Genomic DNA, 288,358 nt, shown 5'->3' with positions numbered 1-288,358 from the left:
TATCTTTTCCTTAGAATACCTCGGTTATTGTCCAATTTATCAGCAACAGCAGCACCATATATTTCCATGCTGGCTGTAAATACAACTAATTCGTACCACTGGCTCACCTGAAAGCATATCAAATTTAAATTTACATTTCAGCATTAAAATATTATTATAAACTCAATTTCATTTGCAATAGGCAAGTATAAAAACAGAAAAAGACCAAGTTTATTCTATTCTGGATGGTTAAAAAACCTAAGATTCAAAACTAAATGTTAATACCACACTAAAATACCACAGCACAAACTTTTTTTTCTGAAATGAAGTGTTCCATGTCAAAATATGTAGGAACAATGTACCCATTTTATCTGAAATTCAATAGCGATCTCCAAATTAAACACAAAAATAATTTTATTTTAATATAGTGGCTTACTGTTTCATTATGAGTTACTTGCCTTAGAACTATTATTTGTACTCATTAATTACAATGCCTGGACACCACTACTTTCACATATGCATGTTAGATTGGAGGCTAACCATTTCTATTTGTAAAATAACAATGTTTTATTGGAAAGAATGAATTAAATATCCATTTATTGGTAACACTGAAATACACTAAACAATTTTGTTATTTTACAGCAGCAATAGTATTAAGTTCATAATTATTATGCTGTTTTTGTGTGCAAGTATATACATAAATCAGTAGCTACAAAGACAAAATGGTTATCTATATATGAGCAGTATTTAAAAAGTTATGTCTTACCATATATTTCATTATTTTAAAAATAATAATAAAAATAAAACACAATATAAAATTATAACCATTTATAAGTATATAATTTCAGAGTGATATCTGGTCTGGTCAACCCAGTACAGTACTATGTCAACTAAGCTGTGTTCTACAACTACAAAAAACACCGATGCTGTTCATGACGTGATTTTTAAAGACTGTCCGGGTTACAACAGACAGCAAAGACACTAAATGTATCCCGTGACCAAATCATCATATTTTTCACAAAGAACTGAATATGAAAAAAAATTCAGAGAAATAAGAACCAAAAGATGAGCAAGTAGATGAGGCAAAAAAGGGGGCAAATTTTGCAGAGAATATTCTTGCAACATTTTCTCAGGATTCATTTAATCATTAAGTGGGTTTATCCTTAAATGATAATGAAATTAGGCAAACAAACTTTAAGGATGTTGCAATTCCTATAAAAATAGGCTGGCATTTCCTATCAGTGATTTCAGATGTATGGATATAAAATTTTTACATACAGTTGCGAGGTGATATTTCCTTAGAGAAATTTCAAAAGTGAGCTTCCTGGACACAGCAGTAAATTAAAACCCAGATGTAGCAGTAAAGGATCTTGCTCATTTCTTTAGGAATCAAATTTTAACTGGAAGACACACAACAGTGGAAAGCAGACACACCTTTAATTATTTTAAGAGTGGAAATGTTTAGAGGTCCAGTTTAGGGCTCAGGAATCAATGTAAAAAATGTTTTTTTGAATTTGAATTTAAACAGACCATTCCATGTAAAATTAACAACTTTTCCTAAATTCTTTTTTTATGGTAATCCCAAACATGAAAAGTTATTGAAATCTAAAGTACTCTGGTAGCATGAATGGAATGGCAGACGAGAAGATGGAGGATTGTTGATATTATACAGGCATGTTAGGAAGGACTATATGCTGAAAATCTCACGAATTAACTGAAGACTATGTATATCTTAGTGCACTTGCATCATTTATACACAGCCAATTATAGATTAGCAAATTTGCAATAGCTGTTATGTTATGTTGTTATTTGGTTTTTAGGAGCATTAGCAACTAAGGCCATATTGCTCTGGGAATATGCGGTGGTCATTCCCTGACCTTTCCGCATCCTCTATTTGGTGGTGACGGGCTCAAACCCTGGTCTAATCAAGAAGCGTGTGCTACGCACTGCTGCTCCTTCCGACCTGGTTTGCAATAGCAGCATCATTTAAGTTACATTAACTGAAGACTTGAGAAACTCCATAAGACTATATGAGCACAAAGATAATTAATGCTAGAGATTAAATAACTTCAAGGGGTTTGCCATGGTAGTAAGTACAAGAACACTAAATCTTAACCCTGTTTTTACAGTAATGCCAGGAGTGTCATCAAAAAAATGAGTGAATTTTAACTCTTGGTTAGGACAACTAATGTTGACATAATAGGACTGAAAGAAACACGGTGTCACCCAGAAATAGGGGATGATGGGTTTTGCTATAGTATATACGATGTATTAGTATTACATTGGTCAACAAATTTTCACTTATTTTGTTTCTTTGATGAAATGTTTTCTGTGTTGTTTTTCATGTGTGGAGTTGAGAAATCGGCATTAAAAAAATTATTTTGCTCAAGTTTTGAAAATACCTGCTATGTCTTATGTTTTATAAAATACACTAAATAGGCTTAAAAAGGGATAAATGAAGAACATGCATCGTACTGTTTTAATATATCTTATATTGAAAAACATATTATATTAAAAAAAAAACTTTGCTACAAAAAGGTTTAACTTAATAAGAATTGATACACTTTTAGTTATTGAAATCACTCAATTCACACTAATCAACAGCAAAATACTGTATATAAAATCACTTGATTCACATTTTATGCTTCTTTGCCAATTGTTTGTTGTTGTTGTTGTTGTTGTTATTTGGTTTTTAGGAGCATTAGCAACTAAGGCCATATTGCTCCGGGGATACGCGGTGGTCATTCCCTGACCTTTCCGCATCCTCCGTATTTGGTGGTCACGGGCTTGAACCCCGGCCTAATCAAGAAGTGTGTGCTACACACTGCTGCCCAGTTGTTTGTATCCCACATCTGGGGCATATCTTGTCACAGTCCCAGGAATAGTCAGCTAGCACTGCAGAGTTCCATTTGCCTAGGTATCGCTTCTCCATCGCCAAGATGTCCTTGATGCAATCTCTCACCATGCTCATCACTTAATGGGCCACAGTTGTCTGGGAAAAATCCAAATGGGAGTGAAGAAAGTGCATTTTGAATGACAAGTTGGAGCCTAATTTATGGTATCATGACAGATGGTTTCTCACAAGCTGTTAATAGCTATCTGCTTTGTTTTCCAGAAAGTTTGTTGTTACAAGTTTGAGAGCATCCCAGACTGCTTTCTCATCACCATGGAGGAGCTGGTCAAAGTGTTCATCCTTGAGAAGGTCCTGTATCTGTGGTCAAATGAACACCCCTTCCTTTAATTTGGCCTAGGTCTTGGAAATTTTTCCTTGCGGTATTTGAAAGCTGGCCCATCTTGATCCGTGGCCTTGACAAATTGTTTCTTAAGTTCCAATTGTATGTGTAGGGGAGGTAAAAGGATTTTGCTTGGCTCGACTAGTGGACTATAATAGACTTTTTTTTATCCCCGGATCAAGTGTTACTTGAAGGTCAGTCTTCACCATAAATCTGCCATTGGTACTCCTTGTAGTTGAAGGATTCAATAAGAAGCTTCATGTTATATGATTCTTTCATATGAACTGCGTGGCCTATTGAAATTAATGGTAGTATGTTGCCATTATGTACAGAGGGTCCCTGTTATCCGAGGATTTGAAAATTAAAGAAAGCTCTTGAGAAAATTGACCAAGCACTTGAATATTTTTGTGAGAACAACCCTCTTCATGGTTGTGCAGCAAAAGTTAAAGACATAACTAAATGCTACAATGCAATTTTATCTGAAAAAATATGACAAAAAAACCCAAACAACTATGGATTCATTCTTTATTAGTAAAACTAAAAAATAGTGTAATGTCAATAAGCTTTACTTAACCTTACATTGTTCAACATATTATAATAAAAATGTCTAATAAAATAATTGTCTCATTTTTCAGTTCCTTCAATCTATTTTTTTACTTTGTAAAAGTACATAATACACATTACGAAAATTTAGTCCCTGTTTTAAGTGGAATTTTTTGGAACCAATTATCCGTGGATAACGAGGACCCCTGTAGTAGCATCGCTTTTAAACTCAATTTAGAAGAAACTATATAGCGTCTCCGGTCTTGAGGGTTGTGGTCAATATTAAGTGAGTCCATTAAACAATTGATGTCAGTGCAGACAAGAAAGTTATTTTCCATTTTAAAAAACTGGGTTAAATACTTTTGGCAGCACCGGTATACAGACAGTTTAACATTATCTTGAAGTAGATTCCACTGTTGCAGTCTTGAACTAAAAGTTCTACCCTATTTTTTGGTAAATCAAGATCTCTGATAAGATCATTTAATTGTTTTTATAATTTTGTGTGGCTCTGCAGAGGAAAAATTGGAAATAAAATCAGGATCTATTGATGTGGAGGGTCAGGTGATTTATCTTGGCCATCACCAGATTCTAAAACATATTCATCTGGTGACTCATAAATAGGAAGCCCTTCTCTGGTCGAATAGCAGATGATATATTCGGGTAGCGTAAGGTCCCATTTTTTTTCTTCTTGGAAATCCCCTGCTGAAGAGGTGGTGCCATACAAAAACAACAGTTCATTATATGATCTGAAGGCTCTTTTTCCATATCATAGGCACAGCGAAAGGCACGAGTGGCCTTTGTGATTTCACCAGTTGTGGAGATCAGAAGCACAAGTATTGCAGCAAATATCAGGTGCCCAGTTTTTGATTTGGTCCCCAACTCTGCAGCTAAAATAACAGCTGAATTCTTTTTTTTAAAATTATCATTGGAGTAATGGCATGCTTCTGTGATGCAAATGTCACTTCACCACAAACATAACAAAAATTATCCATACTTATGGAGCATTGCTAAATTTTAAGTTTTTGCTCAGTCGCAAATAACAAGTATAGCACGGTCAGATGCCTGGCTCAGACTGACTGACAGGGATAGACAGGAAACAGTGTGACTCAAGGCTCAATTTCCCCCAAAAATCGAGCAAAAACAAGCTGAAACTGACATGTATAGAACATCAAAACTAGAGCCAATAATCCATTTTAACTGTTATATTCATATTTAGCATATTAATATTAGTCAAAATTGACTTAATTTTATTACCAAAACATTTTAGCTGTTGACCAGTTGGCAAGCTATACAGCACCAGCAAAAAAAAAAAAAAAAAAACCCATCCCACATCACCTGTCCATGTCTTCCAATGGATTTGTCTAGTATTTCCACGAATTTATTCAAACTACCCACTTTCAACAACAGATCAAAAAAAGTTTGTTCCAACAATCAACAGTGGCTGAAGGCAAACTTTGCATATCTATCCTGCAACAATCCTTCCTCAATTTGAATTTGTGTTCCCTTATGTATGCATATATAGTCTGAGCAAGAGGAAGAATGCCATCGGCATCATTGAGCTTTCTCAATCTATTCAAAACCTTAAACACTTCAATCAGATTACCTTGCAGGTGCCTAGTCTCCATTGCTGCAATTTGCAGAACTGATGCCTTTCTTGGTAAGAGCATCTTTTTGTTCCTCTCAACAATCTTGTTGCCCTCCTCTACACCTATTTCAGCAGATCTACCGTATTTCCCCATGTATAAGACGCACCTTAATTTTGGGGCCCGAAATTTAAAAAAAAATGTATTACAAAGTTATTGAACTCAAGTTTTATTCATCATAAAATTCATACAACTCATCACTGTCAAAACTCCCATCCATTAGCTTGTCCTCATCTGTGTCTGATGACGAATCACTGTCTTCATATATTGCCTCGTCCTCAGTTCCATCTATGGCATTTGAAATGCCACACTTCTTAAATGACTTGACAACGATCTCAATCTTGATATTATCCCAGGATCTTTTCACCCAGGTACAAACTTCTCCTATAGTTGGTTTCTTCACTCTTCCTGCTGGTGTCAAATTGTCCCCAGAAGACTTCATCCATTGGTTCCATTCGTCTCTCATGGCAGCTTTGAAGGGTTTGTTAATGCTGACATCAAGTGGTTGGAGCTGGGATGTCAAGCCTCCAGGTATGACGGCAAGTTTTGTTTTTTGCTCTGCAGCAATCTTCTTTGTATTTTTTGTTATGTGTGCCCTGAACTGATCAAGCACCAATAGGGCAGGTTTGCATAAGAACCCACCTGGTCTCCTGCTCCAAACTTTCTGAAACCAGATCTTCATCCCATCCCGATCCATCCAACCCTTGTCGTGAATATGGAAAACCACTCCTCGAGGAATGTCTTCTTTTGGCATTGTTTTGCGTTTGAAAATCGGCATAGAAGGTTGGTTCCGTCCGCACAACAAGCTAGAACAACTGTATAATGGCTCTTTTCATGTCCATTTGTCTTCACAGTTACAGTTTTCACCCCCTTCTTATCAACAGTTCTGTTACTTGGGACATCAAATTGAAGGGGGACTTTGTCCATATCTGCAATCTGTCCCAGCTCAAACTGATGTATCTTCCGACATTGAATGACAAAACGATGAAATTCAAGGACTTTCTGCTCATAGCTTTCAGGCATATTTTGGGCAAGTCTGGTGCGTGTACGCACTTAGTCCATTCCGTTTAATGAACCTGAACCACCAATTGTGTCCTCCTTTGAAATTAGTAACTTCTTTTTCATCAGCAATTCTTGCCTCAAGCTGAACCATCTTTGTGGATACAGGAATTCCAATTGCCCTTTGCTCCTCAATCCATATCTTCAATTCCCTCTCTAAATCAGGCCATTTTGCTGACTTGCCTCTAATGGCCTTCTTCTGCCGTGGCGTTTTCAGTAGGGTTTCTTCTTCCCGTAGCCAGTCTCGGATTGTTTTCTCAGTTGGAGGAGGACCAAACTTACGTTCAGCAGCACGATTTCCATTCACTTTTGCAAATCACATCACTTTTAACTTGAATTCAGCACTGTACGAAAATCTTTTCTGGGCAAAACGTAACCTAATATACCAGTAACAAGTGCGAAACAATGAGCGCAAAGACAACAAGCGCGAAAAAGCGGGAAATGCAAGTAAAAAAAATCTACAACCACTGTATAAGACACACCCAGTTTTTAGACCCCAAATTTTTCGAAAAAAGGTGCATCTTATACATGGGGAAATACGGTATATCCTTATCCATGCTAGCAAGGTGTTTCCTGTATATTACTGACAAAGCCCATGAACTGTTCTAGCAGACTGTTTGCACTGCTCAGAGAACATCATGGGGTGCAGTGCTCCCTTTTAAGTGTTAACCTTCAACTGCCATTTTCCAGCCCATTTGTCTAACTTTTTTAGATCTTGTTGCAGTAGCTATTGTCATTAACCACTCTGCCAACATTTGTACCATCTGGAAACTTAGACATTAAACTTGATATACCTTCATCAATATCATTTCATTAATAAATACAGAAAACAATAAATAATAATAAATACAGAAACAGAAAACAGACAGAAACTATTGAACCCAGCACTGTACGAAGGATAGGGAAGATAAGGAGGGGTGATGGGGTCATGCTTCTTATCAAAAGCAGCCTGAGCATGATAAAAGCTTTTCCAGATTCAGAAGTTAAGCATGCTAGCCTAGAATCTGTGTGATTTTGAATGGCTCGAAGCAAAGGTATAATGAGAGTGGGAATAATAAAAAGGCCAGAAGATTGTGATTATTATGATGAGAGCTTCTAGGTGCAATGGAATGGATTAGCAAGTTGGAGAGAACTCACCATGCGGAACAAAATTAAATCAACTAGATCAGTGTGTTCTGCAGATCCCATGGGATATGCGAACAATTCCAGGAGATACGTGGATAATTTCTGTAATGGCAACTTTGAATTTTACTTACTTTTTTAAAACAAAATCTAAAATGTTGCTTATGAAATGAACAGCTACTTTGCATCAATTTTTACAAAAGAAAGTCCATTGGGCCCAGTTTCTCTTCACACTTTGTGAAGAGAAACTATGAACGTATTTGGAAAGCATAAAATTAGCGATACTGAAATCTCAGATTACTTATTAGTAAAACATTTGAGACTAAAAGCAAGTAAGGTTCCTGGAATGTACTGCAGAAGTGATTGTGTATTGTCTACACATAAAGGAAGTTCTAAAAGTGAAGTGGATAACTACTGACTGGTCAGTCTGGCTTCAGAGGTAGGGAAGTTATCGAAGGCAATGATCAAGAATGCAATACACGATCAGTTAGACAGAAATGGAATTCTGAATGAAACAACACAGTTTTGTATAGGGAAAATCATGTTTAACTAACTTGGTTAGCCAAACATGAATATGTGGATAGTCACTCATGAGCTGGATGGGCTATTGGCAGAGAAGAAAAATGCATGGAATATATACAGGGTGTCTCAAAAATATTGGTACAAACGTTTAGGGAAGGTAGGTAACATCTAAAGGAATGTAAATCGCATAGGAACCCATAACCGGAAACGTCACCGTAAGTCGGTAGACGACGGTGTTCATCAGTTCGCGAGAGGGAAAATTTCTGGTTTACTCATTCAAGCAGTAGTCGCCGTATGAAGAGCATGCATGGATATACGAACTGTGAGCTGGCAGACATGCACCTAGTCTATGGATTAGCAGAGGGCAATGGACGAGCTGCTCAACGAATTTATGGAGAACACTTCCCAGACAGACATGTACCGGACCACCGTTTGTTTGCACATGTGCATCAAAATTTGTGCGATTATGAGTCATTTAGAGGTAACAGGAGTAGTGCGGGCAGACCACGTTCGACGCGAACTCCCGCCATGGAAGAAAGTGTGTTGAATGCCATCAAGAATAATCCTACTACCAGCACATGTGCAATTGCCTCTGTCTTAAAAGTGTCTCGTTGCAGTGTACAGCATCTGGCACGACAATTCCTTACACCCCTTTCATCTCCAAAGGTTCAGTTACTGCTCCCCCAAGATCACCCTGTGCGTGTGGCTTTTGCACAGTGGTTTCTCCAAGAAAGTGTTCAAGACTTGAATTTTCCAGCCTATGTTTTGTTCACGGATGAGGCTTATTTCACTCGGGAAGGCTTATTCAATCAGCACAATGCTCATGCGTGGGCTCACGACAACCCACACAGTGTGTGCCCCCATGCGGCACAACATCGCTTCGCAATAAATGTATGGGCAGGTACGGTCGGTGACTGCTTAGTCGGCCCATACCCGTTACCATCCCGCATGAACTCCGCTAAATATCGGATCTTTCTTGAACAAGTTCTACCAGGGTTACTTGACGATGTTCCAACAAATGTGAGACGCAACATGTGGTTTCAACATGACGGGGTGCCTGCCCATTAAGGAAGGTGTGTTTGCGACCATTTGAACAGGCGTTTTGGGCGTTGATGGATTGGCCGTGGTGGACCCGTTGCCTGGCTCCCACACTCACCTGATTTATCGAGCCTTGATTTCTTTCTGTGGGGGGGCCCTCAAATCCATCGTGTATGAATCGCCTGTGGAGACGGAAACGGATCTCGTGGCGAGATTCGTCTGTGCTGCTGCTACTGTCAAAGAAACTCCAGGTTATGTTTGACTGCGTCCGCCAATCCATGCTGTGTCGGTGTCACGCATGCATCGCGTCTCATGGTGGAACCTTCGAGCATCTGTTGTAACATCATGAAATGCATCCATCTCATACTCCATTGTTAATATTTTATGTCAAATAAATATTTGCCACTAATTACTGTCTTGTGTCATTTCTGCTTCCTGTGCCTCTGCTACTACTACTTTCCCGTGATATTTCCGGTTATGGGTTCCTATGCGATTCACATTCCTTTAGATGTTACCTACCTCCTGTAAACGTTTGTACCAATATTTTTGAGACACCCTGTATAAATTATCAGGTGACACAGAAGCCTATGGTAGATATAAGCTAGTCTGTAATCAAGTCACAAAGGACGTTAGGCAAGGAAAGGCAGATTACGAGAAATCTTCGGCATAGGATGCAAAGAAAATCAGCAAAGACTTCTTTACTTATGTAAACTCTAGAAGGAAGGGGCTGAATCAGATTGGTCAACTTGATATCGATAGGTCGACTGTTGGTGATACTGCTTAGATAGCTGCCAAACTGAATGAGTATTTGCATCTACATTCGCACAAGAGGAATTGTTTAGGGAAGTGGAGGACAGAAACTGATTAAATTCTAACAGGGAGCTTAATGATTTTGTAATAACTGAGAGCAAAGTGGAGGAGAAATTGTTGAAGTTAAACAAAAATGGCACCTGGGGTGGATGGGATCCAGTGCTTTTTTTGGGACGGTACGGAACAGTACGGCGTACCGGCACCTTTATTCACAGTGACGTGTGACATTTGGATACAGTGCACTTCGAAATTTGTAATATTCCGAATTAACTCGGTAAGCACAGTTAGCATTTCTGGCCTTCAGGCTGTTTGTTTGTTATTTGGTTTTTAGGAGTATTAGCAACTAAGGCCATATTTCTCCAGGGATATGCGGTGATCATTCCCTGACCTTTCTGCATCCTCTGTATTTGGTGGTCACAGGCTCGAATCCTTGTCTAATCAAGAAGCGTGTGCTACGCACTGTTGCTCCTGCCCACCTGGCTATGGAGGCACCGGCCTTCAGGCAATTAGTGCTGCCCCGCATATTAAGAGAGCTAAAGGGATTACCATTCTGCAACTTAGTGGTAACTGGTAAAACCTATCCGACCACTTGTCCCACACACGGAGAAGTCGCGCTGGTAAAGAGTGAGCTGTTTTTATTGTTATTTGGTTTTTAGGAGCATTAGCAACTAAGGCCATATTGCTCTGGGATATGCAGTGGTCATTCCCTGACCTTTCCGCATCCTCCGTATTTTGGTGGTGACGGGCTCGAACCCCGGTCTAATCAAGAAGCGTGTGCTACACACTGCTGCTCCTTCCCACCTGGCTACAGAGGCACCAAAGAGTGAGCGTTTATGCTGTATTCCCAATGGGCTCTGGCCCACCTTCTACTGCAGTGGTGTCCAACCTTTTCCCGCACAGTGGGCTTATTCAAAAAAAAAAAAAAAAAAAATTGAAAGTTAGATTTCTTTAGTGTGTTACATTTTCCATATCTTGTTGCATTGGCTCATTTGTAGCCAAGTGGGCAGGACTGGCAGTGCGTAGCACACGCTTCTTGATTAGACCGTGGTTTGAGCCCGTGACCACCAAATACGGAGGATGCGGAAAGGTCAGGGAATGACCACCGTGTATCCAGGAGCAATATGACCTTAGTTGCTAATGCTCCTAAAAACCAAATAACAAACTTGTTGCATGTAAAAGTAAAATTGAAAATACTCGACTTTTATTAAGAATATTCTACAAAAACTTTATTATAAAATTATTTTTACTCATGTTATTATTTTTTACTTATTTTACTCACATTTTACTTATTTTTTTATAAACTTGAATAATAAATTTACGCTTAATAAACTGTGTTAATATACTTAATTTGTTGTTCTTATTCTAAAAACATTACTACTAAAGTAACAATATCAGAAAAAAAAAATTTCAGAGTACTTTTCATATCCTTTTAATTTTCAATTTTCCTGATAGTAAAGAATCAGTACCGGCACCTATTTTTTTACAAAAAAAGCACTGATGGGATCTATCCAATTATATTAAAGGAGGCAGCAAAGGAAGTAAGCAAACCCTTAGCCATAATTATAAGCGCATCCTTGGACTCAGAGGAAGTCCCCACCAACTGGAGTTGTGCAAATGTATCCCCAATTCATAAAGGGGGATCAAAATGGTGACACGAGTAATTACAGACCTGTTAGTTTAACTTCTGTTCTGGGTAAAATAATGGCGTCACTGGTTAAAGAAGCATTGCAGGATCTCTAGACAAGACTGCAGTAATAATTCAGAAACAGCATGGGTTTGTTAAGGGAAAGTTTGTCTGACCAATTTGATTGGATACTATGATGTGGTCACAAAAAATAATTTTGATATCATATACTTTGATCTCAAGAAAACTTTTGATACGTTTCTGCACATAAGACTACTGTACGAATTGGAGCAGTATGGCATTAAGGGCAAGTTGTTGCTCTGGATAAAAGAATGTTGAGTGGGAGAAGACAGAGTGGTAATCAATGGACACTGCTCTTCGTGGCCTATGTTATTAGTCCCCCCAGGGTTCAGCGTTAGGCCCGTTGTTGTTTTCGCTATTTATCAATGATACTGATGAAGGTATATCAAGCTTAATATCCAAGTTTGCAGATGATACTAAGGTTGGCAGGGTTATTAATGGCAGTAACGGCAGTGTGCTACTATAACAGAATCTAGAAAAGTAGGGCTGAGTAGTGGCAACTGAAGGTTAACATTGACAAATGTAAAGTATTGCATATGTGTACCAGTAACCCCAGATAACATACCAACTGTGTGGTAATACACTCAGGGTAGTGGAGAATGTAAAGAAACTGTGGGTAATTGTGCAGCCAGATATGATGTTTTCTGAGCAGTGCAGACAAGCTGCAAGAATAGCTCATAGTGTCTTGTCAATGATAAAGGAATTTTGCTAGCAAGGACAAGGAGGTGATTGTTCCCTTGTATAAGGCCACACCTTGAAAGCTGCCTAGAGGCCTCATTTTAGGAAGGATGTAGAGCTTCTGGAACAAGTACAGAGAAGGGTAACGAGAGTGGTGAATGGAACAAAGGGTTGCTGTTACTAAGAAAGGCTTGAGTTCTGCAAACTGCAGCATCTGCAGACTAGGCACCTGCAAAGTGATCTGATTCAGGTGTATAAGGCCTTGAATAGTTTGAGCAAGCTTAATGCTGATGGGATTCTTCCTCTTGCTCAAATTATTCTCCTTAGGGAACATAAATTCCAATTGAGGAAAGACAATTGTAGAATAGATGTGCGGAAATTTGCCTTTAGCACTGCATACAGGTTCCAACTATCAACCAGCACGTGGTTGGTAGTTGGAACAAACTTCCATCTGTTGTAGTGGAGGTCAACAACTTAAATAAGTTCAAGGCAGAACTAGACAAGCATTTGGAGTGAATGGATGGGTGAAATGGGAAGGGTTTTTTTTTGTCTGGCTTGCTTTCTTGCATCATATGCCACTACTAATGCTAATTTCTAACATTGTTTACTTAGATTTCAGAAAAAAAATTTGACTCTTCCCATATGAGAAGTTACTGTACAAGCTGATACACATTGGAATCACAGAGAAAATCCTTAGAGGGATCACAGAATGTCTGCAGGCAGGAGGCAGAGGATTATGATTAAGGGTTAGTCTTCAAATTGGGCTAATGTAAGAAGTGGCATTCCCCACCTGTAGGTACTAGTACTTCTACTTTTCATCATGCCTTGTATCCCATTGATGAAAAGATACAGATCATGATGCTAAGATCAGTGCCAAGCAGAACTTCAGTACAACCCAGACTTCAGGGGATAGTCAAAAAAATGACATCTATGCTTTAATGCAGCAAAATCTTACACATGGAAAATAGCAACACCAAAATAACTTACTTGGTGGGATTGAACTAAAAACAATAATAGAAGAAAGAGATTCGGCGGTTATGATATGGTTAGACTTGCTCTCCAAGCAGTGTTGACAGGCGGAAAGAAGGGTACATGGTATCCTAATGATGATTTATTGTATATTTGCTTGTAGAGATAAGGAAATCATAATCCCATTGTATAAGACAATTGTAAGATTGCACTTTTCTTAGGCCTCTTCTCCATACTGTGCCCAAGTAAATAAAAAAGATACTGCACTTTTTGAAAGGGTTCAAAAATGGGCAACACACGTGGTCAGATTGGTAATAGGGCATCTTCAAGAGGAAAGACTGAATATGTTGGCTACAGTGCTTGGAAACTAGTCACCTTAGAGGAGACCTGATTGAGGTGTAACAGGGCTCTAAGAGGTGAAAGTGAAATAAATAAGGGAAAAATTTTCACTGTTATAAATAACTGCAGAACTAGGGGCCACAAATTCAAATTATGGTTGGGGGAAAGAGAGAGGTTTAGATTGGATTACAGGAAGTTTTTTTAGTTAATAAGTTCTTAATTATCGGATATAAGTTGCTTCCATTAGTGGTTGAAGCTGACAGCTGGGGGAAATTCAAAGATCAGCTGGAGAGAGAGATGTGTACATAAAGAGGAAGTCAAATAAGTAGTTTATTTTGTTTTATTATTATTTTAAATAAATAAATTATTTTTTTCTTTAGTTGCTGAAGCAAAAGCCCAGGGCTTTCTCACACTATATGGCTAATACTGATACTAAATATTAGACTTAGATTTCTCAAGATTGTAATTCTCAGGAAATACATAAGCACAGGGTTTTCCAAAGAAGAAGAGAAGTTGGTTCTGTGAGGTTTGATTGAATAGATATTAATTAGCTGATGCACCTAACTGAATTGGCCTGAAATTATGTTAATTCAGCAGAGCGGGGCTCACTAAAATATCGATAATAGAAGGCATACAGTATAAAGTGAACATGTGTGATAGGAAGTGCAGTAAGAATGTAAAAAACTATTAGTTAACCTGACTGCTCTCTTTTGGGTAGAATCTAGAAGCCTGGGGTCACCCTGTCTTATGTGGGAACAATATTCCATGGTAGGGCAGATTTATGATTATTACTAGTAAGAGCTTAGATGGATTATTAGATGGCTACACAACATGAGACAAGAGGCTATAATTAATAGTTACTTGTCAGAATGGGTTAGGGTTATATTTGGGGTCTGTCAAAGATAGTGTTTGGTCCAGTCTTGTTTATTTTCTTAAAAACAAAAACACAGACAAAATGATATATAGCATATTGTAAAAATATGCAGATCATAAGAGTGGCTAATGACCAGTGTCAACCAGCAAACTTTCAGGACAATTTGGATCAGATAAGTGTGATAAGTGAGTCAGATAAGTGGAAACTATGTTTTAATACTACAAAATGTAAGATTTTTACACTATTTGGGAAATAACAATTCCAAAATAACTAGAAGACACTTAGAGGATCTAAATTAAGAATAATAGATGAAAAAAGGGATTTAAGGATTACAATACAGGTAGACATGAAGTTCTCTGTGCAGTGCAGATAAGCAGCAAGAAGAGCAAATGGTGTTCTGTTGATTTATTCAACAGTTCAACACAGTAATAGAAGTTAAACCCCTCTCTATAAGGCAAATACTCCAAGTAATACTATCTCCAGATGCATTTTGGTACTAGTGCTTTTATAGACTAGTCTGTAGGAACTTTTCCTTTAGATTGTGAGTTAATCACTGAAATGAGTTTCCTTCACATGTGGTTGAGGTGACAGCTTAGGAAACTCAAATGTGTGGACTGGTACCCAAAATGCATCTGGCTTCCTTGGACTTTATGGCTAATACCAATACTGAATCTAAATATACCAATTCAATAAATTCAGAACACTAAATAAAATTTCATGCAAAAAGAGTCTTTTAACCAGTGTTTCAACCAAGTGACACAGTGCATTATTATTTTAAAATTAATATAATTAGAAATAAGTTATTATACAAGAAAAATTCTGAAAATGTACGTTGTTACTTACAATATCTAGAAAATAGTCCACGTGAGGCCTTTTGTGGACAAAAAATCGAACAGGATGCCTATCTATGGTTACCTAGCAAAAAATATTAATATGCAAGTTAAAAAGGTGTAAGTTAAATTGCAACATTATGCAATTATTGTCTTTTAATTAAAATTTCCTAAGAAGCTGAAATTATAGATATTTCATTTTAAGTACTAAAATGATATATTTGGAAACTACAGCCACTCCATGACTTACATAAGGGTTTTGTTCCGCAGAACTTTATGCAAGGTGAATTTTACTTAAGTCAGAATTTCCCTAATTCTAATGCAGCATGCACAACTATGTGCACTGAATTTGATTGAAGCAAAAAAGAAATGTTCAACAAACATGTAAATGGAATTACTTATTCGATTTTTTATCTCACATGCAGGAAAAATTACAAAAGTGTACTTCGAAATGTACAATAAAAAGATTTAAGACAAATGCCAGTACAAACACCTTATAATCAAAAATAATATGAGATAATGTAAATAATGTGAGAATAATATATGACCCATATGATGAGTGAAGTCGTGTTTGGCAGCAGAAATGTAAATTGAAATCATCTAGGTGTGTAGGATGTCCAGGAGCATTATCTAATAGAAGGAAAATCTTGAAAGAAACGCCAGTCTTTACAATATTTTTCAACCTCTGGAATGAAACAGCATTTAAACCAATCCTTGAAGAGAGGATGTTATCCATTCTCTCTGGTTCAAATGGAAATGCATGAGGATTTCCAGAATGGTACACAGCGGTTTCAATCTGTAATCTCCAGCTGCATTAGCCCCAAGCAAGAGGCATTACCCTATCTTCTGAAGCCTCGAAACCTGGCATCGTCTTTTCCTCTTTGATAATGTATGTGCAATCTGGCATTTTTTCCCAATACGGAGCAGTCTTGTCAACGTTAAAAATTTGCTGTGTTGAATAGCTGCCTTCATTAATAATTTTTTTCAACACATCACAAAATTTCCCTGCAGCTGCAGAATCAGCACGGCATACTTTATTTCCTATGGGATGCAAAATAAGTTTCCATGATTTTTTTGTTTCCAATGGTGGGCAAAAATTTACATAAGTCGGGAAGTGGCCGTAATTTCAATTTTGTGACAAGAGAAAGCCATTTTTTGAGAACTATCAAATGTTTCTAACCAATGTTTTCAGAATGGAGTTCTTACACTTTTGCTTTAAGCGAGCAAGATTTTGCAGCTTACAATACGTGCGAGCACCATATATTAAAATATAAATTTTTTTGCTTAACGATTAAAATGCATTTTTTAATTTATTTTTTTAGTCGTATTACTCATACAAGAATTACATTTATCAATTAAAAACTTTGGGCGCTTATATTTATTACGTGTTTATTACCTTGACTTTGAAGAGATGATGCCAAACCTTAAAAATTAACTTCTCCATTATGAACAGATAATTGCAAATTTTCTTCCAGATAATGTGATGTCAAAATTTGTCCTTTTTTTGTTTTTGATTTTGTTCATTAATGAAAAAGCACTTTCACACGTGAATGTTGATCCAAACATAGGAAGTACTTTGAATGCTTCTCTTCATAATAAAGGAAATTTTTTGCAGTTGGAAGAAGCCCAGAAATTTAAAATAGTTTTATGTGTTGGAAAAGATATTCCAGAGCTAAAGACAATTGCATATCAACAAGTTTAACTCGGCAGCTGCTACTTCATTTTGATTGAAAATTTGTTCCAAGTTATTGATTTCAAAATTTCTGCAATTTATCATTAATTCAAATTACTCCCCAGCAGTTTCCTCTCAAATGCAACAATCTCCTTGTATAAAGCTATCACAAATTTATCTTTTCCCTGTAGCCTCAAATTTAACTCATTTAAATGGCCGAAGATGTCAACCATGAATGAAAGTGTAATCTTAAAATCTTCAGTAAAAATTTCATTAAAAAGGTTTTCTTTATCACTTTCTATTAGAAAAGCTTTTACTTCTTCAAACACCTTCCAAATTCTGGAGAGCACCTTTCCATGACAGCCAACCAACCTCTGTATGGGTAATAAGATCAGAATGCAGTGTTTGAAGACCTTCCAAAAATATTTTCAGAAGTTGCTTATTTAGTAATAAAATGGTTCATGACTTTAACAATGACTTCAAGACATCATATAATTTCTTTTTGATCTTTCATTCGTGAACACAAGGCCTCAATATGAATCAAACAGTGATAATGTACACAAAATTAGGTATCCTTTAATAATCTCTATTAAGATAAGCAATAAGGCCTTTGTTTTTACATATCATGGAGGGTGCATCATAGGTAACAATTGATACAAGTTTACTCGGATCAATTTTGTGCACTGTGAGGAATTTCATAAGTGTGTCATATACATGTTTTCCAGTTGCATGACCAGTAAGTGGCAAAATGGCCAAAAAATCTTCTTCACAGCTGCCATCATGTTGAATCAAACAAACAAAGCACATGAGTTGTGATCAGTGTTGAATCCAGGGGTGAGTTGCACCCCTGGTGGAATAAAATTCCCCCCAGTGAAAAAATAGTAATTTTTATTTTATAAAACACAAATTCAATAAATTTATGTCAAATAAACATAACATGAAAAATCACATCAACTAATGTGGTATTTGTTAGGTGGTACACAGCGAAAATAAATCATTAAAATTCAAAAGACATGAAATTTTCAAAATAATTAAATGGGCAATTATTTCTGGCTGCACAAATTGTAACTAAAAGCCACTATTTCAAGTGTCCACATTTTCGTTTTATGGTTTTCAGGTTCCCTTTATTTTCACACGAAATATCTCTTGATAGTATTTCACACAAATGGTCTACTTGTGACTAATTCTTTGTTTGTATATCGCAGACAAGATTGCAGGTCATGAATAGGTTCCTGACAGATGCTATTGTAATTGCAATTATAAAGTGTCCTGCAGCTTTCAGGGGAGTCTGCAGCCACTAATCCAATCGTCAGCAGTTTTGCTTTATGGTTTTCACATTCTCTTTGTTTGTTTTCACAGCAAGGGTATACTTGTGGCTAATTCTTCCTTTGTATACCACAAACAAGATGGTTTGGTTGCAGCCTATAAACAATACATTTTATATCCTTTTTATTATATATGCATCTGTACTGTAATATTGAAAGATTGCATGAAGACAAGCTTAGAGGGCCCGAATGAGTTATCGGAAAAATTAATAAATGAAGTGACTGATTCTACACATGCTAAGAAAAAAGCAAAGAAGAATAAGATTATTACAATACAGTACGTGAATGTTTGATTATAATTTGTGTAATTTTTTTCCCCAAATTTTATATATATATATAAATTTATATTTATGCATATTATGCATAACTATAAACATACAGATTTGTTTGTAACATATACATATGTTGCAAATATTAAATATTAATAAAAAAATATACTACTATGTACCTCCCACCCCTGGTGCAAATGCTCTGGATTCAACACTGGTTGTGATATGCCCGAAAGATCAGTCCATTCTTCAAGTGCCAGTGAAAAAAAACACTCAACTTTCGATTCTACCTACTAATTCATTGAATATTACATCTGCCATTTTTTGAACTCTATTTGAAACTACCATTACTCAAAGGAATATTTTTGGGGGAGCTAATCAACGTAGCTTTCTGTTTTTCTGGTAAGACGCTAGAAACACTTCTAATGATGACACTTCACAATTTTTTATTATTTCATCACTAGTGTAGTAAGACAATAATTCTTTGCAATTATATTTGATTAGCTTCATTGGCTAACATTTTACTACTATTAGCTGGACCTAAATTTAAAATATTTTTGTCTTTGAAGTTTCTTTTTGAAGTTTAGCTTTTCTAATATGACTAAATTTGGGAAAAGCTTCATGAAAATTCCTATGGCATGTTTGGTAACGTCTTTCACAATTCGACTTCCAATAGCCAGCCAACCATGCCTGACATAATAAGCAAATTACACCAGTTCCACTACTATTATCTATTACCAAATAATCATATTCCTAAGAAGACTAAAATTAATACTTTTTAATTTTTTGTTTCTTTGCATCTGAAACATGTAAGTCTATATCAGATGAATATGAAGGTAGTGTTAATGCATCATATTTGTTTCAGTTTCATTTTAAAAACTTATCCATTATGAAATGGTTTTATAACTTGAATTAAATCTGTTAAAAGAAAATACATTTAAGCATTTGCATACAAAATCAAAAGATTTCTTACTCTAACACTTTCATCACCTTTAAAGTCAGCACTTTACATATATGGTACCTATTGCAATAGCAGCACAGCTGAGCATAACCCGTAGACTACTGAATTCTACAACATTATTACACGAGCCTATGCTATTTCGTAGAATTTGAGGTGTCGGGTGAAAAAAAAGGATTTTATAATGAAGACTGGCATGGGTTTTTGTAGAATATTCAGAAAGTTGAGAAATAGAAAGCACTTTTTTTAAATACAAAGATTTATATATAAATCTTTTTTAGTTTCAGTGAAGGTGCTCACGAGCATCCATTTTAGGATCAGTAGCGAGCAAAATTTATTTTTTAAAGAGCACAAGGGTGCTCATGAGCACCAGGTTAAGAATCCCCGTCTTAGAGTGATGAGAGATAAAATCTCATTATTACAATGCTAGAGTATGTGCATGATTTTTCATTTTTATATTTATTAAATGGAAAAAGTAAAACTTCTATCATAAAACCTGACTACCTTTTTCTTTCTGAAACCTGCTAATTACTTTTTATTTGATCTCATCCCCCAATGGACTTATTTTATTTATTTTTGTGGGGAATGCGAATTGGTCACAATTTAATATACAATTTGATATCAACTGTTTCTAATCAAGTACAAATGAAATACTGTACTTATTGTGTGAATTGAAATATCAATAATGCCAGTGTGTTAATAACTGCAACTGCATTGTTTGTGGTGATTATGTGATTAAAGAGCACAAAAGAATATTTTATTCTCTAATCAAAAAAGCTTAGGATTTGTATTTTGGCCCCCAGATATGAGTTGTGCATACTGTGCAGTGACAATCTGAGAATAGTAAAATGGAAAAATTAAACATATTGCCATTCACAGTTCTAATGATATGGTGGGAACAAAAGGACCATTTTGAGGACTGCTGCTTTTGCTTAACCAAGGTAGCTATCTTTTCACTGAAAGGTAAGTATTGTTAGTATTAGTATTGGCAAATGATGGAAGAAAGCAAGTTATACAGCATCAGCCAAAAAAAAAAAAAAAAAAAACACCCTCCCATTTCACCCCTCCATTCATTCCAAATGCCAGTCCAGCTCAGCCTTAAATCTATTTAGGCTATCAACTTCCACAACAAAAGATGGAAGTCTGTTCCACCAATCAACTACCTGCTGGCTGAAGGCAAATTTCCGCACTTCTATTCTACAACTGTCTTTTCTCAATCTGAATTTATGTCCCCTATGGAGAGTAATTTGAGCAAGACGAAGAATCCCATCAGCATTAAGCTTGCCCAAACCATTCAAGACCTTATACACCTGAATCAGATCACTTTGCAGGTGCCTGGTCTGCAGATGCTGCAATTTGCAGAACTCAAGCTTTTCTCGTTGACCTTCTCTGTAATCGTTCCAGATGCTCTACATCCTTCCAAAAATAAGGCCACCAGACCTGTACAGAGTACTCAAGGTGTGGCATGATCATTGCCTTGTATCACAGGATAATCACCTCCCTGTCCTTGCTAGCAAAATTCCTATATATCATTGACAAGACTACATGACCTGACCTGGCAGCCCATCTGCACTGCTCAGCGAACTTCATATTTGGCTGCACAATTACCCCCAGGTCTTTTTTACTTTAAACCACACTGAGTATAGTACCACACAGTTGGTACGTTTCTCTTTGATTATTGCTACCCATACGCAGTACTTTGCATTTGTCAATTTTAAACTTCGGTTGCCACTTCTCAGCCCATTTTCCAAACTTATCTAGATCCAGTTGGAGTAGCATACTGTCTTTACTGTGGTTAACAGCCCTGTCAACCTTTGTATCATCTGCAAACTTGGACATTAACCTGATATACCTTCATCAATATCATTGATAAATATATAAAACAACAATGGGCCCAACACCGAACTCTGGGGAACTCCACTAATAACATTTGTTCACAAAGAGCAGTGTCCATTGATTACCACTCTGTCGTCTCCCACTCAACCATCTCTTTATCCATTGTAGCAACTTACACTTAATGCCATACCTCTCCGATTTGTACAGTAGTCTTCCATGCGCAACAGTGTCAAAAGCTTTCCTGAAATCCAAGTATATGATATCAAAATTATTTCTGGCATTCAGCTTCTTTGTGATTACATCATAGTATCCAATCAAATTGGTCAGGCAAGACCTCCCTTTAACGGGCGCCTCTGTAGCCAGGTGGGAAGGAGCAGCAGTGTGTAGCACATGCTTCTTGATTAGACCAGGGTTCGAACCCGTCACCACCAAATACGGAGGATGCAGAAAGGTCAGGGAATGACCACCGCATATCCCGGAGCAATATGGCCTTAGTTGCTAATGCTCCTAAAAAAAAAAAAAAACAAAAAAACCTCCCTTTAACAAACCCATGCTGTGTTTTAACGATTACTGCAGTCTTGTCTAGATGATCCTGCAATGCTTCTTTAACCAGTGATTCCATTATTTTACCCAGAACACAAGTTAAACTAACAGGTGTATAGTTACTTGTGTCAACTTTTGAACCCCCTTTGTGAATTGGTGATACAACTGCACGCCTTCAGTCCATGGGAACCTTCCCCGAGTCCAAGGAAGATCTCATAATTATGGCTAAGGGTTTGCTTATTTCCTTTGATGCCTCCTTTAATATAACTGGATAGATCCCGTCCACCTGAGGTGCCTTTTTTATGTTTAATTTCAACAATTTCTCCTCCACTTTCCTCTCAGTTATTACAAAATCACTTAGCTCCCTTTTAGAATTGATAAACTTCTGGCACTCGCCTCATTGAATAACTCATGTGTGAATGTAGTTGCAAAATACTCATTTAGTTTGTTAGCCACCTGAGCAGGATCATCAACAGTTGAACCATCAATATTCAGTGGACGATTCTGATTCATACCTTTCCTTCTAGAGTTTACACAGGTAAAGAACTCTGCTGTTTTTCTTTGCATCCTTTGCCAAAGATTTCTCACAATCTGTTTTTGCCTGCCTAATCTCCTTTGTGGCTTGGTTACAGACCAGCTTATATCTATCATAGGCTTCCATGTTACCCATTAATTTATATATATCCCATGCATTTTTCTTCTCTGCGACATGTCTCATTAGTTCATATGATATCCATTTAGGCCTAAACCTTGAACAGTATTTCTTAGTTGGAATGAAAAGCCTAGTAGCCTCCAAAATTAAGTCCCTGAAGGCTTCCCATTTAGAATTCAATGTTGGTAACATCATCAGTTGATCTCACTGTACAGAATTTAAAAACAGTCTGAGACCCCTGTAGTTACCTTTACGAAAGCAAAAGCCCTTCCCTTTAGCCTTGATGGTAGTTATATCTTTAAGTAATTCCCATATCAGTACATTGTGATCACTGTCACCCAGTGATTCCTTTATTTGCAAAATTCTTAATGCATGAATAATCACTGCTGGTAATCAGATCAAGAGTATTACTCCCTCTGGTTGCCTCTCGAACATGTTGCTGTAGAAAACGTTCATCCACAAAAGTCTTGCTAGTGTGCAAGTGACCAACTCACAAGTTCCAGTCAATATCTGGAAAGTTAAAATATCCCATTATAAGACATTCTGATTTACTGGTCCACTATTTCTCTGCACAATTGCTCATTATACTCATCAGATTCATTAGGCCTATAAAACACACCTACTCTCATTTTTCCTTTCCCAATGCTTATGTCACACCGAACAGACTCAAAATTGCATTGTCCACCAACATCAATTGGATGCACTTCCTTAGATTTTTTTTTTTTTTTTTTTTTTTTTTTTGATTTGGTAGTTGTTGGCGCATCGGCTTCTGTGGCCATATTGCACCTCCCAAGGTTTTTGCAGTACTTTGATCCAAGCCCGAGGCGGGAATCGAACCCGCGACCTTTGGTTTGCCGGGCAGGTATTTTACCCACTCGGCTAGCCCGGTCGGCTCACTTCCTTAGATTTTATGTGTTTCTTAACTAACAGTATAACCCCTCCTCTTTTCCTGTCTATCCTTTCTGTGCACATTGTACTCCCCAAATTCTAATTCTGCACTGCTTATATCTGTGTGACACCACATCTCTGATATCCCAACAATATCTGCCTTTGATGTCTTGACTAGCACTTCAAGCTCATCAAATTTATTAACTATATTCCTTGAATTGGTCTACATGCAAGTATATATGAACCTGTTTCTACTCTTAATTACCCTAACACAGCCTATGTATTTATTTGTTCCACTATGACTCCCAGCAGTCCTGGAAATCTCCATTGCTTTGCTTTCCAGGCTGCTGCTCATTCTAATAGAAGGAGTGCAAGAATCACTTTTGCCTCTGCCTACAGGTTTATAAAACTACTCTGCATTCTGCATTGAAGCTAGCTAGCTCATTCTGATGAAATAAATTCCTAAGTCACTTCAGATGAAGATAAACCACAAATGGAAGTGTCCAACAAAGACAAAACACATATATGAACCCAAGGAAAATCAAACTCATATGGAACTAAATGGCTTGATTTGAGACTTAAATCTTTCTAAGAGTCAAGCTGAACTCTTGGATTACAGGATGAAACCTGCTTCCACAACACACAACCATATCTGCATACTGCAGATATGGCTGTGTTGTGTTGTATACCAAAAGGACTTAATACACCTTTTTTTTTAGATCTCATTTCTGCAGGATGGATACTCCAGGTCAAAGATATAACGCAAAAACTACAGGCTTTTTATAGATATCAAAACATTGGTATTTTTGTACCAATTGGACATGCTTCCCTTTTTGAGGGAAACCTATGAATATATGAATTTGTACTCAAATTAAAAAAATAATAATAATAATAAATAAATCACAGGTATACTGGAAAATTTGTAGTGACTTAAAAGTGCTTGCACTTTTATTGGGTTTATAACTTGGTTTCATGAAATTTTACTGTGTGAATGGGAGAACAGAGAAAGGTTTCCGTTATACTGTTAAGAATTGGTCACTTCAAACAACATATATTTTTGGACAGAAAAATGTTTATCATCCACCGCTCGTTGATATGGAAAAAATTTATTTTGCCCTCTCGTATCAAATTAGGCTTCAATAAAAAGTTTGCAAAACTGCTGCTGGACAAAGAAGGAATATTCATTAGTCCACAAATTGAGGTGTAAATTAAAGGCAGTTGTTTTGATGATGACTTTAATGTACGTAAAAAGCAATATGGAATATCTTCACAGCCCTCTAATTAGAAAAGTTTTAGTAATTCAAAAAAATTTTAGAACTCGTTAACCAACTTCTGCAGGCGCCTCCATAGCCAGGTGGGCAGGAGCAGCAGTGCACAGCACACACTTCTTGATTAGACCGGGGTTCGAGCCCGTGACCACTAAATACGGAGGGTGCGGAAAGGTCAGGGAATGACCACCGCATATCCCCGGAGCAATATGGCCTTATTTGCTAATGCTCCTAAAAAACCAAATAACAATAACCAACTTCTGCAAGTGTTGTAATATGAGCCTAAAAATTCATTTTTTACATTCTTAATTTTTTACAGCAACAAACATGGGGAAAGACTGCACCATGACATTTCCTGCATAGAAAAATGTTATAAAAGCAAGTTGTCTGCAAACATGCTTGCTGATTACTGATGGACACTTATTAAGTCAGGAGGGAGGGAGGGACATATAATAGCAAAAATAAGTGCTCAAACCATTTAAAGCTAATAAGAATTTATATTTTGTTAGAGCTTGTTAAATGATTTTTAAATAAACTAGTAAAACAAAATTGTTAATTTTCCCAAAAACCAGATGTGATATCAAAATGAAAGTTTGTGTTTAGCATTAAAAAACACATATAAATAACCTACTTTATTATGGTTTTTTTTTTTTTTTTTTTTTATGTAAACCCCAAACACGAGAGGTATTAGAACCTATAGTACTTAGTACTGTGCTTGGGTTGGAGGTTGAGAAGACGAAAGAAGATATTTGTTGACATTGGACTTCTGTAGACTGTAAATTTCATGAAATACGTATGAAGGAAGGTTGTTCCAGAAAACGGCAGTTGAATGAATGAACGAGGAAGATGAAAAGTTGGTTCTGTGAGTTTGAAGTTGGACAGTAAATGGATGTTGGCTGGTGGCGGCACGTGATCGGACTGTTTTGAAAGAGAGAGTGGGAATTATAGAAGCCAATTCAGAAGAACAGTGCCCATGGAAGTATCTGTAGAAGAGGCATGCAGCAGAAACAGTAAATCTATGAGACAGCGAGTGGAGAGACTCTGTTAGAGATGAATCATTAATTAACCTAACTGCCCTCTTCTGAATGGAATCATGAAGCCTGAGAGAGGTTTTGTGGGCACCACCCCAGATGTGGGAACAAATAGAAGTTTATGCGAAAAAAATAGAAGTTTAAAATTTGTTGGCTAGCATTATTCAAGCTCTCACCAGTTGTTATCTTAGGCATGGTGCAGTATATGTGGCAAGAACTGAAATTCAGACTTTCTACTCTACATTAAAATTTATTTTGCTATTATATGTTAACCTGTTAATAAATATAAAACTAAAATTTCTGTAATCATTGGGCATCCAAAGTTTATATGTAGAGCTTCTGAAATGTTAACATACTGTATATCAGTATTTCTCAGCTTTTGTTTTTGGCACTGTGGATCTTTTCTGCAGACCCCGCTCCACAAAAAAAGTTCATTATTGTTTGCTTATATCACTACAAATAAACATACATATTTTAACACTAAAGTAAATAAACAAAATTTTTAAATTCTGTTCATGGCTTTCTGATTATATAAAAAACTTTTATAATTTACTTCTTTTTTGGATTTGAATATGCTCACTTTTGGAAAGGTTGAAAGGAATAAGCAGGATTTAAATGATAAAAGAAATGGTTAAATGAACAGTATTTATAGTGCAAGGATTCCCAGCCCAAGTCAGTTCAAGCTCAGGAAAGGGAGGGGACCTCCAGCAGGAAATATTTTTTGAAAATTATGTCAAACATGCCAATGACGGATATTTGCACATTACATCAAAGGGAGAGAGAGAGAGAGAGAGAGAGAGAGAGAGAGAGAGAGAGAGAGAGAGAGAGAGAGAGAGAGAGAGAGAGAGAGAGAGAGAGCGAGCCTGCACACCACTCTTTTTAAAATCAATCATATTTAGTACTTAAAAGATGCTTCAATTTATTTGATTTCAGCAATTTCTGGAAAGAACTATTATGCATTGTGACTTTTCCACTCCAGCTATAATTATTAGCATATATATAATAATTAACAACACACTGCTGTACTAATAACAAACGTGTACACGTTACAATTGTGCAATAAGCAGCACAAATTCAGTGCATTGTGCATTAACTGTGATTTATGCAAGGACATAGAAGTAATATTTTATTAAATATTATTTATCAGCATTTTACTAAATATAACATAAATACAGGTATAACAAAAACATAGTTTTGCAACCCTTATAAAATATAATGGTGACTCACGTGTGGCTGGTTTTCTCTATCAAACTTTGTATAGAGAAATAAGTTTAGGATAATTTCCTCCTTTGAACTGCACATGATCACGAAAGAAGAATAAACAATTTATATACTGCTGAGTTAAGTGTTAAGAAATATAGATAATAGCTGCAACTGATCAGAGTATCATTCATTTATTATTTAAATTTATTTAAGTTATGCCATATTTATTTTAATTTCTTGTATACATATCCAATTCCTGACTAACACAAGTTCCACCAACATAAATTTGGTGTAACACAGGTTTTTAAATTAGGGCTGGTTTTAGACTATAACAGCCGGTCATTCAGTTTAATAATTTCTCCACAACTTTTTTATGACTGTAGAAAGTGAAAGCGTTGTGTTTCTTCAGTGCATATTTGTTCATGCACCCTCTCTCACACATCTCACAGTCTCTGTTTGGACGGTCCTCTCAGAACCCCAAAGAGCTCAATATTTTAAAGTTATAATTTGCATAACTTTACGGTATGGTAACAATCAGAAGTGCAGTGACAGATTTGGTTTGGTTTGGATTTTATTGGCGTATTAGCAACTAAGGCTATAATGCGCCAAAACCAGGTAATATCTAAAAATTTAACATCTCAGTGACCTAATTAATTAGGCCACCATGTCCAGATCTAAAAACATAAATAAATAACAATAACATATAAATTTTAAATACGATTAAAAACCTTTATTGCTTTCAAAAAGCTAAAAATAGCAGACACGTTGTCATTGTCGGATAAAATCTGACTGAGTGTATAAGGCTCAGTCAGATGATTAAAAGCGGTAAAACGGGTGCTGCTAAAATCTGGACAGTCAATTAAAAGGTGTCTGATCGTTAAAATTGTGCCACAGGACTCACACATAGGAGGGTCATCAGCCCTCAGCAAAAATGAATGAGTCAAATGACTATGTCCTATGCGGGTCCGGGCGAGAACAACTTCCTCTTTACGATTCCTGCGCAGACTAGACTGCCACGGTTCAATTACAGGCTTTATACGATATAATTTATTCGCAGTCTGTCTATTCCACGAATCCTGCCATTGGGAATGTATCTTTTGGTGTATTATTTGCCTGTAGTCTGTATAGGGGACTGACAGGCAGCAATTATTATTGGGAACTGCTGATTTGGCTGCGGTGTCAGCCAAATAATTTCCCCTAATCCCAATGTGGCTGGGAATCCAGCAGAAGCGGATATCATATTCACGTTCATGGAGAAAGTGAATCTTCTGCTGAATGCTAGACAGAACTGGATGAGAATTATATCTCACAGATATTAAAGCCTGTAACACGCTGAGAGCGTCGGAATATAAAATGAACCGTTGGTATTGGCATTTACTAATGTGATCCAAGGCTAACTCTATAGCGTGCAGCTCTGCAGTAAATATGCTGCATTCAGAGGGAATCTGCTCTGTCGTAGTGCTGTCTCTAAAGACAGCAGCAGATCCCACATATGATTCCGACTTCAAGCCGTCTGTGTAGACTGGCACGAAGTCAGAATGTTCAGTTCGGTGTGCTGAATGAAGCTGCAGGTAGACAGATGATGGAGTGTCCGACTTTCCCCAATTTCTAAGGGACAAGTCACATGCCAGGGTGGAAGGGGTTGCTTTGGTGTTTGGGCAACCTTGTCTACCTTGATATTAAGTTCTTTGAGTAGCTCTTGGAGACGAATACCAAAAGGACGATTGGCAGTCTTACGGGTGTTATACAAATTTTCCCATCGTGGCTCAAAAACGAATGACCACGTGGGATGGTCTGGCAGGGATTTCAGTTTTAAAGCGTACTTTACAGACAACTGCTTACGTCGAAAGAATAACAGCGGTTCATTTGTTTCGACATATAAGCTCTGGACAGGAGATGTTCGAAATGCTCCAATAGCGGTGCGGAGAGCATGATGATGGACAGGGTCCAGCCATCGAAGGGCACTGTCTCTGGCTGAAGAATATACCTGGGACCCATAATCTAATTTCGATCGCACAAGTGCAGGTGCAGTGACAGAAGAAACCAGGAAATGCTATAACGTTAGAACAAAAACTGGATAGTCTTGTTAGTCATCCCAGTTAAGGTTGTGATCACAGAAAGGGTGCTTGTGATCTGGATGGAAAATCTAATGTGGAGAATTTCATTGGCTATAAGAGAAAGGACTATAAGTCTTTTTAAGACTGGAATAAAGATTTTCCCTTGAGAAAACTAGGATGGAATTCATATCAAGAAATAGCTGGTTCAATTTTAGAGCTTGCCAACGGCATCAAAACATATGGTAAACCATATGTTGTGAAACTGTTGAAATGGCTATTAATTATAGGAGACCTGGCTATTTCTGATACAGTGGTTGCAGAACAATTTCCTGGAATATACATACATATATAACTTAAGGAATACTGCAAGAGTGTAACTAAGGAATATTGCAAAGATGAAACTATGGATTTCAAGATTTTGTTAGTGTTGGATAGTTCTTGAGGATGTCTTGCTACTGTGCAAGCATTAACCAAACATATTATATTTGTTTTTGTCCGAATGGTATTTAAGCATTAAAATTCTTATCAGTGTAAGTAACAGTAATAGGTATTAAATTATTTTCTCTATCTTTATCATTGTTTCTTTTCCCTAAAAATGGGTAATATATAATAAATATACTAAAATAAATATAAAGCACAAAGCATTAATGAAAGTATAGTTATAGTAAAGGAAAAAAAACAAATTTATGTTATTTCATATGGAAAATTCATGTCTAACTAATATGATTTCACCCTACATTCAATTTTTTACGAGTGAAACCATCATGTTAATCAGGGACTGGGTATATTCGATATTCACATTAGCAGTCTGATTAAAGCCTGGTCAAATGGTTGGAACAGTTCTCAAAGAGTGACAGAGATCTCTTTGGAAAATTATATTCATTCCAGTTTGCAAGTGGTGTAAATACATTTTGATGGATTAATCTTGGATTAAATGTTAATTTAATTTTTAATACCAAAATCCAGTTGCTGATTAACAGGTGGAAATCCACAGACTTCAGTGGATTTCCATCTGTTGCGAGGGTGGTTCAATAAAGAATCATCCTGAACTAGCTGCAGAGGTGCTAGCCTGTTGATTCTTGGCACAGGTTTTAGTCCTTCTCTACACAGCCACCATGCAGATTTACACATTTTTCCCCATCGATGGATGAGGCTATGGATACCGCTTTTGTAGAAGTGGTGAGGTTGGTCTTTGAACCATGACTCTGTTGCAGAAATGACTGTCTCGTCATCAGTGAAGTGGGTCCCCCGAAGAAATGATTTGAGAGAAGGAAACAAGAAGTCCAATGGTGCAAGATCGGGTGAGTAGGCTAGATGGGGCAGTATTTCATATCCACAAGAGGCCGCTGGTGTTGTTGCAATTTCAGAAGTGTGAACTGGGGGCATCGTCTTGAAGCATTCTCACGCCTTTGGACAGCATGCAATGCCTACACGTTTTGATTTTCTCTCGTAATTTTCTGAGTAAGTTGGCATAATAGGCACCTGTAATTGTTCTACCTTTTGGCAGGTAATCAGTCATTATTATGCCTTTCTCATCCCAAAACACTGTCAGCAAGACCTTTCCTGCTGACACTTGGACCGTTGTCATCTTGGGGGGGGGGGAGAACCATGATGTCATCATTCCATGGACTGCTTTTTACCTTCAGGGCCAAAATGGTGTATCCAACTTTCATTCTGAGTGATTCTGAGCATAGGGCTAACAACTCTTGTGATTTCTGTTGTCGATCAGCCTTCTGGAAACCAGTCAATAATCAGGGAATCCATCTTACACTCAATTTCCATAAATGGAGTTGGTCATGAAGGACTGTTTCAACAGAGCCCACACTAATCTTTACCTCCTGGGACAATTCATGCACAGATATCTGGAAATCTTCCATGATTAACGACTCCACTTTTCTGATCATGTTGTCATCGATGGCTGAATGGGGGACGACCTGGAATGGGCTCAGATTCTACCGATGTCTGACCACACCTAAACTGTCTATGCCAGTGCTTCACAATGCCATAGGATGGGACTTCATCTTTATATACAGCAGTCATCTCCTCGTGGATTTCTTTAGATTTCCCCTTCAAGAACAGATACCGGATTACAGCTCTAGCTTCCACTTTGTCCATAATGCTACTTTGTCACACGTTCAGCTCTGTAAGATAAAAACAAATTAAGACACAGGGCTGAAATTTTACACCTTTAGTATAGAGATATGTATGATGCTACACACAAAATATCATGACTCTGCAATATGTGGAAGTAGGTGAGGGCGATTCTTTATTGAACCACCCTCGTAAACCACCTGAAATCATTGGATTTAATCACATTATCCTATGATTAAATGCAACCAAACCGGGTATATAATATTTATATGAAATTACATAGGCACCGTTACTTAATACATTTGCTGCCTGAATGCAAAACTGTGTCAAAACAAACTGCAATTTTTTTTTTTGCCTTAACATGCATATGCACCCATTCAGTCGCACTTGATAAACGAGTGCTGCAAAAGAAAATACACAAGAAATGACAAGTGAGTGATATTGGCACAGTGACTGAACCATGGGCTATTGCATTGGCTGGGATTTTGCTTATTGTCAATCACATTGTCTAGAACAGGGTTTTTCAAACTGCAGGTTGCGACTCTTTATTGGGTCGTGACTAACAGAAAAAATGCACAGAAATGTTTGGAATACAGCTTATAAAATAAAACTTTTCTGAAAGCGGTTCATTTTTCTTTCCGCTTTTTTTTTTTGATATTCTCTGGAGACCAGTTTTTCAGTTCCGAATTACTTCAGAAAGTGTAATGTACTCATAATGATGTGGAAGGTTTATCATAAAGAAAATGGTGTTACTTTATTCAGTATTAAGAGTTAAATTCTAAATTGTAAAAAGAATTGCATTGTACTGATATAGTTGTTCCTTATATTGTACTTAATGCTGTATTGCTATGGGAATAGGGGAGAGCAGAGTTCCCAGTATGGCCCTGGAGTTCTCTGGAAAACCAACAAAGACGCTGGAGAGATAAGGACGCCAGCCCCACAGCGAACAGTCAGTGGCTGGCCAGAGGGCATTGCTGGGGCACGGGTTTGTGCCGTATGATTTTTTAAAACTTTAATTCTTTACTTTTTTATTTAACTTCTTTAATTTAACCACTACAATTTACAGATCGCAGCACCCTAACATCTAAACTGACAACAAGAAATTACCCTTGAAATGGACTGTTTTATTATTAGTAAAAAGAAGAACAATGAAGGAACAGAAGTGGAATAAAGTTCAACAACAGGTACATCTGAAAATGTAATTTCTACAAACATCGTGAAAGTTATTAACTCTAACCAGCAAACTTTGACTTCTTTTGAGACACCTGATAAAAAGGTAATATTAAATTCAAGATTCTATAATGAGGAATAATTAAAATTTGGTTTTATAAAATGGGTGGATTCAAATGAAAATGACAGGCCTCAGTGTATAATCTGTAATGATATTCTTGCCAATGAGAGTTTGAAACCCTCAAAACTAAAAAGACATTTGGAAAAACAGCACCCTGAAATTGTGAATAAGCCCTTAGAATATTTTCAATGAAAGAAACAAGATTTACGGTTATCAGCACAAGTTTTTACTCGTTTTACAACTGTTAATGAGAAAGCTTTACTGTCATCGTATCTTGTTGCATATTGTGTGGTAAAAGAGAAACTGCCTCACACATTTGCTGAAAAATTAACAGTTGTACCTGTCAGTGACAATACAATATCACATAGAATTTGTTCAATTGCAGAACATTTAGAAGCAATGCTTATTATGCGACTGCAGTCTGGCATAGATTTTGCAATACAGCTGGACGAGAGCATCAATATTGCAAATTGTGCTAAACTTTTATTTTATGTCAGATATGAGTGGCAAGATGATTTTGTGGAGGACTTGCTAAGTTGTTTAAATTTGACTTCGTATACAACTGGCTCAGATATTGCTGCATTAGAAAATTGTCTTGTTGAGCAGTATAAATTAAACCTAAAAAACTGCAAGGGGATTTGCTGCTCCATTACAAGTGATGGAGCAGCAAATATGACCGGAAAACATAGTGGAGTTATTAAAAGATTTTTAGAAGCAACTGATAACAATGCTATTTGGAATCACTGTTTTATACATCGACAAGCTTTGGTGTTGAAGGGAATTTCGATGAATCTTAAGGATATACTGAAAAAAGTAGTTAAGATTGGGAATTTCATTAAATAGTATAATATTTAAAATATTCTGTTCAGAGATTGGAGCCGAACATAGCCACTTACTGTATCACACAGAAGTTCGTTGGTTGTCACGAGGTAGGGTACTTAGCAGGGTGTACGAACTCAGAAATGAGATTCATATCTTTTTAATGGAAAGAAACAATCACTTGGCACAACTTTTTGAGGATGATATTTGGGTTACCAAATTGGCTTACTTAACCGATATTTTTGGTATTCTTAATGAGTTGAACTTAAAACTTCAAGGAAAGAATGGTAATATATTCCAACAAATTGAAAGGTTCCAGAAGATGTTAAGATTATGGCAAACAAGACTTAGTATTAGTATTAGTAATGGCCGCATGGTGCAAGAAAGCCTATGGCTTATGCTGCACCAGCCAAAAAAATAATAAAACAATGATAAAAAAAAAATAAATAAAAAAAAAATAAAAGAAAAGGAAATTAAACCTATCATCCTATGTGTTTCCCTCACCCGAAGGTACTATCCAGATGACCTTTGAATTTCCTCAAACTGTCAGCCTCTACCACCCATGTAGGCAACTTATTCCAGTAATTTATAACTCACTGGCTAAAATAAAACTTCCTGCAGTCCAATCTAAACATTTCCCCCCGTAACTTGAATTTATGTCCCCAGTTCTAGCATCATTTATAATCTTGAAAATTTCGTCCTCATTCATTTTACTGATGCCTCTCAGAGCCTTAAACACCTCAATCAAATCTCCTCTAAGGTGTCTAGTTTACAAACTCTGCAACCCACATATTCAAAGTCTTTCTTCATAAGGACGCCCTTTTGCCAATCTCACCAGGCAAGTTACCCATCTTTGCACCCTTTCAAGAAACTCGATGTCTTTCTTTAGGTGCGGTCTCCATACTTGAACACAGTATTCTAAGTGTGGTCTAACAAAAGCCTTATATAATGGGATTATCACGTCCCTATCTCTACTTGCAAAAGTTCGATAGATCATCGATAGGACACCATGGGCCTTCCTTGCAACCTGTTTACAACGCTCAGAGAATTTCATGTCTGACCGTATCGTAACACCCAAGTCCCTTTCCTCCAGTACTGGGTTTAGTTGAACTCCACCAAGTGAATAAGTTATTTTGGGATTACTGTTTCCCAGGTGTAATACCTTACACTTTGTTGGATTAAAGCATAGCTGCCATTTTTCTGACCATTCCTGAAGTATATCTACGTCTCTCTGAAGAAGCTTAGCTTGACAGTGATCATTAACTACTCTACCAATTTTAACATCATCTGCAAATTTAGACATCACGCCCTCTATCCCTTCATCGATGTCGTTTATGAAAATTAAAAACAACAGTGGTCCTAATACTGATACTTGGGGAACTCCACTTCTTACATCAACCCAATCTGAGGAATAGCCATTTATCACAACCCTCTGCCTCCTGCCCTGAAGCCATCCTGCTATCCATCTAAGGATTTTCCCAGTGATTCCAACCTGTTCCAGCTTATAAAGCAACCGCTCATGTGGGACTGAGTCAAAAGCTTTGCTGAAATCTAAATAAACAATGTCAAAATTATTCCCTAAATCCAGCTCGTGAGTGACCCTTTCAAAATAGCGAACCAGATTTGTTAAACATGATTTTCCCTTTACAAAACCATGCTGAGTATCCTTGATCCTGAATGATCCTGAATTCCACCCTTGATCATTGCCTCCATGATTTCCCTACCACTGAAGTCAGACTGACAGGTCGATAATTTCCCACTTCACTCTTAGAGCCACCCTTATGTATGGGAGATACATTGGCACTTTTCCAATCTAACGGTATCTCCCCAGAGTCTAGTGATGCTCACATAATTAGCCTCTATGGTTCAATGCACTCACTTGCCACCTCCCTTAAGATTATAGGGTATATTCCATCAACTCCAGGAGCCTTACTGGCCTGTAGGCTCGAAAGTTTTTTCATTAAATAACGTTGCAAAATTTCAATATCATTAATTACATATTTTTCAACTTCGCTCCCACAATTTCCCATTACCACAAAAGGTTTTTCATTTGTAAATATCGATGAAAAATAACTGTTGAGTTCATCTGCAACAGCAGCTGGTGTATTTAATACTATCCCCTTTCCCTTACATAAAGGTCCGATCTGGTTTGTCCTGCTCTTCTTGGCATTTATATATGTGAAGAATTCCTTATCCCCCCTCTTTGCTCTGTTTGCTAGTGATTTCTCATAAACTGCCTTTGCCTGTCGAACCCTTTTCTGTGGCTCTATTACAGATCATCTTGTAGCTGTTATAGGCTTCAGTATTTTTTATTGCTCTGTAACCTTTCCATGCCACCTTTTTCTGCTCAAGTAATGCAGCAACTTCACTATTCATCCAACTTGGAACCCTCCTCGTGGAGTATTTTTTTAATGATAAATACACATTCAAGGCATCTGTGATTAATGTTTTAAAAGCATACCACAGTTCAATTGTATCCATTCTCTGTGCGATATCTACCCAGTTAATAGAGGCCATGTCGTACCTTAAGGCATCGTAATTTCCTTTTCTGAAATTAAAACCCATTCCTTTGCCTTTTACTACTGCTACCTCTCTCGTCATCATCAACCGTAGAACTCCGTGATCACTTCCTGATACTGGTTCCTCTACTGTCAGCCCTGTTATATCATCTGATTCATGGGTGATGAGGTCTAGGTTATTCTTTTCCCTAGTACTTTCCCTGACATGTTGATACAAATAACAGTCATCTAGTTGATTTAAAAATTTTGTTCCCCATGTCGAGTTTCCTTCCCATTTACTCCAATCAATTAGAGGCAAATTGAAATCACACATAATAAGACATTGGGCTTACTTGCCCATTCCATTTGCATGTAGAGGCTTTCGTCATAATCTTCACAATCACCTGGTCTGTAGATTACTCCTACTCGCATTATACCTTTGTTTCCAATTATCTCACACCATACAGATTCCATACTAGCATGTGAAACGTCTGAATCCGGGAAAGCTATCGTCACACTCAGGCTGCTTCTGATAATAAGCATTACCCCACCACCCCTTCTATCAACCCTATCCTTCCTAAATACATTATACAAGCCGTACTGAAACTCAATCATCCCCAATTTACGGGTGGCACACTTCCAAGTCATCGACCTACCTATTATATGTTTCCAACATTGTTACAACACACTGAGGAGAACATTGTCAATGAAGATATTTTAAGCAGATTAAAACTGGAGATACTGTCACATCTCACTTCTCTATCTCAGAGTTTTAATAATTATTTTCCAAGGGAGAAATGCAAAACAGTAAAAAAAAAAGCCTTTGGATAAAAAATCCATTTACTTTTCAAAGTCTGAGTCAATAATCCAGTTGAACACTGAAGAATTTACACTGAAGAATGATCTTGAGAAATTAAGTTTGTCGTCATTTTGGATTAAGGTTAAAGGAGAATTTCCACTATTAAGTAAAAAAGCTATTTTGATACTATCACCTTTCATGACTACTTATTTGTGTGAACTAGGATTTTCAACATTAACTCAATTAAAAACAAAAGATAGAAACAGACTCAATACTGCACCAGATATGAATGTAGCACTGTCTTCTTGTATTCCCAAGTAGAATCAACTACTTATGAACAATCAAGCACATCCATCTCATTAAATAAAAACTAGTATTAAAATGTATATTGTTTACTGTGCAGTCCATTTTTGTTAATTTTATAATTTCTTGTTAGTTAAAATGTTTCATTTTGTTTTTATTTTTACTTTTTCTTAATGTTAATAAATTGATATTTCTTCATAAAAATGGATATATGCAATTAAATATATACCATCCATAACAAATATGTAGCATTGGTCAATAATGAATAAATGAACATAATAATTCACACAAAGTTTGTGTCACAATACAAAATGCAGTTCCTACAGTGGGTCGCAGTCAAAACAGTTTGAAAAACACTGGTCTAGAGAGCACTATAAAGAGCTGTATAACTGGTTCACAATTTCATATGTTCTTTGCTTACACTGAAATTATTTTATCTAATTTGGTGTTTTCCACAAGAAGAAAAGGTAAATTTTTTTGAAGATTACAATGAAGGGCAACGAGATTGGTGAGGAGAACAAAGGGGTGCTCTTACCAAGAAAGGCTTAAGTTCTGCAAATGGCAGTGAATGGAGAGTAGGGACCTGCAAGGTGATCTGACTGAGGTGTATAAGGCCTTGAATGGCTTGAGCAAGCTGAATGCTGATGGGATTCTTCCTCTTACTCAGAACCTGAGGGGACACAGTTTCAAATTGAGGAAAGATAGTTGTAGAATAGAGGTGCAGAAATTTGCCTTTAGCCAGCGGGTAGTTGATGGGTGGAACAGGCTTCCATCTTTCGTTGTGGAAGCTAATAGCCTAAATAAATTTAAGGCTGAGCTGGACAGGCATTTGGAACGAATGGAGAGGTGAAATGGGAGTGGGGGTTTTTTTGACTGATGCTGCATAAGTTTGCTTTCTTGCGTCGTATGCCTCTACTAATGCTAATGAATACAATGATTTCTTAATTGTGACTCAAGATTTTTAAAGTAGAATTACACTGTTATTAGTATTCATTTACATTAAGTTAAACAGTTATCTTCAGACATCTACAAGGATACAGAAAATATATACCATTCACTACAAAAGAGGAGCCCAATTAAAAAATCGGTAATCTGATAACAAAATTTACCCATGAAAGTGATTTCCTGGGTAAATTATATTAGCTGGGCCTGAATCCTGTCCAGTTTTATATTGATCTCACTTATGGAAGAACTGATGCTTCAATTAATGAAGGGCAAATGATACTATTTCTATAACCATTGTGTCTATGTGTCTTTGCTCACACAATTCTTATTACATTTATAAAATACTGTATATTGCTTTTCTATTTACACTTTCCTCTCATTCCCCTCTAGATCATAACACCGTACACAGGAATACAGCCTCTTTCATTAAACTTTTATTAAATCATTATCACTCAATGTGGCAATAAACAGATTACATATAATAATTAAAAGTAGCATTGAATACTAGATCTTACCTTTAAAACAAAGTCTGGAGGAGTTCCAGGCTTTACCATTTGACGAATAACACCATCATGTTGTGAATGAATAAGTGTTTCATCAAGATCCAACACTAAGATTTTTCTTTTTACAAGATCTAAAAAAAAAAAAAAAAAAAAAAAAGGGAAAGAAATAACTTTTGAAAATGTTATTACCTCTCAACTTAGTATTAATATAGTGAACTCCATTATATAACAAATGGAAATAAGGAATAAATTAGGAGATTATTTGAAAAATGAGTTACTAGGAGTTACTAGAGTCAAACAACTTACAAGAGAATGACAACTCATAACCAAGAATTTATTAATTAACATTTTTTTTTTTTTTTATATAATGGTTCACTTTTATCAAGTCTTAACACTTATAATTTATTTTCCACAGAGAATAACACTTTTCGTTTGTTTGTTTGTTTGTTATTTGGTTTTTAGGAGCATTAGCAACTAAGGCCATATTGCTCCGGGAATATGCGGTGGTCATTCCCTGACCTTTCCGCATCCTCCGTATTTGGTGGTGACGGGCTCGAACCCCGGTCTAATCAAGAAGCGTGTGTTACGCACTGCTGCTCCTTCCCACCTGGCTACGGAGGCGCCAACACTTTTCGTGATCACTGGTGAAAAGCAATTGTTTACAATAGTGATCCTCAAACTTTTTGATACAACAAAATTTTAATAATAATTTTAAGTCATACAGAAGCAAAATAATCAATCCTTCAAACAAATCAATTAAGAGTTCAACATAAATGGAAATGAAGAATGTCATTATAATAGAGTTGTTAATAAATTATTAGCATTAGCAAAATGATACAAGAAAGAAAGCTTATAGAGCAACAAACAAAAAAAAAAAAAAAAAAACTCTTCTATCCTCTTCATATGCACATTCCTTTTAATAATTTCTGAAATCCACTTTTAAATTTATTCAAACTACCCATTTCCGCAACACTGATGGAAACTTATTCCAACAATCACTTTCTCTCTGCCTAAAGTCAAATTCCACAACTATTCTTTTTTCAGTTTAAATTTATCCCCTTGTGTGTGTCATCTGAGAAAGAGTAAAGATGCCAACAGCAATTATGCAGCCCCTTTAAAGCCCTAAACACTTCAATTAAGTCACCACGAAGATGCCTAGTTTCCAGTTGCTTCAATTCACAAGCTGTCAGTCTTTCTTCATAAGATTATCCTTTTCTGTTCCCCAACTTATTTTTTTTGCTCATTTCTGCATCATTTTGAACAGATCTACACTCCTCCTAAAATGAAGTTTCCAAACTTGTGTGCAGTAGTCAAGATATAGCCTAACCATTGTTTTTATAAAATGCAATAATTACCTCTCTGTCTGTGCCAGAAATGTTTCTGCATGTCTAGTATTAGAGGTATGTGATGCAAAAAAGCAAGATTATGTAGCATCACACAGCAAAAAAAAAAAAAAAAAAAAAAATCCATTTCATATGCAGTACTTTGCACTTGTCAATGTTAAACTTCAGTTGCCACTTCTCAGTCCTACTTTTCTAGATTCCGTTGTAGTAGCACACTGTCATTCATAACCCTGCCAATCCTAGTATCATCTGCAAACTTGGATATTAAGCTTGATATACCTTCATCAATATCATTGATAAATAGCAAAAACAACAACGGGCCCAACACTAAACCCTGGTGGGACTAATAACATAGGCCACGTAGAGCAGTGTCCATTAATTACCACTCTGTCTTCTCCCACTCAACCATCCCTTAATGCCATACTGCTCCAATTCGTACAGTATTCTTACGTGCAGAAACGTATCAAAGTATATGATATCAAAATTATTTTTTGCATCCAGTTCTTTTGTGACAACATCATAGTATCCAATCAAATTGGTCAGAACTTTCCCTTAACAAACCCATGCTGTGTCTGAATTATTACTGCGGTCTTGTCTAGATGATCCTGCAATGCTTCTTTAACCAGTGACTCCATTATTTTACCCGGAACAGAAGTTAAACTAACAGGTCTGTAATTACTCGTGTCATCCTTTGATCCCCCTTTGTGAATTGGGGATACATTTGCACATGTCCAGTTTGTGGGGACTTCTCCTGAGTCCAAGGATGCTCTTATAATTATGGCTAAGGGTTTGCTTACTTCCTTTGCTGCCTCCTTTAATATAACTGGATAGATCCCATCCACCACAGGTGCATTTCTTATGTTTAACTTCAACAATTTCTCCTCCACTTTGTTCTCAGTTATTACAAAATCATTAAGTTCCCTGTTAGAGTTTAATAAACTTCTATCCTCCACTTCCCTAAAGAATTCCTCATGTGTGAATGTAGATGCAAAGTACTCATTCAGTTTGTCAGCTACCTCAGCAGGATCATCAACAATCGAACCATTGATATCAAGTGGGCCAATCTGATTCACCCCCCCCCCCTTCTTTCTAGAGTTTATACAAGTAAAGTAAAGAAGTCCTTGCTATTTTTCTTGGCATCCTTTGCCAAAGATTTCTCATAATCTACCTTTGCTTGCCTAATCTCCTTTGTGACTTGATTACAGACTAGCTTATATCTACCATAGGCTTCTGTATCACTTGATAATTTATATGCATCCCATGCATTTTTCTTCTCTGCCATGAGTCTCATTAGTTCACCTGACACCCATTTAGGCCCGAATCCCGAACAGTATTTCTTAATCGGTATGAAAAGCCTAGTAGCTTCCACGATTAATTCCTTGAATGCTTCCCATTTAGAATTTGCTCTTGGTAACATAATCAGTTGGTCCCACTGTATAGAATTTAAAAACTGTCTGAGACCACTGTAATCACCTTTACAGAAGCAAAAACATTCCCTTTACCCCTGATGGTAATAATATCTTTAAGAAAATCCCACATTAGTAGACTGTGATCACTGCCACCCAGTGGTTCCTTTATCTGCAAATTCTTAATGCACAAATAATCACTGCTGATAACCATATCAAGAGTATTACTCTCTCTGGTTGCTTCTCGAACATGCTGCTGCAGAAAACAATCAACCAATAAATCCACAAAAGTCTTGCTAAAGTGTGAGTGACCAACCCACAAGTTCCAGTCAATATCTGGGGAGTTAAAATCCCCCATTATTAGGACACACAAAATTCAGTACCCTGCATTTATCAATGTTATATCTCAACTCCCATTTTTCAGCACGCGCGCACACACACACACACACACACACACACACACACACACACACACACACACACACACACACACACACACACCCCTAGTTTATCTAGATCTTGCTGAAGTAGCATATAGTAAAACCTCACTAGTAAATGCAGGGCAAAAGCTATTAAATGATGATGATCTTATTTATTTAGATGGAATCAATGACAAAGAGTGCCAAAATGGGTTGCAGAAAAGTGAGAATATAGATAGTACGAGATGAAATAGCCAACAGCATTTCAAGGGAAAAAGTCAGTGGCTGATGTGGGAAGTGAAGAAAAACTATCCCTTAAGAAAGGTTCTAAAGTACTATGATTAATGTCATTAAGCACCCTTGATTACCTTTGTTTCATCAGCAAACTTAGAATGAAACTTGAAATACCTATAGCAATACCATTAATAAATAACAAAAACAATAGGTGACCCAACATCAATTTCCATGATACTCACTTACAATGCTAATCTATAAAGAGCAGGAGCCATTTCTAACTATAAGTATACCCTGCTCAATGACATTTTGGTTCATTTAACTTTGTTTTCACAGCCCTGTTCTGCATCCCAGTGGCGGATTTCTGTACAGGTGCACGAGGTGCGCCTTTGGGGCCTCTTAAATCGAGGGGGCCTCAGATCTCAGGTCTCAAAAAAAAAAAAAAAATTCGTTTCATTTTAAATTTTTACACTCATCTTTATTACTGTTACTGAATAAAACTATAATTTAATATGAGAAGTTAGTAAATTCTTATCCGAATATCCCCACATATTATATGAAATATCTATGCAAACTAAGTGAATCTGAAGTAGAATACTATTATCATTAATGCTAGATTTTATGTATTAATTTTATGTATTAATGTTAGATTTGGGAGGGATGGTAGTTGTGTCATTTTTTCATTTAAACATTAGTTAAAATATGTATGAAAGAATTGCGCAACCAAAATTATTAAAATCGCAACACCAAATCTAAAGTGCGTGCTATAGTAAAAACGTGTGCATAGAATGCACACTGTAGTGATACGGAAAATATTTAGAGGGCCTCAAAATCGAATTGCGCCTGGAGCCTCTCAAGTGCTAAATCCGCCACTGCTGCATCCATTAAAAAAAAAAGATCAAAAACACTTGCGAAAAGAAGAAATAACATGGAAGGACATCAAATGCGAACAGAGCTTGGAGAAAACTATGGAATGACTATATTCAGAATTACTTCAGACACATGATATGCAAAGAAACATAGCAGATAAAAAAAAAAGAAGCTTGAATCATGTTGAGGAGGCTGATGTGTTTTATACACAGAAAAAATCTGACTTAAAAACTGTCTGAGACTGTGCAAGTGTGAAGAAATGCTAAGGCTATAGCCCACAAAATTAATAACAATCAAGGACACATCAGAAGCTTTTACCAATTTAGAAACTGTAGTGGCCATATTTTCTGTGAAAGATGACGATACGCAAAAGGAGCAGCAGCAGAATGAGTGTACAAAAAGAATACATAGATGTCAATAAAAAATGTACAATTTTTTGTAATTTTCTCTTTTTACTTCCATCATCATCATCCATTTTCAATCCACTGCAGGATGAAGGCCTCTCCAGCAACTTTCCAGTTCCTTCTGTTTTGTGCAATGGCCATCCATTTACTACCCACAAACTCATGAATTTCATCTATCCATCTCTGCCGTTGTCTTCCAGGTTTTCTTCTAGCTCCTCTTGGGTACCATTCTGTTATTTTCTTAGTCCGTCTGTCATCATGTCTTCGAGCTATGTGTCCTGCCCAAGACCATTTTAGTTCTTTAGTTTTGATAAGAATGTCCTTTACTTGAGTTTGCTGCCTAATCCATGTGTTTCTCTTCTTATTTAACAGTCTGATTCCCAATATAATTCGTTCCATTCTTCGCTGTGTAGTTCTCAGCTTCTCTTCCATTCTTTTGGTGAGTGCCCAAGTTTCATTTCCATAAGTCATGGTGGGAAGTATACATTGGTTCATTATTTTACGTTTCAGACAAACTGGGATATTGCTCTTCAGTACGTGACTATATTTCCTGAATGCTATCCATCCAAAATTTATTCTTTTCTTGACTTCCAGCCATTTATCATTATTACAGCTAATAACTTGTCCCAGATAAGTATATGACTCCACCTTTTCAATTACTGCTCCTTCAATCATTATGTCCCTTTCTGTGACATACTTGTTCATCATTACTTTTGTTTTAGCCATATTCATCTTTAGTCCAAAATCCTTACTAACTGTGATAACTGATTAAGATTTTCCTCTAATTCTTTGGGATTGTGGCTTATGACCACAATGTCATCTGCAAATCGTAAATGGTTTAGGTAGTCTCCATTCACATTGACTCCTTTCTGCGACCAGTCTAATCTTCTGAAAGCTTCCTCAAGGGCAGAAGTAAACAGATTAGGAGATATTGTGTCTCCTTGTCGAACTCCTTTCTCGATTTTAAATTTCCTACTGTCTTTGTCTAATCTAATAAAGGAGATAGCATTCTCATACATTTTCTTCAAAATCATATATGGGGCATCAATGCCTTGTCTTTCCAGTGCCTGAAACATTGCCTTATGCTGTATGGAGTCAAATATGGAAATGTCTTATGCTGTATGGAGTCATTTGTGGATTATGAAATGCCTTTTCATAATCCGCAAATGCCAAGCATAATGGTGTTTTATGTTCATTTGCTTTCTCCATTAGCTGTAATATTATGTGAAGGTGATCCATAGTTGAGAATCCTGTCCTAAAGCCAGCTTGCTCTTTCGGTTGATTCTCATCAAGTATTCTTTCTAATCTGTTAGTAATGACCCTTGTGAACAACTTGCAGACGTGGGATAACAAGCTAATTGGTCTATAATTTCCGATTTCTGATTTATCTCCTTTCTTATGCAGCAAAACTATGATTGCATTATTCCACTGCTTAGGTGTTACACCTTTTCTAATGCACTTTGTGAAGAGCCTTGACAGTTTTTGTGTTATGTCTTTTCCTCCCAATTTTACTTCCATAGTTAGAGCTTAACATTGATGGTTTCAATGTAAATAAACCAATGCTGCACAGTTCACACTTATTATTGTGCTGTTATATAATTATACAGTTATTATACCATTTATGGAAAACAGGCAAATACAGTTCTTTCTCTATTATTGTATTATGCTCTAAAAACTGTGTCATTTAAAATTTATCAATTATTTCTTTTTCAAGGAATGCACCTAACATTTCAACATGGGAAATTGCCATTCACTTAACTTATTTTTGAAGAACCTAACTGTTGTTAAAAAAGAGATATACCTGTTATTTTTTGGGTTTTTTTTTTAGGAGCATTAGCAACTAAGGCCATATTGCTTCGGGATATGCAGTAGTCATTCCTAAACCTTTCTGCATCCTCCGTATTTGGTGGTCATGGGCTCGAACCCCAGTCTAATCAAGAAGCGTGTGCTGTGCACTGCTGCTCCTGCTCACCCGGCTACGGAGGTGCCAGATATACCTGTACACTATCTCCTACCACTTAACCCTCTCTATATACACAGTATTAACTTGCCCCTAATGCATCCTAATGATGCATTAGGGACAAGTTAATATATAAAATTTTTGTACACACCAATATACAAAAATCATTCATGTGGCATGGTATCAAAAACTTTAAATATGTGACATCAAAATTATTTTTTGCATCCAGTTCCTTTATGATAACTTCACAGTACTAATCAATGATCAGGAATGATCTCTACTTGTATACAAATCTATGCTGTGAGTGTCTTATAGCTACACTGATATCAAGACTTAAAGACCTGTAGTCATCTAGCTTACCCTCTGAACCACCCTTATGAACAGTAGAGATGTGCACATCTTCAATGCCTATGCCTATGCTAATGCTAACAGAAGTTAGCATTAGCATAGGCATATGATGTATGAAAGTTAGCTTATATAGCATCAGCCAAAAAAAAAAAAAAAAAAAAAAGATACTTTTAAGATTTCACTTAAAGGACATACAGATACAAGATGGTTGTCCAAAGAACGAGCTAAAAAACTTCGTTCTTACAAATAACAAAAGTTCATGAAGTTTTCATATTGAAGATACGTCTACAAATGCAGAACTATCAGTACTGCTCAGGCTGCTTTTACAAATAGACTATCCATTTTTATGCAGATTGGCTATATGGAATAAAATTCTTTGTAAATAAAGCATTGCAAGCTACGAAGCTTTGCATAATGTAACCCTTCCCAGTTAATATGCGGATTGATAAAAACTCTCCAAGAAATATGGAAAAGTGAATTTCAAGATATTTTTGGATATGCTGCTATAACAGCAGAAAAAAAATGGATATACCAGCTACATTTCCGGACGAAAGAAGAAGGAAAAACAAAATCATACTTTATGACTCTTCAGACAATTTCAATTTATCTGCTGAGCAACAATTTTTGAATTGAAATTAAATGTTTTGGAAGTTCTGATGAAGGGCTTAAGTACTAGATTTGAAAAACCAAATACTATTTCTTCAGATTTTCAATATCTATTTGGAACTTCACTTGCATTAAAATACAACAAAGATTTAAATGCATCAGATATTTCAACAGAAATTGAAAGTTTGAAAAATCATGTTTTATCAATTCTGCAGGTGGTGGTTGTTGTTTGGTTTTTAGGAGCATTAGCAACTAAGGCCATATTGCTCCGGAGATATGGAATTGATAGAACAAAGAATGCTTTATATATTGTATATATTTTATTGTAGGGCTGTATTTTATCATGTAGAATGTAGAGCTGTTGGAACGAGTACAGAGAAGGGCAACAAGATTAGTGAATGGAACAAAGGGTTGCTCTTACAAAGAAAGGCTTAAGTTTTGCAAATTACAGTGTCTGGAGACTAGGCACCTGCGAGGTGATCTGATTGAGGTGTATAAAGCCTTGAATGGTGGTTTGAGCATGCTCAATGCTGATGGGATTCTTCCTCTTGTTCAGAATAATCGCCTGAGAGGGCATAATTCAAATTGAGGAAAGACGGTTGTAGGATAGATGTGCAGAAGTTTGCCTTTAGCCAGCGGGTGGTTGATTGCCTCGTCAGCATTGACTGTTGACGAGGCTACTAGAGACGGTCGTGTTCCAAGCCGCTAAGTGGATTTTTCTTATTTATTGATTTGAAATTATTGTTTTTCTAAAACTTTTGATTTAAATTTAGTAGTATAACATTATTTTGTGATTTTCTTAATAACTTGGTGTATTTATTCTTTACTCGGCCTTGTAATTGCATAAAAGTATCGGTTAAGGTTTCCACGTGTTTCAACTCCGCTACGTTCGTAATTTTCCCGCCATTGTGATACGATAGTTGTATGCCGTACTAGATAGCGTTAGTTGAACTTCGTTAGCAGTTAAATTGTACGTTTAAATAAATACATATAACGACTTAGATTACAAACGTAATATAATTAATTATATTTAACATAATTAATAACATAACATAATTAATTATAATTAATTAATAAATTAATAGAATCATGACTCAGACCAGAGCAGCAAAGCAAAAGGCTCAAGCTAATGGAAGCGCTGTGGCTCAGAGCAGAACTGAGGGGGGCAGTTGTCCTTTGACTCACAGCCTTATAAAATGCACTGTTTGCTTGATGTTTGCAGAGCAATCGGGTACGGGACATGATACTGCCAAGGGGGATGTCTTTGTGTGTGCGCGATGCAAGGAGTGTATCGATATCAGGCAACAACTCGGCGTTCTTGTGGGCCTATATGAGAGCTTGAAGGACAGGGTGGATGCCCTCGAAGAAACTAAATTGAGGGGCCCATCAAGCTCTCAGCTGCCCACATCAACGCCAGAGCTTGCACTTGGGCATCGCGTGACACAGAGACAACCCCCAAGGCAGAATGCGCTGGTCCCGAAGGAACTAGTAGTTGTTGGTGACTCTATTGTCAGGGAAACGGGGAACATGCTTTGTAAAAAAGATAGGTGGAACAGGACCAGGGTATGTCTGCCAGGGGCAAAGGTTGAGGACGTTGTAGAGCGAATATCATCTTTTAAGGGCACAAAAGGTGATATAGTTGTACACGTTGGCACTAATGATATTAAGAGTAGGAGACCGGCAGAATTACTTAACAAGTACAGGTCACTGATGAAAAAAAGCCGTGAAATAGGGTTGAATTTGAAAGTGTCTGCAATTCTGCCCAGACATGATAGGAGGGAGTATATGATGAGAGCCTTGTCGATCAATTCGGCCCTGGAAAGATTGTGCAAGGCTCAAGGGGTAGAATTTTTTTCAGCCTGGACTGTACTTGTTAACAGGAGAGATTGCTTCTACAGGGATGGGATACACTTAAATAGAAAGGGTGCAAGAATATTTGCTGATGCTATCGAGGCAGTGTTAGGTGGGTCGGAAAACTGCTAGCTTGGGGGGAGACAAAGACCAATAGATTGACAGTAGCCACTGGCAGAGGTGAAAGATATTCTTGCACTGCTTCTATTAGAATGAGCAGAAGCCCGAAAAACAAGATGCATGGTATTTCAGAGACTGCTGGGAGCCATTGCGGTACAAGTAAACACATGGGTTGTGTTAGGGTAGCTAAGAATAGAAACAGGTGCAGGTATACTTGCGTGTACACCAATGCTAGGAGTTTAGTAAATAAATTTGATGAATTTGAGGTATTGCTCAAAACATCAAAGGCAGATATTGTTGGGATATCAGAGACGTGGTGTCACACAGATATAAGGGATGCAGAACTGCAATTTGGGGAGTACAACGTCTACAGAAAGGATAGACAGGATAGGAAGGGGGGAGGGGTTATGCTATTAGTTAAGAAACACATAAAAACTAAGGAAGTGAAGCCAGTCGACATCGCTGGACAGTGCAGTGTTGAGTCAGTTTGGTGTGACATAAGCATTGGGAGATCAAAATTGAGAGTAGGAGTGTGCTATAGGCCTAATGACTCTGATGAGTATAATAAGGAACTGTACAGGGAAATAGAGTGGGCCAGTAAATCTGAGAGTCTTATAATGGGAGATTTTAATTTCCCAGATATTGACTGGAATTTGGGGGCTGGTTACTCACACACTAGCAGGGCTTTTGTGGATTTATTGGATGATTGTTTTCTACATCAGCATGTTCGGGAGGCAACTAGAGGGAGTAATACTCTTGATTTGATTATCAGCAGTGATTCTTCATGCATTAAGAATCTGCAGATAAATGAACCACTAGGTGGCAGTGATCACAGTGTGCTGAAGTGGGATTTACTGAAAGAGGTAACTACCATTAGGGGTAAAGGGAAGGGTTATTGCTTCCGTAAAGGCGACTACGATGGACTGAGACAGTATTTAAATTCTATACAGTGGGACCAACTGATGATGTTACCAACAGCAAATTCAAAATGGGAAGCATTCAAAGAACTTATCTTGGAAGCTACTAGGCTTTACATACCAACTAAGAAATATTGTTCAAGGTTTAGGCCAAAATGGATGTCAGATGAACTAATGAGGCATATGGCAGAGAAGAAAAATGCATGGGATACTTACAAATTAACACATGACACAGAAGCCTATGATAGATACAAGTTGATATGCAACCAAGTTACAAAGGAGGTTAGGCAGGCGAAGGCAGATTACGAGAAATCCTTGGCAAGGGATGCAAAGAAAAACAGCAAAGAGTTCTTTACTTATGTAAACTCTAGAAGGAAGGGGATGAATCAGATTGGTCCACTTGATATTGATGGGTCAACTGTTGATGATCCTGCTCAGGTAGCTAACAAACTAAATGAATATTTTGCATCGACATTCACACATGAGGAGTTATTCAGCAAGGGGAATGCCAGAGGTGTATTCAACTCTAGCAGTAAGCTACAGAATCTTGAAATAACTGGGAGTAAAGTGGAGGAGAAACTGTTGAAGATAAACACAAGAAAGGCACCCGGGGTGGATGGGATCTATCCAGTTATATTAAAGGAGGCAGCAAAGGAAGTAAGCAAACCCTTAGCCATAATTATGAGAGCTTCCTTGGACTCAGGGGAGGTACCCATAGACTGGAAATGTGCAAATGTGACCCCAATTCACAAAGGAGGATCAAAGGCTGACACAAGTAATTATAGACCTGTGAGCTTAACTTCTGTTCCAGGAAAATTAATGGAGGCACTGGTTAAAGAAGCACTGCAGGATCATTTAGACAAGACTTCAGTTATAGCTCAGACACAGCATGGTTTTGTTAAGGGGAAGTCTTGCCTGACCAACTTGATTGGATACTATGATGCAGTCACAAAAGAACTGGATGCAGGGAATAACTTTGATATTATATACTTGGATCTTAGAAAGGCTTTTGATACTGTTGCACATGGAAGACTGCTACACAAATTGGAGCAGTGTGACATTGGAGGCAAATTTCTGCTATGGATAAAGGGGTGGTTGAGGGGGAGAAGACAGAGAGTGGTAATCAATGGACACTGCTCATCGTGGACTAATGTTATTAGTGGAGGCCCTCAGGGCTCAGTGTTGGGTCCATTATTGTTTTCTGTATTTATAAATGATATTGATGATGGTATATCAAGCTTAATGTCCAAGTTTGCAGATGATACAAAGGTTGGCAGGGTTGTCAAGGACACTACTGACACTATGCTGCTGCAACAGGATCTGGAAAGGTTGAGCAGATGGGCTGAGAGGTGGCAAATGAAGTTTAACATTGACAAATGTAAAGTACTACACATGGGAAACAGCAACCCCAGAGCAACGTATCAACTCTGTGGTACTACACTGACAGTGGTAGAGAATGAAAGGGACTTGGGGGTGATTGTGCAGGCAGATATGAAGTTCTCTGAGCAGTGCAGACGGGCTGCAAGAGTAGCTCATGGAGTATTGTCAATGATATACAGGAATTTTTCCAGCAGGGATAAGGAGGTGATTATTCCCTTGTATAAGGCAATGGTCAGGCCACACCTAGAGTACTGTATACAGGTCTGGAGGCCTCATTTCAAGAAGGACGTAGAGCTGCTGGAACGAGTACAGAGAAGGGCAACGAGATTAGTGAATGGAACAAAGGGGTGCTCTTACGAAGAAAGGCTTAAGTTTTGCAAATTACAGTGTCTGGAGACTAGGCACCAGCGAGGTGATCTGATAGAGGTGTATAAAGCCTTGAATGGTTTAAGCATGCTCAATGCTGATGGGATTCTTCCTCTAGCTCAGAAAAATCACCTGAGAGGGCATAAATTCAAATTGAGGAAAGACAGATGTAGGATAGACGTGCGGAAATTTGCCTTTAGCCAGCGGGTGGTTGGTTGGTGGAACAGATTGCCATCCCTTGTGGTGGAGGTTGATAGCCTAAATAAGTTTAAGGCTCAGCTGGACAGGTATTTTGAACGAACAGAGGGGTGAAGTGGAAGTGGGTTTTTTTTTTTTTTTTTTTCTTTTTTTTTGGCTGATGCTGCATAAGCTTGCTTTCTTGCATCAAATGCCTCTACTAATGCTAAATGCTAATGCTAATCTGTCGTTGTAGAAGTTGATAGCTTAAACAGATTCAAGGCAGAACTCGACAAACATTTGGAGCAAGTGGATGGGTGAAATAAGGGTTTTTTTTTTTTTGGCTAATGCTATATAAGCTTGCTTTCTTGCATCATGTGCCTTTGCTAATGCTAATGTATATATTATATTAAATATTTATTAATATTAATTTGCATTAATATGCAAATCATATCGTTGCAATAGTAATTTTTATAAATTCTTAAAGATTGACTACCTATGGGGGAGTACTCTCATTGCATCTGAATATTGGCTACTGAAATGGTCCAATTGGAAATCCAATCTGCCGCCCCAAGCTAGAACAGCAGCATTAGCAAATGCAATGGGAGTTCCCTGTCTCTCCGAGCTTACTGATTCCTGGAGGTTGGTCGTCACAGTGACAATGGTTGCGGGACTTATCTCTGAGCCATCCACATGGGATACATGCTGCTAGAGAATCCCTATCACTGCCTTGTGCCCAGAATTCGAGACTTTTCCTGGCAGATCGATCCTCCCTTTTCAGATGTTCTTGCAGGTCTACAACCTTGATGCAGATTTTAACAAATTCACATGTGATAAAAGATATGGAAAGAAGGTGCTTTCCATGCAATGACATTAGTTGGACTGAGTTTTTTTTTTTTCTTTTTACTTCACTTTGTATGTCTTGGCATTGTAAATCCCTGGTCTGTGCGCTGTGATGGATCGGTTGCAACATTAAGTTACCTGTTGTAACCATCTTTTTCTTTTCTTACGTAATAAAGATTTTCTCTCTCTCTCTCACTTTTGCCCCAGGCATAGGATTGCCTAGTTCCAGCTCTGATCAGGGTATGTCTGCTATGCTAGTACTAAAGATATCAAGCATAGATAATTTGAAGCTATATTAACAAATATGAGGTGATGTTGAGGAAAAGCCATGTGTTACAGGAGGGAATTAATGATGATAGCCTTGTCAAACAACTTGGCTCTGGAGAGATTGTGCAACTCACGGGAAAGCATTTTTCCCAGTAGGGTTTGTCTTTGTTTACAAATGATGTTGTGATAAGAACTTAATGAGTCATGGGCAGCTAAGGCCTAAATGCACATTTCTGCAATTCGATTGAAAATTTGTTTTTATTAGTAGAAAGAAGGGAAGAGATGAAATACATTTGAACAGAAAGGGTACAAGAATATTTGCTGATGCTATTGAGTCAATACTTGGTGTTTTTTTCGAAAAGCTGCTTAGGCTGGGGTGGGTGTTTAATGCCAACCACAAGTATAGGCAGATGTGATTCTTGCACTGCTTTCGTTGGGACATGCAATTGGCTTTGGTTGGTGGGAAGGGATCACAAAGGCCACTAAGGTCCACATGGCATCAGCAATTATATGTACTGTGTTAGAGTTATAAAAACACAAATAAGAGCATGTACACTTCATTATACACTAATGCTAGGGGCATAGTAAATAAACTTGATGAATTTGAAGTACTGATCAAGTCAGTGAATGCTGACATTATAGGAATATCAGAAACATGGCATCATTTTGACATCTAGATGCAGAATTTGAATATGGTGAGTACAATAGGTACAGAAAGAACAAACATGATGGCAGAAGTATGCCCTTGGTCAAGAAGTACATATTCCAAAGTACAACCAGTAGACAAAGATTGCCAGTACAATATGGCACCACTATGATGCAATTTAAGCACTGGGAAAACAAAAAGGCGAGTAGAGGCATTTCACAGGCCAAATGACTGCAATGAATACAATATATACAAAAAGAACAGCTATGGTGGGGAGAGGGCAGTGCAGTTATACTCTAGGTTAAGAATGACACTGATTCTAAAATAGTAAAACCAGGCAAGACACCTGGGGACTGATGGAATATACTCAATTAATTATTAAAAAAAGCAACAAAAAAGTAATCAAACCTTCAGCTATAATACTCAGATCTTCCTTTGATTCAGGGGAAGTCCCTACAGATCAGAGATTTGAAATGTCTCTACTATATCACAGGGATGGTTCAAACAGTTGAGTGAGTACTACAGGCTGATGTAATGGTAGTTACACTGTCAACAGCATTCAAAACCAGTCCAATTCTTTTGCCTTCCCCCTTAACCATATTCCAAGCCATAATAGTCTTAATGCAAATACACATTATGTCATTCTCCCTTTCCACGGCCAATTTGCTTGTTGCTCGAGAAGTCTTCCACAGCATGAAGATCAAGCTTTCTTTCACTTCAAATGGAAATCTAGGAAAAGTATTTAACTGTACCAAACAAACACACTGCACAGACACAAAAATTAAACTCATAGCACAACAACCAGTTTTAAAAGGGAATTTATTAACATTCTTATATTTTCACATCTGAATTCTCACAATCAGAACTTAGCGGTTATGCGAAGTTAACGAAGCATTCTCCATGAGTAAATAAATCCACGATCACCCTCACATGTCCTTCTGCTCACAAATTAAAATGAAATTAAAAATTTATTAAGCTTTGGCCATTAAAGTACTTCAATTCAACAATATTTTGTTGCTAAATGCTAGATTACCAGCAGACATTTCCAATGCATGGCCCTAGAACACGTCCACGTGAGAAATTTAGAATGAGAAATCGCATTTGATGTTATGAACATGTGGCTTCCCCTATTAAAGTTTGGCACACTGTTTCCTCATCAAAATTCTGCTCCATTCTCACATTGGCAGAAGACAGGTTTGGCCGAAACCCTAAGTTTTAAGTTAGCAATGTGTTTTTGTACTGCCCTTAATTTATCTTTAACAAAATGGACAAAGAAAGTTTTGAGTACACTTTACCATTTTGGAAATGTTTTTTAACTTAACTTAGTCATTTTTAGTTTAAGCTTTAATTCATTTCCCAATGTTTGAATCACATATGGAAACCATTTCACCAAGATCCACCAGTTTCATATAGGTGAGGGTCATAAAGAAATATAAGGTTTCACCACAATTCTTATATATCAAAAATAAGCAGAAATTAAAATAACATAGCATGCAACTCTGCCATGATAAAAAAAAAAAAAAAAAAATCATCTTTCACTTGACGGGACACTATATTTTTGTAAGAAATCATTGTGTTTAGAATATTTTGTCTAAAAACTTACACTCAGCAACAAAAACTGGAATTTCTCAAAAAAATAAAATAAATAAATACATAAATAAATAAAATATCACATGATTAGTTAAGAAATACATTAGGTATTATGAGCAAAACTTTGACGTGCCACCAGAAGGTAGTGACTGGCAGCCAAGAATATGCAAACTAACAGCAAGAGAAGGAAATGGAACAGTTAGTCTTAAAGCAGAAGTCTTCACATACCACCAGAAAGTATTCCCATCAATGTTAACTTGTTTTGTGCTTTTGTCATCAGGCAGCACTGAAATACTAAAGAAAATGGTGGATACACACAGAAACAAACAGTGCTGTGATCAAATTTTTTGTTCATATGGAAATCTCCACTGCTGACATTCGCAGTCAACTAGTGGAGGTATATAGTGAAAATACAGTGCCAGAGAGAACCGTACAGCACTGGGTAAATAACTTAAATGCCAGCTGTGTGAATAATCTAAAACTGAGGTGTACGAGTGCTGATGACAAAGTAGTTCCGGTAGGCCAAGGATGCTGAATGGACAGTGTGCATTGCATAGAAGCTCATCATACTGAATAGGCATTCAACAACAGGACATTTCTGAAGTTCTCAGTACCTCACAAGGTTCACACCACAAAATCCTGCACCCACTTGACAGATACTAACATTGGAAGATGTCAATGGCATCTGCAAGATGGGTTCCCATGGACATTTGGTTTGGTTTGGGTTTTATTGGTGCATTAGCTACTGAGGCTATAATGCACCAAAACCAGGTCACCCCCCCTCCCCCTCCCAAGGATGTGAATGCTAATAAAATCAAAATGCACCATTCTGCCAATCTGAGCATGCTGACACAGTTACACAGAGAGAGTGAGCTCTCTCTGTGTAACTGATGAACTGAATTGTTCAGGAAGATTAAAATTGGTTTTACTGGTCTGAACCTGATACCTTAAGCTCAATAAAAAAAAAAGTGGAAACATTAAACAAGCTCACAACCAAAAAGAAATTTATAATACAGCCACCTGCCAAAAAAAAAAACTCTATATGCAACATTCTGAGATAGTTGTGGGATTATTCTTGCATGCCCTTTCCCCAAACATACTAAAATAACTGGTATGTACTGCAAAAGTATCTCCTCATGGCAAATGTCCAAAAATACCTTCATTCAAGAAATGGATTCATCCTGCATCATGACAATGTGCCTAGCATTACCCCTTCAGGCTTGTGATCTTCTGTCAAATGAAGGAGGTCCTACACAGTCATAAATTTGAAAATCATGCTGTTCTCAGGTCGGCTCTTTGCCAGTATGCTTGATGAGTTGGAAGTAATAAAATTTCCAAGGTCTATTAATAATGGGTACACAGATGGAAACTGTGTGTTCAGAAAGAGGAATGGCTTGTTGTAATGTGCATTTGTACCTTGCCATTCCAATAAAAGCTAGTATCAGACACCACTCTGACCGTTCCTCATATTATATGCACTGAATTAAGGTTCTTACTAAATTCAGAATTAAAATTAGAACAGGGTGTACAAGAGGGGTGGTACATGCTCCCACATGGTAGAACAAATTTTGGGGGGAAGGCACCAATTTTAAAACAAAATATCATAATAACAAGAGATTAAATAACAGGTACAGCTCATTAATGACAGAATTAAGTTCCTTGAAAGCAACTCATTAAATGAATGGCAATTTTCCACAGACTCCTGATTATTTAGGAGCAGTTTAGCCGAGTTGTGGATTAACCTGGGGGGGGGAAGACTGATTTTGATATGTCTTAAAAAAATTAATTACAATTTTGTAATTGTAATTCAATTACAATTAATAAAAAAATACTTACAATAACTTATTTTTAAATTTGTTTAAAAAATATTGCTTGGGGTATACAAACCCATACTCTGCCACTGCAAGTCTACTGTTCAATCCTATTCCTTAGGGATTCTTTCAATCCTTAGGTGCATGTACATACAAACAGGTATGTATTCACTGTTCATTAGTTAGCGTGTGTTAAACAGGCGAGCATACTGAGTTGCAGTTGTCCAGTAGGTATATATGTATTTTGTTTAAGTTTTTTTCGAAAGTTTTAAAGTTACCCATCATGTTAAAAAGAAAAAGAATTGTTCTTTCAATATAATAAAAACTTGACCTCATCATAAATATGAAAAGGGTGTCAGCTTTAATGAAAGAGTACAATGTTGGTGAACAAACTGTATGATATTCGATAAAGAATAAAGATAAATTAATTGGATTTGCTGGAGTTTTAGATGGTGCTGGCAGTATCAAAACAAAAATTTGTGAGAACTTCTACATTCAGTGAACTGAACAAAGCAATCGTTATATGGTTTTATCAACAAAGGGCCCTAGGGAATCCGGTTTCTGGGAAATTTGCACCTCTCAAGCCAAGCATTTTTTTGAAGAGTTAAAATTACTGAGACAATTTAATGCATCTTCTGATTGGCTGACAAGATTTAAACAGTGACACAGAATTAGACAAATTACTGTTCAAGGTGAGAAACTCAGTTCTGATGAACCTGCAATAAACAAATTTAAGCACCAATTTCAGCAATTCATTGAAGAGGAAGGATTCATACCAGAACAAATTTTCAACGCTACAAAGGAGTTTGTCTTGGAAGTGTTTACTAAAGTCATTAGGCTGTGAAACTGAACAGAGTGCCTCTTGTTACAAAGTTCCTAAACAAAGGTTGACCATTTTATATTGTGGAAACACTGCTGAACTATTTTTTTCGAAACCATAATTACAGAATTGGGATTGCAAAAAATCTTGTGCATTTTTTTGGAATTGATGTTTCAATTTTACCCAATTTTACCTACAATGAGAAATCGCCTCGGACAGACTGTGAAATTTTTTCTGACTAGTTTACAAAGAAATCATTCCAATAATGCATCAACATGCAGTTGTTGAGTAGTTTAATTCAGATAAAAGTTCCTAATCTGCCATGAAATGTTATGTGACAATGAAATAGTATGTATGGTTATGAATGAAGAAGAGCCAAACAGAGATGAAGACTCAGAGAAAGAAAAAAGAAAAAAAAAAAAATCTATTACCAACAAATAAAATCTGGCAAAGTACTACTTTGTTTCATATGGAGGCTCTGCTTGACTATACAGAGCAAGAAGTTGTTCTTGTTGACAAGATGATGTTGCATAACTTACGTCTGTCATTGGTAGGAAGGTCAGTGATGCAAAGAAACAAACTTATTTACTTACCTATTTTTTCAACATCTCTTAAGCTTCAACAGGCATATTGTGCTTGTGAGCCAAAAGTATAGAATACACTAACAGGACCTGATAAAGTTGTTTTTTAATTTTTCAATAAATAATTGAACATATGAATATAAGTATGTATACAATTTTTTTTTTAAAATATTAAATGCATATTGTTCATACTTCTGATTTTTTGCTTATTTTTCAGATTATCTAGGAAATCGAGTACCTGGGGAAATTAAATTTCCTAACTACCCAGTTAATCGGGAGTCTACTGTACTCCTATGTTACAATAATAGATATTTTAAATTTAACAGCTGTTAGATTGTAATATAGTAATAGTGAAAGAATAAGACCTCCCTATTTTACATAAAATAACAACCAAAAGTTTGTGGTTAGCTAATGTTGAAGCAATCCAATGGCCTGTAATCATGCAAGCAAGGAAAATTATAGAATAAACAAGAGTTGTTGTTATTTGGTTTTTAGGAGCATTAGCAACTAAGGCCATATTGCTCCGGGGATATGCGGTAGTCATTCCTAAACCTTTCCGCATCCTCCGTATTTGGTGGTCATGGGCTCGAACCCCGGTCCAATCAAGAAGCGTGTGCTACGCACTGCTGCTCCTGCCCACCTGGCTACGAGGCGCCGAATAATAAACAAGAATGATAATTTTTGTTGTTGTTTCAATTAATTGTAGTCAGGATTATTGAAACAACAATGAAATGTTGTTTCAATTAATGAAGAACATCCTGTTGCAAGTGGAAAAGCTGAGGTAGTATAAAATACGAGACAAGTGAAATCATGTGCACTTCTCTTGTACAAAAACATACGAATGCTACTGGTTCATTATCTCTTTTTTTTTTACCATCCCTGTTAACTCTGTTGCTCTTTTGTCTTCATTTTTCTGAGCAAAGCTGGCCATCACAATTTCTAAATGGGTAAGAGTTGCTGACATGGCTCTGATTGCTATTAATTTTGGTTGCTGTTTGTAAGTTGTTGGCACATCGATTAATTTTGGACATTTGTAAAATAATAAGAGGAATTTACCTCAATACAGTACGTAAAACACTTCCATATGATACTCTCCAGAAATTAAAATTAAAAAATCAAAAAACTTACATTAGAGAAACAAATAATTAAAAAATAATTAAAACTCAATTTAACACAATTAAAAATAAGAAAATTAATTAAAGAAATTTTAACGAAAAAATTGCAAATTCTGGAGAGTATCACACAGAAGTGTTCTATGTACTATACTGAGGTAAACTCCTCTTATTATTTTACAAATATTGATATCAATGTAGAACATATTGAGCATTACAGCTCTGGTTCATACTAATTAATTTTGGACAGACATACTAAAGTATTTCATCCCAGTGCTAGTATTTCATCAACTCCATCTTGTATTCTTTGGTTTTCAAGTTCAAGCAGTTCTTTAGTAGTCAAATCATTACGCAATTTAAGTAAACTGACCACTTCATCCTCCTCAACATTTTACAAGTTACTGTTTTGCAATCTCTACTATCTTTCTCTATACATCATGCACTTGCTTTCCCAACAAAAGGTAATTTTGGATACAAACCACCCACAGTTTTCTTCACGCTTTGTTCATATTTGATGCCTTAACGTCCATGCTACTTCTTCTTCCATTTCATGAGCATTTTGGACTCATTTTAAAGGGATCTTCAGAGCAAATTCAATAAATCAAATAAGTAACAAAGAACAAGTAAAAATAGATTATACAGTAATAATGAAACGACACCTTCAGTTTGATAGAAATCTACACAACGATGATTCATTTTCACTCAGTTCAAGCATTGCTATTCAGTGGTATACTATTTTAACATTACTGCAAATTATTCTTAAGGTGTCATAACGAGGTGAGATATGTCACAAACCGAATATTGGTGGTGATTTAAGTGCCATTATAATGAAATATTAAACAAAATGTTAAGAAACGTATACCTGATTGTTTTTCAACACAGATAGCCACATTAAAAATTACTTATAGCATATCTGATATACTCATAAGGCTCTCAAGATCCGTTCTGTCAAGTCTAGATAGTAAGGAATGTAGGCAGTGATAATGAGTATAAATGATTCACTGCTTCCCCCCATTCATCCTACAAACTTATCGATAATCCTTTGGGGATAGACAAACTTTCAGAGATTCAATGCAACACTTCAAATCTCTTCCAATCTTCAAAGGTGCTGCAGTGGGACCAGACCCTATACACCAAGGTAATATTCTTATGGGTGTTGGCTTGTGTCATACCACAATGTGTATGGGCTTCCAGTATTATGGAAGCCCATACACATTGTTCCATATTAAACATATGGGCTTCCAGTCTTCACTCTAGGGCCATTCCTACAAAACAAAACGTCAAGAAAAGAGGTGATATCATCAAAATTGGCCTCTTAATGGTTGGATTACTGGAATATTTTCTGTAAAGTATTCTTTCCAGATTGTTTAATAAACTTTTATCATTTTTTGCCTTTAAAATTTACATGGAGTGTAGTGTTGTTTAATCTCTTATTACAATTATAACTGTTCACTTTATACTATAGCAAAGACATACATTATATACATTAGCTATGTTAGTCTTTTACAGTGTATTATTTACAGAGGAAGGAATATACCTATTTCCATAACAATATCATTATATAAGGGGGAAAAAAAAAAGTTAAGCAAGAGAGCATCTTAAGAGGGTTAACTTAATTTTTAAAAAAATATTTCTTGGGATTAAACATTTCAACTTGTGCATAATATTTTAAATGAGTTCCACTGTATATATAAAATCATTCTATGCATGCTTTAAAACTGAAGATATTAAAAGATAATACTTACTCAATCTGTGCTTTGAAAGTGGAGATAATGGTAAGATATCATATTTAACAGTTTGGTGCTGAATTATCTAAAAAAAGAAAGATACATGTTGACTGTATTAAAATTACAAAGCAGGAGAAGGGGATTAAGACAAAAATTAAGAACTACGTAAGCAAAAAGAACTTACTTTTATCACCATATCATGTTTGTATCTTTTTTAACAGCATTCATATGCGAAATTTCTTGCATGCACACACACGCCTCAGTAATTCTTTGCATATCCAGTAATGAGGCAAATTAGTTAAAATCTTATCTCAAGAATAATGCTACAAAGAGTTTAATAAGTCATCAGCACAGAGCTTACAAGATACTATACAAGACAGAAAAACCAAAATAGAAAGCATCTTGACACCTTATAGCATTAGTAAAGGCATATGATGCAAGAAAGCAAGCTTATACAGCATCAGCTAAAAAAAAAAATCCCATTTCACTCATCTATTTGCTCTAGAAGCTTGTCCACTCCTTCCTTGAATTTATTTAAGTGCTATCAACTTCCATAACGACAGATGGAAGTTTGTTCCATCTGTCGATATTAGAAGATAATACTTACTAGATAGAGTATTCACAATCCAGATTGTGAATACTCTATCTAGGAAAAAGGATTTAAATAAAAACATTTGATATAATTAAATGTAAATAACAGTAATTAAACCACATTATTTATTTAAATGAATTTTATTGCATAAAAATATTACAAAATGTAAGTTAAGCGCTCAAAACACAAGATAACTGCTTAATTATTAGCACCGTTTCTGAATTTCTTATTGAATCCTATCATTAAGCCTAATCAGAAAATATTTCGCAGCTGTTCCTAACTTTAGAGGATGAAGACTGGAACAGCCACCAAATCTTTCCTGATTAGGACTGATGATAGGATTTAATAAGGAATCCAGAAATGTTGCCAATTATTAAGTTAGCACTTGTGTTGGGAGTTTAACTTGTGTTTTATGTAATAAAATTCACTTAAACAAAGTGATTTAATAGTGTTATTCACATTTAATTAATCCATTAAGAAAAATCAAAATAGATCCTTCTCTCAACATAAACAGCTTTTTTTTGAGAAAGTTTTTATCTCACTATACAAAAACTCAAAAAAAAAAAAAAAAAAAAAAAAAAAAAAAAAAATTATATAATTAAAATATGAAAACATGAATCACTCCATTTACCAAAATTTCGTTCTAATGAATACTGTTGAAAATTATTTCAAAAGGATAACCATTTGTATAAATAAATTTTGTTGCACTCAACTGATATACATATATATATATATTTTTTTAATATTTTAAGTAAATATGGACTTTAAAATCAATAATACATAAATAAAATGGTGACCATGTGTACTACAAAAACACAATTTTTTTTTCAAGAGTAATAGGTTTGAAAGCATGGTTTATTTGTTTATTTATGAGAAATACTACATGTTCAGATATATGGTATACTAGATAACAACTGATAACTTTTCGCACATTAATTGATCAATTTAGTTTAAAAAGTTATTTTTTTCCCTTGCATTAATGCAAAATTGAGCTTTAGAAAAAAAGTCATTCATAAAGGCAGAAAATGTAGTAAAAGCTACTGTGATACTGAATTCTTTTTTTCACACATTTTAAAAGTTGCAAATTTATTATTCATGCAAATGCTTCTGTAGCAATATTTATAATATGGGTTACATGCTATTCATAATTTTCCAATAGTTTTTATTTCATTGTAAATTAGTACATTTTACATATAGGTGGACTTTGAAAATAATTTGTCATATTGAATTTTTTGTCAAAAGTATTTCAATCAAATGAGACTTACAAAGCACTAATAATAAGGGAAGTCAGCTAGGATCTAGAAATATTTTTGTTATAGTGAAATCGTTGTTAAAACAATATTTGTTTTAATAGCTCAGGACCCTGGGTTTGCCAAGGATTTTACTGTATATCTTAATACACTTGATTAAATATTAAAGTTACAAATTTGTTTATAACCTTAGGTTATATAAGTATAATATTTAAAGTGATCATATTATGTATATATTAAGTGCAATAGCATCATTAATACATAGCCATTTATCTTAGTGATTATATTATTATTATTAGCCATATGGTGCATGGAAGTCTTATGTTGCACCAGCAAAAAAAAAAAAAAAAAAAAATTCCTTGCATTAAGCCTGAGAGAGAGAGAAGTAGAAGGGAATCACCAAGAAAGATGATATCCAGCTCAGGACCCTGGGTTTGCCAAGCCCAATGTTTGTTTGTTTGTTATTTGGTTTTTAGGAGCATTAGCAACTAAGGCCATATTGCTCTGGGAATATGCAGTGGTCATTCCCTGACTTTTCCGCATCCTCCGTATTTGGCGGTGACAGCTCGAACCGCGGTCTAATCAAGAAGCGTGTGCTACGCACTGCTGCTCCTTCCCACCTGGCTACTGAGGTGTCCCCAAGCCCAATACTCACAAGACGTGAGCCCCTGGGATATATATTGATTACTGTATTTAATTATGTATTAAACCATTACAGTAACTCACTTTAATAGACCTCAAATTAACAGAATTTGGAAGCAATGGATAGCATCCATCAAACCCAGGCCTTTCATCTGTACAGGATCCAATAATGTCCATCTCAGCTAGATGGTATTTCATCACTACTCATCATTATTGATAAACAACCTGTATAGCCCTTGTTGTATGACATGGAGCGTTGTTTGGCAACAGGCCCCATTTCCTTAGTACTGCCGCAGTGTAGGTAGTTCATGACTGTCCAAAACATCCAAGCAGATCGTGAACACTTCATGGTTTTAAGCACTACTACCAATGTACCAAGTCCAAACCAGCTGATACAGCCTCATGAAGCTCAGAATGCTTCTACCAAACTTCATGTTCAAGATAATAAATACATGGGAAGTGCTTTCTGCCCAATCTCCACAACCAAGCACATTGAATGGAATGAAACATCCATGTAGCAAGACTATATACAGCACATTTTGCACCAGTGACCTCGATACTGTGTTTGTGCATAGCTATGCTTGAACCAAGGCTATGCAGTTCCTTGCAGATGGCTGATGTAATGACAGATGTTACTGAGGAGTGTTGGATCTGCTCCATGTCTTCCACAGATGATAAACTAGTCTTTATGGTTCATCACACACCATTCCTGACATCTGGAAGAAGGAGGAAAGCTATTATTCTATAAGCATCACCTTGTGGTGCTGGGTTGTTTATCATCTTTTCACCGAGAGATCACCTATAGCCTCTATTTTTGAATAATACCTGCCACAGTGGATTCTAGGAAGTTCATTTGAATTTCAGCTGCATGCACATTCAATATACTGCCTTCTAATGTGCTGATGCAGGCAGACACAAGATTTATATTGGTATTCAAAGCCAAAACACAAGCAAAGGGGACTTCTGTCCCACAATATTTGTGGAGGGGTATCCAAATAATTTGGCATATAGGTGTAATTCCCTTGTAATACTGGATAAACATTCATCACAGAAGACAATTTTTAGTTAGAAAACAAGATCTCTACAAGGTGTCCGAAAAGTCTGGAACCAATGGGATTTACACTACATACGCATACTCTCATTTACAATATGTGTTCAACGTGTCCACCATGACTCTCCACACATTTTCTCAGCTGGTGTACCTTGTTTGTTTGGATTCTTCTTAGCATATTGGGATCGACAGCAGCACAAGTCTTGGTAATTCTCCCTAAGATGACAAAGATCTTGGATTTTTACGGCATACACCTATGCCTTCAGGAATCCCCAAAATGCAAAGTCCAGTAGGTTAAGGTCAGGTGATTGTGGTGCCCAGTTCCACTGGTCCTCTCCTCCCAATCCATCGATGAGGAAACACATCATTAAGCCAATGGTGCACTCCAATTGCGTAATGTGAAGGAGCTCTGTCTTGCATGAACCATTTGGGTAGTACCCAATTAAATAAAGTTCTGGTACCATTTCATCACCCAACATTTTCAGGTATGTTTTGCCACCCACTGTTTTTTCGAAGAAGAACAGTCTGATGACATGTGTGTCCCATACACCACACCATACTATTAATATGTCTGGCCCTTGTTCCTTGCTAGCAGAGAATCAATGAGGGTTTTTGGTCGACCAGTATGTAAAATTCTGCTTATTCACTTCTCCATTTACCTTTTTTTTCCCACCTGTAAAGAAAAACATATTTTTATCATTGGTTCCAGACTTTTTGGGCACCCTGTATTATGGTTTCACATCGACTAGGAGAGAGGCAAAGATGTTTGCAGATGTCGTTAAATTAATTTAAGTGATTAGGAAATCAACAGTTTCTCCCAGTTTGTTTTGGGATGGGGATGCATGGTACACAAAAAATTTAGCTATGTTAAATGAAGATAATCAAGGCTCCTGACATATAGCTGTCTTGTCAACTTAAAAAAAAAAAAAAAAAAAATCGGCTCAGAGACTACTATTTTACAGGCCAGTCTAGTAGCTTTGAGGTTTAACTGCCAATTCTTTGTTTCATGATCACTGTGGTGTGTATCTTTTGAGGACTGGTATTGCTTTCAATGGACTCTTAGTACAGACACTAAACTATTGCTAATACCTGTCACAAAGGCATTGTCATTATTTAATTTCATTATTTTACAGAATAAATGGGCGCCTCCGTAGCAAGGTGGGAAGGAGCAACAGTGCGTAGCACACGCTTCTTGATTAGACCGGGGTTCGAGCCCGTCACCACCAAATACGGAGGATGCGGAAAGGTCAGGAATGACCACCGCATATCCCGGAGCAATATGGTCTTAGTTGCTAATGCTCCTAAAAACCAAATAACAACAAACAAACAGAATAAATCTTATTGGTTGAAGGAATGTGATGAAAAATAATAACCCAACCACTCCTCCAGGTGTCATTGTACATTCTCCAGGTTGCAGAATAGTAGAGAGAAACAATAAATAAATAAAATAAAAAATTCATTCCATTTCAAGGTGAAGAATGGTCATACATTTAGCTCTAACAATGGGGCACCATTGAACTTAGGTGAAGTTTCTATAGCTTGAAGTGCATAAATATCCCTGATTTGCAACAGTGGCATTAATGGTGAAATGGATATGCTTTTTGTATAAACTGGAGCAATGTGGCATTAGAGGTAAGTAAATAAGTTAAAGTATGATGAGTGCTGTCCTTATAAAAAAAAATTGGCTGCAGGACACACACTCACCTAGTCCCTCTCCATGTATCTTATTTAGCACTGTTTATTTTATAATTCAAACTGGTACCTGTTATACTCCAAAGTGCATACTAGGCTTTTATCAGCCATTTACTTCGGAACAGTGATTCAGATGAACACAGAGCCAAGATGGACTACAGCTTTAGTGAAATCTTTCTTTCGGTGGTATAGGTGCTAACAAAAGACAATAATCAAATCCCTCATCATAATAATTTATTTTATGTATTTATAAGTTCTATAAAAATGTATCTAAATAATAATATAATATAAGAACATAACATACGGCAACTGACTTGTATCTAAGTCTCCAGCTTCATTTTCTGGCTACACTACAGTTAGCAAGTTGCAAAAAAAAAGTTATTAATGAATCCAAATTCAAAGCTCAGAGTAAAAAACTTGCTTCTTGTCCAAAGAGTAGTCAGGTCTCTGGCCAAAGTTATTGACAGCAACTTCTATCTGTCCATACTTCCATCTCTGCTACAACCAGAAGGTTCTATTGCTCCACATCTAAAGACAAAGCTGACTTATTGGCATCTTGTTTCCCCTCTAACTCTTGAATTGATGATCTTGGTAAATCACCTTCTACCACACCAAACACATTCCTCTGAATGAGTGGGAGAAAATAGGGAGTGGTTATCAATGGTGCTATTCTTCTGGACTAACATTAATAGTGGAGTTCCTCAGGGTTCAGTCCTGGGCCGATTGTTGTTTTAAATATTTATTAATAATATTCACCAAGCTCAATGTATAAGTTTGCAGATGATACAAAGTTTTGCAGCGTGATTAATGGCAGTAGTTCAGGGTATAGTACTGCAACAAGATCTAGAAAAATTGGCTGCAGGACACACACTATAAAAATTATAGGACACACACTATAAAAAAGTATAAAAACTATAAAACACACACTCATTTAATGCTGACAAATTCAAGGTACTGTACTGCAAAAGGGTAGCCTTAATATCAGAATTACATACCAACTATGCAGTACCACACTCATGGTAATAGGGAATGAAAAAGACCTAGGAGTAATTGTGCAGTCAGACATGGGCTGTTAGGGCAGCTCGTGGGATTTTTGTCAATGATATATAGAAATTTTTCCAGCAAGCATAAGGAGGTAATTATTCTGTTGTACAAGACAATGGTTAGGCCACATCTGGAACACTGCATACTAGTCTGGAAACCTAATTTTAAGAAGAATGTGGATTTGTTTGAATGGGTGCACAGATGAATGAGATTAGTGAGGGAAATAAAAGGGTACTCTTATCAAATAAAACTTCAGTTCTGCAAATTGCAGTATCTAGAAACTAGACACCTATGTGGTGATCTGATTGAGGTGTTTAAGGCTTTGAATGGCCTGAGTAGGCTAAGTGTTAATGGCATCCATACTTATGCTCAGACAACATACATAAGGATGCTGTTGTTGTTGTTATTTGGTTTTTAGGAGCATTAGCAACCAAAGCCATATTGCTTCGGGGATATGCGGTGGTCATGGGCTCAAACCACGGTCTAATCAAGAAGCGTGTGCTACGCATTGCCACTCCTGCCCACCTGGCTACAAAGGTGCCAATGCAACAAGATATGGAAAATGTAACACACTAAAGAAATCTAACTTTGAATTTTTTTTTTTTTTTTTTTTATGAAGTATATTCCAGAAGTATATTATGGAAGTTATGCAAGTATATTTACCAACAAGCAGCCATATTGAGGATGAAGAAGATGAGGTATATGAACAGATGGAGGAAATAATGGAAGAACTGGGGAGTGACAGATGCATGATCACTGTAATGGGCAATTGGAATGCTGTCCTTGAAGGAGATGAGGTTGGGGACTATGAACTTGGGACAAGGAATAAGAGGGGCAAAAAGATGTTAGACTTTTGAAAAAGAAGAAAGATGTTCACATTAAACACATGGTTTAGACAGGAAAAAAGAAGAAAGTACACTTGGAGAAGACCAGGGGATGTTGACAGGTACCAAATAGACTAAATTTTAGTCAACAAAAGGTACAGGAATGCTGTGAAGAATTCATATAGCTATCCAGGTGCAGATGCTGACTCTAACAACAATTTGCTAGTGATGAAAATGAAGATTACACTCAGGAGAATAAGGGGATCAAGAAAAAGAAGAAAATGGAATTTGAATGTACTGAAGACTGTAGTAGCTGGAGATTTCAGAGAGGAAATTGACAGGGAGATTGTGGAGGAAATAGAAGAAGTAGAGAAGAGATGGGAAAAGTTTAAAAAGATTGTAGTAGGAGCAGCAGAAAGCAAATTAGGTACAGTAGATCAGAAAAGGATAAGGAAACCATGGATCACAGAAGAAATGATAGATAAAATGGAGAAGAGGAGAAAATGGAAGTGCCAAAGTTCAGAAGAGGCAAGGATTAAATATAGGAGTTTAAATAATGAACTTAGAAGGGCAACATATGAAGCAAGAGAAAAATGGTGGGAAGAACACTGCAGAGAACTAGAGAAAATGGCAAGAAGAGGAAGAAGTGATCCAATGTATGAAAAAGTCAAGAGCTTAACAAAAAGAAGAAGACTAGTGGAAAGATAAAAGACAAGAACAGAAAAATTCTATACAACGAAGAACACATAAGGAGAAGATAGAAGGAATATATAGAAGAGCTACATGACAAAACAAATAAACCAAAAGTCTGGCCTATGACAGCAGAAGATGAAGAAGAGGCCTCAGGACTGAAATTATTAAGAGAAGAGTTTGAAAAGACAGTGACCTTGTTAAAAAGAGGAAAGGCAGCTGGACTGGATGATACACCAGTCCAGCAGAAATTATAAAAGGACTTGTAGAAGATGCAAAGAAAGAATTGTTCAGGATTTGTGGGAAAATCTATGAATGTGGAAGCTGGCCCGAAGACTTTCTAAAAGCCATAATTATCCCATTAGAAAAGAAGATGAATGCAATAAATTGTACCGACTGTAGAACAATCAGTTTAATTTCTCATTTTTCAAAATATTACTAAAAATTCTTCGAGAACGCATTAAAGCCAAAAATGAAGCAGTGCAAATTCATAGAAGAAGATCAGTTCGGGTTCAGAGAAGGATGTGGGCCCAGAGAGGCAATAGGAATATTAAGAACACTAGCAGAAAGAAGAATGGAAATAGGAAAAGATCTGGCAATCTGGTTTGATCTCAAAAAGGCCTTTGGCAGAGTGAATTGGGTAAAGATGATGGAAGTACTAGGAAAGGTTCGCCTAGATAAAAGAGAAATAAAACTAATTTTGGAACTTTACGTGGGACAGACAGCTTTGGTTTGGATTGATGGAGAGGATTCAGAAGAAGTAGACATTGGTAGGGGGTGTAAGGCAAGGATGTTCCATTCCCCCTTAATATATATACAGAAGCATTAATGAAAGAGTACAAAGGAAGTGTAAAAGTAGGAGGGAAGAAGATAAAGACAATAAGATTTGAAGACGATCAGGTTTTGATTGCTAATAATGAGGAGGAATTACAGAGCTCCTTGGATATTTTGAATAGCAAATTAAAGGAGTACAATATGAAGATTAACAGCAAGAAAACCAAGATAATGTTAATTTCAAAGTGGCCAGGAAGAATCAATGTAATATTAGATGGAATAAGATTGGAACAGGTGGACAAATACAGATACTTGGGAAGCATAATGACAGAAAATGCCTGGAGGAAATAAAAACAAGAACTGCAATGGGCAAAGAGGCATTTAGTAATAGAAAAGAACTATTAAGAAGAAGTTTCAAGAAGGAATTAAGAAAACAAATGGCGAAAACATTAATATGGACTATTGTACTTTATGGCTCAGAGACATGGACTATGAAGGAGAAGAACTCTTTATTGCATACAAAAGGCACACACCATACACAATACCCTTCACGGCTACAAGCCAGGGGTTATTGGAGAAGAGAAGATCAGATGGCTAGAAGCTTTCGAGATGTGGGTATGGAGGAGAATGGAAAGGGCGAAATGGGTGAACAGAGTGAGTAATGAGGAAAGTAGGAGAAAAGAGAATGTTAATAAAAGAACTAAGAAGAAGACAAAATAACTTTATAGGACATATTTTGAGAAGAGAAAGCAGCTGAGGAAAGTGATAGAGGGGAAGATGTGTGGGAAGAGAGCTGTTGGGAGAAGGTGAATTCGAATGATGGATTGGATGGGAAGAGGAAATTATGCAGGAATAAAAAGGAAAGCACAAAATAGAGAAAAATGGTGTCGATGGAGCCCTGAACCTGCCTGTGGGCAGAGAACTTGAAGAAGAGAATATATCTTTATTTAAAAGTTTACAGTTTTATTCCACAAAATCTTAAATTAATATTTTAGGTTCTGAAATGTAAATTGCAACACAATACATATTCTGGATGTATATATTACATTTCATTTCACTTTACAACCTATGTCGATTTGAGATGAATTAGATTGAGATAATAAATGACCACATTCACAATTAATGTGCATTACATAAAATAATTTGATGGAAGACCACAGGAGGCATTGAATGGAGTGTACTAGGAATGGTGGGAAGTGGTTTTCCACAATCATTAATACATGAGCTGGAAGAAAAATAGAATGCTAGAAGGTCAGCTTTATCCTTGGCTGAAGCGGCAATAGAACCATCTGGTTTTGACAGAGGTGGGAACAGAGATGGGCAAAAGTTGTGGCAAATAGCTTTGGCAAGAGGCCAGAATGCTCGGCTACCATTTGGACAAGAAGCAAGTTTTCTACTCAGTCTATTCAAAATCTACTTTGGACTGATCAATAACTGCTTTACAATTGTTGCAAGCTTCGGTATAGGTAGAAAAAGAAACTGAGTATTTGGAAACAACCCAATTATGATAAGCAATGTTCTTTTGAACAGCCTTAGCACATTTATTGGAAAACCAAGTTTTAGATAAAGGATGAGATTTTAAGTGGAGTGTTCAATAAAGGATTCCATCCCTACAAGAATAATTTCACTGACACGATCTGAGTTTGTAAACGATGACATCAGAGGTTTTGAAACAGTAATCCAACCAAAGAAAGAAGAAAAGAAATCTCACAAATCATCCCATTTTGCATTATTGTAATGCCAAACAACACGAGGCTGTCATACAACTCTGCTATGCATATACTGCAATTGTGGGACTGAGCAGCTCTTGTACACGGATACCAAAGGGATGATTGGCAGTCTGACGGCAGTTATAGAGCTTTCCCATTGTGGTTGGAAGACAGATGTCCATATAGGGTTGTCTAGCAGAGATTTCAGTTTAAAAGTATATTTTAGCAACAACTGTTTTCGTTGAAGCAAGAGAAGTGGTTCATTTGCTTCGACATATAAACTCTGGACAGGGGATGTTCTAAATGCTCCAGTAGCAGTGTGGATGTCTTGATGGTGAACTGGGTCTAACCATTGCAGTATGCTGTTCCTAGCAGATGAATATACTTGGGACCAATAATCTAATTTCATTCGGACAAGTGCATGATAGAAGCACAGTAAAATGCAGCAGTCTGCTTCCCAATTATTAGAGAATATGGAATGTAAGAGGCCCAGTCCCCTTGTGCACTTTGTCTGTAGTTGACGGATATGTGGTAAGAATGTCAACTTGTTATCAAATATGAGCCCCAAGAATTTTGCTTCCAGTGCTACTGGAATGAAGTTTTGTCCAAGCTTGAATTCTGGTTTAGGGTGAAGGTTCTGTTTGTGACAAAAGTGTGCAGATAGTCTTCTGAGTAAAAAACCTGAAACTATTAGCCACTGCCCAAGAGTTCATGTGGTTGATAGAGTGCTGCAATTACCTTTCGATGATCCTCGTATTGCATGATTGTTTGATTTGATTTGGGTTGGGTTGGGTTGGGTTTTATTGGCACATTAGCAACTAAGGCTATAATGCGCCAAATCCAGGTCATATATAAAAAGTTAAAACATTCAGTGACCTAATTAGTTAGGCCACCATGTCGAGATATAACATAGATATAAAAAAGTATAAAAGTAAAAAATATATCAACAAAGGAATAACAATTCAATTTTAAATACGAGTAAAAAGGTTTACTGATTTTAAATAGTTAAAAACAGCAGACACATTGTCATTGTCGGATAAAATCTGACTGAGTGTATAAGGCTCAGCCAGATGACTAAAAGTGGTAAAATAAAAATTATGTTCATGTCTAAAACGTGAACACTCAGTTAAAATGTGACGTATACTTAAATAGGTGTCACAGTTCTCACACATAGGACAGTCATCTGCCCTCAGCAGAAATGCATGTGTAAGATGACTGTGTCCTATGCGGGGGCGAGCTAAAACAACTTCCTCTCTGCGATTCCTGCGCAGACTAGACTGCCAATGTCGGATTACAGGCTTTATCTGATAGAGCTTGTTTGTGACTTGCTCATGCCAAGATTGTTGCCATTGGGACAGTAATTTAGTGTGTATTAGCTGCCTGTAGTCTGTATAGGGGACTAACAGGCAATAAGTGTTGTGGGGTTCTGGTGACCTGGCCGCAGCATCTGCCAGTCCATTTCCCACGATCCCAATGTGGCTTGGAATCCAGCAGAAATGAATGCCGAAAGAACACTCAGACAGAGAGTGTAGCGTCTGCTGAATCCGGGTCATAAATGGATGAGGATTATACCTCATACCCGATAAAGCCTGCAGTGTACTTAGAGAGTCAGTGTACACCATACACCTTTGATACCTATGAGTTTTAATGTGGTCCAAGGCTAACTCTATAGCATACAACTCAGCTATATGCTGCATTCTTGGGGAATCTTTCCAGATATAGAACGACCTGGAAAGATAGCAGCAGATCCAACAGACAACTCCGACTTCGAGCCATCAGTGAAGACAGGCAAGAAGTCGGAATATTCGGCCCGGTGGGCAGCGTAGAGTTGGTGGTAGACAGAAGATGGAGTTATGGACTTACTCCAATTTTTAAGGGAGAAGTCGCATGATGGTAAGCGAGCATGCCAGGGTGGAAGTGGTTGCCTTGGTGACTGGGCAACATTGTCTATCATGATGTCGAGCTCTCTGAGCAGCTCTTGGACACGGATACCAAAAGGCCAGTTGGCAGTCTGACGAGTGTTATATAGGTTTTTCATCGTAGCTTGAAAATGGATGTCCATGAAGAGTTGTCTGGCAGGGATTTTAATTTAAAGGTATATTTTAAAGACAATTGCTTTCGTCGAAATGACAGTGGTGGCTCAGTTGCTTCAACATATAAACTTTGGACAGGGGATGTTCTAAATGCTCCAGTAGCAATACGGATGGCTTGGTGGTGAACTGGGTCCAGCCATCTAAGTACACTGTTTCTAGCCGATGCGTACACTTGGGATCCATAGTCTAGTTTAGATCGAACAAGTGCACGATAGAGGCTGAGTAAAGTGGAGCGGTCTGCTCCCCATTTATTGGAGGAAATAGAGCGTAGGAGATTCAACCCTCTTGTGCACTTTGTCCGTAGCTGATGAATATAAGGTAAAAATGTCAACTTCTTGTCGAAAATGAGCCCCAAGAATTTTGTCTCGGGTGCTACTGGAATGATGTCTTGTCCGAGTTTAAGTTCTGGTTCAGGGTGAAGGTTCCGTTTGCCACAAAAGTGTACGCAGACAGTCTTCTGTGGCGAGAATCTAAAACCATTAGTCACTGCCCAAGAGTTGACGTGGTCTATGGCATGCTGCAATTGTCTTTCAATGACCCTCATATTGCACAACTGCAAAAAGATGCTAAAGTCATCTACAAAGAGGGCACTGTTTATGGTTGGAGGAAGTTGTTCAGTTATAAAGTTAACATTGATAGCATAAAGCGTAATGCTTAAAACTGATCCTTGTGGAACTCCCTCTTCTTGGCAGAATGGCCGAAAGAGGGTGGATCCTACACGAACTTGGAAAGACCGGTCTGTAAGGAAGTTTTTAATAAAGAGGGCAATGTGTCCTCTAAGACCAAAGTTATATATGTCTTTTAAAATTCCATATCTCCAAGCCATGTTGTACGCTTTTTCCATATCAAATAAAACTGACACTTGGTGCTCACGTTTCAGGAAAGCATCACGTATAGATGTTTCCAAGCGGATTAAATGGTCAAGTGTTGACCTGTTCCTTCGGAAGCCACACTGTATCCTGGAAAGGAGGTCGTTAGCCTTCTAAATACCACAAAAGATGAGCATTGACCATTCTTTCCAGGATCTTGCACAAGCAGCTCGTCAGAGCGATAGGATGGTAATTTTTTGGTATTTTTGGATCCTTTCCTGGTTTCGGAAACGGAAGGACAGTTGCCATATGCCATGAGTCCGGAAATGTCTCTTCAATATAGATTCTATTATAGAGACGGAGCAAACGATCCATGGATTCCGATGAAAAGTGTTTAATCATCTCATAATGGATGTCGTCTGGCCCAACAGCACTCGCCTTGGATAGTGAGAGTGCTGCTTTCAGCTCCCACTGTGTAAAGGGCTGATTGTATTCCTCGCGATTGTTAGAGGACAGCTTCAGGTGATGTTTTTCTGATCTTTGTTTGAGTGCGAGAAACTCTGGGGGGTACGATGTTTCTGAAGACACTTTAGCGAATGTCTCCCCGAGAGTATTTGCAATTGCAGTTAGATCTCCAATTGTACATCCATTATGTTCCAGGATCGATGAAGGGTGTGAAGTGTATTTGCCCTTCATTTTCCGAACTTTGTCCCACATGGCTTTGGGATTGGCAGCCCGTGTAAGGGAAAATGAAAATTTGATCCAAGATTCCTTTTGGCTCTGACGTCTAATGTACCGTGCTCTGGCACGTGCACGTTTGAAGGCTATTAAATTATCTGTAGTGGGTTAACGACGAAATATTCCCCATGCTTTGTTTGAGCCCTCCTAGCTGCTGTGCATTCCCCATTCCACCATGGTTTTTGGAAAACGTGGAAAGCGGGACGATGTCCTTGAAATTGCAACTGCTGCTGCCTGGACTATACTTTCTGTGATGTGTTGTGCTGACTAATTATTATTATTATTATTATTATTATTAATATCCATATGTTGCAAGGAAGCCTGAGGCTTATGCTGCAACAGGAAAAAAAAAAAGTTGCCGAGTAACCCTGAATGAGAGAGAGAGAGAGAGAGAGAGAGAGAGAGAGAGAGAGAGAGAGAGAGAGAGAGAGAGAGTCAAAAGTAGAAGGGAATCACCAAGAAAGAGAAGAATGATGATATCCAGCTCAGGACCCTGGGTGTGCCAAGCCCATACTCACCAGATGTGAGCCCCCGGGGATCCAATGGTACTTTTCCCAGAAGCTTTCTGGGCGTATAAGGGCTTGGCGCTATTTATAGGTTGGATGCATCTTCTGGCCTCCTGATAGGAGATGTTTATCTCTGTTTTTAGTTTTTGAATTTCCTTCTCAACTTTCCACCGCTGGCATGCTCGGGATATAAATCCTCACTGGGCAGTTTAAATAGCCTGCTTTTATGGAACTTGGAGGCCGTGGGGTGTTGAACGTTACAATGAGAACTCGGGTAGGGACGAGATTCCCATCCTTCCGCATCGATATTCTTTTGACAGCCGTCACTCCTTGGTCTTTGAGTTCAGAGCAGATTTCTTCAGAAACATGAAGAAGATCCCACTCTGATATGACACCGCGTGAGAAATTCAAGGTTTTACGGGGAGTAACGATGATGGGTAATCTCCCTAACGATGTGGCTTTCAGTAGTTGCTGTGCATGTTTTTGGCTTGCAGCCCCAACTAAAATGTCTCCAGAACGTAGCCTTTTCACAGATTTTGGAGATCCCGTCAACCCTTCTAATCCTTTCTGGATGAAAAAGGGTGACATTTTCCCGAGTGCCTGCTCTCTGGTGGAATGGAGAATGAGGAAAAGCGGTGTCACAGATGGTGGTGTACCTCAGTTCTGGCTCTTTTTGCAGAGGTGTTTTCTGCAGTTTCATCTCGATTAGGTAGGGGCCTTGTTGGGGCCCCAGAAGAAATAGAATTTAAATTACTCATATGAGTAAGATAAAAATTTCAGATGCCCTAAGTACCTCACCCACCACGGATCCCTACGAGGGGACGCCCACTCGTGAACTAGCAGGTACTGCGTACATGAATGGGATGCAAAGTTAGCTTAGGAGCACCATACCCACGTATCCAATAAGCCTTGATCCCGTCCTAGGACCAAAGGGAGGGAGACTTATTGGAACGCAGTTGACCCTAGCAGTAAGAGCCACCCGCCAATTGATCCCAGTCGGGCCGGTCCGGGACCACCCGTCTTGTCGAAGCAGGTGCCAAAGTGGTGTATTAAGGCTGGGCCCCTCAACCACCAGGATCCCCCTTTCCAAATTCCACGGGTCACGGTGCACGGCTGCACAAGCTGGATTCCAAAGATGTAACCCTGGAACCAAGGTATGGGCATTAGATCCCAGTGATGCTAATCTGGAAAACCAGCAGCATCACTGGGAGGTCCCCTTGCCACATACAGGTGCCCACGTCGAGGGGTTGCATGATTGTAAAAAGATGCTAAAGTCATTAACAAAGAATGTGCAGCAGAGCTGGAACTAGGGTGGGGCAAGTGGGGCACGAGTCCCAGGTGCATTTGACCAGGTATATTTTAAAATTGCTTCATTTTTGATTTATTTTCAGTCGTACCTATGTTTAATGAACTTCTTTATAGCAATTTTTTTGAATTCCTTTTGGTAATTACATTTAAAAGTTTCTGTAGAATGAAGAAAATTTCCATATAATGAACGGATGAGAGACTAAACTTTGTATGCTGTGTTTCCATGTCTGGCTTTTATGCAATTTAAGCAATTAGAAAGCACAAGTTAAAGGTTAAAGCAGTGGTTTTCAACTGGGGTGCCGCAACAACATTCCAGGGGTGCCATGTAATTTGGGTTTAAGTTACTTAAACTTATTATTTTTTTAAAAAAATTATGTTTATTTCATTATAAAAAGGTGTACAGTATCTTTTTAATTTTGTGGTAATCTATAATTGATGTTTACTTAGTACCTCTATATATTTTTTAATATTTTACACACACACACACACACACACACACACACACACACACACACACACACACACACACACACACACACACACACACACACACACACACACACACACACACGCACACACACACACCCAATCGGATCTAACAGGCAGAAAATTGAGTAGGGGTACGCCAAAATAAAATAAATGACTTAGGGGTGCCGTTATTAAAAAAAAAGGTTTAAAACCACTGGGTTAAAGGGATTACTGTTTCACAATTTAAGTGAGACGTAAAAAGTATGCAGCCACATATCCCACATACCAAGAAGTCATGCTAGTCAACTGTTTTCTATAGCCAGTCAAAAGATTAAGGCATATTCCCAACACGGATAATAGCTTCTGTTCAACTTGTGTTCTTTGTTTAAAATAAAAATTTTATTAAAAGAAACATTGCATTATCTTTGTACAGGTTACTTATGATTCCAGAAATTTGTGATTTTGTGAGAATTTTACAAATTTCTAAAATAACAGAGAAACTCCAATTACAAACTTCTTTAAAGTATGGTCCGTTTTGTGACACACCACTTCTGAGTTTTTTGGTTTGTCCTCCAGTACTGACCACTGGTGGACAAACAAAATTTTTAAAATATCTGTTGATATTTCAACAGATATTTGAAAAATCATGTTTTATCAATTCTGCAGGATATAAAATCTGTAACCTATTTATAACTTCTCCAATTCGTTCATGAGTATTGTCTAATACAGCGGTTCCCAACCGATGGTTCGCAAACCCCCAGGAGTTCGCGAAAGTGTTCCAGGGGGTTCGCACTAAAAATTCTGTAATGGCATCTGCTTAGATTTACATAGGTATATTATTCTAAACTACAAAATGTAACTAATAATAAACAATAAAGTAAAATAAAATTAAATAAAAGTAAAGAATTTCCAAAGAAAGAAACCACATCCCCCACAATTCCTTATAATTAGTTTATAATCTTACAGTATATCATGTTAAATAAATATATTTTCCATACAGTGCAGTAGATTTTTTTTCATTCTCAAGGATCATTGTTATGTATGGGTACTTTTTTTTTAGAACCTGTAGTATTTAGTAGTGTGCATGGGTTGAAACACATGATGACAGGAGCAATATCCCAATTTGTCTGAAACGTAAAATAATGAACCAATGTATACTCCCCACCATGACTTATGGAAGTGAAACTTGGGCACTCACCAAAAGAATGGAAGAGAAGCTGAGAACTACACAGCGAAGAATGGAACAAATTATATTAGGAATCAGACTGTTAGATAAGAAGAGAAACACATGGATTAGGCAGCAAACTGAAGTAAAGGACATTCTTATCAAAACTAAAGAACTAAAATGGTCTTGGGTAGGACACATAGCTCGAAGACATGATGACAGATGGACTAAGAAAATAACAGAATGGTACCCAAAAGGAGCTAGAAGAAAACCTGGAAGACAACAACGGAGATGGACAGATGAAATTCATGAGTTTGTGGGTAGTAAATGGATGGCCATTGCACAAAACAGAAGGAACTGGAAAGTTGCTGGAGAGGCCTTCATCCTGCAGTGGATTGAAAATGGCTGATGATGATGGGTTTAAAGTTGAAAAGATGAAAGAAGATACTTGTTGACATTGGACTTGAACTTCTGTAGATTTTAATTTTCAGGAAATACTTATGAAAGAAGGTTGTTCTAGAAAACTGAAGATAAACGAGGAAGAAGAAAAATTGCTTTTGTGAGTTTGAACTTGGACAGTAAAAGGACGTTGACTGGTTGTAACACATGTTCGGACTGCTTTGAAAGAAAGAGCGGGAATTATACAAGCCAATTCAGAAGAACAGTGCCCATGCAAGTATCTATAGAAAAGGCATGCAACAGAAACAGTATATGGAGACAGAGAGTGGAGAGACTCTGTTAGAGACGAGACATTAATTAACCTAACTGCCTTCTTTTAAATGGAATCTAGAAGCCTGAGAGAGGTTTTGGGGGCACCCCAACAGATGTGGGAACAATATTCCATGGTAGGGCAGATTTGCGATTTGTATAGAATGAACAGCTGTTTGGAAGAATGGTAACACCGAGAGCAAAAGAGAAAACCCAGTTTTTAGATGCAGAGGAAGCAGTATTTGTAATGTGCTTTATGCCAAGAGAGATTGGAAGTCAGGGTAATCCCCAAGATCTTGCCCAGAAATCAGAGCGCCATTGAAGATAAGCACAAGAGCAGAAGAATCCTTTTTACAAGATATAAGACCGGACTGAGTTTTAGAAGGATTTAAATGAAGCCATCTTTGCCCAACTGGACAATTACCTGAAGGTCACCCTTTGAAAAGAGTGGGAGAAAGAACTGAACCTTGGGGGACACCAGCATTTGTGGAGAAGTTAGAAGACAGAGAGCCATCTACCATCACCTGCAGTGAGCAGTCAGAGAGAAAATTGGATATTCAATTACAAAGAACAGCTAGCAAACCATAGGATGGAAGCTTATTTTGAAGACTTTTATACCAAGCACAATCAAAAGCCTTTGAAATGAAAAGAGCAATGGCTTCAGTTTCACCAAACTTTTCCATTGAATTTGTCCATAGATGGGTAACAACAGCCAGAATATCTCCAGTGGAACAACACTGACGGAATCCATGCTGGCAATTGTTGATCGGATGAAAAATTTCCAGATACTGTAGTTTAAGAGTGGGCGGTTAATTGATTTCTCCATTACTTTGGAAAGAGTAAAAGTAATCACAATGGGAAGATAATTGGATGGAAGTGATTTGTCACCCTTTTTAGGAACTGGCTGGATATGAGCAAATTTCCAAGCAGAAGGAAAAAAAAAAAAAAAAAAACCTTTGGAATAAGGAAATGAAAAAAGAAGACACAAAACAGGAGTAAGTTCATGGGCATAATTTTTGAGAACAAGTGGAGAAATAAATATCACCAGGACCTGGAGCTTTCTTGGCATCAGATTCATCAAACTACTTCTGACATCCTCTTGACCGAAGACCACAAGAGGCATTGAATGGAGTGTACTGGGAATGGTTTGAGGTGATTTACCAAGATCATCAATACATGAGTTGGAAGAAAAATAGGATGCTAGCAGGTCAGCTTTATCCTTGGTTGAAGTGATGATAGAATCATCTGTATTAGACAAATGTGGGAACAGAGATGGGAAAAAATTGCGGCCAATAGCTTTGGCAAGAGACCAGAATGCTCAGTTACCATTTGTACAAGAAGCAAGTTTTCTACTCTTAGCCTGTTTGGACTGATTCATAACTACTTTACAAAGTACAGTATAAATAATACTTAATAATTTTTATTATTACGTAATGTCGCTTATAAAAATGGAGTACTGGAAATATCTTATAATAAAAATTCAGAAATATTATACGATTTCAGAGAATATAGGCTTAGTGGTTCGCATTAAAAATATTATGGTGAAAGGGGTTCACGAGTCAAAAAAGGTTGGGAACCGCTGGTCTAATAGAATCTAATCTAAATATAGAAATAGCTTTATGAATTTTTCTTACCCTGCCTGTAACAGTAGCTTCTTGTGAAAGGTCCTTCAAAGCGAGAAAAATTCAATTAAAATAATAACCTTTGTTGCATATTTTTAGTTTATGTTATAATGTTAAAAGTACTATATTTCGCAATATTTTGTTTCTATGATTTTATACTAGATATATAAACAAACTATCTGGTTTTCTAATTTATTTGTAGTTTATATAGAATTAAATTCTCTGTAGATATAAATGAATATTTGTAAGTTTCTCTTTCTTTGATATTTTTGTTCTGTTATATTCATTGTATTATTTAAATTATTTTATTAATAAATATATGCAAATCGTAAACCATTGCAATGGTAATTTTTATAAATTCAAAGATTGCAGAGGCGTAGCAAGGGTGGTGAAGAGGGGGGAATTTCCGCCAGGCACCGAGCTTTAGGTATGCAAACTGAAGGAATTATCTATCACAATCAGGGGCGCCAGGAAGACATATTGTCCCCCCAGTGTTGACGACCCTAGCTACGCTACTGAAAGACTGACTACCTGCATATAATAGGGGCGTACTTATAACACTTTTGTCCCAGGCATAGGATTACCTAGTTCTGGCTCTGGTGTGCAGTTAATAGCTGGAAGAACTTGTCCAGTAATAGAATTAACTTTGATAGCAAAAAGCATAATACTCAGAACTGGCCCTTGGGGAATGCCTTCCTCTTGAAGAAAGGTTGAGAGAGAGCAGACATCACAAAATCTTGGAAATGTGCGGTTCAACAAAAAAATTTTAATAAAAAGGGCTATATGACCTCTAAGACCAACATTATAGATATCTTTTAAAATTCTAAATTTTCAAACCATGTCACACACTTTTTCCATATCAAAGAAAATCGACATCAGGTGTTCACGCTTGAGGAAAGCATCTCGAATAGATGTTTCCAATCTTATTAAATGGCCGACTATTGACCTGTTTTTTGGGAAGTCACATTGTATTCTAGAAAGGAGGCCATTTTCTTCTATATACCATATAAGGCAGGCACTGACCATCCTTTCCAGGATTGTGTACAAGCAGCTTGTCAGAGAAATTGGGTGTTAATTGTTCAGAATGTTTGGATCCTTCCTTGGCTTGGGAAAGGCAAGCACGATTGCCTTATGCCAGCAGTCTGGGAAGATCCTGTTGTACAGACAGAGCAGCTGATCCATAGATTCAGATGAAAGGTGTTTATAATCATCTCATAATGGGTCATCTGGCCCAATGGCCAGAATAATGGATGTCATCTGGCCCAACGGCCAGATGACATTCATTATGTCTTGCCTGGGATTGAGACAGTGCCATTTTCAATTAATTCCAGTTCTGTAAAAGGTTGATTGTATGCCTCACAGCTGTTTGAAGACAGCTTCAAATGCTAGCTTTCAGTTTCAGTTTGAAGGCCAAAAACTTGGGTGGTTGGGGGAGATGTTTCAGCAGACACTTTAGCAAATATCTCCTCTAGAGCATTTGCATATCCATTATGTTCTTGGATCAATGTAGTGTACAATGTGTATCTACCGTTCATTTTCCAGACTTTATCTCAGATAAGCTTATGTGATGCTGTTTGGGGGATGGAAGAAGTGAAGCAGATCCAAGATTCCCTCTGACTCTGACATCCAACGTAATGTGCTCTGGTGCATGCACATTTGAAGGCTATTAGGTTATCTGTGGTGAGATAACAATGAAATAACTCCCAGGCCTTGTTTTGGGCCTTTCTTGTTGAGGACCCTGGATGCAATCCAAAGAACTGTGTTGCTCACTATCACAGAAGCCTTAGCACCACAAGCACTAACACCCTGCAGGTCCTGGCAGGGGTCCTTCCCTTAGAATTGGAAATTGCAAACAGTGGAATCAAATACCATATAGTGAAGGGACTCCCCTGCACCTTCCTAGATTACAGTTAACAACAGCACGCCATGCAAAGAGGAAAAGAACAGGCTTCAGAACCACTTCAACCGGATCTGGCAAAGTCATTGGACTGAAACCACCAAAGGCTGTATCACCAAAAAATTCATCCTGGATCTGGGGAAAATATTCCCAAAAACACCCACTTGGTTCAAACCAGGACTCCACACATCATATGTACTGACAGGCCATAGCATCTTCAAAGAAAAGCTGGCACAGCTGGAATTAGAAGAAGACCCAAGATGCGTGTGTGGTGAAACGGAGAGTTGAACACGTCATGTATAACTGCCCAAACTATGAGGACGTGCAATATAGGTTAATGACAACAATAAAGTACTTCCCAAAAAATATGGAATCACATTTGCTGGACTCGAGTGAAGAATATGGAGCACTAACAAACTTTGTTCAGCAGCTCTTTACCAGGCGAAAAACGCTCATCGCCTTACACAAAGTGATATAAAAATGGTGATACAGAACATGCAATGCAACAAAATGCCTACATTCTCGCCAACCCTCACAAGGTGAAACCAGACAAGACAACAACCAGAAAACCGGGCTAGGCAAAACGAGAAAACTGCAATGACAAACTGTCTCTATCCCCATGCACCACTGAGTGCTCCGTAGTGTGGTGACTCTTGAAAGGACTACCTAAATACAAGAACTGGAACGGACATCCTCTGAACCTTGGACAGTTCCCTTGAAAGCCGAGGAAGGCCATCTGGTAAACAGGACTGGACATCTGTTCCAGCCTGCTTTTTCCCCTTTCCCAGGCAGGGGGAGGGGGCGACACTCACTATATCCCACCACCCCCACTTTTCCTTCTGGTGTAGCATGGGCATGCCCATTGAAAAACGAGGGACTACCTTCCCTATCAGTCCCTTTCTTCTACTTCTACCCCCAGTCTTCTGCCTCCCCTCCCAAAACTTTTCCTACACAGCATATTACCCCACAGGTCCAAATCTAATACACCAAAATTACTGCCCAAACTATTAGACCTCTAGAGAAACTCATTCAGCGAAAACCCTACTCAATGTTTAAACAAATAGTATTATTAAGCAAACTGCAAAAAAAAAAATTTTTTTTTCAGTCCTAGCCACTGAAATCTCAGGAAAGTAGGTGGCAGGACCTGCCAGAATATAATTAGTCTTATTGGTACACCCGGCCGGCGTTCCAGTTGCTGGGTATGGTAATGTTGGGCCACACTAGGGGCCCAGCAGCTCACAGGCCAGATGAACAATGGGCACAACATACTACATTCTACATGACCCACACACTGTGAAACCTCTGGCATTGACAGGGCACTGTCACTTGATACAGAGAACATATGCAGAGATGGGAGAAATCCCAGGAGCTGTTTAGACCCTCAACATACCCAATACTGTGCATTCTGCATTCCACCACTGTATTTGTGACTAGTAGTGATTACATTCATTCACTGCATTTGCCACTGCCCAAAGAATACTTTCTGTGATGTGCTTTATTCCGTCATTAACCGGCTCCCTCCTTGCTGATTGCAGTAGTATTAAATGATACCAGATGTTCGAAGGCATTCCAGTCAGTGTGATCGATCTTCCATGGTGGTATCCTAGACATGTGGCATGGACTCCCTTTACAAAGGATGAATATAATGGTGATGTGATCACTACCATAAAGGTTGTCGTCAACCTCCCATGTATACATAGGGAGGAGAGAAGGGAGCATGTCGAAAGATCAATCGCAATAAATGTACAGGTAAGCCATGTGGAAGGTGTTAGAACCCACATTTAGAAAGGCAAGGTCATTGTTTTCGAGCATACGCTCAATAGATCAACCCCTTCCATTGATGTCAACACTACAGAGTATTATGTCCATTGAAATCCCCTAGTAATGGAAAATGGGGTGGCAATTGCTTAATAAGTTCAAGGTCTGCTTGGGGATGTTGTTCCAGGTGGCAAATAGATGGAGCAAAAACAGTTAAGAGGAACCCTACTGTAAGATGAACTGCTACCACCACCTCTAAGCTGGTGGTGAGTGGCATTGCTTACCCACAAGAATGGCAAATCCTCCGTGGGCAGGTTCGTCTGCAGCTTCGCCTTTGTGAATAATCAAACAGTTATGTGAGTAAGGGTCCTCATCTGCCTTTAAATATATCTCCTGTAAGCAGAAGCACATTGGCTCTTACTTATGCAGGAGGGCCTTGATGTCTTCACTATTTCGACAGAAACCATGGCAGTTCTGCTGCAGAAATTTGAATGTGGACATTATGTAGATTTGCTAGGTCCATCTGAGAGGCCGAGGGCTTTGCTTTCTCAGTCTTGAATTTATTCTTTATGGGGAAGTATGCAAGTTTCCATTTTCTTCCGCAAAAAGTTCCAAACAGGGTCTTTATTTGTTTCCTACACTTCTATCTCCATTTTTTCATTTGTTGTGGGCAGGAAGTCAAGCTTTTTGGTATTGATATGGGAGTGGCAGCTGATTAATTATTTTGTACTGGCTATTTCTACTTATTAGAATGTTCAATAGTAGCGTGCAATGATTATTTTGGTGGAATTGTCATATCTGTTTGAGTTCCAACAGATTGCTTCCCTGCAGCCTTCTGAGTGTATGTGGGCTTATTGCTACTTATTGGCATTACCAGTTTTCTTGCCTCTTCATGTGGAATATTCAGCTCTGCCTTGTGTCACTGTATTTGCTTTTCTCGTTTCCACCATTGGTATGCCCTCAGGGTCCTCACCTTCACAGTTGACACAAGTAGGTTAGGTGGCTGTACACACATTGCTTTCATGTGTCTTTGTACCACACCAAGTACAGGCAGGTGCTCCATGGCAGGCCATCTGTGAATGCCCATATTTATGGCATTTGAAACTTCATAGTGGGTTTGGAATGTAATTTGCAATTTAAGTACCCAACTGTTATCGAATTAGGAGATGTTGAAGTACTAAACTTAAGGATCACATTTCTGGTTGGTACTAACTTCCCATCCCCAGGTGCAGAAATTCTCTTAACAGCTATTACTCCCAGTGGCTTCAGAGCAGATTTCCTCCTCTGTAACATCAAGGAGGTCCCACTGTGAAATGACATATTTCGATGAAGTCAGTGTTCTGTGTGGTCATGGTAACTGATATTCCTCCAATTGATGTTGCTTGGAGTAGCTGCTCAGAGTGCATGTAGCTTTTTGTTTCAATTAAGAGTTCCCCATAACGAAGCCTCTTAACTGATTTTGAGGAACCTACTAACCTCTCTAAATCCTTCTGTACAAAAAAGGGCGAAATTTTCCCAATAGGTTTCTCAGTTTTTGAGTGCATTATTAAGAATCTTGGAATGGGACCAGACAGCACTCTGTTCAGGGTCTCTTTGCTGCGTCGACAGTTTCTATTTCATGGTTTTTATTTTTTGATAGTGACCATGTTGAGGCCACTGAAGAAATAACATTAACAGGATTCATAGTTTTCTTTTATTTTGTTCAGTGCCCAGGCTCCCCACCTACCGTGGAGCTCAAATGTGACGCCATTACCAGCAAGCAATAAATATGCTTGAAAGTGGGACACCAGGGCTACCCAGACACTATACCTGCACCACTGCTGGCCCAAATCTTGTCCCTTGGACCATGAAGGTAGAGGCATGGCATTGGCACGGTTGACCCTTGCAGGAGAACTCACTAGCCGATTGATCCTGGCCAAGCCTTCTAGGACCACCCGTCTTGTTGAAACAGGGGCCAAAGTGGTATGCATTGGAATACCCTTTTTCCAAGTTTCCACAGGTCGCAGTGCATGGCAAACACCGGATTCCTATGATGTTAGCCTGGAACCTAGGCTGTGGGTGCTGAATCCCAGTGATGCTAATCTGGAGGACCAGCAGCATTGCTAGGAGGTCCCCTCACCACATACAGGTATCCACATCAAGAGGGTCTAAATAGTAGTCAAGCTCTCTGGCCAAAGCTACAGGCCACAACTTCTGTCCATCTATACTTTCACTTCTGTTATATTCTGATGGTTTGTAAGCATCTTTGCCTAAACGATAAAGCTGACATTCACATTCTACTTTTCTTGTAGCTCTTACATTAATGATCGTGGTAAATCAATTCCTACCATAACAAACACACTCCACTCGATGCTTCCCATGGTCTTCCAACGGAAGGATATGAAGTCTAAATAATCTTGATGACAAGGAAACTATGTCACAACGGCATTTCTCCACTTGTTCTCAAAGCCTGTGCTTGCTCCTGTTTTGTGTCACCTTTTTACTGTCTTATTACACTAGCAATTTTTCTTTTGCCTAGAAATTTGCTCATATCCAGCCAGTTCCTGAAATGGACGACAAATCCCTTTGTTCCAATTATCGCCTCATTACACTTACCTCTACTCTTTCCAAAGTAATGGAGAAATCCATCAACTTCCAACTCAAACAATCTCAAAAACCTTCCATTTTGATTAACTATTGCCAATATGGATTTTTGTCAGTGCCAAACTACTTGTGATGTACTGGCTTATGTTACTGATCTTTGGATAAATTCGATGGAAAAGTCTAGTTAAACTCAAGCAGTTGTTCTTGACATTTCTAAGGCTTACAAAATAGAACTTGTGTAGAAAAAGACAGCAGCAGTATTGGAGAGAGTTCAAAGAAGGGCAACCAGATTTGTAAAAAGAACAAATCAATGCACATATTAAGAATGGCTTGGAAGGTATGGTTTGTTGGAAAGTTTGACAACCAGGCATCTCAGGGAAGATCTGACCGGGCTGTAAAAAGCACAAAAAAAAAAAAAAAAGCACACTGGAGTAAGTTACTGCCCAACATGGCAGAGGCAATGAGTGTGGCTAAATATGGAAATAGTATTAATATTCTATTTTTTTTTATTATTATTTCATTATTATTACTGTTTTTTTTTTTTTTTTTTTTTTTGGCTGATGAAGAAAAAGCCCATTTCCTTGCATCATTTGGCCTTACTAATACTACTAATTAGTTCATAGGTTGATTATTGTAGGTGTCCCATTAGCTTATGGCAGATTTATTGATTGATATAATTCATATATAGTTTAATATATGAATTATATCAATATAAACCCAGGGGCTCACATCTGGTGAGTATGGGCTTGGCACACCCAGGGTCCTGAGCTGGATCTCATCATTCTTCTTTTTCTTGGTGATTTCCTTCTCTCTCTCTCTCTCTCTCTCTCTCTCTCTCTGAGGGTAACTCAGAAATAATTTTTTTTTTTGCCTGGTGCAGCAAAAGCCTCAGGCGTCTTTGCGCCATATGGCTAATAATGATAATGATATTATTGATATAATTCATATAGTCAAAAATAGTTTAATAGTAGCTATTAAACTATTTTTTGGTCAATTAGGTAACCAAACTTAAGGATAAGAAAAAAATATATATATATTTTAAATGCTTTTAATTACTTTGTAATGCATTTTTTTATTTTATTTATTTACTTTTCTTTAAGTAGAATTTCAATTTCATTAGCTTAACTAATAAATGTCAGAGCTGAAAGGCTCAGTAAGTTCTACATTATATATCAATTTACAATGAATAATAGAAATTAGCTCTATAATGCCTTTTAGAATACTTCGGATAGCTCTCTCCGTTTTTCAAATGAGTATAAAATAATTTGAATGAATTCTTCACACTCAAAGGAAAAAAAAAAAAAAAAAAAAAAACAATAATCCAATGCATCCGGAATCAAAGGCCTAAGAATCCCAAACCTGACCCCAAAATATATCAAATCACCAACCAAAATCCATGAATGAAAAAAGATATTAGGTCCATACTTTAAAAAACAAATGCTAAAATAATATTAAAAATTTTTGTTGCTTTCCTGAAGCGGACAGGGCTCTTTTTGACATGAGGGAGGCTATCTTGTGATCAAGACTGGATGGAATTGTGCTACTTTTGCTCCTCTCCTTCTAACAGTGATTTTCCATGTCACTAGAAATATACTTTGTCTATTTTGAATTCTTGGTGTTCTGTGTCACATGTTCTGAGGCAGAGTTGTGATGCCACTCTAATTGAGTTAACATAAAGGCAGGTGGCAACACTGAATATCCTCCATCATCCTGAGGATGGAGACATGTAACTATTTCTGAATTCATCAATGATAATTATATTGCTTTTTAATTATGTATTATAATTTGTATTCCTTATTCTTCATGCCAAGAGAATTAACATCACATTCAGTTCACATGTTCCATAATCTAATTTCAAAAATAAATTACCACAGATCACCAAACTCTAGCTGAACAAGGCATCATTTTGAGATCTATAACCATTATATCTCAAAATAATAGCATAAATATCTGGTATTCATATCTGATATTAAGCATATGGGGGCTCCCTAATAAAAATAAACACAGTAAGCACCGGTTATAGTAATCACTGGTTATTAAAATCAGCCGCTTTATAGAATCAAATTTCAAAGAACCGATTCAAATCAATAAAATTATTAGCATCACATTTTCAGTTATAAGAATCAATTTTGAATGCCTCTGTGATATTTTTCTAAAGCACGTATCTGAAGGTCACATTTCTAGAGGTTACAACCATAAAACAATAAAAACAATTTGCAGTTTTCGATTTATTGGGCTTTTTTTGGTTGTACAATCTGTTATAAACGGGTAGTAAACTCGATCTTATTGCATTTGCAATAATACCAATAACTGGAATTCCATGTTTTTACGTTATTATGGTGAAATATGTTTCCCTTTCACTGAAATCTGCTTTTCATTCCTATATCTAAACTTCGTAAACCTTTTACTCTGTATCTCACTTGTGCATATCGTGTTAGTTCCAAGATGTGCATGCCATGTGCTTTGTTATTGATTGACATTTATCTTTTTTACTGTGTATTAAATTTTGCTACCCAAAAAAATGCCAGTGAACGGAAAGAGTGAATCTGAGTGTATAAGATAAGTTACAAATTACAGAAACATACAACAAATTAAACTTAAGCAATATGTCTCAAAGGGAAGCAGCAGTAAAATTAGAAGTGCCTCAGTCATCTTTATCAAAATTATTAAAATCATGCCACACATTAAACACTAATGTGATTAGTGAAACCAGAAAAAGGAAGCATGAAGGGAAATGGCAAACAGGCAAGCTCATTTAATGCACCAATCAATCATAGCAGTCTTCTTCAAAAAACTAATGATTTTGCTGAAAAACTAGATGAAGAGTTTAAGGCGATGGATGGATGGATGACATGAAAGGAAAATTGTTTACAAAAAACTTCACGGAGAAAAACAGGATTCCAATGGTTCTGCAGCTGACAATTGAAAACCTCTTGACAAACTGTGTTAAGCACATATAATCCTAAGACATTTTTCATACAGATGAAGCAGAATTGTACTGCAGGACTACCCCAGACCATTGCATAATTTTAAAAATTCCTCTGCGTCTGTAGGAAAGGAGATCAAAGATAGGATTACAGTTCCTTTAACATGCAAAATAATAGAAACAACTGAGATGAAACCGTTAGTTATAGGCAAGAGTAAATTGCCTAGATGTTTTAAAGGAGTAAAAGAGCTGTCTGTTGAATAAGCCAATAACGCCAACGCCTGGATGATAGCTTCTTTATTTGCAGGTTATCTTTGTAAATGGAATTTGCAACTGGATAAGAAAAACAAAAAATTGCCTTTGTTTCAAACAACTGCCCAGTTCATCCAAAGTTGACTTTCAAAAACATTGAATTAGTTTTTCTACCTTGGAATACCACATCACTGATTCAACCTCACAACCATGGAATAATAAAAACCTTTAAGAACTTTTATAGATGGGATATTAGGCAAAGAATCATCCAGTCTATAGATGATGATTTGGGACCATCATCTGATATCGCAAAGCAGATATGTTCTAGATGCACTTCATATGACAATGAGTGAGTGCCTGGAATGAAGTTTCCGAAACCTGCATTAGCAACTATTTCAAAAATCGTGGATTAATTATTCATGATGGTCAACTAAGTCCCAATACCGATCACGTTGAAAGCCTGAAGACATAGGTGAACAGGAGTTTAATGATTGGGTGGACACAGACAGTGATCTACAAATTACTACATCTTTAACAGATGAATAAATTGCCTAGTCTGTTACTGATAATTTCACTAAGGAGGAAGAGGAAAATGAACCTGAATGAATTGCAGTTACAAAACGGCAAACTCGCGAAGCTACAGCCATCCTGGGAAGAAACTTGTGCAAGTGATCACTAATATAGACCAGAGTTTCTCAACCTTTTATTAATTAGTGCCCCCTAAAGGGCTTTTTTAGCCCTTTAGGGGGCTAAATCCTAATTACTCCTCATGAAACTTTAAACAAGAAAATACTTTATACTTGCTCTTTATTCAATGGGATCCCTGAGCCTGATGCTTCTTGGCTAGAAGTTCAATGTTCGGTATGATGTCAAGTAAATTTAATTCTAATGTCTCCTCTTAAACATAGATGAATTCTGTTTCTTTCCTTTGTTAATATTTTACTTACTGAACTAAAACCACTTTCAACCATATAAGACATTGGAAAACAAGAAAGTACTTTGGCCATTTCAGACCACATTATTGGATAAAGAAGTTTAGTTGTTTTTGTTCCCCACAACTCAGCCATTCCACCTTTTTCGAATTTATCTTTGCCTTCTTCGTTACATTTTAATTCAATGAGTTCTTGAATTTCTTAACTAGCAGACCGGTATCGCATCCAACTGGATCTAACATACATGGCTTCACTTCAAAAGAAAATAAATCTGAAAATCTATTTTTCATTTCACCTTTTAAAGAACACAAATGATCTGAATAATTCTTAAGATCATTCTCAGTGAGAGATTCATTGATTTCAGCTAACTCTTGCATACCATGAAATTGTTTTCTCATTAAATTGCTTCCAACTATTTCAAGTTTTTTAGTGAAGGCTTTTAATATGCATTTGCAGTCATCACTGTAATTAATTTCCTTGAAATGAAGTGATGCTTCATTAAGTTTTTGAAAAATCCAAGACATATAGTATATGTTGTTTTTGTGTTTTCTGATCTCCTTTGCTAAATCTGTGGGCGCCTCCATAGCCAGGTGGGAAGGAGCAGCAGTGCGTAGCACACGCTTCTTGATTAGACCGGGGTTCGAGCCCATCACCACCAAATACGGAGGATACGGAAAGACCACTGCATATCCCGGAGCAATATGGCCTTAGCTGCTAATGCTCCTAAAAACCAAATAACATTAACATAGCTAAATCTGTCTCCTTCACTTTCTAAAAAACTAATTATTGTATCAAAAAGGTTTACAAATCTTGTCAGACAGCTTCCTTCATTATTATTATTAGCCATATGGTGCAAGGAAACCTGAGGCTTTTGCTGCACCAGCCAAAAAAAATTTTAGTTACCCTGTGTGTGTGTGTGTGTGTTTTTTTTGTTAGTTGTTGGCGCATCAGCTTCTGTGGCCATAATGCACCTCCCAAAGTTTTTGCATTTACTCTGATCCAAGCTCAAGGCGGGATTCAAACCCACGACCTTTGGGTTGCCAGGCAGGCACTTTACCCACCCGGCTAGCCCGGTCGGGGTGTGTGTGTGTGTGTGTGAGAGAGAGAGTCAGAAGTAGAAGGGAATCACCAAGAAAGAGAATAATGATGATATACGGCTCAGGACCCTGGGTGTACTAAGTCCATATGCCCATACTCACCAGACTGTATGTAAATGAAGCCGCCCATACTGTTCTTCATTAACAACACAATTTTCTGAAAAGGCCATCATATTTGCTATGAAACTTTATTTTATTGATGGTTTTAATAACAATACTGAGAGATTGATAAAGAACTGGACTAATATTTTTTGCAACCAGATGATGTCGGTGCACAATGCAGTGTATTGCAAGAACTTCGGGACATACCTCCATTAGGTGAGCTATAAAACCTTTTGTCTTCCAACCATGGAGGTAGCACCATCAATGGCACAGGATACCAAATTTTCCAATGGTATTTGTTTTTCATCAAACCATGTTTTTATAGCAGCAAAAATGGATGTTCCAGTACAGTCAGTTTCTATAGATTTTACAAACATCTCTTCTTGCAATTTACAATCATCGTCAAAATAACAAACGTATACCATTAAAAGGGCCTTATTTTCAGTAACTGTGGATTCATCAATCTGAACAGAAAATTTTCTCGTTTTTAGTTTGTCAATTAGCTGCTCTTCAATGTTAACTGACATCTCATTAGTCTTTGAATTGAATTGTTGCTCAATGGCAATGCTTTTAAAATACTGGAAGGATTTTGATGCATCACTGTTGAAATTACAGTCTCTAATGTGGGTCGTATAACAGCCTCTGCAATTATATAAGACAATCATTTCATCGTCATTTGTTTGTGTTTCTTCTTAAATAAGGAAGTAACAGTGTTATGTTGCTCAAAATTCTGTTTTAAACTTTTTAAATATTCAATATGTTTACCAACTTTTATCAGGATGCTTTCTTTTTAAGTGATCTAAAAGTCTTGATGGTTTCATAGCCTCATTTGAAAAAGAACTATTACACATAGACTGTCTTGAATTGAATGGGCTTTCAATAAAACCATAAACTAGATATTCATCCAGATACTGTCGACGCTTTTTCTTTTCAGAACTTGACATGGTTAATGATGGGTTGAATAACTACAAAGAATTAAATAATAAAATATATAAGCTATTTTTATTTAAATTTCATACCCAATGTCACTCACAAAAGCACCGTGGACCAAAAATAAATACATTCCACAAGAAAACAACAAATCAATACTAATTGTTGCCTAAAAAGCAGAAACAACAGACTGAAACATTTCCTCTTTCCATCCATGCTTCATATATTGACTAAGGAAACAAAAGAATAAATAAAAAAAATCACACCCACCAGCCACAGCCAAGGTTGCAGCTGCTGGAAAGGCAAATGCCAAGGAATGTGGAGACATTACCTCTGAAAGCATTTAGGTATGAAAAGCAAAGATGGTTGAATTAATCATGCCCACTATCTTCCTTTTATCAAAGTTTCTCATTCATTCCTAATATAATATACCTATATGTTAAAAATCAGTTGTCTCAGGGGAAGAGAAAACTCAATGAGAGAAATCAAATATTAAGGAATAAGATGTCGCTGGGTAGGGATGAACTTTGGAGGGCCACAAACCATTGCAATGCCAATGATTCCCCCCCACCAAAACCAAGATTCTCAATGGGGGCGATATTGCTCCCGTTGAGAATCCCTGATATAGACAGTTATACAATATTTTTAAAGCAATTTAAATTAAGTGACTATTTTAAATTATAATCATATTGAAAAGTGTTATGTTTAATTAATATTAGCATTAGTAGAGGCATATGATGCAAGAATGCAAGCTTATGCAGCATGCCAAAAAAAAATAAAAACAAACAAACAAAAAAAAAAAACACTCCCATTTCACCCCTCCGTTCATTCCAAATACCTGTCCAGCTCACCCTTAAATTTATTTAGGCTATCACAGCAAAAGATGGAAGTCTGTTCCACCAACCAACTACCTGTTGGCTAAAGGCAAACTTCCACACATCTATCCTACATCTGTCTTTCCTCAATTTGAATTTATGCCCTCTCAGGTGATTATTCTCAGCAAGAGAAAGAATCCCATCAGCATTGAGCATGCTCAAACCATTCAAGGCGTTATACATCTCAATCAGATCACCTCGCAGGTGCCTAGTCTCCAGACACTGTAATTTGCAAAACTTAAGCCTTTCTTTGTAAGAGCAACCCTTGGTTCCATTCACTAATCTCGTTGCCCTTCTCTGTACTTGTTCCAACAGCTCTACATCCTTCTTAAAATGAGGCCTCCAGACCTGTATACAGTACTCAAGGTGTGGCCTGACCATTGCCTTATACAAGGGGATAATCACCTCCTTATCCCTGCTAGAAAAATTCCTGTATATCATTAACAAGACACCATGAGCTACTCTTGCAGACCATCTGCACTGCTCAGAAAACTTCATATCTGCCTGCATAATTACCCCCAAGTCCTTTTCATTCTCTACCACTGTCAGTGTAGTACAACAGAGTTGATACGTTACTCTGGGGTTACCGCTTCTCATATGGAGTACTTTACATTTGTCAATGTTAAACTTCATTTGCCACCTCTCAGCCCATCTGCTCAACTTTTCTAGATCCTGTTGCAGCAGTGTACTGTCATTAGTGTCCTTAACAAACCTGCCAACCTTCATATCGTCTGCAAACTTGGACATTAAGCTTGATATACCATCATCAATATCATTTATAAATACAGAAAACAACAATGGACCCAACACTGAACCCTGAGGGACTCCACTAATAACATTAGTCCACGATGAGCAGTGTCCATTGATTACCACTCTGTCGTTTCCCACTCAACCATCCCTTTATCCATAGCAGCAATTTGCCTCCAATGCCACACTGCTCCAATTTGTTCAGCAGTCTTCCATGTGCAACAGTATCAAAAGCCTTTCTAAGATCCAAATATATGATATCAAAGTAGTTATTCCCTGCACCCAGTTCCTTTGTGACTACATCATAGTATCCAATCAAATTGGTCAGGCAAGGCTTTCCGTTAACAAAACCATGATGTGTCCGAGCTATAACTGAAGTCTTGTCTAGATGATCCTGCAGTGCTTCTTTAACCAGTGCCTCCATTAATTTTCCTGGAACAGAAGTTAAACTAACAGGTCTATAATTACTTGTCGCCCTTTGATCCACCTTTATGAATTGGGGTCGCATTCGCACATCTCCAGTCCATGGGCACCTCCCCTGAATCCAAAGAAGCTCTTATAATTATGGCTTAAGGTATATGTATATTAATTAAGCTATATACGTAAGTAAAAATTTATTTTTATTTTGCTAACCTGCGGATAATATTCTTTCGATTTTCATGTATCAGTTAATTGGAAATAAACTTCTAATAAAGTAATAAAGTGTAAATTTGTGCTTTATATTTTTATTTTGACAGCCTGTGGATAATAGTCATTGATTTTTGCTTATTAGAATTGCCATTTATTAGAATCAAAATGCAGTTTGCAAGCACAATCACTACAACCAGCACTTAATGTAAATTCCAGTCCAAGTATTCCAACTTCCTTTGACCCTATAATTTGTAAATTTCTTCCAAAAAATCTAGTACTCATTTTGTTGTTGGATTCTTTCTGGTACACATTTCTGTTTCTAGAAGTGAAAAACACACAATATTTTGACAATTAATACATATAACAATTTATATAGATGCATCATTTCCAGGCTGGCAAAGTCAGTCAATAAATATAAATGGAGAAACTGTAGTATTCACAGCCCCCCCCCACCAAACAGCTGACAAATACAAAATGACAAAAAAAAAAAAAAAAAAAATCACTAATTCACTCATAATGTTTTCATTTGTTTGTTTTATACTTAGTTTTAGTTTACCAATCCTGAAAATGACAAAAAAACCTCATCAATACTTTCAATTATTGTTCAATTCTATTATCTTACCAGCAACATCTCTGACACCCTAAAAAAATTGGTTTTCTGACTACAGTCATTGAAAAGGTGAAGGATTTATGAGACTATGAAAAAAGTTCTGCAGTGTGAAATCAAAAATTTGGGAATTCATAAACAAATATTGAATGAAGTAGTCCATAATTCAACTGTTGAATTATGGACTACTTGAATCTGAAACAATCTGAAGTAATAGCCACTGCTATTACATAGTTCTGAAGAGATTTAACTACTAAAATTTACAAACTTTGATTGACAGAAAATGTGGGCATTAGAAAAAAAAATCATAGATATTGAAAAATTAGAACATCTAGTAAGTGTGGTTGAGAAAAAATAACCAACATTAGCAACTTTTTCATTCTGTGCATTAGGTGACATATGTAAGATAAAAGAAGCTTAAGATTACAGAGTACATTCTAAATTAACTTTAATTACCACACAATAAATAAACAGATGTTTTTGAATATCTTTATACACTTCATTCATCGGTGAAATTGAAACACCAAATTAATGTAATTTAGTACATAAAACACTCAAAGTGCAGAACAAAGAACACAATCAGAGTGAAACAAGAAAAGTATGTGAAATTTGATTATTTTTTAAAATTATATACACTTCTACAGCATGCTCATTAGTTTCTTATATTCTAGAAGCATTAGTATTAAAATAGCATAAAGATGAAAGGAAACAAACTTCTGCATCTAATCCCCCCCTACACAAAAACTCAAAATTTTTTCCAGGAGCAAAAATCGCATATACGTACAATTCTTCCTTGAATTGTGCTGAATTCTGTCTCATCCACCTTTGCAGGCAACTTATTCCAATGTTCAACACAATGCTGCCCAAAGATATAAACTTCATAAGATCTAGCCTACTGTTACTTTCTAAAACTTTATACTTGTGCCCTTTGGTTCTCGTCTCACTCACCAGTGAGAATATTCCTCCTTCATTCATTTTACTTATACACTTGCTTCAAGTCCAGACCTAAGGTATCCAAGTTGCTAAGCTCTGCAGACCACATTTTTTAAATGGCTCCTCAAAGGATAATGCATAGTGCTCTTCCCCAATCTACATGCTCGCCTTTACACCTTCTGAAGAAGTTCTATATCTTTCTTAAGTTGTGGCCTCCAGACCCAGATATAATATTCCAAGTGTGGTTATACCATTGTCTTATAAAGAGGGATAACAATCTCCTCCTCTCTACTTGCAAATTTCTGATATATCATTGATAGAACACCACATTGTTTGAAGGTAATAAAGCACTCAAAACCTATGTTGGGCTTATTGTGTTTATTTCCAAATTGGAAATAAGTACATAACGGAATCGAATGTTTTGTGGTATTTTCTAACCACTCCTTCAGTGACAGCTCTCTTTGCAATATCACTGTCACAGAAGATCATTTTAGTCACAAGAAATTGTTAAAGCATTTATAAGGTAATGACAAAGTTTTATGTCATATATAACCTGTATTATTAACCAAGGTGATTATTTTGCATAAATCACGAGACTATGCATAAGATTCTCTAGTGCAGTGTTTCCCAAACTTTTTTATTCACGGAACACTTACGAAACACAAGTTTAACGGGAGCAAAAGAACTGTTTGCTAATATTTTATTACATACGACACACTGTTCATCAAGAGCATCTTTATTTCCAACACATGTAAAGCAGAAGTTTAAATAACTGTTGTCATACTTTTGTTTTGGTCTTTTATTAGTTGGTTCCTGTTTTTTCACTTCGGATTTTTGGGGAACAAAAGGCTGCGATTGTTCACCCTCACTTTGAAGTGTGGCTGTTGTTGTTGTTGTTGTTTGTTTGGTTTTTAAGAGCATTAGCAACTAAGGCCATATTGCTCCGGGATATGCGGTGGTCATTCCCTGACCTTTCCGCATCCTCCGTATTTGGTGGTGACAGGCTTGAACCCCGGTCTAATCAAGCAGCGTGCACTACGCACTGCTGCTCCTTCCCACCTGGCTACGAAGGCGCCTTGAAGTGTGGCAATATTGTGTTTGTTTTCATCAACCACAGTTGCACTACTAGAAGTACTCTGCTTCTCGTTTTAAAGTTCCTTTTTTCAACCACACATCCATGGTCACATATTTTAATCATTATTATTATTTCGTATGATGTGCTCAATACACGAAGAAACCAGTTTTTTCTTGCTTCCTTCGTGTATCGTGGCCGGGATATCCAACCAACCGGTTGGTTCGGCACCATCGTGATATCCAGCCCGAGGCGGGAATCGAACCCACAACCTTTGGGTTGCCAGGCAGGCACTTTACCTATCCGGCTAGCCCGGTTGGCATTTTAATAATAATATTTCGAAATACTAATAATTATCAAAAAAAAAAAAAAAAAATTATACAAGGAAGTGAGTTTAGTTATGATATTGGTTCGCTTCCTGCTCTCCTTCAATCTGTGTACTACAGGCTAAATCACATACGAATGGCATACTAGATCACCACATTGCTACTTTTTTGTAGGGGTCATTACCTCTACACATACTTCTCTATGCCAGTGTTTCTCAATCTTTTTACTCTCGTGGCACATTTTCCAAAGAAGAAAAATTTCGCGGCACACCTACGTAGTCATAGAAGAAGAAATTTCTAAATTTCGCGGCACACTTGGAAAATTTTGCGGCACACTAATGTGACGCGGCACACCCTTTGAGAAACACTGCTCTATGCAAAACCCGCCAAAATAAAGTGTTCCACGGTCTATTTGATTATTAGTCTATGCCAGTATATATATTAATTAATTCGGTTATATTAATAACCGAAAAAAAATTATGTTAAATATTATAATGATACAAAAGTGGTGTATGCTACAAATATGCAAAATTTATTTATTTATTATCATTTTTTAAATTATTAATTACGATTTTTCGTGGAACACTTGTTCACATCTCATGGAACACAGTTTGAAAAACACTGCTCTAGTGAACGGGTTAGTGCCATTCTTCAATGTGACTGGCATAATGATATTTGTTTGTTTATTTAAAGCAACAAAAGTTTGTCAGTAACAATAACTATTATTATTTTAATTAAAAAAATAAAATAACTTAATGTTAATGGTAAGTTTCAGTTACTTAATAGACTATTGAAGTTTATTAATTATTTACAAGACCATTACTATATTAAATAACATATTGTACACTGTTAACAGCCCATATTTATACTACTATGGCAGATATAAATACAATTTAATGCTTTTGAAATGTGTCATCTGCTCTTTAGTAGAAAGAAAGAAAAAATCAATTAACTAGCCAATCCGAGTTTTGTGTGCACCACCAATAAGAAAGAACACGTCACCAACCCTGCCTACACTTTGTAGCAGATCAAGAAGGCACAGCTGATTGCTAACAGTAAAACTATGCCAAAGCATTTTCTGTATAAAGTATTTACCTTCCCTTATATAATATTATCAAATAAACATTTACAAGAAAGAAGATCATAATCAGGTTATATCCCACCAAAGCGGAATATGAAGAACCATCTATGCCAGTGGTTCTAAATGTGGGGTAAGCATACCCCTTGGGGGTACACAGTAAAACTTTTGGGGGTATGACGTGAGAGCTCAAAATTCACTAGATCTAGTAACAAAGTGGCTAAGTTGGCAACACTGCTACTGATTAATTTCTGAGAACTGAGTGACGAGGCGTGGCACTGTAGTTCATGTCTGCACACGTTTGTCAATCCTCCTTCCCCTTCCCTACCTGAGAGCCGAACCTACCCGAACAGCTGATCTTCCAGTCAAAACATCTATTCTAAATGAGTGAATGTGTCTTCTTACTGCTCTATGTATTTGTTGTGATTTATTTCACTTGCTGTGCTTAAAGTTATTTTTAGTCTTCAGTTTACTGTGAAGTGAAATGAACGTGTTTCTAAAGGGCCTTAAACATGGATAAATAGATAATTAAGAAGAAAAGTAACTTGGAGAAAAGAAGAAAAGTTAAACAATCAAGTGATAAAAAAATTAAAAAAATGTAAATATCATGATTCATATTTACAATTTGGCTTTACATGGACAGGAAATTTAGTAGAACCAAATCCACAGCGCATTGTTTGCTCTGTAGTCCTGTCACAAAATTCTATGAAACTGTCTCTTTTACAGTGACACTTTGAAACAAAACATGAACATTTAAAAAATAAGCCCTTAAGCTATTTTGAACATCTTTTGGAAGACTTAAGTAGTAGAAAAACCGTAATTAAGCATTTTTCTGGTGTAGAAGAAAATGAAAGTGCACTTAAAGCATCTTGTCAAAAGGAGGCAAACCTTGTCAGAACCATTCCTTTGTCAAACGACACAGTTTCCAGGAGAATTAAAGATATGGCTTGTAATATTAAGGATCAACTCATTCTAGCTATTCAATGTAGCCCATGGTTTGCCATACAAGTGGATGAGTTGACAGACATAGCTGGGCTAGCTCAATTACTTGTTTTTGTGTGTGAAAAATTTCAGGATGCAATATTTGAAGATATTTTATTTTGTAAGCCTCTCAAAACTTCTACTATGGGCGAGAATATTTTTAATATGATTGATTCATTTTTTTGCCAAAAACAACCTTGAATGGAAAAATTGTATTTCTGTATGTACTGATGGAGCAAAAGCAATGAGTGGTTATATCACAGGACTAGCAGGTCATATAAAACAAGTTGCACCAGAATGCAAGTTCATTCGTTGTCTTCATCGCGAAGTGCTGATAGCTAAATTTCTCCCTGATGATTTGAAAAGAGTTCTGGATGAAAGTGTACAAATGGTTAATTTCATCAAAACCCGACCATTGAAGTCTACTTTTTTCAATTATGTGTGAAGAAATGGGTAGCCTGCATAACAGATTGCTGCTTCACACAGAAGTACATTGGTTGTCACAAGGAAATGTTCTTTGCCGTTTTTTTGAACTCCACAATGAAGTACACCTTTTTTTCATGGACCACGAGTTTCGACTTTCTTTGAGACCACAAGACTTAGAATGGCTTCTACAGTTAGCGTATTTAGCTGATATTTTTGAAAAAGTGAATATTTGTAACTTATCATTGCAAGGAGACAACATTAATGTGTTCTATGTTGAGAAGGAAACAGAGGCCATGGTAAAAAAAAATTTCTCTCTGGAAAAACAGAATTAAAAAGAACAGCCGTGACCAATTTCAGCAATTAGATTCATTTCTTAAAGAAAATTAGCAAACGATTGCAGACTTTGAAGACATCAGACAACAAATAATTGTTCACTTAAGCACTCTTAAAACTCTTATAAGGCAGTATTTTCCACTCCTTGATGAAACGCAAGAATGGATTTGAGACCCCTTCACATCTGATTTGGAAAAATGTAAGCTTCCATTGTCCAATAAAGAAGAGTTGATTGAGATATCTTGTGACAATAGTTTAAAAAGCATTCATTCCAAAAAAGCCATTGATTAGTTTTTGGATTGGAGTGGAGAAGAAATATCCGACTTTGTGAAGAATTGCAGTCAAATATTTGTTACCTTTCACAACAACTTATTTATATGAAACTGGTTTTTCATCTTTAACTGCTTTAAAAAATAAATATAGGAACAGGCTGGATGTTGAAGATGACTTGTGACTACCTTAGCAGATAACCCCAACCATTGATGAACTGTGCAAGAATAAATAAGTGCAACCATCTCACTGATTACCCAGTAAAATGTTTATAATTTTATAAGATTTGTTAAATTGTTTATGTCACTCTTTGTGTTTATCGATATATGTAATTTATGAATACAAAATTTAATGTATATATATATATATATATGTTTTGATTTATTTCCATTGTTATACTATAACTATAGTTTTATCTATCTATACAAGGGGTACGCCAGTTACATACACATTTCAAGGGGGTACATGAAGCATAAAAGGTTGAGAACCACTGATCTATGGTTCTCAACCATAGGATGAAAATGTGGCTTCACTATTCGGATCATCAAAGAAACAGACAATTCAGTGCAAGGAGGACAATTTTTTCACTGTCTAATGTTATATGACACTGTTATTAAAGGATATCTAGTCTTTGCTGTTTATGTAATATTAAAACTGTGCTTAAGTTACGTTAACACATTCTCTGCTATTTGATGCCTATGCATGCGAAGGGATTTTTAATCTGTGTGGACGAAAAACCACCCGACTTTAAGAACACGTTTCTTCCAATTTGCCAAGAGAAAAACTAGATATTTTTGTCAACCTTCATCAACAGCTAACTAATTCAGCCATAGTGAGAAGAAAGCCAAAATTCTCTGCCCTCCCCACCCTAGACTGACTCAATCCCATGATTTTTGAATTAAGTTCATTAAGGTATTAGGTCAAGCTGGCAGTGAATGTGTTAAGTAGAAACATCAACTGCTTTTAATGTCATGTGAAGGACATACATGGGACATTCCAAATCACTAAATCAGAATTACATAGCAATCAACACAACCCTGTTAGTCTAACCTAGGGTATTAGGGTAACCACTAGCTTCACAAGACACAGAAGATGCTTTTTTCAAAAACTTGATAAACTCAAAAGTTGAGTTCAAAATGTCTACATTGTTAGAGCAGTCTTGTCAAAGTGGTGTGTACAAGGCCTACTTCATTTATTCATTAATCTAATAGAAATCATTCAGTAAGCATCAAATCTCACAATTTGGGCTCAAATTTTATATGGAGTTAAAGTGTCAATACCATGTAATTCTGATTTGGTGATCATCTGCTTTGTTTTATTTATTTTTTTAAACTACTTAAATTAGTACTGGTCATACTGTGAACCCTTTCACACAAAACACAGTGAAAAGATTAACCAAGCTCGATGGACAGTGATTCTAATTGCTAAACAGTATGCAATGTGGCCATTTAAAGGTGCTCTATGTTGTTTCAGCTGACCTAGTAATTTTTCTGTATAATCTAATTACTTACAAAAAAACAATACTTTTTTTAAAACAAAAAAAAAAATAAGGAAGAAAAAATTTCATAAAAGCACCACCAAAGCACGATGCATGTAATTTGATGTGATTTTAATTCTTAATAAAATTTCAAGTAGTCTATACACGAATATCATAACTCTCATAATGCACAAGGCTGTTTCGTTGGATTGATGATGTAACTAAGAAGACAGACGAACTATTGCTACCATGGCATTTCTTCGTGAAAAATCATATCACTGATGTTTAATGATACCATGTGTGATGCATATTTCATAAATAAGATGGAATTTTAATGTGAATGACAGTTATCATAATAAAATTATGATTCATCCAAAGGAATGTTTTCTTATTTAAAGCATTAGATGCTTGTTTAGGCTGAATGATATCAGTAATGATAATGGAGCAACCTTTATCAACAAAAGCTTTCATTGATAAAGATTGCTTTTTATCATTATAGATGGTATGTGAAAGAGTGTTGTAAAAATAGAATATATACAACTCAAAGACAAATTTTTATCCAAAAAATCCCAAATATCATGGAAGCAATCTTTAGTGGACTAGTCACACATTCCTATTTGTTCAAATACTTCTTATTTCTTTTTCATCAAACTTTCTTATAGCTTTATATTATGTGCTATGCTTATTTGTAAAAGCAGTTTACTTTTGTTATACTGTAAATATTATGACATATATGTTCTCTTTAGTGTAACTTATGAGAAATATCTATTTTAAAAACTTGACTTGTTTTCTTTGGAAGTTCTCCAGTTTTTTTACTGCATAACTAGGGCAAAAGCACAAAATACCTACACTTGAGAATCCGGTATTTTTGCTGCTTCCAGAGAAGTTCTTTAATGAAAATTATATATTTTTCTCATTCTCAGGTTGTGTCATTACCAGTGTATGATATCTTAACTCCCATTTCTGTTATTTTAATCCTCCTGACCAGATTGGCGAAACAACTACCAATTCAACTGTATGTTTGATAGCAGAATAACATGAGTTTGTTAATTGTTTTAACATGAGTGAGAGAAAACTTGTTTTTAAATTTCACTCCTATTACTTTATAAATTTTACACAAATAATCAGTGCAATTTTACAAAGGTATGCTGTTGCGAAAATTTACCGATTCGGGCTTTACTTTGTTTCTACGAAACAGGCAGTTTGCAGCACATCAATAAACTATAAACTCACTGTACCAAAAACAATTATAAACAATATAATTGAATATAAAAAGGTAAAAGCTTACCGTTCTTACTTGCTTTCGAAGGACATAACATACACAGTTCCATATTTTTGATGCTAATAAAAGAAAGGTGCGAAGACCCATTTGAAGCTGTTTTAACATTTTAAATAATCCAAACGGAGGCTTCATAAAAGTCAGATATCAAATGGAAAATGTACCACCACACATGTATACTTTATATACAGCATATAAACCACGCTCTTTGACTACAGAAATCATACATATAAACAGTACGATTACAGCCGGATTCTTCAACGCTGTCTATGTAATCTAATAGCAGCTTCGCCACCTAGCAGTTACTAGTTGTAAAAAAATAAATAAAAATTTAATATTTTTATTATCAACAAATCCGATAGCGCGATAATCAATAAATCAACAAAGAAAAAGGGATTTTAGTAGAATTTCAAGAAAATAACCACTTGAAAATTTTCATATGGTTCAGGCTAAAAAGCATAAATTTCTATATATATATATATCTATATAATTTTTTTAAAAAAAAAAATATACGATGAATATAAAAGTGAAAAAAGAAATATTCAAAATAGCACAAGAACACGAACCCAGGGAGCAACGAAACCGACGTTCCCACCTTGTATATATATTTTTTCAAGGTAACTAAAAAAAATTATTTTTATACACTTGCATAATGAACCCTGAAACAAATACTAGAAAAGGGAAAGTTATAAAAGAATACACTATTGCACTTAAAATTAATCGGTCATAATTTATTAGCGTTAGGGTTAAAGAAGCTTCTCTAGGAGCCAATGTAATGATAATTACAATAATCCAAATAAACTCATCATGGCAAAAAAAGAAACTGTTATATTTTAACTCAGAAAAATCATACTATAAAATCATCTAATAGATCGTGAATATCTTAAGCTGCTGAAATAATAAAAAATAATAATAATTAATAAAGCTATAAAATTGTTATTAATGGAGTTATGAAGGGGCAAGAATATGACACTGTGTCGCTTCTACAAATGGGACCATTGTGCCCATAGTGGGTGTATTTTCTAACTGTAAACTAAATGTTTTCTGCTCTAGTTTGAACTTTATCGGATGAAAAGCGTCACTTTCCAGAAGCGAATTTCGTAGCACTGTCTCCCGAGACTCACATCTGTATCATCGTATTAAAATCCCATAAATGCTGACAACGTGCAAGAGAAACTCCTAAACAAGATAGGAAGCAGAAATCGAATACATGCCTTTTTGACATGGTGTGTAATAAAGCGACCAAAACAAAGCAACTTGAACCTGCAACCAGTGGCGTAGGAAACGCCTTGTCATTGGACAGGTGCCAAGGGCGCCACCGACAGGCCACATCAGTACAGTGCCAAGCTATTTCGACACCCGAGGCTAGCTGACGAAATGGTACCCCTCGATGATGTTGAATCAAGATGACAGCACAGGGAGGGTGAAAATTAATTTTCACACGGCGATTCAATGCATGCATCCTTACATCTGAGTATATAGTGCATAGTATCATAGATCTATTTGCTGTCCAGATTGTAACTTTGAAGGGATCAATCAGGCGATCGTTTTATGCTCGAATGCACAGTAGTTCGTAATTCACGCATTGTGTACAAACTGAATAAGTTATAGTGTTTTTGTGATTGTTATATAAACAGGTAATCGTGAATATTGTGATTTATAATTTAAATAAAACAATAAAGGCCAAATTAATTTTAGACATGCCACCAAAAAAAAAGTGGACATCAGTACCACGTAGAAAGACTGCATAAAGAGGAAATTAGAAAAAAACATTCTGCTAGTTTAGAAAACTGGCTTACAATAAGCCACTCCAAACCTGAAAGTGACAAAGAAAACGAACATGATTCGAATGAAGATGAAAGAAATGACGATGCCACTGAAATGGAAATCCAAGAAAAAGCTCAAATAGTTGAAGTTATTTAAAAGAATTAGAAAGTGTGGACAATAACCAACGACAGTTGGCAGCAATAATACTAACATGGAACATGTAAGTCTGAATTTAATGATCCGACCACATGGAACTTTAATACCCACAAAAAACAGATCCCTTATGGTGCAACACGGTCCCGAACAAATAGTCTTAAATACGTATCCTGTCACTAATGGCCGATGTTTCAATAATTTGTGGAAATACAAAAATGAAGGTATTGAAAAAAAAAAAAAAAAAGAGAGGAAATGGTTATTTTATTGCAAAAACAAAGATGCAATATATTGTTTTCCGTGCCTCTTATTTGTATATGGCACAAATAATGTTCTATTTTGCAGCTCAGATGGATTTAAGGATTGGAAACATCTAAATCAAAACGTTCTTTTTCACGAAAATTCATTACAACAACACCTAAACTATTTCACAAATTGGAAATTATTAGAAAAGGGTCTTCAAAAAGGTGGACTAATTGACAACGCTGCACAAGCAGCACTAAGAAGAGAAATCGCGTCATATATTGAAATGTATATTGTTCTGTGCTGAAAATAATTTGGTATTTCATGGACATGCTAGTCACATCGATACCGAAGAAAAATTTTGTGGCGTATTTTCAAACTTGATAAATTTGGCAGCCAAATTGACTTTGGTATGAAAAATGCTCTGGAATTGCATATTAAACACCACACTAATTATATATCGCCAGAAATTCAGCATGAATTTATTAATTTGTTAGCAACAAAAGTACGAAGTGAAATAACTTAAAATAACTAAATGCAACAAGGCATAATATGCTAAGAGTAAGAGTTTTATATCTATATAATATCGGTGTGGATACACCATAGATAACTCGAAAAAACTAAGATAGTAGTGTGGGAGGCATCATTTCCTCTGTATCTCATATTTTGTCGATGACAGACCAATAGCTCAGAAACGGTGCCGTTTCACTTCCACGAAACAAATGACCGCTTGTCGGGGTTAAGGAAAACCACTCTCTCTTCTAAATCTCTAACAGGGTGCTTACAATAGAAGGTTGACGAGAGCCTAATGTCCGAATGTTTAATACACAAGGAGCTGACTAGAAAGTAGCTGACTAGCTCGACTTCTCGGTATGTGGGACAGGTAGACGGATAGGTTTTACGGGTTCCACTGAATTGCAGATGGTAATCTCTTTATCTTTTAATTCGAGCGTAACAACAGCAGTATTGCTTGCTTGAAGGCCATGGGTGCGAACGATGTGTATCCAGTTAAGTCTCGTAATGCAGTCGTTATATGGAAATTTTTTTTCATTCTACGAACGAAGAAAATTTTCGTTTCCATAAAACGAAGAAATAAAAAAATTCGGTAAAAAGAAAACACTTATCTCTAAGTAGAAAAATTCGCTATAAAGAGGTTTGTTAAACAGAGGTCCGACTGTACTTATTATGATTTTACCAATTATCGAAAAAAGGCGCGTAGCGACGAATTTGCCAAGGGTGCCGAAAACCTAGCTACGCCTCTGCCTGCAATTAGAACGAGCTGCAAGGGTAGGGGTTTAAATATATTTCATCCCATAAAGGAAACTTTGATCCGACATCCTTTAAATAAATAAATTTTCTATTTATACTTCGGGACGACCACAGGGTCACAGCAGTTCAGAACATAGAGAGAATACAAGAAACAGCACGGTATTTAGCAGTCATCACGGGCGTGAACCCCCGGCATTCAAAGAGCACCTATTTATTCATGTGTAATATGTTCAAAAGAGCATATGTTATCTAGGCGATTTGCCTATTCTGATGGGCGAAAAAACCGCGTCTCCCGGGTGGCGCACCTTACAGTCCGCGCTTTAGACTAACTAACTCGGTCACGGAGTGAAAAAAAAGCTTATAAAAATTCCCCGCGTTATTGAAGGAATTTGAACCGGAGCCTTTTTCATCGGGTGTGGGGAAAACGATGATTATAACTACAGTGCTAACTGGGCCCACAATATACGAAGGGTGACCATAGAATCAAATAAACTATGAGGGGTTTCCGAAAAGTAAGGTAACGCATTTTTTCTGTCGTTGATATTTAATAACACGAAGTTGAAATAACACACCAAGAAATAAGTGAACATGCACTACTTCTCCACAAAGTCTCCGGTTTTATTGATGCACTTTTCCCACGATGGATCGGTTTATCAATATCAGTACTGAAGAAGTCCGTGCCCACACGCCATAACCAACATCGCACCGCCTGATGAACTTCCTCATCCGTGGTGAAATTCTTTCCTGAAAGGTGTTTTTTCAGATTGCCGAACAAATGGAAGTTGAAGTTACTAAGTCTGGGCTGTAGGGGGGGGGGGATGTGACAGAGTTTCCCAACGATTACCGCACAACCACTCACTAGTGGTGTGGGTAGTGTGTGGAGTTGCGTTGTCGGGCAACAAAATCACCCCGCTTGTCAAGTTTTGGTTGTTTGCGTTGAATGTTGGCTTTCAGTTTTTTCAACATTGAACAGTAAAACTGTGCATTTATTATTCCTCCCTTCGGCAAGAAATCCACCAACAGAACGCCTTGGCGATCTCAACACTGTGGCCATGACTTTTCTTTTCGGACACTGGGAACAGTTTTGAATTTTTTGCGCACACGAGATTGTGGATATTTTCAGGTCATGGAGCCTTGTTTACTCTCCTGGGTAAAGTGATAATCCCCGTTTCGTCTGCTGTGACTATGCGAGCGAGAAAATTCTCTCCTTCGTCGCTGTGTCGCAACAGGTTCTCCAGACACATCCCCATGCATTTTGCTTTGTGCTCCTCAGACGATTGTTGGGGCACCCAGCAGCACACACCTTTCGAAAGCCCAAGACATTGTGAACAATTTCGTGGACGGTCGACTTACTCACGTTCACAATTTGTGAAATTTCACTGGTTTGTTTTCAAGAACGATGCCCTTAATGGGCAAAATGTTGTCTTCTGTCTTGGTGGATGAAGGCCTGCCTGTCCGATGTCGATCTCCAATGTCAACATGGCCCGCTTTAAATTCATTGCACCAAAAACACACTTGCTTCTTTGTCATCACCATTTTTCCATACGCAGCAACCAGTTCACGGTGAATGTCACTTGGTGAAGACCCTTTTGCTTGCAAAAAGCAAATAACTTCACGAACACCTGTTTTGGACCACACTCGCACGGTAGCTGCCATTTTGCAACTGGAATTGGCTGTGAGGCGACAGTACCGCAACACTGCATTGGCGGTCTTTTTGAACGTTATTAACGGGTCTATCTGTCCACCGCATTTCATTCCCTTTCAACACTATTAAGAAAAAAATTTGTTACAGATCTCAATACTATATCCTCCTCTGCGTCATTCTCTGCTGCTGGCGTCGCCACTTCTGCTCCTAAAAGATTAGGTCCTGAAATTATATTCTATGGCGTTCCCAAAAACTACGCAAATGAGGACTTCTTAGAGGATCTTTTCTTTAAGAACCTCATTGAGTTAGGGTTCCCATACGAGGAAATAACGGAGGGCACTACGTTCCGGTTCAACACCAAGTCAAACTCATCCTCAACTAATCATATGGTGGTCAGCTTTACACCAAATAAATACTATAAAGAAATACTATCCCGTGAACGGGTGTTCCTTGGCTGTGACTCCCACATGTTTAAAGCATTTACGATAGTAACCAAATGCTTTATTTGCCTAGGCTACTGGCACACCACACAACATTGCACTTACAGCTCTCCAACCTGTAGTCCGTGCCTGTAGTGGGCACGTCATTTCAGAGTGCCCACACAAAGAGGAACAGCCTGTCTGCTTTAACTGTAAGAGGCACAAGAGGGCTTCACAATACTTGGTGCGAGATACAACTTGCCCTGAATACCAACATGCCTTGGAAATGATACGACTCAGAACTGGTGATGGAAAGAAACCTGAACAACTCTGCATTTCAGGTGAATCAGAATAAAACGTCTTCTGATGATGTTAACTCTCATTCTTTCTCCTGCACTCCACAAAACCTTAAACGTAAATTTCTTCAAATCAATGGACATAGGTCGCGAATGAGATTTGGCTGGCTGCATAGCAAAACGCTGTGGATGTGATCTCTATCCAGGAGGCCTACTTCTCGAAGGGTCAGTTTGGGCATATCTTCAAAGATTATGGGCTATTCCATTTATGCTCGAATAGTACAACTTGTGCCCCAAGACCCTAAAACATGCATCATCATTTTAAACAGAAATTTAAATGTTGTTTTTCATGGTCTCTGTAACAAACTAGCGGCTTGTGTGCAAATCATCTTTTCATCTCTCACCTTCTATCTTCTGTCAATCTGCGGTCCCTCTTCTACAGACTTCAACGACTCATTAAACTTCTTGGAATTCGCGCTTAACTTCCTCGGCTCTAGGAATATCCTAATTACCTCGGATGTCAATGCAAAGGCCCATTTATAGTTCAGTGCTGTTTCTGACGCCCGAGGTCTTCTTGAGGACTTGATTTTAAGTCACAACCTTGCAGTCTATAATCGACCAGGCTAGCTCTCCACCTATTGCAGCTGAACTGGTGAGTCGAACATTAAAGATACACTCACCACCAGTGACTGGGTTACAATCCCAGATTGGACACTCAGTGATCACAGAGCCATTGTGTTCCACATCTCTGTCGATGCATCTAACAACTGCAACTTACCTAGAACACCAGACTTCGTCCGGTCCTGCACAAAAACTGTTGACTGGGACTCTTTTGATGCCTCCATCTGTAATGACTTTCCATCAAACCCTCCAGACGGCTTCAGCTTAACTTCTGCAGAAAATCTAGCCGAATTTATTCAACAATCTCTTATAAAAGCCTCCTATAAATCAGCAAAGAAGAAGGCCATCCGCTCTAAAGTCCGCTCCTGGTGGTCACAGGACCTTACTACTCTTCGCAAATCAGTTCACCGTGCTCAATGGTTATACCAGCGACACCGCAACTGGCCTGCTGACGACGTTATGCTATTATACAGGGCGTCTCAAAAATACATGGCATAACTTCAGGAATGAGTTCCTCATATGTAGCCAATAAAAATATTTTATATCAACATAGTTCCGGAAATGCTTGGTTCCCAAGTTATTAACCGGAATGTCTTATCTCCCGCAAGTGATTTCCTTCATCACAAGGTAAGACAGAATCTGGTGGTTTTCCATTCCTACCATGTACTCAAATCAGGAGCAAGCGGATATGCACTTTATGTACCGTTTGGCGAATGGCAATGCTCTGGAGGTTCGTCGTTTGTACCACGAAAGGTTCCCAGAACGAAGATGTCCAGACAGAAAAACGTTTGAAGGTATGCCGAACCATCGCCGCCTTTGTGAACACGGGACTTTCACACCCCGTGCTGCCGACAGAGGACAAACAAGATCTACGACTCCTGAAGTAGAGGAGGAGATTTTGGATGTTGTGCATGCCACTCCTGGAATCAGCACATGCAGAATAGCAATTCAACGGGCTGTTCAACGTTCGACTATTTGGAGAGTGTTGTGAGAACACCAACTGTATCCTTACCATCTGCAACGAGTACAGGCCTTGTCACCAGCAGATTACCCTGCGCGAGTTATGTTCTGCCAGTGGTTCTTGCAGCAGTGTGGTACAACTCCTCACTTTTCTGCCTTAGTGATATTTACAGATGAAGCACAGTTCACACGAGACGGAATCCAAAACTTTCACAATCAGCATGTATGGGCTGAGGAAAACCCACATGCAATTCTTCCATCACATTACCAACAGCGGTTCAGCCTCAACATCTGGGCGGGTGTTTTTGGTGATAAGTTATTTGGGCCCCATGTACTTCCAAACAAACTCACAGGGCAGGCGTACAGAAACTTTCTGGAAAACAACATGACTGATTTCTTGTACACACCTCTGATCATTCGTCAACAAGCACACTTCATGCACGATGGCCCTCCCGCACATTTCAATGCCGATGGGATTCTTCCTCTTCCTCAGGACAATAGCCTGAGAGGGCATAAATTCAGATTAAGAAAAGACAGATGTAGTTTCTTCGATGGGATTCTTCCTCTTGCTCAGAATAATCACCTGAGAGGGCATAAATTCAGATTGAGGAAAGACAGATGTAGAATAGATGTGCGGAAATTTGTCTTTAGCCAGCAGGTAGTTGGTTAGTGGAACAGACTTCCATCCCTTGTTGTGAAAGTTGCTAGCCTAAATAAATTTAAGGCTCAGCTGGACAGGTATTTCGAACGAACGGAGGGGTGAAACGGAAGTGTTTTTTTTTTTTTTTTTTTTTTTTTTTGGCTGATGCTGCATAAGCTTGCTTTCTTGCATCACATGCCTCTACTAATGCTGATGATAATACTAATGCTAATTACCTGAATCGAAGGTTTCCCGGTCGGTGGATAGGTAGAGGTGGACCAACTGCCTGGCCTCCACGCTCAACTCATTTAAACCAATTAGATTTCTTCTTGTGGGGCTATTTAAAGTCATTGGTGTATTCTGCTTCGGTACCTGATGTGGAAACTCTCCGCAATCGAATTGTGGCAGGTTGTGAGACAATACGAAACATGCCAGGAATTTGTCATCGTCTTCGCGAGTCCATGAGACGTCGATGTGAGGCCTGTATTCATGCAGAAGGTGGACATTTTGAACAATTACTATAAGGTGATGTGAACAATTAAGTGTCATAGACAGACCTTCAAAACTCGGAAACCAAACATTTCCGGAACTATGTTTATATAAAATATTTTTATTGTCTACATATGAGGAACTCATTCCTAAAGTTATGCTGTTTATTTTTGAGACACCCTGTATAATGACTACATTGCCAAAACGAATGCCTCCACTAAAGCAACTGTAACGAGGAAAAGAGACTCATGAAACCTCTGGCTGGACAGACAGACTCTATCAACCAAATTCTTGACAACTTATTTCCTATGGATAATCCTTCTGAAGGTTCTCCAGAGCATATGGCAATTCGGGAGGCAAATAACAAGTACACCACTGAGGAATGTAACGAGCTATTTACTTTAGAGGAACTTACCTCGGTGGTCAAGAAGATCAACGTGAAGAAGTGTCCAAGAATGGATATGATTGAATACGTGTTCATTCTCCGGCTGTTATAATTGAGACCTCTCTACTTGCTCTTGCTCTTCAATAAATGCCTCATGGAAGGAATCTTTCCCTCTGTTTGGAAGGTTTCTTTGCTCCGTCTTATCAAAAAGCCAGATAAGCCTGCCTCAAATTCACGTGCCTACAGACCAATTGCGATGCTTGCTAATCTAGGGAAGACTTTGGAGCGGCTTATGGCCCTTCGACTAACAGCTCTGTTTTAACAACAGAATTTATTTTCTGCCTGACAATATGGCTAAACCCCAGGTCATTCTTGCGAGGAGGCCTTGTCTGACTTTGTCTGACACATTGTAAATTCTAAATCCAAATTTGAACTAGTTATTATGGTCGACTTAGCATTAGCATTAGTAGAGGCATATGATGCAAGAAAGCAAGCTTATTCAGCATCAGCCAAAAAAAAAAAAAAAAAAAAAAAACAACCACTACTCCCATTTCACCCCTCAATTCGTTCGAAATACCTGTCCAGCTGAGCCTTAAATTTGTTTAGGCTATCAACTTCAACAACAAGCGATGGAAGTCTATTCCACAAACCAACTGCCCGCTGGCTAAAGGCGAATTTCCGCACATCTATCCGACATCCGTCCTTCCTCAATTTGAATTTATGCCCTCTCAGGTGATTATTCTGAGCAAGAGGAAGAATCCCATCGGCATTGAGCATGCTCAAGCCATTCAAAGCCTTGTACACCTCTATCAGATCACCTCGGCGATGCCTAGTCTCCAGGCTCTGTAATTTGCAAAACTTAAGCCTTTCTTCGTAAGAGCAACCCTTTGTTCCATTCACTAATCTTGTTGCCCTTCTCTGTACTCGTTCCAGCAGCTCTACATCCTTCTTGAAATGAGGCCTCCAGACCTGTATACAGTACTCAAGGTGTGGCCTGACCAATGCCTTATACAAGGGAATAATCACATCCCTGTCCCTGCTAGAAAAATTCCTGTATATCATTGACAAGACACCATGAGCTACTCTTGCAGCTCGTCTGCACTGCTCAGAGAACTTAATATCTGTCTGCACAATTACCCCCAGGTCCTTTTCATTCTCTACCACTGTCAGCGTAGTACCACAGAGTTGATACGTTGATCTGGGGTTACTGTTTCCCATATATAGTACTTTACATTTGTCAATGTTAAACTTCATTTGCCACCTCTCAGCCCATCTGCTCAACCTTTCCAGATCCTGTTGCAGCAGCATAGTATCAGTAGTGTCCTTAACAACCCTGCCAACCTTTGTATCGTCTGCAAACTTGGACATTAAGCCTGATACACCATCATCAATATCATTTATAAATACAGAAAACAACAATGGTCCCAACACTGAACCCTGAGGAACTCCACTAATAACATTAGTCCACGTTGAGCAGTGTCCATTGATTACCACTCTCTGTCTTCTGCCACTCAACCATCCCTTTATCCATAGCAGCAATTTGCCTCGAATGCCACACTTCTCCAATTTGTGCAGCAGTCTTCCATGCGCAACAGTATCAAAAGCCTTTCTAAGATCCAAATATATAATATCAAAGTTATTCCCTGCATCCAGTTCTTTTGTGACTACATCATAGTATCCAATCAAATTGGTCAGACAAGACCTGCCCTTAACAAACCCATGCTGTGTCTGAGCTATAACTGAATTCTTGTCCAGATGATCCTACAGTGCTTCTTTAACCAGTGCCTCCATTAATTTTCCTGGAACCGAAGTTAAACTAACAGGTCTATAATTACTTGTGTCAGCCTTTGATCCTCCTTTGTGAATTGGGGTTACATTTGCACATCTCCAGTCCATGGGTACCTCCCCTGAGTCCAATGAAGCTCTCATAATTATGGCTAGGGGTTTGCTTACTTCCTTTGCTGCCTCCTTTAATATAACTGGATAGATCCCATCCACCCCGGGTGCCTTTTTTATGTTTATCCTCAACAATTTCTCCTCCACTTTCCTCTCAGTTATTAGAAAATCATCTAGCTCACTGGGAATGTTTACTTCACCTACGACATTCCCCTTCCTGAATAACTCCTCATGTGTGAATGTAGATGCAAAATACTCGTTTAGATTGTTAGCCACCTGAGCTGGATCCTCAACTGTTGAACCATCAACATCCAGTGGACCAATCTGATTCATCCCTTTCCTTCTTGAGTTTAAATAGGTAAAGAACTCTTTTCTGTTTTTCTTTGCATCCTTTGCCAAGGATTTCTCATAATCTGCCTTTGCCTGCGTAATCTCCTTTGTGACTTGGTTACAGACCAACTTATATCTATCATAGGCTTCCACCTCACCCATTAATTTGTATGTATCCCATGCATTTTTCTTCTCTGCCATATGTCTCATTAGTTCATCTGACAACCATTTAGGCCTGAACCTTGAACAATATTTCTTGGTTGGTATGTAAAGCCTGGTAGCTTCCAAGATTAGTTCCTTGAATGCTTCCCATTTTGAATTTGCTGTTGGTAACATCATCAGTTGGTCCCACTGTATAGAATTTAAATACTGTCTCAGACCATCATAGTCGCCTTTACGAAAGCAAAAACCCTTCCCTTTACCTCTGATGGTAGTTACCTCCTTGAGTAAATCCCACTTCAGCACACTGTGATCACTGCCACCCAGTGGTTCATTTATCTGCAGATTCCTAATGCATGAAGAATCACTACTTATAATCAGATCAAGAGTATTACTCCCTCTAGTTGCCTCCCGAACATGCTGGTGTAGAAAACAATCATCCAATAAATCCACAAAAGCCTTGCTAGTGTGTGAGTGACCAACCCCCAAATTCCAGTCAATATCTGGGAAATTAAAATCTCCCATTATAAGACTCTCTGATTTACTGGCCCATTCTATTTACCTGTACAGTATCTTATTATACTCAGAGTCATTAGGCCTATAGCACACTCCTACTCTCAATTTTGATTTACCTATGCTTATGTCACACCAAACTGACTCAACACTGCACTGTCCAGCGATGTCAGCGATGACTTAGAGGCGCCTTCGACTCTGTGTGGTGAGACAGTTCCCTTGAACGTCTCCGGTCTGCCAGATGCTCCTTTCATATATACAAATTATTTCAAAGCTATTTATCTGACCGCTCAATAACTGCCAAGTAAAGATTCCTCGAAGTCTCTAGGAAGATTTTTGGAGGGTGCCTGCAAGGTTCAGTCCTGGGGCCCCTTATCTGGAACATTGTGCTTCAAGACTGGCTGGGCCGCTCTCTCCAGAATCGCAAAATGTTTGCTTTCGCTGATGACCTGACAATTTTGGTCTCAAGCAGTTGTCCTGCGGTGTTGGAGGTGAATGCAAACCGGATTTTAACTGACCTTTCCACCTGGTCATTGGCTAACAAACTTAAAATTAATCTAGTGAAAACAAAAATTATGTTTTTTAAATCCAAGTCGGATCTCAGGCGGCTTCCCCAAGTCCAAGGTTTTGGCAAGCGGCTCCCTATGGTCACTGAGGCAAAACTCCTTGGGTTCATTATTGATCATAAGCTTTCCTTCTATCCTGTCTGTATGGGTAGCAGAGTGGTATCGTCACCGTCCTCCCCACACCGAGTCTAAAAGGCCCGGGTTCGAATCCCGTCGATGACGCGAGGAACTTTAGTAGGCTTTTTTCACTCCGTGGCTGAGTTAGTCGGTCTCAGGCGTAGATAGCAAGGTTTTTTCCCTCAGAAACTGAGGTTTTTTCGTCCAGCAAAACAGGCAAATCGACCAGAGAACACACGCAATTTACAGACACGAATACGGGTTAATGTAATCATTTACGGGTAACCCAATATAGTAATTTGATTTTTTTTCCCTTCTATCCTCAACTGATTCACACAAGTATTAAATCAAAAAATTCACAGGGTAAATTATTAGAATTTCCAGAGGGGAGTGGAGTCTCTCTAGGAAGTCACTCTTTCTCTACTATAATGCTGTTTTCCTGCCCATAGTCATATATACAGCAAGAGCTTGGTTTCATCGGGCCACCAATTCCAAAATGAGGTTAAAACTGAATTCCATCAAGCGGAGCATGGTCCACTCTATTCTCAGAGTCTGTAGAACAGTTTCCACCACTGCACTGCAAGTTATTGAGGGTCCCTTCCGTTGGATCTATTTGTCATCTATCGTGGCCTCTGCTTTCGACACAAAAAACAAATACCTTTAGAATTACTTGGTATCCAGCTAAATTTAAATGAAGATCCTAAAAAAGAGAAATCCAGATGCTTTAATGAGATAATTAGCATCTGGGAGACCAGATGGGACACCACCGCACTTGGAGCGGCGACAAGAAAATTCCTGCCTGATGTGACCTTCTTACTCTCTAAATCGGTTAAAACCTGGTGCTCTTTAACTATGTAAACTTCCTTTATGGTAACTGGATATGGCTCTCTCAATCAAAAACTCTTATGAGTTTAGTTGGCATCACACCGATCTCTGCAGCTGCGAGAATACAGAAGATTGGAGTCACCTGCTCTTTAACTGTACAATCTACGACGATCTTAGTGTGAAGCTCCGAACTGACGTTCCAGATGTCTCTCCAGGGCGGGAGGAAATACTTCTGCAGAATAAGAACCATCTCTTAGCTCTTCAGAACTTTGCCTCTAAGGTGTTTGCTCGTAGAAAGAGAATCAACGCCGTAATAGCGAACCAAAACAATCCATCGAATACAACTGTGTGAGAGGGACAATAGTTTGCTTCTCTACTATGCTATCCTGGATGAAAAACATGTACTTTCAGGGAACACTCAGAAATTTCTGCGCAGTGCTGGGCTGCTCATGAATTCAGCATAATTGCATAAAAATTTGATATATTTTTTTCTATGGTTCATGTACGCAAGAATTGTCACTGCACTGATCCTAAAGGTCACCAGTTCCACATTGAATTATCCTGGATACAAGAGTACTTATTGAAGACTACCTTTTTTTTTGTCAACCAGCACCAGTCACTCTTCCTCTGTTTTTTTTTTCACCAGCACCAGTCTGTTTTTGTTTTTTTTCCAGCACCGGAATCTCTTCGTTTTCTTTCTTTTTATATTTTATTTTATTTCAACCAGCACCACGGGTTGTGTTTATTTTTTGTTTTTTTCCCTCTCTCTCTCGCTCCTTTCGTTTCCTCTGGAATGTGCCTCTGGCCCACCTTTTGGCAAAATCAGGTGGGTCATTGTCTCTTTTGAGACATTACGTGCTCTACTGGAACTGGCCCACCTTCCCGTGGTGTGGGCGAGTACCCAGAATCATCTGTCCAGGTGACTGATGCTTCTGAGTTGCCAAGTAGCCAGAACAAAACAACAGAACACACACAGACCTATGTCACACACATATTTGCCTCATTTTTAGTGATGCTATTCTTCACAGAGGCACGAGGCGGAGTTGAACAGATGTTCTAGGTGCCGCCCTATACATATAGGCATGTCCACATGTGCCTTACTTTTCAGAAACCCCTCGTATCAGTGCATTTGTATGCAAAATTATGCAACAAAAAAGTCCCCTGATTAGAAATTTTCAAATACGAAAAGACTGTTCACTAATTTTATTCATGTTTTTATTTCCTATACAACGCAAAAATCGTTAATTTTTATTTCAGCTGAATTTTGCCACATAGGGGTGGAAAACTGTTCTTGTTTATACTCCGGCACGACTATCAAGTCAGTGAAGTTTACAATAAATCAATGAATACAAATGTTAATTGTTTAGCAGTCAAGGGCTTGAACCCCAATCCACTGAAAGAGTGTGTGCTACTGCCCTCGCAGGCCTGACCACTCAGCAACATCAGGCCTTAATGTTCACCATAGCTGGTATACAGGATCTTATATTTGTCTTTGTTTACATCAACGCTTGAAAGTGCTGTTATTCACCCCAGCTCGAATATGACAGTTGTCCTATGCGTTAATTGTCGATTTATTTTGTATTATCTACTGCAACGTTTTTCGTTTTTTTTTTTTGTTTTTTTTTGTTTTTTTTTTGTACATCTGTTGGAACAGGTGCAGAGAAGAGCAGCCAGACTGGTGAAGGGAACAAAAGAGTGCTCTTACCTAGAAAGACTTCATTTCTGAAAATTTCAGTGTCTGCACATTAGGCACCGGCTGGGTGATCTGAAGTGTTTAAAGTATTTAGACTGTATTGAGTAAGCTGAACCTTAATGATATTCTTCCACTTGCTGAGACTACGCACATGAGAGAACACAAATTGAAGTTGAGGAAGGATTGTCGCAGGATAGATGTGCAAAAGTTTCCTTCAGCTAGCGGGTGGTTGACTGTTAGATCAGGCTTCCACCTGTTAACATTAGTAGGGGTATATGATGCAAGAAAGGAAGCTTACACAGCATCAGCAAAACAAAAAAAAAAAACCCTCCGATTGTACCCATCCAGTCCCTCCAAACGTTTGTCCATTTCTTTCTTGAATTTATTAAGCTATCAACTTCCACGACAGATGGAAGTTTGTTCCAACCGCTGGCTAAAAAGGCATATCTGTTCTACAACTGTGTTTCCTTAATTTGAATTTATGTCTGTTAGGCGGTTAATCTGGTCTAGAGGAAGAATACCATCAGCACTGAGCTTGTTCAAACAATTCAAGACCTTATACACCTCAAATCTTATTACCGCGCAGGTGCCTAGCTTCCAGACAGTATTTGCAGAATTTATGCCTTTTTTTCGAAAGAGCCACTTTTGTTCCATTCACTTATCTTGTTGCCCTTCTCCGTACTCATTCCAGCAGCTCTACATCCTTCTAAAATGAGGTTTTCAGATCTGTATACAATACTCAAGGTGGGGCCTGACCATTGCCTTATACAAAGGGACAATCACCCTCCGTATCCCTGATAGAAAAATTTCTGCATATCATTGACCATGATAATTCACCACGAGTTACTCTTGTAAACTGTCTGCACTTCTCATAAAACTTCATATCTGACAGCACAATTACTCCCAGGTCCTTTTCATTCTTTATCACCCTGAGTGTAGTTCCACACAGTTGATACGTTACTCTGGGGTTACTGCTACCTACCCATATGCAGTACTTTACATGTCTCAAGGTTAAACTTCAGTTTCCACTAATCAGCGCATCTGCTCAACTATTCCAGATCTTGCAGTAACGTACGGTTATTAGTGCGATTAACAACCCTGCCATCCTTAGTATCGTCTGAAAACTTAGACATTCAGCCTGATATACCTTTAAAATGTCATTAATAAATACACAAAACAACAGTGGACCCAAAACTGAACCCTGGGGGGACTCCACTAATAACATTAGTCTACGAAGAGCAGTGTCCATTGATTACCACTCTGTCTTCTCCCACAGAACCATCCCTTTATCTTTAGCAGCAATTTTCCCTTAATGACATACTGCTCCAATTTGTACAGTAGTTTTCCATGTTTAACAGTATCGAAAGCTTTCCTAAGATCCAAGTATATGATATCAAAATTATTTTGTGCATCCAGTTCCTTTGTGACCACATCATAGTATCCAATAAAATTGGTCAGACAAGACTTCCCCTTAACAAACCCACGATGTGTCCGAACTATAGCTGAAGTCCTGTCTAGATGATCCTGCAGTGCTTCTTTAATCAGTGGTTCTATTAATTTCCTTGGAAAGAAGTTCAACTAACAGGTTTGTAATTACTTGTCTGCCCTTTAATCCTTTTTTGTGAATTGGGGTCACATTTGCACATCTCGAGTCCACGGGGACCTCCCCAGACTATTCCCGTCCGCCCACCTGCCTGAACAGTTCCTTATTGACATGAAGGGTGAATAGCTTCGTGCGGTTTCTGCCTGATACGCACCCTCCGTCCCCTCGAAATAACTGGAAATGGGACTCATCGGACCAGCAGACATCTACAATTATTCACGGTCCAGTGCCGATGTTCTTTCACCCAGTTGAGGCATAGAGTCCTGTGTTGTGGTGTTAGCAATGTGACTCTGGTGGGTCGGCGGATCCTATAACTTATTGCGGCTAATCGTCTGATGGTCTAGGTGGAGACGTTTCTAGCACATCCCTCGTTGAAATCGGCGGTGATTTGTGTCACTGTCGCTCGCCGGTTGGCTGGAACAATGCGAGACAGATGTCGACGGCCACGTTCATCGACCACCTTTCTCCGCCCATAGCGGTGTCCACGATGAGATGTTATTCCAGGTGTGGCATATTCACGATACATTCTTGATACTGTCGAATGGGGATACCACTTCCGCGATAGAGTGACCCATGCATCGGGCACCCATATCACTCCTCTTTCAAAGTCGGTTAACTCACGACGTTTATCGATACTGACAGAACCGACGTCTACATGAATGCAGTGATTCAAGTTTCCATACCAAGCGGTGGGTTCGTCCACTTGTTAGAGGTATGACAGCGTCGCGTTGCTAAGGAACCAGACATCCCATGAATTCTGTCCTTTCAGTGTGAATATATACACTGTGCTGCCAGTTATTAGGTACACCCCTGTCGTGCACACAAATGGTTTGTACCACAACGTTGCAAGTCACATGACCACAGTTGTGGATATAAATGCAGCAGAACAACCTTTCTAGTATCAGTTAAGCGTACAAACCGTAGCAAGAATGGGGAAAATGAGTGAACTAACAGACTTTGAACGTGGCATGGTAGTAAGTGCAAGACGTGCTGGACAGAGCATCTCTGAAACGGCAGCTCTCCTGGAATTTTCACGCACCACAGTTTCAAGGGTTTATTGAGAATTGTGCAACAAACAGAAAACATTCTCTCAACGGCACTCCTGTGGAAGAAAATCACTTGTTGATGAGAGAGATCAGAGGAGGATGACTAGAATTGTGCAAGCAAACAGACCGGTCACGATGTTGCACATCACGTCAGAATACAACTTTCGTGCGCAGAACAAAATATCGCAATGAACCACTAGTCGAACTTTGTCGCGAATGGGTTACAACAGCCGATGGCCACATTGCGTACTTTTGTTATCAATGAATAACAAGAGAGCATGCCTCCTGTGGGCACAGCAACACCAACACTGGACTATCGAGGATTGGAAAACAGTTGCTTGACGAGTCGAAGTTCTTGGTGCATCATGTTGATGGAAGGCTCAGAATTTGGCAAAAACAACATGTATCCATGGACCCATTATGTCTGTCGACTACTGTGCAAGGTGGTGGGCGCCGACCGAGCTAGCCAGGTGGGTAAAGTACCTGCCTGGCAACCCAAAGGTCGCGGGTTCGAATCCCGCCTCGGGCTTGGATCAAAGTACTGAAAAAACCTTGGGAGGTGCATTATGGCCACAGAAGCCGATGCGCCAACAACAACTACCAAAAAAAAAAAAAAGGTGGTGGGCGCAGTGTTATGGTGTGAGGAATGTTTTCTTGGCACACGTTGGCTCCATTGATGCCCATAGATTCACGTCTGAATGGCATATCGTACCTAAACATCGTTGCTGACCAAGTGAATCTGTTCATGTTGACAGTTTATCCTTAGTCAGATGGTTACTTCAAGCAGGATAATGGGCCGCTGCACAAAGCCCGCATCAGTATGGAATGATTCCAGGAACATGAGAATGATTTTTCTTTGCTGCAGTGGCCCGCTGAGCCCACGGATCTCAATCCTATTGAACATATTTGGCATAAGTTGGAAAGGGCTGTTCGCTGGAGGCTTACACCTCCCTCGAATCTCAAGGAACTGCGTGACACACTCATGTCTGCATTGTACTCCATTCCTGCTCAATGTTTTCAGCATCTTGTTCAATCCGTGCCTAGATGAATTCAGCCTGTTTTGAAGGCTCAACACACTACTAGGTAGGTGTACCTAATAAAGTGGCAGCACAGTGTATATATACGAAAATAATAAATTAAACATAAGAATTAAAAAAGGCAGGAGAAGAAAGGGTAACAAGGCTAAAATTGTAGCAACAACTCTCCAAATAATTAGAAAATCCAATTAAGAATCACAAAAATCCATTTAATTTTAGTGCCAATTACATAAAAATTTAACGGCGCCCCCTTGTAAGATGCTAGTTCAAATTGCGTGAAATATCACAAATAGAGACTATATTAACTACAATAAAATAAAACCAAATTAACAACAATAGACTGCTCATTATGCCCCATATCGACAGAGGACCATAAGGCCAAAAATGGTCAAGGAATCGTTGCATTTCAATCGTTAGAGAAATCGTCGCAACGGCAAACCGATCGAAGGATCAGTCCACCATCCGCTCCCCCGATCGAACCGCCAATGCAGAGGATTTGAATAAAGGAGGTACTTATGCAGCGAAAAATAAAAATATAGAACAGACTAGCAAAGCCACACCACTGACACAATGTAATTTCAACCAGCTTATATAGGCAAATAAATAAAATACTATAGATGGCGGTATGGGCGCAGCGTCAGCACATCAAACCCGCTACTACCATTTGATTTACATATACAGTACTGTATTAGAATAATGACATAGCTGAGAAAGGTAGTAAAAGAAGAGTTGAAAAACGGTAGTAAAAAAATGTTTAAAACGGTAGTAAAAAATATTGAAAATTAAGAAATGAAGCAATTCATCAGGGGCAGCAAAATGCACATTCCTCTACATGATTCTCATTTCTTAATTTTTTATTACCATTTTCAACTATTTCATTATTCTAATATATATATAGAATAATAGAATTTAGAATAAAAAATCCAATTAAACAAAATTTAGCGGCGCCCCCTGCAGCACCAGATCCAAATTGTGTGAAATATCACTATTAACAGTCAGAAAGCTTAAACTTTTGTCCATTTAAATCTGGTTCAATGTTAATCTTGTCAGTAGTGTGATTGTTTCCATATGAGTGCTATTATCTATTTTATTTATATTTTTCACAGCATAAGGGCCACCACTGTTCAAATCCTTTGCACTGGCGTGTCGATCTATCGATCGGACAGGGTGACTGATCTTTTTGATCGACTCCCCCTGTGACGATTTGTCCAGTGTTCGAAATGCTGTGGTTCTTTGACCATTATTGGCCTCGTGGTCCTCCGACGAGATGGGGCATGATGGTCAGTCTATTTTTTTTTTTATTTAGTTTTTGTATTGTAGTTGGTTTCTGACTCTGTTAATAGTGATATTTCACGCAATTTGGACCTGGTGCTGCAGGGGGGCACCGTTAAATTTTGTTTAATTCGATTTTTTATTCTAAATTCTTTGGAGAGTAACCTTTCCCTCTTTCCCCCCCCCCCTCCCCACTGTTTGCATTTACCTTTAGTTTCAATCTATTTTTCGCTCTATTGGTTTGTCATACTGCTGGCTTAAGTTTTATTATTACTATTATTTTTTTTCTGTTTTATACAACACGCAACATGCAGAGGATTATGCTATTTTGCTTCTCCTGATGCTTGCTTTGCTAATTTTATTTTTTACTCTTTATTTTTACCTATTTTTATGTTAATTAGTTTGTTACACACACATATATACAGGGTGTCCAAAAAATGTATACACACTTTGATTGTTAACTTCTATGTTTATTTTCATAAATTCAATTTTATAATTTTATAATGAAGAAAAAAATGAGAAAAAAATATTCATTAACGCAAGTGTCAAATTGTCCTCCATTCTCATCCAGGCATTGTTGACATTGTCGAGAAACTGAAGTGCATATATCACCTAAGATATCTTTTGCTATTGCTGCACATTATGCTTCAATAGCTTGCCGCAATTCAGCGATTGTTGCTTGTTTTGTGGCATAAACTTTATCTTTGAGCTATCCCCATAAATAAAAATCCGGCGTTAGATCTGAAGAATGCGAAGGAAACTCAAAACTGCCTCTTCGTCCAATCCATCTGTTTGGGAAAGTTTCATCCAGATAAGCCCTAACATCGCGATAAAAATGGGAAGGTGCCCCATTGTGTTGAAAATAAAATTCATCATCATCCCCAAATAGCTCACGAATATGTGGGACGATTGATTCCTGAAGCGAGTTGAGGTAAGCAGCACCAGTAACAGTTGCATAAAAAAAAATGGTCCAATCAAACCGAAGGATAGTAATAGACACCACACTGTAATGTCGGTAAATTCACACGTTGTCTCTCAGTAACGTGTGGATTCACGGTTGCCCAGTACGAACAATTGTGGCGATTAATTGTACCATTCAACTTGAATGTTACCTCATCACTCCAAAAGACCTTATTGGCAAACAGAGCGTCCTCTGCAGATTTTCTTCAAAACCACTGGCAAAATTCAACCTTATGATCAGGGCCATCTTCGTTCAGGGCCTGCACTAATCTTGGAATGTCGCTTTTCCATTTTGCACACTGGATTTGGGAATTGCCGTTTCACGAGCAGCTTATCGGACAGATTTCCTTAGTGTTTGTCGGAAAAAGTTCCAGCACCTCTTCTGATCTCGTGGATGTGCGACGTCTTCCTGATCGTTGCCTGTGTACATTTTGCACAGTGCCATCCGCTTCAAACTTATCACGAATACGCGAAATTGAGAGACGCGTTGGTGGTACAGTGTGGATATTCACTCCTAAACTGTCTCTGGACTTCGTTGATATTTTCTGACTTCCAATACCACTTGAACACAAATTTCCGCTCTTCAAATGTAAGTCTGGTCTTCTTCATTATTACCACCAACTTGCAACTGAAAAAGAAAAATGAGTTATGGGCCGATAAATTGTATATACATTTTTTTTTTTTGGACACCCTGTATATCACTATTGAGTTTTATCTCCTATCAAGTTTAAGTTATATGTATTAAGCTAAAACGTTACGTTTGTAAAAGCTAAGTAGTTATAATAGATAATAAATTTAACTATCTATTGCCAGAATCAGAGTAACTGAAGATCAGAATTACAAACAATAATTTCAAATCAGTAAGTAAAAAAAATCTACTTAGCAGCTTTGAACACGTCTGGCTCCTACTAGCCTCTTCAGCAGACTTCTCACTGTTGTTGTGGACATGGATAGTTTGAATGAATCCAACGAAGATCTAGACCAGTTCCTGGAGGATACGGATGGGTGAACTGTGTAGGTTTTAATTTTTTTTTTGGCTGATGCTATATAAGCTTGCTTTCTGGCATCATTTACATTACAACTACTACTACATAAAAATATGTTAATAATTGAGAATATCCGACTGCAATTTGCATTTACGAAACATAAACCTGATTGTGTTTGGGCAAAGTAGGAAGTACGTCAATTATACTTGTTTTATTAAGTATAATTCCGCGTTGATGTCATCTTTTTCAGGTTATGAGCTGAATTATGATTTCGTTACTAATTAACGTAAATTTTTCATACTACGATGCGTGCTTCAGTTTCAAAGGTTAGTTCCTTTGTCTTTTTTATTTATTTTTTATTTTATCCTTACAAAATTAAATGCGAATTTATTCATGGGTAGTTTTTTTTTTTTTTTTTTTTAACTAAACAGGGCGATGGCAATACACGCGCAAACTACCAACGATGTAATCTTAGAAGGGAGGAGCTCACATTTAACGAAAAAAAGCAGGTCAAAAGGGTGAGTCGCTACGAATGAAATACCACTTTACAGTATAAAGTTGGTTACGCAATGGTGTATAAAAACTTCAACTAAGAATGTCAAACTCATAGAAATTTGCTGTATTTCCTCACAGAAGAGCTGACCTCCACTCTCTCCTCAACGTGTATCTACCTCAAACAATTTGGTCTGTGTATCAATCCTGAGAAGCCAGAAATCATGATCTTCTGGTTAAAGCAACAGCCAACAAAAATCTATCCAGCCCTCAAGGGAGTCTCCATCCCGCTTGTCCAACATCACATTGACCTAGGAATCAGATTCGACCCAAAGCTTCTTTTCGGCCAGCATGTAGACATACTTCTCACAAAAGTCGCCAAAAAAAAAAAAAAAAAAAAAAATCGAATTATTATATTAGGTTCCCTGTAATTGATTACATAAACCTGTGTTTGTAAATTGCGTGTGTTCTCTGATCGATTTGCCTGTTTTGCTGGACGAAAAAAACCATGGTGGATTTGTCTGTTACATGATGCAGATGTTGCTTGCATATCCATCTCAGCCTGGCGGCTTTTGTGTCTGCGCGGTTAGCACAGTGGTATCGTCACCATCCTACCCACACCGGCTGTAAAAGACCCGGGTTCGAATCTCCTCGATGACGCGAGGAACTTTAATGGGCTTTTTTTCACTCCGTGGCTGAGTTAGTCGGTCTCAGGCGTAGATAGCAAGGTTTTTTCTTCCTCAGAAAATGGGTTTTTTTTCGTCCAGCGAAACAGGCAAATCGACCAGAGAACACACGCAATTTACAGACACAAATACGGGTAGATATATTAAATTACGGGTGACCCTAATATAATAATTATTACCTTTTCATGAAATGGAGATCTCCTTCAGTAGCAGCATCACGTGATCGTACCATGCAATATAAAGCAGGTAGGTAGATGCTCTAAGTGTAAAATTCAATGCGAGAGTGGCCAAGACGAAAGATTTAAGTTATTTTGAATGTGACACGATGATTGGTGCCAGTATGAATGTTCAGAAACTACAACTCTGCTGCGGTTTTAACGTACCACTGAGTTTTGGGTGTATCGACACTGGTGCAACAAAGAACCTAACAACATCGAGTCAACGGCAATCTTGTGGTTAGAAGCAATTCGTTGATATGGGAGGCTACCGAAGGCTGACGAAACCTCTTCAGTGTAACACAGGCTACAGTCAGTCAAACAGCAACCCGGTAGAACAGCAGAGTGCTAAAGAGGCATTGCAGAATACACAATTCGTTGTACTGTGTCACGGATGGGGTATCGCAGTCGACGACCAAACACCTTTCACTCCTTAAAAAAAACAAAAAAACAAGGTATGGCTGTGAATCCCACTGTGATCCTCACTTTAATAAAGTGGACTCGAGAATACTAACATTGGCCAGTAGAGGATTGGAAAAATGTTGCATAGTCAGACGAATTCCGGTTCCTGATGTTTCACGCTAACGAGAGGACCAGAACATGAACCTTTCGTATCAACCAGAACTTTTCGTATGACTCCATGGAGTCATACGAAAAGAGCATGAGTCCCTGGACCCATCCTTCCAAGTATCAACAATACAGGCTGGTTGTGGCGGTGTAATGGTGAATGTTTGCATGCTGTACATTGGACCCTTGATAATAGAGCAGCAACATTTGGGATGCCATATGTTATCTGAAAATTGTTCTGACTAAACGTATTCCTTCTTGGCTGTATACATCTACGAACGGGTTCTTCGAACAGAACAACGATGTCAAAACGCTAGAAATGATTCCAGGAAAACACGAGAGTGAATTGAGACTACTGCAGTGCCTCCCCATTTAGGATATGTCACTCCAATTGAGCAACTATACGATGAGGTAGAACAAGCTCTTCAAAGCAGAGATCTGCAACTATCGAATTTGCAACAACTGTGGGGATCAGCTGTGAACACAGAACAGCATCCTTGTGGAATACTTTCAACTAGTGAATGGACCTAATCGAATACTTAGTAATCCGAGAGATTTCAATAACCCATTCGCTCAAAATCATCGTTTAGTTCACTCGAAATTCGAATGACAATGAAACCTCGGCTGGATGCGTTTAACAAAAAAAAAAAAAAAAAAAAACAAACAAACAATAGTTATAAAAAAATAAATAAATCCTCTAAAAGGGTCACGTAAGTCGTAGTGAATAAAACTGAAGGTATATAAAAATAAACAATGGATTATCTCTAAATCGGTGAAAATAATAAAAGTAGATCTATTACCTCTAACCATTCATATTCTTTTTCTGAATAACATTTAATTTTATAATTCGATATTTTTAAGTACCACCACACAGATGGAACCATTTGTGTATGGATAAGGTATAAGTAAACCTTCCCCACACTTGTCTCCCCATATACGAGAGAATAAAAAAAAAAGAGATAGTGGAAAGTGATAATAGAAGAAGGAAATGGGTCACCGAAAATAGAATGGGTAGTTACCTTAAACTAAAGTAAAGCCAGTACTCATACCACACAGACTTTCTCCATGGAGGATCCAGTTCATGTGCCCATCAATTCGGCAGACGCTTGGAGTAAGCCTGAATTCAAAGGTTCTTTCAATCCGCAGACTTGACTTGCACAGAGCCTTTGCAAAGAATGACTCAGCTCTGCCAGGAGAGAGAGAGAGAGAGAGAGAGAGAGAGAGAGAGAGAGAGAGAGAGAGAGAGAGAGAGAGAGACACCATTGCATGCAACTGGATTGATTCCTATCACACCTTAAAACAAAGCTAACTTAAATTAGTACAGTACCTTACACTAATTTAACTCTTAACATCTAATCCGCAAATAGCTGTTTATAAATTGCATGTTTTATCTGGTCGATTTGTCTTTTGCTGGACGAAAAACCCCGGGTTTCTGGCAAAGAATCACCCTTGCCTGAGACCGTTTAACTCAGTCACGTTTTGAAAAAGAAAAAAAAAACACACATAAAAATTCCTTACGTCGCTAACCGGATTCGAACTCAGACTTCTTCCACTTGGGAGGGACAGTGCTTATAATCACCACTACCAGCGAGCCACAGTTTTGGAGATTATGTTAATTCATCTTTGGACGTCTCAGGGGTAACAAAGTTAGTATAATCATTGTCCACCCCGCATCGGGTGGTAAAGACCCGGGTTCGAAACCTATCAATGACAACGAGGAATTTTTTGGGCTATTTTTCATAACGTGGCTGAGTGAGTATAGCATGGTTTATTCTCCAGGAAACTCGAGTTTTTCTTCTAGCAAACAGCAAATTGACCACAAAACACGCAATTTACAGACATATACGATGCAATATGGCCTGAGTGGATAATGCTCCTTAAAACCTCACAACAACCAATTCATCTTTGGGACATTCACTATTAGGCACTTTTTTTGACTCAATACCAGGCCGCATATCGGCTTGTATTGCGGCCACGGAAAGGTCATATTTCGAAATAATATATGCTGATTTTCCACATGAAGCAAAGACATTTTGTTATCACGTTTTGATTATTTGTTACCCTGACCTATTTGTATACTGAAACTGAGATAAATAAATCTAAACTTCTAGTGAGGAAATTTTTTGAAAAGTAAATAATAATTTCATTATTCAGTATTTTCAAAACTATTAATGAATAATGAAATATATGTGATGCATGTATTTATTTCACTTATATTGTGAACAGCATACAGTAAAAAAGAAAGCCTATCAATGTACCAATGGCATGCCCAACAGGGACAGGTGGGTGTTATAACCGCATAACCTCTCCTGGGCAGGACACTGAGCAAGATCCTCTCATCTTTAATGCAATAAGGGTCTTGGCTTTTAAAATATCCAAGACAGACGCGTAGGCATTCTTCATTCAAGGTTACCTACCTACAAGAGACAGTGATTTAAGTCACCAGAAATGTTGTCCAGTCTACTAAATATCATTTTTCACTGATTTTTAAAAGTGCTTATTCATGACGCGTATTATGAGCATTTGTTGAATATGAATTTTATTCAAACTGTCAAGCCAGTTTTTGTTGCAACACTGCTATAAAGTCGAACGTCTAAAAAGGCAAACAAGGTAAGTCAAAAGCAGCTTCATAATTTTAAAAGCTTGTAAATGTGCTCACCACACTCCACATGCCTTGACAGTGGTAAAAATAGATAAAGTCAGTGTTTTCATGCTCATTTGTTAATGTAAACAGACATGACAACATACACTGGTTCAGAAAGATAACGATACAATTTTTGAATGGAAGAAGCGAAGTCTACAATTTTTGTACAAGGTTCAGCAAGACTTCACTGAGCAGAAATTCCATCATAAGATTTTCGTTCTGCAAGAAGAATATTATGTAAGCAGTTGCATCTAAAACCATACGCGTTGCAAATGGTACAACTTATTAGGAGCTCGGTTCGAGTCCCATCATAAACTGGAAGCACTTCTAAAAGCCATCGGGGTAGTTAGCCGATCTGAGGCGGAGGGAGTAGGATTCCCCCTGTGAGTTCTGGGTATTTCAAACGGTATAGCATGCAGATCGGTCCATGAACACACACACGTATACAGACATAGTACACAATGGCACAGTGCTGTTAAAGTTAGTGATGAGTAGAAAAATCAACAAAAACAACAAGCTGTTACACTTGTTGTTACGCCTGACAACAAGATCAGACGTCAGACATTTTGTGTAGACATGTTTACTAAGGTGGCAGAAGTTGAACACCTGTTTAAACGTTTTGTATTTAGAGCCGAGTACATGTTCGTGTCATAAGCAAGGTTAACATACCCAACAGAGTGTGGAAAAAAAAAAAACCAAACAACACTATGGTTTAAGAACTCGTAAATTTTGCAGACAGTCCTAAAGTTACAAAGTAGTTTTGTTGAAAGTTGCATAAAAATGTACAGCTCGTTCTTGACAGAAAGAACAATCACCGGTCCCATATATCGAAAAATGCTGTAGAACAATCTGATCCCGCAGGCTGCTCGGTGAAGTCTTCCAACAAGATGGCGCTTCACTTCCATAAGAATGTTTAAGGCTGTTTGGATCTCCACGTTCCAGGTCGATGAGTAGAACGAGCAATCCAGTTCTTTGGCCAGCTCACTGAAACTTGCACCATTGGGCTTCTTTTTGTAGAGTTACGTTAAGGGCGAGTTGAGTAGGATCACTGCAGCAGTTGAACCAGCAATGTTACCATCCTAGCAAGAGGTTAGTTATCGTTGGGATTCGTACGGCATCTCTTCTGGAAGTCATATCGAATGTAACTGTCACTTCCATTACAACTTTGGATTTGCGCTAATTTTCTACCACTACGTTTCTTCTATATCTCTTTCGGATGCATCAATATTCCTCATACATTGTGGGAACTCGAAGCAAACGGCCTTTTCCTAAGTTACCTATGTGTACGCAAGTAAATAATTATATAGGTCATTTCCTGTTTAGATATCGATCGCAGTGACAGTGTTTTTTTGTCTGGCTGCACCAGGGGTCTCCCCCAACTTCGCGTTTTTACTCTGTGTAGAATACAATACTTTGCATAAGGTCTGGGTGTGTTTTGTGAGTTGATTGTGCGGTTCCTCTGGTCACTTAGCCTGGGGGCTGTGGAGAGCCACTAACAACCCCAGTTATCATCACCGCCACGGGGAGGCGGGCAGGACACACTAAGAGAGAAGAAAGCTCTGGTGGGGTGAACCCTGGGGTAGCCTAATCATCCAAGGAGAACCACCCAAAAAACGAAAAACTTTTTTATTGGAAAGGAGATAATGGGGAGAGGGTGGGATAAAAGGGGTAGAGAACAGAGGGGCAGTGTTGAGGCACTCGCCCGATTTAAAACGGGGGGACTGTAAGGGAACCCTAGTACAGGACAACCATCCTGGCCCAGAGGGTGGGAGTTGAAATTGGGTGGTGGGGTGAGCCACCAGACAAAAGGGGGGTAGGAACCACACAGGATGGGGGAAGCAGGCTCAACCACCCCAGGTGGCAGGAATAAAAGAACATAGAGAAAGAGATTCCTATGGTGGAGCCTGCTTTTTGCAGCTCTGGCCATTAGGGTAACTCTCCTCTGCCTTGGGGTTACTCTAATGGCCAGTGTCAGCATCCCACATCATGACAGCTAGGAAAAGCTACAGCATGGTGTTAGCTTGGATAACCATGAGGACCTGCATAGCCATCAGTCTGTCCGGTCAAGAGGCTAAGATAGAACACGCAATTAATAACTTTCATTCACCCGGCATTCACACAATTTTACTTTTTATAGTTTTTTCTTATACTTTCTATTTTCTTTTATATATTAGATTAGATATCGATCAGTGCGTTTCGACAGGCGTGTCTTTTATGTAGAAAATATTTGACTTACTCCGTCATACCTCTACATATTACGTAGAAAAGCATGCGCGGGCATTTGCGAGCAAAGCGAGCAGGGGCGGAGCACCCAAGTAAGCATTAAAAATAATTATAACGCACCAATGTTTGAAGATACTTTTGACTTACCCTGTATATTTTCATTCTATATTCTTACATAGACCTTCGTGGGTAGTACAGTTGGTAGGATGGCCGCCCTCCTTACACTGGTGGAAAAGACCCGAGTTCGAGTCCCGTCGATGATGAGAGGAATTTTTATGGGCCTTTTTCACAACGTGGCTGAGTTAGTCGGTCTCAGGCGAGGATAGCATGGTTTTCCTTTAGGAAACTCGGATTTCTCGTTCAGAAAACAGCAAACTGACCACAGAACACACGCAATTCACAGACAATATACACAGAGCAATATGGCTTTAGTCGCTGATGCGCCTAAACCCTTGCTACAACTACAACAACTTCTCACATAGTAATATAACATAAAGAAGCAATATGTTATCAATTAGGTAATCGAAAATTTAATTTATCATCACAAGGAAAATAAACGTATTACTCCTTTCATGTAAAAAATTTATACAATATCAAATAACCTAGCACACAACAACATCCTATTTCCAGTTTGACTTTTGACTGTCACTCGTGCCCAGAAATGTTGTCAGCTTGTCTTTGAACGCATATGTGCACTCTGTGGAGTGATTGAATCTATTTCCGCACCATAATTGCCTTTTACTCCCCTTCTTCCACACGATAATCGATTTCCTCCCCCTTCACTAAATGTTTGATAAAGAATGAAAGCAATCATTACTAAAACAAAGTTTAAAGAGCAAAATAAAATCTCTAAAGAGCAAATATTATTACAGTCACAAACATTTTCTAAAATGCATGTAGTGGAGTGGCTTCTGTACTTCCAGTAATTTAATTACTGGAACTAATACGATAGCTTTTAACGAACAAGTCCTTTATTGTTCCCATCTAATAAACATTGTCATTACTATGGCAAAAGCACGAATATCTGTTACACTTTGTTTCTTTTTTCAAATACTCTATTTTAGCTTGCACAATGTCCATTTTGTTTCTTTAATTAATATTCTATTTTAGCATGCGTAATATCCATTATCTTTCCTGTTTACAAGCAGCATTAATTACTACTGAAATGCAATTTCTCATTTTAAGACATCTATTTGTTGAGAATGTATTTTGAGATTTTCAATCAAATCATACAAAGGCTGTTCGTAAAGTAAGGTACAAGCAAAAGAAGTTGGAAACAGATGTGCACAATAGAAAGCGTAATTTCTTGATGTAGCGTTAGTAACAGTCAACAGAGTCAGAATAACTGAATTTATAATTTATTTAGAAAATATAATTACAGTACTTTGTTATTACCTAAATCAATGATTGTAAAAACTTATAACTTTTATATAAAAGCTACCGGCTTTTGAATACAATTTTAATAATAATTTAATTAATATTATAATTAAATAAAAATCATTTCAATTATGTTGTAATATTGTAATAGAATAACTTTTTACTTGATAATAATTTAATAAAAATATTAATTAAAACAAAGGCGCATTTCTGATATTTGCCACGGGCGCTAAAATCCTAGTTATGGTATTTCTATATTCACTGCCTTACCATTAATAACCAGACATCCAACTATAAATGAGTTGTAGGCCTTCGAGGAGACAACTAGTACGATTGTAAATGCCAGATGTCGTACCTAGGGGTGGGGGAATCCCAAAGAATGTTACCACCAGATTATTCCCAACAAGGAAGTTTTTCGAAGGCAGCATGATGATGCTCTGGGGCTGCTTTCCATGGCTTGGCTTTGGACCATGAATGGTTTGTCCAAAACAACCATCCTAGACAATAATGTATTACCTACGTTGTAGCAGCACGTCGGGGAAGCCTCTGTATCCTGTATCAAAAGAACTATGCACCCTGTCATACTGCTCACGTTGTGATGGTTTGAGGACATGAGTGTTGAAAAGTTGGACTAGCCAGCCCAGTGCTCTGACCCCAATCCGATACAGAACCTCTGGGATGAATTAGATAATGGGGTGCGTGTGAGGAGAGATTGCCCAAAAAAACAGAGGTGAAGTGGTCGCCATTTTGAAGGCCAAATGGCGGAAAATATCGAAAGATATTTACAAAAAACTGGACTGTTTTACGAAGAGTAGAGATGTCACAAAGGCTAAAGATTTCAACACACGTTATCAGATGTCCGTATATTAATGGTAGGATAGTGTATTCAAAACGCATGTCCAATGGGCGTGCGTAAGTTTGAGTCCACTAAGACTAGTGGATCTTAGTTCATTTGTTAACAACATCAAAAGTGGGTTTGTGAAAACCCAAGCTTTATATACACCGATGAGCCAAAACATTATGACCACCTAACTAGCAGATCCTTTAACTCCTGTAAGGTCCATGGTTGAGACGCCGCAGATCGGAGTTGCTGTTCCAACACAAACCACAGATGCTCGATGGGATTGATGTCTGGGGAATTTGGAAGACAGCGCAATACCTGGAACTCTTCATCATGTTCCGTGAACCAGTCTCGAACAATCCGGGCAGTGTGGCATGGCGCATTATCCTGCTGAAAAACGGCACGGCCAGAGGAGAAGACCGTTGCCATGAAAGAGTGTACCTGGTCAACAATGATGTTTAGGTAGGTGGTAAACGTGCGAGTGCCCGGCACATGGCTGACTGGACCCAGGGTATCCCAGCAGAACATCGTCCAAAGCCTGAAACCGCCGTCACCGCATTGTTTTCGTCCCACGGTGCATCCAGGTGCCATCACTTCCCCAGGTAAACGACGCACACGTACCCGGCCGTCCACATGGTGTAACAGGAAACGTGATTCATCGGACTAGGCGACCTTCTTCTAATCACTCAAGGTCCAGTTTCGATGCTCGCGTGCCCATTGTAGGTGCTGTCGCCGGTGAACCGTGGTTAGCATGGGCACTCTGAGCGGCCTGCGGCTACATAGCCCCATTTTCAGCAGAGTTTGATGTAGTGAGTGTTGTGACACATTACTCCCGTCACCAGCATTCCAATTACCGGCGAGTTGCGCCACAGTCGCCCTTCTGTTGCCACGTACCATTCAGGAGAGCCTTCGCTCAACTCGATGAGCAGTGGTCGTCCAACACCTCGCCAGGGATTCGTGGATTTTCTCTCATCGTACCACTTTCGGTAGGTAGTAACCACGGCTGACCATGAGCATCCCACCAGCCGTGCCGTTTCGGATATGCTCTGACCCAGTCGTCTGGCCATTACAATTTGGCCTTTGTCAAACTCGATTAAGTCCGCTGCCTTTCCCATCTGAAGAACAAGAGTAACACTGATTAACGGAGCTCAGTATCAGGTGTTTTTTACACCGTGTCCCGACCCGCAGTTCACCTGCAATTGCTTCGATTTGCATAACGACTCGCTGGTCATAATGTTTAAAATAAAATCAACTGTTTTTGTTATAAATGCCAAAAATTTATATATTTTTTATATATAAAAAAAAAGACATATCTCCTTCATGAAGTTAGCTGAAAAAAAATAATAGAATAAAAATTTAAGACGAATTCGATAATTATTTATTGTTTTAGCAGTTTAGCAGTTTCGTGATTGTCTGCCATAGGGCAATGTAGTAGAGTGTGTGTGTATTGTGTGTGTGATCTACTCGTACAATTACTCTGAACTTACGCACGCTTTGTAGAGATAATCTGATAATAGTGTGAATCTATTTTTGTCTAGCCTCCAAAGTTTAGTTCCAACTACTTCTGCCCGGAAGTATAACTTAAAATGGTTCAAATAGCTTTTTGGCAATTTCCCAATACATTTCCTTTCACGTCAATTACCCTTTCTTAAGGATATCAATGGATGGCTTATTCCATTAAAAGTTAAGACATTTTAGGCCAAGAAGCAACATGTAACCTGCGTTCTGATCGCGTGCGAAATCTCAACTACATCTGAATTTATATGATCAATCGTAATTCCCTATATTTCTTAAAGAGTTTTGGATTTCCTCACATTTCTTTATGGAAATAATGCTTGATGAATATAAGGTACTAAAGAGTAAAAGGAAAAAAATGATTTTAAACATAAATTAATCATCTTTGATTTATCTGACATCCTTAAATCGAGAAATAAACACGAACTCAATTGCAAATATGTTTACGTAATGTCTTGTTGCATTTGTTTCTATTTTTAATGAAATTTGAATATGTTAAAATATTCTTTTCCATATTCTATCTAGGAAGTAGGAAATCCCATAACGCAAAAGGAAATAAAGTTTCCGCTTCAGTTTGTTTACAATTAATATGTATTTTCGAAAATATAAGAAAAAGGCTTATTTATTTATTTATTATTTGGTTATTTCTGCATTAGAAATATTTTTGGTTTTTAAAGGAATGAACACCAGAGGGAAAATTTGTGCAAATTTTCTGTGCATTTTCGTCTGCTTCAAAGAAAAAGCATTAAGTGATGAAATTTCAGGATGGTAGCAAAAACTGAAACGTATCAAATGTTCGCCGGAAAATATTATAGTGACACTGAAAAGGTCAACAGTAACTCACCATAAAAATATCAAAACAGTTTTTATCAGATGGGAAAAAAATCAAGCAGCGAAGCCACATTATACTTTATCAATTTCTAATGTTCAAAACGGTGATGTTTCCTTCGCATGTAGCAACGATAATAAAGTGTTATCATGGTCTATTAGATGACTTGATAATTTTATACCAAAGGTGATGCGCGTGTTTCTATTTGGAAACTAATTATCTGCATCAAACTTGTCTAGTTAATGCGACATCTGATCAAATCTTGATCTGGCGTATAATCAATTCGTGATGAATTTTATAGTAAAAAGGCATAAATGAAAATTGAATCAAATATGTTGAAGTATATCTCAAACCAAAGAAATTATAGAGTTTTTTTTTTTGCAATTTATCGCCAGTAGCACATCGGTTACTGGGACAATTTATGCTGCGGGACGACCACACGGTCAGAGGAGTTCACAAGACAGAGAGAATACAAGCAGCAACGTATTTAGCAGTCACGGGCTTGAACCCTGCTCACTCAAGGCACGTGTACTTGTGTACGCTCGCGCCTGACCGGCTACGGTGTCCTAGAAAACATGCCAAAGATTGGTTGGGGACTAATGTACAATATAACAGCATTATATCTATTAAATATGTCCTATTATGCCCATAGTTTATAAAAGTTTAAATTGCAAGGTTAAATCTAAAACTAAAGGTAATTTGTGTCTAAAACTAGCAATCCAAGTTACAACACGCTCCTAAAGTCGACAGATCCAAAAGATAGTTGCCTGTACTCAGTCTCTTTTAATCATATAAGCTCTGCTTTCCTATTGCACCATTACTAAAACAATGTGCTTTCATCTGTTTTGGTGGTCAGAAGGGATCGAATCCTCCCCTAATTCATAGAAGAATATGAGAACAATAATGTTAGAGGATGTCTAACCGCCAGGAAATGGAAGGTTTGAACGCTGGACAACGTTCTGTTATTTGTTATTGTGCTCGACGTGCTGCATAAACTGAGAGAAATGTGACAGATTTGCGGAGACAAGGGTTTAAAGACAACTGCAATTTCAAGAGGTACAGGTGCATTAAAGAGGGTCGAGAGTCTGTAATTACAACGACCATTCTCAAAGAGTTATCAAGAAAATGGCTGCCGGAGTGCTTTTACCAGTGGGTTCATTAATAGCGCAAGTGAATACACTTCGAAGAAGATTATTTCGAAAAGGGTAGAGAGAGAGCATCGGCAGCCCTCACGAATCAAGACTAAAATTAAGGGTAGATCTGTTCCGTGAATTAAGCGTTCAACCTGTGTAGATACTGTTGGTATGTTCAGAAGTGTTAGCCGGATTGATGTATTAATAATTCCTTTGTCGTATTTTGTTTTTGCATTTTGTTGTTGTTGTAGTAGGGATTTAGGAGCATCAGCGATCTATCATTATCGCCAGTTTTCTGTTTTCTGGACGAAAAACCTGAGCTGCCGAGAGAAAACCATGCTTTCTCACGTCATCGACGGGATTCGAACTGAAGTGTTTTCCACTCGGTGTGGGGAGGAGGGCGATCCTACCAATTTGTATGCAATATTTGTATGACCTCGCGGGTAGCACAGTTGGTAAGATCGCCGTCCTACCCACACCGGGTGGAAAAGACCGGAGTTCGAGTCCCGTCGATGATGCGAAGAATTTTTATGAGCCTTTTTCACAACGTGGCTGAGTTACTTGGTTTCAGGAGAGGGTAGCATGGTTTTTTCTCCAAGAAACTTGTGTTTTTCGTACAGAAATCGACATCAGAACACACGCAATTTACAGACAGAATACTCAGAGCAATGTGGCCTCAGGCTCCGATGTTCCTAATACAACAACTATTTGTATATTGTAAGTTTGACTAGTTTCTTTCATTTAAAACAGAAGGAACCCCAGACATCGAAGGCTTTATATATTTTTTTTTGTCTAATAAAATTGCTTTTAAACTTGCTTCAGATAAATCAATGAATAACAGCCATTATTCGGCCTTACGTGCGAATTCCAGTTCTTCCATCAGTCCATTTATATCAAGGTCCATAGAAAGGGAATCGGGCACACACCTGAAATATTTTTATTTCACTTTCTTCAGACAGAACTTCTTGTGCCATCATGTAGCAAATTCAATCAGTTATTTATCTATTAACCATTTCATATCAAAGACAGTGATTCTTCCAATTATTCAATAACTTAGTGGCTTCTTTATTAAATATATGGCCTTACGAGAATCCATTCTCATTTGTGAAGTTTCTTTCTAGAATTGCACGCTAGATAATAGCTTTGACAAAATTCTTGCTCACTGATTTCCCACGCGCATCCTATTAATGTATTTATTCCTAAGTTTAATTATAACTGGATCTAGAAAGTTTGAAACAATGGCTGTGTTAGCTGTCTTTTCAATTTTTCCAACTCTTCAGTTATCGTTCCATATTCCCTAAATGCCGTGCCTCAATTATAATATCATCCCAAATTTTTATTTTCCAGAAAAGAAAACACACGCACCAGCTTACAAGATCGATATATAGTGTCTAGACATAATGGAACTATGGTTATGACATTAATTATCACAGATTGAAAGACAGAACATAATTGGTAGCACTTTGAAACAAAGCGAGCTGCAGTTCCATTAAGCTTTCCCGAAGAAAATACTTTTGATGAATCTGAAAGACTTCAAGCTAGCTATAATTAAACTGATTGTAATAAATAGAAAGGTCAAGACCAGTAATGATATTTATTAATTTGGACAGCAGAATTACGTCAGACATCTTATGCCAACTTCATTTTAGTCATTCCATTTACCTTTGGAAGAGAGAAAAGAAGGTAATTATTTCGGCCGCACATAATGAAGGTACACACGAACCGAATCAGATATTTCAATGAAGACATTAGACGTGGTTAATTAAACTGACTCCAAATTAAAATACGCAAACTAGTTTGTCTGAAGATGCTGCATTTTAAACTTCGGGCGAAAATAAAATTATGCTAAAGTTTCATTTTTCAAGGTTGTAAGATTTTAGGCGCATCAGCTACTTAAGCTATAATGTCTGTAAATTGCCTGTCTTCTGTTGTCGATTTGCTGTTTTCTGAACGAAAAACTCCGCGGTTTCCGGGAGAAAAACCATGCTACCCTCGCCTGAAACCGACTAACTCACCAAGTTACAAAAATGGCCCATAATTCCTCGCATCGTAGACGGGATTTGAACTGAGGTCTTTTCAACCAGCTGTGGAGAGGATGGTGATTATATCAACTATGCTACCCACAAGGACATGCTTGAAGACATAAGTACACTTATTATATACTCATGTCCCATTATTTTCTTATTACTACATACTCTTGTTACTGAACAACTATTCGTAGTTTCTGTGATGTACACTTAGTGTACATCACAAATTTTATAATAAAAAAATTTATTAGGTACACATACCCGCTTATTGATATGAAGCGTTCATTCAGTAGCTGCGTATGTCGATATAAATTAGTTGGGCAGACACGTAGGGATTCAATATGCGTGCAGCTCATTAAGAAAATGGGCAAGATGAAAGATTTAAGCGACTTTAAACGTGGCATGGTAGTATTGGCTCCAGTGCGCTGGTACGGGTATTTCGGAAACTGTAACCCTGTTTGGGTTTTTCACGTACCACTGTGTCTTGGGTGTCTTGGTCCAATAGCCAAATAATATACAGCCAACAGCGATCCTGTGGTGGAAAGCGATGATAGACCAACGAAGTTGACAAAAATTGTGCAGGTAAGAGAAAGGTTACGATCAGTCAAATAACAACCCAAGTACAACAATACTAACCAAAGATGCATTTCATCCTAATAAAGTGGCCACTCAGTGTATAGTTGGCAATATAACGTTTAAAGTAAAATATTAAACAATGGTTAGTGGCTCTTTAAATAACATGCATTGTTTTCAAAAATATGGTTTTTAAACAATGTTTAATGCCTTCTAAAAATGTAATTTTTAAAAACATTAAGCTGATTAGAAGACTGAGTGTCAAACAAATCTTTGATCTTGAACTGTGGTGCATTAAATATTTCTTGAAACGTATTCATTATTCCTTAATATTTATTAAGGAATTTACATGTAGTTCTTTCAGCTTTCAGAACAAGAGCCAGTGGGGATCCATTCGGCGAAAAGGGTGAGTGTCCGATCAGTTCAAATTCAGTTTCTCATCCTTTGGTGACATCTTTGGCGCAAACAGAAAACCATTCAATTTCACATACAGTCTTAATACATCGTTTTTAGTGTAAATTTACTATTCACAAAAGTCCTCGTGGGTAGCACAGTTGGTAGAATCGCTGTTCTCCCCACATCGGGTTGAAAAGACTCTAGTCCCATCGATGACGGGAGGAATTTTAATGGGCCATTTCATCTCTGGGCATTTCAGTGACATAAATGTATTAAAGAGGTACTATATTCATTTCGTTATTCAAATTATGTCATAAAAATTATAATAATTTATTGAACGTAATTATACAGAATAAAATAAGGGAAAAAATCAAAGTACTGTATATAAAAATTTTATCTGGTAACTGGTAAAAATCATTATATATTTTCTCTATGTCAGTTAATATTAAATTAGAATAATAAGATTAAAATGGTATACGCTCGTGGCGTATCTTATTGTATTCAATGAAAGCGTACATGTTTCATACAAAAAAAAAAAAAAATGTTAGTTCATCAATAAGGGGGCAAAATTGTTACGATAGTCAGCCGTATTAAGGGATTGATTTAATCTGGATGTGTAAATGAAATGAACTGTGAGAGCCTCAGTCGACAGGCCCTGCGTTGGGAGTGCACAAGTGAGGCACTTTCTCAGGCGCCTCCTAAAATAGGCACTTATAGATGCGCTACTTCATATATATGCGTGTTAAGATAATATATGAAATTAGGCTCCGTGACAAAGTTTTGCCTCAGGCGCCACAAACGCTAGCGCCTTTCTGTCTGTGAATGTTCTCGACAATTCGGCAACAAGATCTTTTACTACACGCTCATTGGCCGAACGACCTGTCAATCAATTACGCTGACGTTTGATTCTATTCTCTAAATAAATTCTCTGAAATTACATTGAAGGCTGTGCTTTGTAAATTTTTAAAACAAATTACTTCACAACAAATTATTTTCAAAAGAAATAGCTGTTTCAGTTTCGTACACTCAATCAAAACATTACTGAAAGTACGATGATCAATTATGAAAAATAAATAAATACAAAGATCCGTACTACTTTAAAGAAAGTCTTTGGCAATATTTTTAAATCGATAATTTTATATAATTATATTAAAATCTTTTATCAAATAAAAATATTCACCCCAAAATCTGTCAGGGCAAATTAAAAAAAAAAAAATATATATATATATGTTCCAAAGAATAATTATTACTATGTTTGCTATAATCATGCAAGCTCATTATTACCATTTTCGGTAAAATCATGCAAGTTCATATACTCAGTAGAATCATGCAAGTTAATTTCACCATTTTCAGTAGAATCATGCAAGTTAATTTCACCATTTTCAGTAGAATCATGCAAGTTAATTTCACCCTGTTCAGTAGAATCATTTAAGTTCATTATCATTACGTTTAGTAGAATCATGAAAGTTAATTTTACTATGTTCAGTAGAATCATGAAAGTTAATTTTACTATGTTCAGTAGAATCATACGAGTTCATTATCACTATGTTCAGTAGAATAATACGTTACAATAATTGGCTATTCAATGGAGATGGCACTATTGATCGTCATCCGTATATCTCCTTGAACAGGAAGGTAAGTTTTAATTTTTTTGCTTGTGCAACTCAACCTTATGTGTTTCATTAAAACAACTTTACCGTAAAGGAATATTTTTTATTAATTGCAGAAATGTTCGTTAATGCATTGTTCATTTGGTCAACTGCATTTGTAACTTGTCCAAAAAATGTTTCTTGCTTGCGTAAAGAATCTTATGCTGACAACCTCCTTCTACAATTCAGTGTTTGGTTGTCAGCAACAGCATTTCCTCAAACCTCTCAATAACCCGGCCATAGTCTGACGTAAGGTTAGAAACCAAAATATGCCAAGGTTTAGATTATTTCAGAACCACTGGCAAGGTGGTATCCTCCATCTCGAAATGCAAAAAATGGTGTTCTTTGACTTGGAAATGATCCCGAAGGTGCAAGAGAAAATAACTGAGTCATCTCGTTCAATCAAACCGTGGCAGCCTTTGGTCGATCTAAAACAAGGTAATGAAATAAGTGAATATAATGTAAATATTAAAAAAAAAAAAAACAGAGAATAAAATAAATCACTTAAGGCGATTGTCGGAACCTTACGTCTACATTTAACAAAATACAAAAACGATATTAAAATATAAACATCAGTGAGCAATATTTATAATGATTACACAATGATGAAGGTAAAACTGGTTGGCCTTGTGACTTGTGGGCGTTCTGCTACCCAAGTTTCATAACATTAGTGAGTAAGAGTTATTTCGGTTGCTAGAAACTTGTAGTTTCTTTTATTCGATTCTAACTTGTCAATGAAAAAGCCTTTACATACACTAAAAGGATGCATAAAACCATTTCATTACATCCCTTCGTTTTTTACAACAATTATATATAGCAGGGTGTAATTATACACATATACCATCATCCCAGCAGAAATTACATATCCATTATATTGAATTTTATGTAACTGACAAAGTTTAACGTCCTGCTAGGAAGTTGTCTTAAAACTAGATTTCTAAGGAATCTCCATTTCTTGTGTAGAAGCTGAAATGGAACTCATATAAGTTAATTTTAAAATATTTGACTAAGTTATACTAAATATTGTCGAATTAAAAGTAATAACGCACAATGAAATAAAACAGCTCTGGGCAGGGCCGGATTAAGATACTTGTAGACCCCAAGAATTTCTGTTTCGTTGGCTTTTTGGTAGCTGCATTTGAGTTTTTTGAGTGTATTTGATTTTTGATAAACGGGTCATCAAAATTATCTTCAATTATAGTGATAGAGGGTGTCACAGGTTTGAGCAGCTGGAAACGATGTCAAGATGTTGCTTCAACGTCTCGCTATAAAGAAAATCGTACATGAAGGAGGAAAAAAATTGCTGGTGAAACTGGGCACTAATTTCAGCGTGGACAATCCAAGTGACGGATTGTGTATTCAGTGCTTCCACAGAATCACGAATCCACTTATTGTGGAGATGAATAATCGACGAGATGCATATGGCCGATTCTGTTTCCTTGTAGACAGATCACTGTCCAGAGAAGAAATTGTTCGTGGGCCAATGTATTTGTTGCTGCATCAAGATCTGCGTCCAACAGATCTTGAAAAGGCATTGTTAGCATGAAAGGCTGGAATTGACCACAGCCAGCTCGGACTGACCACATCTAGACGGTAAAACGAATGGAGAGTTTTTTCTTCGTAGTATGGGAGAGGAACCATTTTCTTGTTTGCATCCAGGCGTTTGAAAGGCTTGGCACAGGATTGGGTGGACAATTATTTTTATGTGGAGGGCCACATAGTAATCTTTCGAAGTGACTAGGAACGAGGGAGCTGTGGAAACTTTTTTTTGAATTTACAACGTACATGCAAAACGTTTCTAACGTTCATACATCTGATTTCGTTAGATGGAGCAAATATTTTGCCTACTACTGTATATATATGGATGGTTGAAGAAACGATCTATAACCGGGTGGTCGAAGGTCATGAAACTGTTCTGTTTGTAATCCTTAAAATAAAGTATGAAGAAAAGGCACATAAAAGTTCGAAAACGAGGGAATCGAGGAAAGATATAAAGACAAAGGGGAAATACAAGTCGATGCACATTAAATGCACCGAAGTTCACATAAAAGCGTGATAAATATTTATGTGTAGCTACGAACGCAGATTAAGAATCAAATTTTTATATTTCCGTTATCCGAGTGGATGTGTTATGGGCTTTAGAAACTACCTGAAAATAAATCGTATTGTTTTTGATACTAGCAGAAAAAAAAAATATTTTATGAATTAGAAAGATACAGAGAGAGAGAAAATATAAAATGTGGGCCATTTCCGTGACATTACAAATTCTATATTCTTATATTTTTTTTCCTTCTACGAATACGTGTTCGAAACTCTCGGTTTCAATTTTAATAAACTATTCGAAAGGCGCTCTCAAAGCATTTATTTCGAATATAAGCAGCTGATAAGGCTTTCATGAGCGTATCCACAATGCTTATTATGGTAGAATAAAAAGAGCCACTTACTCTGGCATGTTCCATCATAGAATGTTATATCGTCCAAAGCAAAACCGCCACTGCCGGCCCTTCCTTCAAACTGAATCTGTTTGGTATGAAAATAAAGTTTTGATATTAAATCAATTACAAAGTAAACACACACACACACACACACACACACACACCTCTTACAGATAAAGAGTTGAAATATATCGGGAAGAACTCCATAAGCAACCGTAATGGCTACATTAGTGTAAATAATTGTGCTGCTAGAATCCCAATGTTTATTGATTTTTAAATGTATACGTTCATAAACTGCAGAAATATTTTTTTAAACCGTAAAATGGCCAATTTATAGATAACGCTCTAAATTTATTAAACTGCAAAAAAAAAAAAAAAAAAAAAAAAGAAGGAGGAATGGATTTTATCACAAATATTGGGAATTTATTTCTTTTTTCTTAAATTTCTTTCAATGAAATTTTTCAGCTACATTAGAAAGCCGATATTTGTACACTATGATCGCATTTGACGTTATGTGATTCTAACGTACTCAAGCGATGAATATACAGGGTGGCCAAGGCTGAGTATGAGAAAGCACTGGATAAGAGACAGAGAGAGAGAGAGAGAGAGAAAAGAATGGGGATACGGAATTTTTCACGTACGTGAACACAAGAAGAAAACGAATCAAACTGGACCTTTATATATTGGAAAGTCTTAGATAATCCAGCTAATGTTGCTGATGAATTGAATAGGTACTTCGCATCGATATTTACTGACCAAAGACACTTCACGCTGAGAAGAGGCTGTGCGAGTTGGGCTAAGCCATATGAAATTAGTGATTTCGAAATTACAGATGATTGTTTATTAGAAAAACTTTCAAGCATAAAGGTAAGTAAGGCTCCCGGAGTTGATGGTAATATACCCAGTAATTTTGAGGGTGGACGCCAGGGTGTGTATGAACCATTAAAGTTAGTTATGAGGGCACCTTTGGGCTCTGGAGAAATTTCTTTGAATTGGAGAAGTGTCAACGTATCGCCAACACACAAAGGCGGTTCTAACAGTGAAGTCAATAACTACAGACCGGTTAATTAGACTTCAGTATTAGGGAAAATCTTAGGGGCAATGATCAAGAGTGCAATCCAGAGATATTTAGATAAAAATGGCATTGTGAAGTAAACACAACATGGTTTTTATTAAGTGGAAAAACATGTTTAACTAACCTAGTAAGCAATTTTGACACAGTTACTCATGAGCTGGATGTAGGGAACAATTTCGACATAGTTCATTTGGATTTTAGCAAAGAATTTGACTCATTCCCTAATGAGAGGTTACTGTATAAGCTGGAACATGTTGTTATTACTGGAAAGATTCTAAGATAGATCTCAAGGCGGCTGAAGGATAGAAGGTAGAGGGTTGTAATTAATGGACATTCTTCAGATTAGTGTAATATCAGAAGTAACTGATATTACACCAATTGGTCCAAAAACCAATCCTTGGTTTTTGGACCAATCCTTGTGAACCAAACAGTGAACCAAAAACCAATCCTTGGTTTTTGGATCACTGTTGTTTCTCATTTTCATAAACGACATCGAAGATGTGATTAAGGGCATGATGTTAAAATTTGAAGACGATGTAAAGATTGGGAGAGTCGTTAATGATCGGTGCCAAGCAGCGCACCTTCAGGATGACTTGAACAGGCTTCAAGAAAGTTCAGAAAAGTGGTATATGTTTTAAAGAAGCAATGGCAAGGTTTTACACTTAGGGAAGAGGAACTCCAAAATAACTTATACATTTGATGAATTAAAAACTGTCGAGGAAGAAAGAGATCTGGCAATTACGATAAGAGCAGATATTAAGTTTTCTGAGCAGTATAAACAGGCGTCCAGGGAAGTCCATGGTGTCCTATTGATGATATATCGAACAATATGCTTAGAAGTAAAGAGATCATAATCCCACTGTATAAGCCAGTTGTAAGGAAATTGTAATTGGAATGCTGTGTCCAAATACGGAGATCTCATCTGAAAAAAGACATTGAGCTTCTTGAAAGAGTCCACAGACGGGCAATTCGCATGGTGGGATTGGCAAAAGGTTGACTGTACAAGAAAAGACTTCAAATATGTGGGCTACACAGGAAAAAAATACAAATTATGCGCTTCCCACCTCATAATTTGTATTTTCTTATCTACTTTCCTTTTTTGGACGGTGCAGCAAAAGCCTGTGGCTTCCTTGAATTATTGTTCTAATACTAATACCAACATAAGCAGACGAAATGAAAGTAATTTACAGAAGACTTTAAAAGTCAGTGAAAGAGTCAGATATTCCGACATGGAAGAGTTTTCTCTCAAATCAAAATGCAACAGTTTGTCGTTTAGTAATGCATGAGAAGTGAGCTCATTTATATGTAGAGTTAGTCCTGATGTCATCATTAATGCTTTATTAAAACTAAGACAGGAGATATCAACTGATTCACGAAAGGTGATGATGCAACAGTGAAGATGACATGCGTATCAGTGCATGCTGTGCTAATAGTCTACAATCAGCGTCTATTGACCAAAAATAGAGCGGAGACAAGCACAAGCTAGGCTAAAACTCGATCGCAACCGATAATGTCGCTTTCATATTGTAAACAAAGGGGGAGGGGAAGAAATATGGTGTAAAATCACGGACACCTTCAAGATAGGAGGTTCCATTCTAACTGGCACTGCCAGCTGGTCGAGAGTTAGGAATGTTGTTGTTATAGGGTTTTAGGAGTATCAGCGACTAGTCCATGTTGTTCCGTGTATATTGTTTGTAAATTGTGTGTGTTCTGTGGTCGATTTTCTGTTTTGCTGGACGAAAAACCCGAGTTTCCGGGAGAAAACAACATGCTACCTTCGCCTGAGACAGACTAACTGAACCACGTTGTGAAAAAGGCCCATTAAAATTCCTCCCGTCATCGACGGGATTCGAACTCAGGTCTTTTCTACCCGGTATGGAGAGGACGACAATTCTACCAACTGTGCTACCCACGAGGGCGAGATTTAGGAACAACAGGTTTATGCGAATGCATTTACTTCGTAAATATCTCGTGTCCATAGTGCGACAATAAACGGCATCCATTGGGATTTATGTTTATTAATGGCAAAACACAAGTACAATACTGTTCATACATAACACCGGAGAAGAAAGGTGGGGTATTTTATTTCTGCAAGACTAGATGTTCAGTATGGCTACCTCGAAGATTTGGACACAAGTTCTACTTTTGTTTAATGCAATGTGCATTAAAGTCGATTCTCCCATATTGTAAGGGAGTGCAAAAATTTATAATGACGTCTTGGTACTCTTCTGTTCTTGATTGATTATCAAAGTTTGTCCATTATAATCTGCAAACAATAGAGGACCAATAAGCATTGGCACTCAATGCACACTAAGCAATTTTCAGGTTTTTTTTTTTAGTGAGGGTGTTGCACCCCCTTTTGAGCTCAGTTTTTCTTCAAACCACACAATTCTGCAGATTCAGTTTCGACGCCCCTTTCATAGACTTTGAAGCATCCAGCATTGCACGCCACCAATGTTCTCTATGGCTACCCAATGACCCTTTATGTTGGCTGACTACAGTTGCGTTTTTCTTGAATTTTTTCAATACCGATATTTTATTATTTTATATTTTTTGGATCGTTAGTGTTTTGGTATTGAGGCGAAAACAACGCTCTCGCAGGCAGTACAGTTGGTAGAATCGCCGTCCTTCCCACACCGGGTGGAAAAGACCTGAGTTTGAGTCCTGTCGATGACGTGAGTAATTTTTATGGGCCTTTTTCACAACGTGGATAAGTCAGCTGGTCTCAGGCGAAGATAACACGGTTTTTCGTCCAGCAAACAGAAATCGACCTCAGAGCACACGCAATTTATAGACATAATATATATGGCTCAATATGACCTAAGTTGCCGATGCTTGTAAAATACCACGACAAGCAGCTTTGACAGAGAAAAGATTAATATAAGAATATAGATTTCGATTCATCTTCCTCAAGTATTAGGAGAGTCATACGAAGTAATGATGATAAATTATTGACACAGAATGAAATGGCAACAGTACTTCAGTGATTACTGATATCTTGACAGACGTAGTCCTCTCTTATAACACTCTATGAGTAATTGAAATGAAACGACAAGAGAAATCTAGATTGTATTAGGTCTGTATAATAAGATATCGAAACATGACAGTAGATATCCAGAAGCAGAAAACAATAAATAAATATATTAAAAATACATCACATGTAGCAACTGCAGATAGTTATCAGTACGTACAAGGGTTGTTCAGTAAAAACACGTTTGAAGCGTGATAGTCCTCAGTAGGACGGAAAAACGGACACGCTTAAACCAACGCGTTGACATGCTGGTTGATAAGAAGACCGCCTTTGTGTTGCTTACTCTTCAAGTCTGTAAAATACACGGTTAAGTCTGTAATTTTTCTTATGCAATTCGCAAAACAAGAGTCCAAAACGGATTAGCATGCAGTGATGCAATTTTTAACTGCTGAAAGGTAAGGACCACAGGAATTCATAACAGAATGTTGGCAGTGTATGGTGAAGTTTGCTAGCATTTTCAAGCCTCCAAGACGAAGAAATGTCGCGATCTCCGATTTCTGCTGGAAAAGTTGTAACAACCAATTTCTTCGACCCCTGTGGTCTTTTTCTGATAGGCTTTAAAGAATCTGATGTCAGTATTAACCGGAATGATGCTGAGGCCTGCTCCTCAGCATCAAACACAAGCTATGAGGAAAAATGATAGAAGGCACCATCCTTCTTCACGATAACGCAAGCTCACAAATTGTCAACCCAATGAAGCTTCGCTTCTAAAGATGTGCTGGAGGGGCACTCAAATTCCCTGAATATAGACCAGATTTGTCATCATGTGGCTTTCGCGTTCTTGGTTCTTCGACAAGAAGCTAGAAAAAGTCGTTTCAATTGGAATGGCAAAATCAAAGCAGTCGTAGAAGAATGGTTCGATCAACAGTCCAAAGAATTTTGTGAAGGAGCATATAGACTAGCCTGTCTAAATGCAAAGGTGACTTTTAGTAGAATTTATTCAATATGATTGGATAGCTAATTACTACTGAAGTTACTATTGGGCTATCCGGTCATATGCAGCAAATGCAACAAAGCTCTATACGTGTGTTACAAGCAATTTTTGCAAGTTAGTGTTTGTTATTTTTCATTATTAGTTTTAAAACCAACTGTTCAGTTTGTTTATTTGTTTTTAATTATATCTAGCAATTGCAGGTTAATGCAAGCAATTTTTTTATATATAACATGATTGGTCTCCGGCTTTGCCGGCAAGCTGCTTTTCCGATGGCGGTTCTCTGGCCACTGTAACATGATTTTCTAGTCAATTACTCGTTCTAATGCATAATTTTATTTGTAGAAGTAACTCCAAGGACTGTTTGAGAATATCAGGCCTGACGCAGCCGAGTGGTCAAGAGCATGAGTGCGGTAACACGCGCTCTTTGAGTGGACTGCTAAATATGACTACCGTTTGTATTGATGATTTATTGTAAACTCCATTGACCTGGTGGTCGTGCCGGAGTATAGACAAGAACATATTAATCTAATGCGCTTATAATGAGTCCAAACCAATTATGGGCTGTAAAATGATTCTTATTTCTTTGCTGCTCTTTGCCTCTTCCACCCTTAGACTCCTCAAACATCAATAATCTTTTACCTGTTCTATTTTCTTTCCTCCAATTTCATTATTTAACACACACTCCCACTCTAATAATTTTTGTAATCTTTCTTCATAATGTGCCATCAATGGCCGGGTGGAAAAGAACTGAGTTCGAATCCTGTTAATTGCGTGAGGAATTCTTATAGGACTTTTTCACAACTGGTTGAGTTAGTCGGTCTCAGGCGAGGATAGCATTATCTTTCCTTCCGGAAACTCGGGTTTTTCATCCAACAAACAGGCAAATTGACCACAGAACACACTCACGCAATTTACAGACATTATATACGGCGCAATATGGCCTAAGTTGCTGATTCACCTAAAACCGTACTACAACTGCTACCAATGCCATATCACCTGGATCGATTCTTTTCTTCTAGAAACTCGGGTTTTTCCTCCAGCAAACAGAAAATCAAACACAGAACACGCAATTTACAGAAAATATACACGGAGCAATATGGCCTTAGTTGCTGATGCTCTTAAAACCCTACAACTAATATGATAACTGAACATTAAAATTTATATTTCATTTCGGTTTTGTTTTCAATGTTGAAAGGACCAACTTATCTGTATCACCCAGTCTATAATAAGAAAAAAGCTGGTGTTTTGAGACATCAGCGTATTTTCTTCTAAAAGTTCAAGAAGCTATTCTTTAGTATACATACTGTGTGAGACGTGTTTTATACACTGGCGAAATTCGAAAGAAAAATGTTCGCTTACGAAACACGGTATTTTGCATTTGAGAAAGGCCCGGCAATCTCACCGGAATCCCAAGAGCTGTCGCAATGGCAATATTTATTGCAAGCTTCTCGACTTGGAATCAGAGAGTTAAATTAAAGGCACAGTAAACTTGATAAACGCGAAAGGGTAAATTTTTACGCAGATAGCTGCGAAGAAAAGCGTGTGGAATAAGGAGAAAGTCATTAGAGGTTATAATTCGAATGTCCGTGTCAACAGCCATTTTGGACGAAACATGTGATGGTGAACGTAAATCACCGCTGTTTACAAGACAGATCTAGAGAATGCTGTCTGCTGTGTCAGATGACAAATGGAGACAATTACGCGCAGCTGTGCACAAAGAGACTCGGAGGAAGAAGCAAAAGGCGAAATATGGCTGCACAAAAGAGACATAACTGACTGTTTACCACGCTGGACAGACTCCCCGATCGAAATTGCATTCTAACACGGCTACCGATGTAATTTGTCTTTGTAGCGTGTGTGTCTGCTTAAATGACGCCAGCTGAAGATCCTTGAAGACATGCGCACTCTCACACACGCATATTTTTATTATTTTATTTTTGATTAATTAATTATTTGGTCTATCTGCTCCAAGGTTTTACCTGGTAATTTCTAATTGATGATGATAAACATATTGTTCGAAGGCAGGTCCGTAAAGCTGGAGATTTTATACAGAATACATGAGGTGTTTTCCAGAGATGAACTTACCATACTGCTAGGTCCACAGCCGCGTCCCAAAGGGGACCACACCGTTAGTTTTACATGGTTGTTAAAGAGACAGGGGGCCCATTTGTGAATCTCGCGTGGGGGTTCAGAATTTGTAGTTTCGCTACTGATAGTTTCCCATTGCCTTCCGGACACGTATAGCCGGACGTGTTTCGGGTTGGATTGCCTATTTGCAGGAGTCCAAAAACCCGCATCTTCTCCTGAGATCGGTTAACTCTAATCTGAGTGAAAGAGACGGTGTAAAAATTTTCCCAGTCTGGAGGTGTGACTCGAACCCAGACCTCAAACTACTCCGCTGATAGGGAGGTCAATTTTATAATTAGCTTGAAATTTATGTCTGTACTATTTATTGTAATTTTCATAAAAAATGGTTTTCTCACTAGGTGGAGTCTTTTGCTTGAAGATCGAATTATATGCTTGTAGTGTTGTAGTATCTTTGTAATACTGTTGAACCTTGTGAAATAACTGATCAAAATCAGTTATTTCACAAGGTTCAACAGCATCCACTTGTAGCTTAACTGACAATATCCAACAGTTGAAATATTTCTTAGGTTGGGTGATAGTCGATAAGCGAAATCCTCTTTCCGTTAGTTCAATCGGCCATGTTACCTACGCTTGAGACCGACTAACTCAGTCACGTTGTGATAAAGACACATAAAAATTCCTCACGTCACAGACGGGATTCAAACTCGGGTATTTTCTACCCGGTCGAGGAGGACGATGATTCTACCAACTGTGCCCACCAGAACCAACGGCAAAATCCCTTATATACTAGTATCACTGTCGTCAATCTTTCCAAAAATTATAACGAACCTAAACAATTTTCCACCAAAATCAGTTGTAAGTGAATAAACAAACTGGTACGATATTATTATTATTATTAATGGCCATATGGTACAAGGAAGCCTAAGGCTTATTCTGCACCAGCCAAAAAAAAAAAAAAAAAAAAAAAAATTCCCAAGTTACCCCCTGAGAGGGAGAGAGAGAAGTAGAAAGGAATCACCAAGAAAGAGAAGAATGATGATATCCAGCTCAGGACCCTGGGTTTGCCAAGCCCATACTCACCAGATGTGAGCCCCCGGGGTTAAATATTGCTGATGGAATGCTGTACTTCAACAACACTAAGCACCAAACGTATCCAGCAATGCTGGTCCTGTATCCAAATAGCGATGGCATCGGAATCGGCTGTCTAGGGTAGTTAATGAGGCACAGGCATGACAATCTACCATATAAAGTCCCTCGACTGCTACTGGCTATTTACAATGTCTCTTGAACATCTTCACTGCCAAATACAATCGCTATAATACAAGATATAATGGTATATAAAATGCGATCTAAAAATATCATTATTTTGATCAGTTTGTAATTTCGTAACTATATACCAGTATTGTAACATGTAATATACTCCTAAATATGTGCAGTACATAATATACAGAGGTCCGAGAAATTTACTCTTCAATCCATAAAGAAATTGAACACGCTAGAACATGTCTGTGCATGCAGGAGCAGACACTTACGCACCCATTTGAAAGACGTACAACCATAGACTAGGGGCTACAACCATGCTAATGTTTGATGCGCTAGATGTTGTCCAACATACAGCACTGTATCACAAGAACTGGTTCCTGGATCATTAGAAAAAGTTTGTCTGGTTCAAGAAATCGCAATTCCAATTGAGTCAAGTAGGTAGCAGACCAAAGCATGAAGAAAACAATGAATACTTTATGTGTTCTTCCAGCCTCTTACGATTTGAATTCAGGCGTCAACAAATGAGTGGCACTTGGCAAAGATACTATACCGTCATGAAAGACCAATGTTATCGTGTGGGGTATGTGTTATCGTATATTCTGTTGGGAAAAGGACCCCGGCACTTGTGAGTTAACGGCTGGGCAGTAAAAAAAATAAATAAATTTTCTGTTTATATTCCGGGACGAACGATAAAATAGGAGGAGTTAGTAGAGTATATTTCAACGTTGCAGACCACGAGCATCCATTGCATATCAACTTAATAAAGCAATGTCGCATTAGATTGGATGTGCCGTCAGACATAGGAGCCTACTTCCAACTGCATTGGAGGAACTGAGAAGCGCTAGAAACCACGGCGAGGTAAATCGATAATGTTTAAGGGGACCAAGTTGTTTCAGTTAGTGCCAAGGCAACTATGGTCACAAGTCGTTAATATAGTAAAGTAAAGTAAAGTAAAGTGCAGCCATTATCAACCCACTGCAGGGTGGAAGCCTCCTCAACAATTCATGCTGAGGGAAATGGACCATAATCTGCCACGCTGGTCCAGTGCGGGTTGGCAGATCGACCGTATTCAGCAGTCAGGGGCTTGAACCCCGGTCTACTCAAAGAGCGTGTGCTACTGCACTCCCGCTCCTGCCCACTCGGCTACGGAGGCCGTCATTAATATAGCGTGCCTGTAATTCACGTGTATTCTGAAGTCAACACGTTCAATCACTCCGGTGTGGAGACACTCAAAATGGGAGGTAGCTGATATATCCATTATACTGCTAAGAAGAGGTTCTTCTTTGAGAATAAGGGTACTGCGTAATATTAGGATCATGTTTCTAATAAAGTGCCCACTGAGTGTAGAAATCAAACGACGTGGAATGCAACAACGTGGTTATCTGCAAAAATAATGGAGTCATCTGAAAAGAAAGAAAATAAATGGTCCAGCTATTTAATTTAGCTTCATTATATAATATAATCTTACAAAGTACAAACACATACACCCCATACTGCCAAAAGTCATCAGATAACATTTCCGATTTGAGTATGTTTGTCTCACTTGGCTGTTCCCCAGTTCCGAGTAAGTATAAAGGCGTATAAAAAGCTGTCATATTAGGGTTACCCGAAAACAACCTCATTCTGCGTATTATGTCCTTAAATCGAGTTGTCGGTTTGCCTGTTTTTCTGGCCGGAAAAACCCGATTTTTTGGGAGAAAGAATCTTGATATTCTCGCCTGAAACTGGCTAATCCACCCACGGAGTGAAAAAAGCCCACAAAAGTTTCTCGCGTCATTAACAGGACGCGAACCTGTGTCTTTTCCACTTGGTGTGGAGTGAATAGTTTATAAGTACTACGGTGACAATACAGGTGTATACCCAGTGGACACTTCATTAGGAACATGATCCTAATATTATGCAGTACTCTTATTCTCAAAGAACCTCTTCTTAGCAGTATAATGGATATAACAATTACCTCCCATTTTGGGAAACTGTGGTTCGATACCTGTCGCCACACCGGAGTGAGTGAACCTGTTTACTTCAGAATACACGTGAATTACAGGCACGCCATATTAACGAAGCGGTCATGATCAGTCGATGCGTTAATCACCAGTCTTGCAGCGGTCAACTTCCCCATATCAACGGCTTGTTTGTTCGGTCCATAGGTATTCCAAAGTGAACCGCTGTACGACCATTGGTGATACAGTGATTAACTAAACATTCCAATTGGCCGCACGGTCAGCATTCCGGCGCTACAAACCATCACTGGATGCCTTCCGTTACACCTCGAGGTTATTAGAAGACGGCTATTCTCCACGCTGAAGAAAGGAATCCCAACACAGTTACTTGACATACAGCTGGACCTAACAAACAAACCAAGACAGGAAAAAAAAGACGAATTACAAACCAACCACCTTCTTGAACTATGGCAACAAGCAACAACACCAAATGGTGAGATCACAAGGCGCTTCCTCCCACATAAATATGATGTACCCAAAACCCCTCTCTGGTACTTGCCTGGACTACAGGCCACCTTCATAATCACTGGCCACAGACCCTTCAAACAGAAGCTGATAGCTTTGGGGATCAAAGGAGATCCCTTCTGCTACTATGGCGAACAAGAATCGTGGGCACATCTCATGTATGAATGACCCACCTACGACCACAGCAGAATTAAATTTATGACAGAAATCCAAGGCAACCCCGGGATCAAGAGTACTTTCTTCTTCTCAATGAGAACATCTACAAGGCCCTGACCAAGTTTGCGCAAGCAGCGTTTACCACCAGAAGGAACAAACTTGCCGAACTCAGAGCTGGACAACAAAATAATCCCTGATCGGGGCTGAAGTATTTAACGAGATCATCCACGTGCTAACCCACATAGGGTAGGATTTGCTGGCACCGTCTTGGTGCGGGATAATAGCTGGCACTCTCTTGAGTGCGGGATACAGTTGCAGACCCACAAAGGGTAGGAAATTGCTAGCACCGTATGGTGCGGGATTGATGGCACTCCTTCGAGTGCGGGACAGAGTGCTCTGGCCTCTGGCGATCATATAGGGGCACCGGTCCCTGTAGTTTTAAATGCCATCCCTAAACCCAAATTTAGGGTGGGCAATCTCCCCTGTCTGTTCACCCATGCTTTTTCCCTCATTCTGACCGCTCTTCTTCTCTTACCTAGTGCCTCTCTTCAACAAAAATTTCTTTTCTTCTTACTTTATCTTTGTTAGGAAGCTCAGGCGACCGTGGCAGAGGCTAGCCAGAGCCAATCCCTACTGACCTGGCCGCCTTCCCGTGGCTGTATAGGGTAACGTGGGGTCCCATCAGGGCCCTGCAGCCAAGTACAAGAAAAACAACAGAACGTTACATTACACTACACGAACCACACTTTACTCACCCTTCTCGCATCTACAGAATATTCAACACAAGAGAACAGATGGTGCAGTTGTGGGAAACCATCGGTGGCACCTTATCCTCAACACTATGTACACTATGTAGCCAAGTTCACAGTCATTGGTGCAAAATCTGATATCGGATGTGCAAATACTCACAGTAGGACCTCGAGCTTTCGCGGTTGACCAGCTGCATATAAGCCACACATTACCCCGCGGAATGCCAGCTATTTTTTTGCTTGGTGCAAAACTTATTGTTCCTGGGATCTGGAACAGTGGGAGCTGGTTCTATGGAGTTACGGATCATGTTAAAAACTTTCAATCTGATAGCGAGGTGTGTGCGTGCGGGGAACTCCAAAACCATCTACAATCCAGCGTTGTCCGAAATTGTGGATGAAGTTTGCATCGGGAGTACCATTTTGGTATTCAGCTTTGCAAGAGGAATGGCACAATATTTCTGCAGTCTGCTACTAAAAACTTGTGGAAATTATGCCTAGAAGGAATCGACGCTGGGCGATCTTCAACGTTCAAGATGTTCAATGGCTTTTAGTAATATAGTGTAATATCTACTCGTATACTGCCAGACCTTAGTATTTTGCAGAGTTACAGAGTGTTCACTCGTGCAACACTTTCCAAGGTGTCCATCGCCATCTTCAAGTTTTTCAGCGCCCCACAATTCGTTATTTATTTATTTTTGAAAGCAGGACATTTCTTTCAAAATCTGGAAAGAATTTTAATACTTAATTATTACGATACGGTAATTAGTTCTAAAAATATCAAGAGATGAATATAAGTAGACGAAATGAAGTAATTTTAATTAAATACAATTTTTCAAATAAAAAAAATAATAATAAAATAAAATAAACTTAGAAAACAAATCAATGGAAAAATGTCACCTATGCGAAATAAGCTCTTCAAAGATAGCACGCAGCGTAGGCTCTGAATGTGGCTCTCAGATCTGCTATTGAATTCAGATGATCGAATAGCTCCAATCACATTGTTGAGCCACTCAGGAACACGACCTGCAAGATGGATAGCAATCACCCCAAGTATATACAATTATCTCTTTCGGATTAAAAATAACTCTGCAAAGTGTACGCGAACTTAATTTTTCGATGTGAGGCTAGAGGGCTCACATCGATATCCTGAGTCTCTAGTTGGTTGTTGTTGTTGGGTTTGAGGCAACTAAGGCCACGTTGCTCCACGTATACTTTCGGTAAATTGTGCGTGATCTGAGGTCGACTTTCTGTTTGCTGGACAAAAACCTTAGTTTCCGGGAGAAAACCATGCTGTTCTCGCCTGAGACTGACTAACTCAGCCACACTGTGAAAATGCCCATAAAAATTCCTCACGTCATCGATGGGGCTATAACTGAGGTCTTTTCCAGCCGGTGTGGGATGGACAGCGATTCTTCCAACCGTGCTACCCACGATGACAGTGTCTAGTCTTCTAGTAGAGTAACAGGGGTAGCGGCTGTTGAATCCGATACACTAAGTGGCCACATTATTAGGACTGATATTTTACAAGAGTAGTATTCGCATATACAATTATGTAAAAAATATAAATATACACGCATATAAGAAGAATGAGTAATCACTTTACCTGATAAGTGTATTCAGTGTTAATACTTGTCTGTGCAAAAATCCATTCTGAAAGTGATGCATTCAGTTGGGAGGTTTTGATTGCCCACAGAGTTTTTTTCTCATTTTCACTGATAAGAAACACTCGAAGGACTGCCGAATGTAGGCGTCCAAAATATGCAAACCAGAATGTTAGACAGTCCAGAACTATATTGGAGACAGGGAATGAAGGGCTTTGAAGAATAATGTTGTCTTCTTCACCGTTCATACTATCAAAGTACACGTAACCGGCTGAAAGGGAAAAAGTACTGAATTTATTTGATGTTCTATTATTGATATTATGCTATATATTTATTTTTTTAATATTTATATATCCATAATGTAAGTATTATTTTTATTTAAACTATTCTATTTAAATCTTATTCAAATTTAAACACTTATTGTACAACTCTAGTTTTATTTCAAGAATAATAGCCGATACTACAAAGTCCAGTCTCTGATACATGCTAAAGCTTTATATCTGCGACACTAGATGGCGCCACCAACAGACTAATAAGACGATTTTACGGTCTATTTCTTATCCTAAATTTTGCCAAACACATTTTCAATAATGAAATTCTAAAGTACCAATTTAGCCCAAAATTTATATTACTGAAGGATTCAAGATGGGACAGTGCAGTGCAAATATGGGAGTTCGTGCTGCTAGTCATTTCTTGCTGAGTGACACTGGGTCTCGACCTATAACGAGTACAGAGGTAGTAGACCCATTAGCGCCCAGCATTGGAAACACATTCGCACTTGACTGATTAAACCGAAGCACGCACGTACAAGGATGGTCTCGTTCATGGATGACAATAAATGTTTATATAAACTGCAAAATACCATCCTTTTCAATTTATATATCGAAGGAAAACAATGAAAACTGGGATCATCTCATACACTGAGAAATTAGATGAGTTGAAGTCTGCTACTTGGCCACTAGATGGCACGCTTCAACCAGTGTGTATTCGTACAACGAATTCAAGTGAAATGCATTTTGGAAGCGTATAGAAATTTATCGAATTACTCAAAATGTACCGTTCATAAATATACATTTATTTAATGTTAACTACTATTTTCCATTATTCCTAATAATTTTGCTAGCAGGGATAAGGTGATTATCCTCTTATATAAGGCAATGGTCAGACCACACCTTGAGTACTGCATTCAGGTCTGGAAGCTTCATTTTAGGAAGGATGTAAAGTTGCTAGAATGAGTAGAGAAGGGCAACAAGACTGGTTAGGGGAACAAAGGGGTGCTCTTACGAAGAAAGGCTTTAGTTCTGCAAATTGCAGCGTCTGGCGATTAGGCACCTGCGAGATGATCTGATTGAGGTGCATAAGGCCTTGGATGGATTGAGCAGGCTCAATGCTGATAGGATTCTTCCTCTTGCTCAGATTACAAACCTGAGGGGGCATAAACTGAAATTGAGTAAAGACAGTTGTAGATTAGATGTGCGGAAATTTGCCTTTAGCCAGCGGGTAGTTGATTGCTGGAACAAACTTCCATCTGTCGTTGTGGAAGTTGATAGCTTAAATAAATTTAAAGTGGACAAACTTTTGGAACGAATGGATGGCTGAAATGGGAAGATTTTTTTTTTTTTTTTTTTGGCCGATGCTGTATAAGATTGCTTTCTTGCATCATATGCCTATACTAATGCTAATCATTATTGCATTATTTTAAAAATTAATATGCAGGACTGAAACAACCTCGTAAGACTTTAGTTGAGTAGGTAATTCTCCCCCTCCCCTTAATTCAGTGCGATAGCAGCCCCTTACCCCCAACGGGATCTAGAAGACTATGGTGGGAGAGGAAGGAATTTCCAAAATACTAACAGAAATAAAATTAGAGTTTCGAACAAAGATGTAATTGAGGTTGTTGTAACCAGTACGGGAATCACAGAATAGCTGCTGATTTTGGTTCAGGATATAAGTGTTAATTGTTTTGGGATACCAGGGGTTTCCCAAAAATTAGCTGAATGTCATAAAAAGAAGCACGAACACTTCTAATTCAGTCGTGAGTGCCAGGTTGGGTTTATTTTTAGTGTGGTGCCATGTCTGTGTTGTACGAATTGCAGCTTAGCAACCAGCTAGCAGTAGTCATCAGGAGGGCTACTGACAAGTTACAGTCCCTGCCAGATAAGGTGGGCTATCCACTTTGTTTATGCTGCATTCCAACCCTAGGGTTTTGGAAAATAGTAACCCCGAAGTTTTATTCGTTTTGGAACACCTTTAACTGCACTTCCCCTAGCTTTAAGTAACTCCCGGATTTCTGTTTAGAAGCATTAAACTTTAGTTGCCATTTTTTTCAGACCATTTGTGCAACCGATCTACGTCATTTTGACAAAAAATTTCCCGGTTCTTGTCAGTAACCACCTTTTCTATCTTTAAATCAACAACAAACTTTGACAAGTTCTCCATTCAGATTTTCAGCGAAACATTTGACTCGGCCACCTACATGCTTGCCTAGAGGAGGGTGCAGGTGGCCCTCGATAAAGGAAGGGGAGATTATAGCAAGGAGAGTCCAGGTGAAGAGAAAGTTGTAGGCGACATTAGGAGACGCGTCCTCAGGAGCAAACAGGGCAAAGAAATCTATAGAAGGAGAGGGCCCTGAAGGGGCGCTAAGGGTATCCACAAGTGATGTAATAAAATAAATAATAATAAGTAAAAAAAAATAATAATAAAAAAAATAATTAATAAATAAAAATAAGAAAAAAAATTAATAAATAAAAATAAGAAAAAAAATAATAATTAAAATAACAAAATAAAAACATTCAAAATCCACTGGTTAAGTGCAAGACTAGTGGATGCTACGATCCCGTACCTAGGCGCCTCCATAGCCAGGTGGGCAGGAGCAGCAGTGCGTATCATACGCTTCTTAATTAGATCGGGTTCGAGCCCGTCACCACCAAATACGGAGGATGCGGAAAGGTCAGGGAATGACCACCGCATATCCCGGAGCAATATGGCCTTAGTTGCTAATGCTCCAAATAACCAACAAAAACAATCCCGTACCTAGGGAGCCCGAACCCAGACACCAGCAAAATCCCGCCTAGAAAGGAGGGCAAGAGGTCAGGAAAAAGAAAATCCCGCACCCACAGACAGTAATAAAAGTCCTTGGGTGCCAGCAAAAAAAAAAAAAAATTTTTTTTTAATCTCGCATCCATATGGAGAAAGCAGTGAGTGCCAGCATTCCCGCACAACAGGAGACCCAAATACTGGGTGCCAGCAAAAGAGTTCGCCTCGTGAGGCCACAATTTCTGCGCCTTTAGGAGCTGTGGGGAGACAGAAAATAACTCCGATCCATGAAAGGAGAAGGCAAGTTCGTATTGTTGAGGTAAGTGCAGCTAGTAAAGTCCAATTAGGTAGTCCAGTCAGGTGAGTCCTATCCGTAAAGTCATTCTGGTTTGAAATCAGTTCTTCTGAGATAAAGAATTATCTAGCAAGATATGCTATCTAGGTACGTCCTGTCAGATAAGCACGTCCATTTTATAATTTTGATAACCGTGATAGGTGAGCAGAATACATGAAATTTTCCAGAGAAATATCAGGCTTGACTTGGTTTTTTGGGTTAGCTTCAATATTTGAGAGTGCGAAAGTGAACTGATCTGTTCTCGCCAAAAACTCGTATTATAAAAGCATCTCATTTTGGGATTAAAAGTTCGAAATAGCTGAAAAAGTCTTTTAGCATAAATAGTCATAAAGGGCAAAACTTTCTCCTAATTCTGAAAAATGAAGTTGAGGAAAATGAGAAAAATGAGGTTGTTTTTATTCGGGAAATTTTTTTACACATCAACAGAACTTTTGTCGCAGGGCACCAGGTACCAAAGTGCATCAGTTCTGTATGTTATGTGGTTGAAAAAAGCTGGAATAACTCACGGAGAAATCCTAATTCATGCGAGATCAGCTAAAGTCCTCACTGATGTGGACGTTAAGAATTCTTATTTGACGGGATCAAACCCAGAACTTTCTAAAGGTGTAACAAGTGACAAATTCACTATATTAAATTGTCACGAAGGAAAAGTATTTGCGAATAGTTAAAGCCTCAATGCATTCCCCGTGTTGAGGTAGACTATCCTCGCTTCTGAGACTAAAGCCCTACTGTATAAAGGCCCTCTGTGATTGGCCCCACGAAGATTTTGAAAAACTACGATTTCTTGGTGGATTTTGCATCCAAGTTTAGAATTATTTTCCTTACTCAAAATATCATTTCCTATGGAAAGGCACTCGCAATGCTTTTCTAAAAATCTTCAAAAGAGAGCAATCAAGCCAATCGATAACCCTTCTCTAAATAAAACCCATTCCACTCTCTGTCACACTGATGTTGAATGATGTCTTTTCTGAGTATGTTTCCACAGGAATTTCTGAAATGGTACTTGTAATCACACTTCATTCCTTTCATATATTCTTTCCACTTGATATCTCTGAAATTACCAACCTTCATGTGCATTCCCTGAAAATTACAACCCACATAAATTGAATTCCAACATCAAAAGGTTTCTTCTAGCTTCTCAATCCTCAAACTCATCCGTTTATATTAGGATGATAAAGTTTGCTTTCAACAACCCTTTGGGATTACCATAGAATTAAAAACAGCTAATTAACTGCAATCGCAAAAACAGGTCGATGATCACTGATATTGGAGTGCATTGGGCAGACTGGCTTGATGTGATGGCTTTTAATACCAGATGACAAACACCCAAACGTGAGATGTTTCTATTCTTTTTCAAGGCCAGTGACTTTGTGCGGTTCCGATTCTTTCTCTGATAGGTCTTTTAGCATTGAAAAACGTTTTATGATGCATGAAGAGCTGGCGGATTGCATTAACCTCCAACCTGGAGGACCAGGGTATCTTGTTTCGTCTGGTCTCTAGCTACAGACCTTTCTGGCTTGGAAGGCCCTACCGGTAGCAAGCTACCACCAGCATAGCTCTGTAGATCATTGAGACACGCAAGCCCCACCACCACAACAAAGTAAAGATACCATCGGTGAGGGTGACTTGGTTCTTTTTGAAAAACTGCACAGTAAGCAATATGAGCAGTGTTTGTTTATGTAGGGACTTGGTTTACATTTACGCAGTCTGTATCGTGAATGTAATAAAAACTTTCATAAATTTATTCGGTTCTTTCTAGTCTTTAAAATATCTTTATCTAATATCTTTAAAATTAGACTTTACAAACCGAATAAAAAATGAACTGGTGTCCATTTTGGCAAATTTACCGCATTTACTACCTTAATTCCTAATATAAAAAAAAAACGTGCAAATTATCTATGCATAGAAAGATGCTCTATAACTTTTGACTAGCTGGTGTAGTACTCATAATTAATCATCTCTAGGATGTAGGATAAAAGTAATGGATTGTTTGTGATGTAGAAATAACGCGGTATGTTGTGGTCAATGAGCGATCGTGCTGGTAACACACGGACGTCCGCGGAATGCTTCCACGTTCACCCCAAAATATTACGATTATTCGGGGGTTTTTATGGGCATCAAATCAATCGTTAGCTCGAAGGCAACCGGTATCATTAGACAACGTCGTCAGCAAAGAATAAACGTCCAAGTAATTTGCTACGGGCCCACATGCACAATTGACGGATGCAGTGCAGAAGTAACATTAAACTAGCGTTGATTGTCCCCACGTACCCCGAACTCCCCGCACGTTGTGCTCTAATTAAAAGTCACGTGATGTTGAAAGGATAGCGTTTCTAGTTACATTTTTTTAAGTCTTTTTTATTTCGCAAATAAGGAGCTCACCTTTGAGCCTACGTATTAATAATGAATCTTCTACAGAGCGAGCACTTCTTTTAATGGCAATGACTGTGAGGTCAATGCACCGCCGGTGTTTTGCTCGGAAGTCGCAATTTTATTGGACATTTTAAGTAAAATAGCGAAACGCGAATATCGTTCTTTTAAATCCCCACGCGACGAAAAATAATTGTTCCAATTGTCGTAAGAAAAGTGCACCGTTTGCGGTTCTCAAGAAAATAAAAATCTGCATTTATATCCTTACGCATAAGTATTAACAGAATAAAACCTCGCCCACGATTGTTTCTTCAAAGGATTGTTTTTTTCCCCCTTTTTTAATTTTCATCTTGGGTGTGAAGGTATTAATATTTATCGTCTTACAATTTTTTACTTCAGGTGCCACTAATCAGGGGCGGGCCGTCCCGAGGGTGACAGAGTGCACTGCACCCAGGCGTCAACGTACAAGGGGAAACCTGAAAACCTGAAACTTACATACACATATCAAGAAAATTTTAAAGGGGGCGCCAAATTTTAATTGGTATCCGGGCGCCACATACCCTAGAAACGCCCCTGGGCCCAATTATATATTTATTAGATCATAAATGCACAAATTCGTTTTATAATAATGGCGCATTATAAGTTAGATCCAATAGGAACCATCTTGGAATGCGGATTTCTTAAATATTGCGTCATCTGAAGCCTTATACTCTTCAGAAGAGTAGAGTACGGAGTCAGTTTTTTGTGTCCGAGAGCAGATCACTTTGACAATCTGTGGATAGTTATAAATTATTGTATATTGGATTCCATCCAAGAGGATTTGTGTTTTTTATAAGGTAAGGCATACCAAACAAGGTTCACTTAAAGTTTGGAGATTCGCTGAATTTGGTTGTACACCCTGGAAAGTTACAATAATGTTAGTGGTTGTCGTCTAGTTTGGTAAATTTAGGAGGACCACTAGCTAGAATTACAATCTGCCGTACGTAAGCTGTAGTTTTGTTTCTTGAAGTAGTCAAATGGACCTTATTAGAAGCGTGGAGTTCCAAATAAGGCCCAGGGTGTCTTAAGATAAAATTCAAGGTCTAATTTTTTTCTCATAATTTCATGTTGAAGGTGATTCCTTAGAATCGTCATGGGGATTCGGAACTACTTTTCTGGGGTGCTTAACGCCAGATCTTCATTTACAGCTGCCTCAGCATTTCTGAGTCTCTCTGGAGACGATAGACCTATTCCTCGCTGATTCATGTTGCAGTAAGGAAAACAAAACACACTTCATTCATATTTGAACAATCACATGGAAAAAATACCCCTAAGTATGTATACATTTTCTACTGAAAAGAGGATATGTACCAATAAGGTCTTATTTGGGGCCTTCTCAATTTTTCCTCTGGCTACACCGCCATCATTTTAAAAATCTGTTTATAGTCCATGGTAAGGGGATGAAAGGGTTACATAATGATATACAATATTTAGATTAGCCTTTGACGACGAATATGAACAAACACGTAGTAGACTAAAACAATTTCCATACTCACGTACAAGAAACAATAAATTCTCGTGCTCGAACAAAATAATGGAAGCCCAGAGCGTAATATTAACTATTAACTATGTCTGTGAATTGCGTGTGTTCTATCGATGGACTTGATGGATGAAAATCTGAGTTTTCAGGGAGGTGGGAGAAACAATTCCACCCTCTCCTCAGACCGACTAACTCCCCACGTTGCGAAAAAGACCCCATAAAGATTCTTCGCTTCATTGACGGGAATCGAACTTAGGGTTTTTCTATCTGGTGTGGAGAGGACGGTGATTGTATCAACTGTACTACCCACGAGAGCGGCGTCTCCGTAGCCAGGTGGGAAGGAGCAGCAGTGCGTAGCACACGCTTCTTGATTAAACCGGGATTCGAGCCCGTCACCACCAAATACGGAGGATGCGGAAAGGTCAGGGAATGACCACCGCATATCCCGGAGCAATATGGCCTTAGTTGCTAATGCTCCTTAAAAAACCAAACAACAACCCACGAGAGCTCAGTCTGACAAGAAATTCTCTGAGTAGTGAAGCCAAGCTGCTAGGAGGACTCATGAGATTCTGTCAATGGTATGCAGGAATTTTATCAGCAGAGATAAGTCGATGATTATTCTGTTGTGTAAGGTAATGGTCTGACCACATCTTGAGTGCAGCATTCAGATCTGGAAGCCCCATTTTAAGGATGTGAATTTGTTGGAACGTGTGCAGAGAAGAGCAACCAGAGTAGTCAAGGATATAAAAGGGTGTACTCTTTTCAACAAAAGATTTCAGTTCTGTAGATTGCAGCGCTTGAAAATTAGGCACTCGTGACTTGACTAAAGTATTTAAGGCTTTATTCAAATGGAATGAACAAATTTAATGATGATGGTATTCTAACTCTTTCTTACACAAAACTACACGGGGGCTTAAATTTAAATTGAGGAAGGGTGGTTTCAGAACAGATATTTGGAAATTTGCTTTCTGCTTGTGAGTATCCGATTATTGGAACAAACTTCCACTTCTGGTTTCTTGTGGCAGTAGGTAGTTTGAATAAATTTAAGGAAGGATTACAGATATTATTAGATGGATGGACAGGTGATTTTGGAAGTGTTTTTTTTTTTTTTTTTTTGGTTGATGTGTAAGCTTGCTTCCGTGCATAATTTTCCACTACTATTAGTAATAACAATTCATGTTTCCAAAACTGCCACTAATTCGAATGTTGCGAACCCAATCAAGGTCAATTTTATACAATCGCTTACAATATGGATCTTTCCCCTGCAATATTCATATTATAGGGTTAAAGTGTTTCTGAAGGGACCCCAATTCCCGTCTGCCGCTGAACTAGCGCACTGCAATTTCTTCATTAGCAGCAAAGGAATTCTCGGCATGCATGTCTTAATGCATCCCTTAATGGTAGAGTCGATCCAAGACCAAACATATGACGCGAGATACATCCTCTAGCGTCAGCTTCCCCCTCCACTCTCGCTTTTCATTTACCTTTTGAATGCCTTTCGTAATGATTAATTACTTGGATGATTATCTATGTAACAAAATCTGAACTGCAATGGCGTTCTCTTCTGTTCTTCAGAAGAGAACAGAAGAGATGTTCAGAAAAGAACGTAAATTTTCTTCTGAAGAACAGAAGAGAATTGGCGTTCCATGTGATTGACTGAGTTGTGATCTCTTAAACGATCAGCCCGGGTTAAGGGTGACTTTTTGTGACTCGGCCTAACACATCACTCTGGTTTCGATTTCTCAAACGCTGTCAAAATGGTGTCCCTTCAGGTGAAATTTCATTTGGGGAGCTCTTCATCATTCCCCGTATTCACGGGGAATGATGAAGTACTGTAACGCCCTTTTGTGCGGAAAACTGCATGACGATGGCCGCGTAGTGTGAAAGTGTCTTGTCGTGAAGCAAGAACCATTCACCCGATTCAGTCACATCTGGCCTAACACACCGAATTATTTTCAACAGTCTATCCTCTATTCACCACTCCTCTCTAAAATTCAAAGTTGACTGTCTGTCTTTCCGGTACAATTTCTTTGTGCACAACTCCTTGCCAATCAAAAAAATCACCAATATAGTTTTTGTTTGAGACTTTTGGAACCGGAGTTTCTTCAGCCTCGGCGAATTTTCTCCAAGCCATGCAGCTGATTGTCTTTTATCGGATTCGTGCGCAAAGCACTAGCATTCATTACCAGTTATGATTTTTTTAAACAGTCTGGATCACCGTCTGCCATCTCAATTAAATTTCGACACTCAGCAACTCGGTCCTCCTGTTCCGCCGTCAATGCATGCGGTACGAAGTGGGGGCACACTTTTCTTTTTTTTAAATCTTCGGCAACAATCGGATGCAAGGTATCCTTGCTGATGCAAAACTGGTCTGCTATCATTCGGAGGGACAGGCGACGATATTCCATTAACAGCTGCCGAACTTTTTCGATGGTCAAGCCCGAATGAGATGGGCACCCGCTCCGAGCATCATCTTGAACATCTTCCCGCCCTTCACGAAACCGCCCATACCAGCGAAAAATGTTGGATCGTGATAGTGCTTCATGTCCATAAGCTGCACTCACCATTGCAACTGTTTCAGTTGCACTTTTTTTCGGCTTTAAAACAAAATTTTATCGCCACTCTTTGCTCGGGCCTGGAATCCATGACGACGTGGTTTTACTGGGCCAACTTAAACATGACTTTCCAGTAGAACGCCTTTGTGCACACAGATGAAACTTGGCACAGAGCCAGTTCCGGCTTGATAGTGAATAGTTTCGACATTAGCCAATGTATGGCGCTAGTAGTATCGTTTAAATAACTGAAAAACGATAATTGGTAGTTTCAATCCTATTTGTTTACTCCATTGTTTTCGTGATAGTACGATATACTACGTTCGATTGCCACCTATTGAAAATGACCGAGTTCGATTTTTCTGCTTGACTGGGGCAACTTCCGGCGCATTTTTTACATGGAGATGAATCAGTCGGTCTCAAGTTTAGCCTTTTGATCCAGATTTATGCCGTGTTTTTCATCTCTCACAAATAAGTCAATGAACAGGATGTACCTCCATATTAGTTGAAAAACCTAGTGGTTTTTCAGCCAATCCATAATGGATGAAAAGCCTCGATTGCAACGTAAATGTTGCAAACGAGGTTTCCAGTCACTATGGATTGGATTTAATTCATATATCCTATAGATATTCTGACACCACTTAGTAGGCTATTTCACAAAGATTGGCGAGCAACTTTATTCACTGATAGCTGTTTACTATTCATTTCCCCACATGCTACTGCTTTAGCACCAGGAGCAAATATGCATATTCAATATATATATAATATACTAGAAACAAAACTTACTTAATGCATGGAATGTATGGTCATTCAATCGAGGGGGCTTATTTGTAGTCGAAGCTAAGGTCCACTTGCTGGGTTCTATCACCAAAGCCGCTAAGGACTCCTGCGTTGATGTGGAAGTTGCGTTCATCTCTTTGACAGGCTGTTCAACATTAGTCCAGGAGCACATATGGCGATGAAAAAAGCATTCTCCTGAAAGAAAGAAGGGAAAAAAATGCACCGTGATTATTAAAAATCTTAATTACTATTAAATATTCGGCCTGTTAAAAGATAGGAACAGTTCTCATCAGTTTTCCAATGTCTGCTGATTGATTAATCGATAGGCGAGTAGATTTAAAAGATATAGTGAGGAAAATACACGTAGTTTGGCTTTTAATGAACCTTCTAAAAGTGCATGGAAGATTAAACCACAAAAACCAACCTGTAATCTGACTCTATGTGAAAACTATAATTATTTAAATACGAAAATGGTATACGCATCGTCAAAATATAGTTAAAGATGTCTGACAGTTTGGAGAAAGCTGTCAAAGACACGCCTTCCCAATTCCAGTAAGATTTCATGCCTTTCTTTCGAAATAAATCCGTAAAAACTGTACAAATCTTAACTTCAAAAGAAAATTATTCTTTAAGTAAAACATGACGACATTAGCCCCCTTTTTTTACGTAGCAAACAGTTTTTTAAAAACAACACTGATTCACAGGCACACGCACAAAAGAAAGCGAAATTAAGAAAAAAACAAGCGGAGATTTTTTTCAATTATGTTTTTTTTTTTTTTTTTTTTGTTGAATATTTTATTTTGTTTTCAAACAAAGGTCATTAGACCTACACATCAGTCCCGAATATATTAACGAAATTTTATATGTAGTTTTGTCTTGGAATGTATTTTTGTGGCTAAGAGGTGCCTCTTTACCACCGAAAAAAATATGTTTATGGAAATTAGCTTGATTAGCCAAACGATTTGAATAACTAAAGTCGCTTGCAACATCAGACGTACAAGAACACTTCGAATGTAGTGCTCTCAACAATGGCAAGATTTCAAAGTGCTGCGCGCGCGCTCGCATGAAATTAACCAGGCAGCCAGTAATGGCAATCACGCGCATGACGCCAATGATTTCATTTTGGAGTAATAGAGACACCGATTGATTTTTTTTTTTTTAAAGCATTCTTCGTTCTTTAGTCTGAATGTCTTCTGCTGCATTTTTTGTTTAAGTTTTTCTTTCTTTTTTTCCCCAGTGGAAGGAAAAGAGCGACTCTCCAAAATGGGCTATTGTACAATGAATAGACGAAGACATCGTAAAAGTGGATTGATTACAGTTTGTTGATCGAAGCATTTATAGCCCGGTCCCAATCCATCGTTCTCGTCTGAGTTGTAATGAAAGACTGTTTTTTTTTTTATGCGCTAACCAATTAGCGTTCGTAAATCCTAATTAGTGGACTTCTAAGCGTCCCGAATGATTTATTTTAATTCGCACAAATATTTCGAGGTTTGGAACTAATTGTTTTAACTTTAAATACTTTGGAAGCTTTTTTTTTTTTTTTTTTTTTTAGTGTCCCAAACTAACACAGAGGTTAATCAATTTCTAATATTTAATTGAATTCGAATTTTAATTTTGCTAAGTTGGTAAATGATGATAAAAAATGTTATCTAGACTTTTTATTTTTTGGGCAAGAGGGAACCCTATCTACTTCACTCATAATCGTGCTAGAACTGGCGTGTTTTTGGATGGTTTGAAATGGAAATTTGTCACGCTATATCACGGAATCTGCAAATGCATTACAAATTCGTAAATCGAAGACTAACAGAAGCAGGAAATGCTCTGCAAGAAATGGTGTGTTCCTTTAAAGGGCTTCGTGATATGTTTATCGATATTTCCGAAACAAAATAATTGAGTTGCAAACTGTTTCTAGTTCGGGAAAGTTTTAAGAGTGGAGCAACATCACGAGGAGAAATTAACTGCGATATATAGCCAAACTTTTTTTTTCTTTCATATTTTATTACTGCGAATTCTTTTTTTTTTTTTTTCCAGAATGAGAGAAGCGCATAATTGAATGAAAGACTTGAAATCATGGTTTGACTTTTTTTACTGTTGTTTATCAACTGTTTTGACTAATAGAGGGACGCACCAAAGGAGAGGGGGGGGGGAAATTGACTGTCAGGTTTCAGCATTTCTCAAGACTAGCTGCAAACAAAAAAGAAAAATCATGGGTGCGCTACTGCTATAATATGCCAACTCGAAATCCGAAAAATTCCAACATTCAGCATGGTTCTGTGGGGGGGGGGTTTAAAATGTTGTATTTATATATTATTTATATTATTTTAATTTATTCCCCTATTTAAACAACTCCCCTTTATAATATCTCCCCGCTTGCGCATCTGACTATTCAACTTCACAGAAGACTTCAGGTTTTGGGGGGAAAACTTCTAGATGTATATTATTCCCTTCGGATGGGCTTGTGTCCAGTACAACAAATAATTACACAAATGTTATACAAAAAAAACAAGTTTATTATGCATATTTACAGTTAAATCATAACAAATCTCATTAAGAATAGAATTTCACTGTTTCAACACCAAGGTACTTACAACATATCCAGTCTCTTCTTATCTAACAGGTTCCTTTACAGACTTGACTTTTTTTTTATCTCGCCTTTCTCATTACGCATACACATGTTAAATAGTTACACTCTTTATATGCTCACCTTATTTCTGCTCCTATTACAACACAATCAAATCATACCTCATAGGTGTCAATAACATTTTTTTTATCATTACAGTTAAATATATCATTGATCATTACTTTTATGTATCATCATAACTACCAATTTATTCTTTAATTCCCTATTCCTCTTTCTTATATATTTCTTTAACCATTGTCAGTTACAGAACTTGATCACCAAAATACAATGTCACATTCAAACACACCTTTAAGGGTTGGCAATATACATAAATTTTATCTCCACACATTTAATATTTCTATTTTTACTACAATTCCTTCCGTTTACTTTCTCATCTACATTACTATCCTCCTTATTCCAAATTACTGCCCAAAACAACCGTAATTGCCTTAGAGTAGAATTTACTCCTATTTGGTTCACCCATCTAATCTTATCTTTATCATTAAATTCCCCAATATCGTATTACAGTCCTTTCACTAGTATTTAACTTACAGTATTTTCAAAATAACTTTCTCTTATCATTGAATTCCCCAAATATCGCACTACAGTCCTTTCCCTAGCAGTTAACTTACAGTATTCTCAAATTAACTTTCACTTACTTAATTTCTATGGTCAGGTGTCTTCATAAGGGCCTTCTATCCTATCCATATCCAGAGCTGCTATCTTCCGCCATCCAGGGCAACATCTTACAGCTTCCAGGGCATCATCATATGGCGTTCGCAACTGCTACTCCGCTTTCAGGATCTGCTACTTTTCCTGTCAGGACGGCTACCTTCTGTTCCAGGGTTGTTACTTTGCCTTTCAAGACTATATCAGGATATTATCGCCTTCCTCGGTGGACTGGGTGTTCTAAGGGAATCTTCTTCTCTCATTCTCACTGTTTTCAGAACTTCCTTTTACTACCCCTTTCCAGTTCATCTCCTAATTTCTCACTCACTACATTACTGATAACCCCACTTCGACTTTTTTCGTCGGCTATTTCTTCATCATCTTTCAAGCAACTCTTCCCGACTCACCCTTTCACTAGCACCGCTCAAAAAATTCTCCCCTCTCCTTCTCTTCCCTTTTCACTCTCTCTCCTCTTGTGTCCGTATCCATCCACAATTTTCTCCCGGAGTTTTCCACGCCTCCCCACAGTGTTTTCTTCCAATCACTCTTTCTTTTCCATTTTTTTTTCTTTTCATTTGTTGGAAGGCCTAGTTCAGCCTGCCCCGTAGCACGTGATTCTCTATACCCCTTTCTTTACAACCTGTTGACATCCGTTGTGTTCTTTGATGTCGGCCGAATACTCCAAAACAACTCTTCCTGTCTCATAACAGCTTGTCTCTATTGCACTCAAAAAAACTACAAAACGTGACACTGGCTACCATAGCGTCTATTTTTAGAAACTAGTGTGTGTTGTTCAGAATAAGTTTCCGGTGTGTGACCCCTCATAAACCTTAAGTTGTTTTTGTAGCGCCGGACCCCCTGCTGGGTTTGCCATAGTATTCTCCGTCAGTTCCCTGTTTTAACAGAAGTAAAGCTAATGGCTCTGTTTTCGTTCCTACTACCCTTTTAATTTTTATACCTCTTACCAGAATAATTCTTATTTCTGAAACTGCATATATTACCCATTTATCCTATTAACGGCAAGAATCAAAGGAAAACTAACTTCCAAAGTTTAAAAAAAATATTTTATTTTTGTAAGATTTTCAGATCTTACAGTTCGAATTCTAAGGTTGCCAGATTTGAAAGGTTAGACTGTAATATGCGAAAAGTAATGGTAAGTTATATGTACTGTTGTAGTAGTAGGGTTTTTTTTTTTAAGGAGAATCACTAACTAATGCCATATTGCTCCGTGTATATTGTCTGTAAATTGCGTGTTCTGAGGTCAATTTTCTGTTTGCTGGATGAAAAACCATGCTACCCGCGCCTGAGACCGACTAACTCAACCACACTGTGAAAAAGGCCCATAAAAATTCCTCACGTCATCGAAGGGACTCGAACTCGGGTCTTTTCCACCCGGTGTGGGGAGGACAGTGATTCTATCAACTGTGCTACTCACGAGGGCCACATGTACTGAACCGCATTTCTGAACGCGCGGTTTATTAAAATTTTATGCGATACTATTCTTTATAAATGAAATATGCTTTCAGAAAATCTCGGTACAAGTATTTTTACTTTTGTAGTACGTATTTTGCCATTTTATTAATTTATTAATGATTTTAAAGTTGATATTTAAGCAAAATAAGGCGGAAATTACTAGAAATAAATAAGTAATCCATCTGTTTATAGTCCTGGACGTGAAGTCACAAGATAGCGAAAAACAAGAACATTACCCCATTTAGTGGTCACGGAGGCTCAAAAAATAGTCATTTCAAACGCTTTTATTCTAGCCCGCGCTGTATGTTATAGAAGGGCAGCAGAACTTATTTGAACCACCAATAGTTTTATTTTATAATAATTTTCAATGATATTCGTTAAATCGAAATTTCGTAACAACGAATTCACAATTAACGATATTAAAATTTTAAATCTGTTTCAGGAGGAGCAAGATTTAGGGATTACAATACAGATCCATATGAAGTTTTCCATACAATGTAAACAGGCGGCTTTCTCTGCTGCACAATGCAAGGTCAAAAATATTCTGTTCTTTGGGCCTCAAGACTAGAATTTATAGGTATGAGGAAGCCAAACTGATAAGTTTGAAGTGCGTACTCTCCATTGCACTTTATACATCCAAAATCTGATTCCCTTTCTGTTCTGGTTAATCAAATTAAAACACAAATTGTTTTGAATACGGGATCTTGAGATGGCTAAACCGAATAATAGGGAATGCTTCTGTGATCTTCAGATCAATTCTCCTTTGTAATTTAGAGATAAAAACATAAGATCGCAACTAAAAAGTCTCATCAAGCCAGCATAACGGCTTATTAGAGGAGAAGTAACAGAAGTCTCCCGGTTAATGGACGAATATGAAACTCAGTCAGATATCTTACGGGTTTCAATCCATTCAGAAGCACACTAATGAAACCGTACAGCTTGAGCAGATTCTTTGTAGCGAATACCATGGAAATCTTTAACAGATTAAAAACAGACTTAGAAAAACATTTCTTTTATAAGACTCATTTATTGAAATATTACCGTAATTTAAAAATACAGGATGTGCTTATACCACACGCAGTGCAGTAGTGAAACTATAAATCTGCCTCCTGCATTTTTTAAATAACCAATCCAACCATTCGTCCGGGCCCAGTGACCCTTCGCTCGCTTGTAGGGGTGGACTGGTAATTTCACAACTGTTGCGATGTAATGAGTCCATAAACGATGGATCAAAAAAACATAGAGTTATACAGTCGATTAGGTACTGTGTGATCGGTTCCATCACAGTTAACGAAGTTAAAGAGAAATTGGCGAAATTCAAAATTGATGTCTACCAAAGTTAAAATCAGAAAACAAGTACTTTGTTTGTGCTGGCCCATTCTTAAGACCAGATATTACTGGAGTAGAGGATGCCTGAAATAATGATTCAGAAGTAACCTCTATTAAATTGGCCCATAAAATTATTCACCTTTCTGATGAGTTTGAACTATTAGTGTACAAAATTTATGGCAATCATACTTGAAGATGCCTTCCCTAATGCATCTTTTTTGAGAATACCGTAATCTGAAAATGAAGAAAAGTCATAATTAATAGATGAAATATGAAAATAAAGATAAATATTTTTAAAAATACGGACGGTTCCCAGACTTCATACCCACTCAGGATATTGACCTAAAGGGCAGTACATACAGTGGCAGGTGGTTATTACGCTACATGAATATTTACACTGCGGAACACTATTAAGTCTTCGACATTAGAGAATTTGGCTATGAACCAATCATACCTTAGAGGCCAAATGGTGGTGAATCCAGGAAAAATTGATGGGGTAGGCACACAATAAAAAAATACAATAGCCATAGCAATCCCCTGACGAAAACAATAAATTAAGTGTTGTAATGTCTGTTAAAATAATACAATTGCTGTTGTTGTTGGATTTTAGGAGCATCAGCGATTAAGGTCATATCGTCCGAGTATACTGGCTGTAAACTGCGAAAAACCTGAGTTTCAGGGAGGAAAAAAAACCATGCTACCCTCGCCTGAGATCGACTAATTCAGCCACGTTGTGAAAAAGGCCCATAATAATTCCTCACGTCATCGACGGAATTCGAACTCAGGTCTTTAACACCTGGTGCAGGGAGGAAGGGTGATCCTATCAACTGTGCTACCCACGAGGGTAATAGAATTGTAAAGTTAATTAGGAAACTTTATTTGTTTTGAGACACAAAGTTTTAGGACTAAAGAGTTTCTCTACAGATGGAAAAGTAAAAACCTTTAGCGGTAGATATTTACTATTTAAATAATATTCATATAAAATAGGTAGTCATTGTGAATATATGATATGAATTAATACTAATATGTAATTTAGATCAAATATATTTTCACTCTTTCATTTTCGGATCGGGCGAGAGGAGTGGGTACGTGCCCGGTGCTTTCCATGGATCCACCACTGAAGTTAGTTCTAGTCTGCAGTGAGTATAAATAATGTTTCAGTGTTTGAAACGCAAACTTCACAAAAGGAGTATTTTTCATGATGAAATTATCAATGCAGCTGTGGAAGAACGGTGAAATTTTTCACAAGGAACTGCGAATCTGAAAGATTAATGGACAAATGCAATGAGGTTCTACGCTATAAGACGTGTGTGTGTGTGTGTGTGTGTGTGTGTGTGTGTGTGTGTGTGTGTGTGTGTGTGTGTGTGTGTGTGTGTGTGTGTGTGAGAGAGAGAGAGAGAGAGAGAGAGAGAGAGAGAGAGAGAGAATGCTATGGAAATTCAGGACAGAAAAAGCGCAAAATATAATACAATATCTCCTTGAAGATTGTTAATTAAATCGTAGTTCGATATCCAAAGGAAGTCCTCAATTAGCTTAGGTTTATGCGTCAAGCGCCAAAGCAACTAAAGATAAGAAGAGTCAGTATATTGTCTGTAATTGCGTATATTCTTAAGTCGGTTTGGTGTTTGTTAGACGAAAAATGGGTTTCTGGGACTAAAAATTAAGCAACAGTCTCCTGAGATCCACTAACTCGGCTACGTTGTGAAAAAAAAATCCATAAAAACTCCTTGTGTCATTGACGGGATTTGAACGCTTTGGTGTGGGTTGGTTGGTTGGTTGTTGTAGGGTTTCAGGCGAATCAGCGTATATAATGTCTATAAATTACGCGCGTTCTGTGGTCGATTTGCTGCTTGTTGGACGAAAAACCTTTTTCCTTTTTCTCTCTCTTCTATTTTTTTTTATTATTGTATTTTTCTTTTCTTTTTTTTTTGTTGGTACCCTGGTTTGAGAAACCGTGAGTAGGATTTGCTGGCACCCATTGGTATAGCACTACCTCCAGTGGGTGCGGTTGTCATCCTTCTTGGAACGGACAGATGATTGTAGGGGCCCACCTCCTAGTGGTTAGGGATACACTTAGTTGTGGAACACCTCCCCGTGGTGTAGACTGACATTGAGCATGCTTTCCAGGTGATCGCCTTCCTGGTGACAAAGAGTCCAGAAACAACTGAACATCACATCTAGCATTGGTATACTTGCATGTATACCAATGCTAGAAGTATAGTAAATAAATTTGATGAATTTTAAGTGTTGGTCAAGACATCAAAGGCGGATATTGTTGGGATAGCAGAGACATGGTATCAAACAGATATAAGGAATGCACAACTGGAATTTGGGGAGTACAATGTGTACAAAAAGGATAGATAGGATAGGAAGGGAGGAGGTGTCATGCTGTTAATTAAGAAAAACATAAAATCAAAAGAAGTGCATCCAGTTGATATAGATGAACAGTGCACTGTTGAGTCAGTTTGGTGTGACATAAGCACTGCGAAAGCAAAAATAAGACTAGGAGTGTGTTATAAGACTAATGACTCGAATGAGTACAATGAACAATTCTACAGAGAAATAGAGTGGGGCAGTAAATCAGAATGTCTTATAATGGGGGATTTTAACTTCCCAGATATTGACTGGAACTTGTGGGTTGGTCACTCACACACTAGTCAGACTTTTGTGGATTTACTGGATGATTGTTTTCTGCAGCAGCATGTTCCAGAGGCAACCAGAGAGAGTAATACTCTTGATCTGGTTATCAGCAGTGATCATTCGTGTATTAAGAATTTGCAGATAAAGGAACCACTAGGTCGCAGTGATCACAGTGTACTGATGTCGGATTTACTTAAAGATATAATTACCATCAGGGGTAAAGGAAAGGTTCTAGCTTCCGTAAAGGTGAGTACAGTGGTCCCAGACAGTTTTTAAATTCGGTACAGTAGGATCAACTGACGATGTTACCCACAGTAAATTCTAAGTGGGAAGCATTAAAGGAATTAATCGTGGATGGTACTAAAAGTTTCATACCAATTAAGAAATATTGCCCAATGTTTAGGCCTAAATGGTTTTCAAATGAACTAATGAGACTTGTGACAGAGAAAAAAAATGCATGGGATGCATATAAATTATCAAGCGACTCAGAAGCCTATGGCAGATATAAGTTAGTCTGTAATCAGGTCACAAAGGAGGTTAGGCAGGCGAAGGCAGATTACGAGAAATCTTTGGCAAAAGATGCTAAGAAAAACAGCAAGGATTTCTTTACTTATATAAACTCTAAAAGGAAGGGGATGAATCTGATTGGTCCACTTGATATCGATGGTTCGACTGTTGATGATCCTGCTCAGAAAACAAACAAACTGAATGAGTATTTTGCATCTACATTCACACATGAGGAGTTATTAAGGTTTGAAAATAGCAGAAGGTTATCAAATTGTAGCAGGGTGCTTAATGATTTTGTAATAACTGAGAGCAAAGTGGAGGAGAAATTGTTGAAGTTAAACATAAGAAAGGCACCTGGGGTGAATGGGATCTATCCAGTTATATTAAAGGAGGCGACAAAGCAACTAAGCAAACCCTTAGCCATAATTATGAGGGCATCCTTGGACTCAGGGGAGGTCCCCACGGATTGGAGATGTGCAAATGTATCCCCAATTCACAAAGGCGAATGGAAGGGTGACACGAGTAATTACAGACCAGTTAGTTTATCTTCTGTTCCAGGTAAAATAATGGAGTCATTGGTGAAAGATGCATTGCAGGATCATCTAGACAAGACTGCAGTAATAATTCAGACACAGCATGGGTTTGTTAAGGGAGAGTCTTGTCTGACAAATTTGATAGGATATTATGATGTGGTTACAAAGAAACTGGATGCAAAATATAATTTTGATATCATATATTCGGATTTCAGGAAAGCTTTTGACACTGTTGCGCATGGAAGACTATTGTACAAATTGAAGCAGAATGATATTAAGGGTAAGTTGCTACAATGGATAAAAGGATGGTTGAGTGGGAGAAGACAGAGGGTGGTAATCAATGGGTGCTGCTCTTCATGGACTAATGTTATTAGTGGAGTCCCACAGGGTTCGGTGTTGGGTCCTCTGTTGTTTTGTATATTTATCAATGATATTGATGAAGGTATATCAGGCTTAGTGTCGAAGTTTGCAGATGATACAAAGGTTGGCAGGGTTGTTAATGAACGTAATGGCAGTATGCTACTGCAACAGGATCTAGATAATTTGGGCAGATGGGCTAAGAAGTGGCAACTAAAGTTTAACCTTAACAAATGCAAAGTACTGCATATGGGTAGAAGTAACCCCAGAGAAACGACGTACCAACTGTGTGGTACTACACTTAAGGTGGTAGAAAATGAAAAAGACGTGGGAGTAATTGTGCAGTCAGATATGAAGTTTTCTGAGAGCAATGCAGGCAGGCTGCCAGGGCTGCAGGTCATGGGGTTTTGTCAATGATATATAGGAATTTTTCTAGAAGGGAGAAGGAGGTGATTGTCCCTCTGTATAAGGCAATGTTCAGGCCACGCCTTGAGTACTGTGTAGAGGTCTGGAGGCCTCATTTTAGGAAGGATGTAGATTTGCTTGAGCGTGTACAGAGAAGGGCAACAAGATTGGTGAGGGGAATGAAGGGATCCTCTTACCAAGAGAGGCTTAAGTTCTGCAAATTGCAGTGGCTGGAGACTAGGCACCTGCGCGGTGATCTGATGGAGGTGTATAACGCCTTGAATGGGTTGAGCACGCTGAATTCTGATGGGATTCTTCCACTTGTTCAGATTACGAACCTAAGGGGGCATAAATTCAAATTAAGAAAAGACATGTAGAATAGGATGTGCGGAAATTTGCCTTTAGCCAGCGGGTGGTTAATTGCTGGAACAAACTTCCATCTGTCGTTGTGGAAGTTGATAGATTAAATAAATTTAAGGAGGAAGTGGACAGGCATTTGGAGGGAATGGTGTGATTTTTTTTTCTTTTTTGGTTGATGCTGCATAAGCTCATACACTTTCTTTCTTGCATCACATGCCACTACTATAACACGCACTATACAAACATAACATTACATGCATTTCTGACCGTTTTCAGAATTTCTGTATCATCAAAAAGTACCTGAGCGGAGTTGAACTAACGTTCCCTAGTCGCCATACATAAGATACCATACATGTCTACAAGTCAGACCTCACCAGTGAATGCTAGCCAATACGCACCAGGGGTCGTAGTTCTTGCCAGCAAAACATACCCCATATTAAGCAACTACTGTCACCTGTCTGGATAGTGGGCACCATGCACGATGGGTCCATGGATTCCTATTTCTTCGCCACACACGAAGGCGCCCGTCGGCATGTTGTACTAGGTATTTGGACTCATCCGACCAGCACCATCGTTTCCAGTCCTCCAGTGTCCAACCAGCGTATTGCTAACACCATAACATTCGCCGTCAATGATGATCAGCGGTGAGGAGAGGGTAACTCTTGTGTCATTTGCTGTGAAACCTCATACGTATGAGTGTGTGGCGCATGGTCATTTGGGATATTGTTCTTACATTTCCCGTATTGAACTGAATTGTCAACTGTCACACAGTGACCTGCCTTTAAGCACGTACAACAAGCTTCACCTATGGTAATCATTTACAGTCAGCGGGAGGTGGTTTGATCAGTACGACACCATTCTTTGTACACCTTAACCACAGTGGATTGTGACCAGCTGACCAGACATGCCGTTTCCGATATAGAAGCATCCGACGCAAGAGCTTCCACAATCATGCCCTTTTGAAACTCCGTGATATGTTAACTACACCCCATAACTGCTACTATATCACTTTGATTTTTGCACGAACAGATGCAAATTACCTCTGCTCTAGCGTACGAAGCTGTTTGGCTTTTGATACTGCGAGCTATGCAGCATAGGTGGTTTTCGTAGCAGAATGGTCAGAGGCAGGAGTGCAGTAGCACACGCTCTTCGAGTAGACTGGTGTTCAAGCCCCTGACAGCTAAATACGGTCGATCTTTCAACCTGCATAGGAACAGCGTGGCAGATCATGGTCCATTTTCCTGAATGTGAATCGTTGAGGAGGCTTCCATCCTGCAGTAGATTGATAATGGCTGTAGTTTTTTTTTTTTTTTTTATGCGGCACAGTCCATTACAGATGGGGGTGGTCAAAAATTCAGCGATCACTGAGTATATATATAAGCAACTCCATTAGTTTTTTTATCATGCGATTGGCAGCCTTGATCACAGCAACCATCATGACAGTGCAGGGGAAAGCAATATGCATGTTGTGACTGTGGGATACCAAATCTACATTGACTGTAAACTGTAATCTACATTGACTGTGACTGTGTGTGACTGTATACACACACATTGTATATATAGCACTTTGTAAATGGCTGAAGCCTGTATACGATACACAAAACATTGGAAAGCATGTAGGAAAATCGAATATTAATAAGGACATTTTCAAAAGTCAATATGGAACTGTATTTTGCAACACGTTAGTTTTAAATAACTGAAGGTTGGCTGCATGGCTGCGGGCCGTACACGCCCCGCGAGTTTTTTGTTTGTGTTTGTCAATCTCCTTTGCTAAATCTGTGTCTCCTTCGCTTTCTAAAAAACTAATTATCGTATCAAAAAGGTTTACAAATCTTGTTGGAAAGTTTCCTCTAGAAAGCCATTTGCTTAGCATTAGCATTAGTAGAGGCATACGATGTAAGAAAGCAAGCTTATGCAAAATCAGCCAAAAAAAAAAAAAAAAAACCGCTCCCATTTCACCCCTCCGTTCGTTCCAAATACCTGTCCAGCTCAGCATTAAATTTATTTAGGCTATCAACTTCCACAACAAAATATGGAAGTCTGTTCCACCAATCAACTACCCGCTGGCTAAAGGCAAACTTCCGCACATCTATCCTACAACTGTCTTTCCTCAATTTGAATCTGTGCCCCCTCAGGTGATTATTCTGAGCAAGAGGAAGAATTCCATCAGCATTGAGCATGCTCAAACCATTCAAGGCGTTATACACCTCAATCAGATCACCTCGCAGGTGCCTAGTCTCCAGACACTGTAATCTGTAAGACTTAAGCCTTTCTTCGTAATAGCAACCCTTTATTACATTCACTAATCTTGTTACCCTTCTCTGTACTCGTTCCAACAGCTCTACATCATTCTTAAAATGAGGCCTCCAGACCTGTATACAGTACTCAAGGTGTGGCCTGACCATTGCCTTATACAAGGGGATAATCACCTCCTTATCCCTGCTAGAAAAATTCCTGTATATCATTGAGAAGACACCATGAGCTACTCTTGCAGATCGTCTGCACTGCTCAGAAAACTTCATATCTGCCTGCACCATTACCCCCAGGTCCTTTTCATTTTCTACCACTGTCAGTATAGTACCACAGAGTTGATACGTTACTCTGGGGTTACTGCTTCCCATATGTAGTATCAGCCCATCTGCTCAACTTTTCTAGATCCTGTTGCGGCAGCATACTGTCATTAGTGTCCTTAACAACCCTGCCAACCTTCGTATCGTCTGCAAACTTGGATGTTAAGCCTGATATACCGTCATTAATATCATTGATAAATACAGAAACAACAATGGACCCAACACTGAACCCTGAGGGACTAATAACATTAGTCCACGATGAGCAGTGTCCATTGATTACCACTCTCTGTCTTCTCCCCCTCAACCATCCCTTTATCCATAGCAGCAATTTGCCTCCAATGCCACATTGCTCCAATTTGTGCAGCAGTCTTCCATGTGCAACAGTATCAAAAGCCTTTCTAAGATCCAAATATATGATATCAAAGTAGTTATTCCCTGCATCCAGTTCCTTTGTGATCACATCATAGTATCTAAACAAATTGGTCAGACAAGACTTCTCCTTAACAAAACCATTCTTTGTCTGAGCTATAACTGAAGTCTTTTCTAGATGATCCTGCAGTGCTTCTTTAACCAGTGCCTCCATTAATTTCCCTGGAACAGAAGTTAAACTAACAGGTATATAATTACTTGTGAGTTGGATTCTATTGACCTGTGTTTTTAAATTGAAGTTGTAAATCTTTCTGAACGCCCTTCATAATTAATACTTGTGAATTCCAAAAACTATTACCTGCTCTAACATAAAACCGAATGAAAAGTAGTTTCGTTTTCCATCTGGATGCTTCGCTTTTCTCTCCTTACCAAAAGACAGGCCAGCATTGATAAACGTGTAATCATCTACGAATTTTCTGTTCATTTTTAAACGGAGAGATCCCTCAAAAATCAAAACAAAACCATCTAATTAGATATCTTACGTGACTTTCCAATGAATATTTAGTTAGTAAAGACTAGCTACAGACAACGTAATTATAAATATCTTAGTGAATAATTTGAAAGAGAGATTGAAGGCACTAAATGGACAATTAAGAAATTTAATGCCTTTGGAAATGGAAGAAAATCTTATAATGTCAAGTTTTTCTTTGATGGAAAAGAAGAACCTTAATTGGAACTCGAGTAGCCGAGACTCTTAAAAATAAAAAGATGATAGAAAGAAAGAAAAACGCTACACTAAATACTTAATTAGCAACCCGGACACATTTCTGTAGCTAACTATGGAAATTATCATAATTACGACAAATCTTTCAGCTCAGAATGGGTACAAGCGATCCTGGTCAAGCTGTCTGATTTTAAACTAGCTATGCGAGACTTCTAACAACTGGAAGTTAAATTTACTGGCGACTTTCTATTTAAAATGATGCATAAAAAGATAGATTAATATTTTTTCAAAAGAGGTGACACTATACAGCTCCATTTCTGTTGCTACTGCGTTTTTATACTTCAAAAAGAAAGCATCAGGCGATGCATTTCAATAAAAAGATAAATCCATCTTCGTTCTATTTTGATATATTTATCTATCAAAAAAAGGTCGTTCTTTTCCACTTGTTTCTATTGCATATGTCGGTATATTGATGGCCTCTGAGCACAGAGAGCAATATTTTACGATGTTCTAGGGAAAACAGAGATTGTTTTATGTTTTACCGAAGAAGTGCAAAAAGAGCACTTCAGTGACATTTTTAGAAGGGGAAGAGGAGAGGGGAAAATCGTCTGAAGTATTCTGTGTCTTGCCAAGACGCAGCCAACAGGGCTTCGAAGGTCACGTGACCCGAAACGAAAGGGAGGAGAAAAAAAAAAAAAAAAAAAAAAAACAATGCGTCTAGCAAACAGTACATTGATCCAGCAGGTGGTCGAGTTTTGAAAGGACTGAAAATGCTTTCGCATAAATGAAAACGCAACTTTTTATTTTCATGAAAACACGCTATTGCCACATGAAAATAACGTGCGCATTACCGCGTGCCAGAAATACTCGGGCCCCTTTATAGGCTTTACTGAATAATGATAACATAGATGGTTATTGATTTGATTTTGAACAATCACAGCGACCAAATTTTGAAATAATAATAAAAAAAATAACCTGTCGTAATTTTAAATTTATGAGTAGGGTTGTTTTCTTATTTATAGGCCACCTGTGCATAACCCACGTAAGCAGAAATAAAGTGCATCTCTCAGAGCAAAAAATGACAGTTATATTCTCTTTTATATATACAGGGTGTCTATGTGTAATTCACCTCATTAGTGAAACTCGATTAAAATTTTATTGTAATAGGTATCTTAAAATGGTTTTCTGCAGTTATCAAAGCAACTCCATTGGTTTTTTTATCATGCGGTTGGCAGCCTTGATCACAGCAACCATCATGACAGTGCAGGGGAAAGCAATATGCAAGTTGTGACTGAGGGATACCAAATCTACATTGACTGTAAAGAGACGTTTTCTATGGGAATTCTAGTAAGATCCACATATGGAATAATCAATGAGACGATGGTTGAAACAGTTTTAAGAAACCGGCGGCGTGCTGCATCAGAAAGGGGCAGGCTGTCTGGTAACGGGATCATAGCCTCCTCGTTCCCCGGATATCACACCTATGGATTTCTTTGTATATGCTAAATAAAGAACAAGATGTATGCAAAATAACCGATATTGAGAAGTGAGTACCTAAGGATGGCCTGGTTGCTTATCCAAGGAAGCCTATCTAAGTCGGCCTGAAGGAGTGCTGTTTGTCACTGGTCATTAACCATTCTTCCAAACTTTACATAATCTAAAAATTTTGACTTCGCGCCCTCTATCCCTTGGTCCATGTCATCAGTGGTCCTAGAATCGATCCTTGACGGAACCTCTACTTCTAACGTTAGGCCAATCTGAAGAGTAATCATTAATTTCAATTCGAATATTTTTGATTCCGAGTACGAGAATCCGGCTTAAGACTTAGCTGGACGCGTGTCCAAAATTCAGGTCTTGAAATTATGGTGTGATTAATTTTGGTAGAATGAAGCCCAAATGACGACGCATAAATTTTAACTGATCGTACAAATGTTAAAAAATATTTTCTCAATATCTAAAACTTTGCAACCTTCACTAGATCAATGTTAATGGGTCAAGTTGATCTAATAATGCCGTATTTATAAAAAAATTGGTCAGAAATTTGCAGAGTCGCGCTGCTTTTCTAATTTGAAACTTCAGTACAATGCTGTTCGAACAAAAGTTTGATATCTCATATAAAACTAAGAAATGTAACAGAGTACAGGATTCATTCATTCATTTATGGTGATGTTGCACCACCTTTAGTGTTTTTATATGAGCACTAAATGTACTTTAAAAACCCATAATCCAATTTAAATAAAGACCCAATGACCCAAAGTTGAAGAGACACGTATTCTATAGAGGTCAAAAAACTGTTATATTAAGGACTGCCCGACAATTACCTCATCTACCTATGTGTACTATGTCTGTAAATTGCATGCGTTCATTAGCCATTTCACCAAACTTTTCCATTGAATTTGATAAGCTAGAATATCACCAGTGGATCGACGCTGACGGAATCCATACTGGCAATCATTGATCAGATGGCAGATTTCTAGAAAGTTTCTGGAAAGCTGCACGCGCAAATGCCTCCTTGAATGGAACAGTGGTTAGGATCGCTTTTCTTTCACACAGTGGCTGAGTTAGTTGGTCTTGGAGAAGTCACGCAAAGTTTCCTTATCGGAAACTCGTTTTTTTTTTTTTTCTCTCATTCATAAAACAGACAAACCGACCATACAATTCATCCGCTTTCAAAGACACAATAAAGTGACGCTTCATAGCCTTGGGTACTTTGGCACGGAAATAAAACAACAATACATAAAAAGTCCATAAAAGTTCCTCTAGTCTAAACGGAATACGAACATCTTTTCCAGATTTGAGAGGTCATAATTATTTACTGGTAAGGAAAAAAACAGGTTAAAGATCCCTACATTTAATCAGCTGGTATTGGTAAAGGAAGCTAATCTCCCGTGCAACAGTGAGGACTTCTGTCCTGTCTGTAAATCTGTTTTTGTTAGTATGGGATTCAATGACTTTGATTACCATTTCATTGTTTATTATACAGGATATTATACAGACAGCATTGGACTCCATGACGTTCCATTCTTCTTATGATTTCTTTTACAAAACGTCCCCTAGCTGAATGATTACTTAAACTAAAAAATATCAGCAAGGAATCAACAAATCTATTAATGAATTAAAGTCTGAAAATTGTTGTGAGCCGCTGAAAAACTTGAAAAATTTGGTGGCTTAAATTGATTAAACATTTTCTGACGATTATTAATCATTTGTCCGGTGCTCCTCTGTGCTGTGCAATGGGTGGATGTGTGCCAAAATTGTGAGCAATCGTAGGCGCTTTTATTTGCTTGTGCCGAGTGACCTAGATCGACATGTGAAACGCGAGAGCAGCACACAAGAATTAATTTTTACGGTGAATGATCATAAATCATTCTTCTTATGTTCTTCTAGCATGGTAAGATATTTCACTGTTCATCACCGATTTGATATGGAGTTACAGAGTGGTGACTTAAAATGTTAAGTTTTATGTTAATTTTTTTTTCTGCCTCCTTCACGAACGTTGGTGAATAGGACCAAAATGTTTATAACAATAAACCAATACACTCTGCGGATAATAGTGCAACAATTCCAAGTTCAATTTAATGTCGCTAGATGGCGCTGGAATGACATAGCAGGGCTCCATCAAACCTTTCCTTAGGTATATGATTTGTTGATGTTTTTCAATTGCTTTCTCCATGATCCAAGGCGAACTTGAAAAGAAACATCACCACCCATAAGGGGCCCTACGCTACACACATTTGGTATGGCAGTTTCCTGATAATTGCTGAATGAGGTGGACACAGAAGTCAGATCAGTGAATCCATAAGATTTGCAAGCAGCTACCTTTCTAATATTCATTGAAGTAAAAATTATGAATTATGAAGTCATAAACGTAGTCTATATTGAAGCAGTGTAAAAGGTTTTTCATGTTTTAATTATCTAGGTTGAATACAAGCATGATCATCCTGACTATGACTGTATCACTGCGGTGTGAAAAGGAACAGGAAGCTATCACACTATTTTCCCCAGGACATCATCTAGCAATGACGGACAAAAACACAGTTTCGGCCCTCAGTCCCCGGCATCCCTTGAATGGAAAGAGGGTGCTAAGAATCTCCGGGTGTTCGTCACTTAGATTTGGGACCTGGAACCTGAGAAGTTTATAGAAGCAGGGAAACTGGATAATTTAGTTCAAGAAATGAATAGACTTAAAATTGACATTCTTGGTGTTAGCGAGAGCAGATGGTCAGGCAATGGTAAATGTGCTACAGACAATGGTATGTTTTATTACACGGGCATTGATGACCGAAATCATAGAGAAGGAGTTGGATCTATGGTTAATACTAAGGTTTGTAAGGCAGTACAAAATGTAATACCTTACTCAGACAGAGTGATACTTCCAAGGATTATACACAACCGGATTTATAAAAGATGTGAGGAAACACTTAGTGATTCTCAATTTGGCTTCCGACAAGAACTGGGTACCAGAGAATCCCTGTTTGCGGTTCGGACTCTAATGGAAAGATGTCGAGATGTGAACCAAGAGGTATTCATTTGCTTCTTGGATTATGAAAAAACCTTTGATCGGGTAAGACATGACAATCTGTTCCAAATCTGAGAAAATATTGGAATTGATAGTAAAGACATCAGAATAATGGCGAATTTATATTGGGGACAATCAGCACGGGTATGCATAGAAGGAGAAGAATCAGAAGACATAGAAATTAAAAGAGGAGTTCGTCAAGGTTGTATTCTTTTACCTATATTGTTCAACGTGCATGCTGAAGACATTTTTAAAGAAGCTTTAGCGGAATGTACAGAAGGGATAGAGATTAATGACAATACAATAAATATAATCAGATATGCAGATGATATTATATTACTGGCCAGCTCTGAGAGGGATTTACAAGCATTAATGGACACAGTAAATAGAATAAGTGAAAATTTTGGACTGAAGTTAAACGTCAAGTAAAAAAAACTTATGGTGATCAGTAAGGAAGAAGTGCTAACAAAAATTATAATATCAATAATGAAGAAATTGAAAGGGTTAAAAGTTATCGCTATCTTGGATATATGCTGAGCGAGGACTGGGACCATTCTATTGAAGTACGCTCAAGAATTGAATAAGCACGTGCAGCCTTCCTTAAAATGAAGAATCTTCTATGCCACAGTGATTTTACGTTTCCTTTAAGAACAAGAATATTGAGATGTTTTGCTTTTCTGTCCTCCTTTATGGAGCTGAGGCCTGGACGCTGACAAAGAAGACCCAGAAGAATAAGTTAAATGCTTTTGAGATGTGCTGTTACAGACGAATGTTAAGAGTGCCATGGATTGATAAGATAAAGAATGATGAGATCATGAGACAAATGAAGAAAAAGACAGAAATAACTAACACCATTAAGGAGAGGAAATTAAAATATTTAGGACATTTGATGAGGAATGAAAAATATAACATGTTGCAATTATAATATATCCAGGGAAAAGAAAATAAATCTTGGTTAGCAAACCACAGAGAGTGGTATGATCAGAGTAACGAGGGTTTGTTTAGGGCTTCTATCTCAAGTTCGTCCATTGCGAAGATGACAGCCAACCTCTGCAACGAGATAGCACACAAGAAGAATTATCTAGGTCGAATAATAATTAACACCCAGGGTATACTGGTCATATTATCCAAGATAGAATTTTTTTATTGAACAGCTACTGTGTCATTTTACTACCCTCAAAAAAAAAAAAAAAAAAAAAAAGTTAGGACAGTGGTTATACTCGTCGTCCTCTCACACCTGGTGGAAAAGGCTTGAGTTCAAATCCTGTCAATATCACAAAGATTTCTTATGGTTTTTTTTTTTTTTTTTTTTTTTTTTCACACCGTAGCCGAGTAAGTTGGGCTTAGGCGAGGTTTCCATGGTTTTACTTCCGAAAACTCGGGTTTTTTTATCCAGCAAACAGCAAAAAAAAAAACACTTAAAAATATACGCAATTACAGACACATACAGTGACGCCTCATAACTTTAGTTTTTAACACACGTTTAACCAAACCGCAAAACTATATGTCAACAAGATCAACTTGATTAATTAATTTCTACTTGTTTATATTTAATCCAGTTTGCTTGTTCAAGATTAACTCTTCAATACTATAGCCACGTTTAATTGATTTATTTTTGTCATTGACAAAAATAAATCAATTCACAAGACCCCTTTTGCTGTTAAGTAAGCCTTATGAATACATAAGAAAGTTTCTAACTGATGAGTTTCAAGCAAAACTTTGGAAATAATTCTCAAGAGATCTTTGAGGTCAAGAACGACTTCCCTAGTTGCAATGCAGCAAACACCATACCATGTACTTTTATGGTGCAAAAGAAAGAGCTCTGTAAGCAATGTCCTCGTGGGTAGCACGGTGGGTAGAATCACCGCCTTACCCAAACTGGGTGGAAAAGACCTGAATTCGAGTCCCGTCGATGCTGGGTGGAATTTTATCCGCCTTTTCCACAACGTGGCAGAGTTAGTCGGTCTCAGGCGAGGGCAGCATGGTTTTTTTCTCCAGGAAACTTGGGATTTTCTTCCAGCATCTAGAAAATCGACCTCAGATCACAAAATAATAAACATGTGCTAATTTTCATTCTGCATGCAAACAAACCAGCTTTAGAAAGCAAACACAATTTACAGACGCGAACGACAAGTTTTTGTTTTTTTTTAACTATGACAACTGTTTATGAAGATCTTTTTTATAAAAAGTTTTCCTTTTTGGATATTTTTTGTTATAAAGAATATTATTACAATGAGAGAGGTACACCCGTCATAAGCAACTTTTACTGTACATGATTTTAAAATTTAAATAATTTTATAAAATTGGTTCATTATTTGATAAGTGGATATTCACTTTCGTGTATTGGATTAAAAAGAAACATTCATATTTGGATTCTTATTCAGTTAAATCCAGTTATGGTATAGACAAAAAGAGATAAACTTTTGCGAAGTAGTTTGTAAGACTATTTAAGACGTTAAAGTTTCGTGAAAATATTTTACAGACCTCCACTTTTATTATCAGCAGGCTGATCCTTCACACGCAAAAAAAAGCAACGTACAAACACATAAGCACCAACATCGGACCACAAGAGATTCGAGAACTCTAGGGACAGTCTTGAATTTTTCCGTCTGTCTACAATACGTGTTAAGGCTTCGGCTTCAATGTTTGTTGTTCGATTTATTGCCACCTCTCACTGCTGGATGCTCAGTAAGGCATATTGCACAGGTGACAGCTTACACGATGCATCACAAAAGTAATCAAATTTCACAACAGCTGCATAGGTCGGATTGAAATCCTACCTTTCATAAAAACTCCTATAAACCAGAGACAGCTTCGACTTGGAAAGTGAAAAAAAAAAAGAAAAGAAAATTTCGTTGTCTATAAATACGCAGGCGTGCAAGAATATACGATCTCCGAAGATCATCTTTAGCTTCTCGTCTTGGAATTCGCAATGTCTTGAGAACATCTAATTTGAATATGAATTTCTCGGAGAATCACATTGCATTCAATCAAACAGAGAAACCGTTTCAAAATTCTTGTATCTCTACGTTCTTATCTCACTATATTAGTTCGGCAGCGACTAATATGGAGAGGTAAAAATGTAGAGATACAAGGGTTTTTTTTTTAATACATAAACAGAAAATTCAGATCAGAGGAGTTCCGGAAAGCTGAAGTAAAACCAGGCGTTAAAGGTACAGGTGTAGTCATCACAGTTCATCATACCGTTGTTTTATGCCTGGTGGAATAGCGACTAAAGAAATATTGCTCGTGTATATTGTCTGTAAATTGCGTGTTCTGAGGTCGATTTCCTGTTTGATGGATGAAAAATCCCAGTTTCCGGGAGAAAAAACCATGTTACCCTCGCCTGAGACCGACTAACTCAACCACGTTGGGGAAAAAAAACCCATAAACATTCCTCTCGTCGTCAATGGGACTCGAACTCAGGCCTTTTCGGTGGAATAGCGGATAGTTGGCAAACTTTTCGTAAAGCACAGTAAGAACTAATAAGGTATATGAACTTGCAGTTTTACTTCCACATTGTATAACTATTGGCTGTCCTTATTAAACAGATAGTTTTGTTGTTGCCATTATTTAGATTATGAAAGCGTTGATAGGTAATCACAGCAGAATTTAAAGCATTTTTTGTTCGAAAGCTGTTAATATTTGCTATTAAAACAGCCAAAGGATTCATTTTACTGACATAACAGAGACGCAAATGAGCAAATCTTGTTCTTAGTGGGCATCTTTATTCTTCCTTAACTAAGCAGAAAAAACGAAAAGGTAGAATGTGCGAGTGCCATTGCTAAAGCTATCCTCGCCTGAGACCGCCTAACCCGGCCACGGAGTGAAAATTCTTGCATCTTTGACGGGATTCGAACTTGGTCCTTTTACACTCGGTGTGGGGAAGACGGTGATTATAACCACTGTGCTACATGCGCGGACTTTGTCATTGTACATATGAAAACAATTCTTAGCAAAAATGGATTCTTCCTAAAAAATGGGGCATATGTCTAAACTGGCCAGAATAGTGTATGTTAAATTCCAAAGTAACTAAGATTATGAGGCGTTAGTATATTGTGTCTGAAACTTCGTGTATTCTTCGGTCGGTATGCCGTTTTTTGGACGAAAAATCCCTCCGTTTACACTGGATTCGAACCCAGGAGTTTTCAGTCCTCGAAACTAGAAGAGTAATTGTTATACTAGAGTTCTGAAAATCGGCTAACATGATAATGAACGAAAATAAACACTATTTAAACATTTTATAAACTGAGTCACTTTGTCAAATCGACTGGTAGCTAGCCCACTAATTCTCTTTACAAATATCATATGAGAAAAATTAAAACTTTCATTAAACTTCTAATCGTCAGTAAGCAACCCTCCTGGGAAAAAAATCTTTTTGCCCACAAAAGTTTCTGAGAAAAGAAAATACATTTCATCCACGTATCAAAAAATTCGAGCACCAATTTTTATTTATTTATTTATTTTTTCAATTTTTGTAATTTAATATTTTTTAGTTTCATTCAAGGTTCATTTAACCAGTTATAGAAACTGAAACAGTCTTGATCAAAAACATACTGTGAGAGAAAGATTAAATTTTTTTTTGGATCTCAGATTCTACTACGGTCTCAGTTTTAGACCCCGTTTTTTCATGATCACGGACAGTGACATTCCTCAAGAACAAACCTTCCAAGTCTGCATTTCATCGATTGACAACTAAGTAAACTTGTTTTTTTTTAACGTTTTGGAGTCCTCAAAGGTGTGTGCGTGTCTGTATAGAGCACTTTTTTAGTTTTGTTTTTTGAAGTGTGCCGATCTGATGTCTTTTGCCCTACGTACTACTTTTCCAAGAAATTTCTCACATTTGATTTGTTAGTTTCGGCAGCAGAATATCAGATGACAGGAGATTTACACAAATCTCAGGAAAAATCAGAAATTCTGCATTCACCAAGCTGTTGTCGCAATGGGCCTTCTACTTTATGCTTGCGAGCTATTTCAGTTAGATGTCTAGAAGTGACTGTATGTTGATTTACATAAAAGCGCTTCGAAATGCCACCGCACTCGTATTCCATGATTTGCAGTGAAAAATACTTTGTCACTTCGGATCGTTTCTGAAGAAACTGCGTTGCAAATGGACGAAGTTTTTGTTCGCCTTTTTATGTAGATGGTCTCACTTGAATTCACTCGAATATACACCCTGGATAATTTCACGGGTGTTACAAGCACATTTATTCGCTGAATTTATTAAATTTGACAAAACACACACACACGCGTGTGTGTGTGTGCGTGTGTGTGTGTGTGCGCGCGCGCGCGAACGTTTGTGTATATATAAAGTTGTAAACATCAGTAGAAATAGTTGATATTAATGGTTACTGTATGGGTAGATATATATATATATATAACGTAAAAGCAGGATATATATATATAATTATAAAATGATATAAATAAAGCGATATTGAAATATTAACAAATTAAACTTGGCAATATCTGGAATTGTCAGGAATTTCAATATGGAAGAAAATAATTTTCTGGTTTACTGAAATGGAGATTAGTATATTAGCAATTCGTTAAATAAAAAATCGACAGTTCAACGTTTCAAATGAGATATTTCTACGCAAGCGCATATACACCGCAAACGGAATGTTATATTAGAATATAACATCCCATTTTCCATATTGTGAAAAAAAAAGCCCATAAAAATTCCTCACGTCACCAATAAGACTTGAACTGAGGTCGTTTCCACCAGTTGTGGGGAGGACGGTGATACTATCAACTGTGCTAAAAGAGAGTGGGTAGACGGCTCTCTGTTTTCTAACTTCTTCACTAATTCTGGTTCCCCAAGGTTCAGTTCTTTCTCCTATTCTTTTCCTCTTGTATATTAATAACCTTACATTGACAGAAAATCCTATCCGTCGCTTTGCTGATGATAACACATTCGTTCCACTTTCCAGTTTGAGAAATCTTGCTCGGCACAAGCAGATTCAACTTCTCTATTATCCACTACCGATTTCTGAAATGCTGATCTCCAGTGAGGAAAAGATAACTTATTTAAAAAATAAATAAAATAAAATAAATTTTCTGTTTATACTACCGGACGACCACACGGTCAGAGGAGTTCACAAGATACAGAAAATACAAGAAACAGCACCGTATTTAGCAGACACTGTTTACTGCGGTAACTCAAAGCACATGTACTTATGTACCGTCGTTCCTCAGTCCTGTCTTATATCTGGAAAAAAAGGATACTTCTGCTCCTATGCTTCGATAACACTGATTTCTAAACAAGATCACATTTTTCTACTGAGGATTACCCTGACTTCTAATCTCTCTTGGCATAAGAACATTACAAATATTGCTTCCTCTGCATCTAAAACACTGGGTTTTTCTTTCGCTCTCGGCGTTACTTTTCTTCTAAACAGCTGCTCACTCTACACAAATCCCAAATCCGCCCTACCATTGAACATTGTTCCCACATCTGAGGAGGTGTTCCCAAACCTCTCTCAGGCTTCTAGATTCCATTAAAAGCAGGGCAGTTAGGTTAATTAATGACTTCTCTCTAACAAAGTCTAAGCACTCTCTGTTTCATAGACGTTCTGTTTCTGCTGCATGCCTTTATTATAGATACTTCCATGGGCACTGCTCTTCTGAATTGGCTTCTATAATTTCCGCTCTTTCTTCCAAACCATCTCAACACGTGCCACAACCGGTCAGCATCCTTTTACTGTACAACTTCAAACTCACAGAACCAACTTTTTTTCTTCCTTATTCCTTCAACTTCCGTTTTCTGAAACAACCTCCATTTATACGTATTTCCTGATAAATACAATCTACAGAAGTTCAAGCCTAATGTCAACAATTATTTTCTTTCCTCTTCTCAACCCATTCATGTTACTAAGCACTTTAGGTTCTAATATCTCTCGTGCTGGGGTTCTTCATAAAAAAATTAAAAAAAAAGCAGTAATATGCACACCGTTTACTTCGACTAATAATTGATTACGATATTATTAAACCACATAATTGTGTAAAAATAATTGCAAACTGCATTTATTATGCCAGTCAGTCGAAATTTAATTAGCTTAATTTAACCGACACATGATATTAAAAATAAGAAAATTTAATAAAAACACAACTTACATTCAATAAGTTAACGTCTGCCATTCTACACTCAGATGCTACAATCAGCGCCACCTGCTATAACTCCACCACATAATCAAATTATTATTATTTCTTTATTTTACGGTTGGTAACATCGCATTGTATCAATTGTTATTTACTCTTTCAAGTTCTTCACTGTCTTTTAAATGAAATTATAATGTATTTTCCTTAAAGATAGAATATTATTCTTCGCACTTGTTTAACAATATCTTCGAAACATATTTTTGAACTGTACGCCTGTTGATTAGGCCATGATATATTACGCAAAAGTATTTGTTGACAAGGCTCTGATACATGCGAGCTGTGACATGCCAGCATTTGTAGGTGTTAGTTCAGCCACATTACCAATTAGGCAACGGGGAAAGCGGGACATTGAGAAAGCTGCTACCACAATTCGGAGACAACTACATCATGAATAATAGACGAGTGTTCCCTATTTATATTGGCTTCCCGCAGTCAGATGTCATTTTTTATTCCGTTGCCGTAGAATGTGAATTATTAAATCACGCCGAACACGGTGCTGATGGCTAAGGGGACTTTGATAAATAACGAAAAAGCGGAAAAGTGAAGAAATTTGGTACAATGGTTAAATTTTTCGTGCAAAGTTAGTCACGGACGTCAAAACTTGAAATTATCGCGTTATTAGAAATAGCTATTTAGCATAAACCCAAAGAGATTTTTACCAAGGCGCTACAAATTTCAGCTGTCTGTTAAGACAATGCAAATCATCAGGATGGAATTCAAACGATGTTTATGGCGTGCCACGAGATATTAAACTCGGGAAAACACAGAAATGACAGGAATTCAATGTACGCATTAATATACATGGAAAAAATTGTTTTGAATAAAATACTGGGGGTTAGTACGCGGTTGTTCTCGCGAGTATATTATTTAAAACAAATTAAATTCTATATTAAAAAAATATTTACAGTGTAACAATTTATTTTCAGCTGGAAAAGAAATATTGCGGAGCGAGAATAAAATAAGAACTGCATTAGTGGTGTGCCAGAATAATTGGTTACAAATGATCAACAATTTAAAGCAACGGAGATTTATTTTCTATTTTTTTTATTATATGTTAATAATTTAACATTTATCCCATATTTTTATTTTGAAACAATGCTACTGATCTCAGAAAATAGGGCTTAGTTCAAGACGATATGCTTTATGAGTTTTGTAAAGAACGAATTGGTTTGTGATATTTTTCCGAGGCTAGAATTCTACGGTTGTTTATTTCTAAAGCACATACATCGATGAGCCAAAACATTATGACCACCTACCTAATATGATGTTGGTCCTCCAAGTGCAGCCAAAACACTCGTACCCGGCGAGGCATGGACGCTACAAGATTTCAAAATGTGTCTTGTGGTTTCTGGTACCAACACGTAACCAGCAGATTCTTTAAGTCCTGTAAGGTCCGTGGTCGAAACACCGCAGATCGGAGTTGCTGTTCCAACACAAACCACAGATGCTCGATGGGAATGATGTCTGGGGAAATTTGAAGGCCAGGGTAATACCTGAAAGTCTTCCTTATGTTTCGCAAACCAGTCTCGAACAATCCGGGCGGTGTGGCATGGCGCATTATCCTGCTGAAAGACGGCACCGCCAGATGGGAAGACTGTTACCATGAAAGGGTGTACCTGGTCAGCAATGATGTTTAGGTAGGTGGTAAACGTCAGAGTTTCTGGCACATGGATGACTGGACCATGGATGCATGGGCACTCGGAGCGGCCAGCAGCTACACAGCCCCATTTTCAGTAGGGTTCGATGTAGTGTGTTGTGACACATTACTCCCGTCACCAGCATTCCAATTACTGGCGAGTTGCGTCACAGTCGCACTTATGTTGCCACGTACCATCCGGGAGTCCCTTCGCTCACCTTGAGCATCGATGAGCTGTGGTCGTTAAACACCTCGCCGGCGGTTCGTGGGTTTTCCCTCCTCGGACCACTCTCGGTAGGTACTAACCAGGGCTGACCGTGAGCATCCCACCAGCCGTGCCGTTTCGGATATGCTCTGACCCAGTCGTTTGGCCATTAAAATTTGGCCTTTATCAACTCGCTTAAGTCCGCTGCCTTTCCCATCTGAAGAACAAGAATACTCAGGTGTTTTTCATACCGTGTCCCGACACCCGCACGCACCGTAGTTCACCTGCAGTTGCTTCGATTTGCATAACGACTCGCTGGTCATAATGTTTTGGCTCATCGGTGTAGTTGAATTAATAAAAAAAAAATCCTTAATATTTGTAAATTATCGATGTGAATGAATGGTTCTTAAACCATAGAATCAGCGTGTTGGCAACCTATAGCGTTGGATACTAAAGGCAGCATCTAGGATTATTACAATAACGCAAGTAATTAAACCAGTGGTATTACCTTATACACATTCAATATTACATAATTTCAAAAATTCGTCAATGACACCAGACATCATAGTGAACATGGTAAGGGCAATACCATGGAGATAAGGTACATAAACCTTAAAAGGTTACTGATCTTAAGCTCTAATGTGTCAAGAAGATTCTTGACGGTAAAGCAACGTGGCCGAATTAGCCAGTCTCGGAGAAGAGTCACGTGGATTTATTTTTTCTAGGAAACATGCAAACCGACAGAAAAATTCATGCGCTAATAGACACAATGTAATGATGTCAAACGGCCTTAATTGCTTTGGCGCTTACACCCACCAACAGATTAATCTCCTATGAGCATTAATCTCCTATCACTGTTAGTAGAATCGCCGCCCTCAGCACAACGGGTGGTTCGAATTCCGACGATGACGTGAGGAATTTATATGAGAGTTTTTTACACTTGGCTGAGTTAGTTGGTCTCAGGCGCGGGCAGCATGGTTTGTACTCCCGGAAACTCGGGTTGTTCATCCAGCAAACAGAAAATCGACCAAAGACTAATTTAGAGACAATAAAAACGGAGCAATATGGCCTTAGTCGCTGATGGTCCTCAAACCATATTATAACAACAACGTCTCCTGTGAAAAAGATGTAGGTTTGATTTCTGACGCTGACCAAAATTAAGAAAAACTTCTCGTATGGAAAGAAGTTCTTAAAAGAGCCATTTCATGTCATGTCGGGTTAGTCAATCAGTAGCAAAGGACACATGGTTTTTTTTAAGGAAAATTGGATTTTTTTCATACTAACAAAGAGACAAACCGGTTATTGACTAAACGCAATTTGCAGCAGGTGTAATATACTGACAGTTCATGATCTTAGTTGTCTAAAAAATATATTTTATCCTAAACAGTGAATTTATTTCAGTAACGGTGTAATCCATTGGGGGTAGTTATTATATTTAAATAAACTATTTATGATACACATTTTGTAGGTATAGCAGTGGAAAAGGAACGCACAGAGATGTTTAAGAAGTTGCAGACGGCGAAGCGAAGACTGGCTATTATAAAATACCGGTAAGTAATTTTTAACTCCCAGGGAGAGATTGTTAAGTACAGAATTTCTATTCTGATAACAAAATGACTTCACAGATTCTGTATCATTTACAGTAGTTAATTTTCCATGTCTATATGGTCGGTTACTTTGATGTGATCGCTGAACCAGTGGTATGCCCAAGAGAGCTATAGATGCCATAACCTCCTTTTCACTCTGCCAGATGTTTGAATGATGATTATTAAGTATCACATCAACAAAAGCAGGGTATTCAGAAGTTTCAAAGCGGTTGTTTTCGGAGTTAACAATTATGTTTTTAAAATAAATCTTTTTATTAATGTTCGATATACCGGAAAATCAGGGTTCCTGATTACTAAAGCCAAATACATGAAATGGACAAAACAATGGAAACACCAAGATTTGCGGAAAGTGTTAGGTTTATGCTGAACATCGGCGTCTAAGTGCCACTGACGAAGGCATCAAACATGAAGGTATGAAGGCAAATGACATCCCAGCATACTTAGCGTCATGTCTGTAAGGGAAAATCCGGCCTTGCTGCATGCAATTATTGGTACCATGTCGTCAAGAAAAGATCTTAGCGATTTTGAAACTGGGATTGTTGGAGCCAGTTTGGAAGGAGCTTCGTTCACTAAGACCAATGAACTCGCTAATGTGTCGCCCACTGTTGCCTTTAGCAGATGCCTTCCGTTTACATTCCTATGCAGATATGACCTTGGAAACTTCCTCGTGACATATTAGCGACAGGCCAATTTTGTGAAAAACATTACGTAGAGAACTTCGTAGATCTGGATATCACGGTCAGGTTGCACTTCACAAGCCACTCATCACACCTCATAACGCACATAATCATGTTCAGTGGTGCAAAAAGCACAGGCAATGGATTCTTGAGCAGTGGAGGAATGTGGTATGGTCCGACGAATCCTGCTACACTTTGTTTGCAGCAATTTGACGAGTGTACGTGTGGCGCCAACCAAAGGAAGCTTACAACTCTGATTGCGTGTTTGTTACTCTTAGGGTTCTGACGGTTCTGTAATGGTGTGGGGGAATAGCAATACTGGATAGAGGAAGATAGGAAATGGCTGTTAGTTCGATAACGGAACTCCACACTTGATAATGGAGTTCCGTTAGACCAGACAACTGGTCTAGCGAGTTCCGTTTACTGTTGATTCCCGCTGACGGGAGGAACAGAATATGGTGAAAACAGCACGAGTTCCTCGGCACATCCTGGCAGAAATGAACAATGCATTCTCGTGGCGGTGTAACGGTGGGGAGTGTTTTTGTGATGAACATTGGCCCTCTTGATGCCAGTGGAGCAACGGTTTGAGACTGCAGTTATCTGGAAATTGTTTCCGATCGGGCGCATTCCTTCATTGCTGCAGTGTATCCATCTGCGAGTGTTTCCAACAGGATAATGCGCCATGACGCCACAAGGCCAGAACTGTTTCCAGGAACATGACAATGAACTGAGGCTACTGAAGTGGCCTTCACAGTCACGAGATATCACTCCAATTGAGCACCTGTAGGATGTGATGGAAACGAATTCTTCAAAGTAGACATATCTGTACCCATCCAGTTTGAAACAACTGCGGGAAGCATGACCCCCCCATACCGAAACTCGAGGTCTTTGTCTAGCAAAACAGGCAAACCGACCAGGAACACATGCAATCTACATGGGTAGATGAGGTATTTCATAGTTGCCCTAATATGCTAGCTGTTTTGGTCCCACAAGAGTTTCAGATTCATAGGGTTTTGTAAAAATCTTAGAAGTTTTCCGTAATTCTGAGTGGTCTTCACAGAAAGAAAATGCTTTTCCATTGCTTTGGGGATGGGATAAGAGGCAATAATTTCTTCGCATTCCTTACTAATAACACGTGCACAATGTCAAAACATTTCTTCTAAAAGGGAGGAAGTATTTTTCAGATAAACAGCGGCTTCACTCACCTGCTTGCCTCGTAGAAAATTGGAAAATTTATCCTCATCATCATCCACTACCGCTTTTTCTGAAGGTTTGACAACCTATCTAGTAGAAATACTGGTCCGTATCCACCAACAACTGTTCCAGTCACTTTTCAGGTCCATATAACGAATGAATGTTTTAGGCAGTCTTCGCGTTTATGGTAGCATTCTATACTACCGTAAATGTCAATTCGAACAAATCAATAGAGGCGTCACGGTTTCATATAACATGTGACATCAATAAAGTTTATTACTAAACGATCCTCTGTATGCGTTTTATCTTTAATACTTTTGTAAAATTTTCTCTCGCAAGGTTTTATTTTGTTTTTCGCATTTTCCCCCGATTTTACTTCACGAAAGACGTAAAGTATGAAAGAGATTTATGGACAGTAGATGAAACCATGAAAGAAGAGACCGAAAGATAAATATTAAGACAACAAAGACTATCTTTATGGGAAAACAATAACACAGATTAACTGAACGCGAAGAGGGATAGTTTTAGTGGAAGATTCTAAGCTGGTTTGGAATGCGAGTGATAGATGGAGCGAGAAGTTTTGATATATACTTTGTTTATTAAGATTTTTTCGAGTTTCGAGTTAAACTTGGAGATTACAGCATATATTTCAGGCAGACTCAACAAAATCAGTTTGCCTTAAGTAGAGCCGTGGTAAACCAACGTTAGGCTAAAAGGAATATAGAAATCCCCAGAAGAATTCAGAAAACATATATGAGAAAGATAATTAACCAATCAGAATTTTTCTTATATTTTTCCAATTTATTGCATAATCAGAAATATCTATTCCCTCAAATTAATTATTAATCTTTAGTTTCTCGGTTAACCTGCCTAATTTGTCGCCATGGAGTATTAAAAAAATATATTTATTTATTTTTTTTTTAAATTATGATTTAATGGAATTTTACGAGGGGAAGATTTTGGATCTGGCCAGGAATTTCGAGTCAGATCTCGAACTCTTCTTGATGTACTCTCTCCTTACATGTACACACTGGTCCCATTGATGTGGAGGGGCTAATATTTCTGTAGCACAGAATTCTTAGAACGAGTTCGAAAGTCTCTGGAGAACACAAGTCCGTACTGTCACTTTGATGTCAAACTCTGCTTCCAAAAATTTTTAACGCTCCAAGGAGTAAAAAAATGTGAACAACTTATGTCTGCAATGTAAGGCGTGAGCGATCTAGAATCTCTCAAACCAAAACGTTGAGCATTAAGATTGGGTGTGAAGCGCCAACGCAACTAAGGCTATAAGGCGTCAGTATATTGTGTCTGTATTACGTGCATTCTTAGGTTGGGTTGCTGTTTGGTGGAATGAAACACTCAAGTTCCTGGGAGAAAAAGCCAAGCAACCCTCACCTGAGACCGACTAACTCAGCCACAATGTGAAGAAAGCCTATAAAAATTCCTCGGGTCATTGACGGAATCGAACTCAGACCTTATTGTACTCGGTGTGGGAGGCAGGTTCTGCATTAATTGCAAGGGCGTAAAGATCGGTTGGTTGGTTGTTGTAGTGTTTTAGGCGTATCAGCAACTTAGGCTGTATTGCGCTATCTATAGCATGTCTGTAAATTGCGTGTGTTCTGTGATCGATTTGCTGTTTGCTGGACGAAAAACCCGAGTCTCCTGGAGAAATACCATACTATCTTACCCTGGCACCGACTAACTTAGCCATCTAAGTACTGTTGCAATCCTGTTTCCTGCATTGTTCACATTGTATCCTCTGTACAAGGGGTGCTAACTAGCTATTACTTGCATTCTCTAATATGCTGGTAGGGCAGTGTACACGTCAGCGAGGAAAAAAACTATAGCATTAAGTCTGCTGCACATGCCTTCACTATTGTGGGAATTACCAAAAGAAACAATTACTGAAAATAATTTGCACACAGCCACGTTCTTAAACGACCATATATGTTTTGCACTTATCTTTTGGGCTATCCATCATCTCTTTGATATTTGAAAATTTATGTAAATCCACCCCGTGTTGCTTGGTGAAGATATATTGCGTCATCTCTCCGAATATCATGTTTCAAGGTACTTTAAACAATCCGTTTTCATTTGGAGCTTTTCTAGACGAATGTTTGATGGTAATTTCTTTCAAGGGCCGCATTCCGTAGCATTTATTTAGTTTGGACACGCTTTAACGTTTCGAGCGTCAATCCGCTGCTTCCTCATCGAGGATGGTTTCCTTGGTTACGAGAAACGAGAATCAAAATATTCCTCTTATCCAAACTAACATAAAATCCTATCAAAAGCCGTATGTTAACGATGGATGGTCTAGATTGCTAATACTTTTGTTATATCAGGTCAGCGGCCACTATGAGGGATTTGGAGGAGAGAGAGAGAGAGAGAGAGAGAGAGAGAGAGAGAGAGAGAGAGAGAGAGAGAGAGAGAGAGAGAGAGAGAGAGAGAGAGAGAATTACCTTAATGGGGTTTGTTGCCTGCGGGCAGCTCCAATGTTAACGTATCTCCCCGAAAAGAGGATTAAGTTCAAAGCAAAAGGGATCTCATTAAGAACAATGATTGCATTGGTGTCAAGCAATGTGCTAATGCATGAGAAAACTTTGATTGACTTAACAAATGTAGTGGTAATACTGCACCCGTTAAAAGCACTAACTGAATTCAGACTTTGGGAGCTTTAGGAAAAGACAAATGCTGGTTTGTTAGTATACCTTAAAATGTTCCTGGTGGAACGGAAAAATTAAATTAACCAACGGCAACTTAAAGGATTATCGAAACATCCGATAGGCTTTTATCCAGTAAGTTTGCGCAGCTGAATTATGGTAGCACAGGGAATGCATCCTGATAACCAAAATCGCTAACTAGACGAGACACGTGAAATCTTCTTGAACTGGTTGCTTTGGATTATAATCTTTATATCGAAAAGAACTTTGCTAGATTTCTATTATATCGATTATACTGCGTGGCCATTTTATTTGGACGACTAAAGACTTGTACGCTGGAACGTATTTATGAAAATTTAGGTAGCTGAACGCAATTATGTGGTGTGTGGCGTACCCAAAAGACTCGATAAAGATGGGAGGCAGTGCTACCTCATTTTGTTCAATAGCAATGGCGAAATGAAAGGATCTTGCAAGCTTCACACCGAGTGCAAGTATCCGTGCTTCTAGCAGGTGGTGTTGTGTAAAAGATAGTACCATCGCACCTAGCACATTGGTAATAATCATCGGGTGATAAAGTCCTGGGTTCGAATACCATCAATTACGCGGATTACGACATATAGTAGAGAGAGAATCTTCATTGCCCTTCACGGCCAGAAAGCTAGGGGTTCACAGACTCCCAAAACTTCCGGGAAAATTGAACAATTATTTACAAAAAAAGGTAATTTTACAAACGAAAACATATTTTAATACAAAGGAGAGAACTCCTTATGAGAGTTAAGTCTGATTGAGCTGGCTTAACATCGAGATAAGAGCACCAGCTCAATCAGACAGGAACAGATGCAAGGTACACATCAGTTATTGCTGATTAGTTCTACCAGTCATAATTTTTTTCCGGTAAGTCCGGTCAACAGCGAATTTGTTCAGGTCGGCGTCAAGTGCCTGGGTTTGCTTGAGCATCTGCTGAGGGAGGAACCTGTCCGAACCCGTAGCTGATGCCAGAAAATGTGCTGACTTAAGGGAGAACTATGTTGAAAAATAAACGGATTTTCATAACTTTCCAACATTTCTTCTATGAGAGGCTAGAAACATTTCAACCTCCCTTCGTATATTAATAAAATCTGAATTTATTAGTTGCAGACCTGCCGGGTTTATTCCTATACTGAAACACTAAAGTGACATAAACGTCGTTGTACAAGAATAAGGTAAGAGGTATTAAATATGTGTTTATTTGTATCAAAAATTATTACTAATAATATATATATATATATATATATATAATATGATGATTATAAAATGACGTACCAAAGGTCGGTTTAGCTTCTCGTGGATGGGCTAGAATAAGAAATTATTTCAATTTATTTTATTAGAAGTAATCATTTATTGATTATGTTAATAATAATAATAAAAAAGATAATATCAGCTGAATAACGAAACTATAAATTTATTTCAAATAATTGAGTATTTTTTGGTTAATGAAAAAATTTCAGTACTCACACATAGATCTTAAACCACCACCAAAGGATGCAGTGTTTGGGCATCTTCCTATATGAAGATGTCTTTGAAATTACGTCTTTAAGGGGATGTTGAAAAGTTCTTAGCGCTTTTTGACTGTACTAAAGTTCCTTTAAACAACGATCATCAGAGAGTCAATCATGATCGATGGGTAGGTCAAGATTACCAATCTGGTTTGTATTAATTAATTTCAGAATAAATTCTCAGTATATGTATTAAACCCTTTTCACGTTCATACCATACCATTTTTTGCATCTTCCGTTAATTAAGTTAATATCTTTAATTTTTTAAGAATAGCTATTTAAATAGTTCATTCAAACCAATCACAACCAACGGAGTACATAAGAGAGAAAGGTTAACGACCTTTGCTTTAAAACAACACATAAACACCTAAATCTAATTTTCTTTTAAGCTCTTGCCATCTTGTTTTTCGTCTTAAGCAGAACTAATTCAGTTTTGGTGAATTAAGACTTTGAAAGGAAGCGCCGAGAAATAAGAGTAAAGACCTTAACATCTTAAACTTTTCGCATAACAAACTCTTTGGAAAAGCGATTGTTGTTATTCCTGACCGCTAGGGGGCCACTATGCAGTAAACGTCAGGCGGAGTGCTAGGTTAGACCAGTGATTGATTTCTTGTTGAAAGTAGCTTAAAGTGTGACGATCTATACATTGGGGAAGACTAAATGTCAGGGCGAAGGGTTTATGAGTGAGTCACGTGCTACGAAAGCTAAAAAATTGTGGTCGAAGAGAAATATTCCTAAGACCCATCAGCCTCTAAAATGATGGCCATGACAGCCTAAGACAATTTAATAAAGGCTCGGTCTGAATTTACTTCACTCTACTTTATATGGCAACTTTCACAGCTCGGAAAATTAATTCGACAACCTCCAATAAATCAAAAACCGACAGCAGAAATAAAATAAAACGAAAACGGAAATGAAGCACAACGTCGATTTTATTTCTAGAATATACGACAATCAAAAGAAGACCATGCCAATCGTGCACCTATCTATATCTACCTGTATACGCACTGTATATATAAACATACGTGTATACGACAAACCGAAATAAATTCAATAATGTAAACGGAATGTTTTAAATTTATTGTGTACATGAATTCGATTTGCTACTTTGAAAACAAGAAATGTAAGAAACAAGGTCACAGTAAGCGGATAAAATCGACTGTAAGAAGAAAATTGTTTACCTTCTATTTGAAGAATTTGAACAGACATGAAAATGTAAATCCATTTGGGTTCGAAATAACTCAACAAAGACAGCAGGGAGTTCTGTAGTTAGAGGAAAAAATGTTGGGGATTGCTTGTCGATTACAGATGGCACATCTTTCTTTTCTTTTTTTAACGAGAGAGAGAGAGAGAGAGAGAGAGAGAGAGAGAGAGAGAGAGAGAGAGAGAGAGAGAGAGAGAGAGATTATCCCATTGTACTGATGGGAATGGAACCGAGGCCTTTTTTTACACTGTCTTTTGGTGTTAATTTTTCTTAAAACTCAATACTCTCTGTTCACTATAAGAAATTATTTCTGGAATTTTGGATTTGCTGCTTAGCGATTTTCACGTTTTATGGCATAAAAGAGATCTGGTATGATGTCGACTTCAGTTTCTGTTTCCTTCTTTTCTTTTCTTTTTTTTTTTTTTAACGAAAGAAAGCGATATGTGCGCTGTCGATTTTCACTTTTTTTCTTCTTTCCGGAGAAAAGTAGTCTGGTTGGATGCCGATTTCAGACAGATGATAGCATGATGATTTTATTATGGCACGAAAACGCATGTTCCATCTTGCACTAGAAAAGAATGATACATCTTGTAGCAGAAAATCACGTTTCATTTTGCACCATAAAAGCACATTGCATCTTTTCCAGAAAAGCATATTTCATCTTGACACGAATAAACATGTTTCATCTTGCAGCACATGTTTCATTTCGACACGAAAAAATGTATTTCATATTGTACGAGAAAAGCATGTTTCATCTTGCACGAGAAAAGCATGTTTCATTTTGCACCATAAAAGCATGTTGCATCTTTTCCAGAAAAGAATATTTCATCTTGACACGAATAACATGTTTCATCTTGCAGCACATGTTCCATTTCGACACGAAAAAGTGTATTTCATATTGTACGAGAAAAGCATGTTTCATCTTGTACTAGAAAAGAACGATACATCTTGTACTATAACAGCATGTTTCATCTTGCACCAGAAAAGCGTGTTTCATTTCGACAAAAAAGTCTCATCATGCACTAGAAAAGAACGATACACCTTGTTCCATAAAAGAACGTTTCATTTTGCACCATAAATATTTCTTCTTGCACCAGAAAAGCATGTTTCATTTCGATACAAAAAGTCTCATCTTGCACCAGAAAAGCATGTTTTCTTTCGACAAAAATGTCTCATCATGCACTAGAAAAGAACGATACACCTTGTACTATAAAAGAATGTTTCATTTAGCACCATAAAAGCATGTTTCATTTCGACACAAAAAGTCTCATCTTATACGAGAAAAGCATGTTTCATCTTGCACCACATATTTCATCTGAACACGAAAAAACATGTATCATCTTGATATGAAAAACATCAAAAGAAAAAAACAATTATAAAACATGTGTAAAAAAAAAAACTAAGGCTAAAAAAAGAAAAAAAGTATGCGAAATAAATGTAACCTCCAATAAAGAAGAAAAAATAGGGAAAAATATAAAAACAGGTCGAAAGAGAGAAAATAAGAAGGCAATGTTAGCATCCTCGCATAACAAAAACCATAAATCTGCTGAATTATCCGTGAACCATCACGATGTCTAAGATAGAAATACTGTAGCGCAATACTCACGTGTGCAATCTCCATCAAAGATGCTGATATCATCAATTGCGATGTAACCAACTTTCTCGTCGCCCCACAGTCCTTCATACATTATCTGGAAAAAATAACAGAAAAGAGTAGAGAACTTTCTTTAAAGAAATGCTAACGTATTTGAAAATAAACATTGCAACAGCATTGTCAGATGGACACATCTACAAGTAATTTCATTATGCAAAGTAAGGCGAAAGAGAGATGAGAATGCAAAACAACATTTCACAAGAGAGTGTTTCTGTCCTAAGACTGTCACCTTCCTTTACAATTTCCTGAAAAGATCCCGCTATACTCACAATCTGGTGTCTGTGTTGGTGAAATTTCCAACGTCTTTTGAATAGAAGCTGAATCTCTTCGTGTAGCGGATGGGCATGTACTCCGTTTCTAAATGATCTTTCATTTGAACACTATCACTTTTCTGTCAATGCCTTCTCAGTTTATTCTACGATGACAAATATCCTATTAGCTAAATAAAAGAAAAATTCCAATTTACTAGTATTTGGATGTGCATGAGCACCTTAATTTATGGTAAGGCGCTGTCCTGCTGAAACCTATGGCGTTTAGCATCAGTATTATTAGTAGAGGCAATATGACGCAAGAAAGCAAGCCTATACAGAATCAGCCAAAAAAAAAAAAAAAAAAATTTCCCATTTCATGCAACCATTCTCTCTAAAAGTTTGTCCAGTTCTTCCTTGAATTTATTTAAGCTATCCACTTCCACAACGACAGATGGAAGCTTGTTCCAGCAATCAACTACCCGCAAGCTAAAGGCAAATTTCCGAACATCTGTTCTACAACTGTCCTTCCTCAATTTGAATTTATGCCCCCTCAGGTTCGTAATCTGGGCAAGGGGAAGAATCCCATCAGAATTCAGGCTGCTCAACCCATTCAAGGCTTTACACACCTCGACCACATCACCTCTCAGGTGCCTACGCTGCAATTTGCAGAACTGAAGCCTTTCTTGGTAAGAGGACTCCTTCGTTCCCTTCACCAATCTCGTGATCCCTTCTCTGTACTTGTTCCAGCAGTCTACATCCTTCCTAAAATGAGGCCTCCAGACCTGTATGCAGTACTCAAGGCCATCGACTTATACAAAGGGATAATCACTTTCTTTTCCCTACTAGCAAAATTCCTGTATATCAGAAGTGGCCAACTTAATTTGTGATGCAGAAAATCGACCTCAGAACACGCAATTTACAGATAATATAAACGGAGCAATATGGCCTTAGTCGCTGATGTTCCTAAAACCCAAAAACAACAAAATTTATTGTGCCGCCTAAAATGTTTATTTCGAGGCTGCTTCCATCTGTAGGATTTAATTTTTCAGTTATTAGTGCGTGAATTAACGCATTAATAACTTAATGGCCCCTGTGCGTTATTCAACAGAATAACGCACAGGGGCGTCTGAAGGAAGATGTTCCAAGTGATAGTCATAATTAAGTACATTAAGTACTTCAATAATAAGCCTGGAACTCGAAATGAATCCACGATGGTCGAAGATAATATTGGCGTTCAGTGTCAAACCTTCAATGCTGGTTTTCCACTCTATAATGGTTAGCGTTTCCTTATTTATTTATTTTTTTAAAAATCTTACTGTATTGTTCCTGAAGGACAAAGTTCGGGAACCTTTCGAAACGAAGAAATGAATTCTATATTAGTCAGTAGTTATTAACTGCTTCTCTAATATTTTCGCAACGCATGTCATGCACTTCTATTCAAAGGTCTTCCTATGCACCTTATTTATCTTCATCTGTTCCTCGCCTCCTCATCTGTCTCTACCGTTCTCTTTTTCACTTTCTAGAGTTGTTTTTCTTTTTTTACCTGGGGGGCCTACCTGGCAAGTTCAGGCTTCGTCCAGGGTTCACTCCCACCAGAGACTTTTCTATTTCCTACTACACTGGTCTGCATCCCCGGGGAGAGAACGAGCAACGTGGGGTCCCACTAGTGACCCTGTGGCTAAATGGCCGGAGGTAGAACAGACCAACTCTAAAACTCATATTTTCTCTGGCCTTTACAGAGTTTGTACTGCGACACAGAGCATACAAACTAGCAGCTGGGGGGGGGGGATAGGTGCCGCTTGACAATGAACATTATGTCCAAAGAAGATGCCGCATATATTGGGACTGCTCTACAAACCACCTCTGCAAAATCCTAGGACATTTGATTAGAATCGAGCTACAACGCCAACGATTTAGAACCTGATTCTTAGGTACTCAATCTTGTAATGTTTCCTAGGGGTGTATTTAAATAAAAAAAAAGGACTACTTGATCCGTCATATCCATTTTAGGCAAAAACCCATTGTAAATCCAAAATCAGCTAAGTCAAAAGAAGGGCAGAAGCGTACAAGGTATTGTTCATCAAATAAGCATCGCCGCTATTCATTTGAGTAGCAAACTCATGCAATCCCCAAATGTGTTAGAAAAGACAAATTGTCACGGTTTCAAAGCTGGGATTTCGCACCCGGTGTGTAAATCTAGGATACTTTAGCAATATCTCAGTATTTGCTGGCTAAAGGGTTGACTTACTGATCTTCCAACGTCGTAAACAAACCTCCCAGGATCTCTAATGAGTCATCTGGGTTGAAAATGATGAATCAACTAAATGTTCCTTTAACTTTGAGGCTTTTTACGAGCTAGGGGCCTTTAAAACCTCAAATGACTCCAAGATGTGGGTCTCAGAGCGCCAATGTTTGCGGTGTTATAAATATAGCCAGAATATACATGATGGTGAAGGAAGAAAAAGAAGGAGGAATTAATTTATATGCATACGGTAACGCATCCTACTACCGGTACATATTTTGATCTCCCCCAACAACTTCTAAGCAACGAAGCAGAAAAGTGGGCACACCGCAAAAGGTCAAAGTTTAAATAGATAGACACTATACTAATGTGTCGGGGGGCGCTTACACATTTTACAAACTTAATAGCCTGGACATAATTCATCAGCTAGATATCACTGAACCCGACACTTTAATTAAGTGATATATCAGCTCCATGTCCTTATCTTGTTCAGGCATAAAGCTACAGGTGGACGTTCCACTTACTAACTAAGTTTACGCTTGAGAAAATGAAGGGTGGCCAAGACTTTCCTTAACATCCCTCGCTTTAATCTACTAGTTGATATTACCCTCTTAAATAAACAGAAACACATTCCAGGTTGCTAAGCACTTAGATTCTTGTCAAGCGAAAGAACTTTAATCGCCTTCAATATTTTCGTGTATGGTGTCTTACAAAAAAGTACGGAAACGCCCAATAGATGGGGAGAGAAAAAAAAAGTAGGCTGGACTCTAGAATATGGATACACCCGAGTCATCGCGTTGCGGGTGTGGCCAAATTCGGGACGGATTCAAGCAAAAGAAGTGTGGGTTTTTTTTAAATAGACTTTCATTTTTGGCTATTGAAAAAAGGTTAGGTCCGTTTACGCAACTAATTCGGGACGGATTGAAGAAAAAGAAGCCACGCCCGAAAAGTGGTACCCATGTTCTGGAGTATAACCAAAAAAAGTAGTCCTATATACATTAATAAAGTCGTAAAGCTTCAGGTCATCTATGTGCAGTTGCCGCTGGATGGTGGTTGACTGGAACACAGACGATAAATTTTGCAGATATAATATAAACAGATGAGGACCTAAGGGAGAATCTTGTAAGACAACGTGTGGTAAAATAAAAACTGAATTTGTTTTATTTTATCAAGAATAAAGTGAATCAATATGGAAGGAAGGAGAGAGAGAGAGAGAGAGAGAGAGAGAGAGAGAGAGAGAGAGAGAGAGAGGCAATATTTCTTACAGATTGCATCAGATAAGATTGATACGCGTAGGTATTGAAGTAATATTGCATCAGATGTTACTTTCAGATATATAAGCACGCTCTGCAAGAGTTGCAGTCATTCCTTGCTTGTGTCAGGATGGCGAGTTACATGCAGTTGACGCCACGAATAAAGAGTGCTAATGTTGCTTTACTTGAGGATGGACGTTCTTCCCGTCATATTGCTTATAGAGTGTCTTGTAATCAGTCGGCAGTGAGTAGATTTCTTTCCAAACTCAAGAATACTGGTTCTGCTGATAGGAAAAAAGGAACCGGACGCAAACGAGTCTCTACACCAAAACAGGACCGCGTTTTAAAGCGCTTATTCCTTAAAAACTGTAAAGATTCTTCGTCTGAGCTGAAAAGAGAATGGGAAGAACATACAGGAGTGGTAGCAAGTGCAGTACCAGTCAGAAGACGCCTCTTCAAAAATGGACTTGTAGCCCGTCGTCCTAAGAAGCCCCTCCTCACACAAAAAATGAAAAAGACCCGATTAATTTGGTGTAAGGAGCATGTCAAATGGGCCCCGAGCAGTGGAAGTCAGTTATTTTCTCGGATGAGAAGAAATTTCACCTGCATGGCTCTGATGGGAGATAAACGATTCGCCGTAGAGTGGTGAAGAATACCATCCACACTGTACGATGTCTACAGTGAAATTCCCTACCAGGCAAATGATATGGAGGTGCATTTCGTATCGCAGAGTAGGTCACCAGCAGTCTATAAAAGGTTGCGTAAATGCCAATGGATACCTGGCTATATTGGAAGGCAAATTTCTGCCAACCATTAGAGACCATTTCAACCTGCCAAGTAACTGCATCTTTCAGGACGACTCTGCTCCTTGTCATCGGGCGAAAAGTATAAGTAGGCACTTCTGTAGTTACTTTAGCTTCATTTCTGCATTAGAGGTTCGACAGTAATGTGTTTACATTTGTTACAGGTGAAAAAATGGTTGGAAGAACGGTCCATTACAACTTTTAACTGGCCAGGAAACAGCCCGGACCTGAATCCTATAGAGAGCTGTTGGCATCGTGTGGAATTTGCAGTTGCCAGAAAGCAACCAAAGACCCTTCGTGAACTTGAGGAAGCCATAATTCGTGTTTAGAACAACGAACTATCAGTTGATTATCTTCAGAAATTGATCTTGGCAATGTCTCGATGGTGTGCTGCTGTCATCAGGGCCAGAGGCGGTTCAACTAAATTTTAGTTTGCGCCTGGTGAACTTTTCATTTTGTTTTCCCTTTAAAATGATAAACTGAAGCAAACTGAGGGCTTCTGATAACATTTCAGCCATAATTGTCGTGTTTGCCAAAAATGGTGTATAAAGGTTGCAAATGCTCATTTTGAATATTTTGAGGGCACCTGTCAAATATTACTTAGCTTTGCCTTAACTATTAATAAATATCATTTGTTTATATTTCTATTTGTGATGCTAGTCATTAATGTAACATACCATCCCGAAAAATGGTTAGAAATGTGAAATTCCTACGTGATGCACTTTCTTTGAACACCAATGTAATTTCCGTCCACTAACCTTCAGTGAATGCAAAAGATCATAATGGACTGGCATCCTCTAATAGCATCTGATAGAATATTTGACATCCTCTGATGAAATTATACCTCAAAGAAATCTATTATATTATTTTCATATTTTTCATTCCTTATTTATTTATTTACCATTTATTATAGTAAAATTTGCAGGGTACATCACTTTATACAACTATGAAAAATTTATTAGTACCTGATATGGTATCTTCGGTAAGTTCTGTTCGATTCCAGTAACTATTGGTGCACGTGCAGAGACCCATCGCTTCTGTTGTTGATTATTAAGCCTCCATATTAGCGTTTCAGTCATGTTTTCCTTGATGTACACCTGTAGAGTGCCCAGACTGGGACCGGCAGTATCGATACTCCTCCCATACATCCAATAATAGAACGAAAGGCAGTGCCGAAACCGAGCCGGTTGGAATAATGGGCTCACAAGAAACCCAAAATTCCCAGTTTTGTATGGATAGGGACCGTTGCTCAGAAGATTCATATAAAAGCCTAAAAGAAAGAGAATTAGAGTATTTATTTTAAAAAAATGTTCAGTACGATCGAATTTTCTACATTATTTAAGGAAAGTCAGATCAGGCGCGAAAAAATGTTTATACTTTTGAAACATCGACTAAAAGACACAATACCTGCTCAAATCTTCATGTCCGTGCATGCAGGGCCATGTACATATACATAAATTAATGATTAAGTTCAGTATGAGCGCTCAGTCAGTTTGCGGAATCCACAGAAGGACGTGTAAATGTGGTCACAAAAGAGTGAGCGCTTCTGTTCTGCAAGTGTGGACAAGTCTTAAAAAAATCTGGGAAGAAATTTCCAGACAATCAGAGATCAATGTTTACTCATTGTTTAAATTGTATCATAAACATAACTCATTCAGACGAAGAGTGTATTCACACCTCTCTTTCTCACATCAATCATCATAGCCACGGTCTCCGTCAACTCTCTCCCAAAAGTTCTGAAGCTTTAGGAATATTACGCATTTTTTCATATTCAGCCAACGTTGTATAATCAAAATGATTGTGGTAGTAAGGCATTAGGAAACAAAAGACCAAAGGTGCTTTTAACGAGTTTGGACTTCAGAAACTGTTGCTAAAACAAATTATTTCCAAAGACTTGGGCACGGTTATTCAAGGGTTAATGGAGATCAACGTACCCAAAGAGTGCCCTCGTGGGTAGCACAGTTGGTAGGATCGCCGTTCTCCCCACATAGGGTGAAAAAGACCTGAGTTCGATTCTGTCGATGACGGGAAGAATTTTTATGGGTCTTTTTCATAACGTGGCTGAGTTAGTCGGTCTGAGGCAAAGGTGCATGGTTTTTCATCTAGAAAAACAGAAAATCGACCTCAGAACGCACCCAATTTACAGACATTATAGACAGAGCAACATGGCCTTTGTCTCCGATGCTCATAAAACCCAACAACAACCCAAAGAGTGGTAACTAAAGATTTCATCGAAGGATCTAATAAAGATATGTTGTTTGTAACAGCGGAGACCCTACTGGAAATATACTGCATAGTAATCCAAATGCATTCAGAAGTAAATAGATTTAAAGGAATAGTAAAAACTGGCAGAGAGAACCCAATGTTTTTCGAGTCTTCAAAGTTAATTAAGGTTTATTAAATAATCTCAATTAATCGAATGAATTTGTAGTTCATTCATTTATTTTATTCCGACTGGCAGCGGGCACGTGCCACGAATAGCCGCAATTTCCAGGACGAATGGCAAACTGCTAGTTATAAACGAGGACGCGAATTGCAATCACGCATTTCCCTAACTCGCTCACTCACTCATTCGTTCTCTTTTCGATCAGTTGAATACGGCGAGTGGAAAGGCGATTTGTTTTCGGTTTCGCGCAGTACAGATAGAAAGAAAGATCGAGTGACACATCGTAGTATGAATCTGAAGAGCCAATGCCGCGAATAGCGAGCCTCTAATTATCTGCAGTTCACACTGAGGAATTAATCTGTACACCCCGTAGTTCATGCAGTTCCTCCGTGAATCGAGCTGTCGCCGCTACGAGAAACACTTGATTTACCGCCCTTTGCGTCGGACGTCGCTAAACAAGGTAAACATCTCTTGAACTCAACTCATCATCATGCCGAAGAAGTGCAATGAAAACAGAAAAATGCAAGTCGGCTGAGAAATGGAAAGGTGAATTACATGAACGCGTCAGAGTGCATGTGAGAGAAAGAGAAAGAAAGAGCAAGGAGAGAGAGAGAGAGAGAGAGAGATGAAAGAAGAAACAGGGAGAAACAGGGAGAAAAGGGAAAGAAGAACGATAGAGAAAACGAGAGAGAGAGAGAGGAAGCAGAAAGAAGAGAAATAGAGAAAGAAGCGGTGAGAGAAGAAAGCGGAGATAGAACAAGAGGAAAAACGAAAGAGAGCGAGAGCAAGAGGAAAGAAGAATGCAGAGAGGATGAAGAAAGCAGACAGAGGGAGAGGAAAGAATAATGTAGAGGAAAGAATAATGTAGAGGGGAAGAAGAAAGCAGAGAGCGAGCGAGAGAACAAGAGGACATATGAGAGAGAGAGGGAGAGGAAAGAAGAATGCAGAGGGGAAGAAGAAAGCAGAGAGAGGGAGAGAACAAGGGGAAATATGAGAGAGAGAGGGAGAGGAAAGAAGAATGCAGAGGGGAAGAAGAAAGAGGAGGGAGAGAACAAGAGGAAATATGAGAGAGAGGAAACAAGAATTCAGAGGGGAAGAAGAATGTAGGGAGAGGAAGAGAACAAGAGGAAAGAAGAAAGAAAGAAAAAATGAGGGAGGATAGAGAGGCAGAGAGGAAAAAAGAAACAGAGAAAAGGAAAAGAAAGAGTAAGAGAGAGAGAGAGAGAGAGAGAGAGAGAGAGAGAGAGAGAGAGAGAGAGAGAGAGAGAAGAAAGTAGGGAGAGAGAAGAAGAGGAGAGATGAGAGAGAGGAAAGAAGAATGCAGAGGGGAAGAAGAAATCAGAGAGAGAGAACGAGAGGAAAGAAAGAGAAAAATGAAAAACAAGAGAGAGAGAGAGAGAGAGAGAGAGAGAGAGAGAGAGAGAGAGAGAGAGAGAGAAATATGTGAGCAGCGAGGAAAGGAGAGAACGGACCATAAAACAGCACGAATAAAATGAAAGGAAAGATAAGAGAAAATGAGAGCAGAACGAAAGAAAATGAAGAAAAAAAGGGGAGCAGAAGACAGAAAGAGAAATAAGGAGGAAAAAAAAAAGGCTAAGATGCAAAGAAAGAAAGCAAGAAGGTAGATACAGAGAAAGAAAGAAATGTAGATAAAAAAAGAAGGTAGATAGAGAAAGAAAGATGGAAGTTTATAGAGGAAGAGAAAGATAGTGACAAAAAGGAGGAAAGAAAGGCAGGAAGATAAAGTAAGAGACGCGAAAGAAAAGACAGTCGGAAAAAGTGGAAGAAAGAAAGAGAAAGAAAAAGTGAGAGAGAGAGAGACAAGGAAAATAAAGAAAGAGAAGAAGCGAAAGAGAAAAGCAGAAAGAGAGATGAGGGAGGGGTATCAGAAAGAGAGAAAATCATATCAGAAGGTGGAAAGAGAGAGAAGAATGCAGCGTGACTTTCAGAAAACAGCGTATTAAAGATAAATAAAAAAATATTAATAAAGTAGAAACTTAAAGAAAGTGAGAGGCTCTTTCTCTCTCTCGTAATAATGAGAAGAAGAAGGCAGTTTTAGCGAAACCTGTTAGCGACGAAATGATTGAGAACATAACTCCATAAATTGTGATGCTAAAAGAGTTGGTAATGAGAAAAGCACATTATCAGTGGCAGGCAACCCTTTAACCCGGGACACTTTACCCGAAATAATCACGGCAGACGTTTAAAAATTGCGACCAATACTTAGCATGATTTCCCAGGACAGGCGCCAATCGATTCCTTACCCACCATTACGCTTTTAAATCACCCCGAACGAAAAGTTACACGTGCCACGTTTTAAACTTATCCTAATAAATACCTCTCTCCACCGAACCGGAAATTACGTCGAACTTTTTTTTTTAGGAAGTAGTATGACGTCACCTCCAGAATTCTCTACTCTCAGTATCTGCTGTTTACGTCTTCTACGCTTCGTATCTTTTAGAGCGTTTGTATCTTCTTCGCAAGAAGAAACAAGCTTTGTTTTTCTCTCTCTATTTAGTAGCCAGTCTTTCAGTTAGTTGTCTGAAAAACAGGAAGTACCCACGCGGGTAGGCAATTAAGGACACTCAACACAAAAGACAGCTGGCTAAGAGGAGAAATAGCGAAAACGATCCCGCTCGCAACACACGCACCAAACAAACTTCTCCAATTCTAAATCTGATCCCGCGAAACTTTATCTTAAGCGAAAAGACCGCACTCTTTTTATTCTTAGCTCGAAATAGGAAGTGTGAAAACTGATAGAGTAAAATTCCTCTTTTTCTTCTTATCACATTACCGGGACCAAATGCGATAATCTTTGACCCATCTAAGATATACTTCCATCACAATCCGATTTCATCGTTGCTCAAACTATTTGAAATTACGACAGACGAATAAATGCTCTAAATAGCTCACCTTGTGGTGTGTTCTTCGTGTGGTCCGTCCGTGGCCCTTCAGCGTCGCCGTTGAACCTGCGTCCCCAATCTACGTCATCAAGAGATTCTACAGGAGAAACATTGGTCCAGCCACAGCTGTCTTCTTCGAAACTACAGTCGGCTGCAATGTAAAGGGATTTATTGAGACAAATATTTCCAGATCAAAGCGCAATTAAGAGAACTGAATATATACTACATAACCAAAAGTGCTAGGATACCACGAGACATTCATATAAGTGAAAAAAAAAAAGCAATTTTAGCATCTTTTGTAACTGTAAGTGTTCCGCCTTTCTCTCAAACTGTACCCAGGATGTCTGTTCAGCAGGCTCAATCCTAATTACACTGGTGAATGGCTAGACACTAACGGAATTTAAAATTGAGGCCAATAATTCCATATTTAAATTTAGGGGAGAAGTCGATTCATAAATAATTTTTAAAATCCACTTAAAGAATGCGTTCATTATTAAGTGCATTCCTTACACCTGATCTTATTAATCGAGAATGAAAATCAGAAACAACAGTGATCCAAAAACCGATCCTTGGGGGACACCACTACTGACATTACACTAATCTGAAGAATCTATATGGCAAATACCAATACGCGTCCTATAAAATTGTTTTTTTTTTTATCTAAAAATCGATATTCTACCACAAATATATTTTTTTATACATTTATGTGCTTGATTTTGTTGCACAAGCTGACTCCATCTATAAATGGATTTCAGATTATTCTTCCGTATTAAATGTGATAAAGCATATATTAGATATTCTGACAGCTCAAACATTTCGCTAGATGAATTCAAAATGGCGCCCTCCTGATTTACGGCTATTTATCACTTACGGTTCCGTAATATGCTTTAAAGCAGACGATTTCTGTACTTTAATATGCAAAACGTAATCTATAAATTGTGATCTGCAAACGTTATTCAAAAGAATCGTGAGAAAACCTAGAAACAGTTACTCATTCGTACAGAACGGTAGGATTTTATTTTATGTTCCTCTCTATGTTTGTATTTGAAAATTCAAAGTAAATTCAGCAAAAAAAAATTATTGTGAATTTAAGGGTAATAACGACATTTTGGATTTCCAATTTTTTGGATATTCAATATAAACATATTCTTAAAGAAATTATGCCAGTTATAGAACAACGAAAGAAGTATTCGTGTCTGTTGTAAACGCTATATTACAACCGCCCAAGCAAACTAACTCGGGAACTGGTTAAAAGCATCAAGAAGTTTCTCTAGTTAGGGTTGGTGTGTAACTTTGGAAAGCCCATGTACAAATAAAAGATGCCACTTTCCTTCAAAGATGGAAGTAAATTTGTAAAAGATTGGATGTCAACAACTTTTCTTTATATTAAAAGAAGTTTATCAGTTTGCTCTTTGCCGGATGATGAACCCGCATATTCGAGGAAAAGCCATGCAATCATCACCAGAGAGTGACTAACTTGGCCAGTTTCAAAAAAAAAAACAAGCCCATAATTCCTCGTGCCATTAACGGGATAACTAAGGCTTTTTACAGCCGATGTGGGAGGACTATCATTCTAACCATTGTGCTACCTACCCGCGAGGGCCGATATATTAGTTGCTGTTATAGTTAACTCACATTCACTACCTGGACTCGAAGCTAATAGCAAGTTGGATTACTGCTGGGAAGCGACGTGATAAGGAATCAGTAAGGTGTTCAAAAGCGACACCAAGAATATTAGATCATATATGTAACGAAACTGCCCTCAATTCCTGGTGTCACGAGGGTAGGGCATTGGGTTGGGGAACACGTATTTTCATTTCAACCTATAGATGCTCATTAGGATTGAGATCCAGGGATTGCGTTGGCCCGGGCAGATGCTTGAAGTCTTTTTCGTGTTGCTCAAACTACTCTTTCACATATTTGGCGAGGTGGATGGTTGAATTGTATTCTTGAAACTCCTGTGGGTAAACATCCAACATTGCCAGATGCTGCTGATTCGCAACAATATTTAGTATGATATCAGGCCAACAAGGGTATGCCACAAAACATGCCCCATACCATTACACCTCTTCCGGCAGTCTCATATTGTCCGCACACAATAGGATCTTGGCCCCAACTCAATCGTATTTTCTGGTTGGTGACCGACATCGGCGGCTTCCTTTGTTTGCCACTATTATTTGTAGGGGTGTTTATTTTTCTATTTCTTGAAGACTCGAACGACACTAGTCTTTGAACTCGTGGTGGTGGCGGGCAACGTGGGGTCCCATTAGGGGGACCCCTGCGGCCAAGACGCAGTGACTTAACAACAGAACATAATGCTACTCTGACATAAACCAGACATTACACTTTTTCTGGCTTTTACAGAAATTCTGTATTTCTTCACAAAGTACCATGGCGTAGATGTGGGAAACCACCAGTGGCGCCTTCCACAAAACACTATGCCACTAAGCGCAAGGGAAGCTGTCCTCTCTGCTATAGCGGCAGCTAAATGAGCACCGACAACCATGTCTGTTTGGAAATTCGTGAGATGTATTCCGTTCCCCATTGACAGTGAACTATCCGGGCTAGTGATGGGCATAATCGAGAGGGGTTATAATCGATTATTTCGATTATGCGCATATTATTCGAATGATTCATGCGATTATTTCGATTCTGTTCATATCATTCGAAAGATTTATTCCATTATGAAAATCAATTCGATTATACGCATATCATCCGAATGATTAATTAGCTTATTTCTGTTATGCGTATATCATTCCAATTGATTCATTCTATTATGGAAAATCATTCAATTATCGCAATTCATTCGCTTATGGAAAATCATTCGATTTTCGATCATTCGATGACAATTCATTTGCTTATTTCAATTATACGCATATCATTCAAATGGTTCGTTCTATTATAGAAAATCATTCGGTTATGACAGTTCACTGGATTATGGAAAATCATTCGATTATGACAATTCACTACTAATCATTCATTGTTTTCATTAATGAAATCTCTCGTTTACTAATCATTCGATTATGCCCATCACTAATTTCGCACAAATAGGATTACATGACTTTATAGCTCTTTTCTGCACAATATGCTATCTAATAATCTGGGCAGGCAGCGTATAAAAAGGAATAATAATAAATAAAAAGTGACATCTTTTTATTTTCGATAGGATAAATAATCATATGGTACGGGCAACCTGCCCTGCCTACTGTGAGCTACGCAGTCGGCCTACTCTTTTGTAACTTGTTTTATCTGTTTGCAAAATTTAGCGCAAGAGTTTTATCGTTTTCCCAGTGAGAGCTGCCCATGAGATGAGTTTTGGTGCAATTACAGATGTCAATAGTGTGTTGTTGCTATTGTGATTTGATGGTTTTCTTGATGCTTTGCCGTTTTCTTTTACCCGCTTTCAATCGATCGTGAAGGGGAGGGGTTTCCGTACATCAATCTTGTTTTCCTTCATTGTTCATTAGAAGTGGAATTCCTTGTCTGAGACACTTTGATAAGTAATTCAACTTTCTAACTTTTAAAATGTTGTTTAACTTGCTGTTTTAATTAACTTAGAAAGTTAAAGGACTTCGTTTTTCGTACAGCATGAATGGCGAGAAGACTTTTGAAAAAGCAAAATTAACTAGTAAAGAAATACGTATTATTTATTCTCGTGAATGTTCCTTAATCAGAAAATAGCCTTCACCATAAAGGAATGATGAAGATTATTTGAAAAACTGATCAATTTTTTTTACGATAAACATTCCCGAGAAAATTCAACATTTATTCCAACGATATTAGCTAAAAAAAAAAAAAGGTGTTGGAAAATTCCTCTTTTGGAATTGACTGTCAGTGCCCGCGTTCTTTTGTATATCTTCAATGGTGGCAAATCTTCTACCTTTGAGGGTACATTTAATTTCTAAAAAATAGCCCAAAATTATTTCTTCTGTTTCATTGAAACGACATTGTAAGCCGGATCGCTCTCATGGTGGAGAAACCAATCATTATTCCATAGTTCGCTCCTTTTGCTTCACACAGAGCTCAATGAATTCTGCAGAATTTCTGCAGTCTAAGCCTCATCGGCTGTTTGACCATTTGGGATGAGTTTAGCGTGAACAATACCATCGATGTCAAAGGGACAAATTAATGCTGTCTTCACTTTTGATCTGGAAGTGTGCACTTTCTTGGGTCTCGGGGATGTTACAATTTGCGTGCGACAGCAGACTTTGACGCTTTGCTTTTTTGGGTCACACCAGAATCCATATTTCATTAAGTACAAGTTACTGTGTCCAAATTCTGTTCAGAGGTTAGGACAAGTGTCAAGCCTTTGCTGTTTCACTCAAAATACGTAGGAGCAGTCTTCGCAAGAGCTTTCTTCGTGTTTCTTTTAGAATGAGTGTAACTTTTATATAAATTAAACTCTGCAACCATAATTCTCATAGTCTAGGGGCGATTGTAACTTGCAATCAACTGAATAAATAAAAAAAAATAATAAATAAAATAAAAAAACGAACCTTTTCAACATTTGTCTGGTCCTTCGAATGATTACATCGTGCATTATCATGGACATCTTCCTTACCTTCTTTAAAACTTTTGCCACCAGAATCTCTTGTCCTTGACATTACTCCAACTTTTAGAGCATAAAGTGACCAGCAACTGTTATTAAAGAACACGAAACAGGTGTCCAAGAAATGCAATTAATTTATAACACAAGTAACAATTCGTTGCCCAACTGCATATCTTTGGTCGCAATTAATCTTCTCCAACTTGGATGTCAAGTCAAGCTGGAGAAGAGCAAACGGAAGACGGGCTGCTCAGCGAGTTTGAATACTTCAAAACTGGAAGGTGAGAAGGCACAAGACCGGGCATGCTACCGGAAGCAAGATGAAATATACCGGAACTTAGTTAATAGTGAAGCCGATGCAATTCTAAACCAGATCTTATGACAATTGCTACAGCGGAAGGGAAGTCAATTCTGTAAAGGAAATTAGATAAATACTCTACGTTTCTCATATTCACTCCCTACTACAACAGATAAAAACAGTGTAAAGCAAAATTGAGCTTTCTAAAGATAATGAAGGAGAGAACTATTTCCATAATGATCATTAGAATAACAGAGATCACTTACCATAGCTTCCTGCTGAAGTCTGAGGGAAAACTAGAAAATACAAAATAAAAATAAATTCACCGTTAGCATCCACATTAGTTTAGGATATTTGTGAAGAAAGAGAGAGAACTGGTAGAATATGAGGTATTTACCTGGACAAGTGTCTGAACGGAAAGAAATACTATCCACAGCGATGTTGCCTAGAGAATTAAGGCCTACTGTCGCCACCAGATGGAGCTATCCAAAAAATAAAATTTATTTTTCTTAGAGGTGGGGAAAAGAATTTATATTAGTGATGGTATACGTACGTTTGCAAATGATCAAACAGGATGTAAACTTGAAGCGAAAATAAATACAATAAAGAATCATTAGGGTGGTTAATTGAGGCATTCTGCTATTAGATTCAAAAGAAGAAGACTGAATACTGGCGAGATTTGTTGGAAAGACTTTTAAGATGGTCAGAACCACGGTCGGATAATTCGTCAACAAGTTATGGCTGACAGATTTAGCGCTCTAAGATGGATTAGAGAGGACGGTAATTCATCTTTGTTGCATCGAGAGTACCATTAGTAGACGACTGGCAGAGATAGGAGTGCAGTGGTGTTGGGCATTGAGTCGATGTATTTCACCGCATCATAATGTGTCCAGCGACTTCAGTGGTGCAGAGGTAGATACAGCTGGAATGAAGAATAACAAGGGTTATGTTTAGTAACAAGTCAAGGTTTTGGTTTAAACACCAAGAATGATTAAGAATGATCGTCTTTTATCACTAGCGTTTGCACAAGGTAACTCATAGGCTGACGTTACGCGAAACTATAACAAAATCTGTCCTTTTGCCACTTGTCTAACAGTAACATAACCATTTATTCTAGAAGGACAATGCTCTGCCCCATACGATTCGATTAATTTCGTCAACAGCATCTCTGTAATTCGCGTTCAAGTGAATGCCGACTTTGGCTTAACCAGATTTGTTCCAACCGATATGTTTCAGATCTCCAGCATTTGGAGCTTCATCAAGTGGATCCGAAGATCATCCTCATATTTGTGGGTGCTTTTTTTTTTTAATTAATCATAGGAAACTAAGGCCACGAGGATGAAACTGTGTCTAAACTGCGTGTATATCCAGTTGCCGGTTTCTCTGTTTCCTGGATGAAAAACGGATGATACAACTGGGAGTAGAAAAGAAAGGAAGTTTAATGGTCAGATGCCAGTAATTTTTCAGCACATTTTGCAACACATCGTTTATCGAAGTTCACGGTAGATGATATTTGGAAGAGCTGGAGGACACAAAGTGATAAAATTCAAAGAAATATCCAGTAGGCCATGAAAATTAGAGATTAGAAATGGGCGAATCACGAACATGTTAGTTGAAATGTCGCCAAAAATATCCCTACTAAATCTGACATAGCAGCAACAGATATTAACAAGACTGTCCGTAAATGCGGTCAATCTCCTTGGTAGTTGCTCAGACTGGTTGTTACGGTTTGGTTTGTGGACTCTGGAACAATGGAAGGATATCAGATGGGCTGATGAGCGCAACTCAATGTTCAGATCCGATAGTCGAGTTTGAATTTGGAGAACGTCCAAAGAACACTAGTCTACCGGAGCATATTGTCCAAACAATAAGTTTAGAAGAGCAAGCATTGTGGTATGGGACAGCTTTTAGTAGTTTGGAATGGGACCATAGCAATAGCAACGAAAACCATCCATTCCGTTATGCACTAGTAAAGGAAAAAAATGGTGTCAAAACTGCAGTTGACATCATGAAATTTTCGAAATTTTTCCACGGACAGTGTCACTGCTATCTCAAAACGTGTAGATAAGGGGTAGGTTTCAAGTCCTGTCCCCAGCCGGGGTTAATCAGTCTCTTGCATGGATGTTTATCTTAGAAAATTGGGTTCTTCATCCAGCAAAACAAACGCCTTCATAGAATAAAAGCAATTTATAGTTAGATGAGCGCAAATTTTAAACAACCTGAAAGAAAATAATTCCGGTAGGGTTGTTTTCAATATCACTGGTATTCAGATACTTTTGAGAGGATAGTGTATAACGACAAAGTAAAGCAAATAGAGATAAAAAGGAAAAAGACGTTGAGTATTGACATAAAAAAAAACCAGTAAACGCTATATAGATAAACATAGCGAACGAAATAGAGGCAGAGACAGAAACAAACGGCACAAAGACAGAAAGAGCGAATCGAACAAGGTGAGGAAAGTCATTACACGCATGGATGCGTACCTGGAAAGGATTCCTGGATGAAATTGGTACCTGCGCCACGTTCCAAATGTTACCATATTCTCCACTTATTTCCCAGACAACTATCTTCTCCGGTGGGTCGGTCTTACTTTCTAGAATCACCTGCAAGCTTCCAATTCCATTGCCGAACATATGGGTAGCGAAGTTCATACACAGTGGATTGTTGTCACCTAATTAAAAAATAACAAAAATAGTGGTAAGGTTCAACTCACATTTTACTGCATAAAAGTATTCGATCGAAATATTAATTATGATCAAAGAATCAAACATTTGGGTTATGTGGCTAACTGGGTGGGACTTTTGTTCTTAGAGAATACGGATAACCTCTGGAAGTAAAAATAATAAAATACACTCGTCAGTGAAATTTAGACCTTGAAAGCATGGACGAAATTATTACTGAAAATGTGCATGCATGACTGTGAAGTATATGGACATAAACGATTAGCATTCGAAATTGACCGGCGCATTAGAACCTTCAATAACGTGCATCTTACCGTTCTGATGTAAGGACCTGAGGGTGCAATGAAAACGTGTGTAAACATTAGAAAGCAAACAAAATGGTGAGCGAATGACCGTCTAAGTGGTATGCAACGCCTTTAATACGCATACGTTGAGTTGTTTGAGGGACAAGAATGATATCATGTCGTCTTTAGTGACGAATCAGTTTGTGGTCGTTATTGATGGCCCGCTAACCGCAAGAAATTACGCTGAAACTGTTCTAAGACCAGTGCTTCTGTCCTTTCTATACTCCAGTCGGCAAATCAGTCGATCTTCCTGTTTTAATGTTCTTCTGATGTTACCAAAGCACTGCAAATGTGTCCAAATACCTTTCTGTGCTAATTCTTGCTAACAATATTAAACTATTCAGGCATCACGATCCACACGTACGATTTGTCATGTTGACCATCCAGCTTCTGTCAACCCAACGATCCGATCCCTTTCGAAGTCCGCCAGTGGTACATAACGTCGCCTTTACGCGTATTAAAGGCACTGCATGCTCTTTGATGGTCATTCGCTCACCGGTTTGATTGCCTGCTAACGTTTACACATCTTTTTATAGTACCTTCAGATTCATATGTCAGGGCAGTAACAGACATACTAAGGCCCTCGTGGGTAGCACAGATGGTAGGATCGTCGTCTTTCCCAGACCGGGTGGAAAAGACCTGAGTTCGAATCAAGTCGATGACGGAAGGAATTTTTATGGGTCTTTTTTCACAATGTGGCTGAGTTAGTCAGTCTGAGACGAGGGTAACGTGATTTTTTCTTCAGGAAACTCGGATTTTTCGTCCTGCAAACAGAAAATCGACCTCAGAATCGCGCAATTTACAGACAATATAAACGGAGCAACATGGCCTTAGTCGCGGATCCTCCTGAAACCCAATAAAAACAATAGCAATTAAGGTTATGAAGCATCAGTATGTTATCTGTTATTGCGTGTATTCTTCGGTCGATTTTCTGACTGCTAGACGTAAACTAAGTTTAGGGCGCAAAAACCATACAACCCTTACCTGAGACCAACTAACTCAGTAATGGTGAGAAAAAAGCCCATAAAAATTCCTCGCGTTTTAATAGGACTCGAACTCAGGCTTTTCCCATCTAGTGTGGAACAATGGCAATTATAACCATTGTGCTACTCGCAAGAACAGGTTCTATTGCGCCCATCAGCTTGACGTGCTAATCGTTTACGTCCATATATGCCACAGTTATTCATGCAAATTTTAACAGGCAATCTTCCACAAGCAGCGTACATTGTGAACAGAATTTTATATAAAAATTCACGTTTTAACTGATTTTTATGTACATTCTCTACAATATAAGATATTGTTTATGGACTTTATAAAATTGTATTCAAAGTGCAATGTTGTTCAATGAATGAGCGAATTTCGAAAGCCTCTAATATGAAACTGAGGATGTTGACAAAGATAATGTAATATCCGGACAGACGGAAGAAGGCCAATGTGACAAAGGTTTCGCTTGCTAAGCGGCCAACACTATCGAGGATCCAGCAGAAAGTATTATTTCTAAGGTGATGCCTTGTAGACAATTGTAGTATCCCACGATCTACCTTAAGCCTTTCTGTCACCAAAAATTCTTCTGCAAAATTCAAAAGTTTATCTCCGAGACACTTGGAGAGGGGCAGGACTAAAAGGATTTATTCTATCACCTTTAAACATGTCATATTCGTTGTTTCTTTCGGTATTTCCTTGTAACAGTGCTGATTCATGGATTGTAGTCACGATTGCTGACACTACATTTCTTCCTTCACACGCTGGTTTTAAAAATAACGTCATTCCAGAAACAATTCCGCTTTACTTTTCCACGTTTTCGTATAGATACTGCGTATATTTTGACTCATATATTTTCGACTTGTTTCCCCCCCAAAGATTTATATCTAACTGGGCTTTTCTTTCTATTTCCAATGATATTATTTTTCAGTGTACAGTTTGCATTTTCTGCCGTTATACCACAATTTACCGAATCTTCTTATTGTGTTGGTTTAAATAATCAGAGTTAAAATCGACAACTCTGGTTGGTTATTTAACAAAAAAAAAAAAAAAAAAAAAAGACCAAAACCAAACTCGATTATCCGAACTGGTCGATATTCGGATAACCGAAGTCTCGTTGTATATGAATAGTCAAATAGTCAAAACAATAATAATGGCACTGAGTAATAAACAGAAAATATCAATAATAGAATAAATGGAAATTAGAAACGGAATAACAAAGAGAAAATGGCGACAATGAATGAAGATACTTTTATTTATAAAGGAAAATCAAGACAGCTCAGCTTTTGAGAGAAATGTGCCAAAAACGACGTTCTCTTTCTCGATATGGCGCAAATCAAATTCGAAAGGTAAATATGCACAAAGACCTGGATATAACTTGGGATAAAAACTTTACCTTTCAACATCGCTTATGTGATGTGAAGAATAAATTTTACTCAATGCCTTTAATGCCTTGAGGCAAAAACTTTTGTTCAGTATATCTTAATGTCTGTTAAACAAGATATTCTTTATGCATCAGTAATTTGGACATCACCTCCTCCTACAGCAGCGTTTATGTGCCTTTCAAAATCAGATGGTAAGAAGCCTGAATCATTAGATGAATAACCCATCCACGATATCGAGATAAATTCTATTTGAACCATGGAAATATAATGGCCACTGTAGCCGTGATCAAATTCTAGAGTACAGTACGGGGGAGCGCTTTAGAACACAGCCACCGATACTGCGATGCGCTGATTCCAGCTTCGAAGAAAGTTTTCTCTTGGGCCTGTAGGAATGCGTACACTGCAGAAATAACGTCACTGTGGGTAGAAAAAATGGATGCCAGTCAGGTATTTTTTCAAATTAGGAAGGTGAAAAGGTCTGATGGTGCTAGATCTGGTGAATATGGGGAATGGTCCAAGATTTCACTAGGTCTGCATAATATGTCCCTGTGATTGTCTGGTCTTTCTAAGGTAATCCACAACCAACACTCCATCAGTATCTCAAAAAAACGATGCCATCATCTTGCTAGCAAAAGGAATCGCGTTGGCTTTCTTTGGAGGGGAGAAGAGCTCTTGCTGAAAGTGATGGTCACAAACCTTGCAAGAAAATTTGCTGGATCTGCTTGAAAATGTTCACTTGATTTGACAACTCGTGTGTTTTTGACCTGTTTTCAATAAAATTGGGATCCATCGTGATGACACATTTTTCATAGTGAGAACCTTTGTGATTTTGTTTTACAGACGCTCAGATGAGATGCACAAGATGCTGACAATGCACTAACTATTACTCACCGGTCACGCACACTCTCAACAACTTCTGGAGTGATGAATGTTGCAGCTCTTCCACATCGTGGGTCATCTTCCAGGCTCCTCCCTCCTTTAAATTCTGCTGTCCATTTCTTAACCATGGAATAGAAAGGACATCCTCGCCCAGTGTTGTGACCATATCCTCATGAATTGATGAATTGCCTTTGGCATTAGTCCCTTTATTCCCAAATATTGGATGAATGCACGGTGACTGATTTACAACTATTAGATCTTCAAAGGTTGAAATGAATTACAGAGGAGCTGCAAAATTATGGATGATAAACCACAAAGAGAAGAATCTCTGGTTAGTAAGCAGGAGAAATGAATGGCCAAAGTTGGTGCAAAAATGCAACCATTGAAGAGCAACTTTTATGTCTTCAGGGGCAACAGTAATTTTTCCTTACAATCCTTGCAGTGTCCATTTTTGAAATATATCTGATGTTAGTGGTTTTCATTAAAATCCTTCCGTCAGTAGCTTTATGCCTCTAACTTCCCGTGTTAGATTAGATTGAAGGCCGGATTTAGCAGGCAAATCCAGGTGACTCATTTTCTCCACGGCTCCAAAGTCGTGGGAACCTCCAGAGCAATTTCCGTAGGCTTGAAGAGAAGGTGCAATTACATTAGAAATATAAAGTAATAAATTTCATATTGTAAATGAATTGTTAATTTTAATTAACGAACATTTTTAATATTACATCCCGATTTTGTAAAATTTTAAATATTTTCTATAGAGGCATCCATCCCTTAACAAGAGGAAAACTGTCCCATAGCGCTCGATATAGACGCCCTTTTGAAGTGCTTTCATTTCATAATTATTTCCCATTCATTATTTCCTGCAGATTAATATATTTTTTATTATTTTTTTATTTTTCCTTGCATTTCCCTAGAGAGTAGCTACTTGTGAGATGCATTCTATTTTTTTAAGATGTGCTGAAATTATACGGGAATTACTATGCATAAAAGAAAAGCCTCCTTAGAATAACTGAATTTATGATTCATTTTTAAAATATCACTACAGAAAAACAGCAACTAGAAACAACTGAGTAAATAGAAATTAGCAACAATAAATAAACAGACACTGGCAACAACAAATTAACAAAGTGGAATTAGCAAAAACTAAATTAGAAACAATTGAATAAACTGGAATGGGCAACAATTGAATAAACTGGAATGGGCAACAACCGAATAAACTGGAATGGGCAACAACCGAATAAACTGGAATGGGCAACAACCGAATAAACTGGAATGGGCAACAACCGAATAAACTGGAATGGGCAACAACCGAATAAACTGGAATGGGCAACAACCGAATAAACTGGAATGGGCAACAACCGAATAAATTGAAATGAGAAACATATTAACAAACAGGAATTAGTAACAACTGAATAAACAGAAATTGAAAACAACTGAATAAATCGAAATTAGCAATCATTTAATAAACAGACATCAGCAACAACAGATTAACAAACAGAAATTAGCAATAACTAAATAAACCAAATCAGCAACAAAAAATAACCAGAAATTAGAAACTGAATAAACCAAATTAGCAACAATTGAATAAACCAAATTAGCAACAATTGAATAAATCAAATTAGCAACAATTGAATAAATCAAATTAGCAACAATTGAATAAACCAAATTAGCAACAATTGAATAAACCAAATTAGCAACAATTGAATAAACCGAATTAGCAACAATTGAATAAACCGAATTAGCAACAATTGAATAAACCGAATTAGCAACAATTGAATAAACCAAATTAGCAATAGAAAACCGGCAGAAACGCAACAACAAACACAGGAAGACAATCTCCACATATTAACATCTGAAGTGGAACATGCCATCCGAATAACAAAGCCAGGCAAGGCCTGTGGACCTGATCAGATTCATGTGGAACTGCTGAAACAACTAGACTACAGCAACATCCAACAACTAACGAAATGGTTCAATCAAATCTACAACAACAACGACATTCCATCCGAATGGCTCCAATCCATCTTTGTGGCCCTACCAAAAAAGGCTACCAGCCGGAAATGCGAAGACTTCAGGCTGATCAGTCTAATGAGCCAGGTGCTAAAAGTCTTCCTCAAGGTGATTCAGCAAAGGATAAGATGTAAGTGCGAAAGTGCACTAGGAAACACACAGTTCGGATTCTGCAGGGGACTAGGCACCAGAGAAGCAATTTTCTGTTTACAAATATTGCTACAAAGGTGCTATGAACATCAAAAAGACGTGTATATATGTTTTATTGACTACGAGAAAGCCTTCGATTCAGTAGACCACGACCGCCTAATTGACCGACTGAGAAAACTTGGGCTTGAAAACAATGATATCAACTTTATTACAACTCTCTACTGGAATCAAACAGCCCGGCTTAGCTATGACAACGATCTGACAGACCCAATTCCAATAAAAAAAGGCGTCCGGCAAGGCTGTCCATTATCTCCCATTCTTTTTAACATCTATTCGGAAATGATCTTCGACCAAACACTGGCTGACAAGAACATCGGCATAAAAGTTAACGGACACTACATCAATAACTTAAGATATGCCGATGACACAGCACTAATAGCGGATTCAGAACAAGATTTACAGACCATCTTGAACGAAGTGGACATAGAAAGCCAAGCATGGGGGCTACGAATCAACAAAAAGAAAACAAAGGTGATGAAGGTCAGCAGGACTGCAAGCAAAATCACGATCAAACTAAACAACGAAAAATTAGAGCAAATACACCGCTTCAAGTATCTCGGAGTACTCATTGATGACCAGCTGAACCATGAGGCCGAAATCAAAAGCAGAATTGAACAAGCCAGGCAGGCATTCACCAAGCGGAGAACCCTCCTCACCGACAGAAGCTTGAACATCATGCTCAAATTACGCACATTGAAATGCTACATCTGGCCAATACTGCTCTACGGTGTAGAAACCTGGACTCTAATATCAGCCACTACAAAAAAGCTCCAGGCCTTCGAAATGTGGCTCTACCGAAGAATGCTGAAAATTCCGTGGACAGCCAAGATAACCAACGCACAGGTCCTGCAGGACATGCACACGGAACGGGACCTGCTCAAAACCATCATCAGCAGGAAATGCAAATACCTAGGTCACATCGCTAGGAACCAACAAAAATATCACCTACTACCACTCATCCTGGAGGGAAAGATCGAAGGCAAGAAACGCCCAGGCAGACCGAAAATGGCATGGCTAGATAACATCAACACCTGGCTTCACATGACAACAGCACAAATTCTACACGCAGCGCTAGACAGAGAACAATATCAAAACGAAGTCGCAAACGCCATTCGGCAGCATTAAAGAAGAAGAAGAAGAAATTAGCAACAATTGAATACACCAAATTAGCAACAATTGAATACACCAAATTAGCAACAATTGAATACACCAAATTAGCAACAATTGAATACACCAAATTAGCAACAATTGAATACACCAAATTAGCAACAATTGAATACACCAAATTAGCAACAATTGAATACACCAAATTAGCAACAATTGAATACACCAAATTAGCAACAATTGAATAAACATAAATTAGCAACAATTGAATAAACATAAATTAGCAACAATTGAATAAACATAAATTAGCAACAACTACATAAACATAAATTAGCAACAACTACATAAATTAGCAACAACAGATTAACAAATAGGAATTAGCAACAACAGATTAACAAATAGGAATTAGCAACAACAGATTAACAAATAGGAATTAGCAACAACAGATTAACAAATAGGAATTAGCAACAACATATTAACAAATAGGAATTAGCAACAACAGATTAACAAATAGGAATTAGCAACAACAGATTAACAAATAGGAAACAACTGAATAAATCGAAATAGCAACAATTTAATAAAAATTAGCAATGATTTAATAAACAGAAATTAGCACCAACAGATTAGCAAATAGGAATTAGTAACAACTGAATAAACGAAACTATAAACTACTGAATAAAACCGAAACGGTTAAATTAGCAAAAATCTAATAAATAAAAATTGACACCAATGTAATTACACAAATTAGTAAATTTGTATAAATAGAAATTAGCAACATTTGAATAAATTGAAATAGCAACATTTGAATAAACAGAAATTAGCAACAACAGATTAAAAAAAACAGGAATTACAAACAACCGAATAAACGAAATTAGAACCAACTAAATAAACTGAAATTAGCAACAACAGATGAACAAAAAGGAATTAGCAACGACTGAATAAACAGAAATTAGAATCTGTATAAACGAAACTAGAAAAAATTGAATAAACCGAAATTAGTAGCAACTGAATAAACAGAAATTAGCAACAACCGAATATACGGAAATTAGCTACAATGGAATAAACAGAAACGCAGCAACAAAATAAAAAATAGTGGAACAGTAGTGCCTGCAACAGAATAACTGCTAATTACTATCCAGCTTACGTAATCATCTGTAGCGCATACCGCAATTATACACAAATAGCTCCAACAAATATTCCAACCATGCGATTGCTTAACTATTGAGAAACATTAAATTTCACATGTTGCATGCATAACATTCCCGATATTAAAATATCTCTAGGCAAGGTTTCACATCACCGCTCTTTTGAACTTAAGTTGACTGTGCAACACGGCAGGTCTATGACCTCATGCGACAAGTCGCTGTAAGTTAAGACTACTTTCTAAGTGTTTCACTAAATTTTTGATACGCTATCACAAAAAAACTAAAACCAATTATATTTTGCACAGGTTGGTTTGGTAATCGATATGTTGCGTTATAATAAAGTCGGTCGTCATGGTAACGGATTATTTTGTATAATAACACGAGAGACAAGTCTCCGAAGTAATTTTATCGAAGACCTTTCAAGATCTATTTTTTAACTCTTCTGGTATGTGCCCATCATTTTTGTTATCCCCGAAAAAAAAACGGTTGTTTGCTAACTTTTAATTATGATTAATTCTATTTACAGTGATTGCGATAAGAAATGATTTTGTTTTTCAATAACGTTAGCTTCTTCGAATACAGTTTTCAGAAAAGTCAGAGCGTGTTGAGTCACCGTTAATCAGAATCACTGCCGCGACATGACTGGGAATGGAGTCAACAGGGCGTTGTAAAGTGATGCGAGGAACATTCGACTATTGATGTAACAAAGTTGTCCTCAATTCGTGGAGATACGTAATCAAAGCACACCTTCTCAGTTCAGCTCAATGAGATTGAGATTTGTGGATTGAGCTGGTCAGGACAGATGCTTGAAGTCTTTCTCAAACCACTCTTTCACGCATTTGGCGCAGTGGTTGGTTACAGGCTCGCTGCATTGTCGTCTTGATATTACCACTGTCCATAAGGGCACACACGCAACATTGTCGGGCATACCTGATCTGCAATGATGTTCAGATATATTTTGGTGATCACAATGCCTTCCAGCAGGATCAGGAGACCAAGAATGTGCGATGAGTACGCTAGAGCACCAGACAACATTCCACTATTTATCCGAGCTGTTCTAAAAATAAGCCTATAAATATGTACAATAAAAGCTATAAACTTACAGCTAATTATTATCGACCTATAATGCGAATTTATAGCATAGAAAATTGATAGTATAAAACAGAGCTACAATGCTCAATACGTTCTACGTTGTATTTCAATATTTGTAGAAGAATAACAGAAATTTACCTCAATATGGTACGTAGAACACTTCCGTATGACACTTTCCAGAAATTAATACGAATATTCTTTTTCATTTCTGGAGAGATGAACAATTAAAACGAATATTCTTTTTCATTTCTGGAGAGATGAACAATTAAAACGAATATTCTTTTTCATTTCTGGAGAGTGTCATACGGAACTGTTCTACGTACCATATCGAAGTAAATTTTTCTTATTCTTCTACAAATAGCATAGAAAAATATATCCATACTTTAAAAGTGACTTAAGACCAACATGGTTTTCGTCATAGCATGTAGGTAATCACAAACGGGGTTGCCCCTTGGCACTTTACTATTATTAAGATTGATTTGGGAAGTGGATTGATGTGATTTATATGGACCTATCTATGGAATTCAACGTAGCCAATCCTAAACAGTTAAAATTAAAACTGTTCTAGTATTTGTAAGCCACTCGTGGATTCGATATATGATTATATCAGATCGCACATAGTAGATCTCATATAATGGATTTGCATTCGCGTAAATTATCTTTTCCTACAGGTGTTCCCTAGGGATCATCACTGGGTCCTCTTCCTTTCGCCCTCATGGTAGATACAGTATAATCACCATCCTCCCACACCAGGTGAAAAATGCCCGAGTTCAAATCCCGGCAATGAGGCGAGGAATTTTTATGGGTATTTTTCACAACGCGGCTGCATTAGCTGGTCTTAGGCGAAGGTAGCGTGATTTTTTCTCCTGGAAGCTTGGGTTTTTCGTCTAGCAAAGAGTAAATAAACTACAGAACGCACGCAATTCACAGACATATTATATACATCGCAATATGGTCTAATTTGCATATGCGCCTAAAACCCTATAACAAGAATGACGTGTAAAATTTTGGACACCCCTAATTTAATTTACGTTTCACTTAACTGCTCATTAAAAATAAAAATAAAAAATATATATTATTATTAAAACAGAAAGCAGAAAAACATAACGCGTATGTATTATATTGTACAGATTAGCATTTGATAATACATATTGTATCATACAAAATTATTCGATTTTAAAAGCAAAGGACAGAAGTTTGAACAGAATTTTATTCCTTCTCTTGATACAGTTCGTTGTAGCAGCGCGAAAAATCCCTAAATCCTCAACTGAACTTGCAGCTCCGTTCTATCTATGGCTCATGTTGAACGAAAATAGCCATCTCTTTCGCAAACTGAAGACCTCAGTTACCCGTTTTTCTTTTTACTTGCGGTGCTGGTTGCATTTCCTCTTATTCCTGCGTTCTTACACTTTGTCGCTCCAACTCAATCAGATCCTCATTAGGTCAGCTCAGCATAGCGCAACTCCAGTGTGTCTACCAAGTTATTTATATCTATTTCATCGAAGTCAATCTCATTTCACAATCTGTAACTGAATTTTGGAGACACCGGCAAGTTCTTGAACTCCGTGAATACACTGCCGTCACATTTCCTTCCACACGCATTCATTGTAGGTCGGGTAACTTTTTCCATGATATCGCAATGTTGTCTATGTTGCTGCTGTTACCTCTTGGTCTATTGGATGGAAGAAAGAATTCCTAATTTGCTGGAATGAAATACAGGTCTTCAAAATATTAACCTGATGGTCAGGGATGTTGTCAAACAAGCTAGGCCCGGTTGTTGAGGGTTTGTTTTGAAGATAAAGTTTTTAAAATTGGAATTTACATTTTTAAAATTAAAACAGTTATATTATTATTATTAACATAATTTTATTTCCACGTCAGTGGGCACCCCCGGAACAGCCTGGTTCGGATAGAAGGGTGTACATACATAATGCAAATTCGAGTTGATTACATTAACTGGAATTACAAGAAATCAAAACAGATTAAAAATACAAAAAAAAAAAAAAAAAAACGCAATGGTGAATCCAGGGAAGCCTTGGCAGGGAAATCCTTCCACATGATTATTGTTCATGTTTATAGACTTCTTTCAGCGTGTCCTATCTATGGCGCTTCGAGCTTCAGATATATGAGGCATCAGTTCCCATTCCGAACGTATTCGCTGGGAACACTAATCTAAGGTATTGCACGTTTTGCAGGGAAGATCGTGGACAAGGTGTTGAACTGCACCGAGTTCGTTCTGAGGTCCGAGGGTTTGTCGTCACATCCAGATGTCAGGTGAATCCATTTGGTGACATAGAATTTGTGCAGGTTCCTCTCTCTTTGATGATGGTTTCCTAGGGTTTCATGACAAGGTTTGCATTGAGCACGCTCCTAGAGATGGTAAAAGGGTAGCCCATCTCATGAGCTAATATTCAAACCCAAGAAATCTCTTTAGTTAGGTAGACGAGGTCCTTGACCAGAGTACCGATGCACAGAGCGGTATGGGTGTCAGATTCTTTCGGATGTATTCCAAGAGGAATCCTCGAGGCCTAAGACCGACCAACTCCTGCCGGATTGTCCAGGGCGCCGCAAGCGTTTTTAGCCTGGTCATCTTGAGGTGATCTTTAAAAGTAAGCCCGTCATCCCACTTCAATTCTAAATCCGTGTGAGAAACGCTGTAAATCGGAACCACGTAAACCAGAATGACGCAAATCGAAACATGTGAACCACAACGACGTAAATCGGAGACTAAGTCCATATTCAAATAAACTTAGGATTTATTAAACACTATTCTTTCTCCTTTTGTAATACACAACCTAATGAAAATATTATATACCACATGAGTACTTCCTTCACTGGAATTTAGATCCGCTTTGGTCTTGCCATTAAACGACGATGAATTGCCACCATGAGTACTGGAGATGTGGCTATTCCACTGAGCAAGCCAAAAAAAAAAAAAAAAAACCTGGGAATGAAGTGATGTGGTGCAACCATTGTTTTTATAGGCATGAATAATTTGCATAATATGCAGCTATATAAGGTGGTAGATCGATTTCTATTAGATACTCGGAATTTTGCATGCCACGATGACTGTTATATGTATTAAATATTCGCCTTCGGCGACACTGTTCACAATGAAATATTCATGCAAAACATTTTGTTCTGTTAATTTTGTCGAGCAGTGTATAACAGACTATTACAGGTTTATTAATCTTTTAACATGACTGACCCGAATGGAGAGGACGGGAGATTGGAATTCTAATATTTTTTCAAACTTTTACGGAGATAAATGAAGAGTGTTTTTTGATTATTGATTTAATTTCTGATTTAACATTTAACGCTATTATTTAATGATTTAATTTTTGAAATTAATAAAACTGCTTTTTGGCAGTCATATTGATACGTATAGTGTTGGTTGCTAGGTAAAGTTCTTAGCAATTTTTTTTTATTTCATTTTTTTCGTTTAATGTTTGTTTGTGTATACTATCAGTTTATTTTAGACTAGACGGATCAGACAGGCTCAGGGACAGATCGCCTGGTTTTTCTTACACCATATCGGTTTTTCGTCCCAAAAAAAGCAAGTAAGCCAACTATGGACATCTAGATGAGTGTTGAACGTTTCAGTACCACGTAGAGACGAAGCGTCAGAGCATTCAGTAGACTTCAAAATCATCACAAAGGCCCAAAAGGTTTCGTTTACAAAAAGTACAGGATCACGACGATGCTGATCATGTTCTTCGACAAACGGGATGTAATTCACAAGGAATCTGAATCTAAAGGGGGAAAAGTCAATGCTGCGTTCTACGTACAGATGTTGCAAAGGCTACTGAAACGTATTTCTCGGGTGAGCCCGCAATTTCGAGAGAAAGGCAGCTAGTTCTTGTTGCACGACACTGTCATCGCCTATTCTGCACTCGTTAAGACATTTCTAACGAAACATGGCACTGTACAGATCAACCATTCATCCTACTCTTCCGATCTAGCACCAGCGAACTTCTTCCTCTTTTTGAAGATGCAAACTGCCCTCAAAGGAAAAAGAGTTTAGGATATTCAAGACATAAAAAAAAAACGTAACCGCCTAACTGAATATTAACTTTTTGGACACCTTTGCTGACTCTTTTCAGAAACTTTTAGAATGGTGTAATAAATGAGGTGATGATTATTTTGAATAAAACTAAAGCCTTTTTTAAGTTTCTCCAATTTGTGTCCTTTTTATTGCACCAGTCCGGGAACCATAAATTGCGTGTGTTCTCTGGTTGATATGCCTATTTTTCTGGACGAAAAACCCGAATTTCCGGGGAATGGATAAGAAAAAACATTTTTATCCACGTCTGAGATTAACTAACTCAACCAAGGAGTGAAAAACGCCCATAAAAGTTCCTCGCGTCATAGACGTGATTCTAACTCGGGTCTTTTCCACCTGGTGTGGGGAGGATTGATTACAACCACTGTGCTAAACACGCGACTTACGTATTGATGAAGCCCACTTTAAAGGAAATTAATCTCCCATCCCAGCAAGTATAATGTTTTAATTTTCACAGATTCGTTCTCAGTACTTCTTGATCATCCCTCATATTCTATTTTTTTAAATAAATTAATCGATCGGTGCTTTTAGCAAGTCGTGTCCCTAAAGGGCTCGACTCACCCTACTTACAAGTTTCTGTCCGCCTTCAAAACTGTTTCGCTTGTTCCACATTCAATTGCATAACAGCTGTGTTTGAGCTGCCACTTCGAAGTTCGTCCTTGACCGCCCTTACAATGGCTTTATCAACTAAATACCAATGCACTGTTTAATGTATCCAGTCCGCAAACTTGCTGGACAAGCTCCAGTGTCTCCTGGCCACTTTACCTCAGCTACACAGTCAGTCAATGGTGACTTACTCAGCATCACAATACATACAGTTACACGACAAGCCGGTAGCTTCGCTGCAGCCTCTTACAGCGCATTAACGCCAAGGCCCAAGGCAACTCAGGACGCCAGAAATCAGCGCATTGGGTTTGTAAATTGTGTGTGGGGGGGAAGGGTGGTGTTCTAATGACGTGAGATGAAAAAGCCCCAGGGAAAATCTTGGAAGAACAGAAGATTTCCCCAGCCTTTTCCTTCATCTGAGATCAGTTAACTCAGCTCAGAAAGTCTCTGCAATTTTCTCGCTTTCCTAGTGGGACTATTATGAAAATGCATTAGTCACTATTCTTGTAATCATTCGTTTTAGGACTCTTCATTACGAATCAAAAGATTCCGATACCGCCGTGCATAACCCAAGTATGCTGACCTCAGGTTTTTTGAAATTAATCATTTCTCTTATTGTACTTAAATTTGATAAGCTGCAAAAAAAAAAGAATGAAAGATATAAAAAAGATAAAGCACGAACGAACGAACGAAACCCAAACGAGAAATTAACCTTTTTCGCATGTTTCAAGCCAAACTCGTTTAAAAATAAAGACACGTTTTAATTTCTATCATAAATTTTCCCATCAGTTTAATTATGTTCATTTTTATCTTTTGCTTGCTATGAAATCAAAAGAACGGAACGTATAAAAAATCGGATTTGTAACTTAACGACTCAAGAAGACGGAAAAAAAACAGTGGCTGTAATGAGCTTTAGGGGCTACTTAAATGCGTGCAATATTCTCTTAGATTAATTAATGAAACTTCTGTAGCACACTCCAGCACACGATTTATTATCAAGCTCCGAGGCTGAAAATGCGATTCTACAAGATTTCTATCAATAGCAACAACTTCGTCTGCCTACAAAATCGGCTTAAAATGTCTCCATCATTAACTTCTCGAATACAAAATAACACTTTCCATCCCACTTATGTAACAAAATACCAAATAAGATAAATAGATACCACATGGAGAAGCACAAAACGACATAATAACATTCCATATTATACCAAACGATTTACTGAGCATGCGCAGTGAAATAAAAAGTATATTAGTAATTAAACATCGAGAGATTATCTATTGATATTTTGTTTTATAACTCCTGCGCATCCTAACGTCCCTCTCTGCTGGTTTATAGTACTTTCCGCGATGGAAAGTAATGATTGGAAAGTTGAGAATGTTAACCATTGGGGCCTCGCGTTCTAGACATCTGCATCGTTCAGTTACTCATGATGGGAATAGAAAGTAGTATAAAATGTTTTACCTGTAGTAGGAAAGACGGGGCTTATGAGTATAGCAACGTCTCCAGGCCTTCTGGGATAGGAAGCATCGATGAAAATATAGCCACCTGAAATAGAGCAACAGATTAGTGTATGCCATGGTGCGCTGTTTATACGTGCGAAAGAGTTGGATATGCTCAGCTGTGCAAGGTTTCGCAATATCTATAAGGGTAAAGTACACAAATTTACGTTTTCTACGAGACACATTGCAAGCACTGCATGTATTAAGTGGTTCTTAGAAAGGTGGTATCAAATACAGGATGAACTAACATACAGTCATGTGCAAAAGTTAAAGAAAGTTACATATTTTTAGATTGCTATTATTATTGTTATTATTGTATAATAATAAGGTTTTAGGAGCATGAGCAACTAGGGCCATATCGCTTCGTGTATATTGTCTGTAAATTGCGTGTGTCTGTGGTCGATTTTCTGTTTGTTGGACGAAAAACTCAAGTTTCCGGGAGAAAAACCATTCCCGACTAACTCAGCCATCTTGTGAAAAAGACCCAAAAAAATACTACCCGTCATCGACGGGATTCGAACTCAGGTGTTTTCCATCCGGCGTGTGGAGGACAGCGATCTTACCAACTGTGCTACCCACGAGGGCACATATTCTTATAAATATCTGATCATCCTGTCGACATTTCAATAAAACTATGCAGACAGCATGAAAAAAAAAAAAAAAAGCCTCATTTCGAATCCCGTATAGCTTGAAGGGATATCTGTGTATTGGCCGGGTTAGTCAGTCTGATTATAAATTTTCATGGTTTTATACGTTTTTCATCCAGTAAAATAAAGTTATCGACTCATGAATGTCATATAAAATTAAAAGGAATGGCGACGATCACACCTCACTCCTTTACACCGATCCCTCATGCTGCCAACAATTACTCAGCGAATCAGTCGCCAATAAATCCTATTGCTTCTTTGAGGGTAGAATTTAATTCATACAAGTTCTTGGGGAGAGTGGATCCTTGCAATTTGCCTCCGAAAATCATCTTAAACATGTTCTATAGGTTCAGATCTGAGGATCTGGCAGGCGGGTCTATTCTCTGGATCTTTTCGGTTTTCATAAATTCATCAACCAACTGAATTCTGTGGAGATGCACATCATCGTTCATAAAAAGGAAATGAGGTGCAACTATATCCCGGAATAGCTTCAAATATGGCGCCAAAATTGAAGCAGTTTCCGCACTCGAACACATGGAAGGGCATGCAGCCATTAATGGTGATGCCTTCCCACACATTTATTCCTCGTCCACTAAAATTGTCTTTTCACTATAAATTAGGGGGCTGATATCGTGCACGATGTTCTCTACAGATAAAAATAAGGCCGTCGAGAATTTCAGAATGGATCTTGACTGATCAGAAAACAGATGTCGACTCAACTGTTCACTGTCCCAATCGTGGTGCTCAATTCCACGATGAGCGAGTCCCTTGCGGAATATGTTAGAGGAACACAGATTCCTGGTTTCCTAGCATAGAATCTCCTTTCTCCTTCATTTAATTCTACCAGACCCTGTATACCTTCATACAGTATGAGCAGAGGCTGATGAGAGCTCCAGTGCAAACTTGATGTGCATATATTTTTCTTATTTTGCGTACAGCTGTTAATGATAGATATTGATCTCCTTTCTATGTTGTTGCCTGCGGGAGGACTTCATCTTTTCTGCAATTACACGTTCCTGTCTGCTTGAATTCGAGCAGGTAGCACAGTGGTTATAATCACCACATACTGGTGAGTAAAGGCTAAAGTTCGAATTATGTCCATGACGCCAAGAAACTCTTGTTTTTCGTCCAGCAAACAGGCAAACCGAGCAGAGCACACACGCAATTTCAAATAGCGTAAAAAAGTTCCTTAACTTTCCATAGCCTAGGTTTCCTAAGAAAGACATTCAGAAAAAAATATTATAAGCAACGCTTATGGCACGGATGAGGAATAAATAACAGACAGATTATTCAGTAGATCTCACGTTTGAATTCAACTCACCTGACTGTCCGGCTTTTCCTCTGCCGAAGTCACGTGGTGGTCCCGTCAGGAAACTTTGACTTCCCCGTCCACGTTCCCAACTTAGATCATCGTCGTCTGCATTCTTCCAGCCACAGAATCCTCCTTCAAAGTTACAGTGACCTGGAAGTGACAGAAAGAAATATAAGCACAGAAGGAGAAACTAGAGATAAAACTACAGAAAGACAATAAATATGAGAGAGAGAGAGAGAGAGAGAGAGAGAGAGAGAGAGAGAGAGAGAGATTAAATCAACGATGAGCAAACTTTAAAAATGGTTAATGAAAGATATATACGTTATCTTTGGATATTGTCAAGGTATCATTGCCATAGAAACTTGCTGATGATCAAAGGCCAACCATCCTGCATGCTATATGACAAATTTGCAAATGTTCAGTGGCGCGTCTTAGAACTGGCACATTCTCTTTTCATAATCCATAATCCCTAGCCTGTTGATACTCCATATTGTTCTAATCTAATGGCTCACTGATGCAGTGCAATCTATAAGCTCTCCCGAGTAGGGCACTCTATAAGCTACTATTATTATAATATACTGTACTACTAATGGCATAGCTAATGAAGGACCTCCAAGTCCGACGCTAACCATTGTCTATTGTACGTTAAACCTACTCTAAGTTGTACTAATATTACAATAGTGAATGTAAATTTGAAGGCAGGCTAATAACCTGTATGATCAGTGTCTCATAAACTAAATTTCAAAACACTTTATTAACAAAACTGTTGGGACACGAAGAAGAAAGTAAGACAGTAATAGTTTAGAAATTGTATTTTAATATGGGTTATAGCCTCCTTTAACCTTTAAAGAACCACCTAACCACCTATTTTCTACCAATTTATGTTCATGTTGGCCGAAACATCTCTACAGGGTGTCTCAAAAATATTGGTACAAACGTTTAGGGGAGGTAGGTAACATCTAAAGGAATGCGAATCGCATAGGAACCCATAACCGGAAACGTCACGGGAAAGTAGTAGCAGAGGCACAAGAAGCAGAAATGACACAAGACAGTAATTAGTGGCAAACATTTATTTGACATAATATTAACAATGGAGTACGAGATGGATGCATTTCATGATGTTACAACAGATGCTCGAACGTTCCACCATGAGACGCGATGCATGCGTGACACCGACGCAGCATGGATTAGAGGACACGGTCGAACACACCTGGAGTTTCTTTGATAGTAGCAGCAGCGCAGACGAGTCTCGCCACGAGATCCAGTTCCATCTCCACAGGCGATTCATACACGATAGATTTGAGGGACCCCCACAGAAAGAAATCAAGGCTCGATAAATCAGGTGAGCGTGGGGGCCAGGCAACGGGTGTAACAAGGCCAATCCATCGACGCCCAAAACGCCTGTTCAAATGGTCACGAACACATCTTCCATAATGGGCAGGCACCCCGTCATGTTGAAACCACATGTTGCGTCTCACATTTGCTGGAACATCGTCAAGTAACCCTGGTAGAACTTGTTCAAGAATGATCCGATATTTAGCGGAGTTCATGCGGGATGGTAACAGGTATGGGCCGACTAAGCCGTCACCTACCATAACTGCCCACACATTTATTGCGAAGCGATGTTGTGAAGCATGGGGGCGCACACCGTGTGGGTTGTCGTGAGCCCGCACATGAGCATTGTGCTGATTGAATAAGCCTTCCCGAGTGGAATAAGCCTCATCCGTGAACAAAACATAGGCTTGAAAATTCAAGTCTTGAACACTTTCTTGGAGAAACCACTGCGCAAAAGCCACACGTGTAGGATGATCTTGGGGGAGCAGTAACTGAAACTTTTGGAGATGAAACGGGTGTAAGGAGTCATCATGCCAGACACACTGTACATGCAACGAGACACTCCTAAGGCAGAGGCAACGGCACGTGTGCTGGTAGTAGGATTATTCTGGACGGCATTCAACACACTTCTTGCATGGCGGGAGTTCGCGTTGAACGTGGTCTGCCCGCACTACTCCTGTTACTTCTAAATGACCCATAATCGCACAAATTTTGATGCACACGCGCAAACAAACGGTGGTCCGGTACATGTCTCTCTGGGAAGCGTTCTCCATAAATTCGTTGAGCGGCTCGTCCATTGCCCTCTGCTAATCCATACACTAGGTGCATGTCTGCCAGCTCACAGTTCGTATATCGACGCATGCTCTTCGTGCGGCGACTACTGCTTGAATGAGTAAACCAGAAATTTTCCCTCCTGCGAACTGATGAACAGCACCGTATACCGACTTACGGTGACGTTTCCGGTTATGGGTTCCTATGCGATTCACATTCCTTTATATGTTACCTACCTCCCTTAAACGTTTGTACCAATATTTTTGAGACACCTGTATACCTCCAGAAGGATAGGTTTTAATTGAACAAGTGATAGTCCCCATGGCCCAACAAATACAAGACTTCGTATTTTTTTTTAAATTTAAATTAATCGGAAGTGAACACTTCTATACATGGCGGTATACGCCAGGAGTAAAAAAAAAAAAAAAAACATCATAAAAAAAAAAAAAAAAAAAAAACACAACAACACACATATTGCGTTTTCAGTGAACTTATAGTAAAGAGTACAGTAATGTGAAATTATCGGTAAAGAAAAAAAAAAATAACGGTTTACCAACATTTGGATCACATCAGTAGCCCAGCGAGAATGACAATGTTTTGATTATATGGGACTGCCAAGGAGTCCATCCCAAGGAAATGTGAAGAATGCTCCTGGAGACGTAAGAGGCTTTTCCAGAATGCAGATTAGCCACCGCAGATCCGATACTCGATGCCAAGGATAGTTCTAAGCTTTGACTATGCTGCAGACGCCCAAAAGACCAAGCTAATCACTCAATACTTTACCATGTATTGCGTCAATAGATTGGGACGACAGACACCAGTATTTTCTGTTTAGTTCTCCATAGAACAACCAATATTTTTTTTCTGGAACTGGTAAAGGGGTTGGGTGAAGATAAAGCTGATAATCCCAAAATCTTAATGACGCCGGATGGTACTGATGGAGTGACTCTCTAGGAGGATTAGGCCTCATGTCTTTTCCACTCGGTGTGGGGAAGATGGTGATCCTACCAACTTTGATACTCACGAAAGCAATTCATTTTGCGTGGTATATCTATCATAAATGACACCAATACCTCTGTAGCTTCATATATACTTCTTTGTTACCACAGTACCCTGTACAATATTTAATATTTGTATAACCACCAATTTGCATAAAATGTGCTTATCGGTTAGTGTCCCATTACTTTTGGTAATACAGTATAGATAAATTTCAAATCGATGGAGATTCAAGATCTTGATACAAGTCGCTTCCTGATACTTTGATGCTATTTGGATATGAATCCTCTGGCCAATCAATGGCCATGGCTGGATACAGCTGCGTGTACTATGTTATCAAAAATATTGGAGCACCAAGCAATTCTCCAGTTTATTAGAGACAGGATTTTCACCAGCTCGTACCCAGATTTGGGCTTCCTGGAACTTACTGGAACTGCTGGCATCCACTGGTTACACTTTTGCCAGTGGATGCGGTATTCTTTGTGGTCTTCACCACCGTAAGTAATTACAGTTGGAGACTGTTGTACTCATACGACTTGCACTTCTTCCTATGGGTGTTGGTAATAATACATTTAGTCTAATACGTGTATAGCCAGGCCTGCCTCCTCGCGGCTTGGACGGGTACTGGGAAGCAGCCTTCCTGGTGATCGCTGCTTCCTGGTAGCTAAGTGGCCAGAATCAACTAAACGGCAGAACAACATACACACACTACGCAAACATAGCAGCACACTCATTTCTGGCCATTGTGCAGAGTTTTGTATATTATCACACAGAACCATGGCGGAGATGACCTAACGTTTAGGGGCCGCCTTACATAAGGCACAACACTTGTATATACATGGAAGGCCCATCTTTAGCCTTTAATACAGCAGATAGCCCTCTACAACATCAGTGATGTCGATATTTTATGTGATTATCCAGCAAAATATACTAAGTTATCAAAAATACTGGGACACCAGTATTTTTGATAACACAGTATGTTTTGTGTGCATTCTTCATTCTTTCCATTATTCTAACAGGCCCTCGTTTGCTGCCTATTCATTGTTGTTTACTACTAGTTTTCTTATGAAGGATTTTCCTTAATCCAATTCAGTGTTGCGACAATTGAATACTTTTCCAAATGAAATTTTCAATAGCCTTGCGCTTACAATCATGCGTACGTTTGTAATAAATGAACGTCATTAAAAAGAACGCATTTAATTTCTGCAACTTAAATTACCTTGCATTTTCCCAAGGCGTCAGAACAATAAATATATTAACTAGAACAAAATACGCGTCTTACCATTGTATCCCGGAGCATTAAAACAATAAAACTAATTTCGATCAGTTACCTGGATATCTCTCAAGGGTGCCTTCTTACATTTAAGAGATTGCCATTATACCAACGACAATCATTTGATCACTGATTAAGGAAAGAGCCATTATATAAAGGATCCAGAAAGTAAAAGTCTGTAAAATGCTTTACAGAACTGTAAGACAAAAACCATTTCTAAGACTCGTGAAATTTTCAAGTAGAAATTGTTCTTTAAATCTTGGTTTATCTTTGGTACTATTGGATAACAATCCACGCGTGCGCAATTTGGCTTTCGACTGTAAATTCGCAAAAGTCGCCATGGTTACAGAAAAAGCCAACATCCAAAAATCATATTTACATTTTTAAGAGGAGTTTTCTTAAGGGAAAAAAGACATTTGTATGAAGGGATCATTTCTTAAATTAGAATGAATGCAAACAGAAAGGAAATCGTGTTGCAAACTTCTCCGTGTCATCAGAACGTCTGTAAGCGAGCATAAAAACAAAAAGTCATTCGTATACTCATTTGATTATTCATTCTCCCAGCAGATGGATATTTTCAGAAGTCTGAATAACTGGAAATGCGCGTGTGGTGTCCCGTGTCATTACGATCTACACAACGGATTCGTTTAAGGAACAGACAAATACGAAAACATCACACGATGGCATCATGGCCAATAGCGGCGAAAGCCAGCCACATTCACCACACGTTTTGTTATTTTTATTTTATTATTATTTTTTAGACCTTGCCACGAGGAGATTGTCAGAAGAATGCAAACGCATATTTGCTATCGATCCCTATAAACGAAAGAGAATCGCAATTTCCGGGCTCGGCTTTCCTTTGTTGCATTTCATCTTGTAAAAACTTGGCATTCTTGGTGCGGAGAAGAGCTAATGCAGAAGTTGTACAGCGTGCAAATGAGGATGACAATGCCCTCGCGTAATGTCAAGCACCCCATTGACAAACTCGCAAGGTTTTACAATATTATTAAAATCGTTCCGAACGGTTTCTTTATCTTTTATGGAATGTTTCGCAGTTTTCTAGATTCTACTCCAAGGAAATAAACTCAAGAAAAACAGAAAGACTGCCCTTCTTGTTTTATTTTTAAAAAGTTAACCAGCGGTCGAAAAAAGAATTTCTTATGGTAGAGTTTTATTTTATGATGATGGTTAAAAACTGTAGAGGTTAAACACGATAATCGTAGTTTGCAATCAACTGAGAATGTTGTTGTTGGGCTTTTTAAGGAGCGTTCTGAGGTCAATTTTCTGTTGAATGACGAAAAACCAGAGTTTCCGGGAGAAAAAAGTTCTTTTTGAAAAACCCACGCTGCCCTCGCCTGACGAACTCGGCCACGTTGCGAAAAATACCCATAAAAATTCCTCCTGTCATGGAGGGGATTTGAACTTAGTTCTTTTCCACCGGGTGTAGCAGTACAGCGATTTTAACGACTGCGCTACCCACGAGCGCCCTGAGAATGGATGTTAAACTCACAGTAACAGTAATCTTTAAGTGGTAGCTGAAATCTTGTAATAAAAGATATTCTAAATCTAACTTTATAACACTGATGTAATAATATATGACATCACAATAGAAATTGGAACATCATGAATAATGCAAATGAAACGTCATGAATATACCTACCATTGCTTCTACATGAACTTTTAGGTTATGACAGTCAGTTTATGTTCAAAAATGCAATCCAGCTTCGTTGTATGTTCCACTGGCCCCAACCGGTATTATTAATTACATAAGCAACAGTAGAATATAGATTGCAGTTGGAAAGCGTGTTTGAGCATTTTTGGAGAACTGATTCGCCTTAGAAAACTCTATTATAATTTTCTGGTTATTTACATGCAACATTTCTCTACTGTTCTGAAAGTACGGACCGATGTTTCTGGCAGATCTTTGCCATAAGACGAAAACAACCCTAACACGAGCTCTCCCACAACACCACCCTCGTCAACAGAATAGGATGCACTTGGGATCTATTATTTTGTGCAACTTCCTGCATACATCCATGCATCCATCAGAGATGAACAATTTGAACCGTGATTCGTCTGACCACGTTACATATTCCAGTGCTTTTAACAAATGCTGTTGTTCCCAACACCACTGTCAAAGGATTCGTCCGTTCCGCTTACACACAAGAAACCTGCAGATTGCCATGTAGCTGCGTATACCCATTGTCTCAAGCTCATTGTATACTATTATGTGCTGTTGGACACGAATTCCTGCCGTTCGATGTGTAAGGTTTTCGTAATTGCCTTCTGATTTTTGGACATATGGCGAACCGAACTTCTGTGGTTCCTGTATTGGAGTGTCTTCTTCCAGCCGGACCTGTTCTTTTTCTTTGTTGGTTTTTGTCCAAAAGTTTGATTGAAGGCCCTAGACAACGTTTGCGTCGATATATGAATGAACTCCGCTACTATTCGTAGCAATGTTTTGCACAGAATATGTGATCTTGTTTCTTATGAGGTCGCCTGCCTTTCCCACAGTGCGGCTTTAATGATTCCATTGAGGCAGGCACCGAAGCTCTTCTTACAGGTCTGTCATACTACTTCACTAAGCACATAACTAGCTGTTCATTTGCCTACTATAACGAAAGGACTCTAATTTTTTATGGCTACTTATCATTCGTGGGAAAAGAATCATTCAAAGGTAAAGCGAAGCGATGGTGAAATCTGTGAACCTTTCGATTTAGAAATAAAGAAACTTTGGTTTTACAGCGTAAAGAATGAGCTTTCATAATATCAGAAATTTAGTTCATATAATCGCATTTTGCGTTGTCCACTACAGTGTCACTGAGATTCATGTCAATCTTCGAATATTATCTTCGAACATCGTTCTATGTTGCTTCGAAACTTCGAAGCAACACAGGAGGAGTGAATTAAGCTACATTACGTCTGACTACGCAGGCTCAACCTGGTTATGGTCGCCAAAGCTGACGCCGTCTCAATGATCAATCCATTCCAACCAAACTAATGTCGATCAAGCAAAAAAGAAGGGTCACTGAGTTCCTTCTTCTTCTTCTTGCAGATAAAGATCATTGTAGAACTAGATCGCAAAGTTAGCTCGGTCTTCTCTGTGACTTTGTTCTTCTGGTGGTTGGGTTAATCATGAGGTTGCTGAGCACAGTCCCTACGAGTTCTACAATGAGGTGTAATTTATGGAACGTAAAACATGGATCGGCGCTCATAAAGCACCATTGGTGAACACGATTTTGCTCGGTTAGAGTCGACACATATCTTCTCATTGCCATTCATCACTGCACAGTTAATTTCGATGTTCCTCTGTTGACTTCTCGTACACAGAAATTGTCGATATTACTCGTATATCTATTGCATGAATATTGGGACATACGCTAATTATTTGAAGCGCTGTAGTTAAGCTTGGTTAGTTGTTTTTGAAAAACCATTGTTTTCAGGAGAAAAGAACCATGCTCTTATCCTGAGACCGACAAACTCGGCCGCATCGCGAAAAAGACACAAAAAAACCTCACGTCATTGAACGGTTTCGAACTTGGGTCTTTTCCATCCAGTGTGGGAAGGGTGGTGATTATCCAGACTGTGCTACCCACGAGGGATGGCCTAATTAAGAGAAATGTGTAATGAGTATTTTGTTCTACCCAAGGAATTCTGCTCTTCGGATATAATAATCAAAGTAGTGAAGAGAAAATGTATCTTTTTTCTTGTAGCGTAAATTAACCACACCACCAAATAGTATAGAGAAACATATTTTTTGAGTCGAAGACGTTTCGCAAACTGAAATATTTTAATTTCTTTTGTGTTCAATTAGAGCGAGCTGTCATTACCAAGAAACAAAGTAATTATCCCTTGTGTGATAATTAAAGCGGTTTATTAAAATCGCATGTTTGTAAGGGAGATGCACTCCCATCTTCTATTCTTAGTGTAAGTCATTATCTAAGTTGCTTTGCAAGTGCTGATCATGTATTGTATTCTTTTATTTCTATTTCCTTCAAAAAAAGGTGATTAAGAGGTTACAGAAGTGGAAGAAGATTTTCTAAAAAAGAAATAAGACCTTCATATTAAAATATTCGTTTTTCAGAGTTAAAAAGGATTAATATCGGAGGAAAAAAACTTTGATGAGTATGCTAAATCTGTACGCAACACATTCAAAGATAATCTAATGCAAAAAAGTCAAGTTTAACTTTTTTTTTTGAAGTCCAAGGTAACTCACGTTATGTGGCTTAAGTATATGGTATCAGTAAATCGCGTTTTCTAGGTAGTCGTTGTTATAGTAGGGTTTTAGGAGCATTAGCGGCTAGGGCCATATTGCTCCATGTATAACTGTCTGTAAATTGAATGTGTTCTGAGGTCGATTTTCTGTTTGATGGACGAAAAACTCGAGTTTCAGGTAGAAAAAACCAAGCTACCCTCGTCTTAGACCGACTAACTCAGCCACATTGTGAAAAAATTAAAATTACTCACGTCATCGATGAGACTTGAACTGAGGTCTCTTCCACCGGGTATTGAGAGGACGGCGGTTCTAACAGCTGTGTGCTACCATGAGGGGTTTCTAGGTAGATTTAGCTATATTTATTTACAAAATTATAGCCCTCGCGGTTGCACAGTTGGTAGAATCGCCGTCCTTCACACACTAGGCGGAAAAGACCAGAGATTTCATCTCGTCAATGCAATGGCAGGAGGAATTTATGGGGATTTTTCACAACGTGGCTAGCTTAGTCAGTCTCAGGGGAGAGTAGGCATGGTTTTTCCCTCGAGGAAACTCCAGTTTTCCATCCAGAAAAATAGAAAATCGACCACAGAACACACGCAATTTACAGATATATTATATACGGTGCAATATGGTCTAAACCCGCCTAAACCCTAATACAACCAACCAAGCTTTATATCGCATGGCAGTAACACGTAGTGCTATCCTTCTCATCCAAACCAAGTTGAGTCAGTACTGTAATCAATTTTTCATGTTGAATTCGATCAAGTGTGTCCTCGTGGTCAGCACAGTGGTTATGATCTCTGTCCTTCCTCATCACCTGAATTTGAATCCGATCCCGATGGATGAAGTTTTTATTCGCTTTTTTTTCAGTGTGGCCGAGTTAGCCGGTCTCGGGTGAAGGTTGCATGGTTTCATCTCCTGAAAATTTGAAATTTTCTTCCATGAAACGAACAAATCAACCAAAGAACACACTCCATTACAGACACAAAATACAACTTTTTAAACTGCTTTAGAGCTTAATATACACACGCACACACTCGATTAAAACTTAACATAGTAAAAGAAGGATGGACATCTCACTGCATTTCAGAAGTACAAAAGTTGATCAAAGCCAATTTTTCTGGTATTACCGTACTAATACTTTTAAATATTCCGAACTAATATTACCTTCGCCAGTTGCTTTTTGGTTTTCATTTGTTTGCTCAACTTCTAAATTTAAAATAAAGGAACCCTTCGTTTCTTTTTGCTTCTACATTTATCTCTGTTCTAGTATAAGGAAACAATGATCCGGAATATTCTTTCCAACTCATTTTCTGCTCATGCAAGTCAATTATGGTTCTACCATAATTACTAGTTACATTTTCAGGGATTTTTTTCCCTTTAAACAACTTGTAATTTCTTTAATTTTCCAATGGAAGTTTCTTTCATTGTGTTTATTCTTCGAGTTTTCCATTTCTTTGCACTTTCAGTCATTTCTCGTATGCTATTCTTATTTCATTTTTATCTCGCTCTTTATCTCACTGCATTTTCTGAAATCATTATTTTTGTACTACCGCCTTCCATCCATTAGTTTTAATAATTCTTTCGTCATCCATGGTTTGTTCTCTTTCCTTTCCAGTTTACCTAATATCTTTTCATTTGTACTTAGAGCATTTATGAATATCCTCCTTTCATATTTCATCCACTGCATAACAAATAAAAAAATTGTTTTCAACAGAAATATGGTGACCCTGCCATTTTTTTAAAGCTTATTTAGGCGCACCCCGTTTTCCAGGAGCCCTCATTTCGTAAGATAATTCATATTTTAATTTTCAGGTACTTAAGTTTTGGCCTATCTGTTCATATTAATTGGACGGCTGACATGATTTCTGCAGTCAGGGTTTTTCAAATCGTGCTGCGCTATTAGACGGATATTTGTATAAAGCAAAAGTCCCAGAAAGATAAATCAGTAGGCGTTACAAGTGTGTGAGTCAACGTTGTTATGTACACTCACTGGTCAAAAAATCAGAAACATTTTTTTCAATATCTGGTAGAGCTACCTTTTGCCGGAATTACAGCCCGTGCAAGTCGTGGCACAAATTCCACTAGGTGTCTGAAGAATCTAGCTCCATATTTGACCTTTCTTCCATCAGGATATTTGCCAGTTGCTGTGTTGTGGCCGGTAGTGAATTTTCTTTTCCAACATGTTCCAGACCTTTGCAACTAGATTCAGATCTCGAGAATTAGGTAGCAAGACAGATGTTGGAAAGCTTGAGAATGTTCCTCGAGCCCTTCAGATACAATTTTTGCATGGTCGATCATCACGAAAGAATCCATCGCAATTCGGATAAAAGTGAAGCATTGCAGGGTACAGTTGGTTCGATACGATAGAAAGATATACATCGGAGGTAACCTGATCTTTTAATGGCATGAGCGGACCTAAATCGTACCAAGAGAACGTACCCTATACCACGATACCACCTGCAGCTGCTTAAATGGTGGGGGGCACTAGACGATACAGTCTGGATGCACGACTTCACGCGGTTCACGCCACACTTTCATTCTACGATTGGTGCAAAAAGTGTAAATTGAAGCTCGTCACGGCATATGATCGTTTTCTACTGTTCAACAGTTGTTTTGGCTTCTGTAGAGTGTGTTTAGTTTCAAACGGCACCAGGGGTTTCCCCCATCTCCGCGTTGTATACATTGTGCGTGTGAAACAGAACACTGTCAATGTCAGAGGTTTAAAGATGTATGGATTTTGTATATGTGTAGTGTCGTCTATCGTCGTTCCTCTGGTCATTTAGCCGCTGGGCCCCAAATGGGACCCAACGTTGTCCACACTTTGCTCTGTGGAGGCCGACCAGGTACATCAGTATTATAGTTATTTACTCTGGCAGGTCCTGCCACCTAATTTCCTGAGATTTCAGTGGCTAGGACCTAAAAAAACAAGGGGGAGGAGAAGAAATAGGGTTAGCCGAGGTAATTAAAAATTGTGTTAATTAAATTTTTGAGTGTGAGGTATGAATCCTAGGGGTAGGTTTGAACGCTAGTCATGAAAATTTATGAGAGAGCAGGGGGAAGACTGAAGGCTGAGGGGAAACAGGCAGAAATATGGGGTCAATAGAGAAGGCGACCCGAAGGTGTCAGTGGGGAAGACCCATGCCCACCAGAGGGAAGGAGGGATCAGCGGGGGGGAGGAGACAAAGAAACCAGCAGTCTTGGCTTTAGGGGCACCACTCCAGTTCAACTTTCAACGTTTTAACAGAAAGACGTATAGGCACACGACTACCAAATCCCAGATTTTTCAACTCCCGCCGCATAGTTGTGTTGAAAATAGATCTTTCTTTGCCTAAATTGAATTTTTCAGTAATTTATTGCACACTGGACCGTCTATTCTGACGCACAATTCATTTTCAATTGCTGCGGTCTCGTTCTTTCGTCTTCCACTCACTGGATACTTTTGAGATAGTTTCTTTCGACCCATCAGTGATTTCTTTTGCTTTCTCAATTGTGGCTCCTACTAAACGTGCTCCAACAATAATTCCTTTTTGAAAATCGGAAAAATCACCGGTCTTCCCCATGATAAATCGACTAAGAGTCCCAGGAAAATATACATTATTTATCTGATACCAAGGAATTTGTGATAATACCATGCAACAACTTATATTTGCATATCGTACGTTTAATTTCTACTGACTCCAATTGTAAAAAGTTTCTAATTTTTTTGGTCATTGAGCGTATTAATAAGCGCGTGCTCTTTTTATAGTTTTAGTATCAATTGCAGTTGAATGTACCATTTTGTTAGACAACAATACAGCAGACAATTATAAAATCTTGATCGAGAATTTATCATATGTCTATCAAAATCTATCGGTTGCAACACGTTTCTAAAAATAAACTTTTCCCATTCTCGTTTAAGACTTTTTTCCAAGATAACCTAGGACACGTTAGCGATGAACACGGTGAACGGTTTCATCAACATATCGCTACCATGAAGAAACTTTACCAAGGAAGGTGGCGGAGCCCAGTATGACAGAAAACTACTGCTGGACATTGATCAGAGAGGGTTCTGATCATTAGAAAAGACGAAAAAGCAAGCTAAAAAAAAATTTGGATTCAGTTCATCAAAATCCATGAGATCCACCATATTTGGGGAGTAAAAAATCAAAAGCTTAAAATTTGTTGCCCAGTGTAATTTACATAAAAATTACACGAATATTTCTATACAATCTGTATACAAGTTTTCCAAAAGATTGGCAAAAAAATTGAAAATAAATCACGCGAGAATAGAAAATAGGTGGTCGAAGATACTTGTGGTTTTTTACAGTAACACTACAAGTTATGAATTTTTTACCAAATCAAAATTTTATTTAGTTTCAAATATCACCGAAGGAGAATTCAAAAAAAGTGAATTCAAGGAAGGTATAAATTACTTTAAAAGGCACGGTGGTCATTAATTTCCATTAATATCAACAAGTTATCTTTATCCCACCAAGCTCTACTGATTAAGCTGCAATACAAGAATTCTGCGCCTGTGACAGCTGCTGTACGAAAGTTTTTCGAAAACACGCATCTGAGGCGGAATCAGACCAGTAATCACCATCAAGATTATCCCAACTAGTTAAGAAATTCGAGGATACAAGAAGTATGACAGTTCATCCACGTAGTTGGAGACCATCAACAGCCACTGCAATTATGCCTGCTAATCAAGACACATCGATGAACTGACCGCATTATCGAAGAATCGAACAGCGAGCGCTCGTGCAGCTTCACGTCAATCAGGCATTCCAAGTACGACAGTGTGGCGAGAAATCTCTAACAGTTACACTGGTATTCTTTATAAAAGCCAGCATGAGCAATATCTGCTATTACAAGATTTACCGAAGTGAGGGGCATTGGTTAAGTGAGCCTTTGCGAACATTGAACAGGAGAACTAGTTACTCAACGTGTTTAGGAGAGACGAAGCTCAAATGGTGCCCATATAGTTGTGGATATCTACAGTTTTCATTTTAATGGGTGGCCATTTTAGTTAGAGGGATGTTGTGCCACTGTTTTGAAAACTTTCAGGGTCACGGACCAGTGCTGCGTCGATCTTTAAAGCCACACCATCCATGAAAGAAACTCAGTCCACACCATAAAATTCATGAAAGATGATGCATCACATTGCACGCCCATGAAACAATTACTCATATCATTTGGACAAGACCGTCTACTTGGAATACACTGTCCATTTAAGGTCTTATGGGTAGCAAAATTTGATACCAGAAATTTTTATTTAGGGACTACCGCAGACCTCGTATATACAGTGGCAATTCCACATCTCTGCTATCGTTAAAAATGTCACACACCGGAAGGTTGAAGAAATTCCAATGGATGTTATTTTCCTCCGTGATCTAGAATGTGGTAGTGGGCACATTTAACACTTCTGTGAATTTGTTATGGATCACGTGATTCACTCATTCACGTCACTATTTGTAGAACTGGCGCATGCCAGTTTGTATAATTAATCGGTTTTAATCAGAAGAGAAAGTAATTTGTCCACATTTATATTTCGCTTGTGTCTTTATACCAATCGTGATACCAAAGTGGATATACACTTAAAGTAAAACCTCGATAATTCGGACTCTCTATAATCCGGATTGTCAAATTATGTATGCTCAATGAGAATTTAATGATACAAATCCTAATTTCTGTCGGAATGTTTTTTTATAAAATTAAAAATTAAATGCGTATGCATATAAAGTATAAAGAACGAAATGGCAAAAAAATAAAGGCCCTTTACTCGATAGAAAATTTCCGATTTCTCCAAAAAAATACGATTCGGGAGGGATCGCCTGTCTCTGTTTAAATTTATAGTTATTAACGTTTGACACATTAATTATAGTTTATTGTTCAAAAAATCGGATTATTCATGCGTTCTATCTGATCTGAATATTTTATATTCAGATTGTTTCCAATATAAACATTTTCATCAAAGTTTCTTTTGCTTCAAAAGATACACACCGATTAATATGCAGTTACACCGCGATTATTATCTTTATTAACTGCATCGCATTCGGGAATCCCCGGCCAGTCCCTTAGTGACATGCACTACTAGGAAGGAGTGCACATGGCCTTGGTAGTTATCTCTTAATTGAAATAATTCCCGAAGGAAACAATTCTTTTAAAGTCCACAATTAGGGAAATGCAAGGTAAAATCACGCACTCACTTAAAAACAAGAAAGTTTCCTCCAGATGTAAACGTAGCTTTACCATTCTCTAAATAATCATTACTAAAGACAATGTGCTCTTTTACCATCGATATGAGAGGTGCACCCACTCAGAATTAAGTAAATGGTAATGAAATTGGGCAAGGTTGAATAATACACGTATCAAAGGGGCTTATCCATAAGCGTAATTGGCAACAGTGGAAATATAAAGGTTTTTTTTAGGAATAAGCCAATATTCATGTTTCAGTTTTATAGTATAAGCTTTGACTGTAAAAAGCTCTGACATTAAATTCCTCATCAGACTTTGTTTTGCAATAAATATTAAAATTTTTCTTTGGATTGGGATAACCGGAGAGATTAACTATAGAAAACAAAAGAGCAATACATTTCTGCGAAAGCAAAACTTCTATCTCGGCAAAAGAAAAAAAGCTAAGAATCCTTAAGAGAATAAATAGAATAGTAAGAGAAGATGAGGCTTTTTTTTGGTTGGTTTTAAACAGACAGCTTCAAGGACGAAGTTATATTAGAGAAATAAAGTACTTCGGCTTAGCTGGAAATGCGTCATTCACGCAAGCAAACGCTATATTCATATTCATATTCACTAGCAGTGATGATAAGAAAAAAATCTTGTAAAGGATGTACACCGAAAGGTAGAAGAAAGTGGATTAAGAGAAGAAAGTAAAAGTAAAATTAAGTGCGCATGAGTTATGAATAATTAAGTGGATCGGAAGAAATAAACAAACACGCCTATGACGTCATGATGAAATTATCTAGAAGCAGCAAGGCCAACCCACCGGCACTTGCTGAGGCTCCATTGCTATTTTGTAAAGAGCTAAGGGATGGTATATAAGAAAATATTTCGTTTTTTTTTTCAGGGTTAAATTCTTTGGGAGTTATTCACGGCAATTTGTTAACAGTAAAAATTGGTGCACTTACCTAAGCAATTTTCCAAATTTTCACTGTCGGTTTTTTCAAACTGTAAGTCATCAATAGCTACGTAACCTCTGTAGGATCGAGCTGAATCAGAATTTTCAGAAGCCAGGGCCTCAAATATTACCTGGATAAGAAGAAAAAATCTGATTTATTTCGCCAGAAATGTGATATTTTTCGTTTCTGAGGACTATTAAATATTGGATTTATTTTTAAACAAATCGAATGCTCATTATGATCAATATCCACATTTTTTTTATATAATATCTGGATATTAATTTGAAATTAAATTTATTCTGTTTTAGAATTTCTGCTGCAATTTTAAAATTACACGTTGGTTATTACTGTATGATCATTTATTATGGCGAATACACGAGAATTCTCTGCTAAGTAAGATACAAACGGCCATAGCGGGAATGCGCACAATAGAAAGTGTCATTTCCTCAAATGGCAGGGAGTAACTACATGCGCTGTAACAGTCAACAAGGAACCGTATCAGCCAGTTGCCTACAAATGTAAGATTATTATAAAATTATATTACAGGATAAGATTAGTATTAGAATATATTATTAAGTATAAGATTATTATATTTTTGTATACATGCAACTTGTTACTAGTACATATATCTACAATGTCCGGGGCCGTTAAAAGCAAGCACGGGAAATGCCCTCCCAGATAACCCGAGCACTAACTTTATAATCTTGCTTCATATACTGTTCACTTTCCTCCAACTATTTTTTTTTTTCCACATTCTGGGTTATTAGTTTATGCGAGGGCAGGAGTGCCTATTGCTATCCTATTTCCTTACCTAATTTCGCCTCCTGTTAACTAAACTGCTGTACCATTTCTTGTGCCCACAAAACGCAACTGGTACCCTAAATGAATACATGTAAGGTATACTACGAAGTTCTGTTTTTGCAGAAGATATAGCTCATTACAGTAACCATATATACCGAAAAATCTCATATATATATATATATAAAGATTAAATGAAAAGAATGTGGAAGAGCATAGAATATAGACTAAAAACTGCGATTAGATCTAAGGAATAAAAGAAAAAATATATAAAAATATGAAAAAATAAGAAAGTACACATCGCTGTATAACTCATAACCTCAATGTCGTCTTCAGGCGTCAACTATTGAAATCATATGAACGATAGCAATGCGCAGGTCTCTGTTTCTGACATGAAATATACGCTCTGTGTACCGTGGTAGTGGTACGGAATGAAATTGGCGGTTAAAGAAATAAACATATATATATGTTAACTAATCTTCAACACGGTACAAAGTGAAGTATAAATTCTTTAATTTTCTGTAATTATTTATGAAATGCTGCTTTTTAAGGTGAATCTGTTTTCGTTAAAATTGGCGTTTTCCTACCACTGTATTGGCAAAATTTCCAACTCACTTTCTACTTCATCGTTTTTTGCAAACTTGAACTGTTCTGTGTAATACAAGTCTCACTTATTTGTTTTTCAGCAGAGAACTGTAGATCCGATTGGAAATCTAGGTACCTGCCCATATTTATTCTTTTATTCTGAAATCTTTGTGTCTTAGTGTCTGGTGTTCATTCTAAACTGATGCCAAGTAAGATGGGCAGTTTTTCATCTGTGTTTTGTTTCTAGTTTAAACTACGGTCAACATGATGACGTCACCCATATATTTTATAAAGAAGGGTATTATTATACGGAATATGATAAAGGTGGTTGAAACACTAAGAGAATTCATTACCGAAGGAATTGTTCCACAAATTTCTCTTCGCCCCTGCGGTATTTTTCATCCAATAAAAATTCTTGGTGTATTTCCCGATTTCAATGCGCTGCCGCATCTGAAACATATTTCTTGTTACTGTTTTTGATTTTTCGCCAAGGCAACTAAACCATGAGGAGCTGATATATATCGTGAAGGTACTCTATTTCTCTGGACTTGTAAATGTTCGTGAGGTTTAAGTAGGCAAGTTCGTAACAAATTTCCTAACACTGATGTTTGCAAAAATAGTGCATGCTTTTAATGTTTTATTATAAGTAATGTTTTATGCTTTATTGTATGAGGGCCGTTTAAAAAGTAAGGTAACACTTGTTTTTATGAAACTATATTTAATCACAGAACAATGAAACAACAAATAAATGAAAACACATTAGTGCACTACTTTTGGGCCTACTGTATTACGAGAGGTTGGGTTTCAATGCACAATTTAATTTCATCGTCATCATCAAATTGGTTCCAGCCAAATGTTTTTTCATTGTTCTGAACAGATGAAAGTCAGAAGGGTCAGAAGAAAGTCAGAGTGTTGCATTCGGTCGATCAAAAAATAAAATAAAATAATAATAATAAGGGGCACGATTAGCCCAGTGATTACGACTCCGGACGACCAGTATCATGACCCTGGTTCGAATCCCACCGCGAAGATAAAAATCGCAAAGTCAGTTCATCGGATCTAACTCCCCAAGGTCGAAGTGACGGCTAATGAAGAGAGTGGCGCCATGTGGTGTCGCGCCCAAAACTACCGCCCACCACTGGATGCAAAAGGCAAAGCTAAAACACGTCCACCACAATAGCTGGATGAAGATGAGAAGTAGAAATATTGAACATACTGCATCGAGTGTGGTGCAGGATAAAGTCAGTCGCGTTTAGGCCTTAGAAAGAGGGGTCGGTTCAAAAAGTCGGAGAGAGTCTCCCACGGATGACAGTGTCTCCCGTATGGCTACCACAGCTGCAGAACAAGACCATCTAGCCCAACCAACTGGAAGTGCTTCCTGCGCAACTGACTTAGTGACAACCCAGGAAGGAAGAAGCCAACGCATGGTGGAGCATCGAAATGAATACATTCATCATGCAAGCATGCTACAAAGTAACCAAGCTAGAGACAGACAAGACAATGTAAAGGACGAAACTACACACCAAGTGGTTGGCACGGACCATCGTCAAGAACATGATAGCTCCTGTAATCTTGGAAAAAAACGAAGCAGGGTGTGAGCAACCAACTATAGAAAAAAAAACAATACGGACACAACTGAACCCGAACTGGAGGAGGAACAGCAAGTTCAAAAACTATAATGTGGAGCAGCCGAAGCAGAAATAGACGAGATCGTGATATCCAGAATAGAAGAAGAATGGAAGAAATTCCTAGCAAAATTCGAAAGGATGGACCCCACAAAGACCCACATCATACCGAAGCAGAGAGCCAACAAAATCATGTGGAAAATCATAGACAACCTCAATAGGCGAATGATACCGGATTAGCATTAACATTAGTAAAGGAATATGATAATTGAACGACTTAAGTTCTGCAATTTGCAGAGCTTAAGTCGTTCTTGGTAAGAGCAACCCTTTGTTCCCCTTACAAATTATCGCAACAACAACAACAAAGTAACACTAGACCGCAGAGCCATATACTATGCCGCTGTAACAGCCACCAGGATGAACGGAGGAGAAAGCAGACAAAATGCCAAGACAAGGAACCAAGGCATTGCGTTGGGCCGCGGGCGTGAAATTATGTTGTAGATCTTTGGCGCATCTAGCTTCCTTGTGAGGAGCTGAGCAAGCGTTAGCAGATTCCTTTTGATAACTAGACGTTCTGATGATGAGGTTCGAGTACAGCGAAATGGTGAAGGGACTCAGCCACCCTATTGAGCCATCTCATTCATTCATTTTTTTTTTTTTTCATTTTTTTTGTAGTTGTTGGCGCATCGGCTTCTGTGGCCATAGTGCACCTCCCAAGGTTTTGCAGTACTTTGATCCAAGCCCGAGGCGGGATTCGAACCCGCGACCTTTGGGTTGCCAGGCAGGCACTTTACCCACCTGGCTAGCCCGGTCGGCTTGAGCCATCTTGAGGAACCATTATTCAGAAGAACCAAAACGGCTTTAACATGACAATTGGAGCAGAGGACCAAATCTGTGAAGCGTATAGGGGTATGGGAACAACACATTTCATGATGTATTTAATTGTGAGCTCCGGGTTTCAGATTCCCACTAGCTCCTGCTCGGTGGTCCGCAGAGCAGAATACTTTTTGGTTTTCATGTGGGTAAAGTGGGATACAAATGTTAGACCTTAATCTCACATTATCCCAAGATCCAAATGAGGGATCACCTTCAAAACTGAAGCACCCTCTGTAATTGGGATGTTAGTTTTGATTTTCCTGTTAGAGATCGTGAGCTGAGCTGATTTGCTTGGGTTAAGATGCAGTCCAATGCAGTCAAAATAGTTCTCCAATCTCAGCAATATCCTATTGGCTTGTTGACATATTTCTTCTGTAAAGCGATGCCTGCCAGAATTGATAGAAAATTTTAAGCCATATGCATATATCGTGAAGTTGTTGTTTTAGCTAAGAAAGGTCCCAGGGCAGGGGCAAAGCGGGTGGCAGAGAGTACATCACCTTGCAGAACACCCTTTGATACTGTGAAAGAGGCTTGTAAGTCCTGAGGCTTAGCGGTAATTTTTCTCTTATTCAGCACGCGGCAGAATATTTTTGTTGTAGGCTTCCTTTTTATTTTTTATTCTTTTGTTCCATATCAGAACAATCACTTAAATAAATAAATAAAGGAAGCGTCGCTATTTCTATTAATAAAATGCAATTTTATTTACTTCACTGAATAAATAACAATAATAATAAATTATTAAAAACTATTAGGAAAACTCTTTTACTGATAACGTATTTCTAACATCATGGACATAAGCTGAAATACTGTAACTTGACCGGAAGTTCAGTAGGGGCTGTGGATGCAAGCTACAAGAAAAGGAGAATATCTTCTTTGTCATCGCGATCAGTACCTCTACTTCCTCTTTTCCCTTTTCTAGTTTGGGGAACAGCGCAATGCATGGGACTGCTTTTCAATATACGCATGCTTCGTCAATTTTTTGGATTTTACTCGCGAGCGAGCTTTCACAAATCCCTTATTACGAATCAGAAGTCGTTGGTCGTCTAGTTTTGGAGCTAAAAGAGCAGAATTCTGATTTTTGTGACCGTGCTGGCTTCAGTCGCGTTTCTCTAAGTAGTTGCCTATCCTCAGAGATTTCTTCACTTTGGTCTACCAAATTGACGTCCATCTGTTCATTATTCTCTAGCTGGAGAAATGAAATATATATATATATATATATAATGCATACACGTTACTGATCGTTTAAAGTATGGGGTTCTCTAATCAAATTTCATCATCGTATTTCTCTAAACATGACGTACACACGCACATACACGATTTTTATTAAAATAAAATCGAGAGATTTTTATTTTAATATTTTTATTTCTAAGCTATTCGTTCAGTCAATTTAAATACTTATTCTTGTCTGTAGTTCCGTTTCTTTTATCTCTCTCTTAATCTGTCGGTATCCGTTCTCTTAACTCTTTGCCTACGCTTTAATATATTCAATTTTTCTTAGCGACATCTTCATTTCATTCTCTTAATTTAATCCTTTTCCATATGTCACATAACTTCTTTCCTCTTAAACTGCCACTCTCAATTTGTCTCTCCATCAATTCGATTTATTATTCTTAATTTTTGAACCATATATGAAACCTGTTTAGTTCACTTACTCCCTTCTCCTATTTTCTCTTAACTAAACTGTTATTTCTCTTGATCATTATTTTAATACTTTTATTCCTAATATCTTAAAGGTCTTCTCTCTCTCAATCCAACGGTGTCTGGTCTCATAAAGTGATCGTATCTCTGTTTCATCCTCTTAATTTCACTATCTCCGTCACATCTCACATAATTTCTTTCTTTCTCCTTCACATTATTTCTTTTAATTTGTCTTTCCTTTTCCATCAGTTCTATTTATTCTTCTTAATCAAATTTTCAAGCGTATCTCAAACCAGAAGATTCTTTAATCTTCTACTTTATCACAGTCACGTAATACTCATAATTTTTCATAATCTTCATCTTTCTTTTCTATTTTAATTTAATTTCTTCACTTCCTATTTATCCATTATGCGTAAATATGTTCATAACTTATAAAATATTTGTGTGCCACCAAATTCTTTTTTTTTTCCCACTTTGAATGTTGATAATTGGCAGCTGCCATGTCTCGTACCCATCAAATAGAAGTGATTATAATAACTATAATTCAGTGAACACCTAAGTGCAGAAATTCTGTATTTCGTTTAAGTGGTAACGCAAAAAAAAGGGGCCAGTTCATCAATGAACTTTCTGCCGATGCAGCGGGCTTAGAAATAGCACGCACATCTTTGGTGCGTGCCATTTCTAACATCATTCAACTGGCTTGAAAGAAGGTCGGCATATTTCGTATGTAATTGAGTGTCGAAAGAGTGTTGAAATACAATCATAATTTCCAACAGAAAAATCCATGTGTAAAGTGGGCGACCAGGCAGAACCAAAGGGACACTGAAAAGGTACAGTAGGGGTGTAGCAAAAGACAAAGTAATGAGGCGCTTTACGCAGTGTGTATATTTACAGCCCGTTGCGTGAACTACGGCTGACAACCGGAAACTAAGAGATTTTCTCAGTTGAGATATTGAGCAGTAACCACCCAGTCATGGCACGCGCCCTTCAACCAACCTGCCCAAGAGAGCCACACAATTTGCCAGCTTTATTTCTCTGTAACATGTAATTCATTACAGAGTTTTAAACTGACTTGTTATAATCAGAACTGCGCGTTACTTTACGAACGCTTCACACCCTCAAATATTAGGGGACTGTCACCATTTCCTTTTTCTCAATTAGCACCAAAATCCCACTGCCATGTTATAATTAAAGTCAGGTACAAGAAGTAGTATGCGTGAATAAAATGCTGATTTCAACTGACCAAGAAATAAAAATTCAAAATATTCGATATTGTGAGCTGCTGTCACAACCATTTAAACTGTTTATTAAAGCACATACTTGGTACATATGCTTTCGCTTTATTTACAAAGATTTTTTGTCTTGTTTTATCGGCATACCATAGCATGCGCTCCAGTGGATGAGAATATATAAACATACTGCCATTATGATTGGTCTCTTACTTTTTTTGGTACTTTATACGACAGGTCAGTTAACCAATTGAGGAGAGCTTGCTATAGGAATATATAAACGTGGAAGGATTCGCAGCAAAGAATTTCGGACACATTTCACAAATCCCGCACCAACAGACTCATTGTGTGCGAAGGAGAGTAACCAGTTCGCTTTGGACAAGGATCATTCAGGACGATGAAGTACATGTCTAAAACAAGTAAAAACAACTGTCAGCTGCTGACAGATCACCGGAGAAATGTCAGAAAGCGGGCGTCCAAATGGAGAAGCATTGTACATGGGTATAGCACTTGCTGCTTTGGTGCATAGCAGAAAAGGCACGGAAGAGAGAAACTTTGACAAACACAACAGAATGGACTGGTATGCGGCAGATGGGCTAGTGTAGTTCAGCCTTAACAACACACTATCTTTCTCTGTAAGTTTTTGTCAAAAAATAACTTTCAAACAACAATAAGGTACCACAGAAGAAGGAGAATTTGGTCAAGTACTAGTCCAGCCAGTCCGGCAAGTCGACCAGAACCATTGAAATTTGCTTGTCTATAAAATTACTTTCTGCTGTATTAGCATATTTCCAGGTATAGAAGTCCAAAATAACCCCAAAGATATTTTTGAGGAAGGGTGGGTTCAAGAAAGATTTATATTCTCCCAGAAGTATTTGTGATAGAAAGATGATTTTTTTTTTGTTTGATACCTTTAAATGTCTACAACAACCACATAAATATTGGTTTCGATATGTACATTCTTTTTTTTTTCTTTGCAGCGCTGAACGAAGTGAGGTGTCACAATGGATAAAGTGGAATAGAGATCAGTGGTTCCGTTCCTCTTTCTGCAAGGGAAAACACTCAAAACAATCCACGAAGAAATGGTCGCTGTTTATGGAAACGACTGCACAGGTTACAGTGTTGTTGCACATTCGTAAAAACAATTCAAGTGTGGAAGAACCTCAGTGCATGATGAAGAAATCCAAGGATGCCCATCAACTGCTGTAACAGAAGAGAGCGTTGCACAAATTTAGGCATTAATCCTAGAAGGTCGCGGTATAAGGGTCAAAGAACTAGCTGCAGAACTCCAAATTAGCGTAGGGTCTATGGAGAACATCATCCATCAACAGTTGCATATGAGTAACATGATAGATGGGTTCCCAGTCTTCTGACCGCTTACCAGAAAAAGGAAAGGGCACAATGTGCACATGAAATATTGTCGATGTGCCAGGAAAAACCAAAATATTACCGCGTCTGCTTATTCCCCCGACCTTTCACCCTCAGATTTTTTCCTCTTTCCTGCCCTGAAGTCTTTTCTTTGTGGAAAACACTCTGTTGCTGATGATAAGGTGACTTCTGCTACAGAGTCGTAGTTTGAAGGACAGTCAGAGGACTTCTACAAACTGTCCTGCGGAAGTGTATTGAGAGGGAACAAGAATGTGTCATTTTATTTGGTGACTATGTTGAAAAAGTGTAATACCTGGTGTTTGTTTCAACCTTCTATCACAACTACTTCTGGGTGAATACAAATATTTTCTGAACCCCCCTCGTATATTATCCTATTTCTGACCTCGTGGATATATTGCTAAAAATGTCTTTGTACCTAATATTGAATAGTAGTATCGGTCTCCTCGAGTGGTACCTGTAATTTTAATTTCAATGCTGGTCGTAGTTCCACTTTGAGATAGAGCCACAATCTTTTGATCTTCATAGAGAAAATCAACCGTACGGGGACAAGGGGGATGTCATATTAGGACCACGTTCGAACAAAGTCATTTGCCCATGTGCAATATGTCCATAAATTAGTGAAAAAGTCCATAAAAGTACCTCGACGGTATATTTTAGGGCCAAAGCCTCAGGTTACGTAAATAGTTTAACTAATGTACAGGCTTTTTCCCTAAAGTATACCGTAATCTAAATTACTCTACACCATCAGGCATCTCTTATATTGTGGATTTATACTTCGCAACTGGGTTGTCATCATTGCAACTCCAGGGTACCTGCCCACACATACAGATGAGGAGCCAATAAGCTCCGTATGGGTCATGGTATCCGCTGAGAATAAGTAACAATAGTCTTCTCCTATGGTGAAGCGTTATTTAGTCGAGGTAGTGCAATATCACGGCAACTTGTTGTGAAGGTATTCACAATATGAGATATACTTAATTATGCCAATTTATAACCACTTATGCAGTTGGCTATGTACAGAAATGATGCAAATACACTTATTGTATTAGTTACACTATTTACGTAACCTTAGGTTTAGTCCTAAACTATACCGTAAATTGCAAAATCTTAATGGTAATACTTGGTCCAATTTAATCACCAAGGCGCACTATTTAAACAGACGATGGAATATTCTTCTTAAATAAAAATTTATATTTTACGACGGTGTATCACAAACTTTTATCCAATTTATGTATCTATTACACACACAGCTGAAACATAGACCGGAGAATTCTTGCAGTATTTTAACTTAAACAATTCCGGTGATTATTTCCATATCCTGATGACAGCAAACAGATTCAACGAAACGTCAACGTTCGGTATAATAAATGAGTTCTTCCTAGCTGGGATATCTGTTTTATCTTAATTTATTCCGTTTTATTTTTCTTTTTTTTAGGGGAGGGGCAAAACTTTTCTACTGCATTCTTCAGTGCGTCCAAAGTTCGTTCGTGCGAATCGTTGAATTAAAGCGAAACCACAGAACAATTTCTCAAGTGCAAGAACGGGCCGTGAGACAAGCAAGGTTAATATTTCATTTCCGTCTGTGAATTCTCTTTACTTCCACGCGCTCCGAGAGCACACAGATTGTAGTTGCACCGAGATACGTACTCAGTATCCCTTCTCGTTGCCATCGATCTGATGAATTTTGCCAACCGCAAAATGCTTCTGCAATTATTCTCGCCTAACCTTTTCAGCTACTTCATTTACATCAATTTTCCCGGTTATTTCCTAACTCTTGAAGCTTTGCAGGGATCCCCCAAAAGACGAACACACATTCATTAAGTACAGGACACGCAACACCAAGTCACTAACCGCCTTTGCATAATACGTCTCTATCACGCTTCTTGCTCTCTGTGTCTCTTCTCGCTCGTCTCAAGAAAATTGCGTCACGCGCGGTTCCAAGCTACCCTATCAGTGGTTCACGATGTTTTCTAGTCTAATGTGTAGCCGTTATTTCTTTGAGACAAGCGAGAGCAAATGTAGCTTCATACGTTTCGGCCATATTTCTTTCACTTAAATAACACTTATCTGTATTGCACTGGCATTACCAAGGAAAATACATCAAACTGAGAAAAACTGTAGCATCAGGAAAGCTTATGACATTACCGATGCTAAGAAAAAAAAATTAAAAGAAAACTACGAAAATGAATTTCTTAATCAGCAGAATAATTATTAGAGTATTCAAGAGGTACGCCATTTTTAAATTTTCGATTATTTCAGTTTGAGTCTATCATTTGTAATTATACGAATTAATTATCTAGAATTACCAACAAAAAAAAAAAAAAAAAAAAAAAAAATCCAAAACACTCAGAGAATTTCTAAAAGAATTCGACGAAATCGGTAAGAAAAATTCTGCACGTGCTACGACTAGTTTTTTTTTATTATTTATTTCTAAAAGAATTCGATGAAATTGGTAGCAAAAAGACTGCACGTGCTGTCTGAGTTTTTATTTTTGCCGCACGTTTCAGAATAGGGCGACACATTACCAGAAACCCGAGGGAACCACCTAAATGCTAATATACTGAGCACAACACAAGCGCTATCATTAATTGATTTTTTGGAAATTTGCTGAGCATGCAAGAAGTTGAGACAGGAGTTAAAAGAGTTCTTTTTCTTTGTTAGTACTTTTGTTCGCTGATTAAGATGATTTTTGAAATTAAATGTTTTCCTTCCACGAAATTTTCGATTTCTTTAGAAGCAGTTCACCTAACGCATTGCGTACAGTAAGGATACAAAAATATAGCATCACTTATGTATATTTCGATGATATACTAAAGGAAGGAAACGAATATTTTATAACGTACTCCATTCGATGTTGAAATATTAAAATCTCATCTGTTTTATTTAGGAATAGATAAGTAGAGTAGTTTCATGGTAGATTAAAGGATTATAAAAGGCTATGAGTGGCCACTTTAACGTTTAGGGATTCTGCTTACAAAAATTTATTGTAATGGCTCTGATGACAGCGTGCATGACAGTTTGGAAGCAAACGACCATTAGAAATCTGTAGAGAAGACTTGTAGCAGAAACTAAGCCTATATATGATAGGAAGTGGAATGATTTATGATAGAGGAGATATTCGTTACCTTATTAGGTAAATCCGCATTAAATGGAAGAATACTTTCTATAGTTGGACGAATTTAAGATTTTTAAGGTGTTAATTCATTCCGGGACGGAAAGAGAAAAAGAAATTATTTTTGGATGCTATGGACGTTAAATGTTGGCTCAAAAAAAGGTCAGCGTTAAGTTTAGTGAAAACAGAGAAATTTGTTATTGTCTTGGTGCATTACAACAGTAACAGATGCAAAAACGATTTGCCTATCACCAGGAAAACTACAGACAGCATTACTGGAAAAGGTCAAATAATGTACAAACAGCATTCCTTGGAGTTGTAGTAGGGTTTTAGAAGCACTAGTGAATAAGGCTATATTGCTCCGTGTATATTATCTGTAAATTGCGCGTGTTATGTGGTCGATTTTCTGTTTGTTGGACGGAAAACCCGAGTTTCCGGGAGAAAAAACCATGCCACCCTCTCCTGAAACCGATTAACTTTGCCAAATTGTGAAAAAGGCCCATAAAAATTCCTCACGTAATCCTCGGGACTCGAACTCATGTCTTTTCCACTCAGTGTGGGAAGGACAGTAATTCTACCAACTGTGCTACCCACGAGAGCGCGTGGAGAAAGTTAAATGTGCACAAAAGGAAAAAGAGAAGATGAAAGGAAAGAAGGATCCTCCAGCATTGTTTGAGAGATTTGAAGATGAAGAGGCGGCGACTATTAGAACTAGTGAGCGGCAGAGACGAAAATGACAATCTAATTTCAAATGCTAGAAGATATTCTATACGATGGCCTTTTGCCAAATCTGCCATTTTAAAGAAAAATCCATTTAAAATATTTACAAACTGCTTCCTGGAATTTGTGCTACACATGTGTGATGTAAGCCAAGAGATCCCTTGAAGACTGACAATAACAAGATCCATTGGCGAACACTAATCATACGAAGGTTTTAATGTGAAAGTTTCGGTGAGCGGATTTCTTTTTATTTTAGAAAGGGCTAATGTAAGGACATAAGGAACGATAATTGAATGGCAAAGACGTGTCTCTCTTTTTAGGAATAAGATGGATATGAACTAATTTCCATGTAGCATAAAAACACACCAGTGGAATAAAAGAGTGTAAAAAAAAACTGCAAGGAGTTAACGAAAGCGTTAAGCTTTTAAGGACAGTCGTAGAAATGCTGTCAGTAACTGAAGACGTGCTGGTATGAACATTATTCAAAATACGACTAATTATTTCTGAAGAGGCGTCAAATGCGAATTGGATGAAATGTCGGTGGCCCGATAAAAAGAAATTTACAGAGATCATTAAATCTAGATTAGATTTTTCTTTAGATGAAGCTGCAGTGGAACCATCAGGAAGCAGACGAAGTGGAAAGACGAAAATAGGTTGCGACCAATGAGTTGAGCAAAGGAACACAGCGAAATTTCCATTTTAAGGAGCGTACTATTATACTTTGAAATTAAAAAAAAACAAAAAATTGGATTTATTTATTCATAACTTGTTTGTTGCTTTGTGGAGGGTAGAAAGGTTAGCATGAAACTTTTGGTTGTAAAAACGGTTGTAATTTTTTACTGTTGAACCTCGTCGATCGGATGAGAACCGGTGCTTTCTGCCTAGCTTGAGAATTGGCCACCAATTCTAACGTGTATTATTCTAATCCCAAATAACAATAGGAGATTTTTTTTTTGTAAAGTCAAGGTTTAGTTTAATGGACAAGAGTTTAGGGCTGGACTGATGACTAAATGATTTCATTCCTACAAGAATAATTTCTGCAGCACAATCGAAGTAAGTGCTTTGATCAAAAGATTTACATGCAAAGAGAAGTTCAACCAAAGGAAAAATTAAACTTTTCGGAACTGAAAACACTTGTTGAAAAACTATTTCCTTGATAATTTTCTCTGACAAATATCCGATTTTCATTGACTGTCAACTAAACATTACATTTGTCCACATATCTGAGCCTCGATGTTGTAAATTTGCTGGATGGAGTAATCAATTGCTTGTTAGACTACTGTCCGGATAGTCCCAGTGTTAGATTTTCTACGAGCTGTTTCGCGGATTAATCCACTGAGATCGTTAAACTCACTGTTTTGTAAACATGGTGTTATTCGTACGCATGGTGTTATTGGCAGGTCGAATTTTCTGAAACAACCTTTGTACTTAAAGGCCTTTTATCATTCAGAGGGAATCAATAGTCCATAAACCTGCAATAACATTATGTGGTATTGGTCTTGGACCGTACCAAACTGCGTAATTTGTTACCCAACTAAATGACAGAATCTAATCAATCGTTCTTTTTGAAACTACAATCAGTTTTAATTTTGAAGTGTACACTGTTAGAGTTTTAAAGGGATTAAAATTCTAATTTTAGAGGAATTCGATTTTGTAAAAACACAAATTCAAAAGAGAATACGTAATATCTTCCTGTTTTGATTTAACAAGGAAAAAAGCATGTTGAATATACTTTTTCAGAAGTACCTGAACCTTACGTGCTCATCACGGAATATAAACATAAAATTTATTATTATTATTACTTACCTGATGCTGTCCAAAGTGACTGTACACAAACTCTGCTTTTTTCCAAGCCTCTCCCGTTTTATCTCTGCTCTCCCATAATTCTGAAAAGCCACCGTCATTGGTTTTCAGATAGAGTTTCAGGCCTCTAGCGCTAAGTCCGTATACAATGAAGTAGAAAGAAACACAGAAGCCACTTGGTCCGGTTGAGTTAAGCATAGGGCTAGTAAGGTAAGAAGCTCCTGATGAATTGGCGATAATTTCAGAGTCCGTCCATGAGATATCCAGGTTGGCTGCAGAGGACGTGTCATAAGTCAAGTACCCCCCTGGAATATTATCACTTGGTATGGTAACTAAAATCATATGATTTCTTATTTTACATAAAATAGTGTACTAGTTTAGACACATAATATAATATTATATATTATAATACAGAATTGGTTAGGAGCGGGTGTGCAATAGCACACGCTCTCTGAGTAGATCGAGGTTCAAGCCCCTAACTGCTAAATACGGTCGATCTGCCAACCTACACAGGACCAACGTGTTGATTATGGTCCATTCCCTCAACATGACTTGTTGAGGAGACCTCCATCCTGCAGTGGATTAACAACGGCTGTAATTTATTTTATTCATTTTTATTATATATTATCATATCTAAATTTTAAAATTTATATAATAAAGTATTAAATTTTTCCAACATGGCGTTTATTATTTAAAATTGCAGGAAGATTAGTCTCCTCAAGTGACAGATGTGCCCTCCAGTGTTAATTAAAAGAAGTGATTAGCAAAGAAATTATTTGTAAATTTCAATTTTTATTTCGAATATAAAAGTAAGTATTTAGAATTTTCCAGGAACCATGTAAGAAATTGCACATTTATTTCTGTTTTTACTTAATTTAATTCAAATAAAAATAATAAGCTCTCGATTTTAATCAAAAATTCCATTATCCATTCTATAGGAAATTCCATTCTTTCTGAAACGCTTTCATAGGAATTGTTTCTGGCTTTACATCAAACGCTATATGTGCATATTTATTTAAATAGCTACAGTTTCAAGAAAATTCAATCAAAATTCAATGGAATGATCACTGTTCTTATTTTTCTGTCTTTTACTTTTATCAACTTTTATCAACGTTATTATAATAACATTTGAAATAAACCATAAAAATGACACTTCTCTCGAAAACCGTTGCCCAATTTTATTTAACGAGGTTAAAATGTTTATTCAACTACATGCTTATGGGAATGAAATCAATGCGCTGCCTATCGAGATTATTTTAAAACAAGAATTTAGCTGAGGTGAAACCCAGACAAGCGTTACTAATCTTGTAGTCAGACTACAGAACAATAACGTAATTTATTTACCATGAGCGCCCTAATCTTGCACAAACTGAGTTCCCAAAACAATTCCTCAAAAGAGGAAGATAAAACAGTTCCTCAAAAGCGGAAGTATAAAATAGTCCCTCAAAAGCAGTGATCGAAAAGAAATCCAAAATAAACATATAGTATATAAGTCTCACTGACTTTTGCAAGAGAAATACAGCCTTGCCAAAATATAAGACAGCGTACTTAACAGCAAATGGGTTCTCCTTTAGCTGCGATGAAAGCGATAATATTGCTGCTGAAAATGAATTCGGATGTTGTGCACAGGTATCTATGGCGATGTTATTCCATTCCTGTTCCAAAAAGATCTTAGGGGTCGTCAGATTCGCTGGCTGCTGAGGCCTCTTTCGGATGCGTCATTCTATATGTTCCCACGTGGTGGAGATAAACTTATTCTAGGAGTCGCTCAACCACAATTATACATATACATACAGTATATATGTTCCCACGGTCTTTCTTAACAGCGTAATGGTTCTCCCACTTGTCAATCGATTGGAGAGATCTGGGTTCGAGTATCGTCGACCACTGGAGGAATTTTTGAAATCCTCTTCAATCAAGGATGTAGCTAGCCGATCTCGGTTGGAGGGAACAGGGTTTCCCATTGAGTTATTCCGGGTTTTACAGCGCGCACCATATGCAAATTGGCCCGTACCTACACACTTCTACAACTTCTACAGGCAGAACACATACATACGGTTAAGGGTAATTCCAGGATTAAAATAATAATTATTAGATGGATGGTCGCACGCTCGCTAGCAGCACAGTAGTTATAATCACCACCCACCTCACACCATGTGGAAAAGGCCCCGGTTCGAAGCCATCAATGACGTAAAGAACTTTTTTTGGCTATTTTGAATAGTCAACATCCAAATTCTAAATACTAAATAAAACATTTTTTTTTAGCAATGTTCAAAAAAGTAGTTATTGAACTTAAAATTTATATTTAATATATCTGGCCGTTCTAAGAAATTTTAATCCTTAACAAAATTCAAAAATAACAATAATAATAAATCACGTGCGCGATTGCCTCCATATCTTGACAGGTGGTCAAGATATGGAGTTCATCACGCAACACTCGCCCGATAGAAACGACCCTGCCAACCACCATCATCCTAAAACCCACCGTTTAAGATACTGCCTCGATACAAATAATCACCGCTTTGTATATATAAAGATAACAAATACATTACCCTTACTTTTCTCGACCTTAATCTATCCATATGTTTGCTATTATTTACGTGTGAGTATATATGTAATTGCAAGTGGTCTGGCAATAAAGTCAATTGTATGAAAGAAGCCGGCTATGTAAAAAAAAAAAGAAGAAAGATTCGCAACCATTAGTCTTCGAATTACCTGAAAAACTACATCAACAAATCAGAATGGCAAAGTGCATTGCTATGATGCAAAATCTACAGGTCCGTCCAAAGATTAGGTATTTTTTTCAGACGAACATTCTATCGTTTCCAATGGACACCTTAGCATATTGTTTCTGAATCACAACAGAAGGCCGAAGTCTCGTAACCAGTTACAATTCTGACAGGTCTTGACAAATTTCTTTTCTCAATTTTAGCTCAGTTGTCAAGATTGGGCACCGTCAGGGCACAGACCTTATTCATGTTCAGATCATTGGTAAAAATCAATCTAACATTTTCTCTATTCATGTTTAATTCTTCTGCTAGTTCCCAAACAGCCAACTGATCCCATTTGCATTTCTTACCATTTGAATCACATATTGCGCATTTGAACCAATCCTGTAAGATACCAGATGGTCGGATCGTCCATCAACTTTAATGTTTCCTTTCTTGAAATCTCTAAATCCACAAAGAAACCTGAGCTGTAGGTTATATACATAATGAACAGCCACTAGATAGCTGATCGATTTGGCTTTGTCCTATACTGCTGTATATATAAATAAATATAAGAAAATCTTCTTGGTTATGCATCACCTAGTGAGCGAACTTATAACTAGGAATTTTTAGATTTTCCAGGCCTCAAGAAAATATGAAAATACGTTGTCATATTTATTTATTCGCTGTATTATACTACGGTATTTTGACAAAGAAGTCCCCTTACAATTTTACACCTTTCTATCACTCTCTACCCTCTTCCATTTTCTTGACGGAAGTATTAAAAAATGTCGACAGGATTCCCATTAATGTGTCACCACGTCTATTCTGCCTATGAAGAAAACGTGACAGGCTTAAGAACTAAAGATACTTACCCTTGTCTTTTCTGTAATCTCCTTCTGTTAGCAGCCTGCCTGTTCCCAAGATCATTACTCAGTAAATTACTTCCAAGCTATCTCCTGTATGAAAAGATGTTGGCTGAGAGATCAAAGAGGCATCTATTGGCAGCATAACCATAAAGAAAAGATACCTACCCAAAGAGCTTAGGCTTCAACAGAAAGCAATTTGTGGGGTTAAACCAGCAGTGGGCAAGTAAACGTGTGCCCTGCTAATATCAAACCAGAGAGGGCTAGGCGCACTTCAGAAGGATTTAAAATAGATTATCACTCGCTAATTGCTATTACAAGACCAGTATTTCTCACTGAAGGATGTTCACTAAGCTGCTAAACCTGCCTTTCATTGCCCTCGATCGATGTTGTAATGAATATCACTGTAACTGTTAACACCTGAGACATTTCAAACATTTCGTTACTCACTGCGATGATTTATTTTAAACACGAATGATAAATGATTTTTTAAAATTACCAGAATTAAAGAAAAATATCACAAACATGCATTACGCGCTTACTTATCTAACTGCGCATGTTCATTCCTTATGACGTAAATTGTTTTTATTTGTTGTTATTATAATATTGACATCAAAATACATTTCCCAATAGATCATATAAAGAAAATTCGCTGCAAATCATTGATCCTTACCCAAGTTTTTTCTCCCAAAAATGATTGCAAACAAATTAACTCAGATAATCTCTAGGACCGAAATGCTAAGTAAACAATTATAAGAGCTGGCAATAGCTTCTAGATAAAGATGGAAAGCAAACAAGAAGATTAAGAGTAGGCTCATCAAAACAAGGTAACAAAGTGTTGGGAATTATGCATTAAAAATAACCAGAACTCAATTCACTGAATTTTTACGTTATTTAATTAAGATAAAAAAGTAACAAACATTAAAAAGAAAAAGCGAAAACACTACACGCTCTTATAATTGTACCATTAGGTGGATTACTGCCATTTTAAATTTAAATTAAGTGTAATTATTAGCGCAAAAATATCAAAAAATTCTATCTTCAGTTATTTTAATTCAAATCAAGTGTAATTGCTGGGATAACGACCAAATTATTACTCCTATAATAAATGTAAATGTGTTAATCTTCTGAGCACTGCGCTTTATTCTTTTTGCTTTTTACAAGCTTAAAGATTAGTGCGAATATATAGGTGGCTACTTTAGCATGAACTAGAAGAAAAAATTAATAAAAACTATCGTTCATCTAAAGTAAGTTTCAGCATCCAATAGTGATGTTAATTAAATTGTCATAATTAGATTAAGACTGGCTCCATCCAAGTGTTTTTCGGAGATAGGGGTATTTTCTAACAGGACTAATTAATTATTATGTAAATATTTGTGTTTATATATCGACTTAAAGGGATTAACAAGGATGGTCTGCTTACCTTGCAAGTTTATAATTGGTATGTCCAGCGGAAATTTCAATAAAACAGCTAAGAAATAGGAATTGTAAGGTTCTAGGCCATACTGTGCAGTATATAATATGTTGGTAAATTTCGTGTGTGTTCTATAGTTGATTTACTGTTTGTTGGACGAAAAACATGAGTTTTCTGGAGAAAAAACCATGCTACCCACGTCTGAGACTGACTAACTCAACCACGTTGTGAAAAAGGCCAAAAAATTCCTCGCGTCATTGATGGGAATTCGAACTGAGGTCTTTTTCACCGGGTGTGGGAGGTGATTATACCATCTGTGCTATTCTCAAGAGTAAAATGAATTGTAATATACAGATTTAAATCCCGTAATGCAGAGCTTGTTAAACTTTGTGATACCGCGAGACCCTCTAAAATGATAAAAGAATCTGTGGTACCCCCAACCATTTAAAAACTAATGATTTCATTTGGGTTTCAGTTGGCAAGAAATAAATATACCATTTATTTTTATTAATAAATTTTAATCTATATACGGTATATACAGATTAAAAATAAATTATAATAATAAGAAAAAATGATAAGAAAGTACTTATTGCTGTATAACTCGTAATTTTAATGCTGTCTTCAGGGGTCAACCATTGAAATCACAGGAAAAGACACCATACGTGGGCCTCTGTTTCTGACATGAAATATACGCTCAGAATACGGTGGTAGCTGTAGGGAAATCTGAAATTGACGGTTACAACTCAATCACTAAATGATAATAATTTTAACTGATACCATCCTTGGGGATTGTTGAAAACAAAAGGTTTATACATTTATCGGTATTCTCATTGATTCGCAGCATTATTTACGCAAGTAAGCAATCCATTACTGTATAAGCTCTGAAAGAAGGATCATACTTTGCCAACAAATTCATCGCAGTGCATGATGGACGGCAGAAGACTGCATTTACCCAACGAAACAACCTTCTCAGTTGCTAGGCAATAGCACACAGAAATATATCAGCATAGATAGATAGATACGTCTTAGTGCTCTACATAATTATACACTGTAGGTAGATAATTATATAATATGATTATCTATTCATCACGCGAACGAATGACATTAGTGCAATCCTAGTATGAACGAATTCAATGAATGAATGCATTTAAATTTACTTAATCCATATTTAATAAATGTAAAAGTTATCCGATTTTATACAGGTCTTATGAACTTAATAATTTGTAATACAGTATCCTAAAACTAAATTTATTTATTTTTATCAATCTCCTTAATGAATGTATATATTTGCAATAATTTATAGATACACAGATTAATTGATAAAATCAATTCATAAAAATTAAATTTATTAATGAAAATGTATTAAATTTATAAATTTATTAATATATGGTTTTTAAAATTTACGAAACTTTTATGAACCCAACTAATACAAAATGTGGCGCCATCTGGTCAGCACTAATCGATTTGATGAATTAATTAAATTAATTAGCATACGAATATTGAAAATGAAATGTACAAGCCCAAATAGGAAGTGAAATGTACAACACTGAGGTTGTTTAATTAACGAGACCAAAGCGCCATCTGCAAAAGTTCAAAAACGAAAAACAAACTCTAAATCTATAAAAATATAATCTAAAATTAAAATTATTAAAAAATATATTAAAAAAATTATTTAAAAAAATATTTAAAAAAATTATTAAAACCGCAACGCATTGAAAGCAATTAAAATTCTAACACCAATGATCATATTCCCGAATGTTATGATATTCAGAGGATAGGAAAAATTCAGAATGTAGTCACGCAAAGCCGTCCTTCAACAAGAACACTCAACTCAGAGAAGAGAGTTGTCACATGTTAGGGAGTAAAAACAAAAAAAAAAAAAAAAAACGCCTGAGTGAGTATTCAGCGTAGCAACGCCCTCGTGAACAATGGCAAGGTGCCTTTCTATCCAGCAGTTGCTGCGATAGCGTGTTCATGCATCACAGAATTACGTGCGGTTGGTTTCAATTCAGGGTCGTGTGATATAAATGCCCAGAAAGGTCGCATTTTGGACCGTTTGTTTCAACGGTATGGTAGTATAAACATATGCTGGAGCGGAAATAACAGCTTTATATGTTTGACACTGTAAAGGTTGAAGTTTTCGGGAGGCTGTAAACTGTTCAGTCCCCTCTATTCTGAAATCCCCCTCTACGGCTCTTGTCTCCTTCTGCTGCAAATGGCAACAGAAGCGAAAAAGAAGACAAAACTGTTTTTCTTTCTTCGTCTCTCGTGCGAACAATTCTAGAAACGTATAACTTCATCTTCCGCCTTAGAAGAACTCCACTAAGGTGCCAAAATACACACGAATGCTCTTTTTAAATCTCTTTAAGCAAGCAGGTAAAAGTCTGTTTCTTAAAATCGCTAAAAAGAACTGTCAACATTTAAATCCGATCGAAAACTTTGCTAACAGCTGTTTTCCCACTAGGTACAGCTGTTTTTTTTTTCATAACTAGGGAGTTTTTAGTTAATGTTACAACCCTTTAGGAAGTAATAGAAAATTTCGTCTATGAATGAATTTAGACAATCAAATGAAAATTTTGAGGTGGAAACATTAAGTCCTCTTTCATATTAAAAATAACTTATTAATATAACTTATTAATACAATTTATAAATATTAAATAAATTGTTAATTGTTACTATTAACGTAAAAATAAAACAATCTACTCCAGTTGTTTTTAGGTGCGTTAATATATACACCGATGATCCAAAACATTATGACCATCTACCTAATATGATGTTGGTTCTCCACGTGCAGACAGAACAGCTTGTACCCGGCGAGGCATGGACGCTACAAGATTTCTAAATGTGTCTTGTGGTATCTGGTACCAACACGTAACCAGCAGATCCTTTAACTCCTGAAAGGTCCGTGGTTGAGAAGCCACAGATTGAAGTTGCTGTTCCAACAGAAACCACAGATGCTCGATGGGATTGATGTCTGGGGAATATGAAGGCCAGGGCAATACCTGGACGTCTTCCTCATGTTCCGCGAACCAGTCTCGAACAATCCGGGCGATGTGGCATGGCGCATTATCCTGCTGAAAGACAGCACACAACAGAGGGGAAGACCGTTGCTATAAAGGGTTTACCTGGTCAGCAATGATATTTAGGTAAGGTGTATTTAGTGTCAGACGGCACCAGGGGTTCCCCCATCTCCGCGTAGTTTTCATTGTGGGTGTACCAGTTCGCTGTAAATGCCAGAGATTTAAAAGTGTATGGATATTGACACGTGTTGTGTCGTGTACCGTTGTTCATCTGGTCGTTTAGCCGCTGGGTGGTAGATGTCAGAGCGCGCGGCAAATCGATGACTGGACCCAGGGTATCCCAGCAGAACATCGCCCAAAGCATGACACCGCTGTCACCGGCTTGTTTTCGTCCCACGGTGCATCCAGCCGCCATCACTTCCTCAGATAAACGACGCACACGTACCGGGCCGTCCACATGGTGCAACAGGAAACGTGATTCAACAGACGACCTTCTTCCAATCACTCAAAGTCCAGTTTCGATGCTCGCGTGCCCATTGTAGGCGCTGTTGCCTGTGAACCGTGGTTAGCATGGGCACTCGGAGCAGCCTGCGGATACGCAGCCCCATTTTCAGCAGAGTTCGATGTACTCTGTGTTATGACACATTACTCCCATCACCAGCATTCCAATCACAGGCGAGCTGCGCCACAGTCGCCCTTCTGTTGCCACGTACCATTCGGGAGAGCCTTCGCCCACCTCGAGCATCGATGAGATGTGGTCGTCCAAGACCTCGCCGGCGGTTCGTAGGTTTTCCCTCGAATTATATTAGAAATATCTACCCTAATTTGGTGAGAGGTAACAAAGAAAACTAGTTTGGAAATTTTATAAAATAATATATTAAATTGCATGATATGGTTGTTGTTGTTGGGTTTTTAGGAGCATCGGCGACTGAGGCCATGTTGCTCCATGTATAATGTCTGAAAAATGCGTATGTTCTGATGTCGATTTTCTGTTTGTTGTAGGAAAAACCCGAGTTTCCAGGAGAAAAAACCATGCTATCTTCGCCTGAGACCGACTAATTCAGCCACGTTGTGGAAAAGACCCATAAAAATTCCTAGCGTCATCGACGGTATTCGAACTCAGGTCATTTACGCCTGGTGTTGGAAAGCGTTAACATTCCGTTAATTAGAAGATTATCCCACATACCTTACGTTAGACTTCTTACACAACGGATATCACTAAACAACGATAAAAATATTATTTCAATAGGAATATGGTGGCGGGCTTTGTGTAATTTTTGAAGGCTGATTACGCATGTGCAGCTCGTTTTTTCCAAGCTGTTGTTGTTAGGTTTTCGGCGCATCGGCAACTTAGGCCATATTGCACAGTATATAAGATGTCTGTAAATTGCGTGTGTTCTCTGATCGTTTTGCTGTTTGCTGGACGAAAAACCACAGTTTTCCGGTGGAAAAACCATGATACCCTCGCCTGAGACCGATTAACTCAACCACGTTGTGAAAAAGACCCATAAAAATTCCATTCCTCTCGTTATTGAGGGGATTTAGCCATAGCTCTTTTCCACCCAGTGTGGATAGGACGGTGATTATACTGCGCTACCCATTAGGGCTTTTCTTCTAGTAGCCTCACTTCGCAAGTTATTTCATAGTTTAGTTTTCACGTACATTCATTTGGTCTATTTGTTCATATTATTTAGAATGCTGATTGAGAAGTTTTGGAGTCAGTTGCTGTCCAGATCTTGTTGTAGTAATCAGAGACCTTTTAATCAGATAGTAGACTTTTACGACTACAATCCAGCTATACAAAATATTGCCTGTTCTTGTGCGAAATGGAACGGTCGAGCCAAACCTATTCATTACAAGACTAAGGTACGACCCCCTAGCATGAATCTTGTGTTTGAGAAAAAAAAAAATGTCATCTTTAAGCTACTACTACATTCTTCTTCAAAATGACTTAGATCAGTTGCACAAATGGTATGAAAAATGGCAACTAAAGTTTAATGCTTCTAAATTTATTTTTTGGATTTAGGGAATAGAAATCCAGGAGTTGCAAGCTAGAGGAAGTGGAGCTAAAAGTGATCCAGGATGAAAAAAGGGAGGGGGTTATAATTCGATCAGACATGAAATTTTTCATGCAGTATAAACAGGTGGCTAGGAAGGCATATGGTGTCTTCTATGATATACAGGGCCTTCACAACTACGGAAAGGGATGTCATTGTCCTTTTGTATAAGACGATGGTAAGATCGCATTTAGAATATTGCGTTCAAGTCTGGAGATCACACTTGAAAAAGACATAGTGCTTCAGGAAAGGATGAAAAGAAGGCAAGTAGAATGGCGAAGGGGTACTAATCGTTGGTAATATGAAGAACGGCTTAGAAAAAGTGGGGATTGAAAAGCTTGAGAACTAAACAGCCTAGAGGGAACCTGATAGAAGTGTATAAGGCTCTGAAGGGAATCAATAAAACGAATAAGGAAGGTACATTTTCACTGGCAAAAGAGAAAAGAAACAGGGGGTACGAATAAAAAATTCTGGAGAGTAACAGAAGCTGGATCTCATGAGGTTTTCCTATGGGAAACATGTCGTAAATCATTGGAATGAATTGCCTGCAACAGTGATTGAGGTTGATAGTTTGGCAAAGTTCAAAGAGGAATTGGACGGGCACTTTTTGGTGATGGGGAAGGCAAGAATGACAGATTTTTTTTTGGCTGATGTAGAAAAAGCTCGCTCTTCCTTGCAACATTTAACCATTATAATAATTATACTAATATTACTAGTTGATCGAACAAACGTATTTTTATTGTTGCTTCACATAAAGTTAGGTTGAAGGAAAAATTTCGTAGCTTTTAATATTTAAAATACGCATTTAATGATGTCAAAGTTAAAGGTGTATTCGTCGGTGCGCAGATTGGAAAGTTAAAATAAAATAAATAATCTGTTTATATTCGGGGATTTTAAATAATAAATTTTTCTGTTATAGTGCTCCAGGAAGACCAAGTAATGTCAGAGGACTGTTTGAAGATAACAAAGCACTCGAAACCTACGTTGGTATTATAATTATCTTTATTTACGAATTAGAAATATGTACATAATGGGGTCAAACGTTTCGTGGTATTTTATTACCACTTCTTCAATGACAGCTGTCTTTGCAATATCAGCGTCATAAAAGATCACTTTGGTCACAAGAAGTTCTTAACAAAAGAGGAAAAAGAAAGAAAGAAAGTTTCTAGAGTAATGCGCGTGCATATATTTTATTCAGCCACTATTCAACAATCAATACATCTTATCCGAGTTTAAAATTCAAAATTATTATTCTGTCTAAACCAAGCAAGCAAAAAACGCCACTAGCGACCTAAATGGAGAATTTAACAGGAGAAGCTTTAGGTTTCGATAAGAAAACGTTTGCTTTGGAAGAAACATCCACGCGCGGATCTCTAATACAAAACAGTTAATGGCTCCATCTCGATAAGATTTTTCACCATCTTTAAAAACTCACTAGCGGGCGCATACATGCGCACACACGCAACTGAAATAAGAAATGAAATAGCGTCTCTGAGCTTAAGAATGTACGGTGTCAGCTAACTACTTAAGAACTTATGGAGATATCTGGCGAAAAGGCTGATATGGATAAGTCAAAGGCTCGCGAAAAGAATGAAGTGGATTGGAAACTCATCATATGGGAAAACTGTTGAGAACAAGGAAAAGCACTTAAATGTTTTGTAGTGTAACGAGAGACGAAGACGGCTCTGCGGTTTCTGCACTTTTGCTGTTTTGGAACCTCACTTGGACGTCTGAAGTGGAGGTTTCAAAAAGAAGATAAACATTCAACTTTCCCTCTGGACTACTCGTCTATTGGAAAAGCGTACATTCAGATTATGTGTAACGAACTAAGGAGATATAAACGGAAAAAGAAGGAAAAAACATTAAAACAAAGGTCAATAGTTCTTCGGGGAGATTACTGGTCGATTCTGTTGGAGCTGTTACAACTGAATAAAATATGTGGTCACAGTTTTGGTAACTTTCACGATGATCGGGTTATCTCGCAAAGAAATGCGCTACTGCATCTCAGTGCTCCACGTCATCCAACTACAACGCAACTTTTGGAAGGGTCACGTGAGTGGTCTGCTGGTTAAGTGTTGACTTCACGCCGTTTCATGAAATATCTATTACACAGTTCCTCGTGAATTCATGTACGAATCGACGAGGGCTGGATGTAGTAGAACCATTACCGATATCTGATGTTTACCTTGATATTTAATAAATGCGTAAATTTTTATTCACGCTGAGAACACAATGTGTTCTCAGCATAATACTATCTCCAAATTATAATGGAAAACGCCTTACAGTACATTGCAGTATCGATCATTGTTTGATCAAACCTTTGTGGGTGGCACAGTTAGTAGAATCATCGTCCTCCCCCACACCGGGTAGAAAAGACTCGAGTTCGAGTCTCATCGATCACGTGATTAATTTTTATGGGACTTTTTCACAACGTGGCTGAGTTAGTCGGTCTCAGGCGAGGGTAGCATGGTTTTTTCTCCCAGAAACTCGGATTTTTCATCCAGCAAACATAAAATCGACCTGAGACCACACGCAATTTACAGACAGTATATACGGGGCAATATGGCTGTATTCGTTGCTGCTCATAAAAATCCAACAACAACAGCATGTTTGATAAGAGACTATCAATAAATCGTCTTACCTATTTCATGCTAGATAATTTTCTCAATGTGCTCTCCTACTACTGTGTACACTTATCCCATCAATGTGTGAGTGCTGTTCTAATGTATTCGAAGGAGTCTCTAAACAATTATGTGCTGCAGAGACTGCAACATAGAACTTTTAGGACTAGTTTGCATATCGCCGTTCCACTTAAGTTCTATGGATGCCATCTTGCAGTATGACTAAGCACATGCGCGTATATACAGTTATGTTAGGAAGTGTGAAATAAGAAATGTCTACGAGAAACAACGAAATTTCCAGGTCATATCCGAACCTCCCTCTTGCTTTGGGGCAAAAACAATAAAACAGTTGCCATTTTCGAAGTTGAAAACTTAACAAATCTTTCTAAAGGAACCAAATATAAATTTGTATGTATGAAAAAAAGACCCGCTAGGAGTCGAGTTATTACATGCGGACGGATGTACGAACATAGTGAAGACAACAGTCGCTTGATGCATGTATACTAATCCGCATAACAAGAGAACAACAAGAAACAAAGGCAGAATGAAGCAAGTATTTCACGATTGGTGGGACATACGTAAAATCGAAAGGCAATGCTGTGTAAAATCACGGACAAATTCGATAATAAGATGGGAAATATTCATAGGCGTGCGCAGTCTAAAACAAGAAGGGGGACCAACCACATTTTAGGGGACCCCATAAAATATAAAATATTTTATTTTTAAATAAATATATTTTATAAATACAATTTTGTATATATATTAAAACTTTTATTTATTTAAAAAATAAATTTATATAATAATTTATTTAATCATTTATTTAAAAAATATATATACATTATAATAGTTCGTAACTAATAAATATTCAACCTTTTTTGGTTTACAATGTTTTTAGGTCTATTTATTTATTAATTATAATAATATTCTACGTTCAAAAGAAACAAAGGCGATGAATTCGACAATTACTTCTTCTACAATGGCTGCAGCAGTTAAATCCTGTTCCAAGTGTGAAAGCAGTAAGTAGATCAACCGTTCTTCTTATTCATTATTATAAGCTCATTTGTGAACCTCTACGTTTCGCGACCGCCAAGATTTTCCGCGAATTCTGAGAATCACCAAAGAAATAGGAGATTAAGAGTAAAGTAGGGATATACAAAGAGTTATCACTGAATTATGACCACCTACCTAATACTTCGTAGGTCCTCCTTTTGCCCTCAGTACAGCAGCTATCTGACGTGGCACTGATTCAACAAGATGTCGGAAGAGTTCGGGAGGTGTGGCTAACCAAACTGTATGTAATGCGGCTAGTAATGCAGGTATGGAGGTGATTGGTGTATCCAGACGCCTGATATATCTTTCCATAGTGTCCCACAAGTGCTCTATGGGATTGATATCCCCGAGTTCGGAGGCCAATCGCTATGCTGGAAGTCAGAACTGTGTTCCTCAAACCATTCCTGCACAACAAATGCCCGATGGCTCGGCGTATTGTCATCTTGGAAGACACCATCGCCATTCGGGAAAAAGTGTAACATAGCGGGGTGTACACAGTCAGCAAGCAGTTGACAATAGCGGAAACCACTGATATGTTGTTCCACATGCACCAGGGGTGCAAGTTCCTGCCAATGAAACATGCCCCACACCATACAACCGCCTCCACCGGCCTGCACGTTTGATACCATGCATGATGGATCAAGAGCCTCATGTTGTTGACGCCAAATTCGTACACGACCATCCACGGTGTGGAGTAAATAACGGGGTTCATCCGGCCAGCACACCTTCTTCCAGTCTTCTAACTTGCATGCTCTTTGCACTAATCGAGTCGTTTACGTCGATGAACCTTGGTTAGGTGAGGATGCTGTAGGGGTCGTATAGTTCACACGTGCGACGCATGGTCATGCGTCACTCCAGCCTACGTAAAACCCCTGGCATTGCTGCTGTGAAGGGTGTATTGTATATACCACTTTTGTATACAATAAAAATTATACGTATATATATATATATATTGTTCCGGGTTGGCCCATGTTGTATTGGGTAGTCAATTCCTCAACAGTGCTGCGCCTGTTCCAGTCATCGGACCCGGCGCTCACCACTTACATCGATCTTTCGCTGACCTTTGCAGTTTTGCCGTTGGGTCGTTGTTTGACCATTTTGACGCCAGTCCTGGCACACTTTAACAACGGCGGCTCTCGAACACCCCACCAGTTCAGCCGTTTGGGAAATCGAGGCACGAGCTCGTCGAGCTCCCACAATCTGTCCTTTATCAAAGTCCGATAAATCCTTCCTTTCACCCATCACGCTCGGAATTTTACTACCTGAATTTTACTGAACCACTGACCCCATATCTATGCTGCATAGATCGACTAACTCCGCACTCTCGTACCACACGTGGTCAACTGGTCGCATTCAGTTTTCATAGGGGTGGTCAAACTCAGTGATCACTCAGTGTATATGAAAAGCGTTGTTTACTCGATTAGCCAGGGGAGGCGCTGCGAAAGTACCGATATATTGCATATGTTCCGGAGGCTACCGTCGCGCAGCACAGCAGACGGCTGTCTCAAATGAAATGAGCGCGGAAATTCAAATATCGGAATATGTTTTACACATAAAAAGTATGAATAAAATAAAAAATATCTATTTTATTATTTAAATATTTATTTATTTTAATTCTTTAGTTTTAAAATTCAACAATTTTTTGTATGATTTAACAAAAATGTTTCACAAGTGAGGCTACGATGACCCCCTTCAAGATTTCAGGGGGGCATTCCCCCGCCCCCTCTTGTGCGAACGCCTATGGAAATATCCATATCAGCTACTCTGTGCACCAGGATCTCTGTAGTTGCAATGCTTTCGGTAAGCTCATGTCTGAGTAGAACAGACAGACCTACTCAAAGTGGCACCATGAACGGCTAGAGGGGTCGTTGGGGCAGTAGAAACATGTGGTTCGACGAATCCAGTTTCACAATGTTTATTAACGTCTTATGTGTACGGGTTTAGAGGGATCGAATCATATCCTTTCTCCAGCCTTTGACAGTGTTCTAATGAACACTGTCAAAGGCTGGGGAGTGGCCAGTTTATAAGGTGAATTCCCATTATCGAAGGAGTCGACCGCTCCGTCAGAGACCATGACACATCCGTACCAGGACATATACTGCAAATCAGATAGTCATATATCGAGAGATATACAATTCAACAATAGAATAAACCTCTTGGCCTATTGTATTGCTGAATATTCTTGTATATTCTGCGCAATGTAAGAAACTTCGAGCATGGTAAGACAGCCGGTGCCAGTGTAAATATCAGACGCTGTCATCATTTATGGAGTTCACTCACAACAGCATCTACGCTGTACCGAGAAGGGCCAGATAAGCAAAAGGCATCCGGCTAATGACAGTCCTGTGGTGAGATATATAACCTTTGAGAAGCCGATGGGGTGTATAAAAAGAATCGTGCCATCTAATAGACGATCACGTAGAGGAGCAGATGACGTCACCGGGTTCCATTCTTGTCAGCTGAAAATAAGCACCTACGGGCACAGTGAGCACGACACCGACAATGGACATTTGAGAGTATAGAAAAAATTCGCCTGGTCGAAAAAAATCCCGGTTCCAGTTGTTTCATGCTGCTATCACCGCCCTGGTTCTGCCGTCAGAATAAAACAACTGCACTTTTGACACCTAACATGATGGAGCCATCATGTTAGGTGTCAAAAGTGACGTTGACGCTTAACATGATGGAGTCATCATGTTAGGTGTCAAAAGTGACGTTGACGCTTAACATGATGGAGCCATCATGTTAAGCGTCAACGTTAGACTCATGGAAGTGTTTAGTATGAGGAGGATTCTCGTGGAGCATGCTAAGTATCCTGATACTGTTGGATAAACGTCTAAACGATACTATCAACTTGAACGTTATTGTCGATCAGATGCAACTCTTCATGCTCACAGTTTATTCATCTGGTAACAGTTACATCCAAGCAAGTAACAGTTGCTTCCAGCATTATGTTAAAAGGCACGGATCGTTCAGGAACGGTTCTGGTCGCATGAGGTGACTTTACCATACCTTATTGGCTTATTCAGTCACCGGATCTCAACCCAACTCAGCATCTGTGGGATGAGGTAGAACAAGCTGTTCGCTGTAGGGATTCGCCGCTGTCCAATCTGAGGTAACTGCGAGGTGCTACAGTATCG

The 288,358-nt window shown here is 38.0% G+C and overlaps 2 protein-coding genes across 4 annotated transcripts in view; both read right to left on the bottom strand.

Moving 5' to 3' along the window:
* Positions 1-103,397, bottom strand: part of Dd (CTD nuclear envelope phosphatase 1-like protein dullard) — a 124,827-nt gene extending 21,430 nt beyond the window's left edge. Inside the window, exons 1-6 of one of the 3 annotated variants that reach the window (XM_090371521.1) lie at positions 103,299-103,397; positions 60,112-60,178; positions 44,990-44,995; positions 38,308-38,426; positions 15,358-15,429; positions 1-107 (exon numbers count right to left, since the gene is read on the bottom strand). The exon at positions 1-107 is cut by the window's left edge and continues 10 nt beyond it. In XM_090371521.1, coding sequence (XP_090227647.1) covers positions 1-107; positions 15,358-15,429; positions 38,308-38,426; positions 44,990-44,995; positions 60,112-60,178; positions 103,299-103,397 — 470 coding nt within the window. Of the gene's footprint in view, positions 108-15,353; positions 15,430-38,307; positions 38,427-44,989; positions 44,996-60,111; positions 60,179-103,298 lie in introns of all 3 variants that reach the window. The other 2 variants (XM_090371520.1, XM_090371522.1) reach the window with 2 other exon arrangements.
* A 39,099-nt stretch (positions 103,398-142,496) lies between these two features.
* Positions 142,497-271,587, bottom strand: LOC150086678 (MAM and LDL-receptor class A domain-containing protein 1-like; the record flags this gene model as incomplete). The annotated part of the gene is made up of 15 exons (XM_090372222.1): positions 142,497-142,774; positions 144,791-144,866; positions 158,146-158,414; positions 168,762-168,950; positions 204,270-204,299; positions 207,313-207,397; positions 212,875-213,179; positions 217,209-217,349; positions 222,309-222,338; positions 222,440-222,524; positions 224,526-224,713; positions 240,005-240,088; positions 242,011-242,151; positions 257,720-257,840; positions 271,489-271,587. Coding segments are annotated over 15 exons (1,869 nt in total), but the record flags the coding sequence as incomplete, so codon positions are not given.
* Positions 271,588-288,358: the final 16,771 nt, after the last annotated feature.

This window comes from Mastigoproctus giganteus, chromosome 4, assembly GCF_048544385.1.
Source record: "Mastigoproctus giganteus isolate SK-2022 chromosome 4, ASM4854438v1, whole genome shotgun sequence".
Lineage (NCBI taxonomy): Eukaryota > Metazoa > Arthropoda > Arachnida > Uropygi > Thelyphonidae > Mastigoproctus > Mastigoproctus giganteus.
The sequence above is the reverse complement of the archived record's forward strand: the minus strand, read 5'-3'. Positions and strand labels throughout refer to the sequence as shown.